The 284243-nt window shown below is 41.2% G+C and overlaps 25 protein-coding genes, 1 long non-coding RNA gene, 1 other non-coding gene and 1 pseudogene across 73 annotated transcripts; 17 read left to right on the top strand and 11 right to left on the bottom strand.

The window, feature by feature from the left end:
* Positions 1–3891: 3891 nt before the first annotated feature.
* On the bottom strand, positions 3892–8469 carry LOC4344718 (probable transcription factor RL9). Of its 2 annotated transcripts, none has more exons than XM_015793457.3 (6): positions 7807–8469; positions 7535–7611; positions 6218–6263; positions 5775–5958; positions 4773–4827; positions 3892–4647 (listed from the first exon to the last, which is right to left on the bottom strand). In XM_015793457.3, exons 1-6 carry the CDS (start codon positions 8354–8356, stop codon positions 4522–4524), a joined length of 1038 nt encoding a protein of 345 aa, XP_015648943.1. In that variant the 5' UTR covers positions 8357–8469; the 3' UTR covers positions 3892–4521. The 2 variants fall into 2 exon arrangements, with proteins under 2 accessions (XP_015648943.1, XP_015648944.1); XM_015793458.3 differs by having other exon boundaries at positions 5844–5958.
* Positions 8470–15337: 6868 nt separating this feature from the next.
* Positions 15338–17918, top strand: LOC4344717 (THO complex subunit 7B). Of its 2 annotated transcripts, none has more exons than XM_015792659.3 (3): positions 15338–15623; positions 16534–17114; positions 17506–17918. In XM_015792659.3, exons 2-3 carry the CDS (start codon positions 16563–16565, stop codon positions 17638–17640), a joined length of 687 nt encoding a protein of 228 aa, XP_015648145.1. In that variant the 5' UTR covers positions 15338–15623; positions 16534–16562; the 3' UTR covers positions 17641–17918. The 2 variants fall into 2 exon arrangements, with proteins under 2 accessions (XP_015648145.1, XP_015648144.1); XM_015792658.3 differs by having other exon boundaries at positions 16480–17114.
* A 2716-nt stretch (positions 17919–20634) lies between these two features.
* On the top strand, positions 20635–25595 carry LOC4344716 (DEAD-box ATP-dependent RNA helicase 42-like). 12 transcript variants are annotated; one of them, XR_010742879.1, is made up of 6 exons: positions 20635–23927; positions 24081–24405; positions 24565–24624; positions 24722–24788; positions 24899–25139; positions 25239–25568. XR_010742879.1 is itself a non-coding variant. In XM_066312865.1 (2 exons), the coding sequence occupies exon 1, from the start codon at positions 20744–20746 to the stop codon at positions 23891–23893; it is 3150 nt and encodes a 1049-aa protein (XP_066168962.1). In that variant the 5' UTR covers positions 20635–20743; the 3' UTR covers positions 23894–23927; positions 24081–25493. The 12 variants fall into 12 exon arrangements, 2 of the variants coding, with proteins under 2 accessions (XP_066168962.1, NP_001409373.1); XR_010742880.1 differs by having other exon boundaries at positions 24086–24405; positions 24722–25139; XR_010742875.1 differs by having other exon boundaries at positions 24722–25139.
* A 1611-nt stretch (positions 25596–27206) lies between these two features.
* LOC4344715 (zinc finger CCCH domain-containing protein 56) lies at positions 27207–30672 on the top strand. Of its 2 annotated transcripts, none has more exons than XM_015792643.3 (3): positions 27207–27338; positions 27410–28235; positions 30046–30672. In XM_015792643.3, exons 2-3 carry the CDS (start codon positions 27416–27418, stop codon positions 30327–30329), a joined length of 1104 nt encoding a protein of 367 aa, XP_015648129.1. In that variant the 5' UTR covers positions 27207–27338; positions 27410–27415; the 3' UTR covers positions 30330–30672.
* Positions 30673–44325: 13653 nt separating this feature from the next.
* On the top strand, positions 44326–46073 carry LOC4344714 (AT-hook motif nuclear-localized protein 23). Of its 2 annotated transcripts, none has more exons than XM_015793328.3 (2): positions 44326–44824; positions 44909–46073. In XM_015793328.3, exon 2 carries the CDS (start codon positions 44912–44914, stop codon positions 45779–45781), a length of 870 nt encoding a protein of 289 aa, XP_015648814.1. In that variant the 5' UTR covers positions 44326–44824; positions 44909–44911; the 3' UTR covers positions 45782–46073. The 2 variants fall into 2 exon arrangements, with proteins under 2 accessions (XP_015648814.1, XP_015648815.1); XM_015793329.3 differs by having other exon boundaries at positions 44395–44824; positions 44912–46073.
* A 28545-nt stretch (positions 46074–74618) lies between these two features.
* LOC4344713 (protein LSD1-like) lies at positions 74619–78775 on the top strand. Of its 12 annotated transcripts, none has more exons than XM_015792621.3 (8): positions 74649–74787; positions 76068–76155; positions 76279–76404; positions 76503–76667; positions 77098–77211; positions 77532–77645; positions 78106–78215; positions 78382–78688. In XM_015792621.3, the coding sequence occupies exons 3-8, from the start codon at positions 76338–76340 to the stop codon at positions 78415–78417; spliced, it is 606 nt and encodes a 201-aa protein (XP_015648107.1). In that variant the 5' UTR covers positions 74649–74787; positions 76068–76155; positions 76279–76337; the 3' UTR covers positions 78418–78688. The 12 variants fall into 12 exon arrangements, 7 of the variants coding, with proteins under 7 accessions (XP_015648111.1, XP_015648110.1, XP_015648107.1 ...); NM_001403485.1 differs by lacking the exon at positions 74649–74787 and adding an exon at positions 75727–75823 and having other exon boundaries at positions 78382–78680; XR_010742870.1 differs by lacking the exon at positions 74649–74787 and adding an exon at positions 75729–75823 and having other exon boundaries at positions 77737–78215.
* A 13770-nt stretch (positions 78776–92545) lies between these two features.
* LOC4344712 (tobamovirus multiplication protein 2A) lies at positions 92546–96040 on the bottom strand. The gene is made up of 6 exons (XM_015795432.3): positions 95490–96040; positions 94766–94862; positions 94313–94393; positions 94123–94227; positions 92961–93158; positions 92546–92872 (listed from the first exon to the last, which is right to left on the bottom strand). Exons 1-6 carry the CDS (start codon positions 95756–95758, stop codon positions 92786–92788), a joined length of 837 nt encoding a protein of 278 aa, XP_015650918.1. The 5' UTR covers positions 95759–96040; the 3' UTR covers positions 92546–92785.
* Positions 95143–95615, top strand: LOC136351390 (uncharacterized). Its single transcript, XR_010734457.1, has 2 exons — positions 95143–95237; positions 95407–95615. It is a non-coding gene; the product is annotated as an uncharacterized lncRNA (long non-coding RNA).
* Positions 96041–97617: 1577 nt separating the features above from the next.
* LOC4344711 (transcription factor MAMYB) lies at positions 97618–101037 on the bottom strand. Its single transcript, XM_015794840.3, has 2 exons — positions 99942–101037; positions 97618–97935 (listed from the first exon to the last, which is right to left on the bottom strand). The coding sequence occupies exon 1, from the start codon at positions 100962–100964 to the stop codon at positions 99987–99989; it is 978 nt and encodes a 325-aa protein (XP_015650326.1). The 5' UTR covers positions 100965–101037; the 3' UTR covers positions 97618–97935; positions 99942–99986.
* A 222-nt stretch (positions 101038–101259) lies between these two features.
* On the top strand, positions 101260–107202 carry LOC4344710 (nucleolar GTP-binding protein 1). The gene is made up of 14 exons (XM_015794839.3): positions 101260–101431; positions 102078–102199; positions 103094–103214; positions 103328–103392; positions 103467–103580; positions 103727–103801; positions 104760–104798; positions 104941–105012; positions 105179–105292; positions 105800–105871; positions 105984–106020; positions 106417–106529; positions 106668–106862; positions 106973–107202. The coding sequence occupies exons 1-14, from the start codon at positions 101290–101292 to the stop codon at positions 107081–107083; spliced, it is 1392 nt and encodes a 463-aa protein (XP_015650325.1). The 5' UTR covers positions 101260–101289; the 3' UTR covers positions 107084–107202.
* Positions 107203–107218: 16 nt separating this feature from the next.
* On the bottom strand, positions 107219–109466 carry LOC4344709 (uncharacterized). The gene has a single exon (XM_015794841.3). The coding sequence runs from the start codon at positions 108578–108580 to the stop codon at positions 107795–107797; it is 786 nt and encodes a 261-aa protein (XP_015650327.1). The 5' UTR covers positions 108581–109466; the 3' UTR covers positions 107219–107794.
* A 5301-nt stretch (positions 109467–114767) lies between these two features.
* On the bottom strand, positions 114768–118948 carry LOC4344707 (uncharacterized). The gene is made up of 9 exons (XM_015795426.3): positions 118717–118948; positions 118386–118632; positions 117128–117277; positions 116665–116722; positions 116493–116585; positions 116334–116366; positions 115693–115784; positions 115538–115597; positions 114768–115412 (listed from the first exon to the last, which is right to left on the bottom strand). Exons 1-9 carry the CDS (start codon positions 118848–118850, stop codon positions 115146–115148), a joined length of 1134 nt encoding a protein of 377 aa, XP_015650912.1. The 5' UTR covers positions 118851–118948; the 3' UTR covers positions 114768–115145.
* A 3300-nt stretch (positions 118949–122248) lies between these two features.
* On the top strand, positions 122249–124281 carry LOC107275898 (berberine bridge enzyme-like D-1). Its single transcript, XM_015793698.3, has one exon. It carries the CDS (start codon positions 122314–122316, stop codon positions 124000–124002), a length of 1689 nt encoding a protein of 562 aa, XP_015649184.1. The 5' UTR covers positions 122249–122313; the 3' UTR covers positions 124003–124281.
* A 1303-nt stretch (positions 124282–125584) lies between these two features.
* Positions 125585–127155, top strand: LOC107276279 (berberine bridge enzyme-like D-2; annotated as a pseudogene).
* Positions 127156–129507: 2352 nt separating this feature from the next.
* LOC4344706 (berberine bridge enzyme-like D-2) lies at positions 129508–131378 on the top strand. Its single transcript, XM_015793253.3, has one exon. The coding sequence runs from the start codon at positions 129537–129539 to the stop codon at positions 131124–131126; it is 1590 nt and encodes a 529-aa protein (XP_015648739.1). The 5' UTR covers positions 129508–129536; the 3' UTR covers positions 131127–131378.
* A 14737-nt stretch (positions 131379–146115) lies between these two features.
* On the top strand, positions 146116–150439 carry LOC4344705 (NAC domain-containing protein 14). 2 transcript variants are annotated; one of them, XM_015794803.3, is made up of 7 exons: positions 146116–146413; positions 147095–147381; positions 147640–147966; positions 148097–148393; positions 148478–149302; positions 149554–149623; positions 149712–150439. In XM_015794803.3, the coding sequence occupies exons 1-7, from the start codon at positions 146245–146247 to the stop codon at positions 149924–149926; spliced, it is 2190 nt and encodes a 729-aa protein (XP_015650289.1). In that variant the 5' UTR covers positions 146116–146244; the 3' UTR covers positions 149927–150439. The 2 variants fall into 2 exon arrangements, with proteins under 2 accessions (XP_015650289.1, XP_015650288.1); XM_015794802.3 differs by having other exon boundaries at positions 148094–148393.
* A 2045-nt stretch (positions 150440–152484) lies between these two features.
* LOC4344704 (uncharacterized) lies at positions 152485–156950 on the top strand. The gene is made up of 5 exons (XM_015795538.3): positions 152485–152665; positions 153440–154462; positions 154587–154762; positions 155224–155421; positions 156027–156950. Exons 1-5 carry the CDS (start codon positions 152548–152550, stop codon positions 156666–156668), a joined length of 2157 nt encoding a protein of 718 aa, XP_015651024.1. The 5' UTR covers positions 152485–152547; the 3' UTR covers positions 156669–156950.
* A 4054-nt stretch (positions 156951–161004) lies between these two features.
* On the bottom strand, positions 161005–162402 carry LOC107277666 (putative B3 domain-containing protein Os08g0157700). Its single transcript, XM_015793886.3, has one exon. The coding sequence runs from the start codon at positions 162016–162018 to the stop codon at positions 161155–161157; it is 864 nt and encodes a 287-aa protein (XP_015649372.1). The 5' UTR covers positions 162019–162402; the 3' UTR covers positions 161005–161154.
* Positions 162403–166090: 3688 nt separating this feature from the next.
* On the bottom strand, positions 166091–178636 carry LOC4344703 (protein LHY). Of its 20 annotated transcripts, XM_066312861.1 has the most exons (15): positions 178543–178636; positions 178281–178428; positions 178114–178191; positions 177786–177843; positions 177123–177154; positions 176950–177025; positions 173707–173733; positions 173488–173573; positions 173252–173280; positions 172890–173090; positions 172706–172817; positions 172461–172522; positions 168296–168514; positions 166809–168188; positions 166091–166718 (listed from the first exon to the last, which is right to left on the bottom strand). In XM_066312861.1, exons 10-15 carry the CDS (start codon positions 172926–172928, stop codon positions 166371–166373), a joined length of 2160 nt encoding a protein of 719 aa, XP_066168958.1. In that variant the 5' UTR covers positions 172929–173090; positions 173252–173280; positions 173488–173573; positions 173707–173733; positions 176950–177025; positions 177123–177154; positions 177786–177843; positions 178114–178191; positions 178281–178428; positions 178543–178636; the 3' UTR covers positions 166091–166370. The 20 variants fall into 20 exon arrangements, with proteins under 20 accessions (XP_066168958.1, XP_066168956.1, XP_066168951.1 ...); XM_066312859.1 differs by having other exon boundaries at positions 173488–173599; positions 176950–176982; positions 177057–177154; positions 178281–178636; XM_066312854.1 differs by having other exon boundaries at positions 176950–176982; positions 177057–177154; positions 178281–178636.
* A 19891-nt stretch (positions 178637–198527) lies between these two features.
* On the top strand, positions 198528–201732 carry LOC4344702 (flavone 3'-O-methyltransferase 1-like). Its single transcript, NM_001403482.1, has 2 exons — positions 198528–199080; positions 200772–201732. The coding sequence occupies exons 1-2, from the start codon at positions 198650–198652 to the stop codon at positions 201445–201447; spliced, it is 1107 nt and encodes a 368-aa protein (NP_001390411.1). The 5' UTR covers positions 198528–198649; the 3' UTR covers positions 201448–201732.
* Positions 201733–211303: 9571 nt separating this feature from the next.
* On the top strand, positions 211304–213130 carry LOC4344701 (brassinosteroid-responsive RING protein 1). The gene has a single exon (XM_015793120.3). It carries the CDS (start codon positions 211992–211994, stop codon positions 212520–212522), a length of 531 nt encoding a protein of 176 aa, XP_015648606.1. The 5' UTR covers positions 211304–211991; the 3' UTR covers positions 212523–213130.
* A 7541-nt stretch (positions 213131–220671) lies between these two features.
* Positions 220672–226446, top strand: LOC4344699 (protein PAF1 homolog). Its single transcript, XM_015794957.3, has 12 exons — positions 220672–221683; positions 222329–222397; positions 223265–223372; positions 223466–223646; positions 223737–223816; positions 223906–224025; positions 224285–224390; positions 224630–224716; positions 224828–224896; positions 225011–225082; positions 225178–225330; positions 225827–226446. The coding sequence occupies exons 1-12, from the start codon at positions 220941–220943 to the stop codon at positions 225935–225937; spliced, it is 1899 nt and encodes a 632-aa protein (XP_015650443.1). The 5' UTR covers positions 220672–220940; the 3' UTR covers positions 225938–226446.
* Positions 226447–228895: 2449 nt separating this feature from the next.
* Positions 228896–231973, bottom strand: LOC4344698 (mitogen-activated protein kinase 2). Its single transcript, NM_001422440.1, has 6 exons — positions 231622–231973; positions 231291–231420; positions 230657–230794; positions 230195–230527; positions 229680–229863; positions 228896–229496 (listed from the first exon to the last, which is right to left on the bottom strand). Exons 1-6 carry the CDS (start codon positions 231846–231848, stop codon positions 229324–229326), a joined length of 1185 nt encoding a protein of 394 aa, NP_001409369.1. The 5' UTR covers positions 231849–231973; the 3' UTR covers positions 228896–229323.
* A 3253-nt stretch (positions 231974–235226) lies between these two features.
* OsSPO11B (meiotic recombination protein SPO11-2-like) lies at positions 235227–238445 on the top strand. The gene is made up of 10 exons (NM_001403481.1): positions 235227–235384; positions 235475–235694; positions 236125–236262; positions 236354–236442; positions 236549–236677; positions 236763–236857; positions 237009–237071; positions 237159–237235; positions 237306–237433; positions 237876–238445. Exons 1-10 carry the CDS (start codon positions 235301–235303, stop codon positions 238008–238010), a joined length of 1158 nt encoding a protein of 385 aa, NP_001390410.1. The 5' UTR covers positions 235227–235300; the 3' UTR covers positions 238011–238445.
* Positions 238446–243591: 5146 nt separating this feature from the next.
* Positions 243592–246349, bottom strand: LOC4344696 (large ribosomal subunit protein eL34). Its single transcript, XM_015795333.3, has 4 exons — positions 246201–246349; positions 245841–245920; positions 243990–244099; positions 243592–243916 (listed from the first exon to the last, which is right to left on the bottom strand). Exons 1-4 carry the CDS (start codon positions 246277–246279, stop codon positions 243829–243831), a joined length of 357 nt encoding a protein of 118 aa, XP_015650819.1. The 5' UTR covers positions 246280–246349; the 3' UTR covers positions 243592–243828.
* LOC112936274 (small nucleolar RNA snR60/Z15/Z230/Z193/J17) lies at positions 244556–244651 on the bottom strand. Its single transcript, XR_003238401.1, has one exon. It is a non-coding gene; the product is annotated as a small nucleolar RNA snR60/Z15/Z230/Z193/J17 (small nucleolar RNA).
* Positions 246350–249718: 3369 nt separating the features above from the next.
* Positions 249719–254434, top strand: LOC4344695 (vesicle-associated protein 1-2). Its single transcript, XM_015792793.3, has 8 exons — positions 249719–249880; positions 250010–250080; positions 250899–250980; positions 251072–251187; positions 251369–251533; positions 251621–251662; positions 251830–251907; positions 254086–254434. Exons 1-8 carry the CDS (start codon positions 249811–249813, stop codon positions 254191–254193), a joined length of 732 nt encoding a protein of 243 aa, XP_015648279.1. The 5' UTR covers positions 249719–249810; the 3' UTR covers positions 254194–254434.
* A 609-nt stretch (positions 254435–255043) lies between these two features.
* On the bottom strand, positions 255044–258437 carry LOC4344694 (putative glycerol-3-phosphate transporter 1). The gene is made up of 3 exons (XM_015795141.3): positions 258230–258437; positions 256222–257226; positions 255044–256136 (listed from the first exon to the last, which is right to left on the bottom strand). The coding sequence occupies exons 2-3, from the start codon at positions 257156–257158 to the stop codon at positions 255574–255576; spliced, it is 1500 nt and encodes a 499-aa protein (XP_015650627.1). The 5' UTR covers positions 257159–257226; positions 258230–258437; the 3' UTR covers positions 255044–255573.
* Between the last annotated feature and the right edge of the window lie 25806 nt (positions 258438–284243).

Genomic DNA, 284243 nt, shown 5'->3' with positions numbered 1-284243 from the left:
AGAGGGAAAGGAAGACAAGTATCAAACTGAAAACTGTTCATATGAGAATGAGAAATAGTGGTCAGATAAATTGGCCAAAAAAGACCAAAACGTCCTTGAACAGGGGGGCAAATTCTCCAGGTGATTTTGGGCTTGTACTATGACGTTGATACGAGCTGTACGTTATTTTCGGCCCACATCCAGGATAAGAATTGGATTCGCTAGGCCGTAACTGTTTGGGCCTATGGCTAGCATGCTTGGATGGGCCGTAAATATATGGGCCTGTGAGCCAAGCTGTTAGGATGGGCCGTAATTACTTGGGCCTCTGAGCGATGCTAGGCCAAAATTATTTGGGCCTTTTGACCATGCTAGCTTGGATGGGCTCTGTGCAAGAATGGGCCTGGGCTGCAAACAGGGAAGCTTTTGACTGGGCCTAGTCTTGGGCCGGTTGCACCATTCGTCATCTATTCAAATAGAAGCAATTAATATGTTCTTGTTTTTGTGCTTTCTAGTTAGCTAAGTGTTCATTAAAAAAGTTAGTAAAGTATTTTTAAAAGAAAACGTTTTATGTACAGTCAAGTTATTTATTTTTTTTTGTTGCGACAAAAGATATTTATGTTATTAGGGAGTTTACATACATAATGTCGTATGACATGCATATAGGTAACCCTGGAGATATGAAAAGAGACATATTTTAACTTTGCTGACATCAAGAGATTTCGAGTAGTACTTTGTAGTTGTTGGTCAAGGAACAAAAACCTTGAAATGCTGTACGTATTTTGCACCACAACATATTTTTAACTTTGCTGACATCAAGAAATTTGGATAATAGAGAGAGAAAGAAAATTGAAAATAATCTGAAATAGAAAAATTGCACAAGAACGACCTTTTCAGTTAAATTTCCACGAGAAAAACATGACTGTGATCACATCTTCCTTTTCAAATGTCCTGACCAACTTTTTACTACTCACACAATGTGTGCAGTACTACTAGTAATCTTTTTCTTTTTCCTGTGATAGATTGAAAGGTGAAAACACACTGAAGATCGAATAGTTTTCTCCATCCACTCTGATTATTTCTTTTTCTTTCTGAATGAAAGCTACTAGTACTACTATTGCTTTCTCCTCTCCTGGATGGCTATAGCTGCTGCTGATCCAGCTGCTGCATACTCCAATAATTTGAGAATGATTACCTTATGATGTGCAAGATGCAGTAGTTCTCTCTACCTATTGTCCTACAGCTACTGTACATGTGCGAGCTGCCAAAGCCGAAAAATGCTCTTCAATTCTCTCTTCAAGCTAGCTACTGTACATGGAGTAGCCTTCTTCAGTTCTTCTGTTCTTCAAGCAGAAAGAGAGATGGAGGCATGAAACTGTTGCTGCAACAGCATGTCTGCATGCAAACACAAGCTACTGGGTCAGGGTCAGAGGCACTGTTCATGTGGGTCCCAGACTGAAGTGACCCATCATACATTCACTCCTACTCCTAGCTTTCATGTGGCACTGTATTATTATTATTATTATTTTTGCTGTAGGAGTCTAGCTACACTGGTCTCTGCTCCTTCCCCATGCAATGCAATGCAAATGCAGGCATAACTTCCTCCCTCTTCCATGTCCTGCCTTCTCTTGATTGCTGTTATCATTTATGTTTGCTGTCTGTGCATGCAATGCGACCACCAGTGTTCCTACCAGCATACTGCATATATTGCATGCCCTATTTTTTTTCTTCAGACTCATCCTGAATTCCTGATCTCTTCTTGTGTGTGCTAGCAAGTAGCAATATACTATGCTTCCTCTCTCTTCTTTCTCTATCACCAAGTCACATCACTAATGTGCTGCACAGTATCTTTTTCTCTCTCAAGATTGACCCAAAATTGACCTTCAGCAGCTGATCTAGCTATCCGGCATTGCTTCTGTGTTGAGCTGTTGGCTTTTGATTCATGCTTTCTTCACCATCACTGCTAGCTACTCCCTCCGTCTCATAATATAAGGGATTTTGAGTTTTAGTTTGCACTGTTTGACCACTCGTCTTATTCAGAAAGTTTTGGAATTATTATTTATTTTTTTGACTTACTTTATTATCCAAAGTACTTTAAGCATAATTTTTCGTTTTTTATATTTGCACAATTTTTTTAATAAGACAAGTGGTCAAACAATGCAAATAGAAACTCAAAATCCCATATATTATGGGACGGATGGAGTATATCAATATGAACAATGCAATGAAAATTTCCCCTTTTTTCATTGCTGTTTCCTTTTGACTGTTTAGGAGGCTACATTATTACACATAAGCTGCATCTCCTTAATCTGCTGATATACTAGTTTGTGTGTTTTGTTCCTATTACCAATTAATATTCAGACTAAAAGAATAGCATAATGCTAGCTACGTAGAGGAGATAAAAGACAGGGAAGAGGATCGTTCTCCTGCATTATATCGATCTCTCTTCTGGGCTCCTTTGGATCAAATGAAAACGTGGAGGAATTTTGGATCAGGAGTAGAATTCATTGAAAAAGAATGTCATACATATGGTCCTTTGGAACAAAACAAAGGCCATGTTTAGTTTCCCCCCTATTCCTAAGTTTCCATCACATCAAAAACTTTCCTACACACATAAACTTCCAACTTTTTTCAGGAACTAAACACACCCAAAGGAATGGGTTCCCCAAAGTCATTTGAAATTCCCATGGAATAGCGCTCATTTCATAAGGAGTTTAGGAAAACTGACATCATGTTTTCTCTTCCTTGTGATTCAAAGTTTCTTTGCTTTTCCTATGGAGTTATCAAACAATACATTTTGTAAAATCATGAGGATTTATTATCTGTAGATTTCGTTGTGGCATGACATCATTTTTCATGTGATTCAATTCTCTCCTACTCTCTTTGTCCTTAAAAAAAAAAGGTAACTAGAGTATGTGTTGCCAAATCCTGCATTCTAAAGGAACACAACCTGAGATGAACCTTGGCCATGGATGTACTATAAATCTTGAAAACATTCTGTTAGAGCTGGCTGCCATGCTGCACGGATAATTCATCAGGTCATGCATGCATGCATGGGGAGTATTTTGCAATTGGACAAGATGTCACAAGTGTCAACAGGCCTAGGGTTTGAATTCTTGCTAGGCTGCCGAACTGAAGACAGGGGCAGCTAGGTAAGCCGTGTGTCAGTGCTCCCAGTGTTTCTTCCTGCCCGGTCATCACCAGAATATGGTACAGAAAGGCCTTGTTGTCATTTGTCAAACATGAAGTACTATACTGGTAGTACTATAATAGTATAATACTATCCAGTATATGTAGAGTATATGTATCCAGTATACATATACTATTCAGTATATGTAGTATATAGTAGTGAGTTAGTGGCTAGTACCACTGCAACACACATATCTCTTGCATGTCAAGGTCTCTTCAATTCATTGTCTTCAATGCAATTGCAATCCTGTCCATCCATCCATCACCTTTGCTTGCTTGGTTCATGCATAGTATATTACTACTCCCTCCATCTCAAAATGTAACTATTTCTAGCACAGTGTCTTGTCCTAAAATGAAGCTATTTATTCACCTACCTCCTCCTCTCAACCAATCACAACCATTCTTCTTCACCTACTTTCTCTTTTTAACCAATCACACACTTTCTCAAATCATTCTCACCTACTTTCTTAATACCCATGCCAACCTCATCCTACTTTCTTAATACCCGTGCCAACCTCAAAAATGGCTTCATTTTAGGACGGAGGAAGTACCACTTTACCACTATACAGCAAGCATCTCGATCTCATCAACTACTACTCCCAAAACTCATGGAGAAAACATGCAAGCTCCTTAATTATCTCAACAAATTAAGTTATTGCTTGCATCACTCTGAATTATTGTGGACTGTAGATATGATCAATTAAGGAACTGCATGAATGGGCACAGTTGATCAGAAGTTTCTTTTTGCTTCCCTAATTTTGCATGTTTCAGGACAGTTGAGATCACTGACTAATAATAAGCATACACAGATGTCAGCAGCTATATGATGTTGTTATCATGGTCACCTTATCTCCCTAAAGGTCTTGAACAGCACTGCATAATGTGCATACACATAGATCATCAGCTTTATCTCTTTTCTCTCCTACTGTCAAGGCTACAAAAGCTACTATCTAGCAAAGCTCATGGACATGCATGTGATTGCAGTAGAAAAGCCACCCTTTTCTCCTTTTCTTCCCCCATCAGCTAGCTAGCTCAATGTTACAACTGCAAAAAAAAAAAAGAGCCATCTAATTTGACCTAGACATTAACCCCATTTCCCATTGGCACAAATGCTTTGCTTTCACCTCACCTCTACCACTACCTAGCTAGCTTTCCTCCTTTTTCCACACTGTCCTTCACCTTGAACATCTTTTTCAACAGTGAAAGATGACAATGTCTACTCTTTGGGACCATGTTAACATGCATGATCGATGAACATGCAAACTACTTCCCCTAATTCTTGTCGACGATGATCATGATCATGATGATGCTTTGCAGATCAGTTATCGACTGGTACTGTTCGGTGTCGATTGATCATTAGTTTGGTCGGTTTTGTGGTCGCCCTAGCGTGAACTCGAGGTTCAGCTCGCTGGTGCTCGATGTCGTCTCCGAAACGCAGGAGTTCATGTCTGATATGATCTCTAGGCTCTTGGATTGCATATCCTGCACAAGAATGATCATAAGTTGCAGGTGATATAATCTCGCATACCTTACAGCTGGGTTTGAAGCAATTTTTTTGCTCTTTTAATTGTAGCAAATTCAGTATAGGTGAACATTTATATATTTACCTTCAGAGTTTGCATGGTTCCAGTGTTGGACTCATGGAAGCCAGACCAGTCCTCCCTGTAGAGAGATGCAACTAAACCTTGTTAATTATATAACCATCACAAGTATATAGGTCAGATGCATTTTGTTGACAAAAAAAAAGAGAGAGAGGCTAAGCTAAGAAGAAGAAAAAAAATTAAGAGGTTAGTTTGAGAGTGTTACATACTTCTATAGACTACTGTTCCTAAACAAATCACATGGATATCTGAACTTATTCAGTTATTGTATATACTAGTTAGTACTACCTATAGTACTATCTATGAACTTCCATGTACACGCTCTAAACTGACAAAAGGACCATGCATGCTGCATGGGGGTATGTATGCATGCATAATTAGGTCATAATTGAAAGAAGCACATATATATGTGCAGATCGATGCATGCAAGCATGTCTAGGTGATCCTTGACAAAAGGGGTTTCCAGGGTCTCAATGAGTAGGGCACTTTCTGATCAAGATCATATTTATCGGGAACTGATTCCAGTGTAAACTACTCCAGCTGGGGATAATATATGTGATATGATGTGCATGTGGGTGTAAAAGAAGGCTGCTAGCTTGTTACACTTTCCATGCCGACCTAAAGGATTAAAGCTCTCCTAAGATGGCAGTGTGAGGTGACATCAATCAAAAGGCTATAGCTTTGATCCATGCTTAATCCTACATATACTTTTCTTTATTACCACTTCTCTTCACACACAAAATACTATTAATTTGATTAATAGTTTTAAAATTAATTTACACTTGTGTAATTGTGTACTGCAGAAACAAAATAGGACAATTTTACCATCCTTGAGAAGGTATCAAGAATAACCATATTTTCTAATATAAAATTTGATACCTCTAAATGCTACCGCTATGTAGTTCGATGTACCAAAATTTTCGGTATAAAATTTAGGTATCTCTACTTTCTCGAGAAATATAAAATTTGTTTAACAAAACAAAGTTAATTAGTAGTGATGATGACCACCTTGAGGAGCTATTCCACAGGGCGCCATGAGCACCGGTGCTGCTCCCATGATCGTTACAGGCAGCTAACCTTCCATGTCGCGCCGCCGCCGACATCGCCTCCGGCCTGCATCCGCCGTGCAGGTCGAGCGAGTTCTCGTCGCAGATCTCGCCGGCCGACCCATTCTCAAACCCATCAGCTTGATCTGCAAAAATAAATCAAGGAAACAAGAAGAACATCACATTAGCACCATTGATTATATTGGTCAATGCATCATATCAGAGAGCAGAATATACCAGACACAAGTGATGGTGAAGAAGAAGATGTTGTTGATGATTGGAAGCACAAAAACAACAACACGTCGAATAGAATAAAAATGGAAGGCTAAAGCGATCGACCGCGTGTGCTTAAGCTAGGCATCTATTCTAAAGCAAAGCATATTATGAGATATTTGCACTGTTCACCTGACGAAGCTGCCGGCCTTTCGGTATTCTTCACTGTCCTGTACATCTGCAGAAACAAGCAACAACATGGCCAAAAAAGACACTGATTAGTTTAGGATCATGCATATATGGAGAGAGATATCAAGGAATATATTATGTGTGCCTTGGCAAATCGTCACAAGATTTGCACCTGCAGAAAATGATGGGCTGAGAGATTTGACATGACAGATATCTGAAAATGCTAACTAATCAAAGGAGGGAGAAGAAGAATGGAAACCTAACCCATTCACATTGACATTTTTGCAATGCAAATCATGCACACATGATGTACATGTGTGATTGATAGGTTAACTAGTGTACTATACTCCCAACTTGCATGGATCAATCGATGTGAAACCTGTATTGTTACATGGAATGACTTGACCTAAGCTAGCTAAAGGAGAAGTTTCCATGCATGATACAGTAGTAGTATTACTTGTAGTGGTAGTACAAGAGATGTGTGTAAATGCAGAAGATGACAGAGTGTGGCACTGTTGCCACTTAACCCCATCTGGCCATCTCTCTAGTTTATAGTAGCTCACTGTCTCTCTGCCTACCTTTTTCTCTCACTATGTTGTTGTGATCTATTGCATGCATGTGTGTGTACTACACTACAGCATTGAGCAGTGTGTGTGTGGTGTACTAACAGACAGGAGGATCAGAGAGACCATGCATATCTTTGTGTAACTTCAATTCCTCTCTACTACTACTAGTAGATCCTTCTATATATATATATATATACTTCATTCATCTCAAAACATAAATTTTGACTCATCCTAATATCACGAATCTGGAATCTGAATAGATTATCTGTCTAGATTCGTATAAGTTAGGTTATTATATTTTAGGACAGATATAGTACCTATACTCCATATTTCTTTCTCTTACTACATACAAAGGGATGGTTTGACTGAAGGAGGAGGCTCACAAGAGTGATGGTAGCTAGTACTAGAACTTTTAAGTCCCTATCACATCGGATGTTTAAAAATTAATTATAAATATTAAACGTAGACTATTAATAAAACCCATCCATAATCTTGGACTAATTTGCGAGACGAATCTAATGAGCCTAATTAATCCATGATTAGCCTATGTGATGCTACAGTAAACATTCTCTAATTATAGATTAATTAGGCTTAAAAAATTTGTCTCGTGAATTAGCTTTTATTTATGTAATTAGTTTTGTAAGTAGTCTATATTTAATACTCTAAATTAGTGTCTAAAGACAGGGACTTAAGTTAAGTCCCTGGATGTAAACACCACCTGAGTAGGGAGTAAGAAGATGGTGGTGAAATTTACCTGCAAGTGAGACTTGACATGAGCCAGGGTGAGGTCCTTCACATCCATCAGCTCAAGAACCGACTTTGGCGTTGCCCCTGAAAAAAATATCGATCAACAAATTAAAGTTTCATGTGAATGAGATCATTAATGAAACCTAGCTAAAACTCGCACAAAAACTTCTCAAGAATCATGACCTAGCTTAGCACGAGAATACAAGATGATGATTGTGGCATATGAAGTTTTCAAGATTTGAAGAAGTTTTATGGATGGGTGATGATGAGGGCACATACTGTCATGGCCGCCGAGGAGCTCGACGGCGTGGACGAAGCGGGCGTGGAGGGTGGACGTCCAGCGCATGCGCGGCGCGCGCGGGGCGCGCTTCGCCGGGAGCACGCCGCGGGCGCCGCCGCCGCCGCAGCCACCCCTGCGCCACGCGCCGGCGACGTGGCACGGCTCGCAGTAGCACGCGCCGCCTGAGCTCGGGTGGTGCGGCAGCGGCGCCGCGCCCACGAACGGCGCCGCCGCGGCGTGCTGCTGCTGGTGGTGGTGGTACAGCGGCACGCCGCGTATGGGCCTCAGCATGGCGGCGGCGGCGGCGGCGGCGGCGTCGGGGTAGAACTGCAGGCCGCCGGCGCCGGCTGGAGCCATGGGCAGCGGCATGGGAAGCGGAAGCTGCAGCGACGACGGCGGCGACGACGCCATTGCCGGGTTGTGGCCACCCGCTCCCGCGGCGGCGGCAAAGAACCTCGCGTTGAGGCCGTGGCCATGCGCCGCCGCGGCTGCGCCGGTGGGGAGGCCGATCTGGAGGGAAAGATCCGGCTGCGAAGGGAAGAGCTCCATTGATCTCACTCTCACTATCAGCTTGATCTCACTTTGCTTCTGCCTCCTCTTCTCTTGTTCTTGAGAGATCAGCTCAGCTTTCACACACTCTCTACTTTCTTTGAGCAAGCAATGGATTGTATGTGTGGTACTTCCCTTTTTAAGTGAGTGGTAGAGAGAGAAAGTGATGAGGGGGATAAAAATGTAATTTTACTCTGGTTTGGGGAATATGTGAGGAATAGTAGTTGTATGGCCTTGCTTTGCCCTAAGTGCTATATCGGATATACAGATACACATTTAAAGTATTAAACGTACTCTAATAACAAAACAAATTACAGATTCCGTCAGGAAACTGCGAGATGAATTTATTAAATCTAATTAATCCGTCATTAGCAAATGTTTACTGTAGCACCACATTGTCAAATCATGGCGCAATTAGGCTTAAAAGATTCGTCTCACAATTTACACGCAATCTGTGCAATTGGTTTTTTTCGTCTACATTTCATACTCCATGCATATGTCCAAACATTCGATGTGACAGGTGAAAATTTTTGTTTTGGAACTAAACATGGCCTATGTATGCTGTGAAGAGAAAGAGAGAGAATTGAATGAATGAATGAATGAATGAGAAAGAAAGGCTAGTATAGTAGCAGTAGCTGTTGTATAGTGATAGCAGTGGTGTGTATGGCTTTAGTTGGTGTTATGGAGGCAAAGTGTAGTTTCCTTAACAAGGAGGGGTAAATGGAATTGGATGCATGGATGATGAGTCAATGATGCATGACACTATGCAGTGGTAGTGATAGTTGTACATGGACATTGAAGTCTCTGCTGAAGATGTCTTTGCTTAAGGTAGGGGTAAAATTGAAGATTCCAATTTACCACTTTACTACTTTGTTAACTTGTTACTAGTACTTGCATGGCCAAAAGGGCAAGTCCTCTGTTCTTTCTGCATGCAAATGCAATGTGCCAATGAGTGAGATATGATATGACTATGAGTAATATTCAGACAAAAAAAAGGTTAATTATACTGGTGCACTACATACATATGCTGGGGTTGGTGGCACATGTTTTTCTTGTTAGGACCCCATTCATGATTCATTCATGCATGCATATACACCCCAATCTGAACTCTGAACTAATGCTTGTTTGGGGTTAACTCAGAACCTTTTTGAGTGGTAACAGTGTGTGCTTGTTGCTTTGCAAGGTTGCTGCTTGTTCATGTTGTTGCCATTGCTGTTTGTGTTGTTTCTCTCACATGGAAACCTTTTTTTTTGCCTTTAAACTGAACTGTCCCTGTTGCTAGTGCACAACAAGCACATGACCTGGTTCAGACACATTACAGTAATTAATTAAGCACGATTAGCATGTATAGTTTCTTGTCAAAGCTTTTGCAGGAGTGATTCAACAGAAAACAGCTTCTTTTTTCAGAGGAGCTAAAGGGAGTGTATTTTATTAATATTCTCCTCCATTCTGCAAAAAAGATAAATACAGTGCCTAGTGAATACACATGCATGGAGCAGTACTGAATACTCTGATGCATGTAAACAAATGTCTTGCACTGTTTCAAAGACTGGTATTATGGCATTTGTTGCACTACCATGCCATGGTATTCAGAGAAGCAACCTGTCAGCAGCAATACAGCAATACTACTACTACTCCTACTCAAACACATTGAATTGAGTTTATATAAAAAAACACACACACATTGAATTGAATGGAGTATATGTACTCTTCAGTAAACAATTGAATACATGTACTCTCCTTGATGGCAAAGAAAGATGAGCAGACAAGGAACAGGAAGACTGTAAGTTCCATGCTCTTCTCTCTCCAGAGTTATGTGGAAGAACCAACCAGCTTCAGCTTCACCCAAAGCTGTCTGTGTGTGAGCCTGAGGATAGGAAGACCTATGGCTTTCAATGCCATGAAAACTTTTGGTTGGGTCCTTGGAATTGGTGCTTGTCAAGACTCTCACAAATACAGACAATGGTTTCACTGTTTGAGGCCTATAGCCCTGCCTGCTTCTTCTGCTGCTGCATGCTGTGAGGTCATTGGAGGTCACCTCAATGGAGAATTGGAAATACCCCCTACCCTAGAGTCAAAAGAACTTTCCTCTATGTGCATATATTAACATGAAATTTGTATGCTTCCCCTGCAACATGTACACTTAATTACCCCTTTGCTGTGTGATTGATTCCTATTCTGTCGTGTTACAGGTGTGAGTGTATTGTCTGATGCTGAGTCTTTACATATGTAGACAAATTAGTATTGGTATGGCACAGTAATGTGAGATGCATGAGTAATTCAGAAATGGAGAGGTGAAAGAATGGTAGTACTAAAATCTGCATTTTACTTAGCCTTCTGACAATGAGATTCAGAAAATTAAACTGATGGTCATAGCTAGCATAGTTAACAACTAATCTATCTTCTTGACGGTAAGATTCAGAACATTAATAATAGCTACTATCTTCTTGGCAGTAATTAAGATTCAGAACTAGCAGTATCAACTATCTATTTTGGAAATAAAATAATATTAAGAACCAAAATGCAATTCAACGAGTTGATAACCAAATGTCAACAAAAATATGCCACAAATTAATGGTTTGACTGAACAAAACACACCCTGAAACTCATACACACTGACAAATGATGAGAAAGCAAATTCTGTCACTGCTTTGTGCACTTAGCAAATTAATCACATCATGTAGTAACATGCCTACTACAACGATGGCATCTGGAAATTGCACATCCCCTATTTGCAGCAGCAGCAGTAGTAAAAATAAAACTACACCGTCCAAGGCAGAGCAGGCCAAGGCAAATCACCAATAGTATCCTTGGAAACATAAGTAAATTCAGACAAAATTCAGAGAGGACGTGCAGCACAGCTGAGATCGATCGGTCAGTGTTCTTCTCCATCTCTCACATTTTCTCTCTCGGATGCATGGAACAAGGCAACGGAATCAAGTCTTCCATGGAGAGTTAATGGCGAAGCATCGGAATCCGCGCGCACACGCACCATGCAGAAGAAAATTCTAATCTCAGCCTTAATTGCGAGGTCGCAATTGCATGGTGATCGATTTGTTTACTGAAGCTAGCTTTAGCTGCAGTAGTAAACGTTCTTGAACTGCTCGCTGACACCGCGAGTTTAGGGCTGATTTGTCAGTTAAAAACTCGATCCTACGCTGCGGTGCGATGGTTCTTGGGCTCTGCAGAGTCGGCATAAGATGAGATGAGAATATCTGAATGTGTAGAGATCGCCATGGCACGTGAGGGTTCAGAGAGTTCAGACTTCTTCAGAATTCTTTCAGATGATTCGAAATGCTTAATTATAATACAGCTGCATGCATCACACTGGCTTACTGGCTTTGTGCAGTAGTAGTAGTAGTAATAGTGGAGCTTAATTAGCTTGCTCACTGGAGTGTTAGCTAGCTAGCTAGTGTGTGCTTTGGCATATGCTCCCACAGTCCCACTAATTAATTAGGCTATTTTTGTCTTAGTGTGTGATAGATTAAGCCATGGTCATGTAGTGGCCTTGTAGCCAGTGCAAATTTGTTGCTTATATATCTGGTCAAATGCTCTTTGCAATGGAATTTGACAACTTGTATTTTTTTTCTTTTTGACATTACCATTTTTGAAATGGCACTAAGTAAATTTGATGTATTGTCGTGAGAAATATAACAATAACTTCGGTGGAAACTTGGACGGTATATTTAAGTCGACCCAATAAACACAACATATTTTGATAAAATGCGCCAATGTTGCGACAAGACCTCACACTAACAGCAGGACGTGAAGATAATTAATTAAAATTCTAGCTGCAGTAACATTCGATGGCATGCATGCATATCAAGAATTTCATCTTTGCACCCACAGCTTGTGATGAATTGTGTGAGTGCGAATCTCGAGAGTTAATCACCTTGGTTGACAGTGCAGTGCTAAGTTGTCATCTTGTTGGTGCATAATTACAAACAAGACAACAAACGGCTCGATCGAAGTGATCGAGGAAGCTAGGTAGCATTGCCCAAGAGCATCCCCATCATATTCATTCGTGATGCATCAACCAATGTCAACTCTTCCTAGAAATGTGATCAGAAGAAGAAGATGCATCCATCCATCCATGCATGTGTGCTTGATTAAGATAATGATCTCTGATTAGAGCTAGACATAAACATTAATATACTAGTAGGGAATCACAGACAAATGCAGTCTAGAACCAAGGAAGGTTTGGTAGCTAGGGTTGCTGACCACTGCCAAAAAAGAATAGGAATGGAGACTTCACCTTGTCTATACATCTTAGTGTGTGTGGCAACCTCGATGAGGAATCTATCTAAGTATGAGTGTGATATGATATGATATTAATTACAATAGTTAATTAAAACCTGATGATTAAAAGAAACAGAGAGAGTTAAAAGGGGTGATGCCTTTACAGGAGCTAAGCTAGCTAGCTTAGCTATAGGTTTTACTTTGACCATCAATGCATATGCATGAATGGATGCATCGATTAATTGTCTATGAACATTGATCAGAGCTCACGTGATGTTGTTGTTTAATTATAGGGGTAGCTCTGCATCTTTGTCTCTTGTAATGCCGTCACTGATAGGATTGAATATTGGTTTGATTATATTCTGTTCATGGCTAGATCGCCTTTAAGTGCAGGATGTATGTTAGTACTACTGTTCGTCACACATGCATGAGGGGGTTTAATTTGCAAATGTTTGACTAGATCCGTCCTAGTTTACACTGATTAATTGACACGTATAATGTACTACTTAATTAATTATATGTATAACAATGGGATGTTCAAAGGGCACAGAGAAATTGTACTGTTGGGATATATTCGTTAGCTAATAATTTATAATATTATGGTAGTGAGTCTTGGGACATAGTATATGATATATATGGAGCTTTTTCTAGTGTTTAATCCAGCTAAATTCTGAAAGTATTCTGAAAACGAATTGATGCTTGAAGTTTCGAAAGTTTGACCAATGATATTCCAAAATGATAATTAGTTGTTCAACATTGTTTGTTCTTTTTATTATTGTTATCACCACTACAATACCATTTCTTCATGACACCACCCTTTTATTTTTTTTACTAGCGGGTGTAATGAACATACTTTGTGAAATTCCACGAAAATCGATTTTTGTTGGTTGTTGTCACTTAAGAGGTTTGCTTGTAAAAAATAGTCACCTATTTTTATAAGTGAACCTCCTAAGTGATCGCCATCGAAAAGAGCACCGACTAAAAAAAAACTACGTTCTTAAATTCCGGAGACTCCACGGTGCGACACATCTCCCCCACCCCCCCCCCCCCCCCGAACACACACACACACACACACTCCCTCCAGCCTATGCCCTTGGTGATGGCGGCGGTGGCGACGAGAAGTAGATTCAGCAGTGGGAAGGGAGGAGGCCGTTGGTGATGACGACGGAAAGCCGCGGATCCAGTGGCGGCAGTGACTAGAGGCCGTAGATCTAGTGGCAACGGTGGCTGGATCTACGTGGTTCCGGATCTTGAAGTCCTCCCTATCCCACTCCAAAAACGACAACAGATGGCGCTGCGACGATGATAACCAGCACAACGATGGTTGTTGATGCAAATTCATTTGCATGTGTTGATGTTTGCATGTTGGAAATGGAGTGAAAAATAGATGTAGTGCTCTTTAGATGTGGATTTGAACTAGGATCTCTATATGTGGATTTGAAAATACAGTGCCATCTTTGGATGTTGATTTTGAAAATGCAGCGCCATCTTTGGAATTTTTTTTTGGCAGAAAACCTTTTTTCTAGTGGTCCTCTTAGTAATGCCGCCTGCAAAAATAGATATTCACAAGTGGTCCTCTTAAGGTCCACCTCCGAAAATCAATTTTTTCAAGCGAACCGCAACCGGGATTTTCAATGGCCTTAGGTTGCTAGCGTTTATGTCAGCCACCTGCGAAAATTATTTTTTAGAAGCGTATTTTAAGAAAACATTGGTCGTATCCATTTTGTTGGTTGTGTTGGCCACTTGCGAAAAATTATTTTTTTACTAGTGCATTTTGAGAAAACATTGGCTGGTCCATTTTGCCATACAACAAGGTGCTATTTCTTTTCGTCCTAAAATAATGAGTGCACTTATAACAATAATGGTATGCCTAGTTAGTAGTATTATTTTTGAATGAAAAGCGTATTATGTTTTTTTGGTGAAACACAATACATACACACGCACTCATACAAACGGGCGCACATACATGAACTCACGCACATAATGAAAAAATATTATTATTATTTGAGAAACACGGTACAAACACACAACCGCTCAAAAACCATGTACAATCACCCGTATGAACACGCTTGGACACCCTTATGATTACTTTTAAAAGATAGGGCCAACATATTTTATATTTAAGAAATGTTGCAAATATGTAAATTACACCTGGAGACATAGGTTGTGTTTAGTTTATGTCAAAATTGAAAATTTGGTTGAAATTGAAATGATGTGATGGAAAAGTTGAAAGTTTATGTGAATAGGAAAGTTTGGTGTGACGGAAAAAGTTGAAAGTTTGAAGAAAAAGTTGGGATTATGATAACCAGAGTATCAAATAAAAACAAAAGGTACACTATTGTCGGTAGGTTTTACATATCACTATTGAACAGCAAGGCAGTCTGACCTGGACACAGTACCCGTACTTTCGTGCCACGCTGGCACCGACAAAGTCAACCGCCCAATCCAGAGCTTCTCTGTACACGTGGTGGCCCACCTGTGCACAACCTGCTTCTGGTTCTACCCTGTCGTGTACTGCCGACACGGGCCCGCGCCTGAGAAGTGGCCCACGGCCCACCACCATGGGCCACGAACAAGCAGCATCCATCTCTGATCGCGCGGCCTATTTACAGCCCATGTGCAGGAAGGCTGACGGCCCGGCCAGGGCTTTCGTCCGAAGCCCATGCTTGATACAGTGGGCCAACCAGGCCCATGTTATGTGATGCAGCCGCGTAGTTGCTCACGCGAGCCCTAGACGCCGCCGCCCTTCTCCTTCCAGGTCTCGCCGCCGCCGACGCCGACGCCCAGGAGCTCGCCGTCCTCCGCTAGTCCCACCGCCTCTCCTCTCGCTCTGCCTCCCCCATCAGGCCAGTAGCGCCCCCATCCCTCTCTCGACCTGCTCCTCTCCTCTCGCCATCTCGCCAAATCCAACACAGGTCCACGGCAACGCCGCGCATCTCGGCAGCGCACACATCGGCGGCGCATCTCGGCAGCGGCAAGCCGGCGACGAGCTGCAGCGCTTCAAAGCTTGATTACCCAAATACTACAAGTCAGTCTCCTCTCTAATCTATCCTTATTTTGCATTTGATAGCAGGTAGTCAATTACTCAATTAGGAATTGGTTTTGATTTCCTAGATGAAAGACAAGTACAACTTTAAAATCATTCACCCAAGTCCAGCCCAATGGTAGTGAGTTCACTCCAACCCCACAAACCGATGAATCCATCCCAACCCCACAAACAGCAGGAACAGGGGCTATTAAGTAACAATGGGCAGCTTGCTCTAAATGTGATTGTTGCTGACCCTAGGCTTTGAGGACGCGCAATCACTACCATGACCTACATACTTAGTATGATTCTTCCTTTTTCAGATTCAGCTTCAGGTTCTCTCCCTACGGTAGATGAAGAGTGAAAATTATGTCCCATTAAGTATTCTAGTGATTTTTTAGTTCAGTGTTGTATTTTTACTGTATGCTTAGAAATTTTGGTTGAAGCTTGCTTTTTCTTTTCCCTGTAATTTCACTGTGCTTTAGTGTATGAATTATCATGGAGAGTTTTAGCCTTCAATTTGAGCCCTAGGCGTCCAGCGATCCTGGCCCCGCTCCGCTATCCTGGATGGTGAAACGCAAAAGTACTTATGTGGGCATATCGTGGGTGTGATGCAACTATATATATATGACTGGGTGTGTGGGAATGGGATCATGAAGTTTGTTTCAGTCTTCACCCATCATATTCTTTTAGTCTTGTGTACACTACTGCTGTCTGATTTGTGCTTCACTACTGAGTTGCTCTATGCCCATTCATCTCCATTTTCCTGTAGATGAATTTATTAACCTCTATATTTGAGGTCAGTCAAAACAGATAAATTTGATCGACTTCCAAATGATACGGTTTCTTTTTATTATAGCACTGTGCTGATTTCAGTAATTGGATCCCTCAAATTGTGAAATGCTTGCCAAAGGGAGGAAAGTTGCTGGAAGGGGCGGAGACATGTCTGCACACTATGCATTTGGGCCGCAGGAAGATGATGCGATTATTAAACATAGGCTTCTGACCAGGACAACAACTACCAGGGGTGAACCACCACTTAAGAAGCTTCAGAAGAAGTTCATGTCCTTTGCCACTGAGGTTGAGAAGGATGCAGACAACATAAGTGACTGTGAGAGGCTGTACAAGGCCTTTTTACAGGAAATTAATACTTTTGAGCTGCCTCTTCTTAAAAGCAAGGCTGTCGTTGATGCAAACCTTAGGGAGAAGGAGAGCTTCAACGAGCTGCAGGATGAGATTCAGCGACAAATCTTGCAAGCTCAGACTGATATTGAGGATCTCAAGAAGCAACTGGAACAGAGCAAAATTGAGAGGCAGCACAAAGAGGAGTGCGAAGCAATCAGAAAAATGATTTCTTTGCAGCCTCCACGATCAGAAACAGAAAAGCTCATTGCGGATCTTGAGAAGGAGATTGCTAATTTGGAGGCTGAGAATACTGCATGTATAAGGACCCTGGAACTAAGGAAGAAGCAGTTTGCTCTTCTTCTTCATGTGGTGAGTTTATTCGTCATGTTACTTTTGCTTTTCTGAATCATACCTTTTTCTTTTCAATGTAGAGTGGTACAGAGGATACTCAGTTACTCACTGGACTTAATTAATCTGGACGGCAGGCTTGATGATAGTTTACAGGCATCGTTTCCCACAATACAAAACTATGTATAGGAATTATTGGCCAGATTAGTAAAGATATGTCTGTTTCTGGATTTTACATGCTAAGCTATTAGCTTCCATTTATCTAAGAAAGGATCTTGAAAGACTAATGTAGTTATTTCAATCATTTTTCATTTTCTTCCTTGAAGCTTCCTAACATACTCATGCCTGGATCCGGTATATTTTTTGCAAGTAGAATGATGCCTATTGATTTCTGATGTTGTATCTATGACAGGTCGAGGAACTGCAGATCTCGATCGATGATGAGCAGAGGAGCATAGCAGATGAGCTGAGAGCTGCCACTGAAGAGCAGAAGATGAGCATAGAGGAAGTTAGCGGCGGTGCTTCAGATGCCATGGCTGTAGATTGATCGACGATCCTAGCAGAAAAGCGAGTTGCATTCCTGTTTCCACAAAGGCAGCTCTACATTATCTTGGGGACTATATAGCACTGAATCGCCTAGATGACTTTGTACCCTGACTCATGATTATCATCACTCTTGTAATTTCATCAGTAGTAAGTTGTAATCGTGCCCTTTCTTGTCTGAGGTAACAGAACATCATGGTGTTGACATATGCGCCTCCAGATTCCAATATGTATGATTGTTATTATTTACTGAACAATCGGCAATGATCTTCTTTGATGCAAGCTGAGGTAAAACCGTCTGCCCTGGAGAATTTGGGTACATACATGCATGTTCCTGTTAGTGGAGTACTTCAGATTCAAATATCTTTTCATCCATGTTAGTACCAAAACCAAGAGTAGGTTTGGTTTGTTGCCTCAAATATCTTTTCGTACCATAATTTTGTGTACTTTAGAAACTTCCCCAAAAACACAACAAATTTGATAATGTATCAAACCAAACATATTGGATCAAGTTTTGAGGTTCGCACGCCAAAAAAAAAAAAGAAAAAAAAAAGAGGAACCCTAGCACGGTCCTCTGGCCCCCTTTCTCTTCCTTTCTGATGAGCTGCTGGTAGAGTGGAAGATCTCTCTAGTAGATCTAGTAATTGCTTTGGTTTTTCTCTTGTCATCAATGGCGGATCTTCTAGTGTAGGTCCTTGGCTATCTTGTTTTGATAGATTCTTTTAGATGGGGGTATGATTGGCTATGGCCTTCGTGCCCATAACGTTGTTGTATAGACGGAGATGGCGATGACATTCTTTGAAATAATAGTCCTCCAGCTATCACGTTGTATGAATGGAGAATAGACTATGTGTTTTTTTCCGCTTCATCCGATTATTATAGTACCGTATGGCGAATGGATGATGTGGGATGACGAACAAAAACATGTTGGATGTAGACAGCAAAACGAGTGTGGTATGGACAATGGACAACAGGCGAAGCCCAGTGAATGATCGAATAAATCAATATTTTTAAGTATATAAGATTTTTTTTCTGATCTTCGTCTACAAGACATGACAAATTGGTCTCCACGCGTCATCTGTGATGCACGTGTGGCGTGAACGGTCTCCATGCGAGCCTATGTATGATTTTGGAAGCGAGATCATGCACCTGCCACACGAGAGTTGAGTGAGAGTGTGCATGCTAAGACAATCTATATTATTTTGGGTTTTCTGACCAATACTTAACCTAATTAAAGATTTATCTATTTTGGAACAATATTAATATGCATGCTTAATTGTGCCTTTAGCATTTAACGGTTCCATTTACCTGTAGCAAAGCACAAGCCTTTTGCTAGTTTATTGCAACATGGAAAATGTCATCCCCTTTGTACTTCAGATCGCTTGGATGATCTAGAAACAATTGTTATTAGCACGTTTAGTATATTTGACACTGTTTTCTCATAGAATTTAAGATATTTTACACTCTTTCGTGCTATCAAAATTAAAAACATTTACATATTATTATGATTATTGATTAACTATGTTACGATTTATTATTCTTCTTGATTTGAAGGTGGGTGTGTGACTACTACATGTTTATATGTTTTTATGAAGTATTAATTAGGTATCATGTGGTTCTGCTTATAGGCTTAGCTACATCCAAGCTTGTCAGTATCGTATCGGGATCCTAGATAGTATCATTTTGTTCAAAGTAGTATCGTATCGTAGTATTGTGATACGATGAGATTTTATTTTTTTAAGTATAATTAATATTTGTATTAATTACATATAACCACTCTATATAAAAATACAGTAATAATATATGGCATACAAATAGAGAGACATTTATCAAGAGAAACCACATTGGCGCTAATATTTTTGTTTAACAAAGATTCTTAAGATACATGAACACGACAAGCACATGTAGATAGTTCTTCTCCAAATTCAAACATTGTCCAGACGTCTAGCTAGCAACATTTACTTCGAAATAACACTGCATCCACATTTAGTTGCAACATTGTTCCTTTTAAGCATGTCTGTGCTAGCACTAGCACTAGCGGTAGATCATGCAAGATTTTCTCCTGTTGATATTTCCCCTTTATCTCCAACCCTAAGTTCCTAAATGAACATGAACACAACCTCAAAATACATCCTAAATTTCAAGCTTCAGCTCAAGAATAAAGATATTACATGAACATGAGTAAAAGTAACACACTAACACACCTTACTACTACAAGCTGCAGCTGGCAACTGCCCCTGAAGCCTCTTCACAAATAAACTTCTGCTGCTTCACGAACAGGCCAACAAATTAGCCTACAACAAATAGGCAAAACAAATCGATGAGAAAGAAAAGGAAGAAAATGAGAGAACAGAGAGATTGGAGATCCAAACTGAGCAGAACGAATGAAGCCGCCGCAGCGTCGGTGCGACGTCGCGCTGCCTTTGGTCTCGTACTCCCGTGGGGAACTAGTGAGAGAATGGATAGATCCAACTCCAAGTCTCTATTTTCTCTCTTTCATAAGGTTTCCACTAGACGTATGGGTTGTCCAATCTAATCCAAAAGCCAATTTTGCACAAGATCAATTTTGTGTCGCCATTTTACGACCTGTATCCCGATCCTAGCTCGCTCCCACCTGAAAACGATTCATGAAGCGACACATATCATTTTGCTAGGCTAGTATCGTAGTATGGTGTGATACCACGATACGTATCCTGATACTGACAACCTTGACTACATTTACTTGGTCACTTTTCTTGAATACACTTCCCGAATTGTCGAATATTATTTTTTTTAAAAAATGAAATAACTTAAATTTTAAGTTATTTATTTATTATGTGGTAATAGCTCATCTAATTTTTACCAAAAAAAAAAAAGCAATTCCGACTCTAGTTTTGCTTGTAATTAGGCAGGACAAGTGGTGAAGGAGATATCGAGTCGGCGTCATGGCCTAACCCGCCTCCGACTCTTGGTTCTGCTTCGCCTAACATTACCGCCTCTAATAACTCGTTAATAACTCGGCAAAAAAAAAGGAAGAAAAAAATATCTCGCACCTCCACGCACCACCGCATCTCCGCCTAGGGTTTCCTCCTCTCCAAGCTTCGCCGCCGCCCGCCGCCGCCGCCGACATGGGGTCTAGCGACGAGGCCGGCTCCTCCAAGCACCACCGCCGCGACAAGGAGAAGGACCGCGAGCGGTCCTCCTCCCGCCACCACCGCGACCGCGACCGCGAGAGATCCTCCTCTCGCCACCACCACCGCGAGGACCGGGATGACGACCGGGATCGGGACCGGGACCGGGAGCGCCGCCACAGGGAGAAGGAGCGGGATCGCGAGGAGCGGAAGGCGCGGGAGCGGGAGGAGCGGGAGAAGGAGAAGGAGAGGGAGCGTGCGCGGCGGCGCGAGGAGAGGGACCGCGAGGAGAGGTCGAGGAGGCGGGAGGCGGCGGCGGAGGAGGAGGAGGAGGATGTGGACCGCGACCGCAAGCGCCGCCGCCGGTCGTCGCACCACCACCACCACCACCGCGACGCGGAGCCGGAGGGGCCGGCTTCGGGGGCCAGGGAGGAGGAGGTGGTGGATGTGGAGGAGGCCGAGAGGCGGCGCCAGAAGAAGAAGGAGGAGGAGCAGAAGCAGCTGGACGAAGAGATGGAGACGCGGCGCCGCCGCATCAAGGAGTGGCAGGAGATGAAGCGCCGCGAGGAGGAGACGAAGCGCCGCGAGCAGGAGGAGGCCGGAGTTGGCACCTCAGCCGCCGCCGCCGCGGCCCCCGCAGAAGCAGAAGATGGCGGCAATGCCGGGAAGAAGTGGACCTTGGATGGCGAGGAGTCTGATGAGGAGGGGAACCAAGAGGATGGTAAGAAATCCGATGATAATGGTGGTTCTGGTGCCGGTGCCATGGACGTTGATGTTCCAAATGGGGGTGATAATGCAAACGGCGCCAATGCTATGGATGAAGATGAGATTGATCCGCTTGATGCGTTCATGAACTCGATGGTATTGCCTGAGGTCGCAAAGCTTGAGAGCATGCCTGCTGCCAATGTGGATGACAAGAATGATAAGAGTGCTAAGGATGCTGTGACTAATGGGGATAAAAAGGGGCCAAAGAAGGTGATGGGGAGAATTATACAAGGAGAAGACTCAGACTCGGATTATGCAGATGACGAGGATGATGAGGGTGGTTCCGAAGATGAGGATGATGAGGAGTTCATGAAACGTGTCAAGAAGACAAAGGCAGAAAAGTTGGCTATTGTTGACCATTCTAAGATCGACTACCAGCCGTTCCGGAAGAATTTCTACATTGAGGTGAAGGATATTACAAAGATGGCAGCTGAGGAAGTGGCAGCTTATCGGAAGCAGTTGGAGCTCAAGGTGCATGGGAAAGATGTACCCAAGCCAATAAAGACATGGGTGCAGAGTGGGCTTACCAGCAAGCTCCTTGATACAATCAAGAAACTTGGTTTCGAGAAACCGATGTCTATACAGGCACAAGCACTGCCGATCATAATGAGTGGGCGTGATTGTATAGGAATTGCAAAGACTGGATCAGGCAAGACTCTAGCATTTGTCCTGCCTATGCTGAGGCATGTCAAAGATCAGCCGGCTGTTGTTCCTGGAGATGGCCCAATTGGGCTTATAATGGCTCCTACTAGAGAGCTTGTGGTGCAGATACATTCAGACATTAAGAAGTTTTCGAAGGCGCTTGGCATCAACTGTGTTGCTATCTATGGAGGTTCTGGAGTTGCCCAGCAGATCAGTGAACTGAAGAGGGGTGCTGAAATTGTTGTTTGTACACCAGGCAGGATGATTGATATTCTTTGCACAAGCAGTGGGAAGATTACTAATCTTCGGAGAGTTACATTCTTGGTGATGGATGAAGCTGATAGGATGTTTGATATGGGTTTTGAGCCTCAGATTACTCGGATAGTTCAGAATACTCGTCCAGATAGGCAGACAGTTCTTTTCTCAGCCACTTTTCCACGTCAGGTGGAGATACTGGCCCGTAAGGTGCTGACAAAGCCTGTTGAGATCCAGGTGGGTGGGAGGAGTGTCGTCAACAAAGATATCACACAACTGGTTGAGGTGCGGCCAGAAAATGAGAGGTTCTTTAGGCTGTTGGAGCTGCTTGGAGAGTGGTTTGATAAAGGTAAAATTCTTGTTTTTGTCCATTCACAAGATAAATGTGATTCTCTACTCAAAGACCTGTTCCAGCATGGATATCCATGCCTATCCCTGCATGGTGGGAAAGACCAGACTGACCGTGAATCAACACTAGCTGATTTCAAGAGCAATGTGTGCAGCTTGCTGATTGCTACCAGTGTTGCTGCTAGGGGTTTAGATGTCAAGGAGCTTGAGCTTGTTGTGAATTATGATGTCCCGAACCACTATGAGGATTATGTTCATCGTGTTGGACGAACTGGACGTGCTGGGAGGAAGGGATTTGCCGTGACTTTTATTTCTGAGGAAGAGGAGCGTTATGCTCCAGACCTTGTTAAAGCTTTGGAGCTCTCAGAGCAGGCTGTTCCAGAGGACCTGAAAGGTCTAGCTGATCGTTTTATGGCAAAGGTGAAGCAGGGAACAGAGCAGGCCCATGGAACAGGATATGGTGGAAGCGGTTTCAAGTTCAATGAAGAGGAGGATGAAGCACGGAAATCTGCAAAGAAGGCTCAGGCAAGGGAATATGGTTATGAGGAGGACAAGTCAGATTCAGATTCTGATGAGGAAGGAGGGGTTCGTAAGGCGGGAGGTGACCTTGCGGCACAAGCTATTGCTGCTGCTCAAGCTGCTGCTGCTATGGTTGCAGCAAAGGCTGCTAGCAATGCCAACCAGCAAACACAAGGCACTTCTGTAGGGCCCTTGCTTCCTCTAGCCATTGCTTCAAACACACAGAATAACGAGGCCACAGCACGTGCACTGCAGGCTGCATTTAACATACAGCAAAATCTGGCAAGGATACAAGCACATGCAGTCCCAGAACATTATGAGGCTGAGCTTGAGATTAATGATTTCCCACAAAATGCCCGCTGGAAGATCACTCACAAAGAAACATTGGGTCCTATCCAGGAATGGACGGGTGCTGCAATCACTACAAGGGGAACCTTTTTTCCTCAAGGAAAAATTGTTGGTGCTAATGAACGCAAGCTGTACCTGTTCATAGAGGGCCCCACTGAGCTATCTGTCAAGAAGGCGAAAGCAGAATTGAAGCGTGTCCTTGAAGATTGTGCCAACCATGCTCTGAACCTTCCTGGTTCTGCCCAAACTGGAAAGTACTCTGTTATTTGAGGGGCGGAACAGATGTAGGGATTTTCTTGACAAGGTATGCAGGAAAAAAAAGCATAGCATCTAGGATTGAATATTAAACCCAATCGATGTATTTCTTATTCCTTTGTCTTATTTTGACTGCCTGATAGTTTCTGTGTTATTGTTGGCTGGTGTATTTTATTTACTGACACTCTCTCTATTTTTGCAGTGCAGCTTTCATGGGTTTGCAGACCACAGTGCTATTCTTGGATTGGTTCTTCCATATGCGCGGCTCATATTTTAAATCTTAGCTATCGTGCATGGCAGCTAATGCTTACTTTTAAACTTATTATTGCATGATTATTGTGGAGATTGTCTAATCTAGAATGTTTTGACAATTTCTGTAGCTACTATTAACAGTGGTGGTAGCTTGCTGTTAACACAGGATGTGTTCCAGGCAGTCTGTTGTGAACACTGTTATGTGAACATAGCTCTCAAGCTATGTTACATTGTTCACCCCGAGCACTAATGGGGCATGCTAAATGCAAGAGAAGGTGCTGAGCTTTCTAGTGCAATTTTGGAAGTGCTTGTTGGCTTTTGATGCTATAAACCTAATAACTTGTCTTATATTCTTGCTTTGAATAAATCGGTGCGGTGGCACCATTTCAGTGACATAATGGAATAAGTGTTTGATCGGCATTTAAATAATGCAGGTTTATGCTTTTCGTTTGCTCACTTGGATGCTATAAACAGGAATTGGTAGTTCACATGGGGTATTAACGTTTTTTTCTGACTGCTACTTGTATGATCTGATTCAAGCCTTTCATGTGTTTAAAAAGGTGCCGTGATGGTTCTTGTTTTGGTCTTCAGATACACTTTACTGATCCAGGTGCGGTGGACGATGGTGCAGCTGCTGTTGAAGGATGAGGCTGCCTCCGCGTATTATCTTCCCTTTACATAAGAGTTCTTTATCTGTGTCTCCTCTTTGCTTGGAGTGAGATGCAGTTATTATAAGCTTATATAACTAATATCATCATCGTCATGTAGATTGCTGCTGCTCCTGTTGAGTTACATTTGTGAAAATGGTAGTGATGCTAGAATGTGACCTAGCACAGGATACAGAGTTTGCTCTTCTTACCTTTTTCCTCTTGAGCCCATGCTGATACTTTCTGCTGCCCACTTTTCCCTCTTCATTTTGGTAGAGAGCCTCCTGCATAATATAATATACTACTAATCTATTGCATTGCATTGTGCAGAAGATAGCACAACAGGTAGCAGGTATGTGCAGGTAAAGAAACTAGAGGGCTTCTTGATTTGTTTTCCCTTTTTTCTCCCCCTGCATGTCTAGGTGGTACCCTATGCAGAGTCTGACTCTGGCTTTAAGCAGTTGTGCAATCAGAGCCATGGCATTGCCGCATCGTAATCTGCAGCTCTGGGAAGCTGGTGTTGCCTGGAGAGTGGGCTGGCTATGGCGATGTATTTACATTGTGTAATTATCACCTTTGTACTGGAATTATCAGAGACGTGGGTGAGCAGGAGAGATGTGTTAACGATCCATTAGGAAAGCCAAATGCTCTTCAGACATTTTTTTCCCAGTTCCGCTCCTACAGCAACCTCTATAGTCATATCCTGCTCATTGCCAGATTATAATGTGTTGATGAAACATCTTGTTTATCTGGGTGAAACTGAGGGAACGTGGTCCCTAAATTCTCATCTAGTATTAATTGTTCTCCGCCTCATCTGTATATTCCTAGAATCTATAGAATCTCGTCTGCAACGACGTGATCTGTATGTTTGCATTAATATTTGTTACAATCCAATCGCATAGCCCAGATTAATACCATAACGCTGCTCCCTTCCAGGCTTACTGCCGTCTAAAATTCTCATCAATTGGTAACAATAAAAAAATCTGCCGCATCATCTATCTAACGACTTAAGCCCAGAACAACAATCAACATGTGGTTGGTTATGGTATGTCAGTTAAGCAATGTATGTACGAGGTCTCGCATTCTTTTTTTTTTTGAAAGAAAAGAAGGAATGAACAGTAAGAGATCTCGTGGCATATGCATATAGGATGAGGCATGGAGTTTTTTGAGGTCAAGGTGGTTAAAATCGTGATTTAGAATTGGAATAGAAAGTTCTATGTAGGATCACAACCTTATAATCGAGTACATAGAAATCGTAAATTCAATAGAATCAAACATCTAATAAAACCAGGAAGTTGTAAAATCGTACGACATAAACGAGATTTTGACAAACTTATATGAGATAGAGCATTTTCATGCAAAGCCATCGATATCATTTCAAAACCTACTTATGTACTTGAGGTGTTGCCTTCTTGGTTGATCGAGCAACCTTATGAGAAAATAGCATAAGTACAACCAAGCGAGAGAAAAAAAACATTTGGTTTATACTCCCTCCGTTTCACAATATAAAACTTTCTAGCATTGACCACATACATATAGATGTTAATGAATCTAAATACATACATATATCTAGATTTATTAACATCTAAATGAATGTGGGCAATGTTAGAAAATCTTACATTATGAAACGAAGGAAGTAGTATTTATTTAGTGGCACAAAGATTTTTGCATGTCCACTTTGGATGATGAATGACACAAATGGAGCCATGAAGGATACATCATAACTAGAAATAAAACTAAAAAGAGAAATTCTAGTTGTGCACATATTTGAGCTTGGACACGTGGTTTTATCACCATATCAACGAGGAGTGAGACGAATGCGAACACGCACATGGTATAATTGGAAAAATAAACTAAAGGGCAAACAAATAGGGTTTATAGTGTTTGTCCCGCAAAGATTCATGCCACCACATGGCGTCGTCGTCATATAATGGGTAATCGGCACACTAAGGGGAAGCTGCATCATCATATAATGGGTAATTGACACACTGAGAGGAAACGGTGGGGATGTGGATGAGCACGGAGTATAATCCCCCCTAAAAAAACTAAGTTCATGGTATCGCGTAATGATTAATGTTAGGACATGTCTCTAGACGGATGATCACTACACCAAGTATAAGCGGCACCGGATGCGACTAAGCACGCGGTATAACCGGAAAAACCAAGCGCCGAAAAACTATGGTTCACGACGTTTTGTACGTTATGATTCGTGTCGGGACACGTCTCCACGTCAAGAGCGGGTGATCACTACACCAAGCAAAACTGGCATCGGATGCGACCTCGTGCGGGGTATAATCGGAAAAACCAAGCGTCGAAAAACCTAGGGTTTGCGGCGATTTGTCGCTTTAAGATTCGTGCCGGGACACGTGTCATCATCCTACCATAGTTGCTACTCCCTATTAATACATCCCATCTCTTCCCCTCTCCTCAACTCATCTCCTCCGGCGGATTACCGCTGCCGCCTTCGCCGCCGGCGCCGCCGTTCGCCATCACCGAGCAAGCAAGTGACCTCGCTGTTCGTCTCTCCCACCTCCTCCTTCTTCCGCTGCCTTCGATTCTTGGTAAGCCCCTAATTCTCCTTCGATTCAATCCTCAATCGGGGGAAGATGAAGCCTGTGATTCTTGCAGGTAGCGGGTGATGGATTACACCAACGCCATCCACATCATCCCGGACGCGGCGGGCCCCGACGCCTGGGCGAACGCGGCGGCGCAGGGCGGGGACGCCGGGATATGGGCCACCGAGGACGACTACAACAGCCAGTGGAACGCCGACGGCGGCGGCGGCGGCTCTTCGAGGGCCGGGAGCGAGCAGCCACCTCCGGGCAAGAAATCCCGCGGCGGCGGCGGCGGCGAAGGCGGCGGGAACACGAGCAAGTCGCGGGCGATCGGGAAGATGTTCTTCAAGACGAAGCTGTGCTGCAAGTTCAGGGCGGGGACCTGCCCCTACGTCACCAACTGCAACTTCGCCCACGGCATGGAGGAGCTCCGCAAGCCGCCGCCCAACTGGCAGGAGATCGTCGCGGCGCACGAGGAGGCCACGGAGGCGAGGGAGGAGCACCAGATCCCCATCATGACGTCGTCGGGACCCACCGCCGGCGGCGACGCGGGCTGCGGCGGCGGCGGCGGCGGCGGCTCCGGGAGGGCCTACAAGGGGAGGCACTGCAAGAAGTTCTACACCGACGAGGGATGCCCCTACGGCGACGCGTGCACGTTCCTCCACGACGAGCAGTCCAAGGCCAGGGAGAGCGTCGCGATCAGCCTCTCGCCGAGCGTCGGCGGCGGCGGCGGTGGCGGGAGCTACAATTCTGCGGCCGCCGCGGCCGCCTCCGCCTCCGCCGCGGCGGGGAATGGGCCGATGCAGAAGCCGTCGAACTGGAAGACGAGGATCTGTAACAAGTGGGAGATGACTGGGTACTGCCCCTTTGGCAGCAAATGCCACTTCGCTCATGGAGCAGCTGGTGAGTTTGCTTGTTTCATAGTATGCATTTGTCAAATTCTTGAATTGTTATATGTTACCCTGTGTTTTTAGAGATAATTTAGCCTATTGTGATTTGTTCTACGGTTGAATATGTAGTTATTGAATCTGTAGTTAGTGTGTGGATGGTGCTTCGTTTCATTTTCGGTAGACCATAATGTGCGATGAACTTATCAATCTTCATTTGATCTGTGACCTTGTTTCATCAGAGATTTAGTTTGATTGGACATAAAACCTCACTTGTGCCCTGATAGCTGTGACAATTCTAGGTATTAACAATTGTTTCTCTGATATACATCAGGGCTGTGTTGTTTTAGTTATTTACTAGTACATTGCATCACAGCTCTACCTTGAAATCTTGTTTTATTCATCAAGTATATAGCACACCTTTAGGACAGGAATATATCCTTCCCAACATATTTACTGAACTATACAACAAATCTATTCCTAAATCTATTCTTTTTGAGACTATGAGTGAGGCCATGTATTCTATATGGATTATGAAGCACAACATTGATGGTGGGTCTAGTGTTGGCTTCAGCGCATATCAAGTATTCAGAAGTTCCCAGTGTGATGGTATTGTGATCGTTCAAAACTTAGATCGTTCTAGCTTATTGTTTCTTCAACTTAAATGAATATGCATGTCATTGTCCCAGTGAAGCTTCTGCGCTGTGCTGGTGAAACACATCTTTGTACTTCAAGCTGTGAATCGCGATAACATTTACAATTTTCTCATAGGTCATGTTTGTTGGATCATCTTGTAGTGTAGGTATTTTCTGAACTTTTCACGGTCGACCTGTTACCACTGCACAATATATAGGTTTCAGTCCACTTCACCACTTGTTTATAGATGAGTGACCAGTCTTTGTACCTATATTATTATCCTCTTTGTACAACATTTGCTGCCAGATACAGGCAACTCCTTGATGTCTTGAATCTTGGTCATTGCTCAGAGTAGAAAGGCATTCTAGAGTTAAGCGCACAATACGATCATGGCTACTAAGAGCACAGTAGCATACATGTTCTTTAAGTGACCATCACATTATTTAGTCGCTTATATTCCTAGGATGAGAACACTATGATGATATCTGAATTTGAAGAGGGAAGTCCTGGCTTGACAGGTTACATTTGCTCTTCAGGAGCCTCTACTAAATTCTAGATTCAATTATCAGTGTCACCGTTTATCTTGTGCAGTTTAGGAATATTTCTGCTTTTATTAGTCATTTGCAGTTTACATGTTGATCTGAGTCTAATTCACTTATTAGCCTGTTTAGTTTAAGTGTTGGCTTCAAAAAGAAATTTCTTAGATTTAGTCAGAATGAAATGCTGGTTTAGTGACCATATCTGTTGCTAGTTTCTACCCACTTAACTTTGTTTTAAGGGTTTGCTTTCTGTTGCGTCAGGGTTACATGTGGACAGTTAGTTTTTTTTCCCCATTTGCACATTTTTATCTTGCATGATGTTCTCCATTTCTTCTTTAGTACAAGATTGGAGTATTCACTAAAACTGAAATATGCAGTAGAAACACTGAAAGAGGTGGTCATTTTTAGCCTGATGCATTCCTACTGGATGTTGACTATATTTATGAGCTATTGACAGTTTGCAGATTTACAGAATACAATTTGTTCTGTTATGTATATATCTTTCTCCTACATTTTAAATCACCTTTGAGAATCTTTAGATAAACTTATTGCAATTTAGTCCTGTTAATTGAAATGTTTCATTTGTCATTTAATTGAGGCAGCAAAAACCCCACCTGATGTATCTTACATTTTTCATGAATTTCATTTCAGAACTCCACAAGTATGGTGGGGGACTTGTTGACATAGACAGCAGGGATGCTGCAGCAACTCCCGACTCCAAGCAAGCTGTGGTATCTGCGAAAGCTCCAGCAGAGACCGCTGCTGCATCCACCACAGTGCTCCCTCATGCAGACGTGTACCATCTAGGCGTGCAGGCGCAGCGTTCTACCATTGCCGGCCAAAGGTCTGGGCAGGTACAGAGGCCCATTCAGAAATGGAAGGGCCCTGACAAGATCAGCAGGATCTATGGTGACTGGATAGACGAAACCGAGTAGGCGAAATCAAACCTTTGATCTTTCGTCGCCACCACCTGAAGGCGAAAACAAGATGCTATAGTTAGCCATTGGGAAAAACCATTGTCTTGAGCGAAAAGGAGATGTCAATTAGTTAGCCATTTTGGAATCCTGGTCTCAAGACATTTAGATTAGCCATGTGGAAACCTGGTCAGAGTCAAGACATAGTCTGCGGGTTGTTAGACTGAATTTTATGTTGTGCTGTCTGTTGCAATACCTGATATCATGTATGGTGCTTACATGATATGAAGTCATGGTTGCAATACCTGTACCTGGAAAGTTAGATATGGTTATCTGAAAGTATGAACTGCCTGTTTACCTGTCATCTGTTGTTTTTCTGCTTTGGCTGTCACTTGTGCTATGCATTGTTTAATGGGTTGGGTCCAGTGGCTCAGTCACACTCACACCTTTATGGGCCTTTGGGCCTTGTGTAGAGAAACTAACAGGATCACAACCAAACACTATGCATTGTGGTTATTGGGCCCCTATTTTATTAGATTTCTCCCAGTAGACTAGAATGTGCATTCATTTATTTATTATGTTGCAAATTATATACCCCATATATTCAGAGGTTTTGATGTTAAATCACTAGAAAGTAGTACAAAAATATATGGTATCTGGTGGATTAGTACAGGTTCTTCTAGGAGACAAAACAACAATCAGTAGAAAAAAAAATGATAGCTCAGCATATGATTGTTAAAATGTTTGGTCGGAGGAATCTTTCATTGCACATTTCTTTTTATATTGGAATCTTGCCATGCTTAATAACATTATCCAGCTCTTCCATTATTGGCACTTGACAAAGAGCACTTAAAACAAATTAGTTGCTGCCAAGGGCAAAGATATATACTATGCTGCTATATGCTATAGATTGTTTCGAATCATCTTATCCAAGGATGCATCTTGCAATTGGTGGGTGATATATTGCACTAAAAAAATTGGTGAAAAGAACAGACATGTCCTAGGCACTGAAAACAATCCAGACTGAGGTTAGGTTCATGTTTCATTTTAATACATCTAACCGTGTCCTCGATGGAATAACATATGGATGATATATATATTAAAATTGGCACTTCGATCTTTCTAGTATATATTATAAAATAGGAGACCTAAAAAAAAACAAAAATGTCATCCACTATGGCCAATGTTATTCTGCAGTAATTCAAAAGAAGCTACCAGAATCTATTAAAATCAGAAAAGCGACAGAGTTTTCCATGGTTAATTTTAACTTAAAAATGACCGGCTAAAGTACAATGATGATATATCCTCGCAAAAGAAAAAAAGAGTACAATGATGCTGCATGTAAATTTTTCAAGGGAGAATTATTAATCTGTTGAAAACAAGAAAACTGGCTGCAGGTCTTTACACGGTTAGTTATATTCAAACTTAAAAATGACCAGCTAGCTTTGAAGTCCTCTCATGATGCATGGAAATTAATTCATTTGGGCCAGAAATTTGGACGCTCTCTCAGTACGTTCATGTAGTTGATTCAATTCCTTGGATTTTCCATTTCTTTTCTTCGTCGGAGAGAGAGGTCATGGACCAGCGTACGCGTGTAGATCTAGATCACCAGTTGACAACAAATATACTTCTATTAGGAGAGAATCCATTATATGCCATTGACTTTGTTACACGTCTACGATTTACCATTGACTTTATCACGTTCTACAATATGCCATAGATTTTTACTTAATTTCTACGACTTACCATCGCTGTCCGGTTAGTCTCCGTTAGTACTGTAAAAATTTGTCAAAATTACCAAAATACCCCTAGGACAGAAACTTTCAAAATTTGGATAAAAATTCTAAAATATCAGATTTTAAGTTTTTGGACAAATTTTGGATGTTTACAATCTTATGTTTATAATACGATATTTTGATAATTTTATCCAAACTTTGGAAGTTTTTATCTTAGGGGTATTTTAGTCATTTGGACAAAATTGTCAGTGCTAACGGAGGCTAACCGAACAATGATAGTAAATCGTAGAAGTTAAGCAAAAGTCGATGACATATTGTAGAACTTGATAAAGTCAACAGCAAATAGTAGACGTGTGACAAAGTTAATGGCATATAATGGATTCTCTCTCAATGACTGACCGTGCTGCAACAATATACTCCCTCCGTCCCATAATATAAGGGATTTTGAGTTTTTGCTTGCACGGTTTGACTACTCGTCTTATTCAAAAAATTTTGGAATTATTATTTACTTTTTTGTGACTTACTTTATTATCCAAAATACTTTACGCACAACTTTTTGTTTTTTATATTTGCATAAATTTTTTGAATAAGACGAGTGGTCAAACACTACAAGCAAAAACTCAAAATCCCTTATATTATGGGACGGAGGGAGTATATGTTATGTTAGCGCGTGATTGCGTCGAACAAATTGACTTACTTCGCATATATCAATACAAGTATTAGATAGTTATTAGATTACAATTAGTCAAGTCGTACGTGCATATATCGATCACATCGTAATTAACCACCTTGCCTCGGTCATGTAATCTTCCTACTCCCTCCGTCCTAAAAAAAAGACAAACCTTGATTTCCGTACCCAACGTTTGACCGTCCGTCTTATTTGAAAAAAATATGAAAAAAATTAAAAAGATAAGTTACGTATAAAATATTAATCATGTTTTATCATTTAACAACAATGAAAATACTAATTATAAAAAAATTTCATATAAAACGGACAGTCAAACGTTGGCACGGAAACCTAGGGTTTGCCTTTTTTTTTGGATGGAGGGAGTACGTGGCTGGTGATAACGTCGAGGAGGGAGAAATTAATAAACAACTTAAAGCTGTGTTCGGAGGCATGGGTTGCGACACTCAAAACGATGTAACGGTCTAACAAATAATTAATTACGTACTCCCTCCTTCCAAAAATTTAAGGGAGTGTTTGTTGGGTAAAAACTTTTTAGTCATTGTCACATCGGATATTTAGACACTAATTATAAGTATTAAACATAGACTAATGAAAAAACACATTTCATAACCCTGGATAGTTATATTTCATCTTAGCACAATGACCAAGGATAAATAATTCTACTTATCATTTATTTAAACATGCTACTAGTTATTTCTCGTAAATAAGCGATTTATTAATATTTACATTTCTCGACGCCCATGTAGCCAATCTTGTGTGGAAGAATGGAGAATCACATATTAAATCCGAGAAAGTCATTAAGATGATAAGTGGTTTGATTGAAATTAAATATGCCTATCAAAAACAAATTATTCATATTTAGAAATATTCCTATCAAAAATAGATGAAGGGAGTATTTCTTTTTCACTAAGACCAAAGGTGTAGTTAACTCATTCATCATGTGACAAAATCAATGAACATGCAACCAATAAGTACTAAAATGACTTTTTGGGTTCCCATAAAAAAATTAATATATCACATAGTTACTATAAATAGGACTTAAACTTTTGAAAAAACCAAAGAATAAAATAGGACTTAGTTTTTTGAAAGGAGGGAGTATTAGCTAAAAAAACTTGAAAAATATAGATTAATATGATTTTTTAAAGCAACTTTCCTATAGATTTTTTTTTAAAAAAAACTCTGTTTAACAGTTTGAAAGCATGCACGCAGAAAACAAAAAAGAAGAATTTAGGAAGTTGCACAAAAGAATACAGCCTTAGAGTAGCATATGTATGTATGCACACCATCCCTCTTAACGTACACGTGTACATACTATCACCTTAAAATATTGAGCAGGTATACATTGAGAGTAATTAACTTTACCCCTAAAAAGATAAATAACCCATAAACACAAGCACCACAGCTGAGTCTGGGACTTAAAATCTGGATGAATAATTTTCACCATAAGAGACCTTACCAACAACCTATTAGGAATTGTTGCTTCAACAATTGTTGTGGTACGTACCTTTTCGGTAATCGATGTTGTGACATTATGTCCTTAGGTTTGTTACAGGCTGCAATAGAGTTGTATGCACCCAACAAAAACAAACTGAAAGGAAATTTCATTGACATATATAATGAGCCAAATAGTCCATCAGTTTTAGAATATAAGATTTTTAAGTCAACGGGTACGTCGCCTATCACTTAAAAGAATAATTAGCTGTAAATACGAACATTCGTGTCAACTCGAGAACTTAACCCCTGATGAGCTGGTTCCACCACAAGAAAGCTAATCAGTTGAACTATATATGCTCGCTTCGTACATCTTATTAATTTTGGAATCATTGAAATAATGAGAATTACAAAAATTAGTGTAAGAATGATTATATTCTGGTATAAAATTTAAATTTTAAAAATTCTTCTATTTTAAAATGGAGGAAGCACATGATAAAACAAATTAAAGGAGTTTCAATGGATTGGGAAAACAATTCAGCACCACAAGTTCAATGATAGGTTTTGACCGGTAGCAGGCGTTAAGCAGCGCCGACGGATGCATACAGGTATGGGTGACAGCCCACGTGGGCTCCGCAACAACGTGGCACTCGCTGATTGGTTTCAGAGGTAGGACAGATCGGATCTCGGGAATCACGCAAAACTGAAGTTTAGTTTAATTTGGCGTTGAAAGGGGGCCCGGCTTAATCTATGTTCCTCGCATTTAATTTATTGTTAAAAAAAACTCATTCTTCGTTTCCTGCTTAATTTTCTTGACAATTGGTTGAATCATTCTAAGGGGAATTGGTTAAAATAATTTTCTTGACATTTTTTTTAGAAAAGGATATTTTTTTACCCGGCCTTTATATCCAATCGGATATATGCCGCCTTATTAAATTAGAAACTTAGCCTATTAATCAGGAAACTTAGCCATCAAATAACTCAATGTGAAATTCTTAGGACCTTGGGGGTGCTACTCAGGTCGCTGCAACCCCCAGGTACGTACATGCTCTTTTGTAGTTGATGTTTACAAATAATGCTACATGTAGTTATCACAAATCAACAATTTATTCTTAATTTAGCAGATAGCTAGACACCATATATACTCTTTTAGGGCAAATCTCAAGAAATTAAATCTGTGTCCGTAATTTGGGAAGACATGCACCGTACTAGTAGTCAAATAGCAGTAGTGAAATTAGTAGTAGGAGCTAGTAGCATGCAATTTACAATAGGGATTCGGTAGTCGATCCATAAATTGAATCACAAGCGTTTTGACTCGTGACATATAAATTCAGATATTATATATGATAATATATACAGTTTCATATAACCGCACCGTTAATTAATTATTTTCTAGTACCATAAAGACAACTTAGATAGCTAAAGATTTCATAAATAGAAAATTTGATTTTTACAACTCTATAAGTACGGTGGATTAAATGATAATCAGCAAGTCATATAATACTTGGGTTATATGTCACGTATCAAGATCTCGTCCATGGTTTTGTTCATATAGGTTTGATTAAATTTTACCGAAAAAGGTGTTAATTGTTGACAAAATAACGATGATCCATGCATTGATCTTGACCTGAATAGCAGTTAGTTGGCCATGGAAATGCAAATTAAGAACACAGTTGGGCCGAGTGACCGGGTCGACGACGACGACAGAACAACGAAGCTACTCCAGCTAGAGAGAGCCGGGCAGCGATGGGACGGGAGGCCGGCCGGCTTCTACGGGGGGTTGCCTGCTACTCCACTATTGCTGCTTGCGATCGAGTCCCGAGGTGACCCATCATCCATCTCGGTTTTCACTCATGCATGGTCGGGACTAAGGGGGGTGTTTAGATCCGGTGTAAAATTTTATCTTGCCATATTATACAGGGTATCTCATATGGTGTTTGAGTACTAATATACAAACTAATTATAGAATCCGTCAGTAAACTACGAGATGAATTTATTAACCCTAATTAATCCGTTATTAGCAAATGTTTACTCTAGCACCACATTATCAAATCATGGAGTAATTAGGTTTAAAAGATTCGTCTCGTAAATTAGTCGCAATCTGTGTAAGTAATTATTTTTTTAGCCTATATTTAATTTTTTATGTAGGTGAAAAATTTTAGGGTGGGTCTAAACAGGGCCTATGAATCTACAAATGAAAGTTGTTTAGATTAATTCATAACTATAAATACTTATATTTTAAGATAGAGAAATATCATGTTTGTGATCACTTTGTTGCAACACTACTATGACAACAAGTGACCGTACGGGATCAGGCACAACGTGACCAAAATAAAAGTCTACGGTTTGTTTTTTCATACATAATGAAATTCTAGCGTTTATGTAAGAGTTGTTACAACTAATTATTACAAAATTTTCAAAATTATAAAATTGTGACTTAATTAAAAAAAACTACTAAGAATACCACCTTCAAGGGTAGAGCAACCGGGGAGGCGATTTCTAGTGCCCCCAAAGCCCACCCCATGACATCTTCAATATCACTATAGCTATTTTAGACATCTAAAAAGAAATGTTTTCACCTGGAGAGGTCACCCATGCCATGAATAAGGGAAGGGGCATCATGACATTGCCTGTTGGTAGGTGAGTGACGCCCACAGGCATCACTAACGTCCAAGGTAATAAACAGAGTACAACGGGTTGGTAGCGGATTAGTGTCTGGATAGTAGATTGTGCATAGCAGACGTTATTGCAGATGCTAAGTTTCAATAGCGGAATTAAGAAAAATAAACATAAATTTAGTTTGTATATCAACATTAACATCAAGTTCCACTTAAAATTTTAAAATTTAGACTGCATACTTAATTACTCCTACATTTTACAACATAAAATTTATGAAATAACATATAAATATATAAGATAAAAGAAGATGCACAATGCTAAGTTATTTTATCCATATGTGAAGAACATTGTTTAAGAATTATAGCGGACCAACAAAGTAAATAGCAGGATGCTATAGCGATCGTGAAGTGCTATAGCGGCTGCTAAGTTCCAACAGACTATCTTCAGTCCGAGCGGTAAAGGTCCATTAATTACCACTATAGTGGCCACAACAAACGCTATTTATTACCCTGTCGACGATCAGTACTCAAACGATAGTGTTTGAATCTAGGGACTTACCTTTAGTCTCTATGTTTAGACACTAATTTAAAGTATTAAATATAGACTACTTACAAAACTAATTACATAAATCAAAGCTGATTTACGAGATAAATTTTTTAAGCCTAATTAATCAATAATTAGAGAATGTTTACTTAATTAGAGAATGATTACTGTAGCATCACATAGGCTAATTATGGATTAATTAGGCTCAATAGATTCGTCTCGCGAATTAGTCTAAAATTATGGATGAGTTTTATTAATAGTCTACATTTAATATTTATAATTAGTGTCCAAACATCCAATGTGATAGGGACTTAAATGTTTTACTCCCATCTAAACACGGTCGAAAGCACGGCTGCGACGGTGATGGCTTGCCGAGTCGGTACGAGCATCGCAAATGCCGGCGCCACCCGCATATTGCCGCGCAGCCGGACCCAGATATTGGTGAAACCACGCCGCCACAGCCGTCCCAGCCACTCACCGCTGCAGCCGACCATCGTATAGCCAACGAAGGAACTCGGATCAAATTTTAATCACCAAACCAGCTGATCAAATTTTTGTTTCATTCTTTTTTGAAATATATACCTCCCCCCCCCCCCCCCCACACACACACATACATACATACATACATACATACATACATACATACATACATACATACATACATACATACATATATATATATATATATATATATATATATATATATATATATATATATATATATATATATATATATATATATATATATATATATATATATATATATATATATATATATATATATATATATATATATATATATATATATATATATATAGTAAATTTGTTTGGTGCTCCATGGTGCCCGGGCACTATTGTTGAAATTGAGTATATACCTAATTCAAATGAGTATGAAACTTTTTCAATTACTTAGATATTAACATTAGCTACTTTACTAACTAGTTCAAAGCAAGTTTGAACTGAATTTGAACTTGTTTTTGTTAGATTTTGATTCTAGGTATATAGCATCCATACATATAATTAGTTAGGTATATAATCATGGATTGTGAAATAAAGTTAAATTTGAGTTGTTTTGTTGATAGGTATAGGTATGAATCGAGTTATTATAACTAGGTATATACTCACAATTTGAAAATTTTGAAAAATTTGAGTGATTTTGTGCATTTGAAACCATGGTGCCCGGGCACCATGGTGCCCCATATGAGTGTCCTATATATATATATATATATATATATATATATATATATATATATATATATATATATATATATAAGCCAATAAAACAGTTGCAATTCCCTTTTTAACTTGATCCATAAATCAATACACATTCCACACGCGCTCCCCAATTTCTATTAGATTATTAATGGTTTTGCTCTAAGCACTATATATGATACCCAATTGCATGGTACATGTTGATGACTTCTCCTCTGACCAAGTTTTACTTAAAGTATTCTTCTCTCTAAATTAATTATCCAAAATTCAAGTGGACAATACACGACAAATTATGTTCCTCTTTTCTACCCTTTGATGTAAGCGCACATGAAAGTAAATTAAGTTGGGGAAATTATCACCAAGTATCATTGACCATTGAGCTGGCCAGATTTTATAACACAAATCCATCTTGTCATGATACGGCAAATGCAAATACACTCTAACTTGCATAAGGCGAAAATGACATAATCTTTATATAATTAAGACAAACTGCCGTGCATATATTTCTAATCTCTCTGTATGGTTAGGTAGATACTGGCTAGCTAGCTAGGGCAGTTGGTCAACTTGGACAGCCAATAGAAGTAATCAGTATGGTAGCTTTAAGACAAACTTAATTAATTAATTGTATGTGATATATATACAATATAATGTACAGTCAGTCCCTTCTGTAATTTGGTTCTGTTAATAACAGTAATTAATTAATTAATTTGTACTACTCCATATAAGATGTTTTTATAGTACCTAGCTAGATTGTAGGCATATGCATGTGTGCTTAAAATATAATTAATAACTATATATATATAAGTAGCATGCCACAATACATTGTATATATATAGGACCCTTCAACCCTATACATATACTCCATACAACAAAGAAAACCCCCACATTAATTCCGAAGCTGATCAAAATCAATCCTAAGAATTAAATTAAGCACGACTAAATAGCACAGTACATGGCGGTAATTTATGATTAGTCTTTTTTTGGGTGAAAATTAGTATGACTAATAACCTTTTGCTATTTGTTGGCAGAAAAGTTAAATCAATTCACCCAGATTGAATTGTACCCGAATAAACCACACTCGGCCATACTAATTAATTTGACCGCGCGGCCAGACACCTGATGTGTAAAAATAATTGAAATGTGATGTGCAATCTCTCATGGGAATATTGTCCCATAATAATTGTGAAAATTAATTGATTTTTAGAGCAAGTGGCAAGATAAAAAAACATATTTTTATTTCGGTATTAACAAAGACCTGATCGAGAAACCTCAGTTAAATAATTTTTGGTACCGCACTGTAGAGGCTCGGCCAATTATTTTAGCAAATATATATCTAAATACAAAAATGCATGTCGTTGTTGAATATCCATCACTCATCAAGTGCTAACAAAATATTTATAAAGACTGCTTGCAGACAACTTTACATGTACGTGCTGATCATTTTTCTAAGTGGGAATTGAATTAGCTTCTCTTAAGAAAGTTACATAATTAATGATCCATATGACTCTTACACAGACAAATAATTAAGTTCTACAAGCTAGCTCATAATACAAAATAACAACTTTTAGCTAATTGTATTATGATGATTTTCAGTTATATATTAACTGCTATCAATATAGGAGCCTGAGACATGATTTATAAAACCGTGCGATTACCACTAGTTATCACGTATAGTAACCTTATCAGTTTTTAAAATCACGGTATATCTCGTGGTAACCGTACAGTTTTTTCGATAACCGCGTACACTACTGGAGAAACCATTTTTGGTCGGTCGCCTAAAATCCACAATAGTCCCGGTTCGAATAGGAACCGGGACTAAAGATCATTTTTAGTCCCGGTTAAAAAAATTTTAATCTTTAGTCCCAGTTGGTAACAAAATTTTGATCTTTAGTCCCGGTTACCAACCGGGACTAAAGATCATTTTTAGTCCCGGTTCAACAAAATATCGGGACGAGTTAGGGCCCCAATTATCTTTAGTCCCGGTTGGTATAAACAACCGGGACTAGATTTTTAGTCCCGGTTGTTTATACCAACCGGGACTAAACTTCACCTTGAGCCGCGCGCCACTGTCTCGGTCGACAGGCGTCGTCATCGATCTTATCCCCTCCCCCTTCCTCTCCCCTCTCATGCATTAAATTAACACACCCTCTCCTCTCTCCATCTCAGTCATCTCCCTTCTTCCTCCCCCTTCACCTCTCCTACCCCTCCCCGCCTCCTCCTCTCCAGGCGGCTGAGTCCGGGCGGCTGCGGCTGGCGCAGCAGGGCGTGCGGAGGGCGGGCGGGCGGCGGCGGATGGGAGGGCAGCTGTAGTCGGCGGCCACGCGGAGGACGGGCTGGTGGCGGCGGATGGGCGGGCGGTGGCGTGGCCGCGCTGGCGGGCGGCGGGCGGCGGCGTGGCCGCGTTGGCGGCCTCGATTTTTTTTTAAGAATTTGTGATGGATCTGAGAATTTTTAGATGTTGTGATTCATTGGATCTGATAATTTTTAGAAGCTGTGAACTTGTGATTCATTGGATATGTGATGTATAATCTGTGATGTATTTCTTTTAGAATTTGAGATGTATTTTTTCTTGAGAATTTGTGATGTGAATCTTATGTTTGTGATGATACTTTGATTTTGATTTGGGGATATAGGGAGCAACTTGATTTGGGAAGAGATTTGTGGGATACAGGGAGCAACTGATTTGGGAAGAGATTTGTGTAGTTCCAACTGATTTGGGAAAAAATAATAAAAAAAACAGTGGCCAACCGGGACTGGCGCTGCCATCTTTACTCCCGGTTGGTATCACCAACCGGGACTAAAGATAGATTTTTAGTCCCGGTTATTTCACCCGGGACTAAAGATACTCATCTTTAGTCCCGGATTGCTACTCCCGGTTGCAAAACCGGGAGTATAGGGGGTTACCAACCGGGAGGAAAAACGTTTTCTCTACCGGTGGTAGTAACCGTTAAACCCCCTGAGGTGATGGTAAAAAAAAAAAAACGGTTTGGGGAGCTCTGCCTGGGAGTAGCTCGCTGTCATTATAGTACGCATATTAACTTGTCTTGATTCTTGAAACTTTGGCTTCACATTATTAACGTTCTTTGCTTAGTTTCAGTTAAGTGATTAATTAAGTGTACGTACAGTACTCCAGATTGAGACAATAGTTTTATATACATCTAGAAACGCGTGCGCCATTAATTCTTTGTCCGTGTTTACCTGACTTTTTTATATTGATGCAGTAAGGGTTGTTTGGTTCACTCCCAAACATTGCCAAACCTCCATGTCAAACATAGCTAAATTTGTGGCTTATAAATTGATGGCCACACCTTAGGCAACTTTTGGCTAAAAGATGGGTGTATGACATGTGGGCCTTTGAATTGAAAAACTTTGGCATGCCACAACTTTGGAAGTGAAACAAACAAGTATCCTAGAAAGTGTGACAAAGTTTAGCAAAGTGAGGGAGTGAACCAAACAGCCCCTAAGGCCAATCCTAACCTAATGACTGGGATAATGTCCATAGCTTAAAAATGCTATCACCTAGAATGAAAAATAATGTGATAAATGAATAAATAAGAAAAGAGAAGGAAATCAGGTCTTGCATGAGACATGGTTTCTACACAACATCCAAAACATCAGGTGAGATAAGTGCATTAAATTTAAGTATGTAACAATGGTGTTTGCATTGAAAGAACATTGTCTAGTATAGTTTCTTGATGATGTGGAGTTTATGTAAACTATGTTTAGTGTTTTGAGTTGGGACCGGCCTAATGGCAAGTTTAATAAGAGAGTAACCAACCATCTATTATACGCCTACATGATATTTTCATATCACTAAAAATAATATAAAAATTAATTGAGTCATTAATTTTTGTTTCTATGTGGGCCAAGCCTTTGTTCTCTCTCCTAATCTATTTACTTCATCCATCCCAAAATAAGCGCAACCATGAGTTTTCGTGTCCAATTTTGACCGTCCGTCTTATTTAAAATTATTTTATGATTAGTATTTTTATTGTTATTAGATTATAAAACATGAATAGTACTTTATGCGTGACTTATGTTTGTTAGTTTTTTTAAAAAAATTTAAATAAGACGAATGATTAAAGTTGGACACGGAAACTTATGACTGCGCTTATTTTCTGACGGAGGGAGTACCAATTAATCACAGAAGCTCTTTCTATATGGGCCCATCTGAATTTTCTCTCATCTAATTTTTTCACCAATCACAGCATCGCTCACAGGCACGCTATGCCTAGGCATCCATGCTGAGCCGTCGACAATTTAGTCGACCGCTTTTCTCTCTCTTCACACCCTCTTTCTCCCAACAATGCAAACACTGATATCAGCAGGCTAATAGTAAGCAGATTTTTCCTATTACACTTGCCCTTAAGAGAATACTGTTTCAAAAAGGAAAAAAACAAAGAAAGATGCACGCAGTATATTGAATGGAGTACAATCGAGCTCCTTGACTTACTTAAATAATGCTAACATCACTATTGAAGACTATGCAGCATATACATATATACATATGTTGGTTAAAAACATTCAACTTATATTGTATTCATATATAAATTATTTTTAAATACATTTTACACGCTTTTAGGTTGCCAAGCTACCTTTTCAAGTCTTTGCTGATCTTTCTGTAGCTTTGACGTATGCCTAATTCTAAACAAATCCGATATAGTATCTATTGCTATATTGAAATGCAACCCCTTCCATTTCAAAATATAAGGATTTCTAAACTATATATATATTTAGCAGAAGGTTAATTAAAAAAATTTAGTGCTCCTCAATAACAAAAAATGGTACACAAAGTATTATACTCTTATGAAACAATAATATTCAAGTGCTATCAGTTCTTGTACTTAACTTTGGAACGGAGAGAGAGTATATTTTTACAAAATAAATAGCTACATGTAAACCGTCTACAACGAGACGCCACACATTGTTTTCATTGTTTTTTCTATAGAATTGGCCGTTTTTGGTTTATGAGAATCTCCTAAGATACGACTTGTCAGAAAGCCCACCAATATGTATGATACATTTGACCTTAATTTGGTCAATCAACAAGAGGAACATAACTTTATAAACTTTGTATTTATGTTCCACTAATTGCTTGGCCTGTCAAGGTACTGAAAGAGAGAACCAGGGCAATTATATTCATTTCACTGTAATGGTCAAAATGCCTCCATCCTCCACCCTAGGAAACCCTAACCTAAGCTATCCCATTAATTCTAATTGGCACCCAAATCATGGAGGTAGCTAGCCCCCCAAGCCCAACGACCCATATTCCAACCTGGACTCTAGCAAGCCATGAATAGCACTTTGGAATAGTTTAGGTCACACTCACATACATGCATACACATGTTCATGTTGATGCATTTGAGAGAGAGAGAGAGAGAGAGAGAGAGAGAGAGAGGATTGTTGATGAGAGTATAGTAGTCCCACATGCCCCCCACTTAAGCAGAAAAAAACAATGTCTGAATGCACAAACCCAATGGCACAACACTTTGGTCTAGGGCTTAATATAATAAGCCCACAACTTGCACCATTAAACTAATCCCACCCCCACTTGCGTGCATAAGCATCAACGTTTGTATCATCCCCTCCTTCTCTATCAAGAAAAGAACTCCCATTCACTTCATTGTTTATTTAATCTGTAACTGAAAATTGGGCCCCATGATCACATGTCCCCACATGTCAGTGACATGCACTAGCTAGCCAAGCCATTGCACCATGCTCTCTCTGGCTATCTCATGTTTTTATATTTCTTGCTGCCATCAACTCCAAAGACCCACTAACCTATCCCTTTCTCATCTTCCCTTTGCCATCACTTCCTCTCTCCTTCCTTCCTTCCTTCTCTTGATCTCTTCTCCCTTCTTCTCTCTCTCTCTCTCTCTCATTGGCTTCCATCTCTCATCTTCTCCTCCTTCCTCATCCTGCACCTTCATTGTCCCATCTCTCAATTGCCTTTTTTGTGCACCTCCTAGCTAGCCCTTTCTTTCCCTTGTCAAAAAAAAAAAAGCCACAAATCCACATGAGCAAACACCATGAGCAGCTGCTGCAAAGATAAACAAGTTTGTTAGAAAATTCACCTAAACCCCCTCCATCTATCACCTCCTCCTCCTTTTCTTTTTCCCTCCATTGTTTACTCTCCTCCAAGAAAACAAGCACCACACAAACCCTAAACAAACACACACACACACACACACACACACACACTCTCTCTCTCTTCTCCTCTCTTCTCCTATTATCATCATCATCATCATCATCATCATCACTTGCATATCGAATTATTAATAATATCGGTACTGTTATCTAGCCATTATTTTTACTCCCTTATTGCTACTATACTCCTTACTTACTTATAATTAGCTCTTCTCCTACCCTAGAAGATGGCAGGCCTTGATTTGGGCACCAGCTACCTCCACCACCACCAATCACTGCATCTCCGCCACGACGATGGCGGCGCCGGCTCCGACGACGGCGGCCACGACGACCTCTCGCCGGGGAGCGGCGGTGGCGGCGGGCCCAGCAGCACGGCCGGTGGCGCCGGGATCGGCGGCGGCGAGGTCGTCGCTCGCCGCCCCCGCGGCCGCCCGCCGGGCTCCAAGAACAAGCCCAAGCCGCCGGTGATCATCACCAGGGAGAGCGCCAACGCGCTCAGGGCGCATATCCTCGAGGTAGCCGCCGGTTGCGATGTGTTCGAGGCGCTGACGGCGTACGCGCGCCGCCGGCAGCGCGGGGTGTGCGTGCTCTCGGCGGCGGGGACAGTGGCGAACGTCACGCTCCGGCAGCCGCAGTCGGCGCAGCCCGGGCCGGCCTCGCCGGCGGTGGCGACGCTGCACGGCAGGTTCGAGATACTCTCCCTCGCGGGCTCCTTCCTGCCCCCGCCCGCGCCGCCGGGCGCCACCAGCCTCGCCGCGTTCCTCGCCGGCGGGCAGGGGCAGGTCGTCGGTGGCAGCGTCGCCGGCGCGCTCATCGCGGCGGGGCCCGTCGTCGTCGTCGCCGCGTCGTTCAGCAACGTGGCGTACGAGAGGCTGCCGCTCGAGGACGGCGACGAGGTGGTCCCCCCGGCGCCGGCAGGGAGCGACCAGGGCGGCGGCGGCAGCGGCGGCATGCCACCATTAGGCGTTGATCCGTCGGGCGGCGCCGCCACCGGTGGGCTCCCGTTCTTCAACATGCCGTTCGGGATGCCGCCAATGCCGGTGGACGGCCACGCCGGCTGGCCTGGCGCCGGCGTCGGGAGGCCACCGTTCTCATGATGGATGGATCCCCATATTCCGGCGAGCGGCCGGCGGCGAGGTGGTCGGCAAGATTGAAGACATGGACATGGACATGTACAACAACAAGTAGCCTTTCTTATCTCTGAATCTTTTTCTCCTCTTGTTCGATCTCTGTGATGTCTGTCTTTGTGATCTTTTCGTGATGTTTTTTGTGTTAACCTGTATGAGAGTACTTGTGTTAATTGTTTCAGTCAGGTGTCTTTGCTGCTTGGAATGTGTTGTGAGGACATGCACTCATAAATTGATCAAATCAATTATTATTGTCTAAGTTAGTGATTGTTTAGTTAAATTTTTGTTGGAATTGATGCTCAAGCTAAGTTGGTTTGTGGTGATGATGTTTCATGACATGAATTCTTGTAGTGCAAATGCCAAGCTCTCAGCCTAACATTTTAATCTCTCTATTCTGATTCACATTTAATTTGTCAATTGCAGCTCTTTGATTTGCAAATCTGTTCGGATTTCCCCTGTTGTTTACTAGTGGCAGTCCTTTTTTTCCCCTTAGTTGTTTCTTAATTTGTTTTCCTATTATTTGTTGATTGATATGATTTTGCTTGCATCAAGATATGTCTGAACTGATCTCAGGTGTTTCTTAAATGGGCCCACTTGTTTCAAATATGTGCAAAATCTATTTGATTTTTATGTACAGCTTCTATCTTACAACTTCTATTTTACTTCCATATAGATATATGGTCTTTTCTATGTTCGATCTGATTCCTACTCATCAGGCCAATTTGCAAAGTGCAATAGATATATTTCATCTTGTTCTTGGTCCTTAATTCCTTTCTTTCAAATTAGCCTGGATATATTGATCTATATATGGGTAGTTGGAGAAACAATAAGCTAATCGATGAAGTATGTGGGAAGTAAAATAAAGAAGTTTCGTTTTAGTTAATTCAAAGTTTTTCCCTTAGATCGGGCAAAGATCTAGCAATGGAATTAGAACAATGCTTTAACTATGATTTGTTCAGATAGGTAGGGTATAGAACTATATATGATAAGTTAGTGGAGTATCTAGGAAGCTATATGATTTTAAACTTTTCATTTAGTTCATGCCTCTATATTCTACATACACAAAAAGGGGTGAAACACAGCACTGTTGAAATACATGTAACTAATTTTAACAAACTGTAATTCATAGAATTTTCTGAAACTGGAGGATTATTTAGAACTTAATTAGAAACTGAATTCCTATAGTAACATTGAAATACTAACCAGATAACATGACCTAGTAGGTCATATTAGTGTGGTATATGTGTACATGTATATGTAGGCACACTAGCTAGCTAGGAATTAAAGATCCAAGTGAAGAGGATTGAAAAAGGAAGATATGTCTGTAGAACAAAGGGTCGTTTATGATTAATGAATAATGGATGAAAAATGATCAAACTGTATCACCATGCCCTGATTTGGAACTTAATTAGGAAATAAACTAAACATTTAAGATAGTAATTCACATGGGTTTAGTTCCAGATTTTACATTTAAACACAGAGAAAGCTCGTATATAATGTAATTAACATTCAAGGACTATCCCAATGCAAGCTTTTGCGAAGGCCAACCGAACTAGCTAGATGTTTTTTTTTTGATGTTTGTCTACATATATATAATGCACCTGATCCCAGCTAGTTTCTAGTTATAATAACTGTTTCTTTTGTTCCTTTTGATTGGTATTCAGCATTTCTTTTCAAATTGCTGAGATGGCTTTGCACAAAAGTTACTAATATATAATTGAAACAAATGATTATATCTTGCATAAATATATGTACACAACTCCATATAAAATGCAGACAGCCACACGGTAGGGCATATTTATTTTAATTTTTAGGGGATTTGTTTAGTAGCTTCACGTGTGCAAGCCTATCCATACACCTTATTTATCATTTCACTTCACAACAAGTGAATTTAAAATGATATGGATCGATATGCATTCATGCAAGCTAGTGTACATGGCTTGATCATGAACACCCTGCAGATCGATGAGCTGACTACTGTTTTGTGTTTTCTTTTGAAGCCATGAAATGACCATTTTGGAATCTTTGCTGGCCCTTTCTCCCCCCAAATCGGGACGCATGACTACCATACCCAAAATGAGCAAAACCAGGGCCCTCAAACCCATGCTGCATTAATCTTGTCTCTCTCCTAGCTACTCCCTCGATTACATTTTCAGTGCAGTTATAGATTTTTGTGTCTAACATTTGACAATCCGTTATATTTAATTTTTTTTATAATTAATATTTTTATTGTTATTAGATGATAAAACATGAATAGAAATTTATGCGTGACTTATTTTTTCATAATTTTTTTTAAATAATACGGATTGTCAAATATTGGACATATAAACTCATGAGTACACTTTAAATGAAATGGAGAGTATAAATTAATATAATACTAATTAATACTACTACTACTACTTCACTGATGATCACTTCACTTCTCGATTCAATGGTGTCATTTCATGATCTACATGTGTCCTGCAACCCTTCGCTGTTCTTTTCGTGCGTGTCTGATCAAGTTTGTTACAGACAACCTTTTCTCTATGTGCGTATGTGGCCTTGGGAACTGCATGTTTATTACTAATTTAATCGCGCGTGCAAATTACTAAAAAGTTCACTACTCGTTCAGTAGAATAACAGACACACTAGCTGGAGTAGTTAATTTGATTCTCGAATTAAAAAGAATCGTGTAAGATTTTGTGATTTGAGTATTAGTTTATGGTTCTTAACTGATCAATCACGCGTCAATCCCGTATTTGCAGCTTGATGATTGCGACATTTTTCTGTATGGTCATGGAATACTGTTTCGTGTTGAATTATTTATCATTTCATGCACATTGAACAGGAGTACCGGTTTGCTTTTCTCGAACTGTTTCTTTACATCCAAAATCTCTGTATAATTATATATCTATTGCTCTACCACAAACTCATGTTGATGCTGGTCTATTCTCTATATATATTATGCATAAAGAAATCAGCCCCTACTTGATTCGAAGTGATTAATTAACGGTGTTGAAAGCTTGATTAAAAATAATGATGCAAGTGTCCCATCAGTTTTGAACTTTAATTTGGGAATTCATCGAGAGGAGAGGATGAGCTAGCTGGTAGCTCCTTGTTGTATGTGCGTACAGTGCGATGTGCCTGTAAACTAGTGGACAAGCGAAGCTGTACTTAATTAGCTAGAAAATAAAGTGATTAACAGTGATATGCTAAGCATGCAAGCCTACAAATTAGACAGCGACGAGACGCAGGTGCTAATCTGTAGGCACACTGTTTCTTCCACTAACCACGTACGCATTTTATCATATCATATATGTACTCGTGCACGATCGATCGACCATCTGCTTCTTCTTGGTTTCATTCAGTAAAGAATTTCCAGTGCAAATTTTCTTTTACATCGAACTGTTCAACTGGATTAAATATACTTCAATTCATCGATCACATGGGTGATTAATTCATGGAAGATTATAGATAAATGAACTAAATATACATAACAATAACGACATATTAATTCCTTTGGTTATAAATATTTGATGTTTAGATAATTGGTCAATTAAATCTTTGATCATCTATAATTTATGATCAAGTGCTTAGGAAACAGAGCGGGTAGGCTTATTATAGGATCCAGGAAGGATTGGGGAGCTAGTAATTTAAACAGAAAATAACATGATATATCTATAGATTTTCTTTCAAATGTACTATCATAAATAATATGTCATAAACTTATTAGATGATTTAAACTTATTGATAGAAAATTGATTGTGAAAGTTTCAAGAGTTTTCACTGCTAGAAAACCCATCTTTACTCACGGTTCACAACCCCTTTTAATCCCGGGTATACAACTGGGACCCCGAATCCATCTTTAGTCCTAGGTGAAATAACTGGGACTAAAAATTATCTTTAGTAAAGATGGTAGTGCCACGTGGCTGGCGCTACCATCTTTAGTCCCGGTTGATTTTTTCTTTTTTTTAGTGTTTTTGCTCTTGGCATATTGATTTCAAACCGAACTCAACAACAAAATCATCCATATTAAAAAAAAATCACAAAATCATCCACAGATTCACATCACAAATTTATAGATCCACAGACATCACATACAAATCAACAAATCACAAATTTATAGATCGCAAATTTACAAATCACAAATTTCACAGATCATTCACATATCCACATTGGCCACTTCTGCCCGCCGCGCCGCCAACTGCCGCACAGCCCGCCGCCGCAAGCGGGGACTCCTGTCACCGCGCGTCCCGCAGCCTGTCGCTGCGCAGCCCAGCAAGAGAGAGAGAGAGAGGATAAGAAAAGAGTGGAGGAAGTTAAAATGAGGAAGAGTCTGCTAGAGGATAAGTGCGAGGGATTATATACTACGGATGGATTTTTAGTCCGGTTGGGACTAAAAATAGTAGGGGGCCAGGCGTCTTTTGAACCGGGACTAAAAATGATCTTTAGTCCCGGTTGGCGTTGGGCTTTTCAACCGGAGCTAAAGATGATTTTTAGTCCCGGTTCCTATTCAAATCAGGACTAATGTGTTTTTGCACCACCCAGCAAAGATCACTTCTCCGGTAGTGTTTAATAAAATATTATATCGAGTAAGTTAGAAATGTTTATGACTAGATGGAGTAAACTATAAGGTATATATATGTTAACTAAAAGAAAAAAAATTACTTGCAGTCCTGCTGGCGTTTTTATTTAGAGCTTTCTTATATATCCTGCTTTTTAAATATGGTTTGCAGTCGTCTTGCAGATTAATTTGTTCAAACACAAATTTATTAGTGCTAGTTCATGGGAATATATAATTGACAATATTATTAGTTTGCTGGTTCATATAATTTTGAATTAACGAAATAATTAACTGTGCCTATACGGTGAAGCAAGGATGAAAATATATATAGTTTATGCTACTTACATATACGTTCCTTATTTTTTTTCGTTTCTAGTTAGGTCAGAATTAAGTTTACATTTTAAGGAGCACTAGTAAATTTATGTAGAACATCAAGCACATTTTTAACTGACGAAAGATAAGCAACCGCATCCTGGATCAGTCAGAAGGGTTCTACTTAATTGTATGGTGAAAATTAATCGATTGAAGCAGTGAGTTGGTTAATTTTTCGTTAATTATTATTAATCATATATACTACTCCATCCGTCCCAGAATATAAGCATTTTTAAAATTGAACACGGTTATTAAGAAAGTAGCTAGATAGAAATGAATAGTGGAGAGTTGTGATTGGTTGAGTAGTGGAGGTATGTGAGAAAAGTGAATGGGGGAGAGTTGTGATTGGTTGGGAAGAGAATATTGGTGGAGAAGTTGTTATATTTTGGGACAAATCTTAAGGGCTAAAAGTTGTTATATTTTGAGACGGAGGGAGTATATTTTTAGATTAACAAACATTATTAATTACTCCCTCCATACAAGAAGGTAAGACTTATTTCTTCATAAGTCTTTTAGTTTTATGAAATAATTTAGTACGTGCACAATTTTTGAAGCAATCTTTAATGGGTGTTTACCATTAATACCCCTTAAAAATGCATGTAACTAGAATATTATTATATTAATTATGGGTATTTTCATTTTAAAATGATTTTTTTCTAAGAGCTATAAACTATATGTAGCGCCCGTTCCGTCGTGGCGCCTAGCGGGAAAATTATCTCCGAAAAACCCTAATTGCGAAATTTGTTTCTTTGATTGTTGTCTAGTGTCCGTGCCATCTCAAGATCTCAATCCCCGATCTATCGACGAGTTCAACTCCGAATCCAATTCCTTCCAAATCGAATCCCTCCGCAAAAGTCTAGTTTGCCTCCCCAGGTTAGATGGGCCGAATTCCGCTCGGCCCATCTCTTCCCCGGCCCCCTCTCTCCCGGGCGTCTCCCCCCCTCTCTCTCTCTCTCTCTCGCTCCCTCCCCACCCCGGCGCGTTTCCTCCCTTCCCGCTCGCTGCTCGCGCGTGCGAGAGCCGCGCCGAGCGCCCCCATCTCTTGCGCGAGCTCCCCGCTCGCAAAGCCGGCCCCGCACGCCGTTGCTCGCGCGCGCGCCCGCGCGGTTTCCTGCCCGAGCCGCGTCGTCTGCGCCGTCCGCGTCACCCGGTCCCGCTGCCCAGCCGCGCCGCCCGTTGCTTCCCGCGCGCGCATGCCGAGTGGCCGACCGCCTGGTCACCGCCGCCGTCACCCTCTGTCGCGCCAGCCCGCGCCTGTCGCTAGTGTCGTCGCGCCGCTCCAAACCATCCCACCGTCATCGCCGTCGTCATCGCCCGGCCCCCGCCACTCCGCACGCTAGCCTCCAAGGGGCGGAGGCAGAGAGCCCCTCTCCCTCTGCCGAGTCGCCCCGCTCCCTTCTCCTTTTCCCGAATCGGCAAAGGGGCGAGCCCCCTTTCTCTCCCTCCTTTTCCTCTTTTTCTCCCCTTTTTCCCCTCTCACCGGCGACACCTCCTGTCGCCGCTTTGGACGCTAGCCGGAGCGCCAGCTCGCCGGCTTGACCGCCCATGTCGGTTCCCCTCTCTCAAACCGACATTGCCGCCCATTTAAACCCGTCTTCCCCCTCCCTTCCTTTCCTCTCCCATTCGCCTCCTCACCGTTGCCGCCGCTCCCGTGCTCTGCCTTGCCTCCGCCGTCCATCGCCAAGCGCCGGGAGAGCCGGTGCGTTCGTGGACGCGGAAGGGGACTCCGGGCGCGCCCTCTTCTTCCTCTTCCTCAGCCCGAGGCCGGAGAGATCACTCCCGCGCCGTCGGCCTCTCGTCACTGCGCCCCGTCCCGCACGGTAGTGTCTCTCTCCGTTCTTCCTCCTCGCTCCATCTCCTCCCCCTAGCTTTCGGTAGTAGCTTGAGTAGACTCCCCGTAGTTAGCCGGCGCCGCCCCGACCGTTGCCGTCGCTCGCCGTGTGCTCGCCGCCGTCGCCGCCCGAGCTCCGTAGCACCCGCTCGTCGCCGGCCTCGCTCGGCGTAGTTCTACCCAATCCGACGCTAGCGTCGAGTTCCCGAAGCCGCGTAGATGCTCTCACCGCCGGGAATCGACCTCTCGTGACCTCGTCGCCGTTTCCCTCTTCTTCCGCCGCCGGTTGCCGCCGCCGCAATCCGCCGCCGTCGAGCAACCTCCGGCGAATCCGAGCCGATGGCTCGCCTTCCCTTGTCACGTGCAACCGCCCGGTGTGCTCGCTGTTGCCCGTATCGCCGTGGTTCGCTTCGCCGCTCGCCGCCGCCGCCCGCCGTCCATTCGAGGCCGGGTCGTCGTCTACCTCCCGCCGGCCCGCGTGGCAGCCACGTAGGCGCCACGTCGGCGCCAGCTCAGCCAGACCGGGTCGGGCCGACCCCGGTCGGTCCCTCCGCGTGCGCGCGATCCACCGCGAGCCGTGAGGCTGCGCGTGGGCCCGCCGCACCTGCGTCCACCGCGGACCGCGCGCATGCACCGCGTCCCGTCCCCGCCCGCGCGCGTGCGTCGCATGCTCCCTCCGCACGGTGAGCCGAGCCGCTGACAAGCGGGTCCCACCCGGGACCGCGCGTGGTGAGCCCGGTCCACCGGCTCTCTCTCTCCTCCCTACCGCGCGCGCGCGAGTTTGGGCCGCCTTGGGCCGGCCGGCCCATTTAGCTCGGCCGGACCGCTCCATTTCTCTTGGGCCGCGCCCTAGCTGTCCGAGAAAAGTCTATATTTCCTCCCTCCCTTCTTTTCTTTTTCTTTTCCAAAAAGGATTTAATTAAATCCTTTTCCTTTAGATCAAAAATTCAATAATCTTAGAAATTCAATATCTTCCCAACCGTAAATCCGTTTGACTCCGTTCAACTTCCAAAATTCCCCAAATCTCGAGATCTATCTTATGGCACGCTTAGAGGTCGTTAATAGGGCTTTATTTTCGCCGTTTGTTGAGTTGTCCCGTTTCGCGTGTAGTTTCAGAGCCCGAAGACCCGCAGTGCGAGGATTTCGAGGATCAAGCTCCAGATCTCGAGCAAGGCAAGCCACCTTTGAACATCTTGAGCCTATATTTGAAATTTAATTATGTTGCTTGCAAAATATTATGCATTGATAGGATCGCACTTAATCTGTTTGTCCCGTCTGCAAGGCAGATTGGCGGACCTACCTAATTTGTCGCATTTGATCCTTCCTTTGTTAATTGCTATACCATGTCCCCTTGTAACCACCCAGTTGCGCCTCGATACTCGCGTACTCTGTGCGAGTATCGACGGTCGCCTTCAAATTTAAAATCTGAGTAACAACTTGGGTAAAACTGGAGTTTTACAAAAGACTTGGAAAAACCCGACACCTGGGTCGGTGCTTGCGAACTAAATGAATTTCCAAAACCGCGGACCGGGGAACGTACCGGGTGTACGGTTTCCCGCTCTCGCACTTAAGGACCGATTCCTTGGAATTTCATCCAAACATAAGACAAGTACGACCACATGGGTGGAGTGGGACACCCATGGCTGAGTAACTAGCTTATCAGGGGAGCCTTGATGCCGAGAGACATGTGGATTCGCCGGGGTGGTGTCGGGGAGGACCCCTGGGCTTCCTGGCACAGTATGGTCTGGGACCTAACCTGTTGTTGGTCTGGGACCCCTCTCGTCGGCATATGGTAAACCTGTATCGGCTTTCGAAATGCCTTATCATGAAAGCTTGGAGGTCTCCCGACGTGGCTAATCCCCACGGGCTGGGTGATCCGGGTTAGTAATGTCGTGTGGGTAAAGTGTACCCCCTCTGCAGAGGTTAACAAACTGCTCGAACAGCCGTGCCCACGGTCATGGGCGGATGTGAGGTGATTCCTAGCGTAGTTTTGTTTGACTACTGCTTGTGAAATTGCTGTTGTGAAACTGGGTTCGATGTTTGAAAAATCTGTAGCTGATGGGATCAGCTAGGCCCGGGTGGCCGTTTGAAAAGTTGTTGGCCCGGGTGGCCGTTTGAAAAGTTGTTGGCCCGGGTGGCCGTTTGAAAAGCTGTTGGCCGGGTGCCAACCTTGTTGCAATCCTAAAGACTGATACATTGCACATACTCTGACCGGACGAGACGCACTGTCCCATCCGTGTCGTTTGAGAAGCACTCACCTAGTCATTTTAGAAAAAGAGTTCAAATAAAACCAATTGCAAAAACAACAGCCTTCCCTTGAAGCCTGCATTAAACACTTATTTTCCCTGGCTTGCTGAGTACTCCCGTACTCACCCTTGCTCTATATAAATATCCCCCCCCAGTTGCTGAAGAAGATGAAGCGGATCCTGCTGATGAGGAGTTCTTCCAGGAGCAAGCCGGCTACGATGAGTTTTAGGGTTTCGGCCTAGTTCCCAAGTCGCGCCTGTGATGAATGGTCCAAGTCCTGGCTTCCGTTTTCCTTTTGTAATGCAGTTGTGAGCTCGGGATCTGTCCGCAGCCCAACATGACTTTACTCCTACTCTATAATAAAGAGACCTCTGTTGCTGTGATATTCTGTCTCCCTGTGATACCAGCACTGTTTCCTGGGACTGGTATCGATTAACAGGTTAAATTGGAGCGTCACGGGCTAGTCCCGGTCGGGACTAGTTCGGGGCGTGACAAGAGATGGTATCAGAGCACTGGCTTGGCCCTAGGGCGAAACCCGACGCTTAGGACGACCCTAAGGATACTAAGTTCAAAACTACTTGCGAAAAGTTAAGGTTTCTTTTGTTTTCTTTATTTTCAATAGTTTGTTTCTAAAACGGTTACTGATCTTTCTCCCTCTTTCAAAATTGTAGATGGCAGTGAACGCCAGCTTCAGTTCCCACGGTTTTGGTGAGGGTCACCACGTCGCTCAGCTTCGTGACCTCTCCCGTTTCCTTGGCTTCTCGTGTCCCGAGTACACGGGGTACTCCGTGGACCGTGTTCCCCCTCACTGTGAGCTCTCGGTGTACCTTTACCCCCGTGGAGGTATACACGGAGCTGGCCTTCGCCCCCACCACTTCACTGTGGCCAGGCCCACTCTCCAGATCGCGTACCAGGACCTCTCCTGGACTGCGCTTCGTCGCCTGGCCCACGACTACAGCCACCGTCTCGGAGGTTCCGCCTTCCGGCAGCTTCCACGCCTTCCCTCTGGCCACTCAGACGCCAGGTACCCTTGTCCGTACAGCGAGTCTCAGCCAGTGCTGACTCGCATGGTCGAGCTTTCGGAGGCTCAGGCCACTCAGCACGACCTACTCCTTGAGGCTTACCGCTCCCTTGCCCGCCGCTACGCCGCTTTGGAGGCCCGTCTGGCCGAGGAGGGTGTCACCTCAGTTGACACTATCTCTTGGGACTCAGGCCGCCTCTGCCACGCCAGCCACCTGTCCTCCCACAGCTCCCGCGGCTCTGCCCGCACTCCCAGTGGCCCGCGCTCCCCCAGCTCGCGTGCGCCGTACTCACCAGTGTACTCCCCCTACCCACACCCAGTTAGCCCTTCCTACACCCCCGGACACACCCCAGTTGCTTCCTCCCGCCGTGGCCCACGCTTTATCCGCACCGCGCGGAAGCGTGTTGTTGGTTCTTCCACCGTGTTCCGTTTCCACTACCCAGCTCCCCCACCGTCAGCGGCCCGTGCTGCTGCCGGCCCTCGACAGGTTCCGCCGGTCCCTTCGCGCCAGCCGATCGACGTTTCTTCGACTGAGGAGCCGACTACAGGAGGCAGCCAGGCCGACGAGGAGTAGAGGAGGCAGTCTTCAGCAGCCGTCCGTATGATAGGCCCTTTTGTTCCGCCGCCAACTCTTTTGGAGTCGTGGCGAGGTAGTGCGTGCGTGTGTTTATTGTGGGTGTTGTTTGGTAGTCTGGTTCTCCTAGGTGGTGTGCGCACAGTCAAGCTCGGCGTAGCTCTGTGACTTGTCCACACCCGTTGTATCAGGTGTTTTTATGATTTGAAAAATCCAGTTTATGCCTAGTGTGTGCTATCTGAGTTGCTATTTGCTTTGCTCCTTGCCCTCCTAAGTGCTTATCTGACTCTTACCCCGCCCTTTTCTGGGAGTTTAGATGGCTAGCCGCCCCCGCCATGCCGCTCGTGCACCAGCCCGCTTTGGTTTTGAAGATGGTAGAGTTGAAGCAGAAGCAAATCATGAATCAGCTAATGAGCAGTCTCACCACAGCAACCGTTCGCACCGTACTGTTTCCCGCAACGCAGAGGTTGAGCAACCCCGCCGCAGCAGCCGCTCGCATCGCACAGTTTCCCGTGATGCAAAGATGGAACAGTCTCACCGCACTGCCAGTCACAATTCTGGAGAAGAACGCCTCCCTTCCCCATCTCATGTGGAAACCAACATGCAACACATAATGGCAGTACAGACACAAATCTTGCAAGGACTAACCACAGCCATAGCCAGTTTTCAGCATAATGCGCATGGAAATGGCCACCCTCACGTGGGCAACAATAGATCCAAGCTGACAGACTTTCTGAGGTCACGTCCGCCAGAGTTCTCTCAGACCGTCGAGCCCGTCGAGGCTGACGATTGGTTGAAAGATGTTGATAGAAAACTCAACTTAGTGCAGTGTACTCCTGTTGAGAAGACGCTCTATGCCTCTCACCAGCTAAGAGGACCTGCTGCAGATTGGTGGGAGAATTACTGCAATGCACATCCTGAACCCACTAACATTGCTTGGGATGAGTTTGCTACGGCTTTCCGTGCAGCTCATGTGCCTGAAAGCACTATTGACATGAAGAAAGAAGAATTCAACAGACTTAAGCAAGGCAATAGCAGTGTCAATGAGTACCTAAGTCAGTTCAACAAGTTGGCTCGGTACGCCCCTGAGGAAATAGACACAGATAAGAAGAAGATCAGGAAATTCTTGAAGGGAATTGCAGTTGGAATGAGACTCCAGTTGCTTGCTCATGACTTCCCCACTTTTCAACATATGATCAACAAGGCACTTCTGCTTGAGGATGCCAGAAAAGAGGCTACCGAAGAATACAAGAAACGCAAGTCTAACCATCAGGGAAATTCTTCCCGAGGCGCACCTCGCCCTCGCTACGGTCAACCCATGCAATACCACCAGTCGGTCACTCAGGCTAACCGCCAGCCAAGCTACGCCCCTCGTCCTCAGATAAACCGTCCGGCACCTCAGCCACAGCAGCGTGCCCCTAGTGGCAATACTGCGCCTAACAGCGTTACCTCTTTCAAGTCACCACAGGGACCGTCAGCAGTTCAGTGTTTCCGGTGCAACCAGATGGGTCACTATGCTAGACAGTGCCCTCAGAATCCTACCAACACCAACTCAGGGCATGCTAATGGCAGCACCGCCAGAACTCCTACTCCAGCGGCAGCTCAGTCTCGTCCTAGCTCTCAGGCAAGTGGACAAGGTTCTCGTGCTTCCAACCACTTTGGTCGAGGACGTGTGAATCACATTCAAGCTGAAACCGCTCAGGATGCTCCAGACGTTGTGATGGGTATGTTCTCTGTCAACTCCGTACCCGCAATAGTTCTATTTGATTCAGGAGCTTCCCATTCTTTCATATCACAAGCTTTTGTGAAAAGAAATGGTTGGAAAACCCAAAATTTGCGTGTACCAATGATAGTACATTCCCCTGGGAGGAATATAAGGGCAACTCAAATATGCCCGGAAGTTAACCTTAGAATTGAGGAAGTTGACTTCCTAGCCAAACCGATAGTCCTAGACTCGCAAAGCTTGGACATCATCCTAGGGATGGATTGGTTGGCTAAGCACAAAGGACAGATAGATTGTGCCGAAAAGTCCATCACCTTGCAAGGACCTGGAGGAAAGCAAGTCCGCTTTACCCCTAACACCCCTACCGCAAGCCGGTCTATTCTAACCTGTTTACAAGTCACCTCCTTGGAGTCGGTGCCCATAGTCTGTGAATATCCCGACGTATTCCCAGAAGAATTAACGAGAATGCCACCAGACCGAGAGGTTGAGTTCGCCATAGAACTGGCACCAGGCACAGCTCCAATTGCAAAAAGACCCTACCGAATGGCAGCTAATGAGTTAGCAGAAGTTAAAAGACAAATCGAAGAACTGGAAAGTAAAGGTTATGTGCGACCTAGCTCATCCCCTTGGGGAGCCCCAGTGCTTCTGGTTAAGAAAAAGGATGGCTCTGAGAGAATGGTAATCGACTATAGAGCCCTGAATGAAGTAACTATAAAGAACAAGTACCCGTTGCCACGGATTGACGATTTATTCGATCAACTTAAAGGAGCAAGAGTTTTCTCAAAAATTGACTTGAGGTCAGGTTACCACCAACTGAAAATCAGATCTGAAGATATCCCGAAGACCGCTTTCTCAACGCGTTATGGTCTATATGAGTTCACAGTTATGTCCTTCGGACTCACCAATGCTCCAGCATTCTTCATGAACTTAATGAATAAAATCTTCATGGAATACATGGACCAGTTTGTCGTGGTGTTCATCGATGACATCCTGATATACTCCAAGAACGAGGAAGAACATGCTGAACACCTGAGGCTGATAATGGAAAAGCTCAGAGATCATCAACTATTCGCTAAATTCTCGAAATGCGAATTCTGGTTAGATCGAGTAGCATTTCTTGGACACGTGATTTCCTCCAACGGTGTCGAAGTAGATCCCAGCAAGGTTGAAGCTGTACTTGCTTGGAACCCGCCCAAGAACGTGTCAGAGATCCGTAGTTTCCTTGGCTTAGCGGGATATTATCGAAGATTCATTGAAGGATTCTCTAAGCTAGCCAGACCTATGACCGAGCTGTTAAAGAAGGAAAAGAAATTTCAATGGTCTGCAGCCTGTGAAGACAGCTTTCAAGAAATGAAGAAAAGGTTGACCACTGCACCAGTTCTCACCTTGCCAGATATCCGAAAAGATTTTGAGATCTTCTGTGACGCATCAAGACAAGGCTTAGGATGTGTCCTAATGCAAGAACGAAAGGTTGTGGCCTATGCATCCAGGCAGCTCAGGCCTCATGAAGTCAATTATCCCACCCATGATCTCGAGTTGGCAGCCGTGGTTCATGCTCTTAAGATCTGGAGGCATTATTTAATCGGGAACAGATGTGAAGTATACACCGATCACAAAAGTCTTAAATATATCTTCACCCAGACCGAGTTAAATATGAGGCAGAGAAGATGGTTGGAACTAATCAAGGATTACGATCTTGGAATCCACTATCATCCTGGTAAAGCCAACGTGGTCGCTGATGCGCTAAGTCGCAAGGCCTATTGCAATGTAGCTCAAATACGGCCTGACCAAGATCATCTGTGCAGAGAATTGGAGAAGTTAAGGCTGACCGTGGTACAGTCAGGAGTCCCTGCCAGCTTGACAGTACAGCCTACCCTAGAATCGCAAATCCGGGAGGCTCAGAAAGATGACGAAGGGATAAAAGAGTTAATAAAAAGAATACAGGAGAAGAAAGACACCAATTTCTCCATAGACGATCAAGGCACAGTTTGGTGCGGTCCACGCATCTGTGTACCGGCCAAGAAGGAGTTAAGAGATCTCATCCTAAAGGAAGCTCATGAGTCCGCTTACTCCATTCATCCAGGAAGTACGAAGATGTACCAAGATATCAAGGCATACTTTTGGTGGGCTGGAATGAAGCGAGATGTCGCAGAATACGTAGCCTTGTGTGACATTTGCCAAAGAGTCAAGGCAGAGCATCAGAGGCCAGCTGGTCTGCTGCAACCCCTACCGATTCCCGAGTGGAAATGGGAAGAGATCGGAATGGATTTCATCACCGGTTTGCCAAGAACCCCCAGCGGGTACAACTCCGTTTGGGTAATCGTGGACCGACTCACGAAATCAGCTCATTTCGTGCCAGTGAAAACCACCTATGATGGAAAGAGACTAGCAGAACTCTACATGACCCATGTCGTATGTAGATTTGGCTGTCCCAAGAAAATTGTGTCAGACCGAGGCACTCAGTTCACCTCAAGGTTCTGGAAGCAGTTGCATGAAGCCCTCGGAACTGATCTAAATTTTAGTACAGCCTACCATCCGCAGACCGATGGTCAGACCGAAAGGGTAAACCAAATCCTAGAAGACATGCTACGTGCGTGTGCCTTGGATTTCGAAGGCACTTGGGATCGTTGTTTGCCGTATGCTGAGTTCTCATACAACAACAGTTATCAGGCCAGCATTAAGATGTCGCCGAATGAGGCAATGTTCGGAAGAAAGTGCCGCACTCCCTTGTGCTGGAATGAGGTGGGCGAAGCACTGGTATTCGGTCCTGACATACTCAAGTCAGCAGAAGAACAAGTTAAGCTGATCCGAGAACGTTTGAAGACAGCACAGAGCCGTCAGAAGAATTACGCTGACAATCGGAGGCGTGACCTTGAGTTCGAAAAAGGAGATCATGTATACCTGCGAGTATCACCCCTCCGTGGTATGAGGAGGTTTGGGATGTCCGGCAAGTTAGCAGCCCGCTACATCGGCCCCTACCTCATAACCGCCAGACGTGGCGAAGTGGCTTATCAGCTTGAGCTACCTGAAGGTCTCGCAGATGTGCACAACGTGTTCCACGTATCCCAGTTAAAGAAATGTCTTCGAGTTCCAGAAGAGCAAGTTCCCCTGGGTAATATCGAGCTGGAAAAGAATCTGACCTACAAGGAAAGACCGTTCAAGGTTCTTGAAGAGGCAGAACGTCAGACTCGAAGGAAGATCATCAAGTTCTACAAAGTCCAATGGAGCAATCATTCTGAAGATGAGGCAACCTGGGAACGAGAAGATCTTCTCCGCGCCGAGTTTCCGGAGCTGCTCCCTTAGGTGCTGAATCTCGGGGTCGAGATTCTTGTTAGGGGGTTGGTCTGTAGCGCCCGTTCCGTCGTGGCGCCTAGTGGGAAAATTATCTCCGAAAAACCCTAATTGCGAAATTTGTTTCTTTGATTGTTGTCTAGTGTCCGTGCCATCTCAAGATCTCAATCCCCGATCTATCGACGAGTTCAACTCCGAATCCAATTCCTTCCAAATCGAATCCCTCCGCAAAAGTCTAGTTTGCCTCCCCAGGTTCGATGGGCCGAATTCCGCTCGGCCCATCTCTTCCCCGGCCCCCTCTCTCCCGGGCGTCTCCCCCCCCTCTCTCTCTCTCTCACTCTCTCTCTCGCTCCCTCCCCACCCCGGCGCGTTTCCCCCCCCTCCCGCTCGCTGCTCGCGCGTGCGAGAGCCGCGCCGAGCGCCCCCATCTCTTGCGCGAGCTCCCCGCTCGCAAAGCCGGCCCCGCGAGCCGTTGCTCGCGCGCGCGCCCGCGCGGTTTCCTGCCCGAGCCGCGTCGTCTGCGCCGTCCGCGTCACCCGGTCCCGCTGCCCAGCCGCGCCGCCCGTTGCTTCCCGCGCGCGCGTGCCGAGTGGCCGACCGCCTGGTCACCGCCGCCGTCACCCTCTGTCGCGCCAGCCCGCGCCTGTCGCTAGTGTCGTCGTGCCGCTCCAAACCATCCCACCGTCATCGCCGTCGTCATCGCCCGGCCCCCGCCACTCCGCGCGCTAGCCTCCAAGGGGCGGAGGCAGAGAGCCCCTCTCCCTCTGCCGAGTCGCCCCGCTCCCTTCTCCTTTTCCCGAATCGGCAAAGGGGCGAGCCCCCTTTCTCTCCCTCCTTTTCCTCTTTTTCTCCCCTTTTTCCCCTCTCGCCGGCGACACCTCCTGTCGCCGCTTTGGACGCTAGCCGGAGCGCCAGCTCGCCGGCTTGACCGCCCATGTCGGTTCCCCTCTCTCAAACCGACATTGCCGCCCATTTAAACCCGTCTTCCCCCTCCCTTCCTTTCCTCTCCCATTCGCCTCCTCACCGTTGCCGCCGCTCCCGTGCTCTGCCTCGCCTCCGCCGTCCATCGCCAAGCGCCGGGAGAGCCGGTGCGTTCGTGGACGCGGAAGGGGACTCCGGGCGCGCCCTCTTCTTCCTCTTCCTCAGCCCGAGGCCGGAGAGATCACTCCCGCGCCGTCGGCCTCTCGTCACTGCGCCCCGTCCCGCACGGTAGTGTCTCTCTCCGTTCTTTCTCCTCGCTCCATCTCCTCCCCCTAGCTTTCGGTAGTAGCTTGAGTAGACTCCCCGTAGTTAGCCGGCGCCGCCCCGACCGTTGCCGTCGCTCGCCGTGTGCTCGCCGCCGTCGCCGCCCAAGCTCCGTAGCACCCGCTCGTCGCCGGCCTCGCTCGGCGTAGTTCCACCCAATCCGACACTAGCGTCGAGTTCCCGAAGCCGCGTAGATGCTCTCACCGCCGGGAATCGACCTCTCGTGACCTCGTCGCCGTTTCCCTCTTCTTCAGCCGCCGGTTGCCGCCGCCGCAATCCGCCGCCGTCGAGCAACCTCCGGCGAATCCGAGCCGATGGCTCGCCTTCCCTTGTCACGTGCAACCGCCCGGTGTGCTCGCTGTTGCCCGTATCGCCGTGGTTCGCTCCGCCGCTCGCCGCCACCGCCCGCCGTCCATTCGAGGCCGGGTCGTCGTCTACCTCCCGCCGGCCCGCGTGGCAGCCACGTAGGCGCCACGTCGGCGCCAGCTCAGCCAGACCGGGTCGGGCCGACCCCGGTCGGTCCCTCCGCGTGCGCGTGATCCACCGCGAGCCGTGAGGCTGCGCGTGGGCCCGCCGCACCTGCGTCTACCGCGGACCGCGCGCATGCACCGCGTCCCATCCCCGCCCGCGCGCGTGCGTCGCATGCTCCCACCGCACGGTGAGCCGAGCCGCTGACAAGCGGGTCCCACCCGGGACCGCGCGTGGTGAGCCCGGTCCACCGGCTCTCTTTCTCCTCCCTCCCGCGCGCGCGCGAGTTTGGGCCGTCTTGGGCCGGCCGGCCCATTTAGCTCGGCCGGACCGCTCCATTTCTCTTGGGCCGCGCCCTAGCTGTCCGAGAAAAGTCTATATTTCCTCCCTCCCTTCTTTTCTTTTTCTTTTCCAAAAAGGATTTAATTAAATCCTTTTCCTTTAGATAAAAAATTCAATAATCTTAGAAATTCAATATCTTCCCAACCGTAAATCCGTTTGACTCCGTTCAACTTCCAAAATTCCCCAAATCTCGAGATCTATCTTATGGCACGCTTAGAGGTCGTTAATAGGGCTTTATTTTCGCCGTTTGTTGAGTTGTCCCGTTTCGCGTGTAGTTTCAGAGCCCGAAGACCCGCAGTGCGAGGATTTCGAGGATCAAGCTCCAGATCTCGAGCAAGGCAAGCCACCTTTGAACATCTTGAGCCTATATTTGAAATTTAATTATGTTGCTTGCAAAATATTATGCATTGATAGGATCGCACTTAATCTGTTTGTCCCGTCTGCAAGGCAGATTGGCGGACCTACCTAATTTGTCGCATTTGATCCTTCCTTTGTTAATTGCTATACCATGTCCCCTTGTAACCACCCAGTTGCGCCTCGATACTCGCGCACTCTGTGCGAGTATCGACGGTCGCCTTCAAATTTAAAATCTGAGTAACAACTTGGGTAAAACTGGAGTTTTACAAAAGACTTGGAAAAACCCGACACCTGGGTCGGTGCTTGCGAACTAAATGAATTTCCAAAACCGCGGACCGGGGAACGTACCGGGTGTACGGTTTCCCGCTCTCGCACTTAAGGACCGATTCCTTGGAATTTCATCCAAACATAAGACAAGTACGACCACATGGGTGGAATGGGACACCCCTGGCTGAGTAACTAGCTTATCAGGGGAGCCTTGATGCCGAGAGACATGTGGATTCGCCGGGGTGGTGTCGGGGAGGACCCCTGGGCTTCCTGGCACAGTATGGTCTGGGACCTAACCTGTTGTTGGTCTGGGACCCCTCTCGTCGGCATATGGTAAACCTGTATCGGCTTTCGAAATGCCTTGTCATGAAAGCTTGGAGGTCTCCCGACGTGGCTGATCCCCACGGGCTGGGTGATCCGGGTTAGTAATGTCGTGTGGGTAAAGTGTACCCCCTCTGCAGAGGTTAACAAACTGCTCGAACAGCCGTGCCCACGGTCATGGGCGGATGTGAGGTGATTCCTAGCGTAGTTTTGTTTGACTACTGCTTGTGAAATTGCTGTTGTGAAACTGGGTTCGATGTTTGAAAAATCTGTAGCTGATGGGATCAGCTAGGCCCGGGTGGCCGTTTGAAAAGTTGTTGGCCCGGGTGGCCGTTTGAAAAGTTGTTGGTCCGGGTGGCCGTTTGAAAAGCTGTTGGCCGGGTGCCAACCTTGTTGCAATCCTAAAGACTGATACATTGCACATACTCCGACCGGACGAGACGCACTGTCCCATCCGTGTCGTTTGAGAAGCACTCACCTAGTCGTTTTAGAAAAAGAGTTCAAATAAAACCAATTGCAAAAACAACAGCCTTCCCTTGAAGCCTGCATTAAACACTTATTTCCCCTGGCTTGCTGAGTACTCCCGTACTCACCCTTGCTCTATATAAATATCCCCCCCCAGTTGCTGAAGAAGATGAAGCGGATCCTGCTGATGAGGAGTTCTTCCAGGAGCAAGCCGGCTACGATGAATTTTAGGGTTTCGGCCTAGTTCCCAAGTCGCACCTGTGATGAATGGTCCAAGTCCTGGCTTCCGTTTTCCTTTTGTAATGCAGTTGTGAGCTCGGGATCTGTCCGCAGCCCAACATGACTGTACTCCTACTCTATAATAAAGAGACCTCTGTTGCTGTGATATTCTGTCTCCCTGTGATACCAGCACTGTTTCCTGGGACTGGTATCGATTAACAGGTTAAATTGGAGCGTCACGGGCTAGTCCCGGTCGGGACTAGTTCGGGGCGTGACACTATATGCCTTATACTTTTTATACCGAGGGAGTACTTAGTTTCATTCTAGTGCCAAAAATAATATACTGCAATAATAATGAGAAATTAATTAACGATCTTAGCATATTTTTTATGATCTAATATTAATTCGATTATTAATTCATTTCTTCTCATACATGTTGGCATAAGGCCAGTCCTCCGGACTCCAAATCGAAGCCCAAACTATTTGGGCCAATTGTGCCATGTGGGCCAAATTATTACATCATCCAGCCCAGTTAAAGATCTCAGCTTTGCTTCTTTTTTTTTTTCTTTTCGGCACTAAAGGTATTGGCCCAATTGGCCATTAGATCAGGACTAAAGCTCGAGACAAAGTGAAAATCGAAGAGCTTCACAATACCACTCGGTGAAATCGTCAGAAAATTGAACTTCTTAACGAGAGTTCAAAATTCAAAGTGTCTCATTTGCTAAAGATGGTTAGTACAAAGGTACAAATCAACCTCCTCATACTAGTTACACACCTTAATTTGTCCGCAAACTCCCTTTCCATATATTTGGCACACACACCCCCTCATTTTCTAGATGATTATATTTGTAATCTCCATGCATACAGGACTTAAACGAAGAGATTGTTTTTTTGGTTTTACAGTGCTAGATTAAATTGTTGACCGAAACTTGAGCAAATCATCTTAATATTCGTTGGTTGCATGCACATGTATAATTACTTGATCTTTGTTACATATAACTTATAAGATATGTTAATTTCTCCTTGGTTTTGTTAAAAATTAAACAAGAGCAAATTTCACTTCGGGCCACCTTTTGTTACCTATGTTTCACTTTGGACCACCCTTTAAGCAATATTTTCACTTTGGACTGGGTAAACTTACCTTTGTTTCACTTTGAACTACTCAACTCTCTTCTCAAGCATATGAACGATCTCGATTACGCCGTCTCCTACTCGTCAATGAACTGCCACAGCTATATGTAAGACTATTTCTTCGACATATTACAAGTTGGATGTAGATAGATAAAAGAGTGAGGGTGGCCCAATGTGAAACAAAGGTAAAAATATCCGGTCCAAAGTAAAAACATTGGTCCTAAGATGGTCCAAAGCGAAACATCGGTAATAAAAGGTGGCCCATAATAAAATTAACTCATTAAACAAATACGCCTAATACAAGCTGACACTATCAGCCATGTATTATGTGAATTAATGCTGTGTGTACATACACACAGGTGAGGTACTTGTCGTCATGGACCGTATGTATGATGGACTTTTGTCTGCACGCTACTCATACTAGTTATAAGCTGGTGTATTACAACAGTTTTTTTTTATTCAGTTTAGTGGCGTATTTTTTTCCAGGGTGGACAGTTTTTATGGGAGAAACGAGGTTTTTACGTGGATGTGGAGAAGGATGCTCCCTCTTTATATAGCAGCAGGGATAGAGATATATATATGGAGCATACTCCCTCCATTCTCAAATGTTCGACGCCGTTAACATTTTTTAATATGTTTGGCCGTTCGTCTTATTAAAAAAATTTAAATAATAATTATTTTTTTCCTATCATTTGATTCATTGTTAAATATACTTTTATGTATACATGTAGTTTTACATATTTCACAAAATTTTTTGAATAGGACGAACGGTTAAACATGTTTAAAAAAATTAACGGTGTCAAATATTTAAGGAAGGAGGGAGGATATACAAGAGGTAGCTGCAAGCGACCCATGGCGAAATGGACATCGTCGGTTCTCTTCAAGTTGCAGCCAACGAGCGAAGAATGAGCGAGCTTTTGATGGGGAAAATGGTCCCTCTACAGCAGCAGCTAGCTAGTACACCATGTTTTGGTTCATATGTAACTGAATCATCCAGAATGTATCACGTGTAGTGCATCGTCCCTGCACTGCACACAAGATCTGTATTTACGACAAATGCATGGTACAAATTACCGTATCTACGAACAAGACACTTGAGCAAATGATATTTACAGTTTGGTTGTCGATCGCTACTGTAAAATACAAAGTACTACTGTCATATATACACCCTGTGTCTGAACACTGTGGTTAATTTGTTCATCGGATTTGCAGCTCATCATGGTTCTTGGATTAATCTTGGATTACTGCATATACTTACTGTTACTGACAGACAGTCAGTCAGTTACTCACTCATCTCAATGTTTATCTAGCTATATCTGCTGCTTTGTTCATGAGCATGAAAAAATGAGAAAAGGAGCTACTGAAAATCTGAAATGGGCACAAGTCACGCTCTCGCTCGCCGGCGGCGATCGTGTGGCTGTCGTCGGCGATCCGGGAGCGGCGGGACCGGCCGGAATATTCGTCCATTGGTGGAGTATCGATCACTAATTCAGGGCCGGTGAATTTCGAAGAATGCAGCCAGCTCTTTTGGTTTTCAGACATGGCGACAAAAGGAGGGCTTGGCTTAGCTAGCCTGCTCTTGCCGTTGGACAAAAGGGTTTTGTATTTTGTTGGGCTCATATTATTTATTTGGTTGTGGCTTGTAGGGAGCACGATTTAAAGGTGTGTAAGTGGAGAGCATACGCATGGCCGTCCTGATTTCGCTGATGTGGTAGGTTAGGTTAGTTGGTTGATAGTCCATTGTAGTTGTGGGTTTTTTGAACTTTTTATTAATTGTGTATTATTTGGTTTTATTTTCTCTTTAAAATGAGTCATCTTGTTTTTTTATACAATACATTGGTAACAGTTGGATCATTTTAAAAAAGAAAAGGAATTGGTTGAGTGACGGAAACATAGCTTATTTGGGGTGGGATAGAGCCCCTTCATTGGGAACCAAGAAGGAAAAACCCTCAAAATGTCCATCCTTAGCCCATCATCCCCATTCACCATTAGTCTAGGTTGAGAGAAACGGAAAAAAAATGATCAATGGCAGTGTAACACCTTGCCTCCAAAATCTATGGTAGTCTACTCTATGTATTAAGCGGGTCCATGTTTACATAGCACGTGTAAACCATTTACAATTTTATACCATGTAAAATAGTTAATCTAGAATAAAATGGTTGAAGTGCCAAGACATATAAGCATATCTTTACTTACCTCAACTTTTAATGTGGGACTAAACCACCCATTACTACACCACTTCTGAACTACATGGGTATAAACCACACCACTACATGCTTTAAACAGGCTAAGGTGTTACTTTTTTTTTTGTGAGGAGGGCTAAGTTGTTACATGCGAGATCAATTTGGGTGGTGCGAGTGAGGAAAGAATAAAAGGGTGAGAGGAGAAAGCAAGTGCTCTAGAAGTGAGGAGAGAAGCAGAGTATTATTAGATGGTAGAGTGTACTAGTGTAGGGTTCTTGTGGCATTGCAGAAATGGGATCTAGCATTGCAGAAGGCTACCTATGGGTATGAGCTCTGATATTTTGCTGTAGGAATTCAATAAGGAGGGTTTTAATTCAAAAGAATAGTCTATCTTTCTCACCTTAATATTTAAGTTTTTTTCACTATAGATTCATTAATAAAACCTGCATAATGATCTATGAAATTCAAGAAAAACAATGAAAAGACAGTTTTATTTTCATAGGATGTTTTCCTACATATTTCATGAATTTGTATCAGAAATTACAAGGTTGAGTCAGTCTCCCCCACTTTGGCCACTAGCTTGTCCACTGTGAGGACACTCCCAATTCAACTACTTCTCAAACATCACACCTAAGCATCTGTGGTCCATGCATGGACTATGAAGATGCTCAACATATGCCATCCATCTCTTTCTCTCTCATTCATTTTCACTGATGCAAGCAGAGCCACACAGAATCACAGATATGCATGCATATGGTCTTGGAGAGATGCAGGGTTCAGATTTTAAAGGATGCAAGAAAACTCTGAATCTGGTAGGGCAACCATGGTAGTGTAACTGTTTGTCAGATGTTGAAACATGATGAAATCATCCCCATCTTATGATCGGACATTTTTGGTTTATAGCCATGGCGCGGTTATCATTAGCAAATGATTAACTTAGTTTGATAGCTACAACTAATATATTTAATTTTGACCTAGTCGCAACGAAAATGAAGCCTCGATTCATCATAGTATATATCTTACTCTTGCCAAAATTTTCTATCTATTTTCTAATCAAATCTTCATATTTTTATCAAAACCTTTCGCTTTTTAATCTTTTTTGCGCAAACATGACACTGGAGTGATGTAACGCGAGATTTAGCCGGTTGCAATTTATGGCGACATACGCTGATCTTTTGATGGGTGCATTTCGCATTTTGACCACAGAGCTATCCGAGGATATTTTACTCACTGCAAATCTTGAATTAGTGGCTCAGATTAGAGGCCTTAACTCTCATTTATCCTCATCCCTTCTTTTTATTTTTGAAATTCGGAGAAATAAAGAATAAATCAAATCGAATTCCGCGGCATCCTGTGGGCGTTGCGCCCCATGATTTTTGTACCCTTATTTCTGTTAACACTAATGATATTTTTAGCTGTAACCAATCATGCATATTTCATACTCGAATGTTCTTTCCTCTGTTCATGATCCAATCATATCATAACGCGCACACAGTTAACAATACAGATTCAACTTAACTGTGCGTGCAATCAAGATCTTTGAAAACAGTAGTGTGCAGATTCTTCAATTCGATGAGATGATTTTTTAAACAAATTTAAACATGTGGTTTAATATTATTGACCAAACTGATAATTTAATTAGTTTGTCAGTGCGACAGAAATGCACGTGATAATTAAAGTGCACCTTATACTTTTGTCTCATTGATATATAGAATATGTATTTTAGTGGGGTGTTAAATAATTCGCAGGTAAACTCCACGATTCCTAATTAGTCCCTCTCATTTCAGACAATCGTAAAATTTTCATTAATAAAAAAAATTACACAAGACCTCTGCTTCTATTATGCACATAGCCAAAAGAAAAAAAAAAGAAAACTTCTCAGTCACTGAACATATACAACGACCTATATAAACCTCCTCTAAAATTACACCATCGAGAAGGAACCATTACTTGTTTGCTGGTATAATCTGTAGTCAAAACAAGATTTTCATCAAAGTCTAACACGACACCTTCAACAAGGAGACAACATACAAGCGTTAATATTGCCGAATCTATAAATCGGATCAGACCCATCCCGAAAGAAGCCACTACCCATATAACTACCTCCATTTGATCGCCAACAGCCTAGAAGGCTGTCTCCCACGATAAAATTAAGAACAAGGGCTGCACCGAACAAGAATGGAACATTAACGGCGATGTTGAGGAGAGCAGGGTCATGAGGCAAGAATTTTGATTTATATGTTAATCCATTTGAATGGAAGATTGGGGCATAGAGAAAGCGAGCAAACTTTCCTTTACCACTGATTCTACATGAGAACCATTTGAATTTAAACATACATTAGGATCTCTTACATGTATTTCTATTCCTATACGTATTTTGTTTTCCTAATCATACGTTCCGACGAAACCCTCAATGTCTACAAACCAATGTGTTGTCCAATAATTGTGGGTGACCAGCCAATCAGAACCTTTACCCGTCATGCGTGACAGTGAACCACACGGTAAGAAGCAGCAGTGTGCAAGTTGATGCTGAAAATGACCAAACTTGGAAGAACACCAAGGGGTCACACTACTCAGTGTACTCACTACTCACAACAGGTGTCTGCATCCTCAGCTCCATTGATTATTAACTTGCTAATGGTTTTGGCCTTGATCTCTGAACATATGCAAGAATGAACGAATCAATCAAAATAATTTATAGATAAAACTTTTATATTTGTATCTTTAGTGGTTTAAAAGCTAATACTAGAAAATAAACTACGACAAAAAAACACATCAAAATCAACTCTCGAATTAAGTTTTAAAATTTAAATTTTGGCTTTGGCTGATAAGCTAAAAGACAAACAATGAAAGCGGAAATTGAAGCTGTAACTGTAACAGTAGTAACCAAAGCGTAGCATGTATATCTCAATCTCCATCTCTCTGTCTGACTCTCTAGTATTGTTGTTACTGTTCCCTGGGAGGCATTGGCCATTGGCATGGATGAATGGCTGGATGTTGAGAAGTATTGACAAAAAATTACTGAATGCTAGTCCATTGCAGACAGGCACAGGGAGTGTCCTTCATGGGCACAGGAAAGCTATGGGTTGGCTGCCTTATCCTGTTATCCACTTTGGAGGTGGTTTGCTAGCTGTGGCATGTCAATGTTGGCCACAGTACTGCTGCTAGGTTGGTGCTAGTACTTTGCTTTCAGCTCAACCTCATTGCATCTGAACTTCAAACCTGTATGTATGCTCCTAATACAAGTTTAGAAGGCGATAATTTTCCGTGATTCGCGTTTAAATTGAACTGTTAATTTTTATACAATTTCTACGTATCGAAGGAGATATAAGAGAATAAAGTATCTGGCGTGATATGTATACAAGGCCAGATACATCTAAGATGATATATAGAAATGAATGGTTAAAGTTTCGTCACAGGAACCATGTAATAACAAAATTGAGAGATAAGGCTGGTCGCACGCAATAGTTGTTTGAGTGATTTGTTTGTGAAAAAAAATAGGTATATTGCTATAATTGAAAATATACGAGTGAAACCGTAACTACGATGTACGTTTTTCGGATGGTCTGATTTTGGGGCGATAAGATTGTGATTTCACGATGAAGAGATGGTGTATAAATACATGGGGAATTGTTTGTATGTGGGGGTCCAAGAGATCACGGGGATATCTACCAACGGGGACGTGCTCATTGGCAGCCACTCATCCATCGTTTGTCTCAAGTTGCCACAACAAATGGACACAAGCATCACTAATCCCTGCCCTGCAACAGATGCCAGTTTGATTCTAACCAGAATGCTCAACCAACCAACCGTAGGCCACCCCTTCTCTTTTTAATGTGCATGTATATCTAAAGTCTTTTTTTTTCCTTTACCATAGTAGTCCTTTTGTTTTTTCTCTTTATTCCTTGTTCCCAACCGTCTGGCTGATTACGTTGTGTAACAGAAACTTTATTTTCTTTTAATATATTGACGTGTAATCCTTTTGCGCGTTCGTGAAAAAAACTGTAGATTTGATTGGTTAATACAAGTAAAAACACAGGTACAACCCTGTCTATATAGAGGGGAGGATCGATAATGCTAATGGCTATGTTGCCTTCATGTAGGGTCGTCCGACGATATGCACCGTTTACACGTGGAATCGAGCACATGTCAAAATTGAAAAAAAAAACTACTTCGTATATTTATTTATTTGCATATTACATACATTTCAACCAAATGCGATGTATTTTGTATATGTATATTTGGTAGATTCCTTTGCAGTAAATCCTCTGTAGAATTAATTGATCCTTGCAACAATTAGCTTATTACATATGATGGTCGCACAAAAAATAGCATTGAGATTAGAAACATAGTGAATTGCATATATACAAGAACGCTTATGATCTTGCAATCTTTTTTTTTTTTTGGGTCTAATATGCTTGGCTATTTTCAGAAGAGTGCTTCCCAAAATAATCACTGGGATTTCTCTAGTAAGTTAGGACGATATGCACATATAATACATACAAAGACAGTATACTTCATCAAGACACAAATGGACACAAGAACTACTAATCCCTGCCCTGCAACATACGCCATTTGATAGTTTGATTATAACCATAATTGTTCAACCAACCAACCCTAGTCCACCCCTCCTCTATTTAATGTACATATATATCTCAAGTTTTGCTAATACTTTTATGGTGTATTTTCAAAACTATAGATTTTGACTGGTTAATACCAGTGGCAAACAGGTACATCCTTGTCCATATAGTGGATCGAAATGCTAATGTGGTTATGTTGCCTTCATGTAGGCGGTCTGTTGATCCACACTATCTACATGTGGAATCAAGCACATGTCAAAATAAAAAATATTTTTCTATCTTGGATACCAAATAAAGTTAGGAAGTTATGCACATATATATAACTAGTTAAATGCTCATACTTTACTACAGATAAAAGAAAATGTATTAATGTGTTTCCCACTTTTTTTATAGGGAATATTCATTTTACTCTAAATTTTTCATGTGGCTATCCATTTAGATCTAATCTTTTTAATATTAAAAAGTTCAGAGTTTTTTTTGAACATTAAAAAAAAGTTCAGAGTTAACTTGCGAAAATTACAATGGAAGTAGGTGGGGGTGACAGATTCACACCCTTTCTAAAGGAATATAGATACATACAAAGACAGTCTATTTCATCATGATAAAAGTCATTGACTCCATATTCCTTGCAAAAAAAATTATAACCATTGTGAAGGTACAATATAGTGTAACCAATTTTTATATAAAACAAAGTTCGTACCTGTGCCTCACAAAATAGTGGGCAGTTTGTATGGTCCATTGTCCTCACTTTTATTTACTACTGTGTGATAACGTGTGTGGACCCAGCGTTTTTTGTACGAGCCCCGTGACTTGTCTGGTGTGCGCGTGGCATCTCCTGAGCCACTATTTCCCACACATCTCAAACGTGAGCTACAACTAGCCTGACAGGTGGGCCACACAAGAATTTCTTTTCACTTTGCAACTGTTTATTTTATTTTTTTTAAAAAAAATATTTTCTCTAGATGATTTAGTTGCTTATTACTAATACCTACCTTCCCCATAAGTTTTTTTTGGGCCATTTTTGATTCTTTGGTGAGGTAAATGAAAATAGATGCAATTGAGAATTTTCAGAAGAATGGCCCTACAATGAATCAGCCAAAGTTATAACTTAAATTTTAAAGTGTTTATTATAGGATACTTTAATGTAGTTTTTTCTTTTTGAGACTTTTTACCGTACATATTAGGACCGTTGATTTTGCATGTGGTGTGTTTAGATCATAAAGTTTTAGCGTGTCACATAAGATATTATATAGGGTGTTGCATAGGGTGTTCGGGCACTAATAAAAAAATTAATTACAGAATCCACCGGTAAACCGCGAGACGAATTTATTAGGCCTAATTAGTCTATTATTAGTAAATATTTAGTGTAGCAACACATTGTCAAATCATGGAGCAATTCGACAAAAGATTCATTTCGCAAATTTGTCGCAATCTGTACAATTAGTTAATTAGTTTTTTTAGCTTATATTTAATATTTAATACACGTGTTCAACTCTTCGATGTGATAATAGAGTGAACAATTTTAATTTTTGGGTGGGATAATAATCGAATGGCTACCGGTCCGATTCGATGGTGGGAGGGTACATCTGTAATATCGCATCAAACTCTTTCTTCCGATCCATTTTTCATTCTATTTTCTCCCCCTTTTCCTTCTCACACTACACGACCGCCATCTCCATTCCTTCTTTCGCGCGCACGGCCGCCGCCGGCCGCCGTCAATCTCCTGCAGCGTGTGGACTCCGACGGCTGTGGCCTCCTCTGCTCATGCTCATGCTCATTCTCATTCTCCATTGATGGTAAGACTAGTGTTCTTGGTCGAGGGGTTTGCTCCTGATGCTGCACGCAGCCAGCGATCAAGTAGAGTGTTAGAGTATACGTGGTTGTTGCTTAGTTCGTTCGAACTCCATTGATGGGAAAATCAAGTAGATCGACGACGCCAGCCGCCCTGCTTGTGCAAGCGGACAGGAGAGATGACGTCAGTCGTAGGCACTGTTTACTGTTTATAGACTGATGCCAATCATGCCCTTTGCAAATTAACGGTCGGATCTGAGTGGTACCTACTCGAGGACCGTAAAATTTCTCAAAAGGAGAGTTTTACCTATAAATTATTTTTGTCACCAATAAGCTTGAAATACAAGGAAATTCAGGATAGGAATTCAGTTAAACTTTTCCATTATTACGTCACTTATTTCACTGTATCTTGTCAAACCATGAAAACCATGGGCTGGTTGGCACACAGGATGAAGTGATGATTTGTCATTCTCATGTTTGTTGAAATCTTGCATCCAAAGTTTCACATTTAAGGGAACTTGTTGCATCATGGATGACTAGGATATCAGAAGAGTGCAAATTGTGGACTGCTTCTGCTCTATCCAAACAAAGGGAAGACTTTCAGATATCCTAATATGCATATATGGTCACTAATTGAATTTTTAGAAATAAAATTTTCAGCTCCTTTAACTTTCTGCTTCAGAAATGCACGATTCCCATTCCGATGCTCCTAATGGATTATATTTTGTCTCAAGCAGTTGTTTTAGTACAAAAAATTGTATGTAATACATGAAAAGTAATACCTGGGACAGTAATAGCTCAAGAAACAAAACTCTCTTTGAGCACAAAGAGAAAAGTCCTTTCAAGCCGTGAGAAACTTTTGGGGGTACCTTTTTGGCCTCCTATCATATGAGCTCCTCCTTTTTTCTTCTCCCCTATAAATTTGCCAAGCTCTATCTCACACTGTAAGAGAGAGGAGATAGAGAGAGCTGTACTAACTGATGAACTGCTCTCATGCAAGCCAGATTACCATAAAGATTGGGTCATAAGCACTGTTGTTAGGTGCTGCTTCTGCTCCTAATTATTTTTTTCTCTCTGGATGTTTTTTTGTTGAATGGTTGATAATTCCTCCATCTTTGAGTTTCTATCTTCTCTTTGGCTTGCTCTGGTCTTGTTCATGATTCTTTACCTGTTTCTTGATTGCTGATGGCAAGCATTTCCTTGTTGTTTTTGGACTCAAGATTTAGCTGGTAATTTTATATCCACCTACCTTATCATGTACTTGTTCTTGCTCATCTTTTATCAGGTTATCAATGGGAAATAGTTTTCATGGACGTTATTGGCCGTGAATCCCAAGTGGTGTGGCTAATCTCTCCAAACTAATAAAAGTTCATGTGAGTTTTGTTGGTATTTTAGCACAAAAAAAGTACTCAAATAGCTCTTTGCCTGGATGCCATACCCACCAATGAATTTTCAATTATCGGGTGGTTCTTATTTTTTTGGGTATATGTAAACAGAATCTGAACACAAGATTTGATGAGAGATTCAACCAAGAAGCTGAAATTTTTTGCACCTGATGTGCATTGCTGAACCAATTTTCTGTTGCATAAAGAGTCCTGAAACTTCATGTTGCAAACTGAAGCGTGATGTTCTAACATTTTTCCATTGGAGCTTTCACTGGTTTCTTCAGAACTGAAATCTTTCTTGCTTTCTCATCAGCTTCTCATGCATCTTTCTGCAGGGTTTCTTTCATGTAGGGAAAGGAAAGGTGATTTCAGTTGCCTGACTGCTGCCAGAATCTGCGAAGCATCTACAAGCGACGCCGTCGTTCAGGCAGCCGGCACGGCAATGCCGGTTCCCCTTGCTCCATACCCAACCCCGCCTGTGCCATTTACACCTCCCAATGGTATGGATTCCAACTTGGCACTGCAAGAACACAGCTACTTTTTTAGTTTTTTTTCCCCTGATGTTGGCTGGTCACCTGAAAATGTTGGGCTGACTGATTAATTTAATCTTTTCTCAAGATGTGCATATTAAGTGTTTGCCCTGGTGCATGCTTTTGGATTAGAAATCTTGTGAACTAAACTTTCTTAGACAGTTTTTGTTGAATCAAATGTTACTGTTCCTGGTTCAGAGGTAGCAGTTTATTCTGCTCATAGAAATAAGTTCAGAGAGAACTCCCACTTGATAAAATGGAAGTTCTTTACTGCTGAGTTTTGTTGTCTGAAATGAAAACATTGCATGGAAGATGCTTTTGTTGTCTGAAAATGAAAATGTTAGCTGCTGAAATGTGAGATTCAGTCAGTCTCTGAAGAGCCATGATTGTGCAATTTCAGGGGCTCAAAGCCAGCTCGTGTGCTCTGGGTGCCGTAATCTGCTCATGTATCCAGCCGGAGCAACGTCGGTTTGCTGCGCAGTTTGCAGTACCGTGACTGCTGTGCCTGCTCCTGGTATGCACATGATTCACTCAGGTTTTACATCTCAAGGTTTTGTTTGTAAGTAATGTGGCATCTGAAAATTGAGTTTCTTTGCATCTAAATTTTATAGTAGTTTAGAAGTTTATATTGTACCCTCTGTTTTATTTACAAAAGTGAGTAGTTTTTGGTTTTTAGAGCAGAAATATAGCTGCAATGTTCACAAAAATGTAAAGAGAGATTAAAGGGGATAGCCTGTTTTCCCTTGAAATCGATGCATGAGTTTTGCATTTGCTGAAATTTTGTTCTGAAATGCAGTTTTGCCAATGATTTTCCTACCTGGAATTTCTGTGCAGGAACCGAGATGGCGCAGTTAGTTTGCGGAGGATGCCACACTCTCCTGATGTATATACGCGGTGCGACGAGTGTGCAATGTTCTTGCTGTCACACTGTCAACCTGGCTATGGAAGGTACTACCAAAATTTATCATCCTCCTCCTCTGTTGCAATTGGTATATTCTGTGGCTTTGATTCCAGTATGCAAAATCCTCCTCCTGAACAGAATATTTTCCTGTGGCTGAAAGCAACAGCAATCAGTCGGTAGCAATAAACATCGTCGAGTTGGCTTGTATTCCAGTCATATTCATGAGAGTTGGCTATGGTTCAGAAAACAAAAAAGTTTGACAAGGATACACTAGATTTACCAGAGTATGATGAAATATCTCCTACAATTACAAGATGTGCTACAGTAGTATCCTATACTTACTGAAGGTCTCACAAGGACACCTAATTTAGCATCAAGTTCTGAAGTTCCATATAATTTGTTCAGAGTTCAGAGTTTTCTTTAAGGCAGACTTCTGAAAGATGAGTGTTTGTTCATATAATCTTAAACACACTGAATAACAAATGATTCCCATGTTCTTGATGGCAGCAAATCAAGTTGCGCATGTAAACTGCGGGAACTGCCGTATGCTGCTCATGTACCAGTATGGCGCAAGGTCTGTCAAATGCGCAGTCTGCAATTTTGTGACATCAGTTGGGGTAAGTGTTCATCAACAGGACACTTCAATTTCATATTTAGTTCCTTTATCTGAAAACATTCAATTTTACAGTAGCATCATCTAATGGCTAATATTGCACTGCAACCTGATTTTTTTCATGATGTGACCTTAGTTGAAGAGTGTGTTTTTTTTCTGAATCTTTTCAGGCCTCACCTGGTACAGACCAGAAGCCCAGCAGCTGAACTGCTGAAGTGCCATAAATATTCAGAAAAGAGCTTCTCAAACCGATGCTTTGAGTGCACATGTATAGAGTTCTTCCCTGAAGCATTTTTTTTCTTCCTTTTTTATCTCCCTTTCCCCCCAATTTCCACCTTCCTTCCTTGGATATGGAGAGAGCCTGCGGAATAAATGAGAGTTTTGCTAAATACCTAGTGCTCAAAATTCGTCGAATCGTCTGTATGACCGAACAAGATTGACATATTATATACATAAACCTATGATAATATTTATGCATTGCTCATTGTTTCTGAATAGTTGAAACATGTAAAAACTCAGCCTCCAAATGCAATCACAATCAGATTGAATAGCACATCAGATGGGAAATTGTAGTCAAACAATAGTGAACTAATGCTGCTTGCAGGAACACTGGGACCCAGGTGATTGGTACAATCTCTCTGACTGTCACCCAAAGCTGATGTCTGCTTGGCAACAGCTTGCAGTGATGGCATGTGATGCATTTTGATCTATGAATGAATGCATTGTATTGTACAACACAAATGGATCACACTGACAAGGACTATCAGTCTATGATCACTGCTCAATAATTGTCAGGAAGATGCAGAAGTTTCAGAGATCTCAATGATAAAAGGCATATATAGGTGGTGTTCAGTCAATCAGTCGAGTATTTCAGAAAACTGACCCAACAACGCAAATGCAGGCACGCCCATTACTGAATTATTGTTAGGACAGATGAATAGATTTGCTCCTCAACTTTAATTCTATCAAAAACAAAACACTCTGGATTTTCTTCTGTCAAATTATTTTCAGACTGTTCCGATAAATGCAAGCAGCTAAATAATTCGATTCAATTGCAAATTTAATATACTTGAAAATCAAATAGGAGATGTGACAAGCCCATGCATAGTAGCACACTAACTTTTTGGGGCGACAAGGGAAATATAAATTTTGGCCTTTGGACACCCACCGACTTTTTTAAGCAATAGAAGCTTATTTGTTGAATTCATTAAATAACATAGAAGTGATACAATTATCCTGATAAAATTAACTAAACAACTCTAGATATGCTTCTACTTTGCTATCAAAATCGATAAAATGATCATAATAACCTACTCCAAGCATGTAGCTCCAGTTATAAACGTAAACGATACAAAAGCACATGAATCATAATTCATTTCTCCCAAACACCAACTCCAATAAAATAAAATAAAAAAACAAAGTTTAAGACTAGTAGCGTGTACCTCCAGTTGAAAAACGTAAGCATTATAATTCATGTCTCCCAAACACGAACTAAAAAAAATTGAAAAAAAAGAAGCTAAAAAACAGTAAAGACTAGCTAATTAATCCTCAGCAGGTTATATATAGTTTTACAGAGATTTTTCATGAGTTGTAACACGACTTCGCCAAGCATAGGAAGGCGAGGAAGAAGGCGGCGACGACGGCGGCGAAGCCACCGAAGATGAGGAACCAGCAGCAGCCGACGAGGCCATCGCCGGCGCGAGCGCGTGCGGCGGCGCCCCTTCCGTTGTCGCCGGCGACAATCCGATGGTTGACATGGAATCGTTGTTGCTGCTGCTCCATAATAAGAGACAAAGATAGAGAGATCGATGTGAGATGATGATCACCAAATCGGCGTCGTTTATATGGGCGTGTTAGTGTTAATTATCTCCATATTGAGAAAATGGAATGGTTGTTTTTTAGATATGGACATGATTACCGAAAATGGAATGGTTGTTTATAGGTAGAGTTAATTTCCTCTGCTCTTCTCTTTTTCTTTCTACTATAAGCTTTGAGCAATTGGAGGAAAGTTATCTAAAAAAACTGGGCATATGTATATTTAAAGTTGAATAAGATTTATTGTCAAATATCTTTTTTCATAATCTTTATATGATAAAAAAATTTGGGCATATAAAAGCAGAATAAGATTGATTGCCAAAAATCTTTTCGTAATCTTTCCATTGCATTGTTGTTAGGATAGCTGAATAAACGAACGTTAGTTCGATCGAGAACAATAACATTATCCGATTTCTTTCTCTGTTTTGTAACATTGCTCCTATATTGCTAGAGCAGTAGAAAGTACTTCTTCCCTCCATTTTAAATGTAAGATACCGTTAGTTTTGAATTTCCTTCTTGGTGGTGTGATGCTCGCAAAACAATCACGAAACGGGACAAGAGAGCTTTTGATGCAGACGTCATCTAGGTGACCTGGCTAATGTATACAGAGCGTAATGCTCGTGTCTTTGAGGGTCAAGCAGTTTTGCCGGTGAATCTTTGTGCCGCCATCGAGGATGAGTGGAAATCGTGGCAAGAAGCGGGCTTGACCGCCTCTCTCTCAGTTGTATTTGTATAGTGGGTTGGGAGCGGGATTCTTTTCTAGGCGTGCTCAGTGAGGCGTGAGCTGTGAATTCTTTCTTCCATCTTAATACACTCTGGTCGGTTGTTTGCCGACCCGGCAAAAAAATTATATTTTAATCATCCTCTTATTAAAAAGATACTTCCTCCGTTTCACGATGTAAGTCATTAATTCTAGCATTTTCCACATTCATATTGATGTTAATGAATCTAGTCTATTCTAGCATTTTCTAGATTCATTAACATTAATATGAATGTGAGAAATGCTAGAATGACTTACATTACGAAACGGATGGAGTATATAAATATTATTAATTTTGACATGGCTTGTTTTATGGTAAAATGTACTTAAGCCTTTTGACATGGCTTGTTTTATCATAAAATGTACTTTAGCCTCACTTATATTTTTTATATTTGTACAATTTTTCAATAAAATAAAAGGCCAAACATATATCTAAATTTTAATGGATAGTATATTGATATCAGGTATCACACTGGATGGTAACAATATCTGAATTTTGTGATTCCCTGAACAAAGACAAGGCAACTGCGGCTGGATTCATAATTTTTTTTTACCACAGGGACATGGAAGGACATCGTTGTATAAAGAAGTTTTTATGAAGAATCAACAAGATATTTTACCAGTTAAGGATCCAACGGTCTGTAACGTCTGGATAGAAAATCAATTTGTTGGCATGGCACAGTAAAGTACTCCCTCCGGTCTGTAACGTCTGGATAGAAAATCGATTTGTTGGCATGGCACAGTAAAGTACTCTCTCCGTCCCATAAAAAATACATTCCTAGCATCCCGAGGTGGAATTAGTGGAGATAGAGAATGGTTAAAATGCCCTTAATAATTGAAAAAAAAAATAGTAAGAGTGATAGATAGATAAAGGGTATTGAAGGGATAAAACTTCTCGTTTTACATGCTGAGGTAGGTAGAACGGTAGAAATTGGTTTTCTATGGGACAAAATTCAAACTCTATAAATTGAGTTTTTTTGGACGGAGGGAGTAGCTCTTTCGCTACTTTCATTCTATCAAAAACAAACACTTTGGATTTATTTATCAATTTAACTTCAGGCTCTAGTATACCATTGATACACACGGATAATTAATTTGATTCAACTTCAATTTAAACCAAATACATTTGAAATTCAAAATCGGGTATGGGAGGGACTAGCCCCCACCTTCTCGTATGCATCATAAATTAGCATGTTTCAACTTCACTACAGAATTATAAAAACCATCCGACCGTTTTTCTCCTCCAAAACTTTTGAATTTTGAACTGTTGGATCGCCTCAAGACTCACATAAAAATCATTAGGCCGTTTCTCTCCCAAAACTTTCAAAATTTTAACCGTTTGATAGTCTCGAGATTCACACTGTCCCAGAACTTTTGAATTTTTAACTGCCGGATCAGAGAAAAAAAAATTGCAAACAAACATGAGAGCGGGCCATTGGATCGGAGGAAACAATTTTGCAAGCGCTCACGAGAGTTGGGAGTTGAACATTGTAGGATGGACAAGCCAGCCGGCCGCGCTCACTTTATCCATTATACACATAAATTATACTATAGTTATATCTAAAATTTTTCCACTAAAAAAAACCATCAAATATTGTATAGCTAGCAAGAACAAGAACACAATAACCAACTTCAAGCGTGTAGCTCCAGTCGTAAACATAACCAATATATATAATTTATATAAAAGCCTAAGAATCACACAAGATAATTCATGCCTCACGAAGAACACACGAGTGCATCTCACAAAAAAAAAAAAAAGGAAAGTACAAACTAATACATCATTGAAGAAAAATTATTCTAAGCCGTCATCCACTTCCGAATATCGATTTATAACAACACGGCAACGACAAGCATTGGGAGGAGAGGATGGCGGCGATGACGACGACGGCGACGAGGATGAGGAACAAGAAGAAGGCGAAGAGCTTCTGGCAGCAGATTTGTGCGTCGGTAGCCATGATCGATGAGATCTGAGATGTGAGATGAAGATGATGGATCGATCTCGATGCGTATGTGTGCGTGCTAATAATAATTAATCGGCGTCGTTTATATAGATATGTTAGTGTTAATTATTCCATATTGAGAAAATGGAACGATTGTTTTCAGATATGAATATGATTGCCAAAATTGATTAACCTGATATGATTTTAGTTCCATATATAATTTCATGAACAATGTTTACTATCTTAAATCATAATAAGAAATGGAAACACTAGGAGAGGAGAGATCGAATATCGATGGATGATATATATGGGGGTATATATAGAAATGAATTTCTTCTGCTCCTTCTTTTTCTAGGAGCAATTGAATATATATATTTTCTTTCTATCAAAAGATGGACGTCTGAAAGCTGAATAGGATTTGATTGCCAAAAATATTTTCACATTCTTTCCATTGAATTATTGCTAAGAGTCTGGCCTCAATCGACCGATAACACTTTTTGACTTTTCTTTCATTATATCAGACATTTTCCGGATCATGCTACGGCTGGGTTCGCAAGTACATGTACCCAACCAGAACATACGCGTATAAAATAAAATGGTCTATTAGCACGTGATTAATTAAATATAAGCTAATTTTTTAAAAAAATGATTGATTTGATTTTTTTATGTAACTTTCGTATAGGAACTTTTTATAAAAAACACATTATTTAACTGTTTAAAAAGCGTGCCCGTAAAATACAAGTGAGAAGGGGTTGGGAAAAGGGGCGCCGAACACAGCCTATGTAACAACTCCGGCCGTTAGCAAGGTTTATGTTTCTGATGAAAACCGTTAGCAACCGGATCCGTGTCAACTCGTTAGCAACTCGTGAAATTTAGAGGTTTTGACACGGATAGAAACCAGATTAATTTTCGAGGATTTTTTTTTTTGGTTTCTGAGAAATTTAAATTCAAAATAGAAAATTCAAGTAAAATTTAGTTGAACTTTGTCAAATACTATCGTACCGCATGTTATGATCTCGCAGTTCATTAGAAAGGTGAATCTGGCTACTAGTTACTCTAATCACCAGAGTTGCACATTACATGTAAATGCTTTGATGATGCTATCTGGCTAGCATTACTATAGAAAGGCACGTATAGAAGAAGACAGTACTGTAGGTACCAAAACAACTAAAACTGACACTAAACCTGCCTACACAAGTGCCGGCAGGGACGCTGAGGAAAAAACCAGCACCTTCCAATTGAAATAGAAGTCGGTTTTTAAATGGAACCGGTGTTTATATTTCCTGTTAGATAAATAAAGGTGTCGGATCCATATAAAATCCAGCACCGTTTAAAACATGTGACAAAATATAAAGTACCTATCATGATTACTAATTTTAAACATAATACAAAGTTTTACACCTCAAAACTAAGTATCTATCATGGATATGCATGTATCCAGTTAGTTCTAATTGCAAAATATATTTAAAAATACCTTTACAGTGATATCTAATGTTAATTTCTCCATCAGTACTATCATCGGTAGAAGTGATATCTAAAGTAGTGGAAAAAAGTAAAGTTTTTCACCACCATATTGTACCACGTCATCAGATTAAATGTGACCGTGGGATGCCACACAACTAAAATCCCTGCCATACAATTCAGCGTGTGAAGAAAAGCCCTGTAAAAGAGTCAAAATGGTCAAAGAGTGTTCCTGATATGTCGGGAAGAAGCGAACGATAGAGAAGGAGAAAAAAACCGCCGTATCGACGTCCGGTTCCTCGCGTGCAACGTGCAGGGTTGACGTTACTGCCGGTAACCGCGCGGTTACCGCGGTTACCGGGCTTACCGCGGGGTACGGTAATATAAATGCCGCGGTAACCTCCTTAAATTCAAATAAATTTAAAATATAATTTGAATTTTTGATAAATTTTGCACGGTTTTTCACGGTTACCGCGGTTACCGCGCGATAAACGTGCTTACCGCCGGGGCGCGGTAACCCCGGCCCCGGCGGTTTGGGAAACCCTGGTGACGTGTGTTAGGAAACGATAGACGAACAAACGATAAAGAATAATATGAAAGAGCATCTATGCCCCTAGTGGGTTTTGGTTTATTGATGACAAACGATTAAGGGACTAATGCACTTATTGAGTATATAAGCAAGTGATTAGTCCGATGAAAAAGCTAGGAAATGGACTTATCGATGGATGGGAATTAAAGAGAAGATATTGAAGATGTGGGTATGAAGTGACTACCTATGGCAAGACGGTGAAGCGCAAGCGATGCTCAGTTGCGATGGACCATACGGTGGTGAAGGGCAAGTAAGGGGCTTGGCGCCGACGAACCGAAACCGGTGGTGAAGGGCGATTGAAGACTGTGTCGTGATGAACCGTGCGAGGCCATTTAAAGCCATGGATTATCCACATCAATCATCTGAGAAATGGAAGATAAAATGTCAAAGATCAAGAAGATGAGATCTTTCCGATGATCGAATGACCTTGACGTTGGTAACCCTCCAAGTGAAGAAACAATATGGTGTGAAGGTACTCCTATTGGTATAACTTCGTCTTTCAAATTTGAGTTTAGGAGGCCGTACTATTAAGAGGGATACCATATGCATATAATTGGTTGAATACTAGTGCTCAAAATGCTTCATCTTTGTGTGAGTTTGAAAAACCTAAGCCAAAATTTCAATCCCGAGTTGTTTCACTTGTCACAACACTTACATCGGGTTTCTATGCAAGTTTTTCAACATCTCTTGAAGGTTTTGAACCATGTTTTATATTGGGTTTGATAGCCCACGAAACTAGTTTTCCATAGAGTCCAAGATCTTCGAAATCGGAGTTCGGAGTAAAAAGTTATTGCATTTTTACTTGAGCAACATCAGACTATCTGATTTGAAATCAGACTATCCGATGTATTGGATTATCTGATTTTTCACAGAACTTCACTCTGTCTTGATTTGAAAAATCCTATCGAGTCAGTTTTTCTAAGTATCGGAGTATCCGATATCGGATCAGATAGTCCGATGACACAGAGACTCCGAAATTTCATAAAACTTGAGTCTCTGTTTGAGGACGAAGTTTTTGCTTCTAAAATATCAGATACTCCGATTTAACATCAGATAGTCCGATGTCTCGGAAAGTCCAAAATTTCATGGAACTTCGTTCTCTGTTTCTCGTTGCCTTGGAGGTTTAAAATATCGGACTATCCGATCTTGTATCGAACTATCCGACGTGGGCTGAAAGATTCCCCTCCAACGGTCACATTTTGGGGGATCTATATAAACCCCCCACCAACCCTTTTCTAGGGTTGCCTAAACTCATTTCATTCAAATCTTGTTTTGGGTTGAGCTTTGTGCTAAATGCTTTGGATCTTTGAGCTCTCTCCCTCTCTATCTCAAATCCCCCTTGTTCTTTGTGACTTGGATCTTTGTGTGTGGATTTGGAGTTTGGGAGTCTAGTGTGTGTTTCTTTTGATCTTGAGCACTAGGATTTGTCCAAGAGTTGTGTGGTGTGTATTACTCTTGGAGGTTGAGGACTCCTAGACGGCTAGGTGTCGTTCTTGGGCCACCGATCTACGTGTGGTTGGCCAAGAGAAGTTTGTGTAGGCCGGATCTCGCCTCCACAAGGAAAGAGATACCCTTAGTGGAAGGAGGAGTGCATTTGTGCAACCTCACGTGGATAGGGTTGAAAAAGACCCGGCTCTTTGCGAGCCCCTCAACGGAGACTAGAATCCCCTTAAGGATTTGAACTCCGGGAAATACATCGGCGCATAAACCTCGGTGATATCCTCACTCTCTTTACCTTCTTGTTCCATTTCTTCTGCTATGCTAATATTGTTGTTGGTCGAGCTCACCTCTTTGCTTGTGGATTGAATCTAGATCTCTTAGGTTGTTCTCTTGTTTGTATTGTTGTTGTACAGGTCAGATAGTATGATCTCAGTTCAGACTATCTGATCACATAGGACTATCCGACCTGATATCAGACAATCCGACCCTGTTTTGTTTTAGCTTCCACATGTATTTTTAAAACCGCCTATTCACCCCCCCTCTAGGCGACATCAAGGTCCTTTCATAGTAGATCAATCATAGAAGACACGAGATTTAACGTGAAAAACCCTCCCAAAACAGGAGAGAAAAAACCACGGGCGCCAGCCAGCAAAATATCTTCACTATATCTGAGGTGAGGTTACATCGCCGCACGGCGGCTTATAAGAGGTATATATATGGTGGAATCCTAAAAGGGATGATGATCCGCTACGCTCCGGCCCAAGCCTACCGGCGACGGGCCTCCGCTCCACTACGGTAGAAGCTGGCCTTTATTAAGTGCAAATGAATTTGGATCACAACTCAACAACGTGCCGCCAACTACTCTCTCCTCCGACTGGTGGCACTGTGCCGCTGCCCTCCATGCCCGCACCGGAGATAAGGCGCTGTCAAGCTACACCCTCCATGTCCTTCTCAAACACTAATGAATAATGATAATCCACTAAATTTAGGCATTTTTACTACTCGATGAGGTGCGTAGATCGCCCAGATGATGTGCTTGCCAATTCTTTCTACGCCAATTCCTACAAGCGTAGAAACCCAGCAAGATATTATATTCTTGCATACTATACGAGTAAAAAAGAAATTGAGTACCTGATTTGTTTGTGATGGCTGTAGATATTCTTTCAGGGTAATGGATTAGGGCCCCTTTAAATCGCAGAAATAGAAAAACGGAGGAATAGGAAAAATGTAAGATTCTGGCAGGAATACAAGTACAAAACAGATGATTGCAAAACATAGGAAAAACACAGGAATGGCCGTTTGATTGGACCGCAGTAAAAACACAGGAATTAGAGGAGAGATGAAGACTCATAGGAAAGTTTCCATGAGGTAGAACCTCATGCTAGATTTCCTCCAAAACTTGCATGGCATTAGGCATTCTATAGGAATTTCATAGGATTCTATAGGATTTATTCTTTTGTTTCAAAGGGCTATATAGGAAAAATTCATGTAGAAATAAAATCCTTTAGAATTTTTATGAATTTTCTTTGAATTAAAGGGGGCCTTAATATGTTCTGGTCAGGTTTGGATATCGGTCATCAGCTAGATATAGAAAATTAGTACTATCCAAATGATTATCAATCGGTATGAACAGTAGGGGAAAAACACATTTTAATACTGCAAGGCACGTCTGCATACACCACACAGAATTGATTTAATTATTTACCAGCCAATTAGCAAATAAAAGTCTCAGGCCATGGCAGGTATAATAGCATGCTGTAAACCAGCTGTAAACATATTTTAAGTAGATAAATAAGGAGAGAGAAGGACAGCGGGCTAAAGATTTGTAACCATCTGTAGCACGGACTCCAAGGCGCAGTGTGTATGATAGGTGGGACCAGGATTAATAGTGTCCTTCTAAAGTCATGCAACGCACGACCAAATGGCTAGTAGAGATTGGGAAAATTAGAACCAAGCACATTCCATCACTCGTCATTCAATAAATATATTGCCATGACAAACTGCTCGAATCAAATCAAAATATTTTCTTCACCTCAAACTAGTGCAAAAGTGAACAAAAACACACAAACCAACCAATGTGAAAAACAAATTTTCACAATATACTTCACGTGCACAAAGAAAAAACAACATAAAAGCGCACGAATAACATAAAGTTCTTCGTGTATCCCAAAATTAAAAACACACGAGTGCATGCAACAACAAAAAAACATTATAATTCGAACTGATTAACCTCTCAAGAGTACTCAAGACAAAAAAAAATTCAACCGTTCTTGTCTAGTCTTGCATAGAAAATAAAGAAAATAAAATAAAACATCTAGAAAAAAATCAACCGTTCTGGTCTAGTCTTGCATAGGATTAGCTATATTTATGGCGCCATATGATTCAGTAGAAAATAGGCGGCATGTATTTACATTAATGTAAGTTCTTAAATTACATATGTAATTTTATTTTAATGTATTTACAATGTAAGTCTTAAATTTACATATGTAAATCGTATGTAATTATAGTACAAGTACAATGTAATTAGTATGAATAATTTATCCACCAATAATATAGTTTAATCTCCAAGTGAAAGCAAATACTAGCACCAAATCTCGAAGATAATCGACTGCAAAAACTAGCAAAAACATAGATGCTCTAAGATCTGACTATAAAATTAACAAATTTGCGGCGACACAAATATAGCAATTCCGAAAACATCTTGATTATAACTTGTAGCACGTCGTGAGGAGGCATTTGAAGGCCAAGAGCGAGGCCGCGACGGTGGCGGCGATGCCGATCAACGCGCAGGAGCAGCAGCACAAGTCGGCGTCCATCGGGCTGTTGCTGCGGCGGCGCTCCGGTGGTTCTTTCTGACGATCATCCGCCGCCTCCGCCGCCGGCGTGCGGCCGCCGACGCGACGGTCGCTTGATGGTTGTTCAAGATCCTCCGCCATGACTTGATCAAAGAGCGTATGCGTGTGCTAATCGGCGTCGTTTATATATAGAGATGTTGGTGCTAATTATTCCATGTTATGAGGATGGAATATTTGATTGTGTTTGTAAACGGACATGATCACCGGAATCAGATTTCTAGCCTTTGATTTGATGGAGAATATCTGCTGATTAATCAGAATGGAAGGAAAGAGTACGAGAGATATATGATGGATGATGATATGGTCGTATAGATTTTCCTTTACTCCTCTGTTCCTTTCCATTCCAAGCTTTGATTTGAGCATTTTGAGGCAAGTTACCAAAACTGGGCACATGAAAACTGCTCAAGATTAATTGCCCCAGAAAAAAAATTCATAATAGTACAGCTTTGTGATATGCCAAGTATATAAATATATGAAGTTATAGAAAGTAATAGTGGGCAAATTTAGTCTCTGGAACCACCAGAGTCAGCGTAGAAGTAGCGCAATCGGTTCTCTATCAGGTTACATATATGATATTAATCCCTCTACTTCTTTATAAGGCGTATCAAAATGTCAAATAATCTTACTTTATTGAATTTGACCAACAATTACTCCAATTTTAAACACATTTAATGCATAAAAAATATAACAATTGAATTATATTTCAATGCATTGTCATATAGTATTATATTAGCCTTCTGGATACAAACAAAATAATTTATGAGAAATCAATGGTCAAAGATTTATTAATTTTTAACTTATTGACTTTATAATATACCCTATTATAAAAATAAAAGAGGAGCCGAAGGGAGTACCGATCGAGTACATAGCAGGTTTTATGCACAAAAGGAGATTTTTCTCTGTTAACAAAAACTGAAATTTAATTATTGCAAGATGGAAAGGCGCATAACTACAAAATGTTCAACAACTCTAATAGTGCAAGTTTTTTAAAATTTAAAATAGAAAATTCGAGCAAAATTTAGTTTAACTTTGCCAAATACTGTCGTACCGCCGGTTATGATCTCGCAGTTCATCGGAAAAGTAAATCACTAGTTACTATAATCATCAGAGTTGCACATTACACATAAATACCTTGGTAATGCTATCTGGCTAGCATTATTATAAAAGGCACATAGAAAAGGGCACTATAAGTATCGGAACAAATAAAATCGACACCTATAGTGCTTTTTGGATCCACACAAGCATCCCCAGGGCGCCAAAGAGATCTACACAAGCACCCCCGGGTGCCAAAGAAAAAACCTGGTACCTTTCAATTGAAATTGAAATAGATGTTGGATTTTAAATAGAATCAGCACCTCTATTTCCTAAGGTGCTATTGTCGTACCGCCGGTTATGATCTCGCAGTTCATTGGAAAAGTAAACATGATCACTAGTTAGTGTAATAATCAGAGTTGCGCTTTACACGTAAATGTTTTGGTGATGCCATCTGGCTAGCATTACTATAAAAAGGTACATAGAAAAGGGCACAATAGATATCAGAACTAACATCGACACATATAGTACCTTTTCGGTCCACACAAGCACCCCCGGGGCGTCAAAGAGGTCCACACAAGCACCCCAGTGGGGCGCCAAAGAAAAAACCTGGTATCTTTCAATTGTAATTGAAATAGATGTTGGATTTTAAATGGAATAATCCCTCTATTTCCTAAGGTGCTGGTTCCATATAAATCCGGTACCTTTTGCTTACATCCAAAAGTAAGGTGACAAAATATTAAGTACCAATCATCATGTTACTAATTTTAAAGATTATACAAAGTTTTTTTAACACCTCAAAACTAAGTACCTATCATGGATGCACGTATCCAGTTAGTTCTAATTACAAAATACATTTGAAAATACCTTTACGGTGATATCTAATGTTAATATTAATTATCCATCAGTATTATCATCGGTAAGAGTGATATAGAAATTGAGAAAATTAGATCCAAACACATTCCATCACTCGTCATTTAATAAATACATTGCCGTGAGCCCGTGATTAACTGCTCGAATCGATTAAAAATATACATCAACATAATTTCTTCACCTCAAACTACTGCAAAAGTGAACAAAAAACACAAAGAAAAGCATTGTGAAAAACAAAATTTCACAATATAATTCACGTGCACAAAGAAAACAATATGAAAGCGCACGATCCAGATTAAGTTCATGTCTCGCAAAATTAAAAACACGAGTGCACGCAACAACAACAAGAAGAAAACATTATAGTACGAACTGATCATATTAACCTCTCAAGAGTACTCAAGACAAAAAAAAATCAACCGTTCTTGTCTAGTCTTACAGAGAAAAGAAAGAAAAAAAAAACATCGTGATTACAAATTTATAATTATAAATTTATAACTTGTAGCACGTCGTGCGGAAGCATTTGTAGGCCAAGACGAAGACCAAGACGACGGCGGCGATGCCGATCAACGTGAAGAAGCAGGCGCACACGTCGGCGCAAATCGGCCTCTTGCTGCGGCGGCGCTCCCATGGTTCTTTCTGACGATCACCCGCCGCCGCCGCCGCCGCCGCCGGCATGCGGCCGCCGCCGCGACGGTCGCTTGATGGTTGTTCAAGATCCTCCGCCATATATGACATGAAATTAAAGAGCGTGTGTGTGCTAATCGGCGTCGTTTGTATATATAGAGAGAAGAGATGTTGGTGTGTTAATTATTCCATGTTATGAGGATGGAATGTTTAATTGTGTTTGTAAACGGACATGATCAGCGGAATCGGATTTCTAGCCTTTGATTTGATGGAGAATATATGTTGATTAATCAGAATTGGAAGGAAAGAGTACGAGAGATATATGATGGATGATGATATGGACGTATAGATTTTCCTTTAATCCTCTGTTCCTTTCCATTTCAAGCTTTGATTTGAGCATTTTGAGGCAAGTTATGAAAACTGGGCATATGAAAACTGCTCAAGATTAATTGCCCCCCAAAAAGAAAAAAGAAAAAGTTTTTCATAATAGTAAAGCTTTGTGAATTATGAAGTTATAGAAAGTAATAGTGGGCAAATTTAGTCTCTAGAACCAAAGTCAGCGTAGCAGTAACGCAAATCGGTTCTCTATCAGATTCCATATATGATATCAATCCCTCTATATCTTTTTTATAAGGCGTATTAAAACGTCAAAAAGTCTTACTTTATTGTGTTTGACCAAGAATTACTCCAATTTTGAAAACATTTAATGCATAAAAAATATAACAACTGAATTAATTGTGTTTCAATGCACTTTCATACAGTATTATATTAGGCCGGTTAATACAAACAATATAATTTATGAGACAATATAATTTACGAGAAATCAATGGTCAAAGATTACTAAATTTTTAACTTATTGACTTTATAATATACCTTGTTATAAAAAGAAAAGAGGAACCGATGGGAGTACATAGCAGGTTTTATGCACAACAGGAGATGTCTCTGTTAACAAAAACTGAAATTTAATTATTGCAAGATGGAAGGGCGCATAAACTACAAAATGTTCAACAGAACTCTAACTGTGCAAGTTTTTTTTTTTTAACTGGACAGGCTCTCCACATCCTAAACAACTGAACAACATTGGTTCAAAGACATCAAGCAGGTATACATTATGCGGGAACCGATCGATGCTATTGTACAGTTGGGTGTAAATTAGAGCCGCTACCGACTGATACCAACCGAGTTTCAGAGGATTGCGCATCGGTTTCTTTGTTCTGCGGGAGATATTGTCGCCTGTTGGAACCTGTTTGGATCAAAGGTGTCCACCCCATACTGCCAGAATACATTGGAACTGAGTTATAAGGAAGAATGGGCATTCAATATTAAGAATCACTGATAACGATTGATGAACAGAGTATACCTTTTCTCTCATTCTTTGGCTCCACGCATCGTTTCGGATTGGACGGTAGTCAAGGTTGGGCACCCTAGGGTCAGCAACAGGTTGCTTGTTCACCAACGGCTGCCGGGTTGAAGACCTTGGGGCAATGTACTCGTCATCACTGTCATAGTCTGCTTGATTGCCTGACTGCACTATGAGAGCTACAGTGAACAGCACTGCCTGCAAATGAGAGTTTTAGTTGCACTGCCTAGTGAAATCTTTTATCCACACTGGTAATAAATATTAGGCCCCAATCGTTTGGCCAAATGTGGATAATGTGCCATCCAACGTATTAGCAAAATAATAATAATTTGTGGATAAAACTTTTATATATGTGTTCTTAGCGACTTAAATGCAAATGCTGAAAAATAAACTTCAATGAAAAAGCTTCAAAATCAACTTCAAAATTAACTTCTAAAATTTAAATTTTGGCAGCGGCTGATGCTGAATGGAGGAAACGATGGGAGCTATATTCCAGTTCTATGGCACACAAAAGATGAGACAAAGCATGAAGAGAACACAAAATAGATCATGTGCAGCTTACCAGAAGTGCCAATTGTTTTCCAGTATGTTCCAGTCAGGTCTATTCCAGTATTATAACATTTAAAATGTTTCAATATGCACTACCGGGTCTGCTTGTGTTAATACACTCTACTCTGACAGACTGTCAAGGCATCTTCATAACCAGTACACCTTGTTTGACGACATCATTTTTATATTCAAGGTTGAAAATACTGAAACAAACTGTGACTGGTCATGCAAATTAGAAAACCGTGCAATGTCAACTCGCGCACAGTGCACTTTGTATAATTGTATTGGACACTGGACACGGGGCAGAGAAGAGGAAGTAAAACATCATAAATAGACTTGTTAAGGACAGGGCAGACAGGATTGTTTAGGCAGTTCAGCACATGCACGTTGAAACCGTTTTTGTATTAGCTCATTGAAACTGTTATAGTTAAACCAATCTCAAACGTTGCATATTGTACAATTCTTTATCTGCAGCTAAAATCATGTTTGGATTCTGAATGCTTGAATGTGTTGACATGAAAAGCACACTGAATTCATATTAAATAACAATTAGTCCCCAAGACATAGTATGGTTGCATTAATATCCAAGGCGTTTACTATTGTCCACTTTTACCTCAAATAGTACAGCTCCAAGTGCAACCCACTTTGCGATTCTCCAATTCTCCTTCAAAAAGCTGTACATCATGTCAAAGTTACCAGTTTTATCAACTGGAATTACCTGCATAATAACAAGGCATTAAATGTGAATATGAATAGAACAAATAATGCTCAACAAATGAATATGACAGATTAGGTGTACTCACATCTTTCCAGCTATGGTTGAAGAAAATGAAACCTCCTGCAGCAAGCTCTACCAGTATGAACAGAATAATGAGGAACGAATACTTTTCTGAATGTCAAGGAAACCATCCCATGCAAGTACAAGTAAGTAAGATAGATATGTTACTGATAACAATCGAAATCAATCACCATCAATAAAAGCATCAGAAATTGCATGCAAAACCTTTCATAAATAACTAACCATACTAATGAAACTAAACTAAATCAAGTCAGCTAAAATACTCCTAAATTTGATTGATTTTCGATCAGGAATTAATGTTGGATGTGTATAAATGTTTCCTGATTCTTATGGCTGATTCCTTGCTCCACAGTGAGTATAAAAGTATTTAGTGATTGATACTAAAAGTAGCATGCATCAGTGGGAAACAACAACTGCAGATATCGCGTTCATAAACATGCATATTAAATTTGGATACAAAGGATAAGCAGCACCCGCCCCTCGATGCTCCAGCACAACCAAAGATGGATGTAATGAAGAGTATTACACCAACACCAATAAACGCGTAAATAAACCTGCAACAAACAAAAAAGATGTAAAGAAAAATATATGCACAGGATTCACAAGCCAGGCTTCCTAAACCACGGGAGTTTGCATGTATGGCACTTCAAGCAGAACTTTAACATACAGCAGAAAAGGTAGCACACTAGTCATATGCTGCAAAGTGAGGATTCATTACTCCTTGCTAATCACATAAAGCCTCTGAGGTTACTGTGGGCACCATAATAAAGCATCTAGATTGGCAGCTCTTAAATGGGATTACCACCCTCTTCCCCTCTCACCAAACATCGTTCCACAAGGTTGAAAAAGAAAAAAAAAACACAGAACCAACTCACAAATTTGATCTCTCAAATTATTCTCAAACAGAGCAAAGGAGATATGTATTTCAGGTACATTATTCCATTCTGCAGATTATTATTTCAGTGCTAACTAAGCAATTAAGTCATTCTTCAGTGCCACCTGACATGCATGTTTCTACAATTGATATGTTTCTACAATTAGCTTCGTACGGCATGTGAATTGATGCTAAGAATCTAATAATTTCTCCCCTTTTAATAGAGGCGCCGTATCTCCTCAAATTGCCATAATCACACCAAAAATCAAAGCTCTATCAAGACAAATTAGATCAAGAAATGACGCACCATGCAGCGGAGAGCCTCTCCGCCGTCCCATCGGGCAAGGACGACACGTCGAGGAGGAGCAGCAGCGGCCTCCCGAGCCGCACCATCTCGCCGCCTCCGCCGCCGCCGGGAGCCACCGCCGGCGCAGGCGGCAGCGGCGGCGGCGAAGGCAGCAGCTGGAGCCACGCCACGAGGAGGTAGGCGCCGTACCCCATCATGGCCAGCCCGACCACCATCACCACCAAGTTGAGCAGCTTCAGGACCCACTCGAAGAACCCCCTGCACGCCATCCCCTTCTTCTTCCTCCCCTCAAATCCCGATGGCGAAGCGCATCAATTGCAAGAAAAGAAGAAGAAAAAAAAAAGATTGGGGATTTGGTGGAAAGGTGGCGGCTTTGATCGATCCGAGTGGTTCTTGGTCGAGGGCGAATCGGGGGAGGAATTAGAGTTATTGGGTGGATTGGGGATTGTGGTTCTTGGCGATCGGGAGGTGGGGTGGGGTGTCGTGCGGTTCTTCTTCTCCTCCTCTCGTAAACTGGGAGCTCCAAACTATGGTATGGCCTTGGCCTCTCTAACGTGTTCTTTTCACCTGTAAAGCTAAATGTAAAACGCAAAGCATGAGGCAGCCGTTGAAGAAAAATATTTAGCAGTTTCCTTCTGATTTAATGCAACTCAACACCGCCTAATTATGATCGTTTAGGTCATCTCCTCCTTATTAATCGTTATTTTCTCTGTTAAAGGATACTCCCACCGTTTTTTAATAGACGACGTCGTTGACTTTTTCTCATATGTTTTACCATTCATCTTATTTAAAAATTTTATGCAAATGTATAAGATATAAATCACACTTAAAGTATTATGAGTGATAAAATAACTCATAACAAAATAAATTATAATTACGTAAATTATTTTAATAAGACGAATGGTCAAACATGTGAGAAAAAGTCAACGACGTTATCTATTAAAAAACGGAGGTAGTATGTTTTTTTTAAAAAACTTATCACTCTGACCCAAAATATGTTAACGTAATACCTTGGGATGTAAGATACTCCCTCCTTCCCTAAATGTTTGACGCCGTTGACTTTTTTAAACATGTTTGACCATTCATCTTATTTCCAAAACTTTTATAAATTTGTAAAACTATATGTATACATAAAAGTATATTTAACAATAAATCAAATGATAGGAAAAGAATTAATAATTACTTAAATTTTTTGAATAAGACGAACGGCCAAACATTTTTAAAAAAGTCAACGGCGTCAAACATTTTGGGATGGAGAGAGTAAGAGTATATCCAGATTCGTATAATGCTAAATGTGATATATTCCGTACTAAATTAATTTATTTTAAGATAAAAAGAGCAGTATAGTTGACCAGTTAGGTTAAACTATTTATAAATTTATTTTTTACATATACAGTATTTAGTTTTCTATTATAATCAATATATATAATCCACAACATTAATCTGCTCGACAAGCCTCCACAGTAAACCAGCCGATTTTGCCGCCTAATTTTGATTGTTTAGATGCAAAGTTGCAAACCAGTCGATTTGTTTACAGTTTCTCTAAAAAAAATGAACTTGATGATGTGATTGCACTAAAAATAGTTTTTTTTTTTTGAGAACACACTAAAAATAGTTGACACGTTCCATTTATCGGTGGCATGTGGCGTGGCAAATCTGACGCGCTGGTTTGGTTTCTAGTGGTTTTGAAGCATCCATGGATAGGGCATCTGTCACAAAAAATGAACAGTCTCTAGTTTCTTATCCTCTTTGGATGGATGCACTCGTCATCATCAAAAGGTTAAACGAAATTCCCTGACCTGTTCTTCATCTCGTCGGTTTGGAACTTTCTGATCGATTTGGAATTGGGCGGCTCTAGAAAAATCCCAGCTAGAACAGCTAAGCTGTTGAGTCAGATGTCCAAACAGTTGTTTAGTGAGAGGTGTTAAGAGGAAATTGTTTGTTTTTAGCCGTCAAAAGTAACTGGAGAGGTAGCACTTGAGTCCAAACTGTAAAGCAATTTTCAGACATGACACTTCAAAAAGATTTGGGACTGTAGATGAGTTGGCTAAACATGCTTAAAGTTGCAGAAAACCAACAGCAGAATTGACAGGGGTATATAAGGGGGTTGGGCATGAAAGCAACAAAGGAAGAGAACAGTGTGTATCGTATTAGCCCTATCAAAAGATGAGCAGAAACAGTCACGTAATGTTAACACATGTTGGATGGAGGCTTGAGTGACACTACAACCAAACAAGGGGCTACAATTTCTTTTACAATCTGGCAATCTGTTTGTTTTCGTGTGTCCCAGTATCTTCATGTATCAAGGATTTTTTTCCTGACCTTTCTCAAAACAATAAAAGTACACCATCTGTTCTATAATTCAGTTGTCTCCTTCATTTGGCATCACCCCGGAGCAAATGGCTTTTCGTTTCTCGTTTCATCATGGTAAATCTCTGTCTAAAACCTGAAATATATTTTGAAGTAATGTTGCAGTAAGTTAAATATGCACAGTATATGCTCATGGCGTTAATATAAAACAGTGGTAGCAGGACCATATTTTCTCGTTTCAGAAGAAAAATGACAGCACAAAGCTTTTTAGATACATGGCAGTACTGATCACAACTAGTTTGACATTACAAAAATAAGAGAAAAACAGTTACTCTGAGTTGTGCAATCAGACTTTACCAGTTTGCATTGTACATTATAAGCCCCTAATAAAACTATTTATTATGCGATACAACAATAGATCCATCATGAAGAAAACAAGAAACATGAAATTTGCATCTGTCATGTGGGGACGCCACTACCAGCGGAGGAACAAGATGGACATGGTGCAGGCGCATGCGCAGCAAGCCACATGAATCAAGGAGTGCGAATTTGGAAAGAATCATGCAAGGAAAGTATTAATTAGGAGAGAATAAAGGTCATTTCCTTGTATTAGAGGCCAAGTGCCAAATATAAACTATGTAATCAGCTATCTTTGGGGATAAGAAATATGAACCCAATTTCCTAATCTCCCTCTCTCTCCAAATCCTTCCCCCTTTCACCATTGGTCGATCAGGGAAGAACCCTGACGCCATTGCCGACCCAGGCTACAAGCTACGTAGCCGCGGTCCTGCTACCCTTGGCGCCGACGCGCTTGACAACCAGTGTGTAAAGCGTATCATAAACATCCTATATTTCTCCTAGTCCTTACTCTACATGATCCAGATTCCAGATTACACAGTTTCTACATTCTAGTACGCACAATTGCAGTCAACAGTTACGATTAAATTCAGGCAAACTTTCTCCAAGAAATTTCAGTTAAATGCCTTACTCGTTTTGGGCTTAAAGGTATTCAATCTAACTATGACATAAACAATTGCTCACAATCTATATAAGGTAGAAGATTGTCAGAATTAAACAACACAAGTGTTGGAAAAAGAGACAGAACAAGGTCATCTGATAGGGTATTGCCAAGCAATTAATCAGAATATGAACAATTAGACAAAATTGTTTCATCCTAATATACAAAAGTGTTTACGTATTTTATAATAACACCAGTATTAGTTATTCTTCAATAATTCATCTGAATAACCAACCATAACAGTACCTCCCTTCAATTATAAAACATCCCTCCAAGGGAAAACTGAAGATTTGCCACCATGTACCATGTTCAATGTTTATGCATTTTAGGACTAGACAGACATTAATCCATTATCCAGCTTGATCAGAGGCATCAAGCAGTAAAACACAGCACTTCATTATTTTGTGTTTCAAAATAATAAAGTGCCAGAGCATTAAGCGCAGCAATTTCTTCCTTTCTCATATGAAAGCGGCAAGTTTGATCTCTGAGCATGTTTAGGACATAGTAGAAAAAATAATAAAAAAGAAAGAAAAGAAAATTCTATGCACAGATCAAATAGAAAGTAACCCTGGATAATATTGAAACACAACATCATCTCATGGTCATTTGCAACAAGCAGTTAAGCACACAGGCTGAGGCTATGCAAGAGACTTTGGAATGCACTCGGCATGAGGATACCTTTTGGACTGTCATACTATAAACGATTTAATGATTGTCTCAGTTATAAAAAGGATAATATGGCCAACTAAAATAGAACAGCCAAACAGTTGGTGTGTACAACTGATTAGTCGATCACAAGAGTTGATGGCACTCTGAATCCATGAGTCATGGCAGTTTGTCAAGCGCCATTGCTAGACAGACTGACTAATTGCCCATACAAGGGACTTTGCACAGCACTGAACAACACAAGCCATATAAACCAAATTGCGAGTTAATGAGCTTACGGATTGAATAGTTTCTAAACATGTTACTACATCGATATCGTTCCTATCACTAGGATCCACCATTCAAAGGATCCATATGCCAATGTGACTAAATCAGGAGGTTTTCTAGCTTCTGAAAATGACGAGAAACTGTTACCATTACTGCATCAAATTGCTTAAGGCAGAAAGGATTGTACCAACCTTACTCTCAAAGAAGAATTGCAGGCAACTAGGTAGCATTTGCAGCTATGGAGCTGCCTCCGATGCTGCCTTGCTGCTCCGGAAATCGCGCTTGAGCTCGGTGACCCTCTTCATGCAAGCTGCCTTCGTCTTCCCGGGCACCGCCACCGCCACCTTCTCCCACCTCATCGCCGTGTCCTTGGGGAACTCCTTGAGCGCGTTGAGCAATGCCCGGTCATCGCCGGCGCTCCAAGACCCATCACCACTCTCCCCTCCTCCTCCTCCGGCATTGCCACTTCCTGCGTCGGTCGCCTCGGACCTCGGGTCGAGCGGCTTGCGCTTGCGGAGGAACTGGTCGAACGAGGCCCCCGCGGCAGCAGCGCCGCCGCCGGACTTCGCCGCGCGGATTACGCTCTCCGGCGTGCGGCGGCCGCCGAACGCCGCGGCAATCTTCTCCCACCGCTGCGGCTCACCCGCCGGGTGCTTCACCATCTGGCGGCGGAGGATGTCCATCTCTTGGTCGGTCCACTCGCCGGCGTCCTCCACCGCCTCGCCGCCATCCGACACGGCCGTCGCCGCAGCCGCAGCCGCAGCCGCCGCGTGTCGCGGCGGCGGAGGCGCGATCGGATCTGAGGGCTTCGGGGGCGGAGGCGTCGGGTTCGAGCTCGAGCTCTGGCGCCGACCGCGGCGGGAGGTGGGGGCGGGATCCGAGACGGGTTCCTCGACGGGCTCCTGCTCGGGGAGGGGATCCCCGCGGCCGACGGAGACGTCGCCGCCGGTGGCGGAGGAGGGCGCGAAGGGGGCGAGGAGGAGGGAGGACGCGACCCAGACGACGACGGATGCGAGGACCTGGTAGTCCGGGAGGAGGTAGTACGCCGCGGCGAGGAGCGCCACGGCCGCGGCGGCGCAGGCGGCGGTGTGGGGGAGGGAGCGGGTCGGTTGGGACGACGAGGCGGTGGTGGCACCGTTGGAGTTAGCGTTGCTGCGGGAGTGGATGACTCGCGCGCGTGGCTGGTAGTCCCAGTCGTCGTCGATGAACTCCATCGCCGGCGGCGAGGGAGCTCGCCGGAGAGAACTCGCCGGAGATGCAAGAGGAGTGGAGATGCGTGGAGTAGCCGCCTCTGGTAGTGGTAGGTGCTCTCCTTATAAAATGGGCCCGCATATTGATTACATGGGCCGGAATTTCAAAAAAGCCCAATTACAATTCGGGCCTTTGTCTGATTTTGGGCTGGAAGTTTCACAAATAGGCCCAAGATGGATTGCGAGTTGTGGGCTGGTCTGAGAAGAAAAGGCCCACGAGAAGGCTTCTTGTACATGAGCCATTCGCTGGGTAGCTGCTGGTGTAGTTGATCCGAAGTTGGGAGTGGAGATGCGAGCGGCAGCAGGAGGCCGCGGCTTCCTCCTCCACCCGCGGCCGCCATGGCGAGCTCCCGCGACTCCTCCTTGTCCTCCTCCTCCAGCCACCGCCACCGCGCTCGCGAGGCGGCTTCACCACCGACGCCTACCTGAAGGTTGGTCCTCCTTAGACGCCTCTGGTACTGTAGTCTTCGCCGTCCCCGCGGTTCGCCCGCAGGGTGTTCGACGAAATGCCCGCCTCCGGTTTAGGGCTGTTTTGGTTGCATGAGTCGCGCGCATCGGCACATGCTGCATCTCTGGCTCTGCGGATCCCCTTAGGTGCGTTGCGGAAGACCTTGTGCTGAGCACGTTCTTGTTCATGGGAGACTGTGTGTGATTTCCGGTTACATGCTTTCCGCCAAACCAATCGGACCTTTTTTTATTAGCTACTGTGAGCATGAGACGGCGAGGATGTTTGAATTCTTGTGTAGCTCTCGTTCCTGCTCTTCCCTGGGCACTGACTGCCTTATGGGGCGCTGGGGTGTTCAATGAAATGCCCCGGGCAAGCTGGAGCTCTCAGTCTGAATATGCTTGCAAGCGCCAAAACCTTTGTGTCGCTGCAATTATATTTTTCTTCCCCACATTATCTATTCTTGTTGAGGGAAACTATGGCGGGCTTACGCTAACCTGAACTTTTATTGATCACGAAAATGGGTTAACACAAGCAATTGAGCATCGAATTAAGGAGGGCAGGGAGAGGGAAACACAGTATGTCTTCTGAAATAGCATTATGAACCTTCTCTATTCATTCACGTAAATCAGGTATTTTGTCCACCCTGGAACGAGGTGTTTCTACACTGCATTTGCGTTGTTGGGTTCACTGTGCAACATGTGGTGTTACGTTACATGACATATCACAGGCAGAACCTGTGAATGGAGCAAAGGTATGTTACTTTGAGAAACCTTCACTCAGCATGTTGATTCATCTCTATTTTTAAATCTGAGTTTCGGTGTATCCTCCTTTGCTCAAATGCGATGAGTACTTCTATATGACTAATTCTGATTGCTCCTGCTTTGTTTATTTAAAATACTACTATACTAGTGTGCATTATTTATTCATTTCAAGTTCTCAAATATAATGTTTCATGTTCTTAATTGGCAAGAATCCCCATTTATCTGTTAGCTTTTGAAATGGTGTTTATCTGCTGCTAAAACTGAATGTCTGCTCAAGTTTTTTTTTTTTTTTACCCAAACCTCTTGGGCATGCCCTAGAACTTGCGTCCAGGTTAGAGATGCTCTTTCCCCATGATTTCGATGCTTTGTTTATAAAATATAACAGAAATTGTGCTGTTTATTTAGTACAATTTGTGGGACATAACCTGTTCATTTTCACATGTTGTATGTGTGTGTTCGTGCGTGTGTGAGTTTGTCCTTATGTCCTCTGCATAGTGGCTATACCTATATGATACAAGTACATCACATTTAGGATGCTAAGTAATAATTTGTGACTATTTGAGTTCTTTTGTAAGTAGATCTATCTACAAGAACTGTTGTCCTGGAAGGTAACCAGTTCTAAAGGACGAGTTTATTAGTAGCATAATATGTGAACTTCAGCAAATGCAACAAGTGATGTTCTGGTAGGATGTAATTAATTCATCACACCACAAGCTGAGATGTGGTTGGTACATGTCTATAAGTTAACACTATACACAAGTTCACATAAGAATAATTTCCTCTGTTAGACATGTTAGTTCCATCAGCAATTCAGTATATTTACATATTTAATAGGATACACCATTCCATTTACTTTATATTTTGCTAATTACATTTGTTTTCAGTCCGACCTTGTTCAAAAGCATGAGAAGGTAGGTGCATTTCAGAGAATACCAATGGTGATGCCTGCAACTGATATACTTATGTCAGCACAAAGAAAATCAAGAAATGTACCACCTACAAAGGGTATTATTCCACTGACCATCTATTGCTCTTTTTTTTTCCCTCTGAATCACCCATCACATTTCACATGGCATTCAGTGTCACCAAGCTTGTTTTGCAATCCATATGTTCTGTAGGTATAGCAAATATTGCTAAACGTGAAAGGAACAAAGGGGCAAAACAACTTGATGCCTTAATGAAAGTAAGCCCTCTACTCTGTTAACCTGCCAATCAAAGTAATTCATCTGGGTTATTGACAGCAGTTTTCTTTCTCAGGAAATTTCAGTACCTCTGAGAACATATACAGAAAACTTCCCTAAGAGGAGGGATCTTCACCCCTATGAGAGATCTCTCATTGAGTTGACTTTTGGGGAGGGATATTACGAGAAGGTATGGCTCTAAAATGACTTGCCACTCTCGATCAGTGCAAGAATCATCAGAGTATTATCTATTTACTTATTCAACTAAAGTCTATTTTTCATGGAAATTTTGCATTGTTTGTTGAGTTATTATAATCTTTAGTAGTGCCTTGACAGGTAATAGCACGAGTGGATGCTCTCAGGAAAAAGATTAATTCTGTCGGGAAGCAACATGCTTCTGTCTGTGCTAAGGTTAGAGTAGATGTTGATTTTTTTTAATGCTACTACGATTTTTATACATGAAAATAATTTACCCTTGCCTTAAGTACTGTTGAGTTCTCGAATCAAGCATTTAATAGATAATTAATATCTCAAAGCAACTATTAACATGAATTTATGAAAATACAACTATTAGCATCTCAAAGCAAGAATTTTAGCATACTGAATTCTCTGTAGACCTTAAACATGCAAAGATATTGGACAGTTGCATTCTGATAGGATAGGATAGGAGTATGTAGTAACAAAGGATGAAGGTTTGTTGATACTCACTCAACACCAACATACTCATTAAGCCATTTTATAAGGAATGAGAGCAATGTACAGCAATGTGCACGGTTTTTTTAGTATTCTAAGTATTTTGACCTAGTTGAACCCCAAGCCTTGTATTGACTGGCACATGATTTAGGCCTGTTTGGAACAGATTATTCATCAGATTATCGTTGTGGATTATCTAATTGATTATAGGGATTTTTTTTAGAAATAAACTTAACAAATAGCTCAGAACAGGTGGTCTAAGCAATGCAGTACAAGAAAGTTTTTTTGAGGAAACATATTTTTAGAGGTGTAGAGCAATCTGTGGAAATAATCCAGTGAAGTAGCTGAGAAAAATATTGTTTGATCCTGCTGATGCTGGTCATAGTCAAAATTCCATAGGACCCGTTTTTGTCAAAACAAAAAAAGGGCATGTCCTATATCAAACAGACTTCTCTTACATTAGACCAATAATGACCAATCAAATGTTTTTTTTTTAAGTTGTAAGGACTAAGGAAGTTGTGTATATATTCAGTCTTCTTCATGATATCTGAGTATGATGCATGACTGGGCATTGACATGAACTGCCACAGACAAGCCCTTTAACTACCTTGAAACATTCTTTCTTCTATCGAAATAGCATATAATTTGATCCAGGTTGTATGTCTGACCTTGACAGTCATTAACGAAGCGTGAAGCAGAGGAGCGACTCAGTGAGGTTAGTTCATGTTCGAGCAGACATAAACGAATGGCCTCTGATTCATACCTTGTGTTTTATAGTGCTCTTGTTGAAAGTTTCTAGTTTTCATGTTTTACTAATTTGATGCTTTACAAATTTGTCTGTATTATTAATTCTCTAGGGGCGGAAGAAACTTGAGGAAGCTTTCGAGCATGGGAAGTGGGTAATTGATGATTTAGTAAACATTGCAAAGGTAGGTTTTGATAGCTTAATTTACTATAAATTTGGTGTGAAACTTCCAAGAGAATGGTTATTATGTCTCATACTCTACTTTTGTTTACAGTTATTCATGCTTCTAAGATTGCTATTGCATTTATGGCATGCTTAAGCACTTCTGATTGATTGATGATCTATGGCAGACTTTGCGTTCTATGCCAGTTGTTGATCCACATATACCTACACTTTGTCTTGTTGGATCACCCAATGTGGGGAAGTCATCATTAGTTCGCATATTATCGTCTGGAAAACCTGAGGTAAGTATATCCCTGTATAATGCTTAGTTGGAGTGCTGTTTGGTGGTAGGGAGTAGGGACAGCTTCATGAATTATATATTGCTAGTTTGCAATTGTATGAAGGTTGTAGCCATCACTTTTGAACTATTACATGGCTTATAGTTCTCGAATATAAGTTGTCAGAACTCATGCCTCACTGATTATTGCTCCTATTTCTTAAAATTCCACTCCCTCATTGGCGAAACAATAAATAAAGCAACTAAGCCCAAGTCTTGTTTTTTCATCACGATAAGACTACTCTAAGGAAAATATATAATATTTGTTTGTGAATGATGACTTCTCTATGTTTAACAACAGATGATTAATAGCATATTGTCAAAAAATTTAATTTACTTTAGCTCATGCTTTTAGGTATGTCTTTATTTGTTCTCTATTCTCAATATAATTGATATCTCTATGGTTTTATTCTACTCTGTTTTCTATTTTCTGTCTAATTTTCGATGCCTTATACCATTCAGCTACTTTCAGGTCTGCAGCTACCCTTTCACAACAAGAGGTATTCTAATGGGACACATTGTATCCAATCATGAACGTTTTCAGGTACAAAGATCTGCATCTCCAATTTGCATATATACCTGAAAAAAATAAAATTGCCAAAGCTTCTTTCCTCTTTTCCATCTATATGTTACTGACCAAGAAAATTATTTTGCAGGTTACTGATACCCCAGGACTTCTTACAAGAGATGATGGTGAGTTAGTTTTCCTGGCCTTGTAGTTATTTACTGGAGTTGGACCAACTCTGTATAGCGTTTGTAGCATTGTTCTTACAATCTTAGTGAAAGAGATTCCTTACTTCCTTCTCACCCTGTGCTTGTTTGAAGAAAGATACACTTCTCACAACAAATTGATGTCTAGATTAAGATACTTTTTTTTTTCAATACTTGATCAGTGTATAAGCCTTTGTAGACTCAACTTACTGCTTTTAAAATATAACCTATGATTTTATACTCAGTAGGGTGGGGTCTTGTACATTTTTCACTGTATTCTTAACAAGTTTTTGCTGTGCTACTAATGAGTGATGCTATATGATTCCATACATTTTATTTAGCATTTGTTGTAATCTATTTTTTATCTGTGGCAAACAGATGAAAGGAATAACATTGAGAAATTGACCCTTGCTGTCCTTTCTCATCTACCAATTGCTGTCCTGTATGTTCATGATTTATCTGAGGACTGCGGGACCTCAGTGGCCGATCAGGTAAACTGTTTATTTACTTCATAGATTTTGTTGTCTTCTGCTCATTCTAGCCCCTTGACAAGATCAAAGAGACTGGACAGGGCAAATGACAAGTTTTGTGTTCTGACTTGAAAACATATTTTCCCTCTCTTTTTGCAGTACATCACATACAAGCATATAAAGGAAAGATTCGGTGATCGCTTGTGGCTTGATGTTATATCCAAATCTGATCTTTTGGACAAGAAAACATCCTCAGAATTTGATGATGCTGATGATGAAGTAGGGAGATACAGAAGATTCGGGCCAGAATGTGCCATCCGAGTATCTGTGCAGGGCCAAGTTGGAGTAAAAGAGGTAAGCAATCAGCCAATCCTCATGACATTGTCACTCAACTCAGAACCATCAATTCAATAGTACAACCAAGAACTTGATCTAGACTAACGTATGAATTTCTCACCCCTCAGCTAAAAGAGAAGGTGCATCAGCTACTAACCTCTCAGATGTCTCGGATCAAAGCTGGCACAATCTATCAGGAAACCCAGAGAACGGATGATAATGCTCCCGGGCAAACTTAGATTATGGAAAGGTTATGTACACATTTATGTAAACCTTTTAACTCGTGCTGACAGTCGGTGCATCTAATGTAGTAGTACCTGGAATTTTGTACGGAAGGAGAAAATTTTGGGCCTGTTCACTTTGATGAAAAAAAAAAAAAACCTTACTAAATTTTGGCATTGCCAAATTTTGGTATAGTTGCCAAAATTTTGGCGAACTTGTCAAAATTTTGACATGATTTCTTATATAGTTACCAAAATTTGGTAGCAAACTAAATGTAGCTACTTTTTTAACAACTTTACCAAAATTTGATAAGGTTGAAAATGGCAGCAAAGTGAACAGACCCTTTCACATGCAGCTTTTACATGCAACAAGGCCCTACTAGGGCTGGTTGTGTCTTCGATTAACTTCAGATGAGGAGCAGAAGAAGTGGACTCGCATCAGGCCATCAGCGATGGCGGATTGTTTGAGAAACCCCAACTGCTATATGGAGAAGGAAAAGGTACGAATTACCCCCCTAAATTCGAAAAACAGGCATTCTACATCCTCAATTATTGAAACCGAATAAATAACCCCCCTACTCAATCCGGAGTAGTTTTGGATTCACTGGCAGTTGAGTCAGCATTTTTTTTAAAAAAAATTAGTGGGCCCCACTGTCAGTTCTCCACCACTCTCTCTCTCTCTACTCTATCCCAATCTCCCCCCCCCTCCCCCTCTCTCTCTCTCTCTGCTCACCAGCATGGCGGCGGCCCCGCGAGGGCGGGAGCAAGCAGCGCTGCCGGCGGCGGAGGGCAGCGGGCGGCTGAGACGGAAGCGGAGCGGGCGGCCGGCAGCTTCGCCGCCACCTCCCGCACCATCGCAGCCACCTCGCCCAGCGGCTTCTTCAGGACGGCGTCCGCGGGCTCCTCCCGCTCCACGTAGGTGGTCGCGTTGCCGACGTAGCTGCGCAGCGCGCGGCAGAAATCCGGCGACCTCACGCGCCACCGCAGGTCCACCCAATACCCCATGCTGCAGCGCCTCGCCGCGGTGTCGGATTTGGCTATGCTCGCCGACGAACTGACGACGGCGGCTAGCTTCTTCCACAGGTACGCCGACACCGCCTGCACGCTCGTCGCGCGCGCCTCCTCGCGCAGCCTGGCGATGTCGGCGGCCTCGACATAGTAGAGCCGCTCGACGAAGCTCGCCTCCCCAGTGAGCGGGTTCACCTCGTGCTCGTGGTCCCACGGCACGAACATCCCGTCGACGGCGGCGCTGTACCTCGGCGGGGAGTGGGGACGGCTCAGCACCGACCGGTCAAGGTTCAGGCCTCCGGCGAATGTCCCCGTGCGCGCGAACTCCGACCACGACCGGAGGAGCACCACCACGATGTGGCCGTTGCCGAGGAGGTGGTTGCTAGCCCACACCACGGCTGATGCGGCAGGTGATGCGGAGGCGGCGGCGGCGGGGGATGAGGAGGACGACGACGAGGATGGCAACGGAGGAGTGGAGACGACTCGGGCGCTGGCTGCGGCGGCCATGGCGGAGAGGCGAGAGCTTGCTCTTCTCGGCCGTGGCGGTGGCGTCGCCGGAGTTCACTGACGGTGGCGCCATTGATGGTGAGAGCTTGCTCTTCTCTCCTGTGACGACGAGGACGACAACTCGGGCTGTGCCCGCTCTCCCGACGCGCCGCGAGCTCTGTCATCGGCCCCGCTGTGCCCGCTCTCCCGACGGTGCCACACAGAGAGAGAGGGGGGGAGGGGGGAAGCCGCGCCGAGCGGCCGCCGCCACCTCCTCATCCCCCGCCCCCGCCGCCGCCACCTCCTCGGCGCCGCCCGCCGCTGCCGCATCTTCCCCGCGCTCCACCTCTCTGCCATGGCCGCCGCAGCCAGAGCCCGAGCGTCGTCTCCACTCCTCCGTTGCCATCCTCGTCGTCCTCCTCCTCATCCCCCCTCCTCGGCGCCGCCCGCCGCCGTCGCGTCCTCCCCGCGCTCCGCGGCCGCCCGCACGCCGCCGCCGCTGACCCGTTTGAGAGAGAGAGGAAGAGTGAGAGAGAGAAAAGAGAGAGGATGAGGAGTATGACATGTTGGTCCAATATTTTTTTAATGACTAGAGTGCTGACTGGACTGCCACGCGTATGTCACGTAGACTAAAGCCACCGCGGATTGGGTCAGGGGGTAATTTGTCCGGTTTGCATAGTTGGGGATAAAGAATATCCGGTTTTATGGTTTATGGGGTAATTCAGACGACCGCGATAGTTCGGTGGGGTAATTCGTACTTTTTCCTACGGAGAATCCGCCATCGCAGACGTGAGTCAACTTCTTTGCAACAATCCGAGCAAGAGAGAGAAAAGTACAAGAAAATTACTCCCTCCATTACAAATTGATCTACATATAGGTTTTTTTGGGTTATTTCTAAATGATCTACATATTTGTGTTCATTCATTAAGTCTATTCGTTATTTGTGCATTGGACTAAATGTATATTGATGCATGCATTCATGCACACAAGTATTTATAACTCAAATACAATATCTTGATTTGCTATTGAGTAGAAAATAGTGGGGATGGTGCAGCATCAATGTACAAGATGCATATAAGTGTTTTCCATTCTCTTATATTATCTCCATTCTAAAATAAAAATATTTTTAAGATATTCTAAAATATAAGTGTTTTTAAGATGGATACAAATACTAAAGAATAATGTGAAAATGATTGAAGAAAGGTTTTGTGTTTGGTTGAGAAGAGAAAATACGTGAAAAAGTAAATAAATAATGGTTGTAATTGATTTGGAGGATAGACTAGGTAAAAAAATAGCTCAATTTTAATAAAGTAAGGTATTGTTCTAAAAACACTTCATTGTAAGATCGAGGTATGCATAAGAAACGACATAGAAAGAAATAAGACACATGTGGCTAAACACTGTATATATATATATATATTGTGGAAACCTAACAAATATCGTTGGATCAAAAATATATGTTTAAAATTCGTCTACATTATCATGAGTAAAAATTTTTTACTCACAAATTCACTCGTGAGTAAAATTTTTACTCATACTTACATGGACGAATCTCGGACGTCCATTTTCAATCCAACTATAGTTTTCTGGTCTCCATTGCATATCTACTTTGTATAAACATAGGTAAGCGACAGCACATCTGCGAGTAAATACTCTGTCATTGCGCCTCTCGCTGTCCCGTGGGCCATCCGCGGTGCGCTAATTTGGCCTTTGGTTTGTGTAAACCTTTCCGCTTCATTCACTAACCAACACCACAAATTTCGCCTGTGATTAACCCAAATAGTTCCGTGATTACTAGAAAAAAAATCTAATGCCATTAAGCAATTTCACTGCTGTGGCTAGCATCTGGTACTTACTTGTATTATTCTGGAGAATATAAGTGAATATTCCAGAAACAATTGGATTGTCCAGGGGGGATTAATTGGGACGGATTTTGGGTGATGAGTGCTAGCTATGAGCAATTCTCAATTACAAGTCAGATGAGTTCACTACCGGCCGCCGCCTTGATCGATCTCAATTTGTTTCAATTCCAATGCTACAATATAACAATCCCGATAGATCTGATAGGCCACCCAAAAATCTATTTAGTGTACGATAGATAGATTGAGGCCATAAACGTTTTATAATAATTGACTGGACAAGCATGTGCTGTTATTTGAAGCAGAGTGGCTCAGATGCAAGTCGGACGGAGATGGTTGCTTCATGCTTATGTTTTTCTCCTTTTCAACGCGAGATGGATGGAGACCCTCTCTTTTTCTTTTTTGCCCATGGTAGGAAATTAACAAGAAATTGATTTGTGGAAGCCGAATGGGAAAAAGCTATGGAAGTCTGTAAATAATAGTACGCGTGTGTTGGATGCGCATGTGTGTATGTAATTGTGAACCCAAAACGAAAATTACCGGAAATCCTTGCGTTCATCTAACCCATTCAATAGCCTTCCCAGATATCCAATATCATTTGATTGGATGTCTCACATGATATAAATACATGGATTATAACTGTAAATTCATTTTTACCTAACTAAACACGCCCCTGTGTAACGTGTATGCGTGGGTAGTGTGATCGTGTGCATCTTAGCTTGTACCCTCTAAACAAAAGTAAAATACTGTTTTGGTCATCGTTCTGTACTTCTGTTCTAGCTTGTCACTTTCAGCCAGTATTTACTACTAATATTTGTCATTCATTAAACAAGTGAGGCTAATGCATGTTGACGCAGGCTTGGCCCACATAACCAAGTTTAGGCCCTCTTTGTTATTTTTTCCCTTTTTATGCTATTATATTACTAGTTTACTAGTAGCATATCATGATGTCCTTATCTTTCTGTTGGGAAAAAGCACGGGACAACGCAGGATTGTTACATACTCATAGCAAACAGTAAACAAAATATTTATTTTAGATAATTCAAGCAACTTTTCAGTGCGAATATATAGCTGAACAAAACAAGATAAAGTTAAGACAAGCACACATCACACATCCCCATAATTATATACTCCATATCTATATTTATATATAGTACTACTAGTAATAACTATAGAGTAAATTCCGATTCCGGCGACTCTGCGTGCGAGCGAGCGACCGGCCGGCGTCAGGGGCGGCGGCGGCGCGGATGACGAGCGCGATACCGGCATGGAAGGCGAGGCACAGAAGCAGGCCCAGGCACGCCTGCTCCCGAGACAACTCCGCCGCGACGGCGACGGCGGCGGAGGCAATGCACAATCCGACCATTCCTGCGCGCAGAAAGAGCGAGAGTGATGACGCCGTGTTTAGTTGTAAAATTTTTCTTCAAACTTTCAACTTTTATATCACATCAAAACTTTCCTATACATATAAACTTCTAACTTTTTCATCACATCATTCCAATTTTAACCAAACTTTTAATTTTAGTGTAAACTAAACACACCTGAGAGATCGATCGATCGATCAGCTTTTTTCCAATTTGCAGGACTAAAAAACTGAGAAAGATATACGTATATATGCGGACGTGACTCCCCGTCGGGCTCCCGATGGGAGCCGATTAAAATTGGGCGCTGACGTCAACGCCCGATTTACGGTAAAAAACTACTTTAAACTGATTTTTCTCTTAAATTACTTATCTAAATCATGATCCGATTGCACTATTAAATTCATTGCAATTAAATCTTCAAAACAAGACCACACATGGATATATTCCGACGAAAATTTTTTTAGCTTATTATTAAATTATTTTTAAATGTTGCACGATGTTCCACCAGGTATATCGGAATTGTTTCACTACATAGATCGAAAATGTTTCACTCGTTTAAATCGGGTGTTGTACCTTATATAAAAACAATGTTTCAGCAAATAGCGAAAAATTGTTTCAGTTCCCTACAACATTTGGTCCATACATAATAAAACATTATAAATACACTAGGTAAAACATTTTTCGGTGGAACAAAAATAAAACGAATTCCCTTAATAGGGGTTTCCAAAATATGTGGGTTTTTTTTTACAATGGAATATTTCAGTTCGTTGCAACATTAGGTTTATACATAGTGAAACATTGTGAGTATACTAGGTGCAACATTTTTTGTGGAACAAAAAATAAACCAAATTCTCTTAATATAGGGTTTCCAAAATATATGGTTGATTTGTTGCAGGTGGGGACATATATTGTGGTGGGGCCAATAATATCACTGTGCGTGGGGACGGGGCCGCGGGGGGAGCGCCCGATTTTTTTTGCTCCCCCCGTCAGTCGACCGACCAATAGCATTATCGTATATATGCAAATTTTTTGTCCACCAAAATCGATCATGTACAGAATGGAAACCACTAATATCACATCACAGGCAGAGTTTGAAATTTCGGTTCAAAATTTGGAAATTTCGCCCCCACCGAAATGGTCATATCTCGTCCGAAACTTTCGGTTTTTTGCAAATTTTTGTGAATTTGATCAAATTTTATTCAAATCCATTCAAATTCAGTCAAAATTTCAAAAAATTTCATACGAAAAAAATCCGAAATTTCCAAAATCACCGAAAGAAACCTTAGTTTCGAAATTGGAAACCCTGATCACAGGTGATGATTACAACTTTTTAGCAAGGTAACATGGCGCATGAACGCTTGCTTATCACAATTTGTATTGTATTACTATCTATATGTAAGAAAAGCAAGACGAACAAAGAGCTGAATTTAGGCTCTGTTCGTTCCGGGGAGATAGGGGAGATTGAGTCGCGTTTTCTGCCATACGCTTTTCAAACTACTAAACGGTACGATTTTTGCAAAAAATTTCTATATGAAAGTTGCTTTCAAAAATCATATTAATCTATTTTTAAAATTTAAAATAGTTAATACTTAATTAATCATGAGATAATGGCTCACCTCGTTTTACTGAGGAACCACAAGTCGAGAGAAGTTCATCATGAACTTTAAAATAGTTAATACTTAATTTTTAAAGCAGCATGCACGACTTACCGTTGATCCAGTTCATCATGGGCGGCTGAAAGTGGGAGTCCGACGCCTGCTCGGCCTCGAGGCTCTGGGGGACGGCGTGACACGCGCCGGCGAGCTGCAGGACGAGGAGGAGCGCCAATGGCGCGAGAGCCCAGAGCTGAGTGGCCGCCATATACGGGGAGAGAGAGCAGAGGAGGAGAGACGGGAAACAGGTGCGGATGGGGGATGGCGACAAGAGCCTTGGTTGGTTCTTGAAGTTGAAGATTGGGAGAGATGAACAACATGGCTTTGATTCTTTGGGGAGTTTATACTGGGGGCCTGGGGGGCGCATCTAGCCTTTTTGGATTTGGGAAAAAAAAATAATCAGGGCTAACAGTTGTTGCGATTTTAGGTTTGGATTTTCTTTTCGGGTCCCACAACCAGATAGAGTATTCAATTTGGTGCGAGAAAATAATTTTAAATTGAAAATATTTTGTGGTGTGGTACGGTAAAACACACACAAAGTAGGGAAACTGACATAAAGCTGCAGCCAGCTGTTGACCTGACTGTGCACGTTGTGTACTCCCTGCGTCACATTCTTGGGCCAAAAGCGGCGCTTGGCGCGTTTTATATAGTGGGTCGTCTTCATCCAGTCTAACCCCGTCTCCTCTCTCTCTCTCTCTCTCCACACACGAATCCAATTTTTATTAACAAAGTTTTAGATAGCTTCTTCTTCTAAATTATTAAACTAATGTGTCACGCGGTGCTGCCCCAATTTTGTCCGGGGTTCTCCCGTGTTCCAGACGTGTAGTACTCGTGTTTGGAATGTTTGGGCCCGCTATCTGTAATCACGTTTCCCATTACAACAAGAACATTCACGAACAGCACGCACGCACGCACGATCTAATTATGTGGTAAACGGAAAAGGAAGAGAGAACGGAAACTGGGATCTCAAATTCATGAAACGATCGATGCTAGTATGGCTCACTGAGCTTGATGACTTCTCATTTATGCTGCTTCCGCTTCACCATCAACAACGCCATTTAGAATTATTACCACAAGGGGGAAAAAAAGAACAGAAGTAGAACCAAACCCATGAAGCACTTCTAATCTCTCCTATTACTGCCAACTAATGGGAGTACTCAGCACAACAGCACAAAGCAGATTGATGATTATCACAGTCACAGTCTACCCTACCCTACAGACTGGAAGATCCCACGGCATCTGCAAGGACAACGGATCGGACCATCCATCCATACATTCAAATTCAGTCTACTAACAAGTAAACATATTAAAGCTAAACCAGAAAAAAGAACTCTTCGGAATCAAAGCGGCCATGAGCCATTGCCGTCATGGTGAACTTGTTTCATGAACGACTGATAATCCATGCATTTACAGAAACAGACTTGCTGCTGAAACAGATTAAGAACGAAAATCAGAGCTATCCCAAACCATCCTTAGCAGGGACAAAAATCTTTCTGGTCGCTAAACTTACTCCCAATCGGCTACCAGAAGCCAATGTCTTGTTAATTTCCTACCATCCTCAAAACGTTTCCCAGATCAACAGTGTCGAAACTCAGAAACCTCTACCGCTACTAAGCTAGTGTGCTTTCAATTACAGTTCCATGCTCGTAGAAAAACAGTGGGCCAAAAAAAGGGTCTCCTCTCCTTCAGGTACTCGAACAGGGGGACTCACTCAGTGCTTGTCCTTGTTGCGGCGCTGCAGGGAGAAAGTCTTGTCATGGTCATCTGGCATGTCGGGGGACGGCATCCCGCTGCTCAGAGAAGGTAGGTCAGTAGAGTCCAACTCTTCTTCCTCCGGTTCCGTCTCCTCTAGAGCATCTGTGAGGTACTTCCCACTCTTCAAGCTGTTGGTCTGGCAGATGTGCTTGTATATCTGGAGAGACTGGGCGATGAGGGATGATGGGTTGCCAGCGTCACTTGGAAGGAGAATCGTGTTGCTCTGTGTTTCAAAGAGATCGGCGATGCATCAGTACTTTGCAAATCACATTAGGAACTGTAGATAGAATACTTTGCAAATCACATTACTAACTGTGGAATATGGAAACATAGCTTCAGGAATCTCACCTTTTTGGCCAGATTAGCAAATGCCTTCATGTATTGTTCAGCAACTCTCAGGTTCGCAGCCTAAAACAAGTGAGAGAATGAATATGAGCACAGGTTTGATACAGAACTTAGCACAAAAGTAGACGCTATTAAACCGTCTCAACAGATCATGATACCTCAGTGCTGCCCTTGGTCCTCATGGCCTCAGAGACCAATCTGATTCCTCGAGCAGTTGCTTCAGACTTTGCAAGAATTGCTTCAGCCTCACCTGGTATCATTACATAAGATTGTATTAGCATCAATGCGTAGATAATCCATTAATTCTCATCAGGATAAAAAAACACAAACAAAATGTTTCAGGGTAATCAAACCAAAATATGGTATATTGCAATGATCCAATCTCCATAAGTGGCCAAGATGATAGTAAAATAATGGAACAACCAAAAGACACAGGCTGAACATAAGCATTTCAAAAAACGAGAAGGATGATAGTATAATAAATGGAACAAACAGATGAATGGATGCTGAACAAAAATACACATGGCCCCTTGTATAATGAGATAACATGGAAAATGGGAAAGCTAAAAGGCAATAAAGATGATGGCAGAAAAAATGGACATACAGAACGACACTCAAAAAAACTATACATACCAGGTTATGACAGATAATATGGACAGTGTGATGCTCAAAAGCTAGGAAACATGATGGCATGATAAATGAAACAAACAGAAGGAAGCATGCTGAACATATTTATAGGCCATCTTATCATGGAGAACATGGAAAACAGAAAGATTTAGAATGAACATATAAAACATACCCTTTGCGCGATTTGCCTGATCCAACATAGCACCTGGAAGATCAAATGAAATATGTCAATCAGAATTTCATTTTCTACATACTACAATCCAATAATGCCCTTTCAAGCAGGCTAAGACAAATCATGTTAAAGACTTAAAAGAGACCGTGCATTCATCACCTTCTGATTCAAGGATTTGGGCACGCTTTTTCCTTTCTGCTTCTGCTTGCATCTCCATAGCCACCTTAACACCACGTGGCGGAGATATATCCCCTGCATAGTCAATTATTAAACATCAGAAATGTTACAGGAAACAGTTATAGCTCAACAATTCAGAAGCAAAAAGGCATACTGATCTCATAACGGAGGCATTTCAGTCCCCAATCAGTTGCAGCCTCATTAATGGACCTCTGCCAGATAAATACAGAAAAAATACATCAAAAGCAATGCATAACACTGACAAGAATGATGAAAAGCATGATATAGAGTACAGACAATACAAAATTATCATGCTACAACAGTCACTGTTATAAATTACTGATAAAAAATCTGTACGGCGGACAGCGGTGTTGCTTAATGGGAGCCATAAATTGGAAAGCCTAACAAAACAATAATGGAGAGAGACGACCATAGGAACTGCAGTTTTTTTGCTTACATTCGGCAATGATGATCCACAAAACAATGCAATTATAAAGTAAAATGAATCGTTATAAGAGATGGAAGTTTAACATATGGACAGAGCTCGTTGCATATTTAAGTACTAAACCCAGATTCTAGTAGAACAAACAATGTATAGTGCGAACAAGATTCCATACCACAATTTGCTCATTTAGTGTATCCCTCTCCTCAAAAGTCTTGTCTAGCGTAATCTTTCCAAGCTCACTTCTCATAGTTGTTTGGGCAAGCTGTATGACTGCAAAAATTGGATTCTCCACACCATAGGAAGCAAGGTAGGGATCAACAATCTGCAAAGTTCACAATCACCAAAGAGAAGTAATAGTTAGCACTTGCAAGCAACAGCATATACCTTCTAGAAAGCTGACTCTATATTTATGGAAATCCCTTGATTGGGTGCATTATCACAAAGCAGTCACTTGATATATATATCTTAGATACAATGCTAAATGTTTTGACATTTACCATTTGGAGCATTTGCATAAATAAGTTAGTTATCCAATGTGAGATTTACATGCCCAACAATGCTAGTCATATTCATTAAGGGCAGGATGATCAACATGGATATAAATAACCTAGCTACAGACAACTTTATGATCAACCAAGCTACAGAGTTGTTATGGATGCGAAAAAAAAAAACTTGTTAGCTTGTATAGCCAAACAAAATCAGATATAAACCAAACCACCAACCTAGCAGTATTAGAACAGCGTCTTAATACAACAACAGCAACCAGGAGCGTCCCACACATATTACATGGCAAGGAAATAAGCATACATGTCCATGCTCACAAAACTCCTATCAATTTAATTTTTCCCACCTATATATCCCTAAACCATCAGAATAGCATCTGCCGTGGAACCGCACCCATCTAAACTCAGATTGTCCACACATTTTGCCAATCCCGAATAAGCACAAGCATAGCATCTTCTAGAACAAGGAAGGGAGCCTCCGCATCACAAGAAAAAAAAATCCTGCAGTGCATCACAATCCTCCACTCTCACCTAGAACACAAAACCTGACCATCCAAATTCAGAAATCCTTAGCATAGCTCAACCCACACCACACTAGCCAAATTGTTGCAAGCTTGATCCCCCATACAAAATCCTCACCACAACGAATTGCATCTAACAATGCAGCAAGCGAACAATCTCCTACAACAGAGAAGAGACTCTGCACCAAAAAACCCTTACAATGCAGCATAACCATCAGCCCTCACCTAGAGCACCCAACCCGACCATCTAAAATTCAGAAATCCTGAAACCCAAACACCACAGTAGCCAAAATTGCAAGCTCGATCGCGCACAACACAACTCGTTGCATCCACCACTAGCAGCAGCAATCGGAAATGCAGCAGAGCAGAAACAGTGTTAAGGCGAGGAGGTCGAGAGATATATAACCTTGACGTAGAGGACGCCGTCGATCTGGATGGAGACGTTGTCCTTGGTGATGGCGGACTGGTCGGGGATGGGGATGGCCTCCTCCTTGAGCGAGTGGACGTAGGCGATGCGGTCGACGAGGGGGACGAGCACGTGGATCCCGGAGCCGAGCGTCTTGACGTACTTGCCGAACCGCTCCACCACGAACGCCTTCTTCTCCGGCACGATGCTCACCCCCCAGTTCACCGGCGTGCTCAGCGCCTCGTACCTGCAACCACCACCACCACACATCAACCACCCTTCCAAAACCAAAACCAAAACCAAAACGAGGAGGAGGAGTTGGGGCGCTGACCTCGAGACGTCGTCGCGGGAGTAGTAGCGGGAGAAGGAGCGGGTGGAGGAGGCGGCGTGGGGGAGCGGGAGCGGGCGCGGGCGGAGGAGGAGCTGGCGCGCGGGGCCGACGGATCGCCGGAGGAGCGTCGCCATCTCCCTCGTCGGCGGCGGCGGCGATGGGGAGGAGGAGTGGGTTTTGGGGGAGGAGGAGGAAATGAAAAGGAAATGGGTCTCGGTGGTGGGTATAAGACGAGGCGGAGGAGGAGGAGGGCTGGGTTGTCGTGTGGACTTCCTCGTGTCCGCGTAGCAGTTGGCCGGACCAACTTGTATTGCAAGAATGGATTTGAAAAAATAGAGACTGATCAAATGGGAAATTTGGGTTTCGAAATGCTAGCTGCACCCCACGGCTTCTTACCCAAATCGAGCTCCATGCTGCGCCGTGCGCGTGATCGGAAGTGATACGTGGGCCGGACCTGTTGGTCTGGGCCTTGCAGAGAAGTCATATGTACTTCTGGCCCAGATTTAGGAATAGGTCTTTCCTCCCTCCCTCAACCTCGTCGCCGCCCGCCTCTCTCAGCCTTTCTGCCGCCCATCCGTAAGAGAGACGGAGAAAAAAAAGGAAGAGAAGTAGAGAGAGGATGGATAACATATGGGTAACTGATTTTTTTTTCCCTTCAAGGGGTTTATATATGAGTCTATGACATATGGGCTCACCTACTAACTCAGTGAGTCAATCGCAATTAACCTGCCACGTTAGCTGAAATCACTTCTCAACACCACCGAAAGAGTTCATTTGCGTCAGTTGGTAAAGGTGGGTGAAGTGCTATACTCGGTTTTGTAATTGAGGACGACGATTCAATCAGAGCGAGAGATAAGGGAAGCAAGACTTATTCACTTTACGTTATGCGTATTTGTTTTGGGGGTCCTTTGATAATAAATCCATAGTGCAATATGTAATGAACCGGAAGATAATTACAGCGTTTTATCAATTGATGGAGAAGATTTTTTTTTTTACCCGATTTCATATTCGGCAGAGTTTTACAAAATAATTCCAATTTTGGACTGCAATACTACTAGTATTTAGTTCCTGGAAGAGAATCAAATGCATTTGATTTGTGCGAAGAAGAAGAAAAAAAGGTGAGCATGTGTAGAGTTGCTAGTTCCTTCGTACGTAGCAATTAACTGGATCAACTTACGCTGCAAGAATTAGCTCCAGAAAGGAAGAGATCAAGCACAAGATTAGCTTTGGAAATGCTAGGTGCACTGTAACTTGATACCCCTGAGCTAACTGGAGAAATAGTATATGGGCCGCAAAGTTTGGGCCGTTTGGACTTTCGGCCCAGAAGACTTATGGGCCTCTGAGCAGCTTTTGTGCAGCCCAAACTCCTCACCAGTGCAGATGGCTGATGCCGCAATTATGTGGGTATTATATTATGTGTGCCGTCATGTGTAATAAATTTTAATTAGTACAACTTCTATACTGTTTATTAATTTGTTATGGAGTAGTATTTTTGAATCAACTAATTAAATTGATTCGCCCCAATTTTGAAGAATGAACAGATAAATGCGACGAGAGAGAAGATACCAAGTACAGCAACTGGAGCGCAATTGCAATGTCATGATCTCGTCGTCGGATTAAGACAAGCAGGTCGAGACGACGATCGATGACCAAATTAAAGATTAATTTGTTACGTCAGGATATATATGTCATATCACACAAGTTTTATAAACTACTAAGCCAAACGGCAAAAATAATTAAAAAGGATTATATGCTGAATAAAACAATATACTCCCTTCGTTTCAAAATATTTGACACCATTAACTTTTTAGTACGTGTTTAACCATTCGTCTTATTTAAAAAATTTAAGTAATTATTTATTTTTTTTCATATCATTTGATTCATTGTTAAATACACTTTCATGTACACATATAGTTTTATATATTTCACAATTTTTTTTAATAAGACGAACAGTCAAACATGTGCTAAAAAGTCAACGGTGTCAAATATTTTGAAACGGAGGGAGTATATGTACAGTTGGCATGCAGCCTTGGAGGGCCATCAGCTGAAAATTAAGTGTAAACAGAACACTTGAAAGTATATATTTTCGTATTATATACTCGATCAATCAATAGCTCCCTATGTGTGTGGACTCCACATAAATACATAATTATATATTATAGTATCTCCTCGTCGTCTATAAAATACTGATTAAAAAGAAAATTCAAAGACTATTATATTATTAATTAATGTGTAGAGAGAAAAATAAGGAGGAAAAAACGAGGAGAGAGGATTACTATTGGTTCGGTGCTTAAAACAATAAGAAAAATAATGACTTAGTATTAGGGAGTTAGAGTAGACCCCAATTTTAGAAGACACTTTTTATCCGTAAAAACTTTATACTAAAACAACGTTCTTTTAGGGGTTGAGGTAGTAGTTTTTTTTTAAAAAAAAAAAGATAAATCAGGCCTCTACCGTCTCTACATCCAATCGGATATTCACCATTAATTGTATTGCTATAAACTCCTCTCACGCGCATGCATCCTCCTTGTTTGTATTGCCCTCAACCAAAAAAAACTTTTGCTTACTACTTCATCCGTTTCACAATGTAAGTCATTGTGAATATGAATATGAAAAATACTAGAATGACTTATATTGTGAAACGGATGAAGTATTGAATATTGATCTTGTTGAGATGAATTAAATAGAGCAACGTAATAAGACAAACCGCTTATGATTAAGTTTAGTTCGATATATAGTTAAGCTCTTGGCTTGGCCGGCCGAAGTGTGTATCTAGCTCTTGGCGTCCGCTGGTCCTAAAAACCGCTTCAAAAACCCACCAATATATAATCAGACCGACCCCGGCCAATTATATACTTCTGGTTTCGCAACAATGTTTGCAACTCAAAAATCAGTTAATTGAACACCAAACTGTCTTAATCCTAAAGCTAAATGCATCAACCAAACATTTGTCATATAGGTTGTGTTTAGTTCCTTGGCCAAAATTTTTTTAAGGATACGGACACACATTTAAAATATTAAATGTAGTCTAATAACAAAACAAATTACAGATTCCACGTATAAACTGCGAGACGAATTTATTAAGCATAATTAATCTGTCATTAGCAAATGTTTACTGTAGCACCACATTGTCAAATCATGGCGTAATTAGGCTCAAAAGATTCGTCTCATAATTTATATGCAAACTGTGCAATTGGTTTTTTTTCCGTCCACGTTTAATGCTTCATGCATGTGTCAAATATTCGATGTGACTTTTTTAGTATAAAAAAATTTGAATCTAAACACGGCCATAATCCATCTCAATATCTTACATGTATGTAAGATACGTACGTACAATTATATAGCAACTAATTAATAACCACCCCTTGCCGGCCACTAATCGTAATCAAACGAGGACGGTCAATACAAAGTTACGGACTAATCCTATTTAATTACCCATCGTTTTCTCACTGTTTAATCAGCTAATCACCTCCACGTCGCGACAAAGACGTAGTAGCTCAATGCTCACGTACACATAAAACCCCACACACCTCATCACTCTCCTTCCACACTTTCTCTAGCTCATCAGCTTAGCTAGCCATTCCACCTCCATCGTCCATGGCGATGGCGATCGCGACGGCCGCCTTGCTCTCTCTCCTCGCCGTGCTACGCGCCGGCGGCGATGTCGACGATGGTGGCGGCGCGATCATGGAGCCCTGCCTCGCGGCGGCCGGCGTGCGGAACGTGACGGCGCGCCGGGAGCGCGACGCGTACGACGCGGCGCTGCGGGCGTCGGCGCAGAACCTCCGGTTCGCGGGCGACGGCGTGGCGAAGCCGGCGGCGGTGGTCGTGCCGGCGACGAGGGGCGAGCTGCGCGACGCCGTGCGGTGCGCGCGGGAGGCCGGGCTCGGCGCCGTGCGGCTCCGGAGCGGCGGGCACAGCTACGAGGGGGTGTCGTACACCGGGGAGGACGACGGCGGGTTCGTCGTCGTCGACCTCCTGGCGCTCGACGGCGTCCGCGTCGACGCCGCGTCGCGCACGGCGTGGGTGGAGTCCGGCGCGACGCTGGGCCAGGTGTACCAAGCCGTCGCGGCGGCGAGCCCGGCCCTGGCGTTCTCGGCGGGGTCGTGCCCCACCGTCGGCTCCGGCGGCCACATCGCCGGGGGAGGGTTCGGCTTCCTCTCGCGCAAGTACGGCCTCGCCGGCGACAATGTCATCGACGCCGTGCTGATCGCCGCCGACGGCCGGGTGCTCGACCGCGCCGGCATGGGCGAGGACGTGTTCTGGGCGATCCGTGGCGGCGGCGGCGGCACGTGGGGCGCCGTCTACGCGTGGCGCATCCAGCTCGTCCCGGTGCCGGAGCGCGTCACGGCGTTCGTCGTCAACCGGCCCGGCACCGCCGAGTCCGTCGCCGAGCTCGTCGCGGCGTGGCAGCACGTCGCGCCATGGCTGCCCGACGAGTTCTACCTCTCGGCGTTCGTCGGAGCCGGCTTGCCGGAGATGAACCGGACCGGCATCTCGGTCACGTTCAAAGGCTTGTACCTTGGGCCGGCACACGAAGCGGTCGAGATACTGACGGCTAGGTTGCCCGAAATCGGGTTATCGGATCTGAACCCGATAGAGATGAGTTGGATCGAATCCGTCGTCTTCTTCTCGGGCCTACCTCAAGGGAGCTCTGTGTCCGATCTGACGGACAGGGTGCTCCACAAGAAGAAGTACTTCAAGGCCAAGTCGGATTATGTGCGCCGTCCGATGCGCATCGGTGAACTGATCAGAGCCATTGATCTCTTATCAACGGAGCCAAAAGCATATGTTATCCTGGACCCGTATGGCGGGGCGATGGATCGGATCGGGTCTGCAAGTCTACCATTCCCACATAGAAGAGGTAATATTCATGGTATCCAATACTTGATCGAATGGACGGCGAATGATGATGATCATAGAGAGGAGTATATGGACTGGATACGCCGATTTTATGAGTTTATGGGATCATATGTACCAAATAGCCCACGTACCGCGTACATAAACTACATGGATCTTGATCTAGGCATGAACAATTGGTCTAATCTTCGAATGTATGGAGGTGATGGAATCCCTAATCCAGAAGTCGAGGCGGCACGGGTATGGGGCGAGAGGTACTTCTTGGGAAACTATGATCGACTGGTACGTGCCAAGACTGCTATCGATCCAGACAACGTGTTTCGCAACGCGCAGAGTATCCCTCCACTTGGGAGTCGGAGGATGAGTAGGATTCCACGTGGCATCTCACCCAAGATTGCATCCAAGGACAAAACTTATGATAGCTAGGTTTGAACATACAAACAAAATTGCTAATGTGGGTGTGTTTTGATTTGATTTTGGGCGTGTTGCTTTCATGTGGTGCTGCCCATAAGGATGAGTCGTGTTCCTTTTGGGGAGAATTGTGATTTGGATTGGTAGATACGGCAGAAAATGAGAGGTTGGATTGTTAGGTTTTGCCTCCATTTGTGAAATGATCAATGTCATATCAAATATGTAAAAAAATTGGAACAATGATAAGCTTGTGGATTAGCTAGAAGGACGTACTGGACCGTATATTCTGTCGTATATTCTCCTTCATTCGCTTTGATGCCATGCAAATTGCAGAACTGAAGGAAAATGCTGTGAAACTATATGCCAATTCGCAACAATTCAACAAGTTTTATCATGTCTTCAAAAAAACAATTTCTTTTCATGATGTTCAGGCTCAATCTGGTTCTTGTCATTTGTGAATTGTGATCGTTCTGCCTTTTCTGAATAAACACAAGGCAGGGTTGATGATACTCCCCACATAATGGGCCGGCCCTTTTTTACGAACGAAAGCACTTTTGGCCCATCGAGTCCATCAGAAATGTTGCTTACACAGATCCAGCCCCACTCGAACGGCCCGGCCCGCATACAAGCCGTAAAACAATTCTGGCCCACCCAATTATTTTAAACTTGAAAAATAGATTAATATAATTTTTAAAACAACTTTCCTGTATTTTTTTTAAAAAAAACACATCATTTAACGATTTGGGAAACGTGAGCTTGGAAAATGATAACTTTATATCCTTTGTCGTTGAAAAGAACGCATCCAACGTTTACATTTTTTGAGGGTTCGGGTAGGTATAAAAGGTCATTGCAAAAACTTTCATCATACGATTTTTCATATTTTCGTAAGTCTAATTTGTACTGTAACTCTGAATCCGTTAAATTTGCATTCATGAATTGTAAGTTTTGGCCTGAAATTAGTGCGGTCTCAGTCTCTCAGCATACATATTGTAGCTTTTTTATTTCTATCCCCAGCAGCTATAAATGGTCAATCCAATTGATATATATTTTTTTTAGCAAAATTGAGTTTCCCAGAAAAAAAATTCCCCAGACATTAACTAGGGTGTACGTCAACGCCATCATGTCTGGTTGAAACCGCGCCCTGGTGTTAGTCGATGACTCGACGTCGTCAAATAAGAGCTTTAATTTTTAGAAAAAGGTCAAATGTGCAGTTCAGTTTTGGTGAATTATTTAGAGTTGTGTATAAAACACTTTATTAAAATTCAAGGTTAAGGAAAAAAAATATGTAACACATATCATATTTGCATCTAAAACATTCTAACCGAAAGTTAACAAGGTAAGCAGTGGACTTAGTCAATAGTCTTCCCCTGTACTAGGAGCAAAAATTCAACTGGCAATTTTGACAAAATGCATTAAACTCTTGAAATTTGCATACTCCCGGAAGCCGTCTCATGACTGTACAGCATCAACATTAATTATGTTTTTGATGGCTTAACAGACCGATCCATCCCAACACACCTCTCCATCTATATAAATACCTTAACATATGTCTAGCTTTCACATATCTATCACTTTCTCCTTAGCTCCTCTTGCCATCATGCATGCCATAGCTGCAACCCTTGTGCTCTGCTTCTGTCTACTGCATCCCACAACCTCTAATGCTCAGCCACCATCAAACATCTCTTCCTGTCTACTCTAAAATGGAGTCAGGAACTTCTCCCTTCCCCTGTCTCCCAGCTACACCACACTCCTTGACTCCATCCAAAACCTCCGCTTTGTGCTCCCTGATGTTAGCAAGCCAGTTGCGCTTGTCATCCCGACCTCCAAGTTAGATCTCCAGTGAGCGATTCTACGTCACGGAGTAGTTCATTGGCAATCCGTGTGCGTAGCAGTGGACACAGCTATGAGGGTTTGTCATACACTGTGGAAAATCATGTCCCTTTTGTTGTGATAGACCTTATGAACCTCAACCGAGTCCATGTTGACTCGGTCTCAGGCACTGCTTGGGTCAAGTCGGGTGCTACCCTAGGTGAGTTATACTATGCAATAGGGCAGTTGAATAGGTCCTTGGCATTTTCGGCTGGATCGTGTTCAACGGTCGGCATGGGAGGGTTTGTATCGGGTGGAGGTTTCGGTCTAATATCACGCAAGTTTGCGCTTGCCGCTGATAACGTATTGGATGCTATTTTGATGGACCCAAATGGGAATGCCTTGAACCGTGGATCGATGGGTGATGATGTGTTTTGGGCCATTCGAGGCGGTGGTGGAGGGAGCTGGGGTGTAGTGTATGCGTGGAAGCTCCAACTCGTCCATGTTCCACACAGCATCACTGTGTTCAGCTTGAATAGAACCGGGCCGCTAGAACAAACTGCCAAGTTGATGCATAAGTGGCAGTTTGTTGGGCCACATCTGCCCGATGAATTTTACCTCTCGATTCACATCTTAACGGGGACATCAAATGGTAATGTCTCCATGTCCTTCACCGGCCAAGTCATTGGACCGAAACAATATGCCATGTTAGTGCTACATCACACTTTTCCAGAGTTAGGCATTGTCGAGTCAGACCTATCTGAGATGAGTTGGATCGAATCGACGGCCAAGTTTGCTAGGCTCAACTCAACCGCTGATCTTACTAATAGACGGCTTGGGATAAAATACTACTCTAAGAGCAAGTCAGACTACGTCCATTCACCAATCTCGATGCAAGACACAATCAAGATCATCGAATATCTATCGAACGGTCCACAAGGGTTCATCCAGCTTAACCCTTATGGCGGCGCAATGGCTCGAATAGGGAGCTCTGAGTTACCATTTCCATACCGGGCTGGATACTTGTATAGCATCGAATACAATGTGTCCTGGAAGGCGTCGGATAATGATCGAGCAGATGAGTTCATTCGATGGTTGAGATCATTCTATGCGTATATGGCTCCCCACGTGTCTAAAAACCCTCTAGCTGCGTATGTGAACTACTTGGACCTTGATCTGGGCACGAACACCTGGAGGAATGCTACAGATGGAACTTCTAATAACTCGGTGATTCATGCAAAATCATGGGGTATAAGGTACTTCTCGAAGAATTTTGATCGGTTGGTTCGTGCAAAGACAATGATTGATCCTGAAAATGTGTTCAACAATGCACAGAGCATTCCTCCTCTACAGTATTAGAGGGAACAGGCAATGTATTATGAATTACTGATAGGTGAATTTCTGATCAATTAATAACATGAATATGCAATGTCAGTGCATGTTACTCTGAAACTCTCTGGATGTTATCCGGGTCTAAATATACAAGATACTTACATATAATCCATTGAAATATCATACTTATAGTACAGCGTAGATGTATGATCATACAGAATGAAATCCTCAGAAGCACACGTTGCTAGTAGTCTGATCATAACATCTCAAATGAATCGTGTACAATACACATGCACATTAGGATTTTTTTTTTCTGAACCTTTTCAAGTAACCCGGTCTCTTCACACACATGCTCAATAAACTAAATTGTTTTCGAATAGGCTGCAATATTGCAAACTGGGAAGTAAATGCTTCAACACTTTTATGCATTTCGCATAATTAAGCGAGTTTACGAGCTCTTCCTTTTCTTCTTTTGAAAAATATAAGGGTGAAAATGTCTTGCAGCAACAAGAATAGCGAAAGGAGATTGGGAGAGCACGTAGTCTCGTGTTGAGACTACAGTTTCCAACTGATTGAGGGCTTTCAAAGGAAGACCTAAGTCTACATTTATTTAGACTTAGAGATGATCAAAAACATTTTCTTCAATTATGGATTGATACACTGTAATTTTCCCTGTAATATATTGAGGATCAAAACGAATAAATTAACTAAGTTAAACGAGTTGTCTGTGTTTTAAAAAAAATCTATAAAACTAATATATTGATAATTTTTGAAAAAAAAAGTCCCATTGAAACAAAATCTACTCTCTGGTCAAATATCTAAGGGTGTGTTTAGTTTCTGAAAAAAGTTGGAAGTTTGGGGAAAGTTGGAAGTTTGAAAAAAAAAGTTGGAAGTTTATGTGTGTAGGAAAGTTTTGGATGTGATGTGATGTGATGGAAAGTTGGAAGTTTGGGGTAGTTGGGAGTGAACTAAACACGAGCATTCATCTTATTCAAGATATTTATGTTAATATCATTCATTTTGTTGTGATTTGTTTTATTAGTAAAGATATTTTAAGCGTGACTTGTATTTTTTTTCATATTTATACTAATTTTTTTAATAAGACAAATGATCAAAAGTTAACAGCAGCGAAGTATAACAAAAAAAACACTTATCTTTTTCCTTTTGTTTTAAAAAGGAAAACAATCTCCTCCTCTCTGCTTGTAGCTAGCTTCATGTTAAAAGAAATCAATTATCATCCTAATGAATTATAGTAAGGTAATTAACTGGTAGTCTAGGAGGGCAGTTTTCATCACTATAATTCTATAAACCTAACCAGCTGAACTCCTCTCATTTTAATGTTTAAGATGGTTTTGTACAAGGTTCAAAATCCTCTTACGTTACCACACATCAAATTTATCTGGAACTTCCAGGATCGGAAATTAACAACTATATATATATATGTGGTGGGTTTTATCAAGATTCTTCCATTGCTAGCAGCAAAAATTCAACCGCTTGACAAAACTAATGCAATGGATGTACTATGATTTGATTTTAATTTTCAACACCTGCAGCATCTATAAAAGATCTTCAGATGTGTCTAAGTTTCACATATCTCTCACTTTCTTTGTATCATCCACTTGTTGGCCCTCCCTGCCATGATGCACTCCATAGCAGCAGCAACCCTTGGACTCTGCTTCTTCCTACTGCATGCCACAACCTCTAGTGCTCAACCAACAACCATCTCCTTTTGGCAGAAATAGTGGGGATAACATAACTTGCTGAGATGACAGATGATCAAACAAGCTCATGTGAGGTGTAATGTTCAGATGTATAGTACTAGGCAGGGTGCATCACTACCATATCAATCGTTTAATCACTTCTCAAACTTTTAATGCAATGACTTGTGAACACATGACATGAAAATTTCAGAGTTGCAAGCTAACACGAACTTTGCTTCTCTGAAAATTGTCTTGTTCTCTCCAGGTTCCAGTGCTAATAATTCCCATACTGCACAATGGTATGCCATCTTCAGAGCTTGTGAGCAGGCTGCATATGCTTAGTTTCAGCTCATTATTCTCTCATATTTGACAAATATTCCTTGATTTGTTACAGCAAGCTCATTAGACAATGAAAAGGATTTTAGAGAGAGTTTTTCTTTAACACGCACTAGTATGATGCATAAGCACATCAGGATTTTCAGAACTTCTTTAACCCTCCTCTCTCCACACAAATGCTTAGAAAACTGCCACCACTGAGCCCACTCCCATGAGAGCAATTTCCAGAACCACAAAAGTTGGACCATTCAATTCTGTAGTGGTGGTTTAGTCAAAGTCTTCCCTGAAAGCAATCTGCAGTCTGTACAAAACACAGCTATATATCTGTGTGCTCACTACCACAACAAACCTCAACCTATCTCTCATGAAGTCATGAGTCCCACCATTTCACCTGTCCTGGTTTTCCTCCTCCTATCACTTCATCAGAGCATATGCTCCAGTGCTCATGATGCTGCAAGTGCAAGCAGCTTCTCCTCCTGCCTTGCCACCCATGGTGTCAGCAACTTCTCCCTCCCTGCATCACCAAGCTACAATACCACCCTCAACTTCTCCATCAGAAATCTCCGGTTCACGCTCCCCGATGTCACCAGGCCGGCAGCCATCGTCCTTCCCTGGTCAAAGGAGGATCTCCGGCGAGCCATACTATGTGCACGCAACAGTTCGCTGGCGATCCGTGTACGCAGCGGCGGGCACAGCTACGAGGGCTTGTCATACACCACGGAGAACCATGTCCCCTTCGTTGTGATCGACCTCATGAACCTGAACCGTGTCCAGGTTGACTCGGTCTCGGCCACAGCCTGGGCCGAGGCCGGTGCGACTCTAGGTGAGCTCTACTACGCCGTGGGACGGTCGAGCCAGTCCTTGGCCTTCTCAGGCGGGTCGTGTTCCACCATCGGCTTAGGTGGTGTCATCTCCGGTGGCGGCTTTGGGTTGCTGTCACGGAAATTTGGGCTCGCCGCTGATAACGTATTGGATGCGGTGCTCGTTGACCCGAATGGAAGAGTCCTTGACCGGAATTCGATGGGCGAAGACATCTTTTGGGCAATTTGCGGTGGCGGTGGCGGGAGCTGGGGTGTGGTGTATGCTTGGAAGCTCCGGCTCGTGCCGGTTCCTCACAACGTCACCGTATTCATCGTTGACCGTACTGGACCGGTCGAGTACGTAGCTGGGTTGGTTCATTGGTGGCAGCATGTAGGGCCCAATCTACCTGACGAGTTCTATCTCTCAGTGTATTTTCCTACTGGATCATCAGATGGTAATGTCTCTGTCTCATTTGAGGGCCAGGTTTTAGGAACAAAACAACAAACCCTGTCAGTGTTGAGCCAAAGCTTTCCAATGTTAGGTGTCACTGAGTCTGACCTAAGTGAGATGAGTTGGGTCGAGTCAACAGCCAAGTTCGCCAATGTTGGCACAGTCTCTGACCTATCGAATCGGTCGCCTGGAACAAACTCATACACTAAGAGTAAGTCTGATTATGTGAAGGCACCAATCTCGAGGCATGACATGGTTGAGATCGCCCGATACCTATCAGCTGGACCACCAGGGTCCATCATACTTGACCCTTATGGAGGTGCCATGGCTCGAATCGGGAGTGACGCGACACCATTCCCACATCGAGCTGGCATCCTCTACAGTATTCAGTATACTGTATATTGGGGACAATCGGATCAAGCTAGGGCTAATGAGTACATCATATGGCTCCGATCGTTGTACACATACATGACCCCCCATGTGTCAAAGGATCCCCGTGGTGCGTATGTCAACTACCTAGATCTAGACTTGGGCGCCAACAACTGGACGCACCCCATAGGTGGATCATCTATGGAAGCAGTGGCGCGTGCGAGATCTTCTTGGGGTGCAGCATATTTTGGGAACAATTTCAATCGGTTGGTCAGCACCAAGACGACAATTGATCCAAGCAATGTGTTCAATAACGCTCAAAGCATTCCCCCTTTGAATTAGTTCTAGTGAAAATGTCAAATAGAAATGAAACTGGCTGTGTTCGGCAGCAATGGATTGGGAGAATAACTGCTATGTTTTTTTACAAGAATTTTTTTATAAGAAAGCTGCTTTAAAAATTATATTACTCCATTTTTAAGTTTTAAATAATTAATATTTAATTAATTATACGCTAATGGCTTATATTGTTCTACGTATCTCTTCAATCTTTTCCAACTGCAAAATTTCTTTTGAGAATATGCAGTATCTTTCACTTGTTCTGGTCCCAACTCGAAGAGAAAAACTTCAGTCCAATGTTGTGGGCTTGTGGCTGGCTGATGTTTGCTTCTACTGTAGCACAACAGTGGTAGGTGTATGGTGGTGATAGGCGCAGGTGAACAGTGGAATCTTACACACGAAGCATCGGATCTGACCAAAATGGAATCTCCCGTTGTTGTTGCGACCCTGATGGCGACTTAATCCATCAGATAATCAAGGAGTGGTAGTCCTCAAAAAAATAATCAGGGGTGGTTGTAGCTAGTGCCGTTTGGCTTGGAGCCATTTATATATAGTATTACTGTAATTTTCGCTCATTTCGTCAGGCTTTGAGCGCTAAGATGGCTTGACATGGGCACATGCATTGGCTGTAGCTTTCAGAGTCTTTGAAGCCTTTGGCTTGTTCATCTTAAATTCAAGCATAGTATGCTGTACTATGCTAACGACTCTTCGTTGAACAAGTTAATTTTTCAAGCTGACACTTAATCTGTAAGGAAACAGTTCAATGTAAGAGCTCCAGAGAAGCAAAAGCTTCTAGAAGACTTTGGCCAAACTGCTCTACTATAGAATATTAGGATGTGTGGTTTACCCTTAAAAGAGTAGGATAAAAATTCAAAAAAATAACAGTAGGATAAAAGTCATAGTGATCAATCCTAATAATTTAATTGTAACAATGCCTACCTCAAATGACTCTTTGCAACTCTCTAAATGACAGTTCAGGCAGGACCGCAAATAGTTTTTAGTTAAGAAATCATGGTGGAATTGGTTTTTAATTTCTGTATTTGACAAGAAACAAGTTGTGAGTACGTCTGTGTATTTCGCTTGCATAGTTGTGTACTTGTGTGTCTTATAACTGAGGCCAGGGATGCAGAACATTTCTACTATCTTAAAGAAAAATTTTAAAAAAATTTGGGAGTACATCTGTGTATTTTTGGTCGAGGCCAAGCCGGCGAGAAATTCCGGTCCAAAATTAAAAGAAGTGAGCTACGCATAGCAGAAAAGCTCTGTGATATTAAACAAGAAAAAAAAAGAGGCAAGTGTTGGGCTCATTCGTGGGAGGATCATTCTAGTAGTAGTACATATCAAGGAAAAAGTCCATGGTGACTCCCTCAGCTATTGGGTGAATTTGATCCGTATCCCTCAACCATAAAACCTGGTATATCGACTTCTCCAACTCTTAAAACCAGTATATCGACTTCTCCAACTCTTAAAACCATGCAAAATGATTTTCTCAATAGTATTGATTAGTGGTTTTTATTTACGTGCCATTCACGTGGCCTTTTAGAAGGCAAGTGCACCCCTTTGGAAGAAGCAGAGGTAGGGATGAAAACGGAGCGGATACGGACGAATAATGCTCATGCCATATTCGTTTTTATATTTTTTGCCGGATATGGATAGCTCGAATATGAAAAAAATACGGATTATCTCGAATATGAATAAGAATCGAATATGATCGGACACGAATATGGAAACAATTTTTTCTCGGAACATGAAAACCAACTCAGTTTTTAATAGAAACAAATATCAACATATATAATTAGCTCATTTTATATAAAATATAGTATAATTTATAAATATTTTTAAAAATTTAAATAATATTAATAGTGTGGACTAGTGTTAAGAGATAAACTACTATTAAAATCTAAAAAGGTATATTGAAAGTCATAGAGTTATAAAGAAATGGAGTATGTCTCATGGCTTCTACGGATATCCGAATAGCACTATTCACCGGATATCCGAATTATTATCCGTATAAGACAGAAATCTCGATACCATATTCGTATTCGTATCCAGGAGAAAATATCCATATTCGTATCCGTATCCAAACTATACGGAAATTATCCTATCCGAAATGTATCCGTATTCGTTCTTCTTTGAAGCGGATGGAAACTATCCGCTCCGTTTTCATCCCTAAGCAGAGGGGATAAGTTAGTAAGGTGATGATGACCTAATGCTACCTATTCGAGCTGGTTGACTAATGGCTTGTAGTCGGAAAAAGGCAAGGACAGGCTTGACGCCTTACGCACATACTCATCCACCTCATCCCCATCGTCATGTGTCCTCTTCTCTGACAGATCCATGGTCACAGCGGTGTGAGAGAGATGACGAACGATGTGGCCGCGATGAGGGAGAGTTGCTCGGAAACATCACCATGCATCGGCTGCCCGACAAAGTGGCCTATCTCTCTTCTCGATCCGCGCAACGAAGGTGGTGAACCACCACGCCGCCTACTCCACCACACCGTCGCGCGTCCTATTTTATCTGTCGCTGCGCTGTTGGCTACTACAATCTGTCCTCAACCTCCCGCCGACCGCCGTCGCCTAGATGCTACCGAGAAGATATAGGGAGGAGAAGACGGTGGAGGTAGAGAAGTAAGGAGAGGGAGAGGATGATACAAGGGCCTCGCTCTATTTTTTTTTTAAAAGAAAAAAATATGTATGCCTAGGCTACGACGTGGATGTTAGCTGAAGTCATCCTAACAAACATTCGAGGGAGTTGTTTTCTATTGGTTTTAAGCTGTGTTCGACATTATACTCTCTCTTTTTTAACTTGTACTTCCTCATTTTTTACGCACACATTCACAGATCAACACATAATTAAACCATCACGTTGAAAGCTCACGTTTGGTGGTGCGCTGCTCCGATGGAGGCGGCACGGACGGAGCAGCAATGGTGAGACGGCACGGCACGGTAAGCAATAATTGGAGCGCCCCGCAATCACAATGCATGATCCATCCATCCGTGACACGCAGTACACTAGTCCGTGTGCAGCCTGAAAATCATGACGAATGAATGCCCAGCCCAGACACGAAAACGACACTCCTACTCCACGCTTGCACGCCCACAGCACAGTACTACAGTGCACGCAGTCAATAAATAGTACTTCAGCCGGAGTGGGACACAATTATTTATTTATGGCGCCACCACGGCTCATCTCATCGGCCCAATCCCTACATCAGTACCCATGTCTTTATGGTGGAATAAGTTAAAATGTATATATTTGTAAACGAGAATTAATTTACAAATAAAACTTATATATATATATGTGTATGTTTTTAACGTTTAAAAATAAATACTGAAAAATAAACTATGATTTAAAAAAATCAACTTCAAGATTAAAAATTTAAATTCTAGCTTACAAACGTAAGCATAAGCGAAGGGAAGGGATAAGATTGTCAGTGAGAGACGAAGGGGTTGTTTAGATTGTGACCAAAATAAACCTTACTCCCTCCATTTCATGTTATAAGACTTTCTAGCATTACCCATATTCATATATATGTTAATGAATCTAAACATATATATCTAAATTCATTAACATATATGTGAATGTGGATAATGCTAGAAAGTCTTATAATATAAAACGGAGGAAGTACCATATTTTGGTAAGTTGGTACTATTTGCAGAATTTCTTACTCTTACGTATTTATCAAAGTTTGAGAAGAAATTAGATGTATGTCGAAACATGAATTCGGCAATAATAAAACGGGGTAGCGTACGAGACCTAAAAGTGGATGGATGTGGAGACAAAGGATTTAGACAGGTTCAGGCCCTCTCAATGAGAGGTAATACCCTACTCCTGTTTGGGGATTTGAATCCGCCGGGTGTATTATAGATCTGACGATCTAGTTGTCTCATGCCCCCTAGAGGGCCTCCTGCCCACCTTATATAGGACGGGGGGCAGGATTACAAGATAGAAACCTTAACCAATACGGTATCGGTTTCCTAAATCTACTTTACAATCTTATCAAACCAGGACTTTAGGCCGTTTCATAATACACAGGGAAACGTAATACCCAAGTCATGATCTGTTACATATTATATATATATAAATTATCCCCTATGACTAGTCGGATAACCATGCCGTATGGGTATGGGGTACCCACAATATCCACAGTAGCCCCCGAGACCTTCGCAGTCGAAAAGATAATCTTCTCTCGAACCAGATTACTCCAAAGCCGAGTGCTTCAATCATCTTTGTCATGGTCTCCCGAGTACTTTTACCAAATCTGAAGACTGTGGAGGGCTGGAAAATAAAGTCAGGTGCACCGACTAGATGCACCTAATAGGTGTAGCTCCCGACAATGTGGTTAATTGAACAAACCAAGCATATAGTCAAGGAATAAATAATCCAACCAACCGAGTGGTTTCGATAATCGTAATCAACCAAGTGACTTGATATCAATATATAGCATATGCGGTGTGAATCCCTGAATAACATGATCCGAGTGATATACCGACTGCTTTGTAAAATATGATGAGTGTAACCTAAAGTTGGCTACATTATTGAAAATTCACATAGCAAAACAGCTATAAAAAAGCTTGTATGTTGTGAATAAAGAAATTTCCAAAGTATTGGGCATACGCCATGCGCACACTGCTTTAACAGATGTGCTTAAGTCCCTAGAAGACACATGGTTCCACCACACCTGGAAATATATGGCATATGTGGTATAAAATCCGAGTAAATAAACTCATAAAGGATTTACCAACCGCCTGAAAAATGACCACAATATATAATCAGCCTAAGCCATAATATTGGTCAATAAAAATGCACACTTACGTGGCAAAAAGCAACGATATTGTATCCAATCAATTGCTTAAAAACCCAAACAGCACCATGACTATATTAAAAAGTCAGCGGGGCAGCTATATAAAGCTTTACTGTTTGACACCTTTTAAGATGCATTGTACCAACTCCTAAAAAGTTGAGTAACTGCGGTATAAAAGGATTTTAAGGTATTGGGCACTTGATCACGCGCACTTTGGCCTAAGCAAAAAGTGCCTAAGTCCCTAAAAGAACGTGACAGGCCACAACTGAAAATATGGGCTGCAGACATATTAGGCCTAGGCCAAAAAATATGCCTTCGACACCCTTTAAAGGATGACGCATGTAACATGCTCCCGAGTAATAAATCTTCCGGGTAATATAGACCAAGTGTAGCTCATATGAATAGCTTCTGATCTGAATGATTATCCCTTATGGGATACTCCAAAATAAATATAATAATTGAATCCCGACTGGCGCAAGTATTCGGTTGATAGCCCTTACGGGGAATAATAATTGGTCCAGTCTTTGAGCATAGAAAATAGACTCATGACTATGAATCCATGTGGAATGTATCCGGAACAAGTCCAAATTGGAGATATAATCCTCACGCTTGAGTTGATGAGCCCCTGAGCATATAGCTTGTCCTTCTGTCATAGTCAAAATTGTCCATTGATGGTAGCTGACGCAGTTGGCATAGAGACAAGACGACCAACATAGAGATAATATTGCCCACCAGAGGTGGCAAAAAATATTGGTGGTAGTGAAGATAATGATACCAATCAAAAGTGATGAAGTTGCACAGCCATGGAGGCGAAGAAACCAGTCGGCAGTAGTCAGGTCAGCCATCAATGAAGATGAGAGCGCCCAGCGATAAAGTTGTGTAGCCATGGCAGCGAAATAATCAGTCGGTGACAGACGAGGCAAATCAAAGGCGATGACAAAATCCACCAATCATGGAGATGAAGAAAATAGTCGGCGACGACAAATGCAACTGACATGATGAAGATGACGATGTCGGTGATCCAGTCAATAGCAGCGTCACAACCAATGATAATGACAAAGACGCTCATCAGCATTTGCATAGTAGGTCAACCGTCAAGGTGAAATAATAAGTCGGCGAAAACATAATCATCCATTAGCAACAGCGGAGATGTCAGGGCCGATGAAGCAGAGGTGCTGGTGATGATGTCAGTGACAATAATCCATCAAATTAGTGTTATAACTGTTGTAGATGCTTCACTTGGAGGAGAGTTGATGTTGTTGCCCAACTCGTCTAAACCGAAATATTTAAAGTTGTTGAAGTAGAATGTCTGCTCCGAATCAAAGATGAAGATAATGACTCCTGGAGTTGACTCGTTGGTTGATGAATTGATTTCTTCAGCCTGACATAAAATTTGTCAAATTTTGAGCCTTATATTTGTGTAGCCCCCGACTCTTTGGTTAGTTGGGAAACAACTGAACATAGAGTCGAGAATTATAGCTTCTTGTCGTCGAGTAGTCATTGCTTGATTGAAGATATGTGTTGAAGATGTCCAAGTAGAAATCCTGAATATTGGAGAGCCTCTTGTTGTAGTAAAATAACATGGCATCGTATGCCGAGATGTCGAGGCTAACAAAGACGTCGTGGTTGGTGAAGTAGCAAAACTCGCGAAGTAGCAGCAGTAGAGTTTGCCAGTGCCGAAGATAATAAAGATGAAGTCGCTCTACCATGATGACAAAGTTGCATTGTCGTGATGAAGTGAACACGAGTCGGCGGCAACAGAAGCAAACTGGTAGTGAAGACGCGCAGTTGTGAAGATAAAAGCACCAGTCGGCGACAGCATAACCAGTCGGCGACGGAAAACGATGATGTTTATCAGTAGTGGTAGCTGTCTAAACCAGACGTAGAGGTGAGGGCACTAGTCAGCAGTAGACGTAGACAGCTTGCGTTGAAGATGATGATGCCTATTAGCGGTGACGGTGATGTAGCCAGCCGTGAAGAAGATAGCATCAGTTGGCGTCATAACAGGCCAGCCGTGCAGGCGGTGACACCAGTCGGCGGCGGCGAAGGCAAGCCGGTCGGTGAAGACGTAGACGCCCAACAACGGCGGCATAAAGGCCAGCCGTGCAGGCGGAAACACCAGTCGGCGGCGGCGAAGGCAAGCCGGTCGGTGAAGACGTAGACGTCCAACAACGGCGGCATAAAGGCCAGCCGTGCAGGCGAGGACATCGGTCGGCGGCGGACGAGGCGGCCGGTCGGTGAAGACGTAGACGCCCAACAATGGCGGCATAAAGGCCAGCCGTGCAGGCGAGGACATCGGTCGGCGGCGGACGAGGCGGCCGGTCGGTGAAGACGTAGACGCCCAACAACGGCGGCATAAAGGCCAGCCGTGCAGGCGGAAACACCAGTCGGCAGCGGCGAAGGCAAGCCGGTCGGTGAAGACATAGACGCCCAACAGCGGCGGCATAATAGGCCAGCCGTGTAGGCGGAGGCACCACTCGGCGGCGACGGAGGCAGGCCGGCGGTGAAGTCGTAGACGCCCAACAGCGGCGGCATAAAGGCCAGCAGTGCAGGCGGAAACACCAGTCAGCGGCGGACAAGGCGGCCGGTCAGTGAAGACGTAGACGCCCAACAACGGCGGCATAATAGGCCAGCCGTGCAGGCGGAAGCACCAATCGGTAGCGGCGAAGGCAAGCCGGTCGGTGAAGACGTAGACGCCCAACAACGGCGGCATAAAGGCCAGCCGTGCAGGCAGAAACACCAGTCGGCGGCGGCGAAGGCAAGCCGGTCGGTGAAGACGTAGGCGCCCAACAACGGCGGCATAATAGGCCAGCCGTGCAGGCGAGGACACCAGTCGGCGGCAGCGAAGGCAAGCCGGTCGGTGAAGACGTAGGCGCCCAACAACGGCGGCATAATAGGCCAGGCGAGGACACCAGTCGGCGGCGGCGAAGGCGAGCCGGTCGGTGAAGACGTAGGCGCCCAACAACGGCGGCATAATAGGCCAGCCGGTCGGTGAAGACGTAGACGCCCATCAACGGTGGCATAATAGGCCAGCGTGCAGGCGGAAACACCAGTCGGCGGCGGACGAGGCGGCCGGTCGGTGAAGACGTAGAGGCCCAACAACGGTGGCATAATAAGCCAGCGTGCAGGCGAAAACACCAGTCGGCGGCGGACGAGGCGGCCGGTCGGTGAAGACGTAGACGCCCAACAACGGTGGCATAATAGGCCAGCGTGCAGGCGGAAACACCAGTCGGCGGCGGACGAGGCGGCCGGTCGGTGAAGACGTAGAGGCCCAACAACGGTGGCATAATAAGCCAGCGTGCAGGCGAAAACACCAGTCGGCGGCGGACGAGGCGGCCGGTCGGTGAAGACATAGACGCCCAACAACGGTGGCATAATAGGCCAGCCGTGTAGGCGGTGACACCAGTCGGCGGCGGCGAAAGCAAACCGGCGGTGAAAATGTAGACGCCTGACAACGGTGTTGTGACCAACCAACCGTATAGGCGAAGACACCAGTCGGCGGCGACGACGGCGAGCCGGTGGTGATGTTCTGACTGATCCATTCCTGGAGCGTAAGAGATAAGCTTAAAGCCATGAATCCCTTTTATGCATATCTGGATTTGGATCCTGCAGAACAAACATATAGGATGAGTAGTATCTGATGTAAATATAATACTCGAGAAAAATTCAAACAGTTTATAAATACGTATTTCTTCTCTTGTTAATTTTGATTTCCCCGAGCAGATGACTCATTACGTTTAAACACTCTGCCCGACTAGTCATAGCCACCAAGCACTGGGAGTCGGCCTAAGCACTTCCCAAACATGCATATGAGTGACATGAGTTCGTCATTAATGGAACAAAGCTTCACGGATCGGAGTTTACTACTCGGGTACTTTTGCAATTATTAAGAGCAGAAAATAAATTTATCTCATCTCTATGCTTTTGATTTATTCCGAATAATACTTAGCACCTTGCGTTACTCGGTCCATCCAACGAGCCCCCGGGTGCTAGGAATCGGCCCAAAGGCAACCATCCATTGGCAAACCAAACGGAAAGCATAGGAAGATAGAACTCCATTACTCGATAGGTACTTTTGTACTCAGATTATGTCGCAAGCAATCAAGATAAATATTATAAAAAATATGATATAACATCTGTAGCCCCCGACTCACTACTCAATGGAAGACCAATTGGTGTAGTGAGGCAGAGGAAAAGGAAAAATATCATATAAAGAATAAAATAAATGATGACTTAGCTTTGTAATATTCCCCTTGGTGATGGCAGAAGTGGCCAATGTGGGAACAAAGTCGTCCATCAATAACAATGAAGACACCAGTCGGCGGCGACGAAGGCGGTCGACGGTGAAAGCGAAGATGCCCACCAACGGCGGCATAATAGGCCAGCCGTGTAAGCGGAAACACCAGTCGACGGCAACGAAGGTGAGCCAACGGTGAAGATGTAGACATCCAACAACGGCGGCATAATAGGCCAGCCGTGCAGGCGGAAACACCAGTCGGCGAAGGCCAGCCGGTCGGTGAAGACGTGGACGCCCATGAACGGTGGTGTGACCAGCCGACCGTATAGGCGGGGACACCAGTCGGCGGCGACAGAGGCAGGCCGGCGGTGTAGATGACGATGCCCATCAACGGTGGTGTGACCAACCAACCGTATAGGCGAGGACACCAGTCGGCGGCGACGGAGGCAGGCCGGTGGTGAAGTCGTAGACGCCCAACAGCGGCGGCATAATAGGCCAGCCGTGCAGGCAGAAACACCAGTCGGCGGCGGCGAAGGCCAGCCGGTCGGTGAAGACATGGACGCCCATGAACGGTGGTGTGACCGACCAACTGTATAGGCGATGACACCAGTCGGCGGCGACGGAGGCAGGCCGGTGGTGAAGTCGTAGACGCCCAACAGCGGCGGCATAATAGGCCAGCCGTGCAGGCGGAAACACCAGTCGGCGGTGGCGAAGGCCAGCCGGTCGGTGAAGACATGGACGCCCATGAACGGTGGTGTGACCGACCAACCGTATAGGCGATGACACCAGTCGGCGGCGACGGAGGCAGGCCGGCAGTGTAGATGACGATGCCCATCAACGGTGGTGTGACCAACCGACCGTATAGGCGGGGACACCAGTCGGCGGCGACGGAGGCAGGCCGGTGGTGAAGTCGTAGACGCCCAACAGCGGCGGCATAATAGGCCAGCCGTGCAGGCGGAAACACCAGTCGGCGGCGGCGAAGGCCAGCCGGTCGGTGAAGACATGGACGCCCATGAACGGTGGTGTGACCGACCAACTGTATAGGCGATGACACCAGTCGGCGGCGACGGAGGCAGGCCGGTGGTGAAGTCGTAGACGCCCAACAGCGGCGGCATAATAGGCCAGCCGTGCAGGCGGAAACACCAGTCGGCGGCGGCAAAGGCCAGCCGGTCGGTGAAGACATGGACGCCCATGAACGGTGGTGTGACCGACCAACCGTATAGGCGATGACACCAGTCGGCGGCGACGGAGGCAGGCCGGCGGTGAAGTCGTAGACGCCCAACAGCGGCGGCATAATAGGCCAGCCGTGTAGGCGGAGGCACCACTCGGCGGTGACGGAGGCAGGCCGGCGGTGAAGTCGTTGTTGTTATCAGCAATGGCGGTGGCGAAGACAAGCCGGCAGAGTGGACTCGCGGCCGATCGACCGGAAAGCTGAGACGCCTCGAGTCCATGACTAGCATCAATCGCCTCAATAGTGCCGCGTAATTATATGCGAACAACAACAAAAAATAGCAAGAGATTAATCTGAGATTAAAAATCAATATGATAAATAATGATAAAAATCAGATTGAGTTTCCCCCTGACTGATTTGGATCAAGTCAGAGAAGAGGAGCTTGAAGAAGTGGTCGACGGAAAGGAAGTGAAAACTCCCAAAGCGAAAACGAAGTCGGCGACTCATGAAATTGATTCCATCGCGCTCGTTGATAGGAAACTCGACGCAACCCCTACCTGGCGCGCCAACTGTCGAAACATGAATTCGGCAATAATAAAACGGGGTAGCGTACGAGACCTAAAAGTGGATGGATGTGGAGACAAAGGATTTAGACAGGTTCAGGCCCTCTCAATGAGAGGTAATACCCTACTCCTGTTTGGGGATTTGAATCCGCCGGGTGTATTATAGATCTGACGATCTAGTTGTCTCATGCCCCCTAGAGGGCCTCCTGCCCACCTTATATAGGACGGGGGGCAGGATTACAAGATAGAAACCTTAACCAATACGGTATCGGTTTCCTAAATCTACTTTACAATCTTATCAAACCAGGACTTTAGGCCGTTTCATAATACACAGGGAAACGTAATACCCAAGTCATGATCTGTTACATATTATATATATATAAATTATCCCCTATGACTAGTCGGATAACCATGCCGTATGGGTATGGGGTACCCACAATATCCACAATGTATATATGCACATATTTGATAATTTTATTAAAATTAGCATGATTTGAAATGATAACTCTGAACAGCCTGAAAAGATTGACTAGAGAGAGATAAAAAGAGAGAGAGATGAGAAAGGAAGAGAAGAGAAGGCAGCTTGTGGAAGAAGCTTTGCCTGAGGCAGGCTTGTCTGTGTTTCACCCGTCCCTTTCTCCTTTTCCTTCCTCCCTGCTTTTGATCCATCCATCCATCGCTTTGTGAATTGGTGATGCGCTTGTTTGGTTTTGCCCCTGCTTTGCTTTGCTTTGCCATCACGTGACTCTGCCTGCGAACAAGATGAACATGAACATGAAGATGAGAGAGAAGAGAAGAAATTGGCAATGCCAAATGCCAAAAGCAGCCACAGTAAAAAAAAAAAAAGGCATCGAGCACACCACCATTCCTCTCGTACGCCGACGCCGTATACGTATAGTCGTATACTAGTCTACTACTACCAAATGGGGTACCTCTACGTTGCTAGTACGGCGCCAAAAAAGGCAAAGCGCCGCCCGATGGGAAACGGACGGCGGGGACGACACGTATGGTCCCACACAAGATCAAGAGGAGTGGGTCCCCACGCGCACTGCCCGCTCCCCACCAATCATCGCTCCGCTTTTTTTTTATTATTTTTGTGCTTCGTGTCCTCTCGTCTCGTCCTCGTCGCCGGCGGCTGCTTCTCTTCCCAACCCAGGTTCGCCACGTCCTCGATTGCCACGCCTTAGGCTGTCTGTCAGTGATTAAACATGTCACAAAAATTCATTTATTAAAAAACAGAGGAAGTATTATAAATCAAGTTTATATACTACCTTCTCCGTCCCAAAATAAGTGCAGCCGTGGATATCCGTGTCTAACGTTTGACCGTCCGTCTTATTTGAAAAATTTGTGAAAATTTTAAAAATATTTAGTCACACATAAAGTACTATCCATGTTTTATCATCTATTAGTAATAAAAATACTAATCATAAAAAATTTCAAATAAGACGAACGGTCAAACGTTGAACATGAATAGTATAAAACTGTACTTATTTTGGGACGGAGGGAGTAAAAACTATAACAAAATATTTAACACATAACAAATGTACTATCAAAATACATTAAATATTAGTTTTAGCGCAACTAATTTTAGATCCTAAATATACTTATATGCAAATAAAACGAAGGAATACGAGTTTTGAATGGTTGTCTAATGTTCGCATAATGCATACAATAATCGCTACACCGTTAATTACTCTCTTCAGTTAAATTTTTTACGGAGTTTTTTTTTGGGTACAAAGTTACCACCCATTTTCCTTGATAAATAATACTCCAATAGTCCAATATGCAACGGCACGAGAAATGCGAATCTGATCAGAATATCACCTGCAAAAACTTTGCGGAATTACGAGGGTTGTTGCACAACGATCACACTACAGATCCTTGGGAGGGAATAATGTCATACTGTCATGGCCCTTTTTGGAGCTCATAATTAATTGGGTCAAATCAAAAGCAAAAAGGCCCGGATGAAAAAGAAAAGCCTTCTTAAAAGCATGGAGGGAATTGAAGCCCACTAATTAATCATCTGTCACCATCAACCTCCCATCTTAACTTGTCCTAAGAGAAGGCTAATAGTACAGCACATTGCTAGCTCCAATTCATATATATCCAATCTAATAGTCAATTTATACAATAGATGCTTACTATACTATTAATATATGATCCCACCTGTCATACACACAATGTGTCTTGGAGTCCGTGCTGCAGCTGGCTACAGATCTGTAACCCGCTGCTCTTCTCTCTCATCGTTTATCTCATTAAAATATGTTTATAGCTGGCTAATAGCCTGCTATTGTACCTGCTCTAATTCTACTCTAGGACTAGTATCTGCCATATCATGTTCAGGATTTGCTTTGTTTGTTATGTTTCGTCATCGTGTCGATCACCTCCAACTTTCACAAATTTGGACCAAATTCGATCGATCGCCACCTGCTTTAAGAAGCCCAACTTAAGATGATGTTTTCCTCTCTCTTGCTCTCTCTCTCTCTCTCTCTCTCAATTGTCTTCAGTGATCGAGAATATTAGCTATAAGAAGTTCATGTTTTTTTAAAGAACGAGAGCAGAATGTTACTATGAAAGTGTGGTCTAAATAAAAGTGATCGATTCTTTGTTAGTATAATAATTAGCTTGATGTTTAAAGAGGATGAGCCGACATTGTTTGGTTGTGCCTGTCGGTTTGAGCTTTGAGACAATGAGCTTTCAACAGCTTTCAACGGCTCGAGAAAAAGCTGGGAAATTATTCCACGCTTTTTTTTCATATATACAGACTTTGGTAAAAATGTTTCATGTTTGAAGTTTAAACAGCAAACGTGTATCATGACACAATCTCGAATTGTCGCGTGCAAATCAAAGTCATTATTTCGTCTCTTGACTGATGGTAACTGTGAACGACCGTAGTAGTAGCAGTAGCTTAGTGCGCGTCTAATTCAGGGCAGTTCGATGTCAAAACGATTTCCAAATTTGCTGCAAATCTAGACCGTGGAAGTCAAAAACACACTAGGATTAGAAGAACAATCCAAAGACTTTTGCACTCCGCCACTTGCACACACTGTTTTTCTGCTCATCTGTTTTTGGTTCACTGTTGAATCCGAGAAAGGAGTGTCTGAAACGCTTGGCAATACTTGTCAACTAGCTAACCTAACTGAACTATCCAACTCATGTAATTGTAGATATTTGTCTGATATTAGCAAGGACCTAGCCTTGAAATTAATGTCTTAATCTTAGAATATTAAGCTTAGGGCTGCTGCTCTGGCATAGTATTCGTCAAAGCTTCTAGAACTTTGTTTTCTCATGCACTTCCTAGTACTCCCTCCGTTCCAAAATATAAGACACAACCATCATTAACCCAAAGATCAAGAAACAATTATTATTATCTCCTAGTTTGGATCACCCTAATAAATATAATGCATGCATCCAATAGAATTAGAGATCTTGAGGGTGGAGGATTTAAAAAAGTAATAATTTAATGGAGATGATGTTCTAATTAATTGTATGCATGCATACATGCCTTATATTATGAAACATCCAAAAAAAAGTAGTTGTGACTTATATTATGGAACGGAGGGAGTATTTCATTTTATCATAGAGAGCTCAACACGACTTAGTGTATGATTAATTAAATAATTAGCTAATCTCTCTTACACACAAAACGAGCGGCTCATTAGTGTATGATTAATTAAATAATTAACTATTTCTTTTAAAAAATAATTAATATATTTTTAAAGCAATTTTTGTATATATCTATTTTTTAATAAAAACATCATTTAGCAGTTTGAAAAATGTACGCGTGAAAAACGAGAGAGGTGCGCTGGAAAAAGGAAGGAAATGAACTCAGCCAGTGGTTCAAATGCGTACTAGTCATTTTAAATCCAGCCATACGAATCCAAAAAATGGTCACCAAAAATTCGCCAAACAAGTCCAAACTCACTCCAAACTCCAAAGGCGTCCGTTACTCCGGTGAGACGAGACAGCGAGCTCCCAGCCTCCCACCCGTCTGCCACTGACAGGACGTGCCCACAGACCGGCAGTGGCAATTCCCGTAAATTACGACGGAGCGTGGGGTCAGGCTCGTACGCGGGAGTGGGGGATCGGAGAGGAGAGAGGAATATGCAAAGCAAATCCCCCCTCGAGTCGTCGACGCGGTAAAGCCACTCGCTTTCTTCCCCACCACGTCTCCTCCTCTTCTCCTCCCCTAAAATCCCCAATTCCGACCAAACCCTAGCCCCCCCCAAATCGCCTCACTCCACCACCCCACGCTTCCTTCGCCGCTAAGTATATCCCTCCCGGCGACCGCGAATCGGATCTTGAGAGTGAGAGAGAGGTTGGGGGAGGTGGATGAGAGGGCGGAGATGACGGTGATGGAGCTCAAGAAGCTGCCGCTCGGGTTCAGGTTCCACCCCACCGACGAGGAGCTCGTCAGGCACTACCTCAAGGGGAAGATCACGGGGCAGATCAGGAGCGAGGCCGATGTCATCCCCGAGATCGATGTCTGCAAGTGCGAGCCGTGGGATCTCCCTGGTGAGTTTTCTTCTCCTTCCTCTCTGCTTTAGTCCTCCTTTTGCTGCAGGGTTGGTTTGGATTTCGTTGCTTGGGGTTATTTGTGCTGTTTTTTTTTGTCTCGATCGGGTGTGGTTTGCAGCTGATTCCAGGTATGGAGAGCTTGGGGGTTGTGCTCGTTTGCGTGTTTTCGTTTTTGGTTTTATTCGTTTTGAAGAAATCACTCTGGTTTGCTCTTTCTTGTTTGGGTTTTGTTTCTTGCTTTTTTTGGTTTTTGGTTTTATACCTGTAGCCGTGTGGTTTTGGGGATTTTTTTTTGGTTTGATCACTACTGGGGTTTCCCCCATTTTTGGCCATTCTTTCAGTGATTCTTTTGTTTTTGTTTATGCTGCTTTATTGCTGGATCTCGGTGGTTTCTGGGCGGGATTCTGATGAGCAGATTACTGCTGCTTGCTGTGGTTTGCATCTTTCTCCGTGAGGAATTTTTTCTCCCCATGGGGATGCTAGTTTGATGCGATTCCCTCGAACTCCGCTAAAAATGCCTAAATCCTTTATTAAAATGTGCCCGAGATGCTGTTTGGTGTGATGCGGTTCAAATCTTTGACTTCGTTGATGCAAATTTTACTAATCGACCTGTCAAACTCTGAGAAAGATTCCATTTCTGACGCGTGTTCCTCTTGATTTTGTGGCGGGTGCGTTCAGATAAGTCTCTGATCCGCTCCGATGATCCGGAGTGGTTCTTCTTCGCGCCGAAGGATAGGAAGTATCCCAATGGGAGCAGGTCGAACAGGGCGACGGAGGCCGGGTACTGGAAGGCCACCGGGAAGGACAGGGTGATCAGGTCCAAGGGTGACAAGAAGAAGCAGCAAGTAATTGGCATGAAGAAGACGCTCGTGTTCCACCGGGGGCGTGCGCCGAAGGGTGAGCGGACTGGGTGGATCATGCATGAGTACCGCACCACCGAGCCGGAGTTTGAGTCCGGTGAGCAGGTATGCGATAGTGCTAGTACCTTGTTTTGTAGCTTTCCTTTGTAGGTTTATTTTCTCAGCAAGTTCATGATCAGTATGTCAAGATTTTTAGCGACAATGTTGTTATATATAGGTATGCTCACAGTTCACAGCTCGGTTGTGAGTTTACAGCAAATGAGAATGTCAAATGAACACTGCAAATATCTTTTGGGAAAAAAAGAAACATAATCATCTGATGTTTCTGTTCTGGTATCTTAGTATTCGTATTTGTATTTTCAGGGAGGTTACGTTCTCTACCGGCTGTTCCGAAAGCAAGAGGAGAAAATTGAGCGACCCAGTCCGGATGAAGTGGATAGAAGTGGATACTCACCCACTCCTTCTCGTTCAACTCCTGATAACATGGAACCAATTGAAGACGGAAATACACCATTAAACAGGGAATCTCCAGAATCTGCTCTGCATGAAAGCCCAATTGATTTGCCTGCTCTAACTGAGGCTCAAGCTGCGCCAATTACAAGGTGGCTTGCAGACAGAACTGATAACGCGACAACAAATGAAGTAAACATCTCTCACATGCCTCATCATGGGCTTGATGGAGGAGCTAAGGTCAGTAAAGTTGCTTGTAGGTCTATTAAACTTGTATGATCATTTTATAATTGATTTATTTCTCTAGCCAGTTAACTTCCTAGGTGTGAATTCCTTCTAATTGTTTGCGTGATTCTTTTGATATAAGCAGGCTAGCCCTTCAGCTGGTGCTTTCCCTCAGCTGATTGGTTCACAACAGAATATCCATGATAATAATGAATTAGCCACAGTTTCTGCACCCATGCTACCACATGAAGACTTCAATAATTTCCCTCTAGGAGCCATTGGTAATTTTGATGGCAATATGAATCCTCGAGATCCAGTGGAGGAGTTCTTGAATCAAACCATTGCTGATCCAGATGAGCATTCATCAACAACATCAAAGGCTCAGTATGATTCGGACACTGGAATCATACCAACTGAGTTTGAGAACCATGGGGTGATGCAGGTAATGTTGTTCTCCCTAATCTGCACCTGCTGTTTAGGTTATAGTTATTGTTTTTAATTCTTATTATCCATGGAACCTTTGCAGGGTGAATTCATGGATGATCTGAGTGGGTTGGAAAATTTAGATTTCTGGCCAGATGACCGAAATCCCCAGTTGAGTGCACTGTATGAGGACACACCATTGCTGCCTTATGATAGCACCGACCAGGATGTGCTCTCCATGGACTCTGGTGCTGAATCCTTGCAAGATCTATTCAACAGCATGGACGATTCAAACGCGAGGAATAATGTATGGGGCAACGAACCATTCCTCCAGGGGACTGGATTTCCCATGTCTTGGCCGTTACAGCCGAACTCCGCATTTCCAAACCAGGGCACTGCAAATAGGAGGCTCATGCTACAGCTATCAGAATCATTATCTCCTGATTTTGATGTGAGCATGACTAGAGATGAGTGTGAAGATGAGGAACCAGGTATTGTTGTAACTTCGAAGTATGTGAATGAAGCTCCTGAGGAGTCAACTGCAGAAAAGGATATGCCTTCTGATGGAGATGATGCTGAGCCAACGGGTATTACTATCCTGAGGCGACGCCATGCTCCAACTGCAAGTTCGTTTTCTGATGGAGATGATGCTGAGTCAACGGGTATTACCATCCTAAGACAGCACCAAGCTCCAAATGCAAGCTTGCTTTCTGATGGAGATGATGCTGAGTCAACGGGTATCACTATCCTAAGACGACGCCAAGCTCCAACTGCTAGCTCAGCTAGTTCATTTACTCAACAGGGTGCTGCAGTGCAAAGGGTGCGGCTACAATCAAACCTTGATGCAGCACCGTGTTCTAGCGTTGATGGTTCATCAAGTTGCATCATAAATGAAGGTGAAAGTGAACGCACCATGGAGAAACCTGAGGTGAGTTATATTACCCTTAAACTAATGCACTCTTGTTCCATGGGAATAAGTTAAATCCTTTATATTCCATAGCCAGTTTGTTATTAATTGTACCAGAATGCAGGTAATTCCTTTGTCATGAACTACTAATGGATCCTGGTTAATTTCTTGTAAAAAATAAATAAAAGAACTCTAGGCTGATTATGTACTGCATGCTTTGAAAGTTCTGTTGCTTTAGAAACGCTAATTTTCTCTTACGTTGTTCTTGCCAGATTGAAGAGAATGCAGGAAGTACCTTGGCTGAAGGTGGGACTTGCCATGAGGATGACCAGAAGGAGCATGGTAATACCACTTTTGAAATATTTCATCCAGAAAATTTGTGATTTACCGTTCCTTCTCTCGTAAGCTAATCTGATATATTGACATGTAGATGCTTCAGCAGCAAATGCTAAATCTGTTCTGAGGCTGCGGAAGACAGCAGAGGGAAGCGACAAGGAGAACAAGCAGGAGGAAGAGGAGGGTGTTCTTGCTTCACATGTGAGAGCACCAGGGAATAAGAGGGGATTCCCATCGTACATCATTTGGCTGGTTCTCTCTGTGGCTCTGGTCCTGCTTATCTCCCTTGGGATTTATGGATGGGTGTAAACAGCTGCTCCCCTGATGGTCTTCAAGATGACCATGCTTACTGGCACAGGCTCCCAACATTGACCTGCTGTGCTGAGTGACCTGTTGTACATATTGCGTCTTACGCCCTTGTGTTTAGACGGCGGTTGCTAGACACCCTGGAGTGTTTGTTCCCCTTCCAGCGTGCTGCGGCAGAAGAAAAATCCAAAAACAAAAAAAAAAGAGGGGCGAAAACGAAGAAAAAAGAAGAGGTAGTGAATGAGGAAAGTTGTTGTAGATGTTCTGTGACTTAGGTGCATGGTAGTATTCCTTCCTGCTGTTATTGCAGATGTTAGTAGCCACATACCCTAGTTGTTCAGCAGTTGTAAGTCAGGTTAGGGATATGGTTACTTTTGTCTATGTAATGTTCTGTAGCATTATCTGAACCTGCTTTATCGGATGCAATTTCGTTTTCCTTTCAGTAAATCTCTGTGCTGCAAACTGTAGTTCCTGTGTAAGTTTTGATGTGTGAAATGTTAATACTTCTAGTACTAATATACTATTGATGATGAAATGAGGAGGCATGAATAGACTGGTGAGGTGCAACCGTGCAACATCCTATGAGGGGGGCACATGAGAATGTGATTGGGATTGATTGTTGCTGCTGCTGCTTTATCTTCACATGTGGTGAGGATCTGCTGAGCAATTGCAGTAGGGGGCTGAAGTTTACTTCCCTACAACTTTTAATTGCTGCAGCTTGCTGAAGTTTCCTGCATGTTCTTGTTTTACTGTAGCAGGATACTTTGAAAGAGAGAGTTGAGCGAAAGTTGAAAAAAGCTTCATGCAAACGTGAGGATGGTCACCTGCTGCCTAGTGGATTATGGGCCAAAGCTGATTTTGATCTTTTAGAAAATGATTTTAAGGGCTGGTTTGGGTTGTGATCTAAATTGGCCTTACCAATTTTTGTCGATGCCAAATTTTGGCAAGTTTTGGCATGGCTAATTTTGGCAAGGCAAAGTTGTGTTTAGATTGAAGTCAAAATAGTCTAAGTTAACTATTGAAATGGCCTATTTTCTTAGGCATGCCAAAATTTGGCTTCAAACCAAATAGACACTAAACACTGTTAAAATTGCCAAATATTGGTAAGGCCAATTTAGACCTCAAACCAAACCGGCCCTAAGAGTAGTTTTTCTTCTTCACTCTTATCGTACAGCTCCGCTCTCATGATTATAAAGATGATACTCCCTCTGTTTCAGATTACAAGTCGTTTTGATTTTGGACAAAGTTAAACTGCTTCAAGTTTAATTAAATTTGTAGTCAAATATAGTAATATTTGTAGCACCAAATTAATTTTATTAAATCAATAATTGAATACATTTATCTTGGGCTGCAAATGTTACTAATTTTTTTATAAACTTGGTCAAGCTTAACCAAAACAACTTATAATCTGAAACGGGGGAGTAGGTTAAAGGGACACGAAAAGTACTCTTAAAATCAAACTTCAAAATTTAAAATCGTTTGGATTATACTCAAATCTGCGATAGAGTAAGGTCTTGTCGCCAAACAGAGGGTGCAGCCCCTTGAACACTCCGGCCCATGAAGCAGAGCCCACCTTCCTATCGTGCCGTGCGTCCACTCATCTGGGCCACCAATCAGTATCGGGCCTACCACGGCCTGATACTGATCATTTCTTTAACTCCCTAGAAAAAATTATTGTTTTGTTGCCCAAATTAGTCGTAGTCAACACGCGACAAATATCAGTGTTTCACACCAAAATTAGAAGTTTGGTTGAAATTAAAACGATGTGACGAAAAAGTTAGAAGTTTGTGTGTGTAGGAAAGTTTTGATGTGATGAAAAAGTTTAAAACTAAACTCGGCCATGTGTATTAACGGCCATATCTTTTTTCTTTATTCAGCTCTGGATCATAGATACAGCTATGGTGTTTTAACTTTTCATTAAGGATGCACGTTAAATGAGATGAATTACTACCATAAACTTAAAAATTAATTAATACGGAAAGTTTCTAAAAAGAGACGGTAATCAAATATTCATTGTCCAACATGGCAACATCAGAATTTTAGACAGATAACACCACACTAGGGACTTGTTTAGCTGCAAAATTTTTCTTCAAACTTTCAACTTTTTCATCACATCAAAACTTTTTTACACACACAAACTTCCAACTTTTCCATCACATCGTTCCAATTTTAACCAAATTTTTAATTTTGGTGTGAACTAACCACACCCTATTTATATATTCGGAAGCAGAACTCGGTCCCGTTGACTTTGAACAGTTCTTTCAAAACAAGTCGCATGAAAAAACAGAACACCAACAAAAAAAAACAACTTTTTAAACAATTGCTTGACGCAGCTCTGCACATTGCCACAAGAATTTCTTTGTCCAAACAATTCCTTTTTTCAAAAAAAAAGGAGAATGTCTTTCTCCAAACATTTGGAAAAAAAAACAAAATCCTTTCCAGATTTCCCAAACCAAATCCTTCTCTCGGAAGCTTTGCATTGGAAAACGGAGAGATTTAAAGGCTCAAAGCGAACGATAATCTCATATAAAAATGGTCATAGCTGCCCCTCCAACTTCCTCGTTATTTACGACTCTTGCCACTCTCCGCCGCCCCACCAAACCCCACCGGCGACCTCACCGGAGATGACCTCCTCCTCCACCGCCGCCGCCGCCATTCAATCCGCCTCGTCCTCCACCCTCTCCCCGCACGCGGCTCCCTTCGCCCTCCCCGTCCGCCCGGCCCGCGCCCCTCTCCAAGATGGTAACAACCTGCCCTCCTCCTCCTCCTCCTCCTCCTCTACCCTCTTCTTGATTGTCTCTCATGCCCCGCCACCGCGCGTTCTTCGGCTGGTACGGCGTGTTCTTCCGCTCCCTGATGATCGGCACCGTCGATTTGGTGCGCGGGGGGGGGGGGGGGGGGGGGGCTTTGCGAAGGATCCGGTCTTTGTGTGTGGTTCATTCGCGTCAAGTGTGTGAGGAGTGAGGTTTTTCGATTTTCAGTTGGTAGAATTTAGTTGAGATTAAGTAGTACCTGAAACCGATCGGCGATCATCAAAATTTTTGTTATTGTTCTGCACTTTTGAATTTACTTACTCTCTCTCGGTTTCATCTGAGAGATGAGTTTGTTCATTGAGTATCAAATCATTGGCGCAATAATGTGGATGTTTATTTGGGGCTATTTGCGCCGCAGTCTGATTTCATGCGATTATCCTATCTTATTTTCAGTTAGTATTACTTACTCCCTCCAGTTCCATAATTCTTGACGTTTTAGACAAGTTTAAAGTTAAACTTTTGTAACTTTGGTTGTTAATAACTTTAAAAGTATTTAGTTTAAAGGAACAACATTTATAGATTTATCTTTCAAAGTACTATAAGAAAAGTAAACATGCATTTATTTATTGTATATATTATAATAGAAAAATAAAATCAAAGATATATTTTGGAGATTGTGTCATTGTCCAAAACGTCAAGAATTATGGAACGGGAGGGAGTATGCATCATGGCATTGATTTCACGTTTGTTCTTGGATGCTTAGGTGATGTTTCTAGGTCGATGGATGGTAGCATTGTGGTGCATGGATTAGATAATAAAATTTTAGGAGATGCTCATCCATCATCGTCGTCAGCAACATCTTGCTTTCGAACACAATCATTTGACACAGTTTTACCAGCCTCCACATGTGGAGCGAACGCAAGTCAGCCGAGGGAATGGCCAGAAATTGGCAGCGATGCAGCTTATCCATCCTCGATTTGTTCTACTTCTGTGGTATTTTCATATCCTTCAGTCATGATGGCCTCCAATCATAACCAGAAAAATCCCTTGTACCCTGGGATGGGAAGTAATGGAAGCAGATGTTCAACAGTCAAGATAGAAAGCCCACCAAATAAAATATCTGAAGCCAATAAAATCAGTTGTGGTTTAACGAGCAAGTCATCTATGACAAAAGATGTTAGTAAATCCAACGAAGATGCTGTGAAAAATGCCCCCTTTCCACAAATTTTGGAAGTTGGTATGGAGATCTGCTCCAAAGAGGCAAGCCCTGTCTCCCATACGAGGCCTCTTCATATTTCAACTGCTGGCTCTGATCCATGCGATTCTATGGCTGATGGTGTGAAAACAGAACCATCAGAATGCTATGTGGATTCACCATGTTGGAGAGGAAGAGGAACTTCACTTTCTCATCAAACGTCAGTGACACAGTTAATAAATCAAGAATCAGAGGCTTTTGATGCTGGCCAAAAGAAGAGCACTAGCACTGTTCAGCATTGTGAGGTTCTGACCGCATCTCAAAATTTGGACACTATCGAGAATAAGCAAAACCAATCCCAATCTCATGTTGAATTGTCTGTGTCTATGAAATCTGGAGACAATGGTAAAAAAGAGGAAGAAGTTTCCCACAATAAGGAGCTTGAGAGTGCAAAACAATGTGCAGCAAAATGCACCGCAGAGCAGAAACACAGTTTGGAGCTGAGAGATAATAGCGTGAAGCGATCTGGTCTAAACTTTGCTGCTCCTGATTTTATCCCTTCATCAGTTGGGAAATCAAAAATTGTCAAAGGTCAGTCTAACTCCATAAAAGTGCTTTATATGATCGTGCCTGTCTCATGATTTGTATTTCAAGTTATTATATCCTTTATTTTACTTCATATTCACAACCATGTTTAAATATTTGTCACATTCAGGGTCCTGTTCCACGACAGGAAGGAACACTTCTGGAATTCTCAAGGCAATGGGGAATTTGTCAGAAATGCTTCGCGATAGCTGTTTGTTGGATGAAAATGAGCTCGATGAGCATGAGCACACTCTCCTCCAATCAGTAATTGAGAATCTTCAGACATGTATTGATAGGAAAAAAAAGGTGCATTGTTTGTGGTCTTTCTTTTAGTTCTTACTAGATTAGGCTTTCTGTAAAATGCGTTACTTTGAGCATGTGCACAACCTGCAACTTGTATTTTATTGGCATCTTCCTTCATACAACTCTTTCAGAAGATTTCATCAGCTCATCCATTTTGTTATTAGTAAAGGATTAGTTTAACTGTTAGTTTATTATTGTTAGTCCTCACATGTGTAGGATAACAAAGTTTATGATTATTGCTGGAGAATGCTTCCCAAATGCACATGCACAATCACCACCATCAAATGTTACCTTGAGTAGCAAAGTCCAAAACTGGAACAAACAATCCCACCTTCTCTTCATTATGATGTCCTTACACACAAACACTTTGGATGGGTAGGACAGTACATATACCCACATGATGCATTTCCATTTGTGACTTTCTAAATCAGTGATCCCATAATATTTTTTTCAATTCTTTCTAGGGTCCCATTAATGATGATGGCTCTAACAAGGCAGGACTAAGGGCTCCTCATTCTCAGTCCGCCGTTTTAAAATCTTATGCAGGGGACTACAGAGGTAGTTGTACAACCAATGGTGGAAATGGCATAACTGTAAATAAATCTGTGGGTCCTACTCGTGTGCTCAGTGATTTTGGGAAGAACAGCTTGACATGGTCCCAGGTATTCTTTTGTACACATAGTAGCTCGTGCTGTTTGTGAAAAATGTGCAGAGGGTTTTCCAAAATGTTCTTTAAAATCTTTATAAGCACAAAAAGGTCAGTAGTAATTTTTACAAGATACAGTATATGACAGAGTTTGAGCCTGCAACATTTTGTTAGGAATTTACCCCCTTTCCTTTGTCTATAACCTTCTTATTAGTTGAGTAAGTTGCACTTTGCAATGGGTAAAGTGTACCTTGTTTTGCTTTGCACCAGATTTAGCACATACTTTCAATTTGCGCTTATTGATTTCACTTAACACCTGGATGCATCATTCAATCTATAGAAATGTCATGGCATTTCATAAAATCTCGTAAAACATGGTCTAAATTCAAAGAGTTTCACAGGTTGTACTCATATTTTTCGAGATTTCTCTTCAATTATATGATGCTACCTAGTGCCATGTGAAGCTTATTTCAATATACCCTAGTTTAAAGTGAAAGTATGAACTAAAACTAGTGTAAAGTGAAACAAGGTATACTCTACCCGGTAGGCTGGTACAATGTGCAATTTACTCTCATTTAGTCTAGTACACTTTCTTACAAGCTATTATTAATGTTTGGCCAGCCTTCATTCAACAATATTCCAAGGATGATATCCTGTGAAGAAGACCACTCACAGATTCTCATTTATAAGAATCTGTGGATTGATGCTGAGCGTACAAATTGTGAGTTGAAGTATCTACTGAAACAGAACCGTATCAAAATTGGCCAAGAATCCAGTATGGCTCATATTGGTGGTCCAAGAAATCCTTCTTTCCAGGCATGTGATTTAGGTGCAGGTCCAAGTAATTCTTATGGAGCTGCCATATCTTACCCACCAACTCTGAGTTTTCCTAAGGGTGATTCTACTGAAGAGACATCAAGAGCAAGGAACACTGACCTCCTTTACACTGGTGATTGCATCCGGTTAGGAGATAACAGTGTGCCTAGCTGCTCTGCAAGCACCATCAGCCATCCTACTCGACCGAATAATTTTCAGGGTGACCTTTTAACAGGCTTGGAGGAAACTGGCTTGCATCATCATGCTCAGCCAGTACCGCAACTCGCACCGAGCAGAGTTCACAGGGAACCGAGAATAAGCACTATGGATGAAGCGTCAGGCCACTCATGCTTCACCGGAGCAGACGGCATTTTGAGTGGCAATTCTGAATATGGCTTGTCATCAGATTGGGAGCATGTTCTGAAGGAAGAAATCGGCTGGAGCTGAAGGGATCTGCCAGCCAGATTGCTACTTAATTTGTACATATATATATGCTTGAGTAATTAGAGATGCAGGAATTCTGCTCATGGGTTTATTTTGAGTTTTTTTGTCTGATAAGGCTGAGGATAGCAGGCACTGCTTGGCAAAATGGTGCTTTCCAGCCTCTGAAAAAACAGCACCACTTTTATGTATGCATGTCTAATTAGCTTCTTATGAACAATTGTATAAGAACTCCTAAGTCCTAACCTAGCTGCACATTTTGGCCATGGCAGTGCCAAATTGTCACTATGTGAATTGTTCTCTTGCAACTAAATTAAGCAAGCAATTAGATCCACATGATAAGAATATGCACATACCTGAAAGTGTGATGATGTTAACAAGATCACAAAATGGAGAACACGTTAGGTACCGAGGAACTTTCGACACACTATCCAACCGAACAACTTAAAAATTCTTAAATTCTCTGTAACTAATGGGATCCTGTGCCAACTACTTCCCGGGGATTTGCCTTGTGATCTCCAAGAGTACTTTGTGTTCCCTAACTCCTTCAAGAGTTGCTGAGATTCTTGGTTGATACTACATACTAATATAGCAGAGAGTCAACATAATATATATTTTTGTGCTCTTTTACTTACCACTCGATGTCAACAAGCCTGAAATACAAAACTTAATATGTGTGATTAAAAATAGTTATCTACGGAAATAAAATTATGTGCTAATCATTCCTATGGCAAATCTACGAAAGATCACTTTGTGAGAAATCCAATTAAGTACTTCTCTAGATCAGAACAAAAGGATCTCCCATTAAAATATCAGTTTTTTTAATAATTAATATGGTAATGTTGGCATCAATATTATTGACAAGCTTCACTACATAGAACACGTGTGATTCATCTGAAAAACATTCTTTTAACACAGGCTTTCGTGCAAAGAGTGAAATTCTTTGGAGATCAATCATGCAAGGATTGGAAATTAGTTCTGCACTTCTACAATTTACATGGCTGAAAAAATTATGGTAGTACTTCAGTAGTAGTCTAAAGAGGTTAGTGGGGTTCAGTGGAGAAATCCAAATATGTAGTTAATTTTCTGAATAGTATTGTTTCCACTTGCATGGAAGTGAGAGAGCTAAAAAAATGTTGCTTACTCCCGTTAATGCAATTTGAGATAATCAAGACATATCATCATTGTATAAAAATTGGTTTTGATAATTATGGAATAAGTCTCTTCCATCATGCACATGCACACATGGGCGCATGCATGATGAGTACATCAAATCTGTATTTTGAAAATCAAGTTGAAATCCATCAGATTGAAATTGATAATTAATCTTCTTTTAGAGCAACCAAATGTACGTAGTTATGTACAGTAGGTAAAACTGATCATCAATTTGTTTGGAAGGCAGACAAGTGATAACATAAATTTAGCAAGGGGATGCACGGTCCTCTATCAACTTGGAACATACTTAATGCTTAAACCAATCTGTAATTTGTAGCCTTGTGCTGATTTGTTTGTGCAAGTTGATTATGCATGTGTCCCATTCATCCTAGTCAAATGCATGCTGCTCCAAGAGTGCAAACCCTGTGAGATCGATGTGTATTGAATCAGTCATTTTGAGGTACGTGTTCATATTAGTACCCTCTCCACTTTATCAAAGACCTTTAATCAATTAATTAATTACATCTTTCTACTTTAACTTGTCTGAGATGATGCGTGCAGGAATGAACTTTGTACTGTTACTAATAATTTTGGAGTGTTAGAATTATTCTCTCTTCATATATTTTATTTCATGTTATACATGCGTCATGTTTTTTTTTCGCCAATTCAACACAATGCACATGCACGCCCAACATTACAGTAATACCTTTCGTCTGTTTGGCAACTTTGAGAAATAGGATTAGAAGTTTAGAGGTGGAAGTTTAGAGTTTAATCTTTTACTTTCCGTCGCTTGTTTGATATACAGTAGATATGCAAATTATCTCCTAACAATTCCCCCAACACCCTTAGAGATAATTAAGTAGGCGTGTTGTACTGTTGTGTTAGACGTGTATTACAGGGGAACATATCCTGCACACAAGTTTCCGATGAACGTACACACCATGCAAACTAGCTAACAAATGTCACCGAACTTTTTTTTTAAAAAAAAGTTGTACATGTAGTTGTATTGTATATATATATGTGTGAAATCTCATATTAAAATTTGTCTTATATTGCTCTCTATATGATGAATTTTAATACGAGATTTCACACATATATATACAATACAATTACATGTACAACTTTTGTGGTTTAGGTTGTACATGTAGTTGTATTGTATATATATGTTCATCAAATTTTCTTTTTTTGTCACAGCTAAAATATATAATAAATTTAGGGTTAAGATTTTATAAATAGGTATAACCTATTAGAAGTACATGTATAATTTTTTAAAATATTTATTAATTACTGTGCATGTTATGTACGATGAAATCATGTGCCACAGGTACTAGCATAAATATTAGCTAGGGATCGATATATGTATACGCGTCTTTTACTAATCAAGCACATGTCTTCGATCATATCGCGTAGAACTAAACAATCTAAATATATAATCGCGATGTTTTCAAATGATTCATCGCTAATTAGTCCTAGCTAGCTAGTCGAGATTAAGTTGCACAATCGGGGTGCATGCTAGCTCTAACCAGCTCCGGCTATACAGAAATGAACAGTTATCGGTATATATAAGACCTATAGCTTAATTTTGACCATGGTTTGCACATATATTTGTCTATTTGCATTCCAAAGAACTAATTAAGTTTGCTTCTAATGCATTATATTATTGTTACTTTTTTTACTCCATCATAGTAATCGGGATCGCGTAAAGGCAAGAAGGGTGCAACTTTCAGGCACATTGTAAGGATGACCAATCTATATATAACCCAAATTAATCACAGTGCATTTTACATAAGCAAAAAAACCATCATAAGATCAGGTTAATTAATTACCCGTTTCTCCATATATATATATGGCTCGATCGAACTGTAGGCCACCATGCATATATATACCAGCAAAATGAAAGATAATAAGAGATTTTTTCGATCTGGTCATATACTAATTTGGATAAATGTACATTGAAGGAGAAACTTATAGATCAAGAGCCCAAGTTAACAAGATAAATAATACTAGCATAAAATTAATAAAAGAGACAGATATATACTAGAAATTAAACAGATTACAGATAGAAACCGTACGTGGCTTTAGCCCTGGTAGAAATAAAAAAAATGTTTCTTTCATTCAAATAATGGAACCACGCATGCATGCATATTTCGTTTTCCTTGCTTATTCGGTCAGATGCATATAGATCATTGTTTCATTCCAAAGAACTAATTAAGTTTGCTTCTAATGCATTATATTGTTACTATGTTAACTCCATCGTTTCTCATTTAATTTATAAGTACGTGAATTGAATTAACTCATTACTGAATTAAAGCAGCCTGATCGAAAGCATATATATGTAGTGATCAAATCCAGCTCCTCCTGTATATACAGCTTATAAGAGCATATATATATATCGAGCTACCACACGTACGTATTCTTAATTAGCTAGATGGATATATATATATATCCAAGTATACAATTATATATACGTTAATTAATTAGCTATATGTATATACATTGTATACCACACGTATATATAAGTAGTCCATGGGGTATTTTCATATACAAATTTTGTGCATATGCATGTAATAATCTGGAGATTTTTTTAGAAAATAGGATAAGATGATCAACCTCTACATCCAAACAATACACACACACACACACACACACACACCCAATATATAATCTACATATAGGGGATAATTAAACTATCGTACATATAAATCTCACAGAATCGGAAGAAAAAGCAAATTTAACTTATAAAGGACAGACACGACGACGAAATGGAGTGGAAAGTCTAAAAACACACGCAGCAAGTTGTAGACTTACCTTTTGATATATATGCAACATGCATGCATGGAGCACAGCATGGCATATGCATAAAAGTCATGAAGAAACTGATCATTCTCAATTCACAATTCACATGCATGCTTAATATTGGTGGCTATAAACATATAATTAATTTGCATAAAATTAAATTGAGAGTGAACAAATGGGCATAAAATTAAGAAGAATCAAGCATCACCCAAAAAACTACTGCAATTGACCGTGATTTGGAACACACATGACCACTTCATCGAATCTCAAAGCCAGATCTACTGTTATTCTACCAAACAAATAAACAAAACTCTTGGGTCATATTCAAATGATCACACTACCTGGATATTAGCTCAACCCAAGAGAGACAAGTTTAAGAACCAAAAAAACAAGAACAAGGAACTAATCATCAATTAATTGGTGCAATTAGAATCATCATTATCGATCATAACAAATTGGAATTAATCAGATCTAAAGTATACTCATGAAAGCAAGTAATTAATCAGCTGTGTGATTATAGCTAGATTTTTGCAAATTAACTCTACCTATGGTTCGTCCACATCACAAGCTCCATTTCTTCACCTCGGCGATGATCACCGTCGTCGACGTCGTCGTCGGCATCCTCCTCTTCCGCCGCCGCGTCGACGTCGCCGCCGCACTCGACATTGACGCCGAAGAGCCTGAAGCTCCTCTGTCCGGAGGGCCCCACCTCGCCGCGGTGGCCGCCGGCGGCGGCGACGGGCGCCACCGTGTCCAAGAACATCGTTGCTGCGGCCGCACTCCCATGGCCGCCGCCGTAGCTGACCGGCGCCGCCGTTTGCACCCGGCCGAAGAGCGGCCACGCCGCCGCCGGCATGGCGGTGGCGGCGGAGGCGAAGCTGATGTCGCGGCCGCCGTGGCGGTGGCAGTGGCGGTAGTCGATGAAGTAGCGGCCGTCGGCGGCGCGGGAGAAGGAGACGGTGTCGCCGGCGGAGAGGCGGGCGGCGCGGACGAAGCGGCTCCACCCCTTGGTCATCACGTAGCTCTGGCTGCTCCCCCAGTAGGAGTAGCGGAACCGCCATGGCGTCCCGGCGCGGTCCTCGAAGCACAGCTGCGTGCCGGCGGCCGCCGCCGGGAAGAACCTCTCCGCGTGCTGCTTCGGCACCACCAGCCGGTTCAGCTTGCCCACGTCGCTCGGCGTCACCACCTTGTCGAACATGTGCTCCCGCTCCGCCGCCACCACCACTCCACCACCGCCGCCGCCGACGACGACGCCGTGGCGACGACCTAGCACCAGCGCCGCCGCCGCCGCAGCCGGTGCAGGTTCTTGACCTAGAGCTTGCTCCTCCTCTTCTTCTTCTTCTTCTTCCTCAGTGGCTTCTTCTACCTGCAGCAGTGCTCCTCCTAGGGTTAAGTCCATGTACATGGATGATGGATTGCTATCTTTCTCTCTCTCTCTCTCAATCAATCAAGCAAGCTAGGGCAAAGATCTGATATCTCCTTTGTTTTTTGCTTGGATTCTTTGGGTGGATCTTTCTTGGATCTGAGGGGGAGAAATAGAATCCTTCCAATCTATCTGAGGTTATGACTTCATCAAGAAAGTGATTAGTGCATGTAATGGAAGAACTAACTTAGAATGGAAATGGGGGCTTATCTCTATAGATAGCTAGCTAATCATCATCAAAAATGGGCTTTTTGAAATGATCTTGATGAGGATTAGAGGGATAGCTTAGTTAGCTAGGAATGGGAGAGAAGAGATGATGGGGAATGGGGTTGATGTGAGAGAGAGAAGCTTATTAGAGAGAGAGATTAAGGGAGAAGCTTCTTTGCAATTAGGGGGAGTGGGGCCCACCTGATATAAGTAAAATGTATACCTAGGCAGCAAGTGGCTTTGTCCTTTCTTAGATTAGCAGGGTTAGGAGACTAATGAGCTTGCTAGGAGGATGCAGGGATGTGGCTAATAGCATATTTAATTAACTATTAATTACTACCAATCAATTAATTAATTAACTAACCTTTTCAACGCCACTTATTGCTACCTGGATTAATATGCTACTACATGCATGCATGTTTGTGGTAGTTACACATTTGCAGCAACTTGATTCAGGGTTAGGTCATATGCCATGCCGTACTTAAGGATTCTTCTCTCCTTATGGCTTCAAATTAAAGTGGATGCAGTTTGCTTGAGTTGGTGTCTACTATTAGTAATTTACTTAACCTGTCTTTCATGTGCTTAATCTTTTTTTTAAAAAAAAATTGGTGTGAAGTGGTCAATCGGTACTGAGCTGAGTAAGATAGTAGATTATGAACAACTCGGAGTGAAAATATATAACTGGAACCAGGTTGCCTCTAGACTACCGGTTTGGATTTTTTATTTGCATGTTAATTTTTATATATAGTGCCAGTGGCCAGCAGCCTGAAATATCGGTATTATGCTAATAATTGGTAATAGTAAAATTAGGACTAAATACATGTTGATTAGAATCAATGGTGTTTCGTAAAAAGAAATCGATGGTGTTTTGCATCCTATTCCTTTTTTTTAGATAAAGATTTTGCATTCCTAGCTAGATCAATGGATTTCATTGGAGGTGGAAGAGAAAGGAAAAGAAAATCCAGCACAAGCAGAGCACCTGAACTTATACTTAGGAGTTACATGAGGAGAGACAATAGAACGGCCAATAATTAATTTAACATGAAAGACAGCATTTTATATAAAAAAGTAATTTTTAGATGGTTTTGAAAATTTTATTTTTTAAAATTTCAAAACGCAGGTCCTATGATTTAAATTTAAAAATGGGGAATTTTTATACAATTATTAATTTTAAGTTATTCAATGACTAATATTTCACATGAATTGGACTATTAAGACCTTATTAACTAATTCAGCCTGACGAGTGAAATAATAATGTTCAATAGACTCATCAAAACGGCTTCATTTAATTTTATACAGGGTCATATTGTATTTGTATTTTATTTTCCTGTACCAAATTGATCTTAATTTCAAAATTTCCGTAGTGCAACTGTGCAAGTAAGATTTTAGTATCTAGTCATTAGCTAATTTTTAAAGTTCAATGACTATTTCACCCATAATGTAGACATATTAGCGACACCTCACCTAAAGCCTCTCTAAGTTCTGGCTTAGAAAGAAAAAGTGAACCGTAAACTGTTAACAGGTCATGGTTGTAACATTAAATGTTTCCAAGTTGCATTGATGGTTGATTTTTTTTAGTTATGGCTGAAAATTTTAAAAAAATTGGAAAATTATCCCCCTCTTATCATCGACACTTTTGGCTGTTCTTTGATCTTGCTTCGGGTTTTACTATGTTTTATTCGTGAATTAAGTGCCCTTTTTTTTTCGAAACTCAACAGCTGTACATAAAATAAACAGACGAGAAAACAACGGATAGTTAAATCTATATTTATGCAGTCGATCAGTTCATCAAGCGACGAAGACGTCATCGCTCTTGTTGCTTGTGGCGTCATCTTCCATGTGCTGGGGTGATTCAAATATAATATTAAATTTGTTTAAACAAATCCCCCCAGATCAGACATTTCTTATAAATTAACACCACCAACAAATTAAAGCCTTCAGCGACAAACAGATTGCCCGGCAGAATTTTCTGAGAACTGTCCACGACATATTTTAGCAGTCACAGCTCATCCTGTGTTAATTAGTACTGTCATTTTACTGTTTTACTATAGCTGAAAAAAAAACTTCAACGCATGCTTGGAAATTAATTAAGTACTAATCTGTTTGCTAGCGTAATGATTCCTAAAAAAAAAAGTTTGCCTGATGCACATATACATAGGCTGTGTTTAGATCCAAAGTTTAGATCTAAACTTCAGTTCTTTTCCATCACATCAACCTGTCATACACACACAACTTTTCAGTCACATCATCTCCAATTTCAATCAAAATCTAAACTTTGCGCTGAACTAAACACAGACATATTGCAGTCTTGGAATTATTAGGATGGTAAATAACCAACCTAATTAATTAACTAAGAACAGATTAATAGCTGTATCATGTAAACATGGTTATTGGAGTAGTACAACTGTGTGCAGGAAGTACCAGATTGTAGTACAAAGTGTTAAGAGGCAACTTGCAATTAATTCCGGTGACATCGATCGTTGTCTTGCTTATATATATAACACGGAATCGTTAGCCATGGTTTGCCGTGAAACTTTCTCAACAAACAATGCTAAATAAGGTTAGCTAATTAAGCTAGTTGGTCAAGGGGAAGAATCGGTCATCAGATCAGAAGAATCCACAGCTAGCCTCGTCAGATATACACTTTTTTTTTTTCAATTCTAGAGGAGACTTTAAGTTTAGTCAGAGCTGCTCAAGGATGGTAAAAGTCCTATCATCTAATATGCTTGGTTAAACTTATTTGCAATTTGTATGTAATGCAAGCAAATTTAAACCCCGACCAAAAACTGCCAAACATTAGAAATTCCGCCAAGTCAATATAAGAGAGTCATCCAGAAAAACCAACCCCAAGAATTCGTAACTGTTCTTCTTTTCTTGAGAAAAATCAAATGTGCTCTTGGCGACTTCAAAAGGTGCTAGGTTACCTTTCATAGTCACGCATTTTCCCCTGTTGGGTAGCAGAGAAGAAGTTGTACACAGCACCAGCTGCTCATTTTACCATAAGTTTTTGCAAGTTGTAATGCAACAGGCACAATGATTATGAATTATCTGAACTTTTTAGAGTTCAGTAACCCTGTCCATGCTTGCAAGTGGGCACGTTGAACACGTTCTTCCCACTCTGGCACCCTGTTTCCCCCTTCATTCAGCAAGTGGTGATCATGCACTGATCTGCAAGTCCTTTGCAAATATTTTTATATTCAGACATGAAAGTGAAATGAAGAGTAGTTGGAGATCAGATTAATTCCAAATATAGAGGCAGATCAGTAGCTGGTGCTCCTGTTTGAGAAAAAGGAACACATGGATTCCAGACAAGGTCCATCCAGAGAATCTTCAAATCTCAGATATATATATGGTGACAGATACAAGGCGATTTTGTTCTCCCAATTCATCATTTTTCAAGGTCACATGTTGGAACTGGGAACATGCACTTGCATGATGAAGTCAGGGTAAGCCAAAAGCATATCCTTTTGGTCTCCACTTGTGTCACAATTAACAAGAGTATATGTCAAGTAGTCCAATCTGGCAATCTTTGTCTAAAACAAATTGGAAGGAGGATGCACACAAGTCTGTACAGATAAGGATGGAAGTTCTCATTATTTCATTAGGAGATGCAATTGAAATCCAACAATCCGTGTTGAAACTATACCGTATAGAAGTCAACAAAAATGACAAAAGCAGAAAGCTTATGGTTGAGAAACATTCGAGATAATTAGTTTGTGGCAAACAAATGAAAATTTTCAAAAATAATTTGAACTAGATTAGTGGTTCAGATCCCTCATGGACCCCTATGGACTGAACTAAAGTTATATGGATAAAAATGCAGTTGGTAAAATATGACCCAGAAAAATGAACCAAAATTCCACTTATTACCTTCCCCAGACTATAATGCATAATAAGGATAATACCCTTTTATGAAGAAAGTTTAGCAGTCGCTTAAATGCTAATCAAAAGTCTATGAGATACGGTTTAAAAGCAGTCTATAGGAGCTGCTTGGCAAGCATTAAGATACAACACACAATAAATTGAGTTTGTGAGGTAATGCATTGGAAGGTCTGAAGTCCTATGGTAGCTCGGATGTAAATTTAACTTCTGACTTGGTAGAGGCCAGCAACCAGGTGGAAAGCAAATCATGTCGATGCTTCGCTCTCAAGACGAATCCTCTTGGTACCAACCTCATCGCTAGCCGGTACCCTGTTCTCCTTCGCTTCCACTGAGCACCTCTTGTATGGTTTGAAACCGGTCCTGCGAGATTTCAGCTTCAGGTTTGACAATTCATTAGGAAAGGAAGCTCTTGGCTCATCCGCTGTGTCGAGTTCTTGATCAATAATAGCGGCATTCTTGTTGAGGTCAACCGTCACCGTGGTTACTTCATCTTCTTCCTCCTTGCTAATCTCCTTTGATCCTTCTACTTGCGGAGGAGAAAAGCTTTGGGGAAGCCTTTCTCTACTGAACAGTGCATCAAAAGCCAGACGACCCTGACAGCAGAAATGTGAATTAGAAAAGCAGTGATGGATGTTCAGCGAGTAAGATAAATGTGAATATGCGGAATGCTGGTAGACGACCACCTCTTCAGAAACTTCCTTCCATGAATCACTTGTGCTTGCACTGCTCCTAAATCTACGGTGGTTATTGTCACCGGCTGAAGAGTTACTGCAAGATGCTTGCTTTGCCTTGTCGTTAGCCTTTTCTTGATTCTCAGGAGCATTATCTGCTTCTATATCACTACTTGACGGTGTGTTGGAACCACATGAAGAGCGATCCTGCTTTTTCTTATTTCCAAAAACGTCACTTGTTTCAGCTCCTGCGGCAGGTTTGGTGTCGGCCTTATCTGCTGGAGATATCTTTAACTCAGTGTGGAGCGACACTTCTCCTTTTCCACTCTCATCAGTCTCTGAAGACACTATGACCTTCATAGCTTCAAAATTATCTTGTTTCCGAGTTTCTTGCAATTCCTTCTGTGCATTATCCATTGGGCAGTCTATATCTTTCTCTTGAGCTCGCTGAACATCTGCTGTGGAAAAGGGAGCACTAGGAGCTGGAACAAATGGAAAAGCTATAGGTGGAGGAAAAAGAGGGAGAAGACCTTGTGTTGCCCACCATGCTGATGCTGCAGCAACTGTAGCTGTGACAATAGATGCCATGTTGGGAGGAGAGCCAGCGTGGCTTCCTTGAGCACTCTCAGAAAGATTTTCTTGATTTGGATCAGGAGTATTGCCGTCTACTGTAGGCCAGTACGATGCTGCAAGCCTGGCAGCTGCATGGATTGCAGGGTTTGACAACAATGTGGAGACAAGCATGCTGGAGAAGGTGGATGACATATTGGCAAAAGATCTGTAGGCATCTTGGTTGCAGTGGCATTGCATCATTGGTGCAAAGGCTGCATAGTTGTGAGGAAAGGGCTGTGCTGCGGCATTGCCGTCGAATTTTGGATCCACAGGAAGTGTTGGATGGATGCATTGATTCATAGTTCCGCTGGCTCCTCCCATTTGATCACTTGTTTGATCAGGATGGCTTCCTTCAGTTCCAGTGGCTTGAAAGCCAGTAACCCCATTTCTGTCCATTTGGTAGTGTGAAGCTTTTGCAGCAGACCAATCCACATATGTTGTCTCCACAGAGTTTGATTTTGGCTTAAATTGTTGGCTTGAGGTATCCAAACAGTTTTCATGAGAATGATCAGGCTTCGAGCTGATGTGTATCCCATTGAGCCTTTCCATTTCTTGATCATTGATATCTTTTGCATCCTTCCCTGCACCATTGGAAATAGAATCCCTTTCCAAGATGACCACATCTTTGACTTCTGTTTTAGTCGGTTCCAGCCCCCTGGATGCACCATGATTTGAAGAGCTTTTGTTAACTGAAGAAAATGATGCCGATGGGACTTCTCGAAAGAGATTAAGAACTTCGGAGCAACTTCCTTTTTCAGATATCTCCTTTCTTTGAAGTTTCTGAATGTAAGTGAGTTTCTTGTTAAAGAAACAGGATAGCACATTAAAGAAAAGGATAAATCAAAAATAGAAACCTAACTAAAACGAAATACTACAAAGGTATGTACCTCAAGAGCTGCATCACCTGCCATTTGTGCAGTGCTATTGTTCGTCATATTTGATATTGTTGCCTTATCATTTTGAACTTCCCTGGTGGATGTCTCAGAGCTGAGACAACTTTTTCGAGGATATGGACTGTTAGGTTTTCTTTTTGGTCGTGGTGGAGGTATGTCGATGTCATGAGCTTGTCCTGGAGAAGTGCCATTGTTGATAGCTTCCTTTTCCAACTGTAATATTTCAATTAGTTAGATACAGTTAAATTACATAAAGAAACAGAAAACAAATCAGGCATATCTAACAGTAATTTTGACATATATGAAAGTGCCATACTACATGATATTGATATTTTACATAATGCTACTCCGTCTGCTCCACAAGATTTGTTCATTTTCTCGGGGCTGTCCCCTTTGACAATGTCTGTTTGTCGAGAAAATTAGGAGTTTGGACTTATTGCGATGTCCCAACTCTCTACTAAACTTTATATAATGCTTAAAAGAGGTATAAAAGTTATGCAGATGGTATATATAGTCCATTATCATTAACTATTTCTTATATCTTGCACCTCCTTGGTCTATGCAGATGGTAGTCTTGGACAAATATTGTGGAGTAGAGGGAGTGTCATGTAGAAGGTTACTAAAAACCTTTGGCAAAAAGTTTCATGAAGCCATCGGTTCGGGAACCGGTACTTTCTAGCTAGAGCTTCCTAGTTTATTTAGTACTTCCAAGTACATATCTCAGCACTTGTGCTATAAAGGTGGACTAGTATGTGTATTAAGGAAAAATAAGCAATAATATCAGAGAAGGATTTTGTATTTCACCGAGCAGAGCCTCCTGCTATGCAGGGAGAGCCTGCTTGACCAGAGGGCGGTCAGCCCTACCCTTTACTTACCGGATTATGTCTGCCTTGCTGCCATATTAGATAATTAATGAGCATTATACTTCAGGAACATGGTTTGACATGGAAGTTGGAATATAGAAAACATGTAATGACTCCAGCCACCAGGGTTCAAATCCTGGTATCCACAAATATGGTTGTTTGCATCCTTAGTTGGTGCAGAGGCTGGAAGTTACACTTCCTTTGTCCAAAAGAAAACATGTAATGATGAATATTTCAACAGATTATTTTGAAGCCAAATTTGCAGAAAGAAAATTGTTCCTCTTCTACTTTCAGTCAACTAGACATTCCCCTGCTCTTTTATTGATCAAAATCATCGTCTAGCTATTGTGATGATAAGTTGATAAGAAATTTGAAAGCATTTTTCCTGGACCTAAAAAGTCACATTGAAGCCAAGTACTTTGCTATTATAAATTTAGTAGAGAGAACGTGCTTGTAGCACGGTGGTAACTGGTAAGTCCTCCAGTCATGAGGCTTCCTAGTTCTCACAAAAAAAAAGACCCCTCGCTATATGTTCCCCTAAAGTACCCATACGGTTATGAGCTGGCTTTGGGGCCTTTGCTCAACCTTATATGCAATGCCTTTGGGATGTCTCTCCCCTTGGGTTATTATTAATTTAGTACGCATTTATTTTTTTTCACCTGCATAAAAGAAAAAGGCCATTTCCACATTACAGGTTGTCATAGATTTAGTTTTATGCCTATATTATCCTTCTGATCTCAGAATGACCTGCCGAGGTTTAGTTTGAACATCAACCATGGCATCAATCATCATTGACCAAACAGGGGAGAGTATGCATTGGTGGGTATGATTAGCAGCATGCTATAACATTTGTATAGGCGGTAATATCATCAAACTTTTCGCTGATACAGTAGAAAAAGTGATCAATGAACCAGATCTCTGTGGATAATTATGACAAGAACCAAATGGAGCCTAGTCACTAGATAAGACCACAAATGGAGCCTAGTCATGTTGGACTTCAGCCCAGAAACCAGTAACGACAAGCCAAAACTATACTACTGCAATTACTGGTATAGTGCTGATGTAGAACCAAACATTGTTGCATGTCTTTGCAAAAGAAAAGCGACTGTGCATCTGAAGCCTGGAATGGCCATCACTCATAACCCTTCGGGGCTCCAAAAAGCTCTTGGACATCTTATCAAAGTAAAGACTAATTTAATTGACATCAACCACAATGGACATTTCACAGTTATTAGTTACCACTTTTCGAACTATTGACTATCAGGGTTCAATGAACAGTGGTAATTTGCCTTGGTTGCCTTTTTTTTGGCAAAACCAAGGGATTACTAGGAAATACGTGACTAGAGTATATCCTCCCAGTCCACTACCCTTCTCAAACCAATGTTATGAGCGTATGGTCCCAAGTTCTAGGCATGGTTAATGTTCAAGAAGTTATTGTAGCACTGATTACATTTACTGCATACTTGTTAGAAAACAGAAGGTGTTTAAGCAGTATAAGTATTGGTCAGGTTAAACGTTGTTACTTGTCACTCTATATTTTTTATGAGCCTAGACATGGAGAACAGTTACTGGCAAGTACTTGCAGCGACGAAAACCTATTAGCTGTATTACATATTTTATGGAGATTAGGGCAGACCTATTCACCTCTTTAATCAACAACCAAAAATCCAACCCACCACAACAATGGACGGTCAGATGCTCATGGATGTTGGCTGGATATAGAGTTGAGAAACCAGAAAGCCATCATGTTTCTTAAATTACTAACCTTGTGTTCCTCCCCATTCATAGATCTTGCAATGAGACCTTTGAGAGGATGATGATGCAATCAACAATGCAACAGTCCAGTGGCTGTTGCACAGTGATGGCAACGTGACCTCCATCAGGTGGCAGTGTAAAGCCCCTAAAAGGCACAGTTTGGGTAGATTGCGCAACAGGAAAAAAAACAAGACTTAGATTGGGAGTAAATTTTTTAAAAGAAGGGAATGGACTAGGTCCTTCTGTTTTGACTGATAAACAATAGGTGTACAGTATTATTTTTGATGTTTTCCGACCTTTCACACAATATAAAGTAGTGAAAGAACTACTTTCACACAATCTGGTTGAGCCACATAAGAAAGAAATGTAGGACCGTCCAATGCAAAGAAATAAGCAACAACAACCGTTGGATTAGCCCTAATCAAACAAGGAGAGTTCCAAAGAGAAACCTCCAGAACCTGCAGGCAGCCCACGTAGAAAAAAAATTGGAGGAAACCGGACAACAGTTTTCTTCTTTTTTTTTCTAAAGAAAAAGCCAGCATGGCAAAAATTATTCCGACCTTTACTTTAGTGAATCTACAGACAATTATTACAATGTTTGCCGAACAAATAACTGTGAATTCCAATATTACACCTTGATTAAAAAAATCATTAATAATAGACAACCCTTTTCAAAAATAAAGATACAATTCTACCGCGTAAATTAGAATTTCATTAAAAAATAAGCCTAATGTATAAATAAAAGAAACTTAATCCACTCGTGACTGTTATAACTACTCCTACATATTATATGCTGTCAGTCAAAGTCGCGCAAATGCGCGATTGAGTGGCTATTTCTAATGGAAGGTGATACCTTGGTCAACTTGCAAATCATTTTACATTTTTCTTATTTTAATAAATTGTCTCAAATGGCTGCCCTAGTTCTTTTTTTTTTTAAGAATCCTTATTAGTTATGAACACCACGTAGGCACTGGAACATGTTTAACTAAATCTTTATTACTAATCTTGATGATAGTCCAGATATACAATTTGACTTGACTTAGTATGTAAATATAACAGTACCAAAATGCTTTTTTTTTTGTCATAAGTGCATCTGTGCATGCTCAAAATCTCAGTGATAGGATGGATATGTAAATAAAGGAACATGCAAACAGAATGTTTAATAGCATCAATTTTGCAACATTATTTTTTTTTTACTACGAGACAAACACTTCCTAGTGCTTCTTTTCCATCTCAGCACTGTTTAGTTAACGTTTCATCCAACTAACAGAGCACAAAAGCCATAAGTGTATTTCTCATAATAATCGAAAGGAACTGATCACACACAGTTCAGACTCTATGTACATAATTGCTGTACTCATATGTAAAATAAAAGAAGGAAAGAAAGAAATAATACTGCAGAAAGTAAGAAAAAATAATAAGAAAGTAAGCACAAAAGCCAGCCGTTTTTATCCCAAAGGTAAAGACAAGGAAACCAGAAAGCTAAGGAGATAGCGCTAAACCAAAAAAAGGAGCACTGGCCAATAAGATAGAGGAAGAACCTTGGTGAAGAACTTTTGAGCATGACTTCTGATCTGCACAGCTGTCTTTGTCCCAACATGCTCTATAGAATAAATCAGACGGCAAACAAGAAAACGAAAAAAAAAAGATGCAAGATCCATATCAATAACTCAATTAAAGCCGTATTTATTAACCAGCTAATAATCACAGTGAGTACAAAAAGTAAATTCAGAAAGTAATAGCATAGAACTATTTGTGATATGACATATATATGTGGAGAATTCACCTTCTATGCGCTGCCAGGCTCTCCCATACAGTTTCAAGGCTTCAAGGAACCTGTTGTGCTCTGCCTCAGTCCAACGCTCCCTCTGCTTTGTGATTGTGTATGGCTTCCTCACCTACAAATAACCCCTAATAAAATGCTGCTCCCTTTTAACACGAATCAACATGCACATCAAAGAACAACTCACCTTTACCACCGCTTCCTCACCAGAGGAATTAATCTCCATTCCCAATTCAAGAAAAAGAAGAAATATAACAGAAGTGTTGGCAATTGGTCGCTTTGTCAGTTAGAGTTGAGGTCTTCCACAAACAAAAGCACTCCTCCTTCCATATCTCCAACCAAACGCTGGACCTGACGCAAGTAGTACCTCATACCTCCTCCTAGACCTCTATATCACGCCAACACTCCCAGTATTTCAAATTTGTGCGGCCAACCACAAAAGAGCAGCCAAATTAGTGTTACAAACCCAAGGTAGAACCTAAAGAATTCACAATTCTACTTGTGAATTGGACTTGGGTCAAAATCTTCAAGAGGATCAATTCCACTCACCTACTTGAATTGATCCAATTGCAGTCAATCTGAAAAAAAAAATGCAATAAGGGGCCACATCATTTTAAATTCATAAGCATCTCCAAATGGTCAAACTGAACTCCACCAAGAAAAAAACATTTATTTCCCCAAAAGAAGGCATCACTTAATTTGATAAAACTAAAGGGTTCCACAACTACAACAATTACTCGAGACAAAAATCCAGGGACAGCGCAGTACAGCACCACTCCACTCACCTACTAAATCCTCAGCTGCAGTTGGTCTGTGCACACAAAAACCAAGTCAGCAGAGTTCACCCTTGCTCCTTTCGTTATCTTCAACTCTAGAATCAGATTAAAACTCGCAGTTCTCAAATTATGCAACCATTAAAAAAAGAAGAATTAATTAGAAACATAAAACCAATTAGAAGTATGAAAAATATATGAAGCAGCAATGCAAACAGTAATCAGGCTCACCTACGAAGGCCAAACACTTCCTTGATCCTGCCAGAACAACAAAATACACAATCAGTACATAGTTATATTAGTTTACAGCTTCTAACCACATTCATCACCAGAAAAGCCAAATTGATTGCTTTACAAAAGAAATGGAAAATTTAACAAAGCTGCTGACCAAAATCAGCCAACAGATTCATGGAAAGAACATCAAGGTGATATCTGAATTTTGGGGTTAACTCCAAGGGTTTGGCAGTTTAATAATGCGTGGATTAATTAAGTCTAATTTTAAAATTGTCTCCGACTCCTAAGATGTACTCCCTCTATTCCAAAATATAAGGCTCAACCACCTTCAACCCAAAGACCAAGAAATAATTATTATCACCTCATAGTTTGAATCACCCTAATAAATATAATGCATGCACCCAATAGAATTAAAGATATTGAGGATGGAAAACTCAAAAAACATAATAATTTAGTGGGAAAGAAGTGCTAGTTAATGGCATGCATTCATGCATGTCTTATATTATGAAACATCTCAAAAAAGTAGTTGTGCCTTATATTATGGAATAGAGGGAGTAGCTAACACACTCATGTGTGGGGCACCATTCTGGTGCATGACCGTCTTTTATTGGCTGACTACATATTTGGCCTCTCTGGCTGTACAGCCCTTTTTTTTCTAACTTAAATATTGAGTATGTGATTCTCAATCTATACCCAGTCAAATCGTAGCGAGCACAATCACTCAGGACAAAATTCTACTGTTATGAGGTTCAATGGTACGCCCTGGTTCCAAATTTTGCATATGCTGATATAAGATTCAATACTGGCGAGAAATCGTGTTCAGTTGGCCATGAGCTTGGTTGTAAGCTGTATTAGTTGCAAGCAAGGCCAACATCCATATGCTTGTGCAAACAGTGATAGTCTCAACGTAATTGTTGTTACTGGGAGTAAGACCTAGTGATTGAATTAGATTTTTAAAATATATATGTGAAGCAATAATGGCATTCTCACATCCACTTTCTTAGTGGTGGCAACAACCTAACATGCTAAAGTCAAAATGACCAAATCTCTAGTGGCGCGAAACTAAATATCTCAACCATTTGAATTTCTGTGTAACTTTAACATCATGTCAACGCATTCCCCACCAACAACAGTTCCACTTTAAGCTAAGGACCTAAAATAGTTGGAATTCACTACTCAGGATGAAGTGAAAAGATTATTCTAGATTAGGCAAATATTTGAAGTTCACAATCAAACAAATTGAAGTGAGGTGAGGTCGCTAAAAGGCAATAACACTTAATAGGGTTTCAACAATGAATTATCTTATACAGCTGAAGAGTCATAAGGAATCACATTCCTATTTGAATTGTTACTTCAAATTCAGTTTCATTCAGTTTGATGTAGCAGCTACAAACACCAGTGTATCACTATCACCATCCAAGAAACTTCAACTCTCCACCTTTGCCAACATAGCATGTGGACTGTGAGGTGTATTTTGTCAAAACTAGGTGGGCGTTCAGCATTTGCAATAGTGCATCTCGTTATTAATTCCAATATTCTCAAAGTCTTGTTAGCACTAACCCTTAGATCACTCTGGATATGTATGGTACCTTTCCTAGTTGTGCATGGGTGAAGCAGTTTTTTTTTTGGGTAGTGGAAAAATAAACTGCACCATCTCACTGTAATATGGGTGAGTTCCACGATGAAAAAGAATACAATGGTACAAGATTGCCACTTTGCTTCTAGGTTGGTCTTGGCACAGAAGAAATTCATCAATGAAATGGACAACAAATTGTAAGGCCACAATAAAGATGGATTGCAAGGTTCGGTTTTTGGGCCCGGTTTCCCTTATTAACTGGGCCAATTCCTCTTCTTCTATATATTCCGGCAGGAGAAACTCCTGCCGTCGGTTCCTCGAAAAAAAAAAGATGGATTGCAAGGCAGCAGTGGGAAAGGAATTTGTAATGGTTTATCTGAACAGTGCCACTTCCTATAATACATGCCTTTGGCCCTTAACTAATTTTCGACTAAAAAATCATGGTTCAATAATCAATACTGAAATGGAAATGAAATATGCAGTGTTTTATTGTAACTAGTTTGAACACTTCGGAAGTTACTTTCATTATTGGAAAAAATAAAAACAGTCCAAAACATTTAACATTATCTAAAAAAAATACCAACTCCAAAACTGGGGTCCACAAGAAATATGCACGAACAAGGTAACCAAGATCTACCATTGCATTGAGTAGCACAATATCAATGGATCATAAGTAAAACTGTTTGTTGTGGATTGGTTCAGATACAGGTCTGGAGACCTAGGAGGCTAGGTTATTGGTACAGTACAAGCCAATGCATAACATGTTGAGATAGCTTACAGGAGTTTGTATTCTCATAGAACTATTTCAATTTTTTATAAACTTGACTCTAGAAAAAAAGTACAAATCAAAAATAAGATGTATATTGCTCATGAAACATCAGTGCTTGAAGCACTTAAAAATTTCCACTATGGTAAATGCAACCATTCCTAGAAGACACCATATGCCTGTATTTTGCACTAGCTTCAAATGAAACTCCTAGAAGACAAACGCAACCATTCATTAATATCTTTAAGCTTTACATTGGCAAAAGATTTCCCTCAGAATTCCATTGATTAATATCAAGCTACAAGGCTTGTAGGATTGTTGCGGCAATTTATAGCAGTATTTGAAATGAAATTCTGCTGGCAGCTGAAGACAGCAACTTCAGCTGTGATGACCAAATAATTGCAATGGAGGCCACAGGGTAGAGCAGGATGCATAGGAACCAGTGCCTTCCTAGTTTGCGTAAACATGGACTCATGATGACCATAAATGCCGTTTTATGGAATTCGTTATGCATAATACTATACTCCATCTGTTCCTTTACTTGACACCGGATACTATTCATATACAAATCTGACCGCTCGTCCTTTTTGAAAAAAATTACAAATATTTAAAAAGATGCCATATTATCAAAGTATCTTGCATGCTAAATATAACTATACTACTTGTGTTCACGAAAACGTCATAATTTAGAAGTTTTTACCAGTCAAAGATAAAATCACACTGGTCAACTGTGTCAAGTAAAAGGGAACGGAGGAATGGTTTTATTAGTAGATGTTAATATGAAGTTATAAAAAAATAACTATCAAATTCACATCCCATAAACCTTGAAAAGTCAATAACAACAAAATAATCAAAGATCGAGGGGAGCAGCAACTGAGTTAAACTATCTTTAACTCACCTCCTTAAACGACTATATCAAGTTGCTCTCTCCCTGCATAGCAAATTGAGGAACACAAATTACACTCTTTTTTCCTCTGAAAAACAAATTTAGAGCATTCATGGTACCACATTAGATTCCGCGATTTTTACTAAAGAGTAGCTGAAACCCAAGAAGTCACAAAAAGCCTGCACCTGAATTAACTCGTGTACCAACAATTTTCTACCTGCAAATCAGGGTACCAAGTTAACAATAGTCATATTGTCTTTCTATAACCACAACAAAAAAGTACATAAGAGTTTTGAAGCCTTTTATGCACCACTTCGTACTGACTTCTGACAACAGCACGGAAAGAGCATATGCCCCCAGACCAAAAAAGGTACTTACAGTTACAGCAATCAACTAGAACAGCAAACCCAAACAAGTAACCACAAGAAACACAACTAGATATACTAGCTCTGCTTGAACAAACCAATCCCAGGAAAAAGTTTCCTTAACAGCCATGCTAAGCGGAGAAGATGCAACCTTAGTCACTCCCATAATCATCGAAACTGAGGCCAAAAAAAAAAAAATCGCCACACATAACCACCAGAACAAGAGAAGAAAGAAAGTTAGTATTAGACCTGCAACCAATCTACTCTACCAAAAAACTCCACTACCCTGAGGAGGTCCCCACAAATCTGATTAATCCGAGCCACATGGAAACCAGTACGGAGATCGAAATCAGCGAGAAGAGAGCTCATTCGCATCGAGTGCCCACGAACTAAACGCAACAAAGCAATAGTTTCGCACGAGTGCTAAAAAATTGAGCACACCGCTCTCTCAACTCGCACACGGAGAAGAAAGAGAGAACTCGCCTCAGCGAAGCAACCGAGCACCACCACCACCGAACGAATGCCCAACCGCGCCGTCGCCCTGCAGAGAACACCGCGACAAAAGCAGCAGAAATCAGTTATCCCCAAATAGCATCGGCTACTGCATATCCGTGATCCATTCCGAGCAGAACAGCGATAAATTCCATAGTACAAAATTACAAAGCAGAACAGCAATTCCAGTGGTAAAAACTACACCGCTCCAAAATCAAACGGGAAGAAAAAACAAACAGTATAGAACAAAATAATAATCCTAACTAGAGCAGAGCATCGCGATATTGCTCGTAAAAACCGGTAGAAAAATTCAGATTACCTCGAGAGCAAGCAAAGCAATCCCAACCAAGCTCGCCGCCTCGCTCCGCCTGCAAGCCCCAGCCCTCCACACGGCGGCCTGCGTTGCGCCCCCACCCACAAGCGAAGCGAATCAAACCAACCAGATGACGAACCAACGGCGAGCCGAAGAAACCGGAACCACCCTACCTCAGGCGACCGCCACGGCGGGCGTCACCGGCCTCGCCGCCGCCGGCTCAGCAGCTGCATCGATCACCACCACCACCACCACCACAAGCCCCTCCTCCTTCTCTCTCCTCCGCCGCCGTCACAACTCCTCCTCCTCCTCCTCCCGAAGCTACAACAACAGCAAAGGGATCTCGCTGCCACTAACACTGCAAACCAAACCAAACCAAGCGAGATGGATGGATGTGGGGGGCTCGGTTCGCTGCTCGCTCGCGGCTGCTGCTACCTGGATGCTTCCGCTGCTGCTGCTGCTGCGCGGCCGCGAGGGGGAAGAGGAGAGAGGAGAGAGAGGTGGGGGTCGCTCTCTCGCGGCGAGCGCCGGGGAGAAATCTCAGCCACTATCTTTTCTTGTGGATTTCTCGGCCTCCCACGACGGATTCTTGCCTCCACCCCCTCCACCAATTCTGGAATTCGCTTTTCATCCTCGTTTTTACACCCCCCCCCCCAACACCCAATCAGATGGGATCGTACTATCATTTGTTTAAGACTGCCTTGTGCATAATACTCTCTCCATCCCAAAATGTTTGACGCCGTTAATTTTTTTAAAAAATATTTGACCATTTGTCATATTCAAAAAAAATTAAGTAATTATTAATTTTTTCTATCATTTGATTTATTGTTAAATATACTTCTATGTATACATATAGTTTTACACATTTCACAAAAGTTTTTGAATAAGACGAACGGTCAAACATATTTAAAAAGTCAACGGCGTCAAACATTTAGGGAATGAGGGAGTATATGCTCTCCTTTGAGGGGAAATTTTGCTCCCCATACTTTTCCTTTTTCTGGAAAGGAAGTAATGGTGTGTGTGACCATTTGGATTTTATCTGTGGTCCATGTGTAATTAAATTAAAGGGGGTGCAATCTAGAGGTTCATCTTGTTCTGTGGAAAAAAAATATAGTACTCTTTTTTTTTCTTGCTCATATTAAATTCTCGAAAAACTCTAGCTATTACTTTCCTCAGTCCCAAAAAAGAAAGATGGATAAACGTCAAACATTGGACACGGTCATATTAAAATTTTTTTCAAATAAGACAGATAGTCAAACGTTGGACATTGATACCCACAGCTGCACTTATTTTGGGACGGAGGTAGTATTTGTTTCACGTGAATGATCGATTTGATTTTACTTGATATCGCGTTAATGAGTTCGCCACATGATTGATTTGATATCTCAGGGGAAATCACTGTGGTTTTTGCTTGCTATAGTGTAGGCATCATCGTTCAATCAAGTGTGGTGGGGTTGAGTTCTTGTACAACATCTATCACACGCATGATTCTCAAGGGAAAAAAAACAGAGAGAAATTGTGCATTGGTAGCCACACATTATACCACTCCATGGGATAAAAAGTAGAAAAAAAAACTAATGGATGGACAGTTAAAGGACGCAAACACTTGGTGAAATGGTGGTTGGTTGACAGTGCCATCATATCATCGTCATTAAGTGAAAATGATATAAAAAAATATGCATCATTGGTTCAGAACATAACAACAACTAAAGTAGCATCGTGGGAACTTGTAATTGATGGTAGAGTTCATAAAAACTTCTGTACAAAATCACCGTCTTTCTCCCATTGTGTCAATCGATTCATTCATTTCCTTGCTTTAGAAATGACATTATCATATTCTACTTTCTTATAATGATGTAAGTTTTGTTGCATTTGAGAGGAAGAAAAAGAATAAGATACACAAAACGAGGTGACTATTAACATATGATTAATCAAGTATTAATTATTTTAAACTTAAAAATGATTAATATGTTTTTAAGCAACTTTTTAATATTTTTTAAATAAACTTAAGAAACATGCGTACGAAAACAATGGACTTTTTCTCTCTAGCATCTCCTATCAGACACTGTTTAGTCTACTTCTGCTGAGTTTAGTTTCAAAATTTGTTTTCAAACTTTCAACTTTTCCATCACATGAAAACTTTTCTACACACATAAACCTTCAACTTTTCCATTACATCGGTCCAATTTTAACCAAATTTTCAATTTTGGTGTAAACTAAACACACCCTTCATTAAGAAAAACTCCTGCTACACGCCTACACACACAGCAGAAAGAAGACTTGAGAAAAAGGTCCTTGGAAGGAAACTTCCACAAATGAAATAAAGTCTAGGGACCAAAAAGAAACATGGAAAAGGGCGCAGGCAATAATGAATAATTTGCGGTCAGGAAAGGCCGCGTCTTTTCCCCCCGAGCCTACGCGGGCCCCACATGGCGGCCAGCTGGGGGCTATTTAGTGGCCTACCCCCTTGCGCTTTTTCCAGGGCTCCCGCTCCCACCCCCACACAGCTTGTGGCCGCCCTCGCTCCGCGCCACGTGCACGCGATCCACGCCGTCCATCCCGCCCCTCCCCGCAGCCAGCCGTCCGATCCCCCTCGCCCCGAACTCGTGGACGTCGTTGCCCCGCGCGCATCGGACGGCCAGGATGCGCCCCGCGGGGGCGGAGACGTGCGGCGGAGATGGGGCGCGGGAGACGTGAGGCTGTGGTGGAAAAGCGCATCGTCTGGGGGGGAGGTGGGGCCCACAGCGGAGGGGTGGGTGGGGCCTACCCGCTTGGGGGGGGGGAGGAGGAGGAGGAGGAGGAGGGAGCCCACGTGGCGAGGAAACGGGGGGCGGTGGTGACGTGGTGGGAGGTGGGCCCCACCAAGGAAGGGTCTTATCTTTAATGGCGCCGTGTAGGCCGTGACGTGGCGCGGGTTTTTTTTTTCCTTTGGGTTTTTTTTTTCCTTTTTCCTACGGCGACACGAGCGGACGAGGATGAGGCGGGAGAAGGATTGCCAAGTGTTGGTCGCTGATTAGAGCAGCAGTAAATTTCCTTTTTCTTCGACAAGAGAAAAACGCTTTTGCCTCAAAATTAAATTTTAAATTTAGGGTTGATTATGTTAAGGTTATTTTTTTCATCGTTAGTTAGCCTTTTAATCGGTAAATACGTAAATATAGAAGTTATAAGCTCATAAGTTATTTCTAGTTGCTTACTTTACTTTTTAAAAAATATATCGGCCATTGGACGATCAAATAATTTTGTTTTCTTGCGAGCACAACTACTAGTAGTCTACAACAAACACACACAGCATTCACAGCCACAAACTTTCGCATGCGTATATGTAGCATCTTTTCGGAAACCACGTTTGATCGGCTAGTAATTGACCATATTTATCATTTAAATTATTCAGTGTTGATATTAATACGATATAGAAAGAAATTAGAAAAAATAAAATTTAAAAATAGCCAAAAAGGATACGATCGGAGACGGTACCCCTCATACGAAAATGTCAATCAAGAATTTCCGTGACCTTTTTCACCCCCTATATTTTTTTTTCATACATCTAAAGAGATTGTGTAAACCTAGCATCAAGTAGCTCAGGCACGTACTTTACCACCAACATAGCAATATTTTTCTTTGTTAGTTAATTTGTTTTGTTTTGGGCTTTTTAAAAAAGTTTTTTAAAAATAAAAATCCATGATTTCGGTAGGGGATTCCGGGTGTGAAATAGTTTTAAGAGTTTATCTACATATGTAGTACTAGAAATGATTTGCATATATTGATCAGCGTAAGTGCAAGTTGAATTCACATATGCTCCGTATCTCTTGTTGGGTGCAAAAGCAATGAAAGTGTCGAGAATAAACGAGAGAGATTGAGCAAAGGAGTATCTTCTATTCACTTGTAGTTTGTACACGGATGATTACAAGTATTTATAGACTAGGAGGGGATGTGAACATAATACGTATCCCTTTGTTGATGAAAAAATACACATTAGCCTAGGAGATCTGCTTAGCTCTAGTGCAGATCCAAGATGTTGATGAGATGCGGGTGTGCCAGTCAGTTTGATCCTGCAACTGACAAAATATATAAACAACAGATAAAACAAATAAAACAACGGATCGGATGATAAGCCGATGGAGTAATTCCAACCGATAGCCGATGTCGATAGGGTTTTGAGCAATCGGCTATATGTCTAGTGTAGATAATGATTTAAAGACAATCGGCTGATCATAATAAAATATAACAATAATATAATCCAATAGAAACCAATCGGCTAATAATAATATAATAGGATAAGTACGGATCCGATGTCATAAAATCTAATCGATTTAGATAAACAGTGAAACCTTTGAAATCCAATTTGTATGTAATCTTTGTAAGCCGATGCAATGTCCAGATAACTTATCGGCTAGCACTCGGATAAAACACTAGCATGAATCTATCGGCTTAACAAGATTTATATTATCAAACAACAATCTAGTAGGTTGGATCTAACAGATGCAGCACAAGATTATATATGATAATCTAATATTCGATGAGCCGATAGATCTATCTAATGTGATGGATATAACAAATCTATTTATAACAGTATTGTGATTGTAAAGATATATCGGCTAAGACAGAAGATTAGACCTAACCAAGACAGTCCCAACTAAACCGACGCGTTTCTAAACACAATGCAATTAGAGATAGAATTGAGATATCAGGTAGACAAATATATCAACCAAACCAGACTACCAGAGCGTTCCAAGAGATCGAAGCGATGCAGCCTTGAACAACACCAATGTAGCCAATAGATTCACCAGGGCTGACGGAACGTAGGACTTACCCCTTCGCCGAAGATCGAACTGAACCGATGCAGCCCCGTGTTAGGTGCCAAATTCCGCCGGTTGATAAGTAAAACCTCAGAAAAAAGGGTGACGATGCGTCGAGAGTAGTATTGATTGAGATATAGTTTACAATGATCATAGGTGTACATATTTATACCCATGGGTAGATACTAATCCTTGTAGGATAAGAAAGAAACGTTACTAGAGATAAAAGGGAAACATAAAGTTCTTATGGGACACTAAACACACTTTTCAAAAGATAAAAAAGACTTTCCAAAAGATAAAAGGAAACAAATAGACTCTTCTTAATTAATATATAACTTGCCATGCCGCATCCTCCTTGAACTCAGTCTCTTCTGGATAAACTTTCTTGAATAAATTAATTTCCTTAACCAAATCCTCTAAGAACCCAACTGGTAGCGACTTGATAACTCCCATTGGCCGATTCCAGAACTCTGAAACCGATATTGTTTTTAGACCGATGACGTCTTCGAGGCTTACTAAATTTCACTGTTAACACCCTTATGAAGAGGTGTCTCTTCATAACCAGGCACAATTAATATGTGCTAATTGTTCACTAAGCCATGCCTAATCTTCGGTTGCCAATCTTTTCCAGCAGCTAGTGCCCCCCTCTGAAAACCCCACCACCACTTCGATTGTACACTACGGCAGTGTTCGTTTGGAGGACATTGAGGGAGAAAGCACCTCGTTGTCCGCACGAACGCTTCCCAAACTACTAAACGGTGCGTTTTTTTCAAAAATTTTCTATAGGAAAGTTGCTTTAAAAAATCATATTAATCAATTTTTAAAATTTAAAATAATTAATACTCAATTAATCATGAGCTAATGGCTCACCTCGTTTTGCGTATCTTCTCAATCTCCTCAATCCCCTTCTTCTGAAACACACACTACTAGTAGTTGCAGGTTTACATACCACCACTGGAAAGAACACAGCCTAACTTCACCTGGCTCACCTGAAAACGGTTGCGCAGCCAAACCTTCCACAACGAGGTTCATTTGTCCATGTGCAGCTAACACAGGGTGTAGAAAGGGATCTTCCTGAGAGGGACAAAAGCTACCTTGCCATTCAAAAATATGTCATTAAAAAAATCATTTGCTTATTGTTACGAGTAGTATTTGGCTATGGCAAATTTAATTAGTTACTTCATCTGTTTCACGATGTAAGTCATTCTAGCATTTCCCACATTAATATTGATGTTAATGAATATAGATAGACATATATGTCTAGATTCATTACCAATAATATGAATGTGAAAAATATTAAAATGACTTATATTGTGAAACGGAGATAGTAGACAGGTGTACATCCTGATTAAATTTCTTTTGCGAATACATTTATTTTATTTTTCTGTTTGATGTGTAAACATATGTGGTTAGTAGGGAGGGTGCTGATTTGTGTGGCGTGTGATCCTCCAAGTGGTGGTAGCCTCGTATGCGGGAGCCACGTGCAAAAGTGCATTACTGCAGATGGAACCTTTTTTTCACTTGTGGTTCAGCTCGCCTTGACTTTTCTCGACTGCAGCTTAGCTCAGTTTTTTAATAGATGGCACTCATAACATTAGGACACATGTATAAACATTCGTCTTATTAAAAAATTTACGTAATCATCATTTGTTTTGTTATAAATTATTTTATCACTAATTTTATGTACTTGTAAAACAAATTAATAAGACAAATAATGAAATGTTTGTTCAAAAGTCAACAGCGTCATCTATTTAAAAAACCGAGAGAGAGTATATTCTTATACTAGAAAAATACATGTGCGTTGCAACGGGTGAATATTATTTTAATCTTATAATTGTTATACGGTTTAGTTAGGGTGAAATTCACTGTGGGAATTCGCTTGGATATTTTTTTTAAGAAAATCATGAGCTGCAATTAGGAGTCCGACTTTCATCTTAAGTTAGCATGCGAGTTATTTTAAAGAGATTTCTTATACGACTCCTTTTGCTTATTTCCAAAAGCAAACAAATTTAATATCCAACTCAAACACAGATCTGTATTTCTAAAAGCGAATGAACTTAAAAATCGACTAAAATACGGATGATGTACCAAAATATCAGTAAAAATATATTCAATTTTTATAATAGTAGAGATATATATACACACTACACCAGTGGTGTAACAAATAGAAATGATCTTGTCGATTCAGCCCTGAGAAATTAGCCAGCTTGGTCCAATGGCCCATATAAATTGTGATAAGAGTGTAAAGCCCTATTATAATTAGCTCGAGAAAAAGAAAGTGCTGAGTGTAAGGCCCCTATAAACTATGATAGAGTGCAAGGCCCAATCATAATTATGTAACACGTCAGGTGATGACCGAGTTAACATGCCACGCAAGACACAACCGTCGCCTAAACTATCGAGAAACTTGATTTATACTAGTTTTAAGAAGTTATGTGCTCTTTTATACGAAAATGATTCACCCCGGGCGACCGGCGCGGGGGGAGCCGGATCGGGCGCTCCCCCCGCCCGCACCCTCCCCCCACGTGACCACCTGATGGGCCCACCCACTTCTCCCTCCCATTTTTTCATAAAAGATGTTTCACCTAGTGTACTCACAATGTTTCACTATGAATAGATCTAATGTTGCAGTGAATTAAAATATTCTTTTGCAACAAAAAAACCCACATATTTTAAAAACTCTCTATTAAGGGAATTTAGTTTATTTTTTGTTCCATCAAAAATGTTTCACCTAGTATACTCACAATGTTTCACTATGTATAGATCTAATGTTGCAGTGAACGAAACATTCCATTGCAACAAAAATCTATATATTTTGGAAACCCCCTATTAAGGGAATTTGGTTTATTTTTTGTTCCACCGAAAAATGTTTCACCTAGTATACTCACAATGTTTCACTATGTATAGATCTAATGTTGTAGTGAACTGAAACATTCTTTCGCTATTTGCTGAAACATTATTTTTATATAAGGTGAAACAACACCCGATTTAAACGAGTGAAACATTTTCGATCTAATTAGTGAAATAATTCCAATATACCTGGTGGAACATCGTGCAACATTTAAAAATAATTCAATAATAAGATAATTTTTTTCGTCGGAATATATCCATGTGTGGTCTTGTTTTGAAGATTTAATTGCAACGAATTTAATGGTGCAATCGGATCATGATTTGAATAAGTAATTTAAGAGAAAAATCAGTTTAAAGTAGTTTTTCACGTAAATCGGGCGCTGATGTCATGCTGACATCAGCGCCCGATTTTTCTCAAATTCGATCGGATGACGGATCGGTAGGAGCGTCCTCTTTTATATCTAGTTTTACGGTTAAAAGATGGATGAAATTCAACCCTTATTTGATGAACTAAAATTAGCCGATGGTCCAATGGGCCAGCAAAACAAATTCTTGCTAGATTTGGGCCTAGATAGATTCTCTGGCCTGCAAGTTTTGATTTCCATCTAAGGCCTCACTTTGATGGGCCACAAGCCCTCAACTCGGGCCCATCTACAAAAACTTTCTGACCCACATACAAACAAGGCCTAAAGCGTTGCTTTTTTAGCCCAAATACCGAAAGGCCCAGATAACTCCAGAAAATGGTATACCCCAGATTCTGGGCTCTTAACTGGGATTTTCTTTTTAGATAATGGAACGAAACATCCCTACTCGAAATGCTTCAGTCAAATTATTACAGAACTCACACATAATAAAACTTACATAAAAAGTTTACGATAGCAGAAACAATCTAAAAAAAAGAGAGTATATCTCTGTGTGCAACAGTCCAAGTGTAAATCGGGCATAGCCCGATTCTCTGTAGCTTATTTGAGAAGCACAATGTAGCCTTCTCGTGTGTAAGCTCAGATTTAGGATGCTTGTATTGGATCACCTATATGGGGCTTTTTCGGCAGTTATTTTTGTGGCTGCAACTGACATGGCAATGCGTAGCACACGCAGACAAGAGACAAGTAAAAATCGCAACCCAAAAAAGATATACTTCCTCTGACTTAAAAAAAATTACCTTCTACTATAAACTTGGACATAACCTATGTTTTTTATGGTCTAATATATAGCACCTTGTATTAAAGATGCTCTAAAGGCACGCTCTAAAGTGGGGGATCAGCATCCGGTTACTTTCTCAATTTTTGTTAGCAGGTTTTTTAAACTACTAAAATATATATTTTGTACGAAAATTTTATATACAGAACTTGCTTAAAAATCAAATAAATTCATCTTTTAAATTCTTAACAATTAATATTTAATTGATCGTATGCTAATCACGGTCGAGGTTGTCTGCCCTAAAACCAACTCTGGGCGTGTCCCATTATTCCACGTGATCGGACTCTAATTGAGAAGCTCATATAGCCCTTGTTTAGTTCCCAACTTTTTCTTCAAACTTTCAATTTTTCCATCTCATCAAAACTTTCCTATACACACAAACTTCAAACTTTTCCATCACATAGTTCCAATTTCAACAAAACCTCTAATTTTAGCGTGAACTAAACACACCCATAGTTCATCAGTCGTTCATACTTAATGCACTACTGTAATTAAGGTTAACAGAGGAAGACAGGAAAGGTTGCCTTGAACCCAACAAGCCAAGATGAAGAAAGTTCAAAGGTTCTACCTAAAGTCAAGCGAATTGGAGCAGCAGCTAGTTGTTGCCGAGAACAAAGCCGTCAAATTAGAAGTTTGAACCAGCCAAAATTCTGAAACTGCTTTGCTATCCCTACTATTCCTGTTATTAGAAGTTGCTTTCTTTGTTTCTCTCTCTTTTAATGTGTGTGTGAGAGAGAGAGTGTGCGCGAATTGGAAGACGGTGAGTTCAGTAAAAATTTTGAGGACCAAAGTAGCAGTATTTTGCTTGGCTCAATTGGATTTTGATCACACCTCATTGCTGCATCTAATTCTACCCTAATCTTCAATTTCGAAACACAAAGGATGCAAATAGGAGAATGAAAAGAAAGCTAGCCTCGAGCCCTCGACTATTTCATCTTCTTCTAATAATAATAATGATAAAAGAAACCAAGAAACCTCTATGGTTTGGGCCTGAATTTGGTCTCCAAACCATACTCTGATCAAGTTCACATCAGTACCTGATCTTTAGTGGCATATTGTAGGTGGTGTGGCAAATGAAAACTCGACGACTTATATATAGACATAGGGCGGTGAGAAAGGTTTATAGTGGGTGGGTTCACCGTGTTGTTTTGTGCACTCTAAGTCAAGGCAAAAATGTTAAATTAAGTTGAATTATCCTTGTCTCATGTAGATGCCCAAGGACAACAAGTACAATTTTTCTATTGATCACACTGGCCATAGCAACTTTAATTTCATTTTTCTCTGTTTTGTTTAGTGAGTACTTGTAGTTGAGACACTATCCTATCTTGTAGTAGTATCTATTAGGTTCACCTACTACACTCCACCAAACCCTGAAGGTGACGTTGCTCCGACCAATTCATTCACTTGCTGACGTGCAAGATTATGACAAATGTCAACTTCTTTGGATGGAAAATTCGAATCAAGAAAAGTATAGCCGTTTAGTTGGGCCTTGGATATTAAAAACCAATAATCTTTTATCTTCCATAGTTTATTTTCTTTTTTTTCCCCCAAAAGGTTGACTGAATTTTTTCAGTTGAGGTCTGAACTCTCAATGTGCAGGAATAATGTACTTGGGGTTTTCAATTCATGGTCATGGAAACCTCCCCTCCAAATATTTCAGAAAAAAAATCCGCACAAGTTTCTCCTGGACAGAAAACAAACAATGTTTTCTCTAATTATAACTAATCCTACCCTTTACATTTTTCAGGTTATCTTATTTATAACTTCAGCTTCTCCGAGTGCCAACCCCAAGTTATCTGCACTTGCTCCTGAATGACTCTGTTTTTTACCTTGAGAAAATTTCAAGAAATTATCCTGAAATGGTTTAGCTATGCTAGTCCATGATATAAATTTTGTAGCAGAGTATCAAATGAAATCCTTGCGAGTAGTAATTAATCAGTAAATCTTACTTAGAGCAAGGCTAGTAAGTACCCTCGGCTGTTGGCTCTAAAAATGACCCCGTCACCCTATATAGCCTATGCTAAACAGTTAGTGAAGCCCCCCCCCCTCCCCCCACCCACCCCAAAATAATAATAATAATAATAATAATAATAATAATAATAATAATAGACTGCTTATACATCTTTACACATTTTTCAGAACTAGCTTTCATTTTTTTAAAAAATCGTAACATGGATTTCTAATTGAGAGCAGTAGCCACAACATGCAAGAGAAAAAAAAGATTAGACCATAGCATTGGGAATAACATATAGCACAACTACTCCTCCTATCCTAGAAAGAACCAATCTAGAGTGGATGGAGTACTACCTGGAATAGCTCTATCCGAATCCGTTGTAGTAGGTAGTATCTCATCTATTTATTTTGGGACGGAGGAAATACAAATTAATCGCTCGCCTGCTATACTCCCACCAGCTCAATACCGAAATCTACATGCATGAGGTAATTAACAAGAGCAAGTAGTAATGCAGCAAGTGTCCTGGAGTTGGTCGCCTCTGTCGTCAAAAGCCAAAATAACGGATCGGATCAGGCTACAAAACAACCCCAAAAGTAAACACATCTTGCACGCGTAATTCGTCATGGAGGTGCCATTCCGTCAAACAGTCAACTGCATAATATATAAATAGTCCTAAATATATCAGCTAATCTGAAAAGGAAATGCTTTAATTAAACATTCCATTTTTAATACAAGCTCATATCCATTAAACCCCGGCGATGTGTTGAAAGGGGGCCGGTTTTAAATATTAGTTTCTGCGAATATTATATATTTATATACGTGACGTGTGTATGCATATATAATAGTGTGTACATGTATACATATGTACGTGCACGTATAGTGGTGTGTGCGTGAATACGTCCTTTATATAATTAAAGGAACAAACTCTTATAGTATCCACATGTGGGAAGTTACTTACCTGAGTGAGAGGCATGGGCGAGCTGTACACCTGTTTAAAAACTCCTACCTACCAGTTGAATTTAATTGCCACGGATCAAGTTTAATCTTCTCTATTAATTCTTTATTTTTATTTTTTTAATTAAAAAAGCTTTATTGATCTTAAACAATTACATATCAAAGATAATGATGCAATTACTTTAATATCACTTTTAGCCTCTGTATAGCTATGATACATACAACCGATAATAATTAAAAACAACAACATACTACCACTAAAATAACACTTGAATTGCAATACAAACCTAAAAAGGAGACAGCATGAATGCATAGGCCCATATCTATTTTCATCCTGGTTTCGGCACACCAAACATTTTTCTGAAGCATGTGGAACGTAACCTTCAACATCAATTTCATTCAGCACAGCGTCGCATTCATTTTGAATCAGAGTGTTTGTGGAAGACATATCACACGGTTATTGGATGAAAAGAGTATCGTTTACCTAATCGGATATGGATGATCAACCAGAATTATGCGGAATTTGATGTCCACATATATATGTGCGTATTTTAGAGTATTATTTATAGTATTATGTAGTTCTTTGGAGATTTAAATTAATGGGCACAACTATAAAACTTAAATATGTTGATGTAGTTTTAACATTAACTTTTAAAATATAAAGTATAGCTTTCAACTCACATTTATACACACAAAATAATGGCTGGTTTGGTTAAATATTAAATAAGTAAAAAAAAACTACGTACAAAACATAAACAATGCTTTATATCGCCTATATCGTCGTTGTACTTACAGACGATTATGGAAAACAATCAATTAATCGTTAAAAACGGAGTTTTGACATTTACAAATGACAGAACGGTTTTGCTACCGCCACCATATAAACGGCTATTTAATCAGCCATAACATACGGTCATTGTCGACAAATAGTCAGACAATCTAGCTAGCTGAAAACTAGGAAGATCGACAGTGACACAACACAAGAAGAGAGCCCCCATCAGAATCATACGTGTTGTTGCATCCACCGCACTAATAACCGCATCAACTAGTTGTAATTAGCTAACACTTTGGATTTAAGCAACGGCAAAAGTTAGGGAAAAAAGATTAATCAAATAAAGTATTCCCTCCATATTTTAATGTATGACGCCGTTGACTTTTTAACAAACATTTAACATTTCTTCATATTCAAAAAATTTATGTAATTATCATTTATTTTATTGTGACTTGATTTATCATCAAATATTCTTTAAGCATGACATAGGTATTTTTTATTTGCATAAAAGATTTGAATAAGATGAATGGTCAAACGTTGGTTAAAAAGTCAACGGCATCATACATTAAAAATAGGGATGGAGTAGTAGATTAGTTAAGCCATCCATCCATGACGATCAGTGCTCGTGCCTGCCTGCCATCGATGAGCGATTGTACGGCCACGATCGATTTGTCGACACGACGGTGAGCTTTTCTGGGCCCTCTCTGATTGCTGATGATTGTCAGATGTTTGTTAGAGCAAGTTTAATAGTATAGTCAACTACTAGTTTCAAATTATCTATAGCCAATTCATATAAAGATGTTTACTACACTATTAATATCTGATCCCACTCGTCATATCTACATTACGTCTTAAAGCCAGTGATGTAGCTGGCTACAGATTTATAATCCGCTGCTCTTCTATGTCTTCTTTTATCTCTTTAATATATATATATATATATATATATAATATATATATATATATATATAATTGACTTATAGTCTGCTATTGTACCTGCTCTTACTGCTACTCCATACTCCTATCTGACACACGTCATGCTTCCCTGGGATTTGGTAATGCTTCTTCTAGAAGCCTGTCTCTTGGTGATGGATCACATCATCATCAGATCATATCAATTAATTAATACGTATCTTGGTGTAATTAAGATTTGTGCTAGTTATTCAGGCCCTTAAAAGCAAGACTCGACTGCATGGAATGCGACATCCCAATACACTAGGAAGTACATGTTTAAGCTATTGAAAAAGCGAGAAATTATGTTTCTGCATTCTAGTTCGTCGGTGGATAGAGGTTGATAAGCTTTAGTCGATCGATCAAATTCTACAATAATTCCGGTTGCAATAAAAACCAGGACTAAAGATTATTTTTAGTTCCGGTTAAAAAGGTTAAAGCTACCTTTTAATATTTAATCATCTGACATCACCTACCTTTTTTGAACCGGGGCTAAAGACTTTAGCCCGCATAGATGTCCAATAAATTAAACCGTGATTCGATCACTGTAGAATATCTTAACAGTGTTTTAATTTGTGTACGGTGAAAAGCTTTTAGTCAAAAGGACTTTTACATCAGTTATCTACACACACTACAATAATCTTTGTTGGAATAAAAGCGAATTGTTTGTCTACTTATCGATTTAATTATTATTTTTAATTAAATGGATTGGTGGATACAAATTAATAATCTCTTGTACAAATTAAACTAGCTGGTTGGTGCATGCTAATCATGGCAGTTTCAATGAAGTTTTTCTCAATAAACTGTACGGACTCAACAGTCTTATACACTCACTCACTCGTGAACGCATACACGTAATCTTTACGAGCATATCTCTCTAATTGGATTGATACATAATCAAGGTGAACACTCCCCATATATAGCAAACAGGTAAATAACATTCATGCAGAAAATATTTAATTATTTTTAGAAAATACTATGACGAATTCTCTTTTAATCATACAAAAGCATGCAAGAACATTTATCCATTTTATAAAACACGGTACAAACGCATGCGCTCCAAACACGTACACTCATCCCTATAAGCGCACACACATAACCTACCCCTACAAGCACCTAGCTCCAAAAGACTGAGCAACTAAATTAAATCATTCGAATATCGAGCTATACATATTTTTCATCAATATCTTTTGTCTTCAGCATGGTAATAAGGCCACTTTCTTGGGCTGCTCATAAGTCAACCATTGATTCCTTCCCTTATGTTAATTAGGACGAACTTGCATGCGTTAAGTAGCGGGCTTAAATAAATTAATCTCTCAAGTTGACAAGTTGGTACGTACAGGGTTGATGCCCATTTAGAACTAATAGAGATCTAGGTATAGAACGATCTTATCGCTGGAAAAAAAATCATCATAAACTAGCAACTGGCAATTAAAAATTGTGTGTGTTAGTGGTATAATTTAGATTATAGTTAGTTTATTTATGCAAGCCAAATTACTTAGAAAAATGTTGAGTGGTTTGCTGGAAAGATCAGTTAAATTGGTGTGTGCAGGAATTAATGGTGCATGGAGAAGATCAAATGTGAAACTCATTGGGAGGCCATAGCATTCACGGACTCATCTTTTCGCTTATGGGTTACGCTTATCATCTAAAATTTGAATTTTTAATTTTAAATTTAAAGTAATTTTAATTTTTTTTCTTTAAAGCATATTTTTTAGTGTTTGTTTTTACATCGTTAAGAACACATATAAGAGTTTTATTCATAAATTGTTTTTCATTTACAAATATGTTGGCCAAACGATCTGGCATTGGGACATGGATCAGCTGAGCTTGGATGGATGCAAATTGATTTCTATGTGTCAGTGCTGTTGGCAAATGCTAGCTCCAGGGTGCAGTGATGGGGGCAACGATGGATGCATGGTGGAGTTGCTGTGTTTGGTGTTTTTGGAGGCTGCTGTATGTGATGAGCTGACGTGGGATCAGGGTTTACATTACCGTCGGTAACCGTATGGTTATCGGTCTTACCACGAAGGTTCTAATAAGAACTGGGACTAAAGATTGTTTTTAAGTCCCGGTTAAAAAAATTTTGATCTTTAATCCCGAAACTAAAGATCATCCCCTGTCAGAGGGTCGAGGATCTTTAGTCCCGGTTGGTAACACCAATCGGAACTAAAGATTATCACTTTAGTTCCGATTGGTACTACCAACCGGGACTAAAAATCTATCTTTAGTCCCAATTGGAGTTACCAACCGGGAGTAAATATTGCTCTCCTATCTCTGATTGGTTAAGTCCTAAACGAGACTTTCCTCCTCATCGAGATATTTAGATAAGATTAGATCGGTCTCATCTCCTCTCCTTCTAACCCCTCAGATCCCCTTCTTCCTCCTCCCATCCCATCTCCTTCTTCCCCTCTTCCCCTTCCTCCTCCTCCTCCTCCCCTCCCATCCGGCGGTCGGCGACGGTGGCCAACGGGGCCGCAGGCGGCTGCCGTGGCGAGTGGCGGCAGGCGGCAGCGTCCTCTTTTTTTTTGGATAATTTGTGATTCATGTACTTAGATGTATAACTTGCATGGATCTGAGATGTATTTGATTTAATTGTGTGCATTTTTTTAGGATTTTTGATGTATTTGATTTGTGTATATAAGTAACTTAGGATTTGTGATATGAATGATTTGGGATGTTACTTTGTTTGATTTGGGATTTGGGGTTTGATTTGAGGATATGCATCCCACTCGATTTGGGAGAAAATGCAGGGATTAACTCTGTCAATTAGCAAAGAAACAATGAAAAAAAAAAGAAAAGGGGACCAATCGGGACTGCCCTACCCTCTCTTTAGTCTCGGTTGGTATTCAACTTTACTCCCAGTTATTTCACCTGGGACTAAAGATGAGGTATCTTTAGTCCCGGATTGCTAGTCCTGGTTGGAAAAGCGGGATTATAGGGGGTTTCTAACCGGGAGTAAAAATGTTTTCCCAGTGTGCGGTGGTTTGGGAAACCCTGCTTGGGATATGTGCATGGAGGATACGATGGCTCTGCATGCTGCTGAGGTGTCGATGGGCCGTGATGCCTGCATATGGATGGGGAATAAACATATTTTTGGGCAGTTGTTTTGTTTGGATGGAATCGTATCCGGTGAGTTAATTTGTTGGGAGTTATCGGGTGCATACATTTGTAACGGTCTTTAGGTGACCTTATAAATATAAATATTAGGGTGTTATAGGTCAGTTTTAGAATCCAAACAAATTGTCAATCTACTATTTTATGTTCTTTATTTTCTATTTGCTTTTTATAGCTGAGTTCTAACAACTGTATTTGGTTAATCTTTACCCTTTTGCGCTGAAAAACGGTTGTACTTTTCCATAACAATTTGCTAATTTTCTTGGAAACTAGTCGTTCGTCGTTACGTAAATACGATATTTATCTTCTTGGTAAATTTGCTCATAAATTAGTTGTGTGATTCTACGAAAGTGAATTAATCTCGAAATCGGTTTAATTGGTCGGTTTTGATTTATCGATTTTGACGACTCTGTTGATTACATTGTAAATCATTAGGTGATTTCACGAAAAAGTGTCAACAGTGTGGGTTAGGTTTATGATACTATATATGCCCATCTATCCGTAGGATCAATCATGTCATACAACCTAACCTATCCCAACTGTTTATTATCTTCGTGATAAGTTCTAAACAAAGTTAGTACTAGTTTAGGTGATACTAGCACACCCTCTAGAATATATTTATGCACATATATGATTGGGAATGTGTGTTTCAGAAAAAAAAATGGTTGGGGATGAAAAAAAATACCTGAGAAACTTTTTTTTTATCTCAAGCTTTTATGTTCTTTCATTCGCTCGAAGTTACTTACATTATCTGAAATATTTTCTGTGATCTGTGACTGGAAATTAAACTTTTTTTGGAGCTTTTGTATATTAGTTGGCAACTTGACATGCATGCTAGGTGATATCAGCATCTTTTATTTTTGTGGGAAAAGGAAAGGATGTAATCGTTTTCTTAGCGAGAAAAAAAAAAGGGTCGGATTGTCCACAATAAGGAAACAAAAGGACAAACAATAGGATCGGCATTCCACACACTTTGAGAGCCGAATGTTCGGATCATCGAAACAGTGAAGTTGAATTAAAGGAACAAATGAAAATGATATTATGCGAAACACGAAATAAAAATACTTTATATATATGGTAAAATGAGTGGGCCATGCATGTACTTATTTATGCTATATTCATGCATGCATGCACTCAAAGCTTAAGTAAGGGCTTGTTTAGTTGGAAAAAAAAATTTTACCACTGCATGTCACATCGGATATACAGACACATATTTTAAAGTATTAAATGTAGTCTAATAACAAAATAAATTATAGATTTCGCCAATAAACTGTGAGACAAATTTATTAAGCCTAATTAATCTGTCATTAGCAAATGTTTACTGTAGCATTGTCCAATCATGACGCAATTAAGTTTAAAAGATTCGCCTTGCAATTTTCTAGTGAACTGTGTAATTGGTTTTTTCTATATTTAATACTCCATGCATGTGTCCAAACATTCGATGTGACAGCGCGAAAAATTTTATTTGGGAACTAAACTGGCCCTAAGTGAAAAATCTTCGAAAACACGTTGGTAATTTGACAGTACTGCATGTGTCTTATACTACTTTAGGCAGATTCCCTAGAAAAGGAATCTTCACACAAATCACACTCCAGCTTAGCATATGCAAGGGAGAAATCATACACAATGAAGTTGAATTAAAAAGACTTGGATCCAAAACGTTTTGTGTGTTTGTAAAACCAGAGAGAATTCAAGTATTTTTCACCCCTAATTTGTACAGTTTATATGAACAGTCAGGAATAAGTGAGATTAAATGTACCAGTGGTAGGTGAGCAAGCGAGTGTTGTGAAGTGTGGTTGGTAAAAAAATTGACGTGTAGAGATATGGCGACGGCACGCCGAGCCAAATTGTTGGGTGTTCCAATCATTTTCTCCACTAGCTGTGTCAAATGTGGGCCCTTGATTGGGTGAGAGATACTCCATCTTATTTTAAATAGTCATGAATTTTTTTCTAACTTTCGACCATCCGTTTTATTTAAATAATTTATAAAAAATTTAAAAAATAGTCACACATAAAGTATTATTCGTGTTTTATCATTCTAATAACAATAAAAATATTAATCATAATTATTTTTAACTAAGACGGACGATCAAACGTTGGATATAAAGAGTGTAAAACTGTGGTCTTTCTGGAACGGAGGTAGTATCATTTTTTGAAAAAAAATAAATATCACAAAAAAATATACACACACGAGTAGATCACCAAACCAACAACAATGCATGGGCAATGTAGAAAAATGCATGGGCGATAGGTCCCACATATCTCTACCTTATGAACATTTTGTCCGGTATTTTTTTCTCACGGTTTTTTTAATTTAAAATTGGTGTGCACTCTAAAGATTCTCTCAACATATGGTAAATTATTAATTCCTAATTGATTGTGTAGCATATGCAATTGTGATTGTGTTAGTGTTGGACTGTTGGAGTACATTGTTTGACTAAAATTCTCCAAAAAATTATTTATCCGGCATGAGGTAATCAAATAATTGATAATGTATTAAAATTTGGACTGAATAGATTCCGACTAGTTAGTTAAGCCATCGTTATTCATATACCACACCGCTGGTTTTGTTGGTGGGAGAAACAACCAAAATTAAATTTAGTGAAGATAGGTAGGAATATGACAGCACATAACGTTCACTTTGAACTCAAGCATGGACATAATTAGTTGGAGAAGAAAATGATGGTGCCCACTTACCTAGCTAGCTATACAGGATATTTCAACAAATTAAAGGGTTAGCAATTTTCTGTCAAGTACACTTTTGTTCCAAAAGGGACAGTAATCGTCAGTTAACCAGTTTAACTCTCACCCATATATGATCAATCATGTTGAATATTTTAGGCAGACATAAAATAGGAGAAATGTCAATTTATCCGGCTTAATTAATTGCTAAATTACTAATTAAGTTCTATGTGGACCATATATATGGATTTCGTAGAAAACAATTCAGTCCATAATATAATGAAGAATATTAGTATCAGATTTTAATATCTATCAAGTTACCCATCACAGCAGTACAGTAACTCCTAATTAATGTTCTTGCTTCATCACACTCATATATATACTTCCTCCGTTTCACAACGTAAGTTATTCTAGCATTTTCCATATTTATATTAATGCTAATGAATCTAGACATATATATCTATTTAAATTTATTAGCATCAATATGAATGTGGAAAATGCTAGAATGACTTACATTGTGAAACGGATGGAGTACCACTCAAATTACAGGGCTCCAAGCTACTTAATTAGTGAGCAACTAATTGGTCTACTCGATCTCTCCATCTTTTGGCCACCAACTCCACACACTCCAAAATAAGCTTTCACTTTCATCCCAGCACAATATGCATGCAAGGAATAGTTGTCGAGTTTGACCGTTAACACTAAAAACAAACCCCATGCACGACTTAACATACCTAATCGTTGAAAATAATTAGCCGTAAATATTACATATATATATATACATCAGATGATGAATTGTAGTAATTAAATTAATTAAACCTACTAAACCCATACAACGTCGTCACGACTACTCCTGATGGTACATCTAAGCTACTCCATTTCCCATCGGACGAATACAACCACGCACCAGACAAAGTACGCAAACACAAAATTATCAATGATAATCATGATGATGGAGCATCATATCTACTACTAGCACATACACTATCTTTCTTCCTTCCTTCTCCTAATTAATTCCCCTAAAAAATTGAAGGTGAAGAGAAGAAGAAGGAAAAGAAAGCAAAACAAATTAATTAAAGAAAAGAAAAGAAAAGAAAAAGGTGAGTTGGTGGTGTCATATATAGTGTGTGGTGGTTGGTGAAGGCTTGAGCTCCCATATAAACCCCCTCCTCCCTCTCCATTGCCTTCACCTCACTCGCCGCCGGTGATCAGCCTCCTCCTCCTTCTTCTCCATCGCCGGCGAGAGAGAGAGAGAGTTAGCTAGCTAGGATGGGTTCTACAGCCGCCGACATGGCCGCGGCGGCCGACGAGGAGGCGTGCATGTACGCGCTGCAGCTGGCGTCGTCGTCGATCCTGCCGATGACGCTCAAGAACGCCATCGAGCTGGGCCTGCTCGAGACGCTGCAGTCCGCCGCCGTCGCCGGAGGAGGGGGGAAGGCGGCGCTGCTGACGCCGGCGGAGGTGGCCGACAAGCTGCCGTCCAAGGCGAACCCGGCGGCGGCCGACATGGTGGACCGCATGCTCCGCCTGCTCGCCTCCTACAACGTCGTCAGGTGCGAGATGGAGGAGGGCGCCGACGGCAAGCTCTCCCGCCGCTACGCCGCCGCGCCGGTGTGCAAGTGGCTGACGCCCAACGAGGACGGCGTCTCCATGGCCGCCCTCGCCCTCATGAACCAGGACAAGGTCCTCATGGAGAGCTGGTCAGTTCATTTTGTCTCCTCCTCTCTCGCTGACATGTGGGCCCACCCCTACATAAACCTTCACAAATAAAACCCACTATGCCAACTTCCATTTTCAAAAGGAGTTAGGTGCAACAAGCATATCAAACCTTGAATTTCATTGTTTTTTTTAGTTTCCTTTTAGAACCTTGAGACAACATGTTTTTTAGATGATAGGATAAAGGAATATCCCCGGCCTCTGAATCATATGATGCACGTAATCGATTTTCTAAAGAAACTAATTCCATGAAGAAAAATCGTTCTTACACGTATAAATAGCACCGACAGGCACGTAATCGATTTTCAATACATATGCTAGAAAAGAAATTAATTCTCTGACGAAAATTTGTTCTTACGTACGCATAGCACCGACTGATAGCCGCTACGGCATAATTATGTGCACTTAGAAAAGGGTGTTGGTGACCCTCCTCTAGTAGTGGGGGGTGATGCTAGCAAGCACTAAACTTGGTCACCAAACAGCTGAGGAATATGAAAAGAGGGGGGAAAAGGTTGAGCTCATCTTCCTTCTAGAGAAGCAACCACAGCCGTCGATCGCCGAATCGACGGCGAATAGAGATCCCTTCCCAATCATCCTAACATGTCATGCTCAAAATGCATGATGGAGAAATCTTGGCTGATCTGATCAGCTGGCTTGGTGTCACAAACTGATTCTCCACCTACCTGTAGAAAATTCGGTAGTGTTGTGTATATATAGCCAGTTTGTTTGATGTGGACAGAGTACTAGAAATCAAATAAGCTTGTGTGACTTTTCCTGCATGCCTTTGATTATTCTTCTAAGATTTTGGGGTTCAGAAATTCAGGTAGAAAGTAGAAAAAAGAGTACAGTAGTTATTATTCAGAACATCCTGTGCAAAGCCCAAGCAAGCTGTACCCTTTTAGTGGCAAGATTGCAATGGCATGTAGGTTGGTTAGTAGGTAGTGCGTCTAGACAAAGACACATCAGTAGCAACAGCAGCAGCTGGAGGAGGAACATCCATCAATTTCCTACCAAAACAATCCACTCACAGCCTCACAGGCATTCAATGGATGCGTGGTGTCAATTATAGGATTTGAACCCCGTTGAACAGCCGACTTCTTTCTCATTTTCTCATGACCTCATAGTTATCCCGCTGAATCTTTATATGCTTATATCTTACAGAATATGGATTGTACTCCAAAATCGTTTTCACAACTTTTTACAAATTTATCGGACCGCCTACAACATTATTACCCTAGAAATTATTGGTTAAAGTTGCATTATGAAGACCGTTCAACTCCAAGAATTATTATTTTTGCGCATAAAAAGATATTTTATTTTAGGAAAAATAAGGCCCCATTTTTTAAGTTGAAATTGATGGAATTTTTCTATATCTATTTCAGGTATAAACAAATGAAGTGTAACTATAACAAAGTTGAAAAAACATATTTTCTAAAATATATAATTTTTTTTACAAAACATACCATTAGAACATTGGTAAGCATGCAAATAAAAATCCATAATCTAGAATGAGAAAAGTACATGGACAATAAAAATGAAGAAGTTGCATATGCCTGTGTTTAGTTCACGCTAAAATTAAAAGTTTGGTTGAAATTGGAATGATGTGTGATGGAAAAGTTGAAAGTTTGAAGAAAAGGTTTGAAAGTAAACTCGATCTATATCTATATCGATGCAGGTACTACCTTAAGGACGCAGTCCTGGACGGCGGCATCCCGTTCAACAAGGCGTACGGGATGACGGCGTTCGAGTACCACGGCACGGACGCCCGCTTCAACCGCGTCTTCAACGAGGGCATGAAGAACCACTCCGTCATCATCACCAAGAAGCTGCTCGACCTCTACACCGGCTTCGACGCCGCCTCCACCGTCGTCGACGTCGGCGGCGGCGTGGGCGCCACTGTGGCCGCCGTCGTCTCCCGCCACCCGCACATCCGGGGGATCAACTACGACCTCCCCCACGTCATCTCCGAGGCGCCGCCGTTCCCCGGGGTGGAGCACGTCGGCGGCGACATGTTCGCCTCCGTGCCCCGCGGCGGCGACGCCATCCTGATGAAGTGGATCCTCCACGACTGGAGCGACGAGCACTGCGCGCGGCTGCTCAAGAACTGCTACGACGCGCTGCCGGAGCACGGGAAGGTGGTGGTGGTGGAGTGCGTGCTGCCGGAGAGCTCCGACGCGACGGCGAGGGAGCAGGGGGTGTTCCACGTCGACATGATCATGCTCGCCCACAACCCCGGCGGCAAGGAGAGGTACGAGAGGGAGTTCAGGGAGCTCGCCCGCGCCGCCGGATTCACCGGCTTCAAGGCCACCTACATCTACGCCAACGCCTGGGCCATCGAGTTCACCAAGTAGGTGATTGGTGATCGATCGCCATTGTTGAGCTCGATCAAGGTGTTCGACCATCGTCTTCTTCTTCTCGTACTTCTTGTTCTTCATCCAAAAGCGTGGGTAATCATGTCGTTTGCTGCTGGCTGATGCTGCTGCTGCTTGTGTTGTACTTTTGATGTTCAATTCCGGTGATTCTGAGTTCTAATGGATGTAACCTGTCTGCTATTATATATATATATAATCGAATATATGATATATTTACTTACGACTTGTTAATGATTCACAAGGTTATATAATTTCTTCTCAATCAATCACAGCCTCTATCTATTTAATTCTACCTAATTTCTTAATGATTTTGTCCAAAACTAAATTTTCTTATATTCTGTGGCAGAGATAGTAGTGAATATCTAGAACAACAGATCGAAATCATAGCATCACATTATGAGTAAAACAACAGCTCCTTATATTATACTACATGATATTTTTTTTATGCAAAAGGTAGAGAGACTCTACCTTGTTACCGTTGTAGTGCTCCCTCCGTTTCAAAATGTTTGACACCGTTGACTTTTTAGTACGTGTTTGACCATTCGTTTTATTCAAAAAATTTAAGTAATTATTTATTCTTTTCATATCATTTGATTCATTGTTAAATATACTTTCATGTACACATATAATTTTACTTATTTCATAAATTTTTTTGAATAAGACGAACGGTCAAACATGTGCTAAAAAGTCAACTGTGTCAAACATTTTGAAACGGAGGGAGTATGTAGTAGTAGTAGTAGTAAAAATACTACATGATATGATGGTATGTTTTTGATATGTTGTTCTAGAGATTTAGAGTAATGTGTCTGCGTGTTCAGAGTTTCAGAGAGGAAACGGAATCTTTGTATCGCTGCTGCTACGTGTTGAATCGTGCACAATTCTAGGATAAATTTACTATCGACTTGTTAATAATTCACAAGGTTATATAGATTTCGATCTGTTGGGCATGAAGACAATTATTAACAATGCTCATGATCGAAATCAATATGTAACAGCAGCAGAAGCAACAACAGCAATGCATGGTTCCATTTTCTCTCTGAAACTCTGAACATGCAGACACATTACTGAATCTCTAGAACAATAGATCGAAATCATATCTTCTAGAACAACAGATCGGATTACTGAAATCATGTGTGTAAATGATATGGTTTCGATCTGTTGTTCTACATATTCAGTAATGTGTCTGTGTGTTCAGAGTTTCGGAGAGGAAACGGAATCTTTGTATCGCTGCTGCTACGTGTTGAATCGTGCACAATTCTAGGATAAATTTACTATCGACTTGTTAATAATTCACAAGGTTATATAGATTTCGATCTGTTGGGCATGAAGACAATTATTAACAATGCTCATGATCGAAATCAATATGTAACAGCAGCAGAAGCAACAACAGCAATGCATGGTTCCATTTTCTCTCTGAAACTCTGAACATGCAGACACATTACTGAATCTCTAGAACAATAGATCGAAATCATATCTTCTAGAACAACAGATCGGATTACTGAAATCATGTGTGTAAATGATATGGTTTCGATCTGTTGTTCTACATATTCAGCAATGTGTCTGTGTGTTCAGAGTTTCGGAGAGGAAACGGAATCTTTGTATCGCTGCTGCTACGTGTTGAATCGTGCACAATTCTAGGATAAATTTACTATCGACTTGTTAATAATTCACAAGGTTATATAGATTTCGATCTGTTGGGCATGAAGACAATTATTAACAATGCTCATGATCGAAATCAATATGTAACAGCAGCAGAAGCAACAACAGCAATGCATGGTTCCATTTTCTCTCTGAAACTCTGAACATGCAGACACATTACTGAATCTCTAGAACAATAGATCGAAATCATATCTTCTAGAACAACAGATCGGATTACTGAAATCATGTGTGTAAATGATATGGTTTCGATCTGTTGTTCTACATATTCAGCAATGTGTCTGTGTGTTCAGAGTTTCGGAGAGGAAACGGAATCTTTGTATCGCTGCTGCTACGTGTTGAATCGTGCACAATTCTAGGATAAATTTACTATCGACTTGTTAATAATTCACAAGGTTATATAGATTTCGATCTGTTGGGCATGAAGACAATTATTAACAATGCTCATGATCGAAATCAATATGTAACAGCAGCAGAAGCAACAACAGCAATGCATGGTTCCATTTTCTCTCTGAAACTCTGAACATGCAGACACATTACTGAATCTCTAGAACAATAGATCGAAATCATATCTTCTAGAACAACAGATCGGATTACTGAAATCATGTGTGTAAATGATATGGTTTCGATCTGTTGTTCTACATATTCAGTAATGTGTCTTTGTGTTCAGAGTTTCGGAGAGGAAATGGAATCTTGTATTGCTGCTGCTCTGTTGAATCCTGCACAGTGGGAAGAAAAAAAGGGCGGGAGAAATTAGGCCCATTTTAGTTTGGGCTCCCTGGTGAGGCCCAAGACGATACAATAGCCCATTGCTTCCACGGTGCAGCCCAAACGAAGAAATTCAGGCCTTCTCTCTCTCTCTCTCTCTCTCTTCCGTTTCATGGGCCATGGATGTACACGGCCTGATGCTGCATGCCTTCTCTCTGTGGTATTGACTGTGTGAGTTGGACTCGCAGCTTTTTCTCCCCCCCTTTCCCAGGGGTGAGCAGAAAAAGACCGAATCGAAAAACCGAACCGAACTAATCGAGACCGAATCTTTTGAGTCATAGACCGAACTCAACAAAAAAATAATCGCAGTACAAAATTGATGAAAAAGCAAATCGGATGGACTAAAATATGATGATGCAACAAGCATCAAGTAAAGCATATTCATGGGAAAAAAAATCAAATCAAGCATATCGATCCGGCCAGAAGGTCCAGATCCATCCATCTCTTCCTCGTCGCTGCTCCCGCAGGCCGCATCTCCCATCAGCCTCCTCCGTCATCGAGGATTCGAGGCCCTCAGGTCACTTGGGAGGACAGGGAGGTGAGCAGGAGAGGGAAGCTAGGTGAAGTGGTTTTGTGGTTGGAGAGGGCGCTGCGCCGTGGGGGAGAGGGCGGCGACACGGCGCGAGGAGGAGAAGGCAGCGGCGGCGGTGCGTGCGTGAGAAGCGGAGAGGCGCGGTGCGAGGAGCGGAGGAGGAGAAAGCGGAGACGCAAGCGCGAGCACGAGGAAGTGCGGATTGTGCAGCGCAGGTGGGGAGGAGGATCGGTGGAGTGGGAAGGAGAGGTGGGGACGGGGTAGGGAAAGTGAGGGTTTTCTCTAATGGGCTATTGGGTTGTCTTGGGCTTTTACAGTAATTCGGTCAGTTCGGTTATTTCGGTTAACCGAACGAGATGACCGAAAAGACCGCGTAAAATTCGGTTAGTTACAACTGAGGACCGAAATTTTCGGTCTCAGTTAGTTCGGTTCGATTTTTCGGTTTATTCTTTTTCTGCCCACCCCTGCAATGGCAATGCCAATGCAGCAACAACAAGCATCAATCAACCCAGACGAATGATGGTACAAAAGCATACCTAGGTTTTGCTTTTAGGGGGTCCTTACTCTGCCTTTTCTCCCCCATGCACACACCCCCGTACAGCACACCGGTTGTTCCTCTCATTTCGACCTCCCAACAGTGTTTTCTTTCTTTTTTTTTTCTCCTCCCTTGCAAGTTACTGTGCTATACTGCTATATGCTGCTTCACAGTTGTTTTGTATGGTTCACATTGTGTCATTGTGAAAAAATCAAATGCGCTCGCTCACCCCCTATGAACACCCCCAAAACGCTCCCGCACACGTGCTAACTCAGCGTTTCTACTATGGAACTGTCAACTACATCATTTGCTATTAAGCAAATAAATATTAAATTTTCAAAGTTAAATTAGAGTTGATTTTGATTTTTTTTTATCGTAGTTTGTTTTCAATATAGGCTTTTAGTCGCTAATAACTCATATATAGAAGTTTTCTGTAAAAATTATTACATTTTATCTCTAATAAGTGTTACGGCTTACTCATACCGTTTGGTATTTGACTGTGTTTGGTACTCATACCGTTCACGAATACTTATCCATTTTAGAGATAAGATATATTTTCAAGAAACACAGTACAAATGCTGACACTCACAATGCATGCACACCTACCCCTATGAACACATATACGCATACCATTTCTCTATGAGCATCTACTAAATATTGGTCCGACATATCTTGAAAATGACAAAATCACCACGGGCTTCCCGATATCGACCGGTATATTGTTTACCACTGTAAGAATAATTAGTTGTAAATACGAGTACATGTGCCACAAGAAAATTAACCATGTGAGTTGGTTCCACAAAAAAGAAAAAACTAGTTGAACCACGTCCAGCTAAATTTATTAGACAACATCAAAACGAGTAAATTTAAAAGTTTGATATTAGTAAAATACATCTGGTTATAATAAATCCAATGGTACAACTTTGATGCTAAATTATTATATTACTTTAAAATATATTGTTGGTCAAAGTTCGCTAACTCAAAGTCAAAACTGCCAATTGTTTTTTTTTAACAAAGTGAACAGTCAGACCGTGTTTGAATAGTACATGAATTATATGGGAATCTTGCAGGAATTCCAGAAAAAACATGTTCAGGAACCCACATCAATTGAGAATTTTTCTAGAATGGGTTGCGAGCCACAGTTTGACATAACATAGCTACAGAAATATTTTCACGACGGTTATTTATCATTATCTATAATGATTTATCCATGGCGCGTTATACTTCTCCGACATCTTGTCATACACACGGCCTCTTCGCGATTTTTCGCTCATAAATTGTAATGCCAAATTTGAACGACCTTAAAATTGGATGATGGTTGAGAATTAGCATGTGGTATTCATGGCCCCTAAACCCTGAAAGGCAGAGCATTTGGCAGATCCCCTAATCCATGGAACATACAAAAGGCCACACTTTGGTTTGATGGTTGGTAATCCCCAAGATTTGTTTATCGCGCAGACTTGCCACTGCCAACAACAATACTAGTAGCACTACTATACTAGCATTGCAGCCAAAATTAGCACTAATAATTGTGGTTTATTTAAGTCCTAATCTTCCTTGCTGCATTGGACCGGCAGCTAGGACAGGATGATTGCGATGCCCGGGTAAAGCTAGTCCGACAAAAATCGCAACGTGCCAATCACCGCATTAAACCTAATCCCCAACCATACTCTGTTATTCCTTCTGAACTTCTGGACATGAAAGCATGTTATTATGTTATTAGACAAGTTGTAAACTGATTGTTTTTCTTTCTTACTTTTAACATTATATGTTTTCAATATTTATATAATTATTAGGCGTATGAAAATTATATGAATATATATGCCTCAAAGAGCTTTTGCGATGAAATTTTTATTATATTTTGAAGATCGTATTATTATTTTTAATATAGTGGATAAAGGTTGTATTAATGTCTAGAACAATACTCTCTTCGTCCCTAAATAGCTGTAATTTGAACATAAAGATTTATCTCTAGATAAGTGTAGCTTTTTAATACCATTTTATCTTTTTCTTCTCGTTTTAGCCATTAAACAAATAATTTGTCTTTGACTAGTTAAACTAAACTTCTCGCTTAATTTGTCTACGACTAGCTCTAAAACTAGACTGATGGAGTAGTAATTTTTATTTTGACAGGAAGAAGCAAGAGACTGAGCTTAGCCTAGCTAATCAGACCAGGCATTGATTAGCATGCTGTAATGTGCTACTATACCTAAATATTCTCTTCCTTTGGTTGCTGGGACCATTCAGGCATGCTTTACGTCTCCACCAGGGAAAGGCGATTAGAAAAAGAAAGACTGCAATACTACAGAATAATGTTCGGTCCACGCAAACCCAACCCATCATTTTGTTCTTCTTTTGGATGCACAAGCAAATCGGTATCATTTGCTTCTCTGCAAGTTCTAGCCAGAGGATGCACCTCAAATTTTGGTGAAAAAGTTTTAAACATGTCTAAATTCTGGGCTACACATCCACCAAACATTGTAAAGATAGCCAATGGCGAGGCAGAAAATGAAAAGACTTCTTGTTCTGGTACAACCGTCCGGGCTCCGTCGCTTCCGCCTCTACTACCAAGAACCGTCGATGTATATAAAAATTAGTCGATCACTAGGAAAAAAAACTACTAATCATTCAAGTTCGACGGTGTTATTGTCTCTGTTACCGGTTAGGCATGCCAAAATTAGATATTACTTGAAGATTGCCTTATAATGCATAAAATGACTAAGAGCACAAGGGGGGAACTTAAAAAAAGAGTTAAAACAAAATTATGGACTACTTTATGAATTAGTTTATTGTTGTTGTACATGTTTTCATGAATCAGAAGGATTATTAATTTCTTTTAATAAACTGACTTGATAAATCGCAACCCAAAGACTGGTGAGGAGGATGGTGGAGGATGATCTCCTAGCCTTTGGTGGGTCCCATCCATGAGGGTCTGCCGGTGTAATGTGGGCCCACAAGATTGACAAAATGCTGTTATTATTTTTATTATTTGCATTGGCATTATTTCAACCGGTAGAAGAATTAAGCATCTCTCTCTCTCCCCCTTTTTGTCCTTATAAAACCGTGTTTAATTAACCGAAGAATAATTTAAGTAACTAATAATCAAGTAAGTAGGGTGAGTAGGGTAGTGATGCTTGCTCAGTGTGTGAAGTGCTTTCTGCTCTGCTTTTGTGAGGCAAGGGTACACAAGGTTAAACAGGACACTCCACTGATTCTGCCTCAGGACAAGGTGAAAAAAACACTATATATGTGTCAAAGTGGCTACACATAGAACTCACACCAATTATGAAGAGAGAGCAATGGAGATAGGTGGTGATGATGATATGCACGTTTTTTTGTTTGTGTTGGAGTAGTAGACATCTGGACGTGCAGAGGCGGAGCCACGAAATTTCTATGCGAGGGACTGTATGATATATCGCACGATATATACTATCTTCGTCTAGTTAGAGTTATACCAGTATCAAATGAGTATTAAATTAGCGAGCATCGAAATGAGAGGGCACAAAAATAACCCCAACTATGAATTTTAACATGTTTTATATGTGTTGTGGCAGGGGTTTAGAATACAACTATTTATCATAAAACATAATAAACCAACGACACTACATTGGTGACACGGAGAATAACATGCTGGCGGCATTTGCTTGCCAAAGGGACCAAAAGCAGTGACCAGTATTTTGACCATCCGGTTAATGATATTTGTCCACTCAATCTAGCTGCCCGATGCTCGATCCAACGTATAGGAATCACGAAACAGCGAAGAAAATAGAGAACATACACAATTAAAATAATTCTAAATATATCCTAACAGACATGATCCCTGCTGAAACGCATGGCTTGCCATCCACACACACATGACACTTATGTAATGAATTAAAGTACATTGTTTTCTCTCTTGTGGCAGGCAAGAAGGCAGGTAGCTAGCTATATCTCTGGTTGATGGGCAATTGGGCATATCATCAGCATCATCACCACCGATTTGTTTAAGTGAAGGAGGATTTTGGCAGTCTTTGGGCCGGTGTTCATCGTATCTCGCACGCACACACAGGACATGGGGGGCATGATCATGATTAATCGCCGCACTTAAGGATCGGTTGAATGAGGACGAGCAGGGCACTAGCTTAATTAGTTAATTTTGTTAGCATTTCTTGCATAAACATATGCAAGTAGCTCAATTATTTGGATCTTTGGCCTGGTTTAGATGCTGGTTATGGTTAGGATTGTGTGGTGGTTTGTTTCTGATTAGTTGAGGTTTGGTGCCGCTTCTTCTAACTTCTTTTTCTTTTTTGAGAACACTTCTCTTCTCTTTCTCTTTTAAAGAAAATGGGTACTTTTCTTTTAGTAATATATGTTGTGTCTGAGGCACTACTATAAAATAGGGGCCTATTCACTTTGATGCCAAGAAAAACCTTATCAAATTTTAGCAATGCCAAAAGTTTGGCATTTGGCAACTCGCCAAAATTTTGGTAGGATTTCTTATATAGTTACCAAAATTTAGCAGCAAACTAAATGTAGCCACTTTTTTGGCAACTTTACCAAATGGCATCAAAGTGAACAGGCTCTAGATTTTTCACAGACACCCAATGAACTACATGAATATTCTAAAAGGACAACCTTAGTAAAACGTTATAACGAGGGATGATATCTATAGTGTAACATTTTACAACATGCTTTGAATTGAACTAAGGTAAAACCTATGTATCGAAAAACCAAAATAACCAAGTGTTCTCTAAAAATCAAAATCAGCACATGATAAACCAAAAGTCATCATCATCTACTGTTCGGCAAATGCCAGGCAATAATTCACCTAAAAAAAGTCATCACCATTTAGTCCAAACCGGGTACAATGTGAATAAATCGTCCAACGCCGACCATACCAGACTGGTCAAGACCAGATATCTTCATTGGAGAGCCACCACTCCTAATTATTTCCCAACCCACCAAAAACTGTAAGTTGCCCATGCATCACACAAAGAAAAGTGCACATGCCCTGTCACCTATTTGAAGCCAATGCCCTCTCAAAGCAGCCCTCCCACCCAAAGCCCTTGTTCAACATCCAAATTTTAGCCATCCATCTCATGTCCTCTCTCTATATATATATCTCTCTCTCTCTCACTAATTGTGGGCCATCCCCATACACACACACACTGCATGCATGAGATGCATATGCACAGGCCCTTTTGAGGTGAGAGGGGGCCCTACCGCACACATGGCTTGCCCACCATCTTATCAGTTATCACCCAACCCAACCATTCCCTCCCTGCTCACTTCACTACTCCTACTTCACTGGCTACCTCAAAAAAAAAAAGAACTACCAAGGAAAATTTCTCAAATAATTAAGAAAAAAGTATGAGCTTGTCGGCGAGTCAACCATGGATCAACGAAGCCAAAACCGCATACCCCTACCACTACACCGGCAAGCACATAAACATTTCTCCCATCTCCGAAACCGCCATGGATTTCATTTCACCATTTGCAAGCTAAAAATAAAAGAGATAGAGAAAGTCGTCCTCAACTCTGTGTAATTCATCTTTTTTGAAAACCAACTCTGTGTTCATCTAAAACGGCTTCAGACCTGACTCATCGAATCGGTGCATGCCAATTAGCTAGCTAGATGGATGGCCAGATCATATCGATCGGTTTGATATCAATTTGAAGCAGCATGCATAATGCAGCTGGCTAATCATGTGACAGCACCATCATCATCAGCAGAAGCAGCAGCAGTCAAGCCAAGATCGAGGTTAGCTTAGCCTCAGCTTTAGCTAGCTCGAGACAGCACATGTGTTTGTGTACGTGCGCCCATCTATAACAAAATGCTATAATGCTACACGCACCCCGGCAGAAGCCCCCTTGTGAGCACGCCGAGAGCTTTTTGTGCAACCCATGTGTTTGGTTGGACGATATCGGTTCCAATGTTAACTTTCATTTATATTTCTAGTCATAGAATTTTTTTCTCAAAAGTATTGGGATCGTGAGGATTAGATATTTGGAACACTCCACACTCTAGTCCTAGTTCACGCAATAAATAAATAAAAGTTTTGTTTAGATTTTGTTTGAAGTGTACGTAAAATAGTCATAAATCGTTGAAGTATGATACCACGTAATACAATAATCTTATATTCATAACTAAAATTTCGTGTAATAACAACCAAAATATCGAAACAAAATTCTAGTACCACAAAAATGCTCAACAACACACACACACAAAGTCATTATTTTTCTAGTTACATAGAAAAACACACTTATGATATACATTTAGGAGTGATTTGAAGTCAACATTTTTCAAATTACATAGAGAACACGTATATATACTCGCGAGCGATTTGAAGTCAATATTTTTTTCATGTACATATAACAACACACGTATATACTGATTATATGTGATGTAGCCGACAGGGTACACGCATCATCAGCACTCAGCACTCATTGTCACGGGTAGACAAGGTCTACAAATCATGCAACCGTGCAAATAGGGCGTCTCATGTGATTAATTACTATTATTCATCCATCCATCCATCCATCCTCTTATTATTAGTTAGTACTAGTAGTAGTCTCATTAGCTTAGCTTAGCTTTGGCTTGGGTTGGGCAGGAGCAAGTTTAATAGCATAGTCCACTTACTAATTTCAAATCATCTGTAATATCAATCTAATACCGCTGATTTACACAATATTTATCTATAAATATATATACCACACCATTAACACATGATCTCATCTCTTATACACACCATTAGCTTACTATATATTTGAAGGTCACTTTTTTTTCTTTTTTATATTTTTCACATGTGTTTATAGCTGGCTTGATCTGCTTACTTGTATTTGCTATAAGGTTAGCCTCCCTGTTGCAATTAAGCAATGAGGCCCTCCTCCTTCTCTCTTATATATATACTCCCCCACCCACCCCATCCTCTTCCTCATCACACGCACACACAACCCCTCTCTCTCTCTCTCTCTCTCTCTCTCTCTCTCTAAAGATTCCATCTTTGATTTCGTTTCTCTCTCTAGAAGGAAGGAAGGAGGTCGCCGGCGGCGATGGGGTTCCCGTCGGTGTGCTACTGCGTGATACTGCCGCAGCCGCTGGTGCTGGTGCTGCAGCTGCTCGACCTGCTGCGCCACGCCTTCCTGCTCTGCCTCTCCGCGCTCGGCCTCGCCGCGCCGCCGCTCCCGGACGAACACCCCGCCTACGCGCCGCCTCCGCCGCCGCCGGCGTCGATGGCGGCCCTCCCCGCCGACCTCGTCTGGGCGTTCCAGCCCGCGCCGGAGCCGGCCGCCATCAAGGCGCGCCTCCCCGCCGTCCGCTACGCCGACTTCGTCAGGTGCCGCCGCGCCGCCGCGGCGGCCGCGGCGTCGTGCGTCGTGTGCCTCGGCGCGCTCGAGGCGCGTCACCGGGTGCGCGAGCTCGGCAACTGCGCGCACGCGTTCCACAAGGCGTGCATCGACAAGTGGGTCGACAAGGGCCAGGCCACCTGCCCGCTCTGCCGCGCCGCCCTCCTCCCCTCCGCCGACGACGCCGACGCCGCCGCCATCGCCGCCACCACCAGGCACCACCTCCCCTCCTTCTGATCCATGTCGCCAAGAACCCATCTTGCTTAGCACCCAACACCCCCTTCCACCCCAAGAGCAACAAGGGTTCCCTCCTCCTTTCTCCACCAATGGATCAAATCCAATCAAAATGGAAGAACACACAACACAAGAGAAGAGAGATAGAGAGAGAAATCAATGGAGGAAGAAGATGAGAGGAGAGAGAGGGGGTGTGTGTGGTGGAGGAGTATTATTGGTAGGTGAGGCACTAATTATGAGGAGGACAAGGATGGCTACCTGCACTGCATTGGATCTGGTGAATTTCAGCCCTAGCTAGCTATAGATCCAACATCTCCTCTCTTCCCTTCTCTTCTCTTCTCTTCACTTCACTTCACATCAACTTTTTCTTTGCTTTTCTTTTTTCTACTTTACTTTCTTCTTTTGTTGCCTTCACCTCCTTTTTGAAATTTTGCTTTCTTTCTCTTTAATTTTTCTCCCTCTTTTTCCTTCTTTTTTTTGAGGGTTTCCTCTCCCCTTGTCATTAACTTAATTTGTAAGGGGGGATTAAGAGAGAGAGATGTGTACATACCTGCCTCCACTTTGACAAATATTGGAATAATAATTTATAATGATGATGATGATGATGATAATATAGTACTATTAGTAGTTTGCCTGCCTCTCACATCACCACTAGATGTGTGTGTGTGCTTGTGCCTCACATATATCTATGTGCTTTGAGTGATGTTGTAATGTATGTAATGCAAAGTACTAGTGTGATTGTATATGTAGGGGGGATGGGGATTTCCCATTGGGGATTCCAATAGATATGTTGCTCTCTTGTTTAGGTGTTAGGCATCACGTCACTCTTTAGGGGGGACAATTAGGATAAGCTCGCTTAAAGCAACGTGCTAATTAAGGCTTAATTAATCATCACCACTTGCAAACTAGGATTAATACTTCCCTTAATATTTAGAAAATTAGACATGACGATGTTTTTTTATCTCCATTTAAGCTTTTTTCTTTCTTTCTACAAGGTATTTTCAAGCCCTCGGATCTAATATCGCCACAATCTAAAATCTAGATAAGGTTCATGCTATCTTGAAACTTTGTGAGAATTTCCATACCAACCGAGGGAATTGAAGCATCCTGAACTACCAGATAAGGCTTCTAAATGACCGCTCAATGATGAAGGATATGGTGTGCAAAGACAACTAAGGCAATGGGAAAATATTTTTCCTTTTATTTTAGGAATTTTGGGAACATTTCAGCAAAGAAAGACAAAATTTTAGGATCCACTTGAGTTCGTTTCGGAAATGGAATAAATCTCGGTGAAATTTCATCCTAGATAGTGAAATCTCGTGATTCCGAATCCTCCTGAATGTATTTTTACTCCACAAAAGAAATTCCAATCAGACTTAGTTAGGACTGAAACTCCAACGTTTATCTTTTTACAAGAAAACAATGTATTGTACCCCCACAGCATAGGTGAAATCATATTGAAGGGATGCAGGTACCATGAATGAAGAAAAAAAAATACTTGTAAAACATCTATCTTTGAATATTATTTCTCTCGCTGAAGGCAAAATTGTTTGGTTGTAGCTTATGGATGCTAGTTTAGAAAAAAATGGAATATAGTAAATGACAACATTTATTCGTTTTTTCTTCTGAAAGAAAACATAATGTATTGCAATTTTTTAGTGCCCTTGCTGTTATGGTTGGGACCAGATGAATCGGGTTCACGAGGGCATAATGTGCGTCACCTAAATTTGTTCAGCGCCATCAATTTTTTTGCAGTGGGGTCCTTGTTGCAATTAAAATCTGGAGCATGCTCTCTGGCTGTACCATTGCTTTTTTTTTTTTCGTCAGAGCTAAGGTTTCGTTAAGCACCTAGCTTAGGACCCCATTACACTGTACCTAGCTAAATGTATGGGGTGCTAGTAGAATTTATTGTGGTAAAATTAGAAAAAACAATTACACGGTGAAATGGTAAATTTGGATGCATTTTCGTAATACTTTTTTTTTGCACTTTTGAAGCCGAGCAAAATGTCTGAAAAACTCTGGTGGAAACCAATTGGGTAGATTTAACGTTTTATTATTGCATATGTAGGCATGACTGAAAACTTCTTTTTGTTGAAATGAAAAATATTACTATCGTAACATGTAGTTAATTTTTTTCAAGACAAAGTACGTGTGTGATCTTACCCCCATATGAGCACATCCGATAACTAGGATAGCATCGTTGATGGAAAAGTGGTCTATCTTCGAAAGAATAATTAAGCGTAAATATAACTATATAAGCGCATGTATCAAGTATAGAACTTAAATTAGGTGGACAAGTCTCTGCATAGGAAACTAATCAGTTGATCTATACTCATGTTGTAATCTATAGTTGAAATTAATCAAGGAAAAAAATAATAAATATCAACAAAATTTGTTTTGGTTTGTCTCTGATCTGTCTGTGTATGGTAGTGCTGACCACTGAGCACTGATGACTGGTGGATGAAGACGACGCAGAGGAGGCAATTAAGCAGGGTGTCTTCATTTGTCGGGCGAGACCGACTGCTTGGGACTATGTTTGGGAAGCTTAAGATTTCGGGAAGTAGTTGGTTAATAGCCAGCTTCTTAGAATCTTAAAAAACTGGGTTTTTTAGCTTTTAGCTTCTAGTTCAATTTTTTATTCTACAACTATATTCTCAGAATATGAATCAAAAGCTAGATTGTTTGGGGACCTTCCGATTCTAGAATAAACTGCATTAGTTACAGGCTCCCTAAACATGCCGTGAACCTATTCTTGTTCTACTACTACTAATCCAGCTTGCAAGCTTTTCTTCTTTTTCTTTTGTCAGAGACCTGTTCTAGCTGTTAGCTTGCTGTTCCATCCGTGGAATTCTCACTCCATTTCGCGATCTGCTTTACTCTGTTTCGCGATCAACCACACAGTAGCGCACGTAGCAGTGATTTGAATGTGTGGTTGTGTTTTGTGATTGTTAACTGAAGAATAAATTAAACAAGACACTTGTAACATAACAAAATACTACTTCCTCCGTTGTAGCTTATAAGATTTTCTAGCATTATCCATATTTATATATATGTTAATGAATCTAGATACATATATGTATAGATTCATTAGCATATATATGAATGTGAACAATGCTAGAAAGTCTTATAATATGAAACGGAGGAAGTACAGCTTAAACAAGCACTGGGTATCTATATTGCAGTAGTAGACAACATTATTGAATAAAGAAAATGTAATAGTACTACCTCTGTGTCTTTTTATATACAACGCCGTTAACTTTTCATGTAACATTTGAACATAAATTTTATTAAAAAAATTAGTGTAAAAATATAAATTAAGGTGAAAGTTTGTTTGATGATAGAATAAGTCACAATAAAATAAATAGTATTTATATATTTTTTAATAAGACAAACTCGTGGGTGTGGATATGCAGCGGCGTGTGAGTGTATTTTCTATAAGTAATAGTATTTTTTTTGAAAGGAGTGTGACATAAGGACATGTACAATGGTGTCTAATCACGGGCTTTCTTCGTTGTCATGCAAGTAAATTTGGTTATATGGAAAAAAGAGATGGAAGGAATGAGAAACATCATTACTACGCATGACAACGGCTCAGAGTCGACTCTTAGCATTTATTAACGGAAAATTTGTTACATGATGGTGAAGGAAAGGAAAGAAGTATAATAGAAAATTATTTAGTGCATTAATGGTTTAGAAATCTTATTGTCTTTACTATTGTAGAAAGATAGTCTCTAGTGATATTAATTAGTATGGAGAGCTCATATTAGACTTTATCTTTGTACCTGCTTAAGTAAAGAAAGCATTTATTCTCTTATATGTAGAACATTCTATTATTCTGACCATTTTCTAGCTGTGATCATGAATCTTTTCTTTTTATAGATGAAGGCTACTGGGCTTATTTGGGCTAGGCCAACTCATAATGGGCTGAAGATTTGTACTGGGCTTTTCCAGGAAAATCTGGATGGGCCACAGTAAATTGTCGGGCTAGGCCAACCACCGGAAGCCCTGCCACGGAAACTAGGGGTAGCAATATGGTAATATTAGGGCAACATTTGGTTAAGGGTGTCAGCCCCTCTCCAAGTTCTTCCTAAAACCCAAACGATGTCTACGTGCAAAACCAAAACCATCTTCAAAGTATTCATATATTTTCTTACGGAAGGGGTAGCTAGTAGATCAAAATTCATATAATTATACTAATAAAATGGTTTTTCTATTGACCAGATCGTTGATTCCGAGCTTATATGTTGTAGCACTCTTCCCACGATCTAAACTTTATCAAGTGTTTTTTTTTACTTCCTTTGTAGCAACAATCTGATTCCTCACGACCCTAAGAATTTTGACTAGACCTACCCATTGCATCTTCTTGTTCCCCAAACAATGAGTTATTGATAACGGACGTCGCACTCACAAATGCTACGTGTGAACTTGGTGTAGGAGTAGAAAGACAAACTTGAACAACAATTTGATAGCCCGCATTCTCTAAGTGATGGGTCATATATTTCATCGTTGTTCATCGCTCCACTTTATAGGTGACCTCTCTCACACTGAACTCATACTCAGTGGCGGGCCCAGGATTTTGAACTTGTGTATTCGAAATGTGGAGAGAAAATTTTTTTTGTTCATACACCTAAAAACCTAATAATTGGCTTGTATAGTATCACACACTAATAATTATATAATATATAGCGTATATAACATAAAATTGAGCATAATAATAGAATTGATCATCACGTGAAATTGTTTAACATATAGAAATACTAATTGATAAACATATCAAAGTGCCAACATATGGAATACAAAAATGATAGAAAATGATAAATTGGGAAGAAATCTTATAATTTAGAGATTAACTTTTTGACGCTTGATATTTTGAAAATAATCGATGATGTCCTTGTCCTTAGCTTGCAAAAAGAATTCCGCTTTCTCCAAAAAAGACTTCAAATCAACAGTAGGACCCTTCCTCTTCTTCATGTTTCAATTCTGAAATTGAGCAATAAATTGCAACTAAGCAACCAAGCAAGTATACTAAATCAATCAATTGCAGTTCCCAATCCTAAAATCTTCATTGCAATTATTCAAAATTTGAGCTTCATACTCACTGACTCACTGTGGCAGTGTGGTGGTGGCTTAGCCCGTCGGCGTCTTCGCAGCCTCGGTCGTCGGCGGTGCCATGGCGGAAGGCGGGAAAGGGAACTAGGGAACAGGGGAAGGTGGCTCGGCAGTCGGCGCCCAGCCATGGAGCTACCCACGCTGTCACGCCACGCAACACAGGCCACAGCACGCGGCGCGGGAGCGCGACCCATCGCTGCCTCGCTGGACTCTGGAGCCGGCGACGCCGACGCGCCTCTCGGCCGCAACTGGCGCTGCGCCACCGCGGCTGCGCGCCTCTGCCCTCCGCCGGTGCGCCAAGCCGGCGGCCGCCCGTCCCTGCCTGGCTGCCTGGCTTGCTTCCTTGCTGCTGGCGTGCTGCCGGCCTGCCCTGCGGTCTCCAGCTCGCCGCAACGCCGCCGCCGCACGCCGCGCCCGCCGCCCGCACCGCAACGCACGCCGCCGCCCGCGCCACAAGCCCTCAAGGCGCAACCGGCTGTGAGGCTGTCTCAAAATTAGGGTTAGGGTGGAATTGGGGATTTTGGGAATTGGGAGGAGGGGATTTTTGTTTGGAAATGGGCTGGGCCGAGTGTAAAGGGGATGGGAGTGGGAAATTTAGGCCCAATCCAGTAGAAATGATAAAACAAGGCCCAAATAAGTAGTTTAACTCTTTTTCTTTATCTTTTTACATACATATATGAACTATAGAGTATATATACCTATTTTTTGTCCAAAAATCTTGGGTATACGTCTGAATACCCTTGAATTATAGCTGGGCCCGCCCCTGCTCACACTAGGAGGTACAATACATGGTTTGTTTGCAGAGACTAATAAAGAAAAAATATTGTCCAAGATGATATGCTAAGATTGGAAGAAATACACGTGTTTTCCGTAATAGGTGCACACATGCTAAAAAAAATAAGCAACAAAAAAAATGAATCGCATGATCCTAGAAGACAACTAAAAATTTTATGACGATCATGAGAGCTCATGTTTGCATCATCCACATTCTCTATGCTAGGATAGCTCCCCTCACCTATCTTATTTGTCACTTACTCTAGTGTGTGCATGAGTTGCACCTTAAGCTAGTTAAAAAAAATACTCTGTGATTCTCGGTATGCACCAAATCAATTTACATTGCTTGTGATTATGTAGAGTTCATAGTATACAAAGAATAGGTGATAATCGACGTGTACATACCTCAGACTCCTATATAATAGTAGGAGCCCACATATACCTATTTATAGCTACGTGTTGATTCAATAGACACACGACAATCAAATACTCTTTCCTTTCAAAATAATTATCGGTTTTGATTTTGAGTTGTCAAGCATTCGCTAACAATATCTTTTGATAAGATAACTATTTAGTGCCAAAGTTGTGCAATAAGATTTATAATCAAAGGCATATTTGTAATGTCTTAATCTGATCAATTTGCTTTGATGTGTTGCTTAAAAGTTGATTGTCCAAAGTTAAAAACCCATCCACTTCCGGTTAAAACTGACAAGAATTCATTGAAAGAGAAAACATTAATCCGATTAATTAGATTCTATTAAGAAAAGGTGACCATACTGTTTATTATCATGTTTATATTTAGAAGTAACACGTGGCATAACCATTAACCAATCGCAACTGAATATACCATGTGTGTGCCACTAACATTATTTACATCCTTTCAGTAGTCTCATCATCAAACGATGAAAGGGGCTGAAGTGCAAAACTGAAGTTTAAATGCAAATCACAGTTTAAATGCAAATCAGTTCCAAATCCAACCAAAATTCTTCCAAATTCAAACCGAAAAAGGGAAAACACCCCGTGTTCGAAATCTCACTATATCAAGTGTTTTTTTTACTTCTTTTCTAGGAACGATTTGATTCCTCACGACCCTAAGCATCTTGACTAACCTACCTATTGCATCTTCTTGTTCGCCAAGTAATGCGTTACTGATAACGGATGTCGCACTCACAATTGCTACGTCTGAACTTGGTGTAGTTGTAGAAAGACAAACTTCAACAACAACTTGATAACCTGCATTATCTAAATGACGGGTCATATATTTCGTCGTTGTTATTGCCCCACTTTGTAGGTGACTTCTCTCACAATGAACTCATACCCAAGAGGTACAATACATGGTTTGTTTGCAGATACTAATAAAGAAAAAATATTGTCCAATATGATATGCTAAGATTGGAAGAAATACACGTGTTACCGTAATAGGTGCATACATACTAAAAAAATAAGGGTAAGCAAAAAAAAAATGCATCGCATGATGAAAGAAAACAACTACAAAAATCATGGCGATTATGAAATATGTTAGGATAGCTCCCCTCGCCTATTTTGTTTGCCACTTGCTCGAGTATGTGCATCAGTTGCGCCTTAAGCTCGTTAATATTTTGTGATTCTTGGTATGCACCGAATCAATTTGTATTGCTTGTGGTTATATAGAGTTCACGGTATACAAAGAATACGTGATAATCGACGTATACATACCTCATAACTCCTAGATGATAGTAGGAGCCCACATATACCTGGATGGCTACGCGTTGATTAAATAGACACACGGCAACCAAAATACGCTTTTCTTCACCAAACATATTTTTGATAAGATAGTTATTTAGTGCCAAAGTTGTGCAATAAGATCTATAATCAAAGGCATATTTCTAGTATCTTAATAAGATCAATTTGCTTTGATGTTACTTAAAAATTGATTGTCGAAAATCAAAACCCATCCACTTTCGGTTAAAACCGACAAGCATTCATCGAAGGTGAGAGCATTAATTCCGATTAATTAGATTCCATTAAAGAAAAAGTGACCATATTATTTATTATCATGTTTATATTTAGAAGTAACATGTGGCATAACCATTAACCAATCGCAACTGAGAATATATCACGCGTGTGCCACTAACATTATTTACATCCCTTTAATAGTCTCATCATCTAACGATGAAAGGGGCTGAAAGTACAAAACTAAAGTTAAATGCAAGTCAATTCCAAATCCAACCAAAATTCCGCCGAATTCAAACCCAAAAAAGGGGAAAACACCCCGTGTTCGAAATCCCCCGTGGCGTGGCTTTGCTCTCGCGTCGCGCACCTGCGCCGAATTTCTCCGCCCCCGCTTTCGCCTCGTCGATTCGTCGAACACCTCGCGAGCTTCCTCTCCTCCTCTGCATCGCGATCCCCCTCGCGTAGATCTGGTGGGTCCCTGCTGCTTCTGGACCCTTCTAGAAGCTTCCGACGACGACGAGGTGGTGGGAGAGGTAGCCGCCGCGGGCGCGGGGTTGCTGCTGCTGCTGCTGCGGCGCTGGGGTTAGGGTTTGGGGAAACCCTAGGATGGCGTCGTACCGGCCGTACGCGCCGCACCCGCCGCCGCCGCAGGGTGGGTTCCCGCCGCAGCCGCCGCCGATGAACCCGTACGGGCCGCCGCCGCCGCAGCAGCCGGCGTACGGCCACATGCCTCCGCCGCAGGGGGCGCCGCCGCCGTTCCTGGCCCCGCCGCCGCCGCCGCCACCGGGCCCGCCACCGCCGCACCAGCCGCAGTTCAACTTCGGCCCTGGTCCCCCGCAGCAACAGCAGCCGCCTCCGCCGCCGCAGATGTACTACCAGCCGCCGCCGCCGCCGCCGCCGTACGGCGTGAACAGCAGCCAGCCGCCTCCTCCGCCCCCGCCGCCGCCGTCTCCTCCACCTTCGGCGCCACCCCCGCCTCCACCTCCTCCCACGCAGCCGCCTCCTAGGGAGGCCCAGCTTGCTCCGCCTCCACCGAGGGAGCAGCAGAGCAAGTCGGCGCTGCCAAGGGCGGAGACGGAGGAGGAGCGGCGTGCTCGGAAGAAGCGAGAGTACGAGAAGCAGCGGGCCGAGGATCGGAAGAACCAGCAGATGATGCGGCAGTCACAGGCCACGGTTCTGCAGAAGACGCAGCAGGTGCGCGCCGCCCAGCAGCCGCAGAGCCGCCACCATCAGCAGCCATCGGGTGGGTCCCGGCCAGCGGTGACCGCGACTCGCCCCGCCGCAGCTCCCAACGCCGAGAGATTTGAGAATCGCCTCAAGAAGCCGACGACCTTCCTCTGCAAACACAAGTGAGTGGCACAAAGTTTTGTATTCTGTGATTATCAGAGTAGCTATTGGAGAAAAGAGAGTGTATTAGGTCGTAGAAGTTTATGTTTTCGGCAAAACTGTAGTAATTCTTAGCTAACACTTTTGGTCTTACAAGTGAAGTGTGTGTTTTGATCAAACTTAAAGTTATTCTTAGATACAGTTTGGTAGTATTTTGGTTGGTTTATGCCTTAAGAGCAACCTGCGCGGTTGCTAAATGCTGTGATGCTGGACTAGTGACAAGCCGCAGCTGCCTATTAGATGTTCCAAGGCAACATATGGTGTAGTGGCATTGAGATGCAAATCAACCATTTTATTGTATTTTTATTTTTTACTTTTAGTTCTTTATGCTTAATTCGAGATAGTCACTTAGAATACAGTTCATAGTTCTTAAGAGGTTGATGGGTTATGCTTGTCTTTAGTTATTTCTTTTTATAAAATTAAAAGAGGAGCCCTTTTGCGCTGTGAAAAAAATATAGGTGAAAGTATTGCTGTAGTGATGTGATTGGCATTTTCCCAAATTTAGATACTTTCCAGAGCAACTGATGTGCATGGAATGTAATATTGCGATTATGTCTCTATTTCAGAATGGAACTCTTTGATGAATCTTTTGTTATGGATTGGTGCAGGTTTAGGAATGAGCTGCCAGATCCAAGCTCTCAGCTAAAATGGTTGCCACTGAACAAGGATAAGGACCGGTATAAAGAACTACTTGTCTACTCTCCTTTTTCTCGGATTGATTTCTATTGTTGCTTGTTGTAGTGGTGATTAGCAATGCACCTGTTACAGTACAAGCCATTTCAATGTTGTTTATCTAGCTTTATCATCTTCCGATTTGAAGATAACTTTGTGTCAAGACAACTGAGGTTGGTCATTTACTGATCATAGAGCGTAAGTCCTTTCTTTGTGTGTTGCCACTAAGTGCCCTTCATTTGTTGTTAGAGAGTACTCTCCCAAATTTTCGGTCATTTGGGCAGCTTGAATTTAGGTGTAGTAGACCGAGCAGAAAATTGAATTATTCCATGTTCCTTTAATTTACCATGTCATTTTGTGAATGCTGACGATTAGATCTTTGTGAAGAATTTATCTTCACAAAAAATCACTTCATGATCCTTGATGAAGTAGGTCAAGTGGTGGTATTGGAGCGTTATGCAGCAGCCATGTTTTTCATGGCTTGAAGGATAAATTAAGTTAGAATATTTCTGGTAGTTGTGTAATTCTCTTGACAGGAAATGATTGCCACATTCTGGTTTATGTATGGTTCCTGAAGCACACTGTTTCTTAGAAAAACAGTCATTATCACTAGCTACTTCATTGTGTATGAGAGCTTGCCAGTGCACCTTTGTTACACCTACACAGAGGTCCTGTGCCATTTGCTTTTGATTTTTTTTTTTCAATTTGCATAGCCTCCTCTGCTTTTCACTTTTATTCCGCTATCCAGAACATTAGTCTGTGTTGAATTTTTCTGTTTCTCTCTACTGTTCTTCGCCGTGCATGGTGCTCTTAATATTATTTTAGGATGTCTGTGTTCACTCTTTGTTTTGCTATCCGCTACCTCTTTGCAGATATACCAAATACAGAATCACTTCATTGGAGAAGAACTACATACCCAAAATGATTGTCCCCGAGGATCTCGGAATACCTCTTGACCTACTTGATATGAGCGTATATAAGTATGAATTGAGCCAGATATATGTATTCTTAGCTGCTATCCTTATAAGAAGATTCTTTTTAGCATACCTAACTTATGCACAAACTATTTTTAGTACTCCTCCTGTTCAGCCACCCATGGCTCCAGAAGATGAAGAGCTATTGCGTGATGATGAGGTTCTCACCCCTGTTAAAAAAGATGGTATAAGGAAAAAAGAGAGGCCCACCGACAAGGGTATGTCTTGGCTGGTCAAAACACAATATATTTCGCCACTTAGCACCGATGCAGCAAAAATGGTAATGCCAACCATCCTTCTGTAGATTTAGTTACAGAGGTTCTGCTGGATTACTTTATACATATTATATAAGCTTGGTTGGCTATTCCAGTCCATTACTGAAAAGCAAGCGAAGGAAAGGCGAGAATCAAGGGAGGGCCGAAATACTTTCTTGGAAAATATTAATGACAGGTATGGCTTCCTTTTACCTAGCTCACTCACCCTGTTTTGCAAACCTGGTCTAGCCAGTGACACTACTTCTCTATGCATTTGTATACCAGAGAGAAGCAAATTAAAGCCATTGAGGACTCCTTCAGGGCAGCTAAATCACGCCCTGTTCACCAGACTAAACGTGGGATGGAAGCAGAATGGGTTCTGCCTTTGCTTCCTGATTTTGATAGGTTGGGCTTGATACTTTGTTTTTTCAGCGTGTTCTTCATATCTAAATAGAGAAAAAAGCTATTTGATTTCCCACCTACTGTAATGTCAAGATAGTCTACTGCAAAATCTATTGTTGCTGTAAAAAGTTATATGATAGTAGTTTTTGTTATTTCTTTTGGTTTTCGTTTCTAAGGTATCACTGAACAAAATGTTTGCCTTGGATCGATAAAAGTGTTACATTTTAATTGATATTGGGTTCACAATTTTGTTGATCTTTAGGTATGATGATCAGTTTGTTATGGTGAATTTTGATGGAGATCCTACTGCCGATTCAGAGCAGTACAACAAGCTAGAGAGATCTGAGCGTGATGAATGCGAATCCCGGGTGAGTTGTTTTTTTCTTTTTGGCTATTTTTTTTTCTGGTGTTCTCATAACTCTAGGTTCCATTGCAACATGTATTTAATATGTTTGAGCTGATATGGGTGCATCTACTTTTTAGAGGCGTAGTGATGTTTCTCAGAAAGCAATATGCATTTTAGATCCATATATTTTTGGATATGCCTAATACTCCACCTAGTAATACCCTTGAGTATCATCGAGACATTTTGATGCTTCCATGACAGGCTGTGATGAAAAGTTTTCTTGTCAATGGTTCGGACCCTGCAAAACAAGAGAAATTTTTAGCATACATGGTTCCATCCCCCCATGAGGTATCCATCCTTTTCTAATACATATGTATTTGAAATATCATGTAGCATGTTTAGTTTTAGTTTTTACCAATGGTGCATCAATCTCATGGTGATTATCGTGGTTTCCTTCAGCTTAGCAAGGACTTGGATGATGAAACTGAAGATATTCAGTATTCCTGGCTTAGGGAGTACCACTGGGAAGTATGTGGATATTTTCTACTGTTTCTGCTATCTTCTTTAAAAAAAGAAAAAAAATGTTAGCTGGTGTAGAAGTGCTCTTCCGTTTTACTTATCTTATCTTGTTTCATGGTCCAGGTAAGGGGGGATGACAAAGATGATCCCACGACATATCTTGTCACATTTGATGACGATGGTGCAAAATATTTGGTAACTTGCTCTATGCATATTATATTAATTTTTATATGTGAGAATGATTTATTGCACGTTTGTGAACATATGGCATTTTTATGTTCTTTTTGCAGCCTCTTCCTACTAAGCTAGTATTGCAGAAGAAAAAAGCAAAAGAAGGCAGATCTGGGGATGAAATTGAGCATTTCCCAGTGCCCTCCAGGATTACTGTGAGCAGAACAGCTCATGGTGGTATGATGGAACATGGAGAATCTTCTAGCATGCATGTACGACTTGTTCTCCCTTTATGATTGTTGGCTTGACATCTCGGTATTCAGCAAATTATTTAGTTGTTCACTAGTTCTATACTAGACAACATACTGCTGCTAGCTAACTTGTTTATTCTACAATCTTTGTTTTATTACTGCCTTTTTTTGTAACACAGGATTTTCTCAGACTAGTTAAAAAACATAAGACGTGAAATTTTCCTGTTCGTGCTCACCTATCGTATTCTCTCTATTATAAGTAATGCCTTAATTAATATTCTCTTCCCAGTTTCTAAGGTATTCAATTAAGATTTCACTGTCATATGTATTCTCTTTATAGGTTTCTTATCCACCTTAATCCACATGCCAACTCAAAATAATCTTATAAGTATTTTCTGCAATTGGTTCATATTGTAGCTATGAAATAACACTGCTGCTCTTAGTATGTTCGCATTTTTGTGCAAAATTTGCTACCTTCTAACTAAAGTTCAAGATATTAATATTTTCTTCCTTGCAGGAGAATTTGAAGAGACAAAGATCTTCGGTTGATGATGATCTCTATGACCATCCTAAGCATTCTCGAGTAGAAGATATGGATCAGTATAGTGGAGACGAATATTCTGACTGATCAATAGATATAGATGACCATCATCCTGCACCAACAAATTTAATCAGCACACATGAATCTCAAAGATCTCATATTTATGTGCTGTGGTGCCTTTATAAGTGGTTATAGGGTGCAGGGTGGACGAGAAAACATACCTTGGTGCTTCTGGGCAAGAACTAAATTTTGAAGTGCAGAGTATGCAAAACAAGGCAGTGTAACTGGACCTAAAGACTTTGGTCTCAGTAGTGATGGTGGAGGTCTCACCATCATTGTAAAGAAGTCTTGGGGTCATTCTCAACTATTTGTTTTGATGATATAGACCACCATTTTGCATGTGTTTTTCGTTTCTCTCAATTTGATTGTGTAAGTACAACAATTTATTAAAGTTAGGACACTGGGCAGCTTGTTTTTGCTAGACATTTCTCCTCCAGTCGACAGGATGATCCTCGTTGGAGGGCGATGTATTTATGTACTAGGAGTGCTAATGAGCATCTGTTGAAGATCAAGAGCAGTGTTACAGGCAGAGTAAATTGTGGTTTTGCAAATGGAAATTGTGGTGTCACTGTGTCAATTGTCAAATTTATTTTGGTGTATCTTTTTTCATTGAAGTAAAAAAGAAAAAGAAAGAGAACTGACTGCAATGACCTTGTATGATGTAAGGCATTATTTTCCAATATGCAATGGTTTTAGTTGTAATATTCCTTTTTAGCCTAAAATTATGAAAGCATTATGAGGTAGATGGAAGTGCTTACCTAAAACAACAGAAATGTACATAACTGAGAGAGACATCTTACTGATTAAGGGAGGTTGAAGCCACAGTTGTGTTTAGTGCCAAATACTTCATAACAAAATGTCAATTATTTTTGTGACTATGTTCTTAGCTGTTGAAATGTGTTACTTATAGTGATAACAGCAGTACCTCAGGTGATCTGCTGTTCCCAGAACAGTTTCTTGTTCATCATCAACTTGTGTATATGCTGATGCAATCTCAGCCACATGGTAATAAACAGGTATTATCTCATTTATCATCTAGTATTATCATACAGCTTTTGTAATATTGTAATCTGACATATTTCTGTTGTTCAGACAGAATTTGATGTATATCTATTGGGGTTCTCTCCGAATATAATGAGGTACTGTGGATTTTTCACACACTGTTGTCCTTTAATTCTAAAACATCTTGTATCTGTTGTTATTGTTTGATATTGGCAAGGCAAATTCATTATTTGGTGATTTGATCTGAAACTGCCAATCCAAAATTGTAGTGCAATCTTATGCCGTAAATTTGTCTTCAGTAATTAGTAATACAAGAATTTCTTCAAGATATCTTCTATAATTTTTAATTGCCTGATCTTCCAATCTATCTGCTACACATTCTGTTAAAAGATAGGTGGCATCTTGTTAATTCTCTGTACACTGCCTCTTAGTTTAAACTTGAATGGTTTGTAAAATTGTAGATTCAAAAATACTTTGCATCAGTCCAAACCTTAGGTTCAACAGTTTCAAAAATCATCTTAGGATTACCAGTTTCTTAGGTAATCGCAGTAAGTTCAGTTTGAGATGACATGCACATTGTAGATGCTTCTTTTTTTTAGCACTGACATGATTAAATTGATTGGATACTAACTGATATATCGTTGTATGTTGGTACAACTTGAATGCTTGTATTCCATTTAAAGTTTAATTTTCTGCATAAAATTGTCATCTTGCCTTACGGTAAAAGGGATATTTGTTGGTTCCCAGGGGTTTCCATGCCCCATCTACAGTTACTAAAAAAGGGCATGTGGGTTAATTGTTAAAAAAAATATTCTTGTATGTGGTACACGGAATTTTTAAGCACAAAATTTAATAATCCAAAGATAATGGACACTATGCTGCTAGTGTATATGCTTTAGTGCATGATAAACTCTTTATTCTTTTTGGCACTTCATGGCAATTTGATAAAAATGTTGCCACTTTACATAACTTTGACTACAACATATTTGGAACAATGCATCATGGAATTTCCTCCCTTCATGGGGGTGCAGGAACCCATGAGCATCAGCATCTCATTGTTATTCAAGAAAACCGTGTTGCATCTGTGATAGGAATCATAGGATTATGTATAATACAGTGCATTGTTTCAGCATCAGACCTCTGTGTGATAATGTTCAGGGGTTTAACCAAGGATAAATAGCAGTAGTATTTCAAGGATTCAAAAAGAATCGGGCCGTTTTGTTGTTTAATTTGTTATGTTCCCCCAAGAAATCATGTGTAAAGTGTATACAAACGATGTTGTCCTCAATGTGTACTATGTAGCATGAAATTCAATGATTTCTGCAAGTATTATGACTTTGCTCCATCTTCTTGTTTTCCCATTTGTGCAGCTCATTGCGTCAAAATGGTCCATGGTTTACGCTCATTGTGGGGAGTTTTGGGGGACATTGTGAGCTGCAAACCTGCAATGTGGACATGCAAATTTTGATGCCATGATAAGAGTTTTTGACCATAGGACATCAAGTATGAAAAATTATTCTTGTTAGCTCTGTCAGGAAAAGACTGGACATAGAAGGCCTTGCTATTACCGTGTCTCGTTTATTCCATATTGAATGATTACTGGTGCCCACAAAATATTAAAAAGCATGATGTAATGACTTCAGAATTCTGTGCTTGCAAGGTCATTGACTCGTTTCTATGTGGGCACATTACTGATTATGTTAAAAAGGCTAATTTGTACCTAAAATTTGTACCGCTGTAGCTTTTAACATGTGCGGTAATTGTGGATTGTTGTGTTGTTAAGCTTACAATGGGTGTAGAATTGCTGATGATTGCGGTTGCTCAATTGCACAGAAGTAAATTCATACTTCTTTTGGAGACTTGATCATTCATTTGTGTGTTCCAGAGGAACTCCAGGAGGGTGATGTTCAGAAGAATCAATAATCAGACTGTTCACCCTATGGACTTCAAGATGATGCAGATGGCATTTGGCAATCACAAGGATGACGAGTCCAATGAGTAAGTGCACATTATATCGAAATAATTTTAAGTTCACTTAGAGTCTAGAGCATCTTTGCAGCTGGTGAACTGAACTGATGACTGAAGAGTATCTGGAGATTGCTGTACCTCCATAACTAGTGACAAGCTCCCAGGTTTCTTAAGCATACAACCAAATGGGATAGATACAAATCTAACAAGAAGATACAGTTAAGCTCCTGATTTTTTTCGTACTACAAATTATTTGATCAAGCTTTTCTTGTTTTCATAAATGTCCGAATTTGCGATGTCAGGGTGTCGCTGACAAGCCACAAGATGAGATGCTGAGAGGGTGATCAACTATACATCATGCTGTTGGCTCATGTCTTCCCCAAGGAGTGGATGGATGATCATCTGCCAGTGTGATCTGCTTCCGTTCTTCATTGGAAATTCATCTAGTGAATTGGTTCAGGGTTGAACTTAAGTGCCTCCCTCCATATGATCTCCTTGATATCTTCTTCGGTGAGCGACGGCTGCTCGAAATCGAAGCTGAAAGGCGCTGGGCAGACTGGTTCATCATATATCTCATGAAGGGATGCCAAGTATGGATGGCACAGAGCTTCATCAACTGCAATGCCACAGAAGTCAAGGTTAGTATCTCATGTTATTGTCAGGATCTGAGATTAATTAGTGTGTACATGAATGTCATTTAAACTTAGTTATAATGACAAGAAGCATTTCAGCTTATGTATCAGGTAGCAGAATATGTCATTTTGCAATCTAGCAAGATTATGCAAGGCTGCAAAATTACCAGTAATCCTTTTGCTGGGATCAAACACAAGCATCCTCTCAAGCAAATCCATGGCACCACTAGACATAGTGGGGAACCGTGCACGGAATTGTTGCTTGGGGTATTGAGGAAGCGACCTCACATATCTGCGGGCGTTGTCGCTTCGAAGAAACCCAAGGCTCGAGTCATCAGGTGAGCCTATTAACTTTTTGGATCAAAGAGTGAAAAATAAAGTTATAAACAGAATAGATCAAAACTGTAGGAGATAACCCATTCAGTAGAAAAGGAGTGCAAGTCAGTTTCAGAAACCAAGAAGTATCACCAAATGCTGATCTGAATAATACCATGTGATACTAAAGAAAAACATAATCCAAAGCTTCAACCTATGAATTGTGATTGGATATTCAACATATTATCATAAATAGCTTATTGAAGTTGCTAACAAAAGAACAAACAAAAAAACAACATTCCCATGAACAGATGATTGACTGATAGCAAAGAAGACAGTATCTTGAATTATGAATTAGTGATCATACCTCAGTTATTAGCCTCAGCTGATGGACATAATCCTTTCCAGGAAACAAAGGCTCCCTTGTAACGATCTCACCAAGGATGCAGCCTACCGACCAGATATCAATAGCTGCAGTGTACTCTGAGCAGTTTAGCAGGAGTTCAGGTGCCCTGTACCATCGAGTAACAACATACTCCATCATGAAGTCAGTTTCATTTGTGGTCCTTGCTAATCCAAAGTCTCCGATCTTAAGATCGCATTTCGCATTCAGCAGCAAATTACTTGGCCTGAGGTCTCTGTGCAAGACATTTGCTGAATGCACATACTTCAATCCTCGTAGTACCTGATAGAGAAAATACTGCAAAAAAAAAAAAGAAGGGGATGTGTTAGAATGGAGAGAAAACTTACAGTTATTTAGTGCTTGAATTGAATTGATGGATAACGAAGAGATGGTTTAATACAGAAACAAACAAGAATAGAGTGAGACCTGACAGTGATCATCTGTTAGTGGCTGGTTTGATCGAAGAAGGTGGTGAAGATCAGTGTCCATGAGCTCATAGACAATGTAGACATCATTGAAGTTCTCCCTCCTTGGTGGCCGTATGATGTCCTTTATTGAGATGACCTGTGAAAAATGGCTAGATTTTGTCACAAGTCACAAAAAAAATTGTTTCTTGTTACTATCTAATCATCTAACAATCCCTAGTATTGCCAAGATAAAAGACACTACATATATATGTTCCATATCATCAGTGAATATTAATAACACAAACTGAATTCACACTCAAGTTGGACAATGAGTCAAAAGAGAAAATCTAAAACACATTAAAAAGATCATCTGAAGCTAAAAATATCTATGGCAATTCTTTGCTGGGATGAAATAAAAGAATTTGGCCTTGCTCGAGAGAAAAAATCGCCAGAAATTTTGTGAACATCCCCTCAGGACGGCTTACCTTTTGCAATGAAACTACAGAGTTTAACCATGGTCAATCAACATAGAGTGGCAAAACAAAATTCATACCCGAAAAGAATGGGGTATGCCAGCCAATGAGCCAACCACATGAACTTACAACAAGAGCCTGCAGTAAAAAAAGCAAGCAGAGATTGCAACAGCTACTCACATTATCATGATCCATGTGCCGAAGCAGCTTGATCTCTCGCAGGGTGCGCTTGGCGTCGATCTGGTTGTCGAACGCGTTGCCGATCTTCTTGATTGCCACCTCCTGACGAGTCTGCGCATTCACAACCGCACTGCAGATGAAACAAGAAACAAGATGATGATGAATGATGATGATCAACCAGCCACAAAATCAACAAATTCAGAACATGATGATCATCGATCAGTTCATCACGAATTCACGATCACACGAGGTTGACAAAGCAATTAACAATCCAGAGGAGGAAGAATCAGAATTAGATGGAGATGAACTGAAGTGAAAGTCTGAAACTGACCAGATGATGCCGCAGGCGCCGCGGCCGACGGGGCGGATGGGAGGGACGTACTTGGACGAAACCTCGAACAGGTTACCATACACGTTGTACTGCACGTACCTCCCGCCGTGCGTCAGCGTCCCCTTGATCTGCGCCTCCCCTCCTCCGATGCCACCGTGATGGCCATGGCCACCGCCGCCGCCGCCGTGATGGCCATGGCCGCCGCCGCCGCCGCCCTCCATGCGCATCGATCGATCGCCGCCCAAGAAAACCAGCCAAGAAACGAACCCGGTCGCCTCAAGGAGGGAGAAGGAGGAGGTAAAGCCTAGAGGATTGGATTGGATTCAATGGCGTTGGGAGGAGATAAGGCGAGGGGGGGGGGGGGGGGGGGGAGAAGAAGGGGAAAGGGGGGAAGAAGATGAAAAGGGGGTTTTGGAGGGAAAATGCCCGTGATCTCCCGGGAGAGTTAGTTGGTTGCGGTTTGCTCTTCACTACCCTTCTCTCTCTCCCACCTTTTTTATTTTTTATTTTTTGCCAAACACTCGATCTAGACCATTCCATTTCCAACCCTCTGCTTCATTTTTTTTTCCAATGTGAATTTTCTTTTTCATTTTCCTAGTAATATATTCTTTCCTTCCTCCTCTTCCTGTAGCTTCATACATGCTTCCCAAATCATTAAACAATTTGTAATTTTGTAACAAAGGTTTTTATAGAAAAGTTGTTTTTGAAAGAAATCATATTAATCATTTTCTAAAGATTTTTAGCTAATCCATAATTAATTATATGCTAATAAGATATTGTTTTCTGTGTGGAGGTAATTAGTTTCTGACACAAGGAAACGGGGCAGCACAACCTTGGGTTGGGAACTTGAAAGTGCATCTAGGCCCCTAATAATTTTGATGATTGATTACAATACGATTAGAGAGGACTAACACTTTTATTCAAGCAAATGTGAAGGTTGTTATGTCCTCGACATGTTGTAATGAGATGCATACCTCATGAATGCGACATCACGATGCAATGCGGCAATGATCAAATGTTATATTGTATCTTTTACCTTGCATTGTGTCGTAGGAATGCCGTACTATTAAGAGGGATGCCACATGCATATAATTGGTAGAACACTAGTGCTCAAAATGCTTCATCTTTGTGTGAGTTGAAAAACCTAAGGCAAAATTTCAATCCCGAGTTGTTTCACTCGTCACAACACTTACACCGGGTTTCTTTGCAAGTTTTTCAACATCTCTTGAAGGTTTTGGACCATGTTTTATGTTGGGTTTGATAGCCCACGAAACTAGCTTTCCATAGAGTCCAAGAACTTCGAAATCGGAGTTCGGAGTAAAAAGTTATTGCGTTTTTACTTGAGCAACATCAGACTATCCGATTTGAAATCAGACTATCCGATATATCGGACTATCCGATTTTTCACAGAACTTCACTCTCTGTCTTGATTTGAAAAAATCCTATCGAGTGAGTTTTTCTAAGTATTGGAGTATCCGATGTCAGATCAGATAGTCCGATGATACAGAGACTCCGAAATTTCATAGAACTTGAGTCTCTGTTTGAGGACGAGGTTTTTACTTCTAAAATATCAGATACTCCGATTTAACATCAGATAGTCCGATGCCTCGGAAAGTCCGAAATTTCATGGAACTTCATTCTCTGTTTCTCGTTGCCTTGGAGGTTTAAAATATCGGACTATCCGACGTGGGCTGAAAGATTCCCCTCCAACGGCTACATTTTGGGGGCATCTATAAATACCCCCCACCTAACCCTTTTCTAGGGTGACCCAACTCATTTCATTCTCATTCACTTTGGATTGAGCTTGGTGCTAAGGTGCTTTGGATCTTTGAGCTCTTTCTCCCTCTCTCAAATCCCTCCTTTTTCTTTGTGTGGTGGATATTGGTGGTTGTGGATTTGGTGTTTGAGGGCCTAGTGTGTGTTTCACTCGATCTTGAGCACTAGGGTTTGACCAAGAGTTGTGTGGTGTTTGTTACTCTTGGAGGTTGAGGACTCCTAGACGGCTAGGTGTCACTCCCGAGGCACCGATCTACGTGTGGTTGGCCGGGAGAAGTTTGTGAAGGCCGGATCTCGCCTCCGCAAAGGAAAGAGATACCCCTTAGTGGAAGGAGTGCTTAGTGCAACCTCTTGAGGAAAATGTTAGCAAAGACCCGGCTCTTAGTGAGCTCTTCAACGGAGAGTAGAATCCCCTTAAGGATTTGAACTCCGGGAACAACTTCGTGAACTTCATCATTGGTGATCTCCCTTCATCCTCCTTTTAGCTTTGCTTAATTGTGCCGCTATAGATCTAGTCGCTATTTGTGCTTTACTCTTGTTTGTGTGATAGATCTACTTGTTGTGCTTCCTTGGTGGATCAGACAGTCTGATCCAACATCAGACTATCTGATATTTTCGGATAGTCTGACTGTGGATCAGACTTTCCGACCTTATATCAGTTTTAGCTTCCGTATAAAGTTTTAAATTAGCCTATTCACCCCCCCTCTAGGCCTAATTGACCCTTTCAGAACTAATCTCTCCGACCAGCAAAACGGAGCGATTTATTAGTGCATGATTAATTAAGTATTAGCTAATATTTTTTAAATGAATTAATATGAATTTTTAAAGTAACTTTCACATAATCTTTTTTTTTCAAAAAAAAACACACTGCTTAATAGTTTAGAAAGCGTGTGTGCGGAAAATGAGAGGAGTGAGTTGGGGAAGAAGGGGGAAGAATACAACCTTAATGACCTCGTCAGCTCAATGACATCAAAAATCACTTCCCAATAATATGTTTCGAATTTATTTAAAGTACAACTTTTGAGTGGTAATTCTTATACTCAGCTACCCTTTCGAATAATTCACACAGAATATTATTCATTTTCAAACTTTAACTACTCATTCTTTCAAAACAAATTGTAAACACTAAAATAGATGGCATATTTGTTAAAGTGTATGGCGTCTGAAATATAACCATAAAATCCCCGTTATTTGTAATATAACTTTTTAGCAATTATTTAAAAATAGTTATAGCCAGTGTTGGCATTATTTAAAAACGGAGGGGAAAAAAAACTATGTATGGCAAGTCCTTTACTCGCTACCCTCGGCCTTGATCACTAACTTCCATTCTTTTGGTTAGATTATGGTTGTTGCACTATGCTTCTATAAATATTTTCAATGGATGAAATATTACTATTAAAATATTAATGCTATTACACTTTTTATACAAATACTTATAACTAAACCTTCAGTCCTTCCCAGAAGCTTACATTATTAGTTCCTTTTAAAAGGTCACCACAATTTCCTTTTTCTTATAAGAGGAAATCACCATAATTTCATATGGGGACTTGTTTGGATCCTCTAGTTTGCACTGCACAATGAGTACACACTGGTACAAGTCATTAAAGTTGAGGGTTAAAAATAACCAAATCTACTGGGGATAAAATGGCCGATTACAAAATATGAGGACCAAAGCTAAACCATTTTGTCTTTATCCTCCTTTATATTGGTCCGGCCCACCATCTACCTACAAAGCCCATGTATATTACAGCCCATCATTTCTAGGCCCCGCCCGCTACAAGTCTACAACGAGGTGGCGTCTCTCCTCTTTTCCGCCTCCCCAACGGGAAAGCGGAAACCTGGGCGAGTTGTCCGTTGGCGCCGCCGCCGGCGAGCTCGCGCACGGCCGCCGCGGCAGTACGGGATGGCGGAGGCGGGAGTGGCGGCCGCCTCGCTCTTCGGCGCCGACCGCCGCCTCTGCTCCGCCGACATCCTCCCTCCCGCCGAGGTCAGCCGCTCCTCCTCCTCTTCTCCCCCCCTCCCCTCCGCTTCGACCGAGCCGCGGCAAAGCTGACGTCACGCGGTCGAATCCCGGCAGGTGCGGGCGAGGATCGAGGTGGCGGTGCTCAACTTCCTCGCGGCGCTCACCGACCCGGCCGCACCGGCCATCTCCGCCCTCCCGCTGATCAGCCGGGGCGCCGCCAACCGCGGCCTGCGGCGCGCGCTGCTGCGCGACGACGTCTCGTCGGTGTACCTCTCCTACGCCTCCTGCAAGAGATCCCTCACGAGGGCCAACGACGCCAAGGCATTCGTTAGAGGTTGCCTCTTGATGATCTCTTCCATCTTATTTTTAAAAAGTAAATTTCATATAACCATAGTCTCAGTTACACAAATCCACGAGGATTTTGACAAAACCACGCTATCGATCATTTTGACTTTAATCTACCGTACATTTAAGTTCTGTGCAATTAAATCTCAAATTTATGAGTTCATATGAATGTGACATCCATGTAAATTTTGACGTGGGAGTGTTAAATTGGTTAACGACGTGGTTTTGTGAAGCTTTTAAGAGCATAATACCCGGGGTTATTTGCAACGTGTCAAAATTTCTATGGTTTTGTACAACTTGGACTATAATAGGTGTGGTTTTGTGAAATTTACTCTGTTTTTTGAAACGATGATATTTTCCATCTTCAACTTCAGCCAAAAAAAGTGTGTTTGATTCGTTCTCATTTGCTCTTGAGACAGTGTGGAAGGTGATGGAGATGTGCTACAAGATTTTGGGGGAGGGGAAGCTGGTCACCCTGAGGGAGCTGTTCTACACGCTCCTCTCTGAATCGCCCACCTACTTCACCTGCCAGCGGCATGTCAACCAGACTGTTCAAGGTCCACGCATTTCTGAATTCTGACTCCATTTTTTTTTTGTCGGTTGCTCTAACTTGGTGTCTCATAATGTTTGTGCCGTGTTCTTGCGCAGATGTCGTCTCGTTGCTCCGGTGTACGAGGCAGAGCCTGGGGATCATGGCGTCGAGTAGAGGGGCACTGATTGGGCGGCTTGTGGTGCAGGTGTGCCTCATCCCATGCTATGATGAGTGGAACATGTGTTGCATATTGATTGCATCTCTTGTTTATCTTGCAGCAGCAGCCTGAACCTGTGTTTAAATTGTCCTAGGGGCCGGAGGAAGAACATGTTGACTGCTCCATTCTTGGACCTTCTGGGCATGCGATCACTGGAGATCTCAATGTATTGAGCAAATTAATCTTTTCTTCAGATGCGCGGTATATCATTGTAGTGGAGAAGGTACTCTCTTTGCTTGTGCAATCTAGTGGTATTGTATTGCCCCCTCTTAGTTACTTCCAGCTGATCGCTCGCTGGTTTGATATAGGATGCCATATTTCAGAGGCTGGCTGAAGATCGCATATATAGTCACCTTCCGTGTATCCTGATTACTGCAAAAGGATATCCTGATCTTGCCACAAGGTTCTGTGCCTTAAATGTGCATTACTCTTTTCTTATCTAAATTTGTCCAGCTTATGTGATAGAGAATACACTCAATGTGACCATGATATTGTCAACATTATTAGGTTATCTTGTATACTTATACTATTTGCTATTCAATGTTCTGGAACAGGTTTATCTTGCATCGACTGAGCCAGACTTATCCGAACATGCCGATTTTCGCATTAGTAGACTGGTTTGGTCCTTCCAAGTGCTGATGTATAGCTGACTTTCTCTTTATATTTCAGGTGAAGTTAGTTTTCTTTTTTTGATCATTTTTCAGGAACCCAGCAGGGCTTGCTATACTATGCACTTACAAGTATGGAAGCATTTCAATGGGTTTGGAATCATACAGATATGGTACTTCCTTTGAGTGATCGATGTTTGATCATGCCAAATTTTCGAAAAAAATTAATGTTGCTTTTTACAGCTTGCAATGTAAAATGGCTTGGCCTAAGAGGAGATGATCTGCAGCTTATACCTCAGAGCGCATATCAAGAACTGAAGCCACGTGATCTGCAGATTGCCAAAAGCTTGCTGTCATCTAAGTTTCTGCAGGTGAGTCTGCTAACCCTCAACTTTTGGACTATGTAGAAGTATCTGGAACATAGAATTAAAACATGGATACAACTGTGCAAAATGGTTCAATCACAATGCAACCTGATACCTAGTATATATGTTCTGTCCATGCATCAAGTAGCACCAAACTTCTTTGGTCAAGTTTCAATATGCATCAAAAGGTTTGGTCACATGAGAAATTGAGATCATGTTTCAGCAAAATGTCCTTGAGGACTGCTGCAATGGAATTATCTAGCCATTCTGAGATCTTGTTACATGCCAATACTGTCTGGCCTTCTTATAGGCAGTGTTTACCCCAGTGGGTGAAAAAATGTACTGTTCTTGTCATTACAGGAACGATGGGAGTCCTTAGTTTCTGATCATGTTGCCTTCTGAATTGGAAACATGCAATATTGTAATGATGATGTTGTGTTGGCTGCAGGACAAGCACAGAGCTGAGCTGACACTGATGTTGGAGACAGGCAAGCGTGCCGAGATCGAAGCTCTCTACTCACATGGGTTTGATTTCCTGGGGAAATATGTTGCAAGGAAGATTGTACAGGGTGATTACATTTGACAGTGCATTGCTGCCTGCCTCATGGTTTCTCTGGTTTTACTGAGAACTGAAATTTTGAGCTGATTCCATCAGCCCTGGCCCTGTCCAGTTTTCTTCAAAAATGACTTGTATCTTTGAAGAATGTTGCTGTTGTTACTGCACGTCCCCTGCGTGAGTATGCTGTATGCAGAATACTTGAAATTATTACACCATCTGAAGGTGAAGGAGAAATCTGAACCTTGACATACACAAAAGGATACTGCTATACATCCCCAGAATGTCAGTAGTAAACTGCTCAGCTGTGGACTACTGGATGTAAATTGTAGTCTAGCAGTTGCATATATCTCCTCCTTTTTACCTCCTTTATTAAACAAAGATCAAACGGTCTTTAGTGTGTTAACACATGGAATATTGTCGGATTTACTGCAGTTCTAAGGTGCTGTTTGATTCACTTCCACAATACATTAGGCAAGTTTGATCAAGTAAGGCTTCCGTTTGGTTCATGCGCCACTTTTGTCAAGATTCCTTCATCATCACGTGGGTCTCACATGTCATTAGAATTTAAAAGTGTGGCAAGGCTCCTCTCTTATGGCTAAAGTATGGCTTTAATTTTGTTAGCCACGTGTTAGGCATGTTAGCTAATAAAAAGTACGGCAAGCTTTAGCAATGTGAGTATGCTAACCAAATAGGCCCTTAAGTACTTCTTGTTCCTGGTATACAATAAGGTATATGTTGCTCCTTTAATTAGTTAGTGCAATAACTGTACAATACCCAACATGTATCCCTTTGCTAACATGTTACAAAAAAAAACCAAACATGAGCTATTTTTGAGCGATGCTAGAATTAGAAGCTGGAGTACTAATTAAGTAAGAGCATTACTATTACCATGCTTGGAACGATAAGAGTTAGTTATATGTGAAAATAATGGCCTAATGAGTTAAAAAGGAATGGCCATGCTTGTGGTGCTAAAAGGATCATGAAAAAAAGAGAGGGGTAAATCACCATTATTATTACAAAGAAGATGTGTGCATTAGAGCATACAAAATATCTAAGTATGAATATCAAAATGTCATTGTCACATGCTTTGTTGTCGCACAATATCTATATGCTTTAGTGTTCATTCTATGATCTTACAGTTCTATATGTTTTAGACTACTATATTTCATTGTAAGAGTATGTTTCACTTCTCTTTTGTATGCCATAAACTTTAACTTCTACTTAATTTAATATAAACAAGGAAACTTAAACTTTTGTCATCTTCAATGAAGTATATTTCATGTAATCTACTCTGCGCTGTGAGGCTGAATTTTAGAAGGAAAATTTTAGACACAAAATGTGATAAAAAATATAAATCAGGGTAGAATACAGATATACTACTGCTGTTGAAATGTTTGATGGCACCAAGAGTTCCCCCAAACACTTCACAAAAGCTTCTAATTAAGTTCTCAATCGATGTGAGAGAAATAAAAGCTCTGTGTGAAGTGCTTGGAAGGAACGCTTAGGGACATCAAACGTGGCATATGATGACCATTGTATCCACAATCATTGTTGATGCCTTGTAAATGCTTGTTGGCACCGAGAGTTCCCCCAAACACTTCACAATAGCTTCTCAAAATCACAATGTTGTATGAGAGTAACTGAAGTTCTATGTGAAGTGCTTGCAAGGAACTCCTGGGGCCACCAACCGAGAGATCTGTAATGATAGTGATGCTTGTGGGAATACCATTGCTAGCACGATAACACCTTGGTATCAAGAGTTCCCCCAAACACTTCACATTGTTCCAAAGCTCCATATCAATAGAAAGCTCTACGTGAAGTGCTTGAAGGAAACTCCCGATAAAACCAAGTGTGATTCTCCTGATTACGACTTCCATTGCCCCTTTCACCAAGAGAATGAATGCTAGGTGCCACCTAGAGTTCCCCCAAACACTTCACAGTAGCTTCTCAAGTTCCCAATGTTACATGAGAGTAACAGAAGTTCTATGTGAAGTGCTTGCAAGGAACTCTTGGGAACACCAAGCGAGATCTGCAACGATAGTTATGCGTGTAGGAGTACCATTGCTAGCACGATAACACCTTGGTACCAAGAGTTCCCCCAAACACTTCACATTGTTCTAAAGCTCCATGTCAATAGAAAGCTCTACGTGAAGTGCTTGAAGAGAACTCCCGGTAAAACCAAAGTGTGATTCTTCCGATTACGACTTCTATAACCCCTTTTCTCCAAGAGAACGAATGCTAGGTGCCACCTAGAGTTCCCCCAAACACTTCACTACCAATTGCAGACTCCACATTGCGCAATTGTAATAGGGCCTAGCAGATGTGAAGTGTGTTGAGGAAACTCCAGGTAACAACCAACCAAGACCTTTAGACACTAACCAGTAACCACCTTACTTGTACACTACTACTAGTTCTTCCTTTGTCGTCTTTGCTGATGAACACCGAGGTAGCTAGTGCTGGCTGTTATTTATAAGGTAGCTAGACACTAGGAGTAGCTAATTCTCAGCTCAGCTCCCTTCTTCCTCCTCGTACTCTTCTAGTCTTCTCTCTTGCAGACATGCACAAGAGATTGCTCTAGCTGAATGAACCTGGCCGTGATTGCGGCCGGATAATCGGGAATCTATCTCTACCGGGGGTAGTGAGGTCCATGGAATCGAAGAAAGGTGAATGCTTCGTTCAATTATTCATGGAGGAAACTTGAAGAGGATGACCTGCTCATGTTGCAGCCATGCACATTCCTTTCATACCAAAATGCAATGGGATCTAGATGATTACATGGTGCCAAAGCATCCCAGTCTCAGTATGCTGTATGCACATGTGCTAGGGAGAAAATACTGCCTAACAAACTTAAATGTTGTTTCAAAAATTGTGAACAAAATGGAGTGATCCACAAAAGGGAGTGCATACACATCATGGAAAACATATAGCTACCAAAAATATATATTTAATACTCCATTCGTTTCATAATACTACCTCCGTTTTTTTATAGATGATATTGTTATATCTTGGACACACGTTTGATCATTCGTCTTATTCAAAAAATTTACGTACGCGCACTCACCCCTACGTCGTCTACCACTGAAAGCACAACACCGTTAAATCCTGGAAAATTCGTTCCCATAGGGAGTCGAACCCAGGATCTCAGGTGCTACTGAGGCTCTTGTAACCACTAGGCTACAGGTCCTTTCGCAGATTTATATCTTATGTATTTGCATAAATTTTTTTTAAATAAGACAAATGGTCAAATATGTCCAAAAATCAACGGCATCATCTATTAAAAATACAAAGCGAGTATTTGGCAATTTTGAAAAGGACTTGCTTGAGTTTGACCACTGATATCATTAATTTAAATCGTCTGACTATGATAAACGAGATTTATATGTTCACATCTACCACGTCGTACTTGATATGTATTTTTTAGTATTTATAAGATTATTTACAGAATAGGAACGATTGCCAAGTCTACTCCATCCGTCATAAGATATAAGGTGTGATCAAAACTGACACGGTCTCTAAAATTATCATTTAACCTTTTGTCTTCTCACATAGTAACTATGCTAGTAGCAACAAAATCATGATAATAGGAAAGTGTACATTTAAATATCAATCTAATTATATTATTTCACATAATAAAATATAATTCATATTAGAGTAATAGTTCATCAAACTATAAGAGCTTAATTTTAAAATACCTACATATCTTATAATTTTATAATTTAGGACGAAGGGAGTCCTAGAAAACGGAGCATACAGTCCATGCTATGCTATAACTTGAGCAGCAACTTGTTTTTATCATTTCGTGTGTTCCTCGTGAAATTTAAATTCAGTTTTTTCACGTGTTCCTTCTGAAATTAAACCCATAGCCATAGGTTTACTTATGGCTGAAAACATGTCCAGGTTCAATGTATATTAATAAAGAGGAAAAACCGAGAAAGTACTCAAGAGATGTCAACGCCAAGAATATAAGCTTGAGAATGTCCAGTGATCGAACTATCCCATATCCAAAAAAAGGAAGCTGGAGCCTGGAGGCGTCTAGGTTCAACGCCACCCTATGCAAGCCAATGCCTGGAGGAATTAATCAGGGCATCTTGGTGTTTTTTTCTTTTCGTCATACCGATTTTTCCTCGATTTTGTTACCAAGTCTTTTCATATTTCTGTATAAAGTTGCTTTATATGAAATAAACTTATTTTTTTAAGTTTATAATAATTAAAAATGAATTAATCATGTGCTAATGACATTCTCGTTTACGTGTCCTAACTTCATCTTCATCTTATATCTTAATCAATCTCAAACACTTTTAGTTTAGGCCTTGTTTAGTCCCCAAAATTTTTTTCCCAAAAACATTACATCAAATCTTTGGACATATGCATAGAGCATTAAATATAGATAAAAAAAATTAATTACACAATTTGCATGGAAATCGCGAGACGAATCTTTTGAGCCTAATTAATCTATGATTAGACAGAAGTGCTACAGTAACTCACATGGACTAATGACTGATTAATTATGCTTAATAAATTCGTCTCGCAGTTTCCAGGCAAGTTATGAAAATAGTTTTTTTAGTGAACAGCTAATTTAGCCCCTCAAGTTTCACCAAAGGCTCAATTTGGCTTTTTAGGTTTCATTGTGTCCATATAGATCCTCTAAATATTTGTTTTTGCTTGAAATCATTCTTAGGCCCACTTAATATACCATATGGCTATTTCTAGTCAACATTTATGCTAGAAAATGTCTCTTTTACCCTTAATTTGTATATAACTATATGGCTATTTCTAGTCAACATTTATGCTAGAAAATGTCTCTTTTATCCTTAATTTGTATATAACTATATACACTAGAAAAGATAAAACCAAGATGAATAAATAACATTATTGCATATATACTTTCCATTATTTCAATATGTGCACATAAATTTTAAGCCTAATAGCTATGGTACAAACTTGCAAGTACATAATTTATTTTCGTTTTACATAAATAACTATGCATTATCTATTAAAAAAAATTCAGTGCACGTAATTTTTTCTCTTATATATGTGAATGAAGGGGGTATAACTGTCATTTATCAAGACAGTTATTGGTTATGTTTAGCCATGTGGCTTTCAAGTGGGTTCCAGGATAAGTTTGAACTAAAATATAAACTTAAAGGACTAGTATGGACAGATTGAAACATTAAGTACTAAACTGAGTCTCAGCTGAAACTTGGAGGACCACTTTAGCTACATCCGATCAAATCTAGGTCTAAAGGTTGTTTAATTATGCTTTCACCTTATTGCATAATTCACCGATTAGATACATTTTCTTTTGAACATCACTGCTCCTGGTTTGGAGATGATAGTATCCATTGATTTTTTTTTTTTTTGAGTACGACTGCAACTATCACCATGATTTCGTCATATTCTTGTCCATGGAAGAATGATTAATACTAGCTCTTAAATTCAGTGATTAGGTAGTTCTTGTTTGAGAACATCACTGCTACTGGTTTCCATGGTTTTCTGATCGGTACACAACTGATGAAATATCCAAAATAGAACCATTCGCAGTTCATGCTAATCGCAGGAACCTAGTAAGATAAAGCATCAACACGGAGTTTCTGCCAAAACAACATTTGCGCAAACTTGGGACTTGGGAGTTTCAAAACTTGCATCAAAGGATCCACACAAGGTTGTAGTAGTACTCTAGAGAACTAGCGCTCAAAATTTAAACAATCATGTCGATTTGATCTCACATACTAGCAGCACTAGGAAACGGGATTTCCCCCAAATCCAGAAGAAAAATTCTCTTGATTGCTTAAAAACAAATTTGGAGAAGCTTAAACATCGCGGCAATGTCTCTATCTTGCAATCATTTAGCTGACTTGTCCTTGGTCTTCTGGATCTTCAACACCTTCTTCACAATCTTCTGCTCCTCGACCAAAAAAGCCCGGATGATCCTGCGAGGTGCAGATAGATTGGTTCACCAACTGATCGCAAGAAAGGAGCATGTAATGTGTTTGGATGGTTTACCTCTCTCTGACTGCAGTACCAGACAGGACACCACCGTAAGGACGGTTCACGGTCCTGCGATTCCTTGACAATCTGGACCTCTTGTACTCAGCAGGTCTCAGGTGTGGAATCTGCAGTTTAGCACAAGCAACTTTGTAAGAACCAAGGATATTGCAATGTTAACAATGAAGCTTAAGATACCGGTTCAAAGAAAACTTATTTCAACCAATTTCTGCTAATACTAGAAAACACCTACTCCTACATATCCTACTGCTATACGGAAAATAACAATAAAAATCCATCCAACATCAGCGCAGATGTACTTTGAGTATAATTTCATAGTTCTTATGCTGAATGGCACAACAATATAGCCAATTCTAATTAGTATGACTCGCATGCGGATGATCGGCAAGCTTAACATAATCAAATATTACCCATGAAGGAGACTGAAGGTACACAAATCAAGGTTGTAAACAGATGCTGCCAATTAAAAGTAAATGGCAATCAGAAGCCAAAAGAAAATGCAAATCAGTTTTTTTTTTGCAAAAAAAGAGCCCTTCAGATTTTCCAGATAGACAGTGAACACATAAAGTCGTCAGTTAGGAGCGAAAGACTTTAGATGTAATCATAGTAGTTACAAATGTAATCATTTGAACTATGCAATTGCTCATCATCCGACCTCACTATCTGGGGGCGCACTTTATGAAGGTGAGTTAATGCACATAACACGGAACAAACAAGCATTCCACATAAAACTAATACATATGGGCAAATAAATGTGATAGCTTGACAGATTAATTTTCCATTATCACAAAAATATATGATTAACTTAGAAAGGGCCTCATAGAGAAGATTAGGCTTAATCCACATGGAAAGTTCAGACATATGCTTGTCATGTTTCTATATAATCATTGGCCCAAGTAACTTCTCAGATAAGAAAATTAAAGTATACAGGAAAAACCAAGATTATACAGGAAAAACCAAGATGATACAACATTCTGAATGAACCAAACAGGTGACAAATCAAGCAATGTCACTATATGACTCGGCAAAAAGTAGTCGATACACACCCCTTAATGTGATTAGAAATTCTGGTGCAGCATTGCTCTGGAGCCAATGCAAGACAGTGAAGGGATGGCAAAAAAACTCCACACAAAAGAACAAAAAAAGGAACTGTTTACAAAATTCTTGTAAATAAAGACAAAAAGAGAAGAATGTGCTACAAAGTAGGCCTCACAGAGAAGGTTAAGTGTCCACATAGAAATCAGGTATTGTCATGTTTCTCTATAATCATTGGGTAAGGATCCCATAGTCCAGTTATTTCAGTTTTCATGACACAAGGAAACTATGCATGACACCACATGCCACTATCAGAAAAAAAAAACGTATGCAGAAGCATGGACAAGCATATAACATTGCATGCAAACTGTCTGTGCTAACATAGAAAAAACAAAGTGTATAACCAAATCATCAACATGCATATACCTTTGGCCATAAAAAAGGGGGAAATTGCAGTTCGAAGACAAGTGATTTGAGCTAAACTAGAAAGGGGAAATGCGACGAGATTCACAACAGAAAAATTAAGTAAAAACAGCACAATGAGCACGAATCAGGGACAATCAGCATCACTCCCTCTTTTGCAACCATTTCACATGAACAAAAAAAAATACCACATGATACTACTAAATGCAACCTGTTCACAACGATTTCCAGAGCAAACAGTTGGCATCCTAAATTGTCATCAAACAGCAGATTAATTGCATCAATCAGGTAGTGCTGTTTACGATGCATAAAACCTACACATGCTCATGAACTATAGCGAAACTAAGGCGAGAATTGGTGAAAAGAAACAGTAGGGTTGGCAGCACATACTCCTTGGATCTTCTTCCCGGTGACTGGGCATTTCGGCCCGCTCGCCCGCTTCTTGGTGTACTGGTACACAAGCCTCCCACCTAATCCATCAAACACAAAAAAAAATCAAGAACAATCGCCATAAGTCAAGATCCAGGTGAACAAAAAAACCCCAATATATATACTCAAACAAAAACAAAAAACCAGAAGGCAACGATTTCTGGTGAAAGTGAAAACACACTAACACCACCATCACCCAGTACAGATAAAACTACTCTCCAACATTTCAACGCAGTCGCTAAGCATCAATCAAACATTTTACAAGAAAACAAAAGATTAACCACCAAGAACAAGAAACTAAGAGGCGAATTTCTCGCTCACCGGGGGTCTTGACGACGCGGGTCTGGTTGGATTTCGTGGCGTAGCTGTGCCGCTTCCGGTAGGTCAGCCGCTGCACCATCTTCGACGCGCTCTCCCGCGGAGCTCTCTCTCAATCTCTCTCTCTCTCTCGAGGAGGCGGCGGCGTCGGCGAAGGGGAAGCTAGGGTTCGCGATGGAGGGGAGGTTATATAGGGAGGTGGGGGGTGGGGGGTGACCTAGATCCGACGGTGGAGGACGCTTTGGCTACCGCCTACGGTCGGATTGGTGGGGTTAATGTGTGTTTTGACCTTAGGATAAAATGAAATTAGATTATGTTTGATTTGATATATTCTTCTCTTCAAAAAAAAAATATGTTTGATAGGCATGTTTGAATTGCAATGTTTTCTTAGTAAAATAGTGAAATTCGTAAAAAAAAATAAAATCTATGTACCATGTGTATATGTATGTTTTGACGTGAGGATCGAATGTTATTAGATAATGTTTGATATTTTTCTCTCCAGAGATATTATGTTTGATAGCTATGTGTTGAATCACAATGTTTTTATAGCTGACTAGTGAATTTCTTATTAAAAAAGTATATATGCAGCAATGTTTATATAGTCATACAAATAAGAATGTTATAAATTTTCATATTAGTGGTGCTTAGTTTTGCCTGAATTCAACTAGTTTGAGGCTGAAATCGATTTAAAGTTTCCCACACAAAATTCATTTTTTTTTATTTTAGGATTTTTTTAGGAGTTATTTTGCCTTCTTTTGTCCAACTATATTTCTATACTTTTTAAGAAAACGAGTAAAATGATTTGGCTTTGTATGCTCTCGTCTTAAATTCTTCCATATGTAGGTACCTTAGTATAAAGTGATAATATATTATGTTTTGAAAAATAGTTTTTATATAGAAAATCATATATTGTTAATTAGATCCTTGAGCTATGAAGGGCTCGATTGGAACTTGGAACGCATGAATATTTTAAATAGAATTTTCATAAGAATCTATTCGATTTTCACATAAATCCCCCCCCCCCCTCTTTAACTGCGTGTATAATATGCATGAAAAATAATTGATTTGTATATGAAGTATTTCTTGTGTAGCAGTATATGTATGAAGCCAATCCTCTAGCCACAAAATAAACATTCGGCACGCTTGAAAATTTATTAGTAAAAAATGTAAGGAATCCTAAAGAACTACTCATCTTAGCAACTAAATGAATACCCCGTCGGCGTTGCTACCGGAAATTAAATTGTATAATATGTATAAATAAGATGCAACATGATTATTAAAACTAAAACAAATTTATACTTATGAATTTTGAGTCAACAATTTGAACCATACATCTATCACCCAAGGGTTAAAAATAATTGGGGTGATGTGGCTTAATGAGAAAAGAGAGAAATAATATTAACTACACTTAGTGGGGATGAACTATATAAGTATATATGTGTAAAAAAAACTATATAAGTATTTAGGATTACTACCTCTTATTTGATTTTTTTTCTAACTTACCATCAACTAACCTTCCGCTCTCACACACGTCTTAAATAACATAAGATATTTCCGATCGAACAGGGTACCATGATTAATTAAAAAAAGATTTATTTGGATATAGGAATTTTTATATTAACAACATTTTCGAAAGGAAAACAATACCGTGCACTTTTAACATAAATCACACACACAACTGTTCCTATAATCTTTTACCCGTTCGTAACAAAACCATTGAACATGTGTAGTAATATATATATATATATATATATATATATATATATATATATATATATATATATATATATATATATATATATATATATATATATATATATATATATATATATATATATATATATATATATATATATATATCAGATTTACTTAAAATAAACCATGGAAGAATGCTTAGAGAGCTGGGTTGGCAACCTGTAACTACCATTACCAAAGACCAAAGTTGGAAGGAAAAAACCAAAACAAAATAAGGAAAAAGTACAAATTACCCCCCCCCCAAAACTATCGCGGTAGACCGAATTACTCCCTGAACCACAAAACCGGATATTCTTCACCCAAACTATGTAAACCGGACAACTAACCCCCGACTCAATTCGCGGTGGTTTTGGTCCTACGTGGCAGTCCAGTCAGGAATTCTTTTAATTAAAAAAATCGGTGGGTCCCACCTGTCAATTCCCCACCCCTCTATCCCAATCTCTCACCCTCTATCTCTTCTCCCTCCCCTCACCAGCTCACCAGCACGGACGCCGTCACGCGGAGCGGAGGAGGAGGTAGCGCGAGCGGCTAGCGGGGGAGGCAGGGCTCGCTCGAGCGCCGGTGGCGCGCTCGTGCGGCCAGCAACGGAGGCGGAGTCAGCAGAGGCGAAGGCTTGGCAGCGGCGCAAGGAGGCGGGCTGGCGGTCACCGCGCACGACGACGCATGGGGAGGTGGAGGGGATGGGAAAGTGGAGGGGATGGGAAATGGGAGGAAATGGAGGTGGAAGGGAAGGTCGGCGAGCACGGTGGTGGCCATGGCGGAGAGGCGGAAGCGTCGGCGAGCCAGGCGTGGCGAAGAGGCGACGCCAACGTCCACTCCGATGTCCGCGTACGACGTGGTGTTCGACGGCCATTGCGGCGCACCGCTACGGGTGGTGCACCTCCTATGCTGCCGCAGCGCAAGCGATGTCCTACAAATCGACGCGCCATGCTCCGGCGTGGAGGAGCTCGTTCAGGGCCATTGAACTGCATGGCCTCCCCGAGCTCCGCCACTTCACGTGCCTCGGCAATGACCATGCGCCGGTGGTGGAGCTCGGCTTCGGCACCATCCCCGGTGATGCCCCACCACGTCCTCGACTCCCTCGTCGAAGGCGCACCGGCGTCGATGAGGCTGGCCGTCCGCTTCACCGCACCGAAGAGGTGAATCCTCTTGCGCCACGATACTCGGCCTGAAAGAGCTCCTCGTCGCCTACGTGCCACCCACCAGGGACGTCTCGTGGCTGCGCCTCCTCCTTGAGGCGGCGCCGGCGCTCGAGGCGCTGCACATCCACGTGTCCGCGTCGTTTGCCTCCTCGCCAATATACAAGCAACCGCGACGCAAATTCCGGCACCAGCGATGACGACTCTGGCGAGGAAGGCCGCACAAGCAGGGAGGACAGTGGGGCGGCGTGGCAGCAGGGGCGATGGGCATCGCCCTCTCCTGCTAATGTGATGGCCGGCGGCGGCAAGAGGTATAGAGAGAGAGGATATGGAGAGAGGGGGTAGAAAGTGGGCCCCACTGATTTTTTTTTTTAAAAAATGCTGACTAGACTGCCACGTAGGACAAAACCACCGCGTATTGAGCTAAGGGGGTTATTTGTCCTGATTGCATAGTTAAGGGTGAAAAATGTATGGTTTTGTAGTTTAGGGGTGTAATTCGGTCGGCCGTAATAGTTCACAGGGTAATTTGTATTTTTTTCTTTTTAATAACTTTGGCCTCCTTTTTTTTTTTTTTTCATTCCTCATTTTCCCTTTTCTTCCTTCCTTCCCCTCTTTGGCTTCTCTCCTGGCCTCTCCTCTCCTCTCCTCTCGTCGTTGCACCCACCTCCTCTCCCAAGATCTCACCTTTCCACCCCCTCCGCCCCCGCCTCGATCCGGCAATGGCTTCCCCCGGACCGGCCACCGCCGGCGAGCTCCTCCGCATCGACCCCGTCGAACTCCGCTTCCCCTGTACGGGCTTCCCCCCCCCCCCCCCCAATCTTTTCCGTTCAAGAAAGGATGTTTTTTTGTGTTCTTTCTTTTGTTTTGCCGGATTGGATCGATTGGTTGGTGATTTCGTTTCGTGTTTGTGGTGGGCAGTCGAGTTGAAGAAGCAGATCTCGTGCTCGATGCAGCTATCGAATCTCAGCGACGACTACATCGCCTTCAAGGTCCCGCATCGCTCTTTTCTCAGAAATCTTTGGGGGATTCTTTTTTTTTTCCCCTAATGATAATTATCTTGGAACCCTAGAGCTGCAGTAATACTAGATTAATCGAACGCCCTGTTGGTATGGTTGGTGTGTTATGTTGTTGATTTGGAGGAGGCGTTCCTTTAAGTTTGTATTTTTGGATGAATGGCTTCATTGGATTTGACCCCCATAATGATTGAAAAGTGTTGGTCTTTTAGGTTGTTGTGTGATAGGGGCCTACAGTTTTTAATGTTCTATATGTATTTTGGAGATTGAAATTTGTTGCTGCTGGCTGCTTGCATTGAATAAACACTTGAAAGTTGATTTAAGTTTTTATTTGTTTTGCATCTCATTTGGTCTGTTCTTCAAGCTTCGTGCCATAAAATATACAATTGAAGGCTTACCTGCTGTACAAGTTCCCCTTTTCTAATATTTTGCTTGTGTAAACTCTAGAATTGAAGTTTTGAACCTTGGAGGGATTATATTATTATTATTCGCAAATGGTATCAACTGTTACCTCCTATTCGTATGTTGGTTTTATAGATTATTAAATCAGCGTATACATAAAACCTTTCTTGTGTCTTGTGGGGCTAATATATGTCTCTTGATTGCATTTTATAATGGGATTTCTTCGTTTTCCTTGCCTTGATAAGTCTGTGATGAAACCTTCTAGTGTTTATCTACTAAGGTCATTGGAATTGTTTAAACTATTTTAATGAAGTGACAATCTTGTAGCAAACATTGATTCAATGAGGCTTTGTTTTGTTTGTTCATATTTCCTGTTTTCTTCTCTGTTTCAGGTGAAAACTACAAGCCCAAAGAAGTATTCGGTGCGGCCTAACACAGGGGTTGTCTTGCCACGGTCTACCTGCGATGTTGTTGGTATGTGATTTCTGCAAATTTTCCCTGGTGATTTTTATGCAGTCAACCAATGCTCCGTTTTATGACTTTTTTGTGCATCTGTACTGTGCAGTGACAATGCAAGCACAGCGGGAAGCCCCGCCTGACATGCAGTGCAAAGATAAGTTCCTAGTCCAGAGCGTCATTGCACCTTCCGGTGTAACTGTGAAGGATATCACGGGAGAAATGGTAATGCTTCTCAATTATGCTTCTTAATAACCAAATAAGAGCATATATAGGGGGGTGGGTGGGTCGTTTTGGAGTTCTAAAACTCTGTTGTCTCTGTAGTATAGTGGCAACCCCTATGAAGTGAAAATTTTGCTTATAAGTCCGGTGTTTGATTAGTAGTCTCATGTTTGTGGTTTGACAGTTTACGAAGGAGTCCGGAAATAAGGTTGAAGAGGTAAAATTGCGAGTGACCTATATTGCTCCTCCACAGCCACCATCTCCTGTTCCCGAGGAATCAGAAGAAGGTTCCCCATCAAGGGTTTCTGAGTCAGAAAATGGAGACAGTCTTGGTGGGGGTTTCACTAGAGTGAGTTACCATGACTGTTGAACTTATGCCATCCATTTATCATTTTTCGCAAAGAGGAGAATTTACATGTTTTTGAAATCATTGCAGGCACTGAGAGAACGCATTGAGCCTCAAGAAAATTCATTAGAGGTCTGTTATTTCTCTAATTAAGACTGGACCGTGTCCATTTTGCAAATTTTGATATTGTCTCAATTACATTCTGGTAGCATCGACTTATCGAATAATTGTCATAATTACACTATGGTCTGGTGCCTTGCGCTATAAAATACCTTATGTTCTGAGTATTTGTATGGCAGGCTGGAGCTTTGATTAACAAATTGAATGAAGAGAAGAACTCTGCAATTCAACAGAACCATAAAATTAGACAGGAACTGGTGAGTACACTATTGCATTTTAACTTTCGAGTGGACTCTATTTTGGCTTCCGGATTATATGTTTAAAAATAGGTATTACATATTTGGATCTAACACAAACCACTACCACTAGGTGCTCCCTCCATTCTTTTTTATATGGCATTGGTTAGTTCAAAATACACCATATAGAAAAAGAAGGAAGGGGATATACTTACTTTTGGGACATCCAACTAATACATGAAAAGATTAGAAAAATAATCTACAGGAAACCAAAGTAAACTACCATCATATAAAATTTTTTTGCTGTTGCAGAAATTCACCCCCCCCCAAAGTTTCGTTGTAACCTATTCAGTTTAAAATTGTATCCTTATTCATCTTGATTTGAGGTTGAACTAACGTAGTTATTATAACAAACTTACAACTTGGCAACATCATTAAGGCTGTGTTCGCTGGAATGAGTTGGGAACCCATCTCCTGCGCACGGAAAATGGAGCGGTCCATTAACACGTGATTAATTAAGTATTAGTTTTTTTTTTCAAAAATGGATCAATATGATTTTTTTAAGCAACTTTCGTATAGAAACTTTTTACAAAAAACACACCGTTTAGCAATTTGGGAAGCGTGCGTGCAGAAAACGAGGCGGAGGGAGTTGGGAACTACGACTTACGAACAGAGGCCGAGTTTAGTTCCAAACTTTTTCTTCAAACTTTCAACTTTTCCATCCCATCAAAACTTACCTACACACACAAACTTCTAACTTTTCCGTCACATCGTTCCAATTTCAACCAAACTTCCAATTTTGGCGTGAACTAAACACACCCAGAGCCTAAAAGGTTGAAGCCTCACAAAGCACACTACATATGTTGGCAACATCATTAAAAAGTTGAAGCCTCACAAAGCACACCACATATGCTTTCAGGCTTCAGCGTTAAGAAACATATGTAGCATTATGATTCAAATAGATGGCTACAAAATATCTTCACCGTGAACAAAATGAAACAAAAATCAAAATGTGCTCAAGTACTGCAGTACATCATATGGGCACAGACCTTAAGTTCTGACAGGTTAGCTGTGGCAATCTGCCCATCTCTGAGACAGACTGACAAGGCCTATTCAACACAAAACCTTTTAAACTCGGCTTTCCTATGTATATTGCAGGGCTTTTACCATCTGCTAACATGAGATCATCTTTGAAAAGATGCAAAACAAATAGTTTTACACTCATTGAGCAATCTAGATAACAGTTTTTATCCTGTTTTACTTTTGCTACCTCAGCTCTATACAAGTTATCCTGACTAGCATTCAAGTCCTCCAATATATACTGTTCTCAGATCACTACTCTCTTCAATTGATGTATTTTCAATATCATAGCAGTATTCAATTAAACAAATTTCTTGGACAATCTCAATTTGTAACTCAATTGATGTGTTTGGATTCTTTCTCTATCTTTGAGTAATCAACTGGTTTCCCATTTCAACCTTAATACAGATTTCATATTTGGTATTTTGATTGAAATAATTATTGTATGAAAAACTTACACTGAACCACCCCTAGAACAACTTGTCCGAGTTGCACACTTCTGGAGCCTCAAGAATGTCTCACTAGTTCTTCTCATAAGTCATATCTTGCTCTCAATGTATAAAATCCATTCTATATGACTTTATGTCATGAACTGCTGAGACCCTTCTTGGAAAAGCTTAAGTGAGCTAAATGAAACATACATATGAACATACATACCTAAGAAAGATAGAGATGTAAGAGTTTCGACCTTCCAAGGCTCTTCTGAATAAAACGACATTCTGATCCCATGGTTTGTATTCTCTCTGTTGCAGAACAAGTCTTTTAGCTTCAGCTAAGGAACATTCCATTGAACTAGTTGTCTATTAATAATTTCTTGGATGCCTTCATGCTAATTGGAACATTTGTTTTAAGAAAATCACCATGGTAACTTAAGAGATGGTGGTTTGGATGAAGCTAATTGACAAACTGATGATAATATACCAAGTCTCCTTAAAACTCGCATAAGCTCCTGCGCTGATGCTGTATATCCTCACCTGTCTCAAAGAACACTTGATGTGTTATTCTAGATTTAGGCTTATAAATAATTTCCGAACTGTGTAAAAGAACAATCCGTATAGTTAACTTTTATGTTTTTATCGAGAAATTATGATTCACTGTTGCCATTTCTCCATATCGCAGGATATGATGAGACGGGAGATAAGCAAGAAGCGCGGAGGGTTCTCCTTCATAATCGTCATAATTGTCGCCTTGATCGGGATCTTCTTGGGCTATATGATGAAGTCATAATTCTTTGAGTCGACATCGAAGGGAACTGGACCCCACATTCATGCCAAGTTATTCTTGGGAGGCAAAGAGACCGTCATGAAGTTCTCCTTTCTGTTTTGTCAATATAGGAGTGTTGCGTACGTGGGAAAATCTTCAACCAGATTAAGCTTGTTTTCTTTTGCAGTTTGTTGTTTGTTGTATTGGGTGAGTTGTGCACTTCTGACACTGTAACTTGGAAATGCATTAATCGCTTCTGTTGACAGTTTATCTTGCCCATCTGAAATTTTCCATCCCTGTGCTGCCGTATGATGACTGGTATTGCTGAATTTCGGTGGGATTAATTGAAGCAAAATATATTAGCACCAACTTTCTGGCTATCGGTTTCGTACAATTGATTCTGAGAGTGTGTTTAGTTCACGCCAAAATTAGTAGTTTGATTGAAATTGGAACGATGTGACGGAAAAGTTGGAAGTTTACGTGTGTAGAAAAGTTTTGATGTGATAGAAAAGTTAGAAGTTTGAAAAACAAAGTTTGAAACTAAACACGGTGTCAATTCTTCCTGCCGGTGTTACTGCTCTGGTCTCGAAAACATACCGTGTTTTATAATCAGGGGAAGGAGTGAAAATGTTCCTGATGCCGTGCATTGCAATTTGTAACACAATTCTGGAGGCATCAGATGGTAAATACAGGCAAAACCAGAAGAATTGTTGCAGTTCTTTCTTGCATCAGTGCCCCACATCAACCCCAACGTTAAATTTGCAGTAATACATCTCGTTTTGGTGCATAATAAGTCCCATAAACGAAGATAATTTATTATCTTTCAACCAAAAAGGCCAAAAATGTTAAGGTAGACATGCAACAATTAACAATGTTTCTTGAATGAGAACAATTCACTTTCTTGAAACCTCAATTCAAAATTTTCTCAATCTTCTCAACTTTACATATACAAAACGAGGCCAAGATGGCCAGCAAACACAGACTTTGGGTAACCTTTGAACAAGAGAGGTTCCCTTTGTCTGCCCTAAACTACAACAATAGGATACAAGCTTGAATTTATACTTACTACACACAACACAATGATAACCTATTGCCCAGTATATGTACAAGGCGGCCTGAGCCTATATTTGGGCTCAGAAACTTTGGTTGAGGCGTTTTCACCCCTGTATTCTCTGAACCTGAAACTAAACTAATCTATCTATTTCATGCACCTCTTTCTGGAGTTGCATTAAGCAAACCACTTGGTAACCACATCTCTTTGGTTATTTCAGCCTCAAACCAGAGGTGATCAAGACATGTGCAGGAAGCAATAAAATGCAACTTCTTGCCAAGCAGTGCTTTGGAGCTACGAGAATCTAATCCATGTATCGTGTCTTGGGGTGCGACTAGATCTTACTTACAGTCTTACACCTCATCTGAGTAGGTACCTTGAGCATCGGCGACATCCTTGCTCGCATTGGAGGTCGCCTTTCCTTTTAGTTCACTGCACACAAGTTGTGTCAAGAGGAGCCCAGCAAGGAGAGCTGCTGCCATAAGCATCGTGAACACAGCGCTCCAACTACTCGACGAGATGTAGCCTGTCAGCAATGGCCCAATGGCGGCGCCAACAGACCCGGTCCCGTCAATGATGGCTGTCACAGTAGCCAATGCCCGGGAATTTCCATTCAATGAGCTGTGAGTGCCAAGGTCAGCTGACACTGCAGTTGTGATTAGGGCATAAGGACCATTGACGAACATCCCGGTGATGAACATGAGGCAAATGTTCCACATTATCGACATGCTGCCGTATGTGCGGTATAGGAAGAGGGCAGGTATCGCGCAGTACATGAAGCTGGCAGCTGTAACCGCTCGTGCATTTAAGCGATCCGAGATGTGACCAGCAAGGACTCCACCCAACACGCCTCCAACATCAAAGATTGTTGATAGGCTGCCAGCCAAAGCATCTGAGAGGTACTCACCGCCAATAGCTGAAACAAGTGAAGTTCTGTTAGAAAAGCACACTAAAAACAGTTTTGCACACAAGTTGAAGGAAGTTGGAAAAAGAGCGCTTACGTGTATGACTGATGTAGAACGGTAGCCAATACAAGAAGGTGTAAGCAACCAATTTGGAGAAGAAGAGGCACAGAGCAAAGGGCGCAACTCCAGGTATCTTCCAAGCCTCTAAGAAACCTACTGCATTGTGTTTCACTTCTTGTCCTGGTTCCAAGAGGGGCTCCTTGGTAGTATCCTTAACAGAGCTTATCTCCCCATCATCAATGTCTATCTCCATCACCTCTGGGCTAACCGGTAAGAAGACAAACACCAACAACCCGACAGCAACCATGATTAAGCTGGGGATGGCAAATGACCAGCCCCACCCAAACTTCAGCAGAAATGCAGCCAGCAGTGAACCAGATATGTTGCCGACAGAAGTGTGTGCATTCCAAATGCCCATAATCAATCCCCTCTTGCTTTTTCCAAACCAGTTTCCAACAATCGCGACAACTGAAGGCCATCCAATTGCTTGGAATAAACCGGCAATCATCTGAATGACCAGGAAATAGTAGAAATTGTGGATATTTAGCCAATATCCAGCACCAAAAAGGGCAGTGAACACAGCAGTTCCAAACATGCCAATTGTCAGGAAGATCCTTAAATCCATGCGGTCACCAAGATGTCCAGCAAAGAACATCCCAACAGAATAAACCGCAAGAAACGCCACATCTATCTCACCAAGCAATGCTGAGCCATCAATGGTGTTAAACGGCAACCAACCGATGTTAAGAGTGTTTTTTGTGTGCAGTCGTCCCCATGGAGAGGACCCCAACTTTGTCTGTGGATCAAGCACGCTCTTAACAATACTCGGTATCTTCCTAGTCATATGAAAGCAAGTATACGCGACAAATGTAAGCACCAAAACAAGTGTCTGGTACGTCCGTAGCACCGTAATGCCTCCGAATAATCGAATACCAGGAGGTTTCCTACTCGTCATTTCATGAGAATGAGCCATGAGAACACCAAGGTTGCTAGTTACTGACAAAGCAGAGACAGACTTCTTGGTCCAAGAATGATTAACACCTGAAACCATCAGAGGAGGATGTAAGTAAGACAATGGACTAATTGAGACATTGAGTGCATTAATTTGTGTTTAGATAGACGATCTTAGCTACACATTTATGAACCACTACTGCATCAAGAAAGCGATCATGCTGTTCAAAAGACAAGAAGCTACTAATCCAAAATTCAGCCTTACACAGTACCACCAATCAAGTTATCCATCATTATAAATCACTGTCTAAAAAGTTATCATGTAAACATGGGCAAATTTGATGATCTAAGAACATCTCAAATTTAGTATTTCAGGAAACAACCAAATTGGCCCATCTATTTACTTGGCAATACAACCAGTGGGCCAGAGTGGGAAAAAAAAAGGAAATATTCTGTACTCTTACTTCTCTAGAGCAAACCAAGATCATGCGTGCTACCTGAGACCTTGCTGATGCACAAACCACTACAAGATTGTCCTCTTTTTTTTTTCTCAAAAAGTAGGTAAAAGCTGCCTTTCCAGCTTCCATCTTGGTGCAAATGCGTCACTTAGCAGGCAACCGACTTTTCCTTGACTCTAACACCATCTTTTTAACTATTAACCAGGACAAGTAAAAAGGCGAATTGACCTCAATCTCATGACCAATTAATTATTTTTTTCACAAGCTCCACAAACGCAAACCTTTAACTCCCAAACAATTCCAGTTTCAACCCAATATAATCGTTACTACTGAATATTGTCGTTGAATCCACCTAATAAACTTCCCAAATCAACGAACAAAACGCATAATAAGAACATCTCGTCTCTGAACTCTGAACTCTGGACTCTCCTGTCTCAAAACATTGACCAAATCCATAAACTCCCCCTAAAGCTAAACCCATTTAGCACGACATACAAAAATCCACCCAAAAATAACCAAACTTTCCCTAACAACGAACACCACAAAGCACCAGATTACCCCCAAAATCCGCTCCACACAGTACAAAGAACAATTTTCCTTTTTTTAAAAAAAAAATCAAGAACAGGGATTGGCACCTCCTCCGCGAAGGGGACGACGATCCGCGCCGGGCGGGAGAGGGATCGGCGAGGCGACTAGCCGGAATGCGCAATGGGAAGGAGGAGGATGCGTGGGTTTTCAATCAAGGAGTAGGGGAGAAGAGAAGAGAGGAGAGGAGTTCTTGTGCTGCTCGTGGTGAGATTTTTTCTTTTTTTGCCTTCTTTTTTTTGGGTGTTTGGGTGGTTCGAAGGCTTCGAGAGGGGGGAAGGAGGGCAATTTATTTAGACGCCATGTTGGCCTTTTTCGTAGGTATTTACGACCCTGCCCTTGGACCATATTGCCCCTTCTTTGCTTCTCTCTCTTTGCAAAGGTAAACTACGAAATTGACCTTGACATCAACAAAGGCTTTGGATTTTTGTTTACTTTGGAGTATTCAGGTATCTGACACCACAAATTAGCATGTGGATAATGGTATATTTGTCCCTTTGTAAAAAAAATGAGAAATATATTTTTTGGTGAAATAAGTGGGAAATTGTTTTGAAACCAAAGTTTAACAAGGATTAACTTATCATATATGGTATTATTTTCTGATGGAAAAGTTTGCTTTGTCGCATTTTTTTTTAGAAAAATGCCGACCATAATTTTTTATAAAGTGATAGTTTTTATAAGATAGTAGTATAATATTTTTTCCGTCCCATAATATAAGAAATTTCAGGTGGATGTGACACATTCTAGAAAAGTAAATCTGGACAATGGTATATCACCATAATTACTACACATGCTTTACATTAATTAGTTAAACTAAGACATAGAGACGCTGAGAGATAAATAGGGAGAGAACAACATGCATTGGCATATTATTGCATAAGTTGGTATTTCAATTTTTCATGCGTCTTTTATTTGCTTCCATGGTATCTTTGACCTTAAATAAAGTACTACTAGTCCATATACATAGTACTTATATTTACATTAAAAATGAATTGACTAGTATTAAAGATACGGACCATGTGATGCACACGCTGAAAATTACACTGCCAACTTGTGTAGCAGGTGCACCGTTGGCCGTTGCTTTCTAGTTGTACTAGAGTTTGTTCCCTTTCATACCAAAATTAGCCCACCCAAATTTTAGCAACAATAAAATTTAGCAAAGTTCAATAATGCCAAAACTTTTTTTTAAGAAACATGTTAGAGACACAGATGCGCTGCACTCGCCTAAGCACATTCGAATTGAAACATTGATCCGGTATATTTTGAGATTGACGAAGTCACCGTACGAGCGTCTCGCTATCGATGGTTATATCATCTATCACTGAGAAAATAATTAGTCATAAATGCAAGCACCCATTTTTAAGTCTACAACTTGAATCTGGATAGGATGGTTCCAAAGAAAAAAAATCTAACCAATTAAACTACATTCACCTAGTAGTGTAGAAGTAAATGGGTGCTGTTTGTTTTGCTACCATGCCAAATATTCTTGTATAGTGTTGTGTAGCAAATTGTTACTCCCTTCATAAAAAAGCAACCTAGGTTACTTTTTGGATAACCCTATGTCCAGAAAAGAGATCACATCCCCTTGTAGATTATTATTATTTTTTTTTTGAGCGAGGGAGTAAGTCTTAAGGTATACTGGGTGGAGACAGACAAGTGGCAGGGCCGTAAATACGCCAGTCAAGTCAGGGGCAGAATCGGGAAGCGAGAGAGTAGCGTCCTGTTTGCGGCCAAAAATCAAATGAAAACCAGTCGGCCAAGAAGGAAGGAGGAGGGTATCCCAAGGAATATTCGGTTCCCGCCATGGGAATTATACCTCGCGTGCCGTGTGCACGTTCCTTCCTTCCTTCCTTCCCGCCGCGTCACACGTGTCCGGCTCCCAGTGGGCCCCCGGCCCCGGCCACAGGAGTGGCCACACGGATATGGATGCGCTATCTTTAAAACGACGAGGTGGAATGACTTGGACTTTCCTCTTGATCTGATTTGGATGGAATGGTTTTATCTGTTTATCTGTTTTAAAATGTTGCTAGGAAGAATGGGATTTAGATTCATTGTTCTAAAATAAAAAAAAAATATTTATATTCTAGATAGCAATATTTTGCGCATAATGAATAAGATTGTCATGCACATGACAGAGAGAGAAAAAATGGTTTTGGGATTGTTCCGTCTGTTTTCGTGTACAAGGAAATTTCTTGAATATAAAGAGAACAGGCAGTGGTCTTTTAGGATTGGTTGAGAACTCCTCCCTCCTCACGTAAAACGGAGCAACAGATTAACATATGGTAAATTAAGTATTCACTCCGTCCTAAAATAAGCGTAACCATAAGTTTCCACGTACAACGTTGATCGTCCGTCTTATTTAAATTTTTTTATGATTATGCGTGACTTATGTTTTTTATTTTTTTTTAAAAAAAAAGTTAAATAAGACGGATAATTAAAGTTGGACACGGAAACTCATGACTACGCTTATTTTGGGACGGAGGGAGTATTAAGTTTAAATCTTGAAAAATAGATTGATATGATTTTTTACAACAACTTTTCCATAGATTTTTTTTTCTAAAATACACCGTTTATTAGTTTGGGAAACGTGCGCATGGTAAATAAGTGAGTGAGGTTGGGAATCTAAAGTAAGGTCGGATAAAATACAATGTTTTAAACTGTTTGAAAAACATGCTAATGGAAATAGAGGAAAAATCTTTATAAAGTAAGAATGGCCATAGTATTTCAGACCAAACAACAATTCAACCCAACCCAATTTAGCACAATCAAACCCATGCTGAAGTTACCGGGTCGCAGGAGGGAAGAAAAGCGGTTGTGAAGACACGGAAGCTAGCCATTGTTTACAAATGTCACGTCTCCGGTTTCCTTCTGGACTTGTGTATGGACACATATGCAGCAGCCACATAGTGGAGTATGTCGGAAATTGTTGAACATGAGCGATCCAACCAAATACTAGTATTATACTATACTCTCTCCATATTTTAATGTGTGACACTGTTAATTTTTGAACAATATTTGACTATTCGTTATATTCAATTCATTTTACAAATATAAAAATTTATGTCATGCTTAGAAAATATTTGATGATAAATCAAATCAAAATAAAATAAATAATAATTATATAATTCTTTTTAATAAGATAAATGATGAAGCATTGATAAAAAGTCAACGACCTCGTACGTTACAATAAGTAGATTGTTCAGCTAGTATTTTGTTGCGTCAAGACGTGTGTTTCGTTCTCTTGGAGTCAAATTTTCTGGTACGTCCTGACATCCTGTAAATCTCGATCAAGACTTTCTTTGTTCAGATTGATACGATACATTCGGATTTATTTATTTATTTTGTTCTTCTAGAGCTCACATGAAGCCCACTATGGTTGGCCACAGCGTTCACAATCTCAATACCAGATCAAATTCCGCTTACCAGTAGTACCGAAACCCAATAAAACCCTGTTAATTATTTTTTTGTCGAAAGTTTAAAAAGTTTTAGTTTCATTTTATTTGACATAAGAAAAGCGAGTGACTTGTGTTTTCGACTTGGCTGTCGACGTCGTTAACAAACGTCATCGACATGACATGATATGTCATGGCATGGAATCCGTTTTTCTATTCTACTAACTCCGTTTCTAAATAAGTGCAGTTTTACACTGTTTATGTCCAGCGTTTGATCGCTCGTCTTATTTGAATTTTTTCTATGATTAATATTTTTGTTGTTAGTAGATGATAAAATATAAATAGTATTTTATGTGTGACTAACTTTTTTAAATATTTTCATAAAATTTTCAAATAAGTCGGATGGTCAAACCTTCGACACGGATTCTCACAGCTGCACTTATTTTATAAGGGAGATAGTATTAAAAAAAGAAAAAAATTGGAAGCAGCGAAGAAAGCAGAAGTGGGCGGCGGCGGCGGCGAGGATCAGCGGCGCGCCGCTCTACGGCCCGCGTTATCTGGTGGGGCCCACTTCCAGCTCCACGGCGGATATTCTGGGAATCATCCCCTCGGAAGATGCTGATGCTCCCGTCTCTCCGACGTGGACAGTAATCACGAAAACAAATGTACCAGTTTTCCTCCGTCTTTATTTTTCATCTCCTCCTATCTATTTCAAAATAAATTTACTTTTTTTCAAATAAACATTGCATTGAAGTTACTTATTTCGTCCCAAAATATAAGTACATACTCCCTCCTTAAAAAAAAATCAAGCTAGGTGGACATGAACTTCGTTGTCCTCTGTGTTTATCGTCCTACGTAGTCTCATCCTCACTTACATTTTCTTTACTAGTGAATCTAGGCTATCATAATAATCTAAATACTTATATTTTAGGACTGATGAGTAGTAAATAGATGATTTTCTTTTAATAATCACTACATGCATTGGAGTTTATCCTAATTAACCGTTGCTTAGTTTCCCGGTCTACGTAGTAGAAATTATAAGGCACAGGTCGCTCGACTTATTATCACTCTTCAGGCTTTAAGAATTGATTTATTGAATTTTTCATCATGCATGTATGCCTTGGATTTGACTAGCAATGGATATGTCTTACCTTAAAAGTATTGTTATTGCATCAGTCATATATGCTTCAACATATAAATACTCTCTCTACCCCAAAGTATCATGAACTCCGTCATAAAGGCCCTGTTTAGTTCACACGTAAAATTTTTTCACCCTATCACATCGAATGTTTAACACATGTATAGAGTATTAAATATAGATAAAAAAACTAATTACACAAATTACGTGTAAATTGCGAGACGAATCTTTTAAGCCTAATTGCTACATGATTTGATAATGTGGTGCTGCAGTAAAAATTTACTAATGATGGATTAATTAGGCTTAATAAATTCGTTTTGCAGTTTATAGGAGAAATCTGTAATTTGTTTTGTTAATAGTCTACGTTTAATACTTCAAATGTGTATCTGATGTGACACGCCAAAAAATTTCACCCCTGGATCTAAACACAGCCAAAATCTTTAGCCAATACTGTGAATAACTATAATGTCATCATCATAAAGCACTTTCAAATCGAAAATAATCTAATAATATCATACATATGATAATTAAACTTTCATATTATTAGTTTATTAGTAAAAGTTTATAAAAAAGTATTTTAAAATTAAAAATATATTATATTTTAGGATAGATGGGTACTTTTCAAGCCAGCGCTATTGCTAGAGATAACACTTTGTTGTCATTGTGTTGACAGCAGCTGATGAATATTAACATGGCGTGTGTAGTACGGGTGCTACAAAAGAATCGATCAATCGGTCGAGTGAATTCTCTGGATGGATGGATACAACACATTGCATGCATGGTAGTTGCTTCAAAGAAATGGACTCGTCACATTCGTCAGATAGCTGCCAGTGTACAGTGTGCATGAAGGAGATGTGAAGATCGATGGTGGAGTGCAAGAGTGTACACTACTGTATTTTTCAGAAGAACATAAAATAAAGAGTGCACTCCACTGGAATCGCGAGCCTGCAATGTAGAGTATGCGTGTTACACATTAGAGATGCTTTTCCTTGATGGTCTCCGTTTTGTACATTATTAGTCTTTTTAATTTTTAAAAGTCAAATTTATGTAAGTACATGTAATCGAGTTTATAGAAAAACAAAGTGCCAATATTTTTAACACCCTTTTAATCTAATTAAACTCAGACACTCGCATCTGGCTATCAGTTTAAACTTAATCTAAAGTAAAGCAAAGCGAGAGAGCAGCATTTTTCTCCATTTAATTTAGTTCTAGCTCCATCCAGGGTTTACCTTATCGTTTGGGTCGGGGTTATCGCCACCCCGCGGTAGCGCGATAACCGCGATAATCGCACGATAATTGTCTAAAATCGCACAAAAATCACACCCAAAAATTTGAATTCAAAACTCGACGGTTTCGCGGTTTCACCGCGATAATCGCACGGTTTACCGTGATAACCGCGATATTCGCACGGTTATCGCGGGCTGTGTAGCTGAAATAATGTAAATGTAAAATAAATAGGGTAAAAAAATCAAAAATACGGTTGAATATGTGTAGAAAACTATAAACTGAGAATAATTGGAAGAATATGCAGGATACTTAAGGCCCAATATCCTCTTCCTTTTTCAATTTGTAAACTATTTTTGGTTTTGCCCTCAAATTTGAATTTAGCTTACTCTATTTAAAAAAATTCTTCACCATTAGCAATTACAAATCAAGAACTACATCCATGAATTTTTTCAGTTTTTTTCGATTTTTTTCTGGAATTTTGAATTTGGTCAAAATTCATCCAAATCATATCGCCGGTTTCCCTACCGTATCCCCGTGATAATCGCGCGATTATCGTGCGATAAGTAAAACCCTGGCTCCATCCTGATCATGATAGTACACCACTTGAGTGTTACCACTAGATCGCTCCTTGGAAGCTGAAACCAGGATGGTTGGACCACAAGCTAGTTGAGTTGGATGAAGAAAACAGAGGCCGCATCCTGAACTCGCCCTGATCTGCTCTGCTTTTGTTACTGGATTATTGTCGCGGCCATCATATATAGCACTTGGCAATTAGCAAAGCGGACACAAAAGACAAGCTCACAACGTGAGGCCACCACCCAAAACCGGGGGCACGCGAGTACCATTAAGTAGTTGATTAGTAAATTTCATAAAACCACACTTATTATATGGTCTAAGTTACACAGAAAAAAAACTTATATAGATGTAAAGTATCATGGTTTTAAAGTTTTGTAAAATCACACCATTAACTATTCGGATATATACATATATTGAGATTCAAAATAGTTGTGCTTTCATAGATGTAACATTTATATGATTGATAAAAACCTATAAATTGAAACTGTGATGATAGAAGTTAAAAATACAATAGATCAAAGTCAAAATGATAAATAATATTATGGTTACGAGTCACGTGTCAAAACCCGAGTGATTTTGTGCAACTTAGGCCCCGTTTGGCACAGCTCCAGCTCCCAACTCCAACTTACCTAGAGCCGGAGCTGTGCCAAACGGTTCAGATCCTTCATTTTTTAGAGCGGAGTTGGCAGAGCTACTCCACAAATTTATACTACAAGGGTGTGGAGCTAGATTTTTGCTGCTCCACAGCTCCACTCCACTCCAAAAGACCTACTACCCTTTAAAATTTTAGTGTATTTACATGAAAATACCACTGAACTACCCCTATCAACCTCCTCCTCCCGTTCTCTCTCCTTCTCCGTCTTCCTCCCGAGCCCTAACAAATGCAGGCGGGGGCATTGGCATCGGCGTCGGGCAGCGGCGGGCGGCGGCGACGGCAGGCGCCACGGCGGCGGTGCGCGGCAAGCACGCGGGAGGAAGATGGGCGGCGCGCGGCGACGACGCGCAACCGATGGGGGACGGCGCGTGCGGCCGCCGGGAGGTGCACTACCGAGGCGACGAAGCTCGGCGGGCGGAGGGCGGCGTGCGGCCGGCGGACGGCTGGCGGAGGGCGGCGCGCGGCCGGCGGAGGGCAGGGGGTGGCGGGCGGCCGGCGAAGAGCGGTGGGAGGTGGGCGGCGCGCGGCCGGTGGAGGGCAGCGCGCGCAGGGGATGGGGGTGGCCGGCGGAGAGCGGGGGGAGGTGGGCGGCGCGCGCAGGGGATGGGGGCGGCCGGCTGCTGGGATTTTTGTTTTTATTTTATTTTCTTTTTTTTTTGCAGATCTAGAGCTGAAATGTAGCCAAACACTTTTGATGAGTGTCCAACTCTAACTGGAGCTAGCTCCCACTAGAGTAGGAGTTTGGAGTTAGGAGTTGGAGTTTGGAGCCCTACCAAACGAGACCTTACATAATAAGCTTGCATAACTCTTTACCCTAAACTAAAAAACGAGCTATTAAATATACACTCCGTTATAGGGAACATGTTTGACGGAATTACTAGAAAGTATACAACACTCTATCCTCAAAATTTTTGAATTTGTCACTTAAAAATTTATGTAAAGCATAAAACTAAAAATACGTTTAATTTGTGACCCACGATGTGTTGAGATATCAACTCCTAATGATAACCTTCTGACCAAGCAAATGTTTTCCAAAAAAAATACAAATAGTTACTGTCGACGTTTGATGTCGTGATTCCGGTATTTGCATGGTATGGGGATCGTTGGTACTAGGGTATACGCGAGACTGAGGTAAAAGAAATGGAGACAGGGATTTTTTTATGCATGTTCGGGCCCCTGAATTGTCAGGTAATAACCCTACATCCTGTTGGCCGAAGCCGGTATTGCTCTTATTCACCATAATCACACCAGTACAATATTTGGGATAGCCTATCTAACTGTTGTCGACATGGTGGTCTGAAGGTCTGACTCGTAGTTGACAACAGGGTAGTCTTCCTCCTCGAATCCGTGCCCGGCGAGATCAGAGATAGCGCAATGTCTCTCTTGTCAATATCCGGAGATACCGTAGGGGACTAGCCGTGCCTATCTCTGAAGTCAATATCCGGCGTCTTGTCTTGGCGTATGTTGGCTTGTGTGTTGATCTTGTGTGTTGATCTATGGTGGGTGTGTGGATTGTCTGTTGATTGTCCCCCCTCTCCTCCTAGGGGGTCTTGTATTTATACCCATAGGTGTCCCCTTGTCGAAGTAGAACTAGGGAAACCAATATGGATACAATCCGAGTAGTCCTTGTCGTTTCCATATAGAACTCTGGTTGTCTTTCCTTATCCGGAACTCTTCCTATATCCGCAGGTTGTTTCCGTATAGGACATGGTATGTGGTGGGTCCTGCCGAGATTTAGTCAACTACTATTAGGTATGTGGTATCCATAACCCTGACAGTAGCCCCCGACTTCGATGCAAATGAATGAATTCGTATTCTCAACCACGCGCAGATCTTGGAGTAACTGTTATCGAGCTCATGTGACCGTTCTCGGTGAGTTCAGAGATAACGTTAGACTTCCTTTATCAGCCTCGTGCGGGCACCTAAAGGGTTTGTCTGAGTCAATCTCCGACGTCAACCAAGAAAGTTCAGAGCATACGACTAAGTCTCCCGTCTTGCTGTAATCGAGAATTTGGATTGAAGTCAAGAAATTTTATCTCGCCAGGTACACCATCTCTTCATTCCGTATTCCTTGACGATATCCACCAACTGTTCTCGAGTAATCGAGAAGGCGCAGAGTCTGCGACGGAGCCTTGTCAACATTTGTCGCACTCGCCTTAGTCGATCTTGGTGTAGAACCATAGAGACATGGAGTCTTCGATAATGTCGAATAGAATTTTCCTGAAATCAATACTCAGAAAAGAATATTAGATAGAAATAGCCCCCGAGTGAACGCTCAAAGGGTGACATGTTATAATATGTATGGAAAATTGAAAATCAAATTTACAGACCAATGTTTTATATATGAGCGTATACTCTTTTACCGACTTCGATCAGTCAGTTTGTTGAGTTATACACTCTCCCTAGCCCCCAGCCTTGTCGTCGGAGAATCGTTCTAGGAGGATAAGGCTCTTGGACCTTTGACCTGCCTCGGTTGAACAAGCACTGATCCTAGCCCCCAGCCGTGAAGTTGGAAAACCCAATTTCCGATTACACGGCTTGGTTAATACGCACGGCAAGAACTCTTACACGACCAGATATTACATGGTCTTTTGTCTCTACAGGATCCGACAAGGTCTTATCCGCTCTGGACGTCCCCAGCCGAAGTTCCCTTAGGTTCCTCAGAGGTCTTGTCAAGACGGCATAAAAGGACATTAGGATAGGTTTCAACGCTAGGTGTCTTTTGTGGTAAGGGATCTCTGGGTAAAACACTTGGCGATATTGTGCACCTGATATCACCTTTGTTGAAGTAGAGGTAATGGGAGAATCGCTACACCTCTGGTCAAGAACCAGGTAGTAGTCATAACTCAACCACTAGAAGTAAATGTATAAGAAATCGCTACAATTTACTGGTTGAGGACCAGTGAGTAGGTGTCTCTCGATCATTTGAAGTCGTGGTGCGAGGACTGCTGCGTTATTGCTGTAGTCGTACCTCGACCAATGGAAGTTGCAGTGCGGGAGATTGCTACGTACTGGTTCGAGAACCAGCGAGCGAGTAGAATCATCTCTCGAACACCAATGGAAGTTGCGGTGCGGGAGATTGCTACGTACTGGTTCGAGAACCAGCGAGCGAGTAGAATCATCTCTCGAACACCAATGGAAGTTGCGGTGCGGGAGATTGCTACGCACTGGTTCGAGGACCAGCGGGCGTGTAGAATTATCTCTCGGACACCAATGGAGGTTGCGGTGGGAGAGATTGCTACACACTGGTTCGAGGACCAGCGAACGTGTAGAATTATCTCTCGGACACCAATGGAGGTTGCGGTGCGAGAGATTGCTACACACTGGTTCAAGGACCAGCGAACGTGTAGAATTATCTCCCGAACACCAATGGAGGTGCTAGAGTTGGTTTATATGTGCGTCTCATGTGGCCAGCATGACTCACACACCCAACTTGTAGCATATCCGGATGTCCATTCGCGATCATGTCGGATGATCAAGCCGACGATGTTCGCGAGGAATTATCCGTTAACAACCTTTTCTCGAGTAGCTCAGCCATGGCTGGTGCTATGAGATAGGTCGTCGATCTTCGTTGGTAGGTTGGGCGCGACAACTCTGCATTTGTCGAGATCGTCCTCGATAATGCGGTGTACTCGACCACATCCTACTCGAGTGCTCAATTGTTCCTGAAAAATATTTTCTAGAAGGCAAGACATATAGCAGAGAATATCGAGTATGTACTTAAAAAACTGCATGAATCTTCTAGTATTATCAGGATAGAACGAGCAGATGTAAATATCAGGCATTATGTAAACCGTAAACAAGCATAATTTATACGGGAGAAAATAGAGCGAGCCCCCAGTATTAGATCGTAGTCGATTTAACATCGAGGACACTCGCACAATAAATATTGTATACAAAACATGCTCTAGGTAAACATAATAAATTATAGATCTGACAATATTGTATGATCTGAATAGGTACGATAAATTGCATATAAAATATTGCGTACCTTTGTAGATACATGCCGGATGTATCTACGAAATTAGTAAATTAATTTAGAAAATTAATTTCCTAATTACCTTTCGTTGCCGGTATGTACATGTAGTAGATTTTGCGCCAATCCATACAGTCGTCCTGTACAGCTACTCCTGTACACGTGAAAAAACTTTCTTTGATCCAGTTCTGACACATGCTCTAGATAAACATAATATAAGTTAAATTACAACTAAAGTACATAATAATAATATTATTGGATCTTAGTTATACTATAGTTACGTTTGAAAGTTTTTCATTAAGCTACTCCTATTTCCTGATCACATTCTACCGATTACTTTTTTTTAAAAAAAGAAGAAGTTTATAAGAAATATTATGTGCATAATTTCCTAAAGGTATATTTTGAAAAGAAATTCGTGAGGCGATTGGGTCCTTATCTTCCATTTCTCTTCCCCAGATTAGAATTATACAAATGCAGCGGCGCCGGCGTCAGCATTCAGCAGAAGGCAGGCATATATGGTGTCTGCTGATGCATGTGGGTCCCACCCGCCCAAACTGACCAAGTGGGCCCTCCCTATCTACTTGGTACTCCTTCTCTGGATCTTCTGCGCGTAAAGGTATATTCTCAGGATCATTCTCTCCGATTCCGGCCGGTCAGCGGCTGTGTTTGCATCCTGTTCCCAACACATCTCTCTCGTTTTCCGCGTGGACTCTTTTCAAATTAATAAACGATGCGTTTTTTTAAAAAAGTTTCTATACGAAAGTTACTTTAAAAAATCAAATTAATCTATTTTTAAAAAAAATAGCTAATACTTAATTAATCACGTGCTAATGGACCGCTCCGTTTTCCATGCGGGAGGGATTAGTTCCCATTACTGGAATCCGAACACAGCCTCAAGATTTTTTTTGCAACTTGACAATAAGCACTTCAACTTGACAATAAGCCCTTAATTAACTAGTACCCCACTAATCTTGTGCTTATTTCAGTGTAATGTTTACAGCTGTAATGTATTTGTCGGTTTGGTTTTTTTAAAAAAATGTACTAATTGTTCTACGTACTGGAAAAATACTTCACAGGTGGAGTATCTCTTTTGGACGACCCGTCCTCCTTTTTCCTCAGCGGTTACTTCCTCAAGCTATAATAAATATTTAAGTTTTAGAACGAGATTTATACAGATTTTTAGAATTCAAACCACCTTTTTTTTAGTTTTAGAACAAGCTTGTAAAACATAACTAGTTTATGATGGTACGATGATAATTTCTTTTTGGAAAATTTAACTATAATTTTTTTTATTTTAAACTAATACTTTCTCTGTTTCATATTATAAGACTTTCTAGCATTACTCATATTCATATAGATGTTAAGAAATCTAGACATATCTCACATTCTTATTTGTTGAACACCAGATTAGTTTAATATATATATATATATATATATATATATATATATATATATATATATATATATATATATATATATATATATATATATATATATATATATATATATATATATATATATATATATATATATATATGTCTAGATTCCTTAACATCTATATGAATGTGAGTAATGCTAGAAAGTCTTATAATATGAAACGGAGAAAGTATTAGTTTAAAATAAAAAAAAAATATAGATGTTAAGGAATCTAGACATATATATATTATATATATATGTCTAGATTCATTAACATATATATGAATGTGAGATATGTCTAGATTCATTAACATATATATGAATGTAGGTAATCTTAGAAAGTCTTATAATATAAAACGAATAGAGTAATAATTTGATAAGTTATCTATTATCAGAATTTTAAGAGTTTGATCAAATATGTATATGATGTTATGATAGACAAATTTACGTATACATTTTTTCTAAACTAAAAGTTATTTGAGATTGTTCATTAAAATTTTTAAAGTTTAACCAAATCTTATCCTAAATTTTAAGACCATATCATAGTCCTGATGGAGATACTTAGTTACACGTACACGTATGTACACCAACAACCTAGCTAGATGTTCATGTTTCTAATCGATCTCCACCACATTTGTTTTCAGACTAAACACATCCAACATCTTGCCTATCATTCTCTCGAAAATATTAATTTACTGTAAATATATGGGGAGGTGTACTATCTATTTTAGCGTGTGCATCCTGTATAAAAAAAACTAACTTTTGACCAGAGTTCACAAAATCGACAGGTTTTTATGAAACTGCTAAGTCTTGGTTTTTGTGATAACCGATCGACATTAATCAGCTGTTTCCCCATCGATAGACACGGTTTTTATCGATTTTTAAGTCGGTTTTCGATAAACCGGTGAGAATAGGCTTTTTTACTTTGAAAACGAATGGTAAACCCTACTTTTGATAATGTATTTATAATTAAGATCGGGGGAAGTACCAGTAGATGAGCTAGGGGCTATTTGATTGGTGAAATGAAAAAAATTAGGTGTTATATCGGACGTTTGACCTGATGTCGGAAGGAGTTTTTAGACAAGAACGAAAAAACTAATTTCATAACTCGTCTGGAAACCACGAGGCAAATCTTTTGAGCCTAATTAAGCTGGCATTAGTACATGTGGGTTACTGTAGCACTTATGGCTAATCATGGACTAATTATACTCAAAAGATTTGTCTCGCGATTTACATGTAAACTGTATAATTAATTTTTTTTATCTATATTTAATGCTTCATACATGTGTTTAAATATTCGATGTGATGTTTTTATAAAAAGTTTTGGGAACTAAACATGTCCTAGGTGGCTAGGTAGATGGGCCATCGATTGTAATTAAGGTGGCGTGCAGAGTTGAGGCCGCAAACACAAAGTTAAATAATTGTCTCCTGCTGTGGAAACCGGATAACGCGTAAACGGGTTGCTGACGCCGCTTAATTCCAACATAATTTTAAGTCTCACACTCCACGTAGTCATGAAGACATGATGATAGGCTGCCTTAATTAGCTGGAGAAGAAGGAACTAGGCTTCCACGCAATCACTCCTATACCTGTACATATATGCATGTCAACAATTTGCAAATTTAATAACTTAATTCATTTTGTGCAAATATAAAAAGTTTACCACCTGTTTCAAATTGATTATTATCATTTCAACCTTGCTCTAAGTTAAAACATTTTTATATTTGATCACTAATATTTAGAAATTCGTGTATCCTAACAACATGTGAATTATATATATATTATGAAAATGTTCTTATAGTGAATCCAAAAACATAAAAAATAAATTTTAATATGCTAAACGATATAATATTTTTAGAAATTAATGATCAAATCTATAAATGTTTGACGAATTAGAACAAAGCTAGAATCATAAGTAATTTAGAATGGAGGTAGTGTGGAGTGCAACTATGGAGTATCTAACTAAGCTAGTCAGGGTCAATTAGACGGACATCAGCGGTGATCGATGCACGGTTGAAAGTGAAAGTGTGACCATATATATGATAGATATCGTGTGGCCCATCCAGAAGCTACGCCCACGCAAGTATATATAATACCTCCGATCTTTAATAGACGACACCGTTAAATTTTTTGCCACATGTTTAACCATTTATCATATTTAGAAAAATACGTAATTATAATTTATTTTTGTCGTTGCGAGTTGTTTTATCACTTCAAGTATTTTAAGCATGAATTACATATTATATATTTATATAAAATTTTGAAATAAGATAAATGATTAAATATGTGTTCAAAAGGCGATGACGTACATAATTTATTAAGAAAACGTATAATCCTCATCATCATGTCGTGTATAATTACTTTCCAAGCAGGCCTAACTAGCTACATGTAGACTTAGTAGCTGATTAAAATGAAGCAAGCTGGAGCTAAAATAGTCGTGTGACGTTGTTGTCACCAGCGATATTATATCCCATCGTAACTTTCACATTGGAGTTTTCTAACCATATAATCGTGTACTGTGGTTTGTTAAGAAGGTATAGGTGACTAATGGTCTGTTTGGTAGGTTAAAATTCTGAGAAGTAGTTGGTTGGTAGACATTTTCTAAGAATCTAGAAAAGTTAGGTTTCTCAGCTTCTGACTTCTAGTGTATTTTTTGAAATCTACAATTGCAGTTTCTTAAAATCTGAACCAAAAACTGGATTATTTGGAAAAGCTTCTGATTCTGAGAGAATCTGCAGCAGTTAGAATCTCCTCTAAACAGGCCATACTAATTGCCCACTGGACTGGACACACAATCATGACAGTAATTTGATTAAGGGTGATAAGACACGCACTCATGCATTACTGGCCAGAGATGATCGAGTACTCGAAAATGAGGTGTGATGCAAACTGCAAACTGGAAAATTAAAAAGAAAGAAAAGCTGAATGAACGAACTGGGTTGGATTGGAAAAAAATAAAATGAATAAAATCGGTAGTGCGTGTAACAAGCTAGGCCACTAAATAAACCATTCGTACGTGCATGGTACTCTATTAATTAAAGAAGGAACATTTTATAGAGCGAAAAGAAAGGAGTGGTGAATCATTCAGGCATAGTGCTCGATCGCTGCTTGATAGTGAGAAGCTTACGGGCGGCTGTGTTCGGTGGTGGGTATTTACACGGAAAACAGAGTAATCCATTAGCGCATGATTAATTAATATTAGTTAATTTTGTTTTAAAAATAGATCAATATGATTTTTTAAGCAACTTTCGTATAGAAATATTTTGTAAAAAATACACCGTTTAGCAGTTTGGAAAACGTGAGTACTGAACACAGCCGTATTAATGTATCAAAATATAGAAAAATATCGCTGTAACCTCAAAACTTAGTTGTCTGTTTAGATTCGTACTTCATGATATGTCCAATTCAATCCTAACTTATTTATATCTTGAAACAAATGAGCATATTTTTTTTTCTAAAATCTCCAGCTGTAACTGTCTAAATTGTTAAAATTTGTAAATATAAAATTAAAAAATAAAGTAAACATTAGACGCTGAGAAACTTAGATTTCCTATATTCTTGCTAGCTATAGCTGGTAAATTTAGTGGCCTAGCTTCTCAAACTGGGCCACTAAATTACCAGAGATTCGTGGTCGATCGATCGATATCGTGACTTCCATGACAGCAAAAAGCAAGCAGAATCACAAAAAGGAGCTAAAATTCGAGTTTGTTGGCCTGCAGCTGCCGGATCGTCGCATCCAAGTTATCTAGGAATCAAATCAAAAGCAGGCAGGCAGCAGAGAGATTCCAGCTGCCAGGAGACCATGAACCCATGACATTGATCACATATCGCCGCCGGCGACCATTGCCGTCGCGGTCTGTTGAGCTGTGATCTAAATTCATTTGCATTTAATAAAGGCTAGCTTCTGTCGTAGTGGAGTGGAGGCCCGTCGCCGGAGGCTTTGGCCGGAGCGTAGCGGGGATGCAGGGGCGGAGCCTCCGCGAAACGGATCGTCATCCCTTTTAGGGTTCCACCATATATATATCTCTTGTAAGCCGCCGTGCGGCGATGTAACCTCACCCCAGATATAGTGAAGATATTTTGCTGGCTGGCGCTCGTGGTTTTTTCTCTCCCGTTTTAGGAGGGTTTTCCACATTAAAATCTTGTGTCTTCTATGATTGATCTATTGTTTTTTATCGTTTGTTCGCCTGTCATTTCCTAACACCGTCGACGACGACGATCGGCCGGCGGTCACTGTTGGATCGATCGGTGCAAATTAAATTAAAGCAGAGGCTGAGCATGTACGCAGCCTACTCACCACAAGCCATGCAAAGCAACCTCACTCGCGATCATGCTTGCACACACCTGTAATCCAAGCTACTACTACTGTCGACACAAATGCTTGGCCAATTCTTCTTCTGTTTCTCTTTTTCCCCATCGTTTTCTGCTTCGCTTTTTTGCAGCATCTAGTTCATCTTTCTTTCTTTCCTTTTCTTTCGGAGCATGGATACAGAGAAGCAGAACACCTACCATAATGTATTCGATTGTTATGCCGTGATGGGGGAAGAGCCATGAGAATTGTGGAAAGGAGATAGCTAAGTAGGCAACCACTCCCTTTGTTTCTGTTTTTTTTTCTAAAGTAGATGACGATGTTGATTACTGGACACATGACGTTAAACCAGTCGTCTTGTTGAAAGTTTTTATATCAATACATAAGATATAAATTATGATTAAAGTATTTTTTTAATAATAAAACGACTTACAATAAAATAAATAATAATTACATAATTTTTTAATTACATGAATGATCAAATACGTATTTAAAAGTTAACGACATCATGTATTAAAAAATAAAGGTAATACATAATACTCTCTTTTTTTTCAAAATATAAAAGATTCTAGGCCACATAAAATATCTTATATTTTGTAACGGAGAAAACAACAAGCTATAGCTCGCCGCCGATGAACGAACCATCTGCAACGGCCGGCCGGTAACGGATCGCCAGCATATGCAAGTATGGCACACAACGAAATTACCAAACTGATCAACCGAAAGAAAAAAAGCTAGGAAAAGCAGATATGATTATGAATATATGATATGATGATGCCAATATCGATCTAAGCTGCAAATTGTTTCGTTTCTGATATATGCATGCGTCCCTGCTTACGTTGTGGCCCATATTCAGAGTATCCAACGTCGACTTCTTGTTGGGTTTCATGACGAAATTAACCCATCAAATATATAAAATCTTCTTCTCATCTTCCAATGTATGTATCTCTACCTCACTACCTGCAATTGTTGTCTGTACATGCCGCCCAGATACATGCCACAAACAGCAACCATATCTGACTTTTTCTAACGATCTCCGGCTTTTTTTTTTCCTTTTTTTGTTGAAAATGACATGTCCAAAATCTCTGTACAGATTGCCGAACTTATTATATATTAGCTGTGAAATTCAGAAAGGAATTAACCGCCGTATATAAGTTGGGAGCTCGGGAGCTTGGGCTTCTCCGGAGCCTCACCTGCTACAATTTTACGAGCCGCTCCTCAAAATTTCAAACTCTCCTACATATTATATATATATTTTTTAATTTTAGAGAAGAGTGTTTTTCACTTTTTCTTAACATGTCTCTATATCCAACCCGACATATATGCAACTTTTTAAATTGAGAACTTAGCCCCCAAACAACTCAATCCGAAAATCGTTCATTTGGAGATTTGAATTCAGAATCTTGAGGTGCTACTTAAGTCACTGCAACCATGTCCTTTCACAAACTCTCCTACATATAGTTCATTCCCCTTTTGTTTGTGCATTTATTTTTCTCTTCTGTTTTCTATATGCTTTGCAAGCCTAGCCAGATAGGTCCTCTGCATATTACTGCGTTGTTTGGGTTTGTGTCATGGATCCAACATAATGGGCCACATGCTAGCTTCTGATAATGGACTGGGTCCACTAAACGGGGACAACTGTTAATTGAAGGCCCTTTGAAAGGAATAAGTTCACTTTAGACTCTCGAATATAGATCCAATATAATACGTATCCCTCAACTAAAACTAGGCAATTCCCCGCGCTTTGCTGCCGAAATTATTGAGTAATTTTAATATATATATATATATACACGTTACAATCAAGCTATGGGTAAAAAGAAAACAAATAAAATATCAGGACTTATCACTATTTATTATGAAACAAACAAATGAAACCCGCGCTATAATATTGAACATATTGATATGTTTATGTTAAATATTATAAAAATGCTAGATATGTTTGTAAAAATATTGTAGAAATGATGTGAGGGTGATGATTGAATAGATTGTAGATGATGTTACATGCTTGCATGAGGTTGAATATGTAATTATTGCTAGTGAATAATGATATGGCATGGTTGCATGTTACGCTTCAGAGTTAGTAGGTTGTAACTTTATAGAAAGTATAGATACCAGATATCTTTAAACCCATAACTATTAAAACTGATGTAAAATGACCCCTCATTGGTTTTAAAGGTGGTTTTTGTTGACGTATAGTAGCTCGTCGACCTGGTCCAACCGAGTAAATCAACATGTGGGGCTCATATGTCAGGGACTCCTTCCTTCCCCAAATTTCCTCTCGGCGGTAGCGTGTGATAGCGTAAAGACTACAATGACCGCTGCCATGAGGCTGAGGCTGTGTTTAGTTGGATCCAAAGTTTGGATTTTGGTTGAAATTAAAGATGATGTGACTGAAAAGTTGTGTGTGTATGACAGGTTGATGTGATGGAAAAGGACTGAAGTTTGGATCTAAACACAGCCTGAAGAAGACGAGCTTCTCTGACCTGCCCATCGCGCCGTCGGTCTTTGCAGCAGCTGCGGTGATGGTCGTGGAGCTGGATGTTGGGCGTCAGCTTCAGGCCAAGAATGTGCCTATGGTCTAGAGCTTATTGAGGGCGTGCCTTACGCACCACTGGGTACGATGATCACTGGGAGTTCCGATAAAATCTTGTTTTAATCTGAAAACATAATAGTGTTGTATGCGCATGGTAAACTTAATGTTTTAGCAGAGAAAGGGAATTTGAGTTCAATACATTGTTCGATCCCTTTCGCTCTCATTCTCAGGCCTTATAAAGAGTTCGGCCTACTACACGGCCCATTCACCGCCTACGTATCGTGGATTGGGCCGTATGCCTCTCGTGGGCCGATTTGGAGGAACCGGCCCACTATCCTTTGAAGTTGCAAGGCGGCGTCGCGCCTTAGTGTGACAAAAACTGAATGAATTAATTAACTTAAATTGGTTGGAAAGAGGATAAAATGAAATAGAATGAGTGTTTGATATTAAGTGCGTGTAGCAAGCTTGGCCACTAAATAAATAAATAAACCATTCGTATGTATAATACTACTAGTAAAAGAAGGAACACTAATTTTTCAGGGCGAAAAAAAAAAATGAGTGGTGAATCACGCAATCACTTCCCTGCAATATAATGCATGGTGCTCGCCGTCGCTGCTTGATAGCGAGTGCTTCTCGATTCGATTTGCATGTGTACGCACTCAGCTGTAGTTCTATGTTAGACTGTGATAAATATATATATTCGATCATACCACTGGTGGAGAAAACCATCTTTGATCGGTCGGCCGAAATATATAATAGTCCCGGTTCCACTAAAAACCAGGTTCAAAAGGTTATAGCTACTTTTTGATCTTTAGTCCCGGTTGATAACACATCAATCGGAACTAAAGATCATTTTTAGTCCCGGTTTAAAAGATGGTAGGTGGTGTCAGACCCCTCCTTTATCTTTAGTCACGGTTGGTGACTAAAGATCTATTTTTAGTCCCGGTTAGTGTTACCAACCGAGAAAAAAAGATCGACATGCACGGTGCGAGATCGAGAGGACCGAGGCGCACAGGAGGATCAGTTAATAAGTTCTGACCTTTTATCTCCTCCTCTCCTCACTCACCCCATCTCTTCCTCTTCCTCCTCCCATCTCTTCCTCTTCCTCCTCTGGATCCACCTCCTCCCCTCTCCTCCTCACTTCTCAACCTCCTCTAGATCGGCCCCTCCCGTCTCCTCCCCACTTCTCAGGCGGCGGCGGCCGGGTGGCTGCGGAGGCGGTCTCGCGCGGCCGGGAAGCGCGGAGGCGCCCTCACGCGGCGACTGGGTGGCGACGGAGGTGGCCTCGCGCACCATTGCGCGGCGGCCGGGCGGCGAGGCACAGCGTGCGGCGGGCGGTGGGGCAGCGCGCGACGCGGGCGGCGGGGCCGCACACGGAGCGGCAGCGCGCCGGCTCTTCTTTTTTTTATATATAATTTGTGATTGAGAGATGTATAATTTCTTTTTAAAATTTGTGATTTATTGCATGGATCTGAGATGTATAATCGATCTGTGATGCAATTGATTTGTGTGTAATTTTTTTAAGATTTGTGATGTATTTGATTTGTGTGTAAGTAACTTAGGATTTGTATTTGTGATGTTACTTTGAATTTGGGGATTTGAGGTTTGATTTAGGTATATACATGACACTCGATTTGGGGATTTGTTGTTTGATCTGGTATATACATCCCACTTGATTTAGGAGAAAATAAAAAGAAAATGGACCAACCGGGACTACCCCTATCCTTTCTTTAGTCCCGGTTGATCCCTCTCTTTAGTCTAAAGATCGATCTTTACACCCGTTATTTCACCCGGGACTAAAGATAGCGATCTTTAGTCCCGGATTCGTAGTCCCGGTTGGAAAACCGGGACTACAGGGGGTTATAAACCGGGAGTAAAGATGGTTTCTCCTCCAGCGTACTCTCCCTCCATCACACAAAACCAATCTTAATACAAGATATGATACATCATAATACTACGAATCTGAATAGAGTTTGCTTAGATTCGTAGTCCTAGCTAAACTGTGACACATCCCGTACTAGATTAGTTTTTTTTTTTTATATCTATCGAATCCATCACAAAAGGAGTTTGGGTTTGTTGGTAGCTGCAGCTGGAGTACTGTCTCCGTCGCATCCAAGCTACTCTAGCCATGAATCAGAAAGCAGACAGATTCCTGCCAGGAGACCACGAACCATGACATTCATATCGCCGCGCGCCTCCGGCCGGCCATCGCCGTCGTCGTCGTCGACCATCGATCGGCCGGCCGGCCGGTCGCCGTCGGTCTGTCCGGCGGCCGTCACTGTTCGATCGGTCGATCAGAGCAAAGGAGAGGCTGAGTGTCGAAACATGAATTCGGCAATAATAAAACGGGGTAGCGCACGAGACCTAAAAGTGGATGGATGTGGAGACAAAGGATTTAGACAGGTTCATGCCCTCTCAATGAGAGGTAATACCCTACTCCTGTTTGGGGAATTGAATCCGCCGGGTGTATTATAGATCTGACGATCTAGTTGTCTCATGCCCCCTAGAGGGCCTCCTGCCCACCTTATATAGGATGGGGGGCAGGATTACAAGATAGAAACCTTAACCAATACGGTATCGGTTTCCTAAATCTACTTTACAATATTATCAAACCAGGACTTTAGGCTGTTCCGTAATATATAAGGAAACGTAATACCCAAGTCATGATCTGTTACATATTCCATATATATAAGTTATCCCCTATAACTAGTCGGATAACCATGCCGTGTGGGTATGGGGTACCCATAATCTCCACAGTAGCCCCTGAGACCTTCACAGTCGAAAAGATAATCTTCTCTCGAACCAGATTACTCCAAAGCCGAGTACTTCAATCATCTTTGCCATGGTCTCCCGAGTACTTTTACCAAATCTGAAGACTGTGGAGGGCTGGAAAATAAAGTCAGGTGCACCGACTAGATGCACCTAATAGGTGTAGCCCCCGACAATGTGGTTAATTGAACAAACCAAGCATATAGTCAAGGAATAAATAATTCAACCAACCGAGTGGTTTTGATAATCGTAATCAACCAAGTGACTTGATATCAATATATAGCATATGCGGTGTGAATCCTCCAAATAACATGATCCGAGTGATATACCAACTGCTTTGTAAAATATGATGAGTGATATAGAAAAATAGCTATAAAGAAGCTTGTATATTGTGAATAAAGAAATTTCCAAAGTATTGGGCATACGCCATGCGCACACTGCTTTAACAGATGTGCTTAAGTCCCTAGAAGACACATGGTTTCACCACACCTGGAAATATATGGCATATGTGGTGTAAAATCCGAGTAAATAAACTCATAAAGGATTTACCAACCGCCTAGAAAATGACCACAATATATAATCAGCCTAAGCCATAATATTGGTCAATAAAAATGCACACTTACATGGCGAAAAGCAATGATATTGTATCCAATCAATTGCTTAAAAACCCAAACAGCACCTTGACTTATATATAAAAAAGTCAGCGGGACAGCTATATAAAGCTTTACTGTTTGACACCTTTTAAGATGCATTGTACCAACTCCTAAAAAGTTAAGTAACTGCGGTATAAAAGGATTTTAAGGTATTAGGCACTTGATCACGCGCACTTTGGCCTAAGCAAAAAGTGCCTAAGTCCCTAAAAGAACGTGACAGGCCACACCTGAAAATATGGGTTGCAGACATATTAGGCCTAGGCCAAAAAATATGCCTTCGACACCCTTTAAAGGATGACGCATGTAACATGCTCCCGAGTAATAAATCTTCTGGGTAATATAGACCAAGTGTAGCTCATATGAATAGCTTCTGATCTGAATGATTATCCCTTATGGGATACTCCAAAATAAATATAATAATTGAATCCCGACTGGCGCAAGTATTCGGTTGATAGCCCTTACGGGGAATAATAATTGGTCCAGTCTTTGAGCATAGAAAATAGACTCATGACTATGAATCCATGTGGAATGTATCCGGAACAAGTCCAAATTGGAGATATAATCCTCACGCTTGAGTTGATGAGCCCCTGAGCATATAGCTTGTCCTTCTGTCATAGTCAAAATTGTCTATTGGCAATAGCTGACGCAGTCGGCATGGAGATGAAATGACCAACATGAAGACGAAATTGCTCATCAGAAGTAACGGAAGATGTCAGTGGTAGTAAAAACAGTGACACCAATCAAAGGTAATGAAGTTGCATAACCATGGAGGCGAAGAAACCAGTCGGCAACAGTCAGGTCAGCTAGCAGTGAAGATGTAGGCGCCCAACAACAACGAAAGAACAGTCGGTGATGACAAAAGCAAACCGACGATGAAGACGTAGACGCGCATCAACAGTGATGGCGAAATCCACCAATCATGAAGATGAAGAAAATAATCGGCGGCGACAAACGCATCCAACGGTAATGATGATTAACGGCAACAGAGATAGCCGACTATGATGACGAAGTTTCCCATCAACGGCAGCAGAGTTGGCTATGTTGATGAGGCTTGACAAGATGTTGATGAAGATGACGATGTCGGTGATCCAGTCAATAGCGATGTAGCAGCCGATGATAACGATGAGATCCTCTATCGGCAGTTGCGTAGTAGGCCAACCGTGAAGACAAATAATTGGAGGAGAGTTGATGTTGTTGCCCAACTCGTCTAAACCGAAATATTTGAAGTTGTTGAAGTAGAATGTCTGTTCCGAAGCAAAGATGATTTCTTCAGCTTGACATAAAATTTGTCAAATTTTGAGCCTTATATTTGTGTAGCCCCCGACTCTTTGGTTAGTTGAGAAACAACTGAACATAGAGTCGAGAATTATAGCTTCTTGTCGTCGAGTAGTCATTGCTTGATTGAAGATATGTGTTGAAGGTGTCCAAGTAGAAATCCTGAATATTGGAGAGTCACTTGTTGTAGTAAAATATCATGGCATTGCATGCCGAGATGTCGAGGTTCACAAAGACGTCGTGGTTGGTGAAGTAGTAAAACTTGCGAAGTAGCAGCAATAGAGTTTGCCGGTGCCGATCGCTCCACCATGATGACAAATTTGTATTGCCGTAATGAAGTGAACACAAGTCGGCGGCAACAGAAGCAAACCGGTAGTGAAGACGCGTAGTTGTGAAGATAAAAGCACCAATCGGCGGCAGCATAATCAGTCGGCGACGGAAGATGATGATGTCCATCAGTAGTGGTAGCTGTATAAACCAGACGTAGAGGTAAGGGCACTAGTCAGCAGCAGACGAGACGACCGACGATGAAGATGTAGATGCCCAACAACAGCGGCATAATAGGCCAATCAACACTGGCAGAATCATGCAGCCATGGAAGTGAAGAAACCAGTCGGCAGCCATGGCAAACGTAGGCAGCTTGTGTTGAAGATACTGATGCCTATTAGTAGTGACAGCGATGTAGCCAGCCGTGAAGAAGATAGCATCAGTTGGCGTTATAACAGGCCAGCCGTGCTAGCGGTGACATCAGTCAGTGGCGGATGCGGCGGCCGGCCGGTGAAGACGTAGACGCCCAACAACGGCAGCATAATAGGCCAGCCGTGCAGGCGGAAACACCAGTCGGCGGCGGTCGAGGTGGCCGGTCGGTGACGACGTAGACGCCCAACAACGGCGGCATAATAGGCCAGCCGTGCAGGCGGAAGCACCAGTCGGCGGCGGACGAGGCGGCCGGTCGGTGAAGACGTAGATGCCCAACAACGGCGGCATAAAGGCCAGCCGTGCAGGCGGAAACACCAGTCGGCGGCGGCGAAGGCAAGCCGGTCGGTGAAGACGTAGACGCCCAACAACGGCGGCATAAAGGCCAGCCGTGCAGGCGGAAACACCAGTCGGCGGCGGCGAAGGCAAGCCGGTCGGTGAAGACGTAGACGCCCAACAACGGCGGCATAATAGGCCAGCCGTGCAGGCGGAAGCACCAGTCGGCGGCGGACGAGGCGGCCGGTCGGTGAAGACGTAGACGCCCAACAACGGCGGCATAATAGGCCAGCCGTGCAGGCGGAAGCACCAGTCGGCGGCGGACGAGGCGGCCGGTCGGTGAAGACGTAGACGCCCAACAACGGCGGCATAAAGGCCAGCCGTGCAGGCGGAAACACCAGTCGGCGGCGGCGAAGGCAAGCCGGTCGGTGAAGACGTAGACGCCCAACAACGGCGGCATAAAGGCCAGCCGTGCAGGCGGAAGCACCAGTCGGCGGCGGACGAGGCGGCCCGTCGGTGAAGACGTAGACGCCCAACAACGGCGGCATAAAGGCCAGCCGTGCAGGCGGAAACACCAGTCGGCGGCGGCGAAGGCAAGCCGGTCGGTGAAGACGTAGACGCCCAACAATGGCGGCATAAAGGCCAGCCGTGCAGGCGGAAACACCAGTCGGCAGCGGCGAAGGCAAGCCAGTCGGTGATGTTCTGACTGATCCATTCCTGGAGCGTAAGAGATAAGCCTAAAGCCATGAATCCCTTTTATGCATATCTGGATCTGGATCCTGCAGAACAAACATATAGGATGAGTAGTATCTGATATAAATATAATACTCGAGAAAAAATCAAGTATTTTAAAATATTTATAAACATGTATTTCTCCTCTTGTCAATTTTGATTTCCCCGAGCAGATGACTCATTACGTTTAAACGCTCTGCCCAACTAGTCATAGCCACCAAGCACTGGGAGTCGGCCTAAGCACTTCCCAAACATGCATATGAGTGACATGAGTTCGTCATTAATGGAACAAAGTTTCACGGATCGGAGTTTACTACTCGGGTACTTTTGCAATTATTAAGAGTAGAAAATAAATTTATCTCATCTCTATGCTTTTGATTTATTCCGAATAATACTTAGCACCTTGCGTTACTCGGTCCATCCAACGAGCCCCCGGGTGCT

The sequence above is a fragment of the Oryza sativa genome, chromosome 8 (assembly GCF_034140825.1).
Source record: "Oryza sativa Japonica Group chromosome 8, ASM3414082v1".
NCBI classification, from domain to species: Eukaryota; Viridiplantae; Streptophyta; class Magnoliopsida; order Poales; family Poaceae; genus Oryza; species Oryza sativa.
This window is presented reverse-complemented; position numbering and strand designations above follow the sequence as displayed.

What these genes read in the sequence shown, in the direction of transcription:
- LOC4344713 (XM_015792621.3), top strand. Translation starts at nt 76,338, where the DNA reads ATGTGCATTGCTGAACCAATTTTCTGTTGCATAAAGAGTCCTGAAACT. An exon ending in GACTGCTGTGCCTGCTCCTG is followed by an intron (nt 77,212 to 77,531) that starts GTATGCACATGA and finishes ATTTCTGTGCAG; the next exon opens with GAACCGAGATGGCGCAGTTA. An exon ending in TGTCAACCTGGCTATGGAAG is followed by an intron (nt 77,646 to 78,105) that starts GTACTACCAAAA and finishes TCTTGATGGCAG; the next exon opens with CAAATCAAGTTGCGCATGTA.
- LOC4344701 (XM_015793120.3), top strand. Translation starts at nt 211,992, where the DNA reads ATGGGGTTCCCGTCGGTGTGCTACTGCGTGATACTGCCGCAGCCGCTG.
- LOC4344712 (XM_015795432.3), bottom strand. Translation starts at nt 95,758, where the DNA reads ATGGCGTGCAGGGGGTTCTTCGAGTGGGTCCTGAAGCTGCTCAACTTG. An exon ending in GCGGGTGCTGCTTATCCTTT is followed by an intron (nt 94,394 to 94,765) that starts GTATCCAAATTT and finishes CATTCAGAAAAG; the next exon opens with TATTCGTTCCTCATTATTCT. An exon ending in TTGGAGCTGTACTATTTGAG is followed by an intron (nt 93,159 to 94,122) that starts GTAAAAGTGGAC and finishes TCTCATTTGCAG; the next exon opens with GCAGTGCTGTTCACTGTAGC.
- LOC4344714 (XM_015793328.3), top strand. Translation starts at nt 44,912, where the DNA reads ATGGCAGGCCTTGATTTGGGCACCAGCTACCTCCACCACCACCAATCA.
- LOC4344706 (XM_015793253.3), top strand. Translation starts at nt 129,537, where the DNA reads ATGAGTCCCACCATTTCACCTGTCCTGGTTTTCCTCCTCCTATCACTT.
- LOC4344718 (XM_015793457.3), bottom strand. Translation starts at nt 8,356, where the DNA reads ATGGAGCTCTTCCCTTCGCAGCCGGATCTTTCCCTCCAGATCGGCCTC. An exon ending in GCTCCTCGGCGGCCATGACA is followed by an intron (nt 7,612 to 7,806) that starts GTATGTGCCCTC and finishes TATTTTTTTCAG; the next exon opens with GGGCAACGCCAAAGTCGGTT. An exon ending in AAGGCCGGCAGCTTCGTCAG is followed by an intron (nt 5,959 to 6,217) that starts GTGAACAGTGCA and finishes TTATTTTTGCAG; the next exon opens with ATCAAGCTGATGGGTTTGAG.
- LOC4344711 (XM_015794840.3), bottom strand. Translation starts at nt 100,964, where the DNA reads ATGGAGTTCATCGACGACGACTGGGACTACCAGCCACGCGCGCGAGTC.
- LOC4344716 (NM_001422444.1), top strand. Translation starts at nt 20,744, where the DNA reads ATGGGGTCTAGCGACGAGGCCGGCTCCTCCAAGCACCACCGCCGCGAC.
- LOC107275898 (XM_015793698.3), top strand. Translation starts at nt 122,314, where the DNA reads ATGGCGATGGCGATCGCGACGGCCGCCTTGCTCTCTCTCCTCGCCGTG.
- LOC4344705 (XM_015794802.3), top strand. Translation starts at nt 146,245, where the DNA reads ATGACGGTGATGGAGCTCAAGAAGCTGCCGCTCGGGTTCAGGTTCCAC. An exon ending in GGCTTGATGGAGGAGCTAAG is followed by an intron (nt 147,967 to 148,093) that starts GTCAGTAAAGTT and finishes TTTTGATATAAG; the next exon opens with CAGGCTAGCCCTTCAGCTGG. An exon ending in GGATGACCAGAAGGAGCATG is followed by an intron (nt 149,624 to 149,711) that starts GTAATACCACTT and finishes ATTGACATGTAG; the next exon opens with ATGCTTCAGCAGCAAATGCT.
- LOC4344703 (XM_015794350.2), bottom strand. Translation starts at nt 172,928, where the DNA reads ATGGAGATTAATTCCTCTGGTGAGGAAGCGGTGGTAAAG. An exon ending in AGCCTGGCAGCGCATAGAAG is followed by an intron (nt 172,523 to 172,705) that starts GTGAATTCTCCA and finishes TTTATTCTATAG; the next exon opens with AGCATGTTGGGACAAAGACA. An exon ending in CTCAAAAGTTCTTCACCAAG is followed by an intron (nt 168,515 to 172,460) that starts GTTCTTCCTCTA and finishes GAAATATTACAG; the next exon opens with TTGGAAAAGGAAGCTATCAA.
- LOC4344698 (NM_001422440.1), bottom strand. Translation starts at nt 231,848, where the DNA reads ATGCGCATGGAGGGCGGCGGCGGCGGCGGCCATGGCCATCACGGCGGC. An exon ending in AGCTGAGGCTAATAACTGAG is followed by an intron (nt 229,864 to 230,194) that starts GTATGATCACTA and finishes TGATCCAAAAAG; the next exon opens with TTAATAGGCTCACCTGATGA. An exon ending in TCCCAGCAAAAGGATTACTG is followed by an intron (nt 229,497 to 229,679) that starts GTAATTTTGCAG and finishes GTGGCATTGCAG; the next exon opens with TTGATGAAGCTCTGTGCCAT.
- LOC4344710 (XM_015794839.3), top strand. Translation starts at nt 101,290, where the DNA reads ATGCGAGCGGCAGCAGGAGGCCGCGGCTTCCTCCTCCACCCGCGGCCG. An exon ending in AAATGTACCACCTACAAAGG is followed by an intron (nt 103,215 to 103,327) that starts GTATTATTCCAC and finishes TATGTTCTGTAG; the next exon opens with GTATAGCAAATATTGCTAAA. An exon ending in ATTTAGTAAACATTGCAAAG is followed by an intron (nt 105,013 to 105,178) that starts GTAGGTTTTGAT and finishes GATCTATGGCAG; the next exon opens with ACTTTGCGTTCTATGCCAGT.
- LOC4344702 (NM_001403482.1), top strand. Translation starts at nt 198,650, where the DNA reads ATGGGTTCTACAGCCGCCGACATGGCCGCGGCGGCCGACGAGGAGGCG. An exon ending in AAGGTCCTCATGGAGAGCTG is followed by an intron (nt 199,081 to 200,771) that starts GTCAGTTCATTT and finishes ATATCGATGCAG; the next exon opens with GTACTACCTTAAGGACGCAG.
- LOC4344699 (XM_015794957.3), top strand. Translation starts at nt 220,941, where the DNA reads ATGGCGTCGTACCGGCCGTACGCGCCGCACCCGCCGCCGCCGCAGGGT. An exon ending in CTTGATATGAGCGTATATAA is followed by an intron (nt 223,373 to 223,465) that starts GTATGAATTGAG and finishes AACTATTTTTAG; the next exon opens with TACTCCTCCTGTTCAGCCAC. An exon ending in ACGATGGTGCAAAATATTTG is followed by an intron (nt 225,083 to 225,177) that starts GTAACTTGCTCT and finishes TTCTTTTTGCAG; the next exon opens with CCTCTTCCTACTAAGCTAGT.
- OsSPO11B (NM_001403481.1), top strand. Translation starts at nt 235,301, where the DNA reads ATGGCGGAGGCGGGAGTGGCGGCCGCCTCGCTCTTCGGCGCCGACCGC. An exon ending in ACATCCTCCCTCCCGCCGAG is followed by an intron (nt 235,385 to 235,474) that starts GTCAGCCGCTCC and finishes GAATCCCGGCAG; the next exon opens with GTGCGGGCGAGGATCGAGGT. An exon ending in TGTCAACCAGACTGTTCAAG is followed by an intron (nt 236,263 to 236,353) that starts GTCCACGCATTT and finishes GTTCTTGCGCAG; the next exon opens with ATGTCGTCTCGTTGCTCCGG.
- LOC4344709 (XM_015794841.3), bottom strand. Translation starts at nt 108,580, where the DNA reads ATGGCCGCCGCAGCCAGCGCCCGAGTCGTCTCCACTCCTCCGTTGCCA.
- LOC4344696 (XM_015795333.3), bottom strand. Translation starts at nt 246,279, where the DNA reads ATGGTGCAGCGGCTGACCTACCGGAAGCGGCACAGCTACGCCACGAAA. An exon ending in CCGCGTCGTCAAGACCCCCG is followed by an intron (nt 245,921 to 246,200) that starts GTGAGCGAGAAA and finishes TTGATGGATTAG; the next exon opens with GTGGGAGGCTTGTGTACCAG. An exon ending in GGTACTGCAGTCAGAGAGAG is followed by an intron (nt 243,917 to 243,989) that starts GTAAACCATCCA and finishes TGCACCTCGCAG; the next exon opens with GATCATCCGGGCTTTTTTGG.
- LOC107277666 (XM_015793886.3), bottom strand. Translation starts at nt 162,018, where the DNA reads ATGTACATGGACTTAACCCTAGGAGGAGCACTGCTGCAGGTAGAAGAA.
- LOC4344704 (XM_015795538.3), top strand. Translation starts at nt 152,548, where the DNA reads ATGACCTCCTCCTCCACCGCCGCCGCCGCCATTCAATCCGCCTCGTCC. An exon ending in GTATTGATAGGAAAAAAAAG is followed by an intron (nt 154,763 to 155,223) that starts GTGCATTGTTTG and finishes AATTCTTTCTAG; the next exon opens with GGTCCCATTAATGATGATGG. An exon ending in ACAGCTTGACATGGTCCCAG is followed by an intron (nt 155,422 to 156,026) that starts GTATTCTTTTGT and finishes ATGTTTGGCCAG; the next exon opens with CCTTCATTCAACAATATTCC.
- LOC4344694 (XM_015795141.3), bottom strand. Translation starts at nt 257,158, where the DNA reads ATGGCTCATTCTCATGAAATGACGAGTAGGAAACCTCCTGGTATTCGA. An exon ending in GTTCTACATCAGTCATACAC is followed by an intron (nt 256,137 to 256,221) that starts GTAAGCGCTCTT and finishes CACTTGTTTCAG; the next exon opens with CTATTGGCGGTGAGTACCTC.
- LOC4344715 (XM_015792643.3), top strand. Translation starts at nt 27,416, where the DNA reads ATGGATTACACCAACGCCATCCACATCATCCCGGACGCGGCGGGCCCC. An exon ending in CTTCGCTCATGGAGCAGCTG is followed by an intron (nt 28,236 to 30,045) that starts GTGAGTTTGCTT and finishes ATTTCATTTCAG; the next exon opens with AACTCCACAAGTATGGTGGG.
- LOC4344717 (XM_015792658.3), top strand. Translation starts at nt 16,521, where the DNA reads ATGCTTGCCAAAGGGAGGAAAGTTGCTGGAAGGGGCGGAGACATGTCT. An exon ending in TTGCTCTTCTTCTTCATGTG is followed by an intron (nt 17,115 to 17,505) that starts GTGAGTTTATTC and finishes TATCTATGACAG; the next exon opens with GTCGAGGAACTGCAGATCTC.
- LOC4344707 (XM_015795426.3), bottom strand. Translation starts at nt 118,850, where the DNA reads ATGGCGACGCTCCTCCGGCGATCCGTCGGCCCCGCGCGCCAGCTCCTC. An exon ending in ATGCCTCCGTTATGAGATCA is followed by an intron (nt 116,586 to 116,664) that starts GTATGCCTTTTT and finishes TTGACTATGCAG; the next exon opens with GGGATATATCTCCGCCACGT. An exon ending in CCAAATCCTTGAATCAGAAG is followed by an intron (nt 116,367 to 116,492) that starts GTGATGAATGCA and finishes TTGATCTTCCAG; the next exon opens with GTGCTATGTTGGATCAGGCA.
- LOC4344695 (XM_015792793.3), top strand. Translation starts at nt 249,811, where the DNA reads ATGGCTTCCCCCGGACCGGCCACCGCCGGCGAGCTCCTCCGCATCGAC. An exon ending in ACGACTACATCGCCTTCAAG is followed by an intron (nt 250,081 to 250,898) that starts GTCCCGCATCGC and finishes TCTCTGTTTCAG; the next exon opens with GTGAAAACTACAAGCCCAAA. An exon ending in GTCTACCTGCGATGTTGTTG is followed by an intron (nt 250,981 to 251,071) that starts GTATGTGATTTC and finishes TGTACTGTGCAG; the next exon opens with TGACAATGCAAGCACAGCGG.